Source organism: Musca autumnalis, unplaced genomic scaffold (genome assembly GCF_047663935.1).
Source record: "Musca autumnalis isolate F117 unplaced genomic scaffold, ASM4766393v1 scaffold_4, whole genome shotgun sequence".
NCBI classification, from domain to species: domain Eukaryota; kingdom Metazoa; phylum Arthropoda; class Insecta; order Diptera; family Muscidae; genus Musca; species Musca autumnalis.
The window spans coordinates 4741407-4956638 of record NW_027411977.1 but is presented as its reverse complement, the minus strand read 5'-3'; the positions used below and the strand labels follow the sequence as shown (position 1 = coordinate 4956638).

The 215232-nt window shown below is 35.0% G+C and overlaps 11 protein-coding genes and 1 long non-coding RNA gene across 30 annotated transcripts; 8 read left to right on the top strand and 4 right to left on the bottom strand.

Annotated features, from left to right (window-relative positions):
* Window positions 1-4407: 4407 nt before the first annotated feature.
* On the bottom strand, window positions 4408-21519 carry LOC141402288 (uncharacterized). The gene is made up of 4 exons (XM_073983212.1): window positions 21346-21519; window positions 19793-20703; window positions 19479-19672; window positions 4408-10406 (listed from the first exon to the last, which is right to left on the bottom strand). Exons 2-4 carry the CDS (start codon window positions 20696-20698, stop codon window positions 9053-9055), a joined length of 2454 nt encoding a protein of 817 aa, XP_073839313.1. The 5' UTR covers window positions 20699-20703; window positions 21346-21519; the 3' UTR covers window positions 4408-9052.
* Window positions 21520-36731: 15212 nt separating this feature from the next.
* On the top strand, window positions 36732-59844 carry LOC141402286 (uncharacterized protein KIAA1143 homolog). The gene is made up of 4 exons (XM_073983210.1): window positions 36732-37022; window positions 37143-37284; window positions 45298-45659; window positions 59227-59844. The coding sequence occupies exons 1-3, from the start codon at window positions 36918-36920 to the stop codon at window positions 45507-45509; spliced, it is 459 nt and encodes a 152-aa protein (XP_073839311.1). The 5' UTR covers window positions 36732-36917; the 3' UTR covers window positions 45510-45659; window positions 59227-59844.
* MEP-1 (zinc finger protein MEP-1) lies at window positions 59329-65831 on the top strand. Its single transcript, XM_073983180.1, has 4 exons — window positions 59329-62166; window positions 62231-62410; window positions 64849-65191; window positions 65259-65831. The coding sequence occupies exons 1-4, from the start codon at window positions 59329-59331 to the stop codon at window positions 65261-65263; spliced, it is 3366 nt and encodes a 1121-aa protein (XP_073839281.1). The 3' UTR covers window positions 65264-65831.
* Window positions 65832-75706: 9875 nt separating this feature from the next.
* On the bottom strand, window positions 75707-89143 carry LOC141402285 (uncharacterized). Its single transcript, XM_073983209.1, has 3 exons — window positions 87986-89143; window positions 76463-77027; window positions 75707-76380 (listed from the first exon to the last, which is right to left on the bottom strand). Exons 2-3 carry the CDS (start codon window positions 76612-76614, stop codon window positions 75939-75941), a joined length of 594 nt encoding a protein of 197 aa, XP_073839310.1. The 5' UTR covers window positions 76615-77027; window positions 87986-89143; the 3' UTR covers window positions 75707-75938.
* Window positions 89144-101982: 12839 nt separating this feature from the next.
* On the top strand, window positions 101983-103370 carry LOC141402284 (uncharacterized). Its single transcript, XM_073983208.1, has one exon. The coding sequence runs from the start codon at window positions 102146-102148 to the stop codon at window positions 102995-102997; it is 852 nt and encodes a 283-aa protein (XP_073839309.1). The 5' UTR covers window positions 101983-102145; the 3' UTR covers window positions 102998-103370.
* Window positions 103371-105949: 2579 nt separating this feature from the next.
* On the top strand, window positions 105950-142207 carry LOC141402279 (uncharacterized). Of its 18 annotated transcripts, none has more exons than XM_073983198.1 (6): window positions 105950-106347; window positions 132481-132854; window positions 140561-140684; window positions 140775-141076; window positions 141143-141340; window positions 141405-142207. In XM_073983198.1, the coding sequence occupies exons 2-6, from the start codon at window positions 132786-132788 to the stop codon at window positions 142062-142064; spliced, it is 1353 nt and encodes a 450-aa protein (XP_073839299.1). In that variant the 5' UTR covers window positions 105950-106347; window positions 132481-132785; the 3' UTR covers window positions 142065-142207. The 18 variants fall into 18 exon arrangements, with proteins under 18 accessions (XP_073839299.1, XP_073839298.1, XP_073839285.1 ...); XM_073983197.1 differs by lacking the exon at window positions 105950-106347 and adding an exon at window positions 126861-126934; XM_073983184.1 differs by lacking the exon at window positions 105950-106347 and adding an exon at window positions 126861-127142 and having other exon boundaries at window positions 132484-132854.
* On the bottom strand, window positions 116310-123957 carry LOC141402287 (uncharacterized). 2 transcript variants are annotated; one of them, XR_012412582.1, is made up of 4 exons: window positions 123109-123957; window positions 122681-123046; window positions 122038-122608; window positions 116310-116454 (listed from the first exon to the last, which is right to left on the bottom strand). It is a non-coding gene; the product is annotated as an uncharacterized lncRNA (long non-coding RNA). The 2 variants fall into 2 exon arrangements; XR_012412581.1 differs by lacking the exon at window positions 116310-116454 and adding an exon at window positions 116751-116801 and having other exon boundaries at window positions 123109-123956.
* Window positions 142080-144354, bottom strand: ProRS-m (prolyl-tRNA synthetase 2-like protein, mitochondrial). Its single transcript, XM_073983202.1, has 5 exons — window positions 144219-144354; window positions 143902-144153; window positions 143581-143842; window positions 142425-142977; window positions 142080-142360 (listed from the first exon to the last, which is right to left on the bottom strand). Exons 1-5 carry the CDS (start codon window positions 144309-144311, stop codon window positions 142198-142200), a joined length of 1323 nt encoding a protein of 440 aa, XP_073839303.1. The 5' UTR covers window positions 144312-144354; the 3' UTR covers window positions 142080-142197.
* Window positions 144355-145960: 1606 nt separating this feature from the next.
* LOC141402278 (uncharacterized) lies at window positions 145961-149333 on the top strand. Its single transcript, XM_073983181.1, has 4 exons — window positions 145961-147608; window positions 147676-147861; window positions 147932-148000; window positions 148059-149333. The coding sequence occupies exons 1-4, from the start codon at window positions 147363-147365 to the stop codon at window positions 149301-149303; spliced, it is 1746 nt and encodes a 581-aa protein (XP_073839282.1). The 5' UTR covers window positions 145961-147362; the 3' UTR covers window positions 149304-149333.
* On the top strand, window positions 146061-147315 carry Snup (snurportin-1). The gene has a single exon (XM_073983205.1). It carries the CDS (start codon window positions 146061-146063, stop codon window positions 147141-147143), a length of 1083 nt encoding a protein of 360 aa, XP_073839306.1. The 3' UTR covers window positions 147144-147315.
* A 9417-nt stretch (window positions 149334-158750) lies between the features above and the next one.
* Window positions 158751-178657, top strand: LOC141401748 (uncharacterized). The gene is made up of 4 exons (XM_073982149.1): window positions 158751-159039; window positions 165142-165580; window positions 165653-165959; window positions 177422-178657. Exons 1-4 carry the CDS (start codon window positions 159027-159029, stop codon window positions 178655-178657), a joined length of 1995 nt encoding a protein of 664 aa, XP_073838250.1. The 5' UTR covers window positions 158751-159026.
* Window positions 178658-198326: 19669 nt separating this feature from the next.
* On the top strand, window positions 198327-202111 carry TpnC73F (Troponin C at 73F). The gene is made up of 6 exons (XM_073980882.1): window positions 198327-198522; window positions 198591-198621; window positions 198698-198841; window positions 198909-199028; window positions 199127-199258; window positions 201604-202111. Exons 1-6 carry the CDS (start codon window positions 198508-198510, stop codon window positions 201630-201632), a joined length of 471 nt encoding a protein of 156 aa, XP_073836983.1. The 5' UTR covers window positions 198327-198507; the 3' UTR covers window positions 201633-202111.
* Window positions 202112-215232: the final 13121 nt, after the last annotated feature.

The window sequence follows — 215232 nt, the reverse complement described above, 5'->3', positions numbered from 1 at the left end:
CCATTTTCAAGATTTTTTTCCTAGAAAACTACGTAACTTTTTAGCAGATTATAACAATCTGGTGTGGATGGTTCAGGAAAACACAAATGAGGACTGATGTATACTGCCGGATGGACAAGATGTCTCATTGTGATCTTATCTGATAGTTACCATAACGTGTTAGAATGGAGATCACCCCTTGTGATCTTATCTGATGGTTATGTAACGCGTTAGATTGTAGATCACAAACTGAGCGATTTTATTGAATTTTGTACTAGCTTAAGTACTCATCGTGAGAAGAAATAGTAGGGCGTAAATAGTTTACAGTTGCATAAAATGGTATATCGAAAGTAGTAATTAATGGGTTGTTTTACAAGAGTAGTAGAATAAATAATTTACATAGTTGCATTCTGTCAGTTGACTTTAAAATACAATTAATCAATCACAATGGGGAATTGGAATATTTACAAACTCACAATGACAAAGGTACAAAACTATGAATATTGTTACTATTGAAATGTAGGGGGCATTAAAGTGTAATTATTGAAATATGGATTGCTTCAGTCTCCCCCTCTGATGTTGAAAGCGTCCCGATGAAGCATCAGAAATTACGGATTGTTGAACTTCTATTGTAACCTGCATCAGGATTGTTGCTTCTGCTTAGGATGGACTGCCTCAGGAACAATCGGATGTTGAAACTGCTATTGTGCCAATAAGATGTAGTACAAATCCATTTTTTTAGCCGTCGGAAAATCAAGTTCGAAGATGGGCTATATCGGTCCAAGTTTTGGTATAGCCCCCATATATATTTTCGGCCGATTTCACGTATTTTCTGTAACACACACGCTATATATGTCCGATTTCGATGAAATTTGGAATGTGTAACTGAATTTGGTCTAAAAATAAATGTGCCAAATTATATCGAAATCGGTTCAGATTTGGATATAGCTCCCATATATATGTTCGCCCGATTTCACGTATGCGACGTACCAATCACGCTATATACGTCCGATTTTAATGAAATTTGGAATGTTTGACTGAATTTGGTATAGAAATAAGTGTGCCAAATTATATAGAAATCGGTTCAGATTTGGATATAGCTCCCATATATATTTTCGGCCGATTTCACGTTTTTTCTGTACCAAACACGCTATATATTTCCGATTTCGATGAAATTTTGAATGTGTGACTGAATTCAGTCTAGAAATAAATGTGCCAAATTATATCGAAATCGGTTCAGATTTGGATATAGCACCCATATATATTTTCGGCCGATTTCGCGTATTTGCTGCTCCAAACACGCTATATAAGTCGGATTTCAATGATATTTGGAATGTGTGACTGAATTCGGTCTGAAAATAAATGTGCCAAATTATATCAAAATCGGTTTAGATCTGGATATAGCTCCGATTTATATTTTACATATTCACAGTGGTGTAGGGCATCATATAGTCGGCCCCGCCCGACTTTGATCCTTTCCTTACTGGTTTATTTTCATATTTATGTCTAAAAAGATAATAGTTTTCTCGATTCAACGCGGATGTTGCATAATTAAGTGATTTTAGTAGTTTCCAAGGTTTTAAAATATTGATTTAAAATATTCATGATTGCCCACGATGTGCCTTAACCAAATTTAAATGGAAAGTGCTTACACCTGGGAAGTTTTTGCAGATTCTGAAACTACAATGCTCATGGATGAGAAATATCAAGAAACAAAAAAAATCGCCAGAGGGATTTTTAAATAAATCGCGATTTTAGTTCACATTTTTAGGGGTTCTTTAGGTTTTCACGATTTTGCTTGGAAACCGCGAGTCCTATGTAAATGGGCCTAAAGAAAATGTTGTAGCTGTGAAAATTCTCCATAAGATTGACCTTTACTATATTTTCGTAGGTTTTACCAGTTTTTGAGATAAAGAAGTTCAAATTGAGACAATGCACTGACTGTATCGCCTCCTTATAAAACAATGCCATTACTACTATTTCCAAAATAAACTTATATGTATATCTTGAAAATGGTACAACCTAGGAAAAAATAAATCATCCAATGTTGTAGAGAATTTTCACAGCTTCAACGTTTTCTTTAGTCCCATTTTGATATGACTTGTCGTTTCCAAGCAAAATCTTGAAGACTTAAGATAAAAACCTAAAAAATTTAACTGAACCTCTATATCTCAAAAATGGTGAAACCTACAAAAAAACCTAAAGATCAGTCTTGTAGAGAATTTTCACACCTACAATATTTTCTTTAGACTCATTTCGCTACGACTTGCGGTTTCCAAGCAAAATCGTAAAAACATAAAAAAAACCCTAAAATTGTGAATTTTGATCACGATTTATTTAAAAATCCCTTCGGCGATTTTTTTCTGCTTTTTTATTTTTCTTATCTACGAACATTGCTGTTTCGGAATCCGCGAAATCTTCCCATGTGTAAGCGGTTTTCATCAAAAGTTAGTTAAGGCGCACTGAGCATGATATTGTTTTATAAGGAGGCGATACAGTCAGTGCATTGTCTCAATTTGAACTTCTATATCTCAAAAACGGTAAAGCCTACGAAAATATTCTAAGGGTCAATCTTTAAGTCCATTTACATAGGACTCGCCGTTTCCAAGCAAAATCGTTAAAACCTAAAGAACCCCTAAAAATGTGAACATAAATCGCCATTTATTTGAAAATGCCTAGGACGATTTTTTTGTTTCTTGATATTTCTCATCTATGAACATTGTAGTTTCAGAATCTGCAAAAACTTCCCAGGTGTAAGCACCTTCCATTTAAAATTAGTTAAGGCGCACCGTGTGCCCTGTATATTACTTCCAGGAATAGATCGGGTTCGAAAATGGATTATATCGATCCACTCCTTCTGAAAAAAGTGAAGTTAGGAGCTCCTCTTGGATGGTTTTGAAAAATTTTTCAGCAGAAATTTGTGAAAATTTTTAATATACAGCTTATATCTTTATTCCTGGAAGATAAATTCCGGGCAAGTAAGCTATACTTGGAAGATGTTCTCTTGCACTTTCCATTGATGTCAATTATGTTAATGTACGTGATCAGATAACAGAGTTACAGCCTAATATATCCACTTTGTGGCGGTTCCATTTTTTCGGGGGCAAGTTCATATTTCCTTAGATAATGGCATAAAGCTCGAAGAAACCCTAACCAACTAAAATGACAAATCCGCAACATAACTCTCGTAGGGAGTTTTTGATTGGTCCAAACTTTGCACACTGTATTATTTCTTCTGTGGTATGTGGACTATATCGGTCCTGTCCTTCGGGTACATCCCAAATAAAATTTGGAAAGGGTGCTCTTTAACAACTCGTCTCGGATCGAGACGAAAAAGGTTCTTGTTGCGGGCCATTTTACTACGGTGCAATTTTTTTGGGGGGCAAGTCCATACTTCCTGAGATAATGACCCAAAAAGCCTGCCTGGCCCAACTAAACTAGGTAAGGTAACCCACGAAGGGAGAAACCGATTTGGTCCAAACGTCGTACATCGTATCTTATATACCATACTTCCTGAGAATTTGGCCTAAAATCTCAAAAAATCCATATAAACGTCAGAATTATTGTGTTTGCTTCTTTTCTTTAGGTCCAAGGTTGAGGGTATATCTCTGTCGGCACAGCTGACTGATACTTTTTTACTTGTTAATAACAGAGATCGATTCCAATTACGTATATCTAAAGTCTGAATCGAATAAATTCAGAGCAAACCCCAAATGCACACACTCCCGAAATCTTCTGAATCACCTCAAAGTTTGAATGTGGTGTATTCGAGGTAATTGATTGGTTTATTCATAATCTCACATTTCTATTATTTTACACTATTTGTTATCTTATTACGATGCCTAGATTTGCAAGAAATTAAAATTAAAGAAATGTCAGAACGCCCTTCGTTCTGTAGTTCAATCGGATACAAAACATTCCCGAATTTAGAAAGCGACCGAAGAGATTATTCTTATTTACCACCAACAACAGCTTAAAGACATATTTAATTTTTCCAAAGATTGCTTACCAACATGACGACTAAGTTTCTATCATTTAAAATAAGACTATTAGATTGTTAATTGATATCGAACTCATGTATTTATTTGAATTTTCTTCATAAATATTTTGTAAATTTTTAGTTGCGATATTGTTATTTATACATAGTAAGGAGGGGGCTTTTCATTATTATTTATTTTAATTTATTAAATATTGACAAAATAATTTTATATAATTCATTAATTTCAAACATAAATAAATATATGTATGTGTGTGTGTCCTTCCACTTTAGTGTTTAATTGTTGTGTGTATATGTGTTTATATAGTGAGACATTTTTTAATACATTCTGAGCATTTCAGGTTTCATCTTCGCAATATTCAATTTTGTTTCATGTCTTTTGAATAATTCTCTGTATTAGTGTGTTCATATATCGTGTTTTGTTGTTTCAATTTCTTTTTTAAATATAATCTATATGCATTGTGGAAAACTATGAAAAACATTTATTAATTTTCTTCTTTTATTTATTTTTTTTTTTGATTTTATATTGTTTTTAATTAATTAATTTCTTAAAAACTAAAAACATCGCTAATAATAATTTAGAATTTGTTTCAGTGTTGTCAGAGTAAATAATTGTTTGCCTTCATTGTTATTTTCTACATACACATAACTTTTTATTTATGTATGTATTGCATTCTGACTATTTGTTATTAAAATATTTCTCTTTTTATTTTTATAGACCCACTGGATTTTAACTCATATTCTTTGCTAGCCGAACATGATCTAAGAATATTGTTCGGGATCATTGTGTACTTCCTGGTAAATTGCTAAATCGGCTCAAAAATGCGAAAACTTTAAAAATTATATATGAAAACTAATGGATCAGGATGACTCCTTGGCTCTATGTTTTTGAAGTTTAATAATTTGTTAAGAAATTTTACTTTTCCGATAAAAAAATTTCAGCTTCAAACACATTCGTTACGAATAGCATACAAAGTTTAAGAAAGGGGAATCTATACAGCACGCATAATCAGTGTGGTTTTTGTGTTGGGCGAGGTAGCTTTGACTAAACTCCTTACAGTGTCCAAAGCAGGGATGCCAACTCTCCGAGGCAAAAATCGCTACAGAAAAGTTGTGTTAAAAACCACCACAAATCTCCAATGACTAAGACCAAAAAGCACTACGAAAATGTGTAAAAACGGTAGACATTATCAACTGTTACGCAGAAAGAGAGAAATTTAAAAAATCGCACATCCATTTCTTCAATAAAATATCTCAATTCCCATGCTTTTCTGTACTTTTGAACACTATCTTGCCTCTAAATGTATGAATATTTCACTCGCTGCACAATATACAATTTTTTGTTTGCTTTAAAAGGGATTACAGTAAACAATGTTGCGTAAAAATCGCTACAATCGCTTCCTTAAACAGCCAAAATCGCGATTTAAAATAAAAAATCGCTACAACTCCTAAAAAGTGGTTTTTGTACGTCAAAAATCACCACAAGTAGAGGGAAAACCACCAACTTGGCATCCCTGGTCCAAAGTTGCATCCAAGACCTATACAAGGTCGACCGGTTAGGCTACTATTGACAATAAACATAATAGATGTTTCATTATTGTGATTTGAGTTAAAAACTGAAGTTGTCAGTTTTTTTTATCCGGTAATAGTTTTCAATTTCCAAAGTTGGACACACTGTGCGTTGATATGATGATCTTTGTTTTATTGCCGTCATAGGCAGAACCTCCTCATTTTCAAAGGCGGCTGTTACGGCTCGCTTTGGTATATACAAAAACTCCTTAGTCGACGGTGATTGTTGAACTCTTAATTCTCGGGTTTGTATTCGAGCATACACGCTTTGTTCCACTGTACTAATTATTTTTATAGAAAGAAACCATTGTTTTTCGGCGTATTGTTGATTCAAAAAAGATCTTGTTTACAGAATTTTGTAATGGACTATGAGACTGAGGATGGAATTGTTGGTTATGTGTCCCAACAGCTAAGCATCTCTCCATCTTCTTAAGCATCTCGTCACTAGTTTTGAACTGTTTGGCTGACAGCCCCCATCATCTTTAGTTGCCTAATTCTTAACCGATTATTTTCTGATCTGACCTCATTTTAGGAAGATGTTACCCATTCAGGACCGTCGCACAGTGGTTCAGGAATCAATTTTCCTGGCCAAAACCCCCCATTTTTTGTTGTCACCGATTGTTAATTTATAAATGGAATTCGACCGTAAACACATTAAAACTAAAAAATTAGTTCAAAATATTGGAATGTGTGGGCGTGGCGTGCTCCTAAAGACGACAATTTTCCCCACTTTATAAAAATACGTAATTTTTACAAAAGAAGAAGAAGAAGGAGAAAGAAGTAGCTATTTCTCGAAAACTATAACATATTTTGTATCTATTGTTTTTTTGTTAGGTACATAGGTAGGATTGTTGCCTTTAAGGCTGCCTTGCCTGATTGCCTTGCTTTCCTGCTTCATTTCTGACATAATAAAAATAAAAGAATAAAAAAGGCCGAGCAAATTTTGAATTGGGTTGCCCTTTTCTTTTTTATTCTTTTATCAGAAGCAAGCAAGGTAAGCAGGCAAGGCAGCTTATGTACTCACCCCTTTAAGAATCGTTTAAACAAATTACCGCAGCGTTTACACGAAGTGAACTATTTTATTTTTTCTCAGGTAGTAAATTTTAGTAAAATTCTAACTTTAGTGGACTAGAACTTTTATGGAACAGAGTTTCGTTTTCGCGGAATGATGCCCGAGAGAGTGCCCATATATACTTTTGTACCTGTCCCGTTCGGTGAACATTTTTTTAAATTTATTTAAATTACATGGGTAAAAATCTGTGTTTTCTCTCCATTTTTCAATATGAATTATAGTTTTTTCACGCAAATGAACATTTTTTGACATAAATGAATTTTTATATCAATTATATGTATGTGTTTTATGGAAACCCAAGGAGAATTTTTTAGGCTTTTAACAAATTTTAAATTTTTTAAATTTTCTATTTTTTAAAGCATTTTTAAACAATTTTTTTTACAAAAAAGTATTATTTGTTTGTGTTTTATCATTGGTGTTTGACAGTTTTTAATAGATTGGAACATATGAAAAACTCAAAAACACTCATATTTTGATGCAAAATATGAAAAAAAAAACTCAAAATTATAATTTTGACATTTAATTCCTCTGTAGCTACTAAACCGAATTTGATTGCTAATAATGCATCGGAAAGCAGATTGTAATATCTGTGAAACAACAAAAGAATTATCTCTAAAAATATCTCTAACCGTTCAAAAGTTACATAGTTTTCACCAAGAAAAACCGATTCTGAACCACTGTGCGTCGTTTCGAATTGATTCTTCGGCATCTTTATCGTATCTTGATAGCAAAATTTTGCTATTTGCCCCACAAATCTTCGGAATACATTTTTACTTCTGTTTGTCTCTGATTTCTCACGCTACAGACTGCGGAGCTATCCGCATGGTTTACGACAGTGGTCTACGACAGTCCTGGTCGTTCCATGGATTTGTAGGTAGATGTTGTTTTTGTAGCAACTCAAATATGTTTCAGAATTCGAGCCCAATACAAATTAAGTCGTGAAGGCGGCGGAATATTCCATACCATTGCCCTTTCACATTTTTGTGAACAGTGAGCGTAAATTTCTCAGTGAGCGTAAGTTTGAATGCATTTTATGCTCACGGAGAGTAAATGACTACCAGCGGCGTATTCTTCTTCTATAAAGTATTCATGATTGCAAATACTTTTAATTAGATAATTACTAGCTGACCCGGTCCGCTTTGCTGGCCCGTTTTTGAGGTCCCGGTATAAACATTTACAACAACAACTTTTTTCTACAACGGATTTCTACTACCAACACACCAACTAATGATGTAGACCACAATTACCAATGTCATGTTTGGCAATAATAATATCTGAAATTTCACGTTTTGGTCAAAACAGCTGTGGGGGAGGTCACCCGAGACCACTGCTTCCCGTTATACTATGAGAATTTGCATTGAAAGCTGTTATTTCGATATTTTGAAGAACTTTGGCTGATTTCCCAATCGATTGTTTTGGAATTTTGGTCAAGTGCCATTTCAAATTATCGGAATATTAATGTGAAAATTGGGAAGTTAACCGCAATGTCTAGCTTATTGAAGCCAGTGTTTATAGCGCTTTTAAAGACACGCGTACTAACTTTAAGGATATTATCGGTAATTATACATTTTTGAAAAAAAAAATTGTGGACCGCGATTTTTCACTTCCACGATGACCATTCAGTGTCAGGGCAATAATTACCATAGCATTGCAAAAAATTTGTAAACAATAGGTTGAAAAATATCTTCGATATTACGTTTTGTTAAAAAAAAATTGTGTGGGAGGTACCCTGGTCACTCCACTGACCACTATAAAAAGTAGTTAAAAACCTATTCTCAGACCTACAAACTCCACATACAAAATTTCATCAAATTCGGTCCAGCCGTTTCGGAGGAGTTCAAAGCCGAACACCGTGACAGGAGAATTTTATATATATATATAGAAGATGTCTAACGAACCACAGAGAGTTTTGAATGAGGGTATTTCTGGCTAAAACGTTAAACCCGTTCCGTGTTATTCATTGGCTTTTCTTCCTATTATTTCTTACTCCACCCCCGGACTATAATCATTCTATAACCTCCATCACAAGTTCCTCAATTGAAATATATTTGTTTAATTACTTTCAGTTTCATATTTCGAAAGTTCTTTTAAAATATTTTTGGGAAATCTTTAAATTATTTGAATATTTATGTACATGGTCGAACACGATAGCATGAAAATCAAGTGGTTTTAAGTATTTCTAGATGCAAAATAATAACTTTGGCACCATTGCAAATGGATCACATAGCCTTTACATTCGTTCTTCGTAAGCTTATACAAAAAGAACTACAAAACATTCTTAGATTCATTTCAAACATTTCTACACTTCGTTTACTTAATACTTCTATTGTCTTAATTTTGTTCTGCTTATTTCATTCTCTACGATGTACTCTACCAATTACTTTATATTAAGTTTTCCACCTTGCATTGGGGGATTGACTAACTTAACTACATTCCTAGTTTAGATCATTTTGAACTTTGCGTACATTACACAGCCACTTTATGATGCGTGCGTTTCTCTCCACCACAGATGGTGGCTCAGTGGGCCTATAGGTTTGAGTGGTTTGTGGCTGGGTTTCGGTGCTATCGGGCAAACGCATCGAATCCACCGTGCTGACATCCGAAAAGAAGACGGTACTATGCTCCGAATCACTGCCATTGCTGTGCTTTCTCTTCGACATGGTGTAAATTTCATGGAATTTATCATCGTTCAGACCCAAACGATCAAAGAATTTCTCCAAATCCATCATAGTTTCATTGCTAGGAGGTGGTTGATGGGGATTTGGGTGTAACAATTCCTGAGAACGTCTTAGTGAATTATTGGCATACTGATCCCTGAACTCCTTGATCTGTTGTTGATGTGACGTAGCCTGTGGCGGCTGTGGCAGATGGGAATGCGACTGGGATTGGGTTTGCGGCTGTGGATTGTGAGTCTGCTGTTGATATTCATCTGCCGAGAAACATTTAGGGAAAAAGTAACGTGGTGGATCTGAGCGTCTATAAGAATCCATAGAAGACGGTGTAGGATGTGACAGATCATTTGAAGATCCCTGGTGCTGTTGCTGCTGCTGCTGAGGCTGTGGCAATGAAATACGACTGCGATTCTTGAAGCGAATACATTTTTGCCGTTTGAATTGTATGGGCGGCGGACTTATGTCCTCTATGGAAGGTTGTGAGCCGGGTGATTGTACTATGGGCTCATCGGAAGAAGCCTTGTGTTTCATGTAACCTCCTTGACCACCGAGTATCTGATGAGCCGAGGAACTATAGTAGCGAGTATCATCATTCTGATAGTTGTGCATACGTGGGGATGGTGGTATATAATCATCTTGAAAAGCTTCTGGTACCTCAGGTGTGGTAAAATTCAATAAATAATCTGATGAATCGTAATTGTCAAGCATGGCTTTACACGAGTAATCGCAATAGGAATTGTTACTGTGCTGTGTAGAGGAACCGCTGTCGCGACGATATTCTACCCTAGTTGTAGCGCTGCAACACTTCTTGGCCGGTCCATCCCTTTCTCTATCAATGTCTACACGATGCTGGCGGTAGCATGGTTCACTACGATGTGTATAATGTCCTGATGAGCCACCGGAGTCACGATTCAAAGATGATTCTCCGGCCGATTTGATTGAACGATTACCACGACTGCAGCAGCTGAGAATTTCACTGTGCGGCGAGTGTCGATTGATTTGGGTGTGTAAATCGGGCAGGGATTTATGGCTGTTAATGTTGTAGGAAGCGGCAGTGTATTTAGATTTATCATTGGCCATTTCATGGGAATGGGAGTAGGAGCGTTGATAGTTGTATCTGGAAGAAAATGGAAATTATTAGAATTAATTTTTAACGTTGACTATATTTTTTTGTCCGCGTTTTCTTAAAACAACTATTACTACACAAGTCATCCAGTAACACTACTTTTGAAAATAAACATAAGAGATTTTATATTAGTGTGTTTTGTGTTTCTTTGTATTTTAAATCACAATAACGCATTTTGACAGCAAACTAAATAGGTAGCTGGGCTTTCTATCCCACCTTATATAGGACTAGTTTTCAAAACTTTTAATACAATATAAAATTTATGTTATTTTTTGCCGGGTTAACTTTAAACAATAGAATCGACTATAAGATATTATTGAATTCTTTTAATTTCTATCCCTTTGAATACCCCAGCAAAATGTTTGATGCCAAAGATGTCATTCAAGCATGGGTGCGAGTGATCTGGCATGTCATCTTTTAGCATCTTCATCGATAAATTTTATATGAGCGTGGACCCCAAAAGATGCTATTCAGTTTTGGATCCAAAGCATGTCATTTACACCAATGCTTTGACATGTCATTTTCACCAACCCTTTGCAATGACGTTATCATTACGGCGAGAGTTTTACCAACGTTGGTTGTGATTTCGAGTCTCCGACAACATCAAGACTATTGTAAATAATTAATCTTATATATTTAGGAAAAAGTTTATAAATAAAAACACAAAATTCATCTCTATTGGATCGATGGAATGGGTTGAAATGCTGATGAAAAGATTGGATCTTTCACGACTTCCTTTGCAAGGGTTCAAATGCTGATGAAAAGATCGGATCTTTAACAACTTCCATTGCATTGGTTCAAATGCTAATGAAAAGATCGGATCTTTCACGACTTCGTTTGAACCAATGCAAAATATGTCATGAAATCACGTCATCGCATGATACCCCTTCCTTCAAATTTTTCTGGGACACAATAAAACGGCATATGCCAGCAAATAAAAAATAATGAGTCAAGTTTGTTTCAAATTGTCTTAAAGAATCAGCAATAGTCACACAACAATATTTATACCCTCAGCCTTTAGGCTAAAGAGGGTATTTACACTTTGATACGACCAAAAATGTGCCTCATCGAAATAATGGTTTTAGACCCCAAGTATGTTTGTACGATATCCGTTTCAGACAATTTTGAGTAGATCTAGCAATGTCCGTCCGTCTGTCTGTCTGTCCGTCTGTCTGTCTGGCTGGTGCGCACGATAACTCTCGAACGGATCAATCGATTCGGTTCAAATTTTGGGTATCGAAATATTTTGTCCAGATTCGATTTAAGTTCGAAGATGGGCCAATTAGGTCACTCCTTCAGGTACCTCCCCCACAAATGTTCAAACATTTTTGCAAAACTTGTGCGCACGATAACTCTTGTAGGGAATAATCGATTTGGTCCATACTTTGCACATCGTGTAATTTCTACCACACTTAGATGAGGTTCCAATATGGACTCAATCGGTCCACTACTTCCGGTACCTCCCACACAAAATTTCGGAAAAGTTCAGTTTAGGACCTGGTCTCGAATCGCTTTGTTTTTTTTTTGTTTACGCAAGTTGTATTCGCTGTCCTCTATACGACGCTGTAAGTTTCATTAGGGGTAAGTCCATACTTCCTGAGAAAATAGCCTGAAAGTTACAAAAAAAACCCTATAACACCGTGTGTAGAGGTTGGAGCGCAAGATAACTCTCGAACGGATCTGCCGATTCGGTCCAAAATTTGGCTTTCGTAATATTTTGCCCAAACTTAGTTCAAGTTCAAAGATGGATTATATCGGTCCACTCCTTCCGGTACCTCCCCCACAAAAGTTCGAAAATGTTCGGAAAATTTGTGAGTACGATAACTCTTGAAGGAAGTAACCGTTTTGTTCCATACTTTGCACATTATGAAATTTCTACCAGACTTAGATGAGGTTACAATATGGAGTCAATCGGTAAACTCCTTCGAGTATCTCCCACACAAAATTTCAGAAAAGTTCAGTTTAGGACCTTCTCGAATCGCCTTGGTTTTTGTTGTAACATCTTGTATTCACTGTCCCCTATACGAAGGTACAAGTTTGCTCAGGGGCAAGTCCATACTTCCTGAAAAAATAGCCCGAAGGGTGTAAAAACCCCCAATTGCACCCCCATTGTCTATGTCGGTCCATTCCTTTAACTACCTTTTCCGCAAAATTTTTGAACTTTAATCCTAATCAACATTTTTGTGGGTTCATACGACCAAAATTTTGAAACCCCCTAAATACATAAGTTTTTTTGTGAAAAAAGTGTTTCAATTTGCACAGGCTGAGGGTATATCTAGGTCGGCAAAGCCGACTGATACTTTTTTACTTGTTTTATTGGGTTTCAAAGCCTGGACTTCTCTAAAGACTATTGACAACTCAAAGAGTTCAATTTAATCCTTATCCAAGTTCAAATAATAGTCTAATGTGAAATGCCATTAACAAATAGCACGGTAATAATGTTATAATATCCTAACGTTGGGCGCCACCACTACAATGGTTAGCATTCCAAGTTGAACACAGAAAGTCTATGGTAATTACAAACATATTTGGATCACGGCGGCTGATGCTGTCACCTCAACAAATGTGTTTGTGTTCGCGTTTTTTTCACCATGGGAGCGGCAATTTAAACCGGAATATATGTTCCGAGCTCTTTTGAACCACGGACCATGGATATGTTCCGTTTGCCAATTCCTCATCCACCAACTGCAAGTATCGGTGAGTTGTAGTGAGTTGTCCGGCCTTAGTCGTCTCCAATTACTGCGATGGGAGTTATGTTACTGCTTGCTGTGAAAGCATGTCGCAGCGTTTATCCATCTTCGTCCCAGACCAGATTTTTGTCGTCGAAATATGATATACCACCGCAGTCTCCCCAACAACACCGCAGGTTGTTGTTCAGCGCCCCGGAAACCCATCGTTCCCGCAATTCAATTGCAACGCCCTCCAGAACAAGGTCAGCGAAATTGTGGATTCTATGAGTCGAAAAAACTTCATGGTCGCCGCGATCGAAGACACGAAGCTCACCGTCACCTTTAGCTTGCAACGTTGCGATCGTTACAACAAGGAAGGGTCGTACTAGAAGTGGAGAATAATGACTTGCCTTTCTAATACAACAGTCTGTCCTGAACAGACCTATATCGCCTTAACTTGTCTCTAGTGACCCATATATAGAATGTATGGGGGTAGCAGTAAAGTGTGGTGTGGTATTTTTACATACCACCGATGAATATCTGTGAACCGCGTTATATGCCTGATATTAGTTTGCTTTTAAAGTGGAATAACCGTCTGGTGCTAGGGGACTTCAATGCCCCCCATAAGCTTTGGCATTCCGTCCTAGGTAACGATCAGATAGGAGGATTTCCATAGCTCGCCAGATATCCCCATTGTGGCACCAGGTCTGATAAATGAGGTATCCTTGCCTCGGCTAATGCCAGTAATTTCTTCGCGTAGTTATCTATGAGTTAATAAGTATCCCCCGTGTAAGCAAAATTTCATAATTTCAGTCCATAGGTAACGTTAACGGGTCGAAAACGGCCGTGTTACTTACACCAAGGATTTTGCCTGGTTGATCGTTGCCAATGTGTTAAAAATTGTAAAACACTTATATGTGGCAATATTTTTACGAAATCATGAATGAAAATCACCAATGTTACCACATGTTTTCGAAATGTACACGCCTCAGTAAATGGCACGTAGAAATTACCAAACGCGTAGGTAAAGATAACTAATAGGTAGCTACCTAACCGGTTACCTAGGGCTAGAAATTACGGGCATAAGACCACCTTCCTATGATCGACTCCGTAAATAGATCACCCGACTTCATAAACTCTGAAATCAGGGACATCATAACTGCAGCAACCGCTCACTACATACCTGCTGGTCGAATGCACAGCTGGACTAGCAAATGAGCTACGTAGGCTAGTAGCCGAACATAAGCGGAAAAGTGGCTTGGCCATCTGAAGCAATGCCACAGTGGCACTGCATTAAGTAAATTGTGGGCAGCAGTTAAATCAGCGGATGACTGAACCTGTTCTGGTTCGTGCGACCGAACGGTCATGATAGCTCTTAACCTATAGAGGACCTTCGATACCGTTAACCATACCAAGCTGTTCGAGGATATAGCCTCCAGCCGTGTGAGAAACGTTGGATAATCAACCATATGTGCAGAATTTACAGTCGTTTGTGGAATTTACAAGAAGTCCAAAATTCGTAGAAAGAAACAGGCAATTCCCCAAGCCGGGGTGATATCTCCGGAACTGTTTAACCTCTACCTTTCTGAAATTCCACATCCTCCATACGACACAGTCCACTGCCACATTGTTCAACACTTGGACGGCTAAAATGAGTCTCCGACCCAGAATATTGGTCGATAATATCCTGATTCCGACCACTTACCACCACAAAATGTTGGGTGTAACATTCGATAGCATGTTTAATGCCCGTAATTTCTAGCCCTAGGTAACCGGGTAGGTAGCTACCTATTAGTTATCTTTACCTACGCGTTTGGTAATTTCTACGTGCAATTTACCGAGGCGTGTAAATTTTGAAAACTTGTGGTAACATTGGTGACTTTCATTCATGATTTCTTAAAAACATTGCCACATATATGTGTTTTACAATTTTTAACACATTGGCAACGATGAACCAGGCAAAATCCTTGGTGTAAGTAACACGGCCGTTTTCGACCCGGTAACGTTACCTATGGATTGAAATTAAGAAATTTTGCTTACACGGGGGTTATCTATGAACTCATAGATAACTACGCGTAGAAATTACGGGCATAGGTCGTCAGGGCAAGCCACCAGTGCAGGATGCAGAATTTTTTAGTCTTGATACAGAGGTATCAGAACCAGATAACTGAAATAATACGCGAACGAACATATTTGCGTTGCTACAACAACAACAGGGGTTAAACCTCTCACCATAACGCTAGCAATATGTCCTTGTATTTTATCCGCATAATATTGGTCTGCGAGAACTTTCTCTTAAAATGAGAACTATATAAGAATGTAAGAACATGCCAAGCTGCTAATCCGAGCATACCAAACTAGAATGGTTATGGCTTGAGCCTAATGCTTGGTTTACATTTACGAAATCCACTCGATTTCAACTGTCAATTCCATTGATTAAACGTCAAACGAAATCCAATGGATTTCAGATGAGTTTTCATTTGACGTATACGCAAAGGAATTGACAGTTGAAATCGAGTGGATTTCGTAAACCAAGCATAAGAAAATATTTATGAAACAATTAGCTCATATGTGAGTATATTTTTAGCACATCCATACTTATGTATGTAAATACCTACATTTATGTGCATATATAAAGCCATACGGTAATACATACTCTTTAAATAGGTGTCAATGTTTTAGTAGCAATTAGGAAGACATACAAAAAGAAATAAATCAATAAGCTCGATTGACAAACATCTTAAGACGTTCATATAAGCTTAAACACACGTGCAACATGTAAAAGTTGTTTTATCGATTGGACCATAATTGCGGCATTTACCCTGCGTTTACACATGACAGTTGAGTACATGTATTGATTCTCAAAAACCCAAAACTTGGCTGTGTGACGTAGCAAAATCGTCAATTTCTTTTTGTTTTTCGTTCACATATTTTGTTTTTGTTCGTGTTATTTTGTTTAAAAACACACTTCAATTATTATCTCACTTATTTTTACAAAAATGTCAAAAATTCTGTGAAAAATGATGGACAGCTGGGAGACGGCTACCCGACAAATGTATGTACGTATGTGTTAGTAAATCAGAGCTGTATTTGAACACAAATTGTCTGGTGTAAACGTCTAGTTAGAGAATTTTTGCAACGGGTTAACGTTAACCGATCGTCATAAAATTTCATATGTAAGGTTTTTGGACAAAATGGAAAATAATTAGGGGGGTAGGAGTTTAAAAAAATTAAAACTTTTTTGGGTTGGCCTAATGCCCGTAATTTCTAGCCCTAGGTAACCGGCATGGTAGAACAAAGAAGGTAGAGTAAATACTACAACAAATACAACTCAACAACAACCACCTAGTTCCTAGTTTTTGTTTGTAATGTTAGTGTCAACTGTACATGTAAACAAAACAAGGAAATGTCTAAATTATTGGAATTTTTAAAACTAATATTTTTCCCATTTGATTGAATATTTTGAAAAACATTAATGAAAATTCGTTACATTTTCAATTTGAAAGAATCCACATCATTCCACTAAATGGATAATTTGTCACAGAAAGTAGAATTCTTGCAAAAAATGTTTGGGGTCGCTAAAAATTCATTGAAAAACGAGAAGCTGTTTCAAACTTTTGTTTTTGAAATCAAAAAGCACATGTTTATTAGGGCTTTATTTTAATTTTTTTGATTGATATGAAGAAATCTTTACGGGAAATAGTTTTTTCCTCAAAGAATATATATCCCTATTATACATCGATCATAGAAATAATAGCTCTGTTCCAGAACCTGCAAGAAGCTACTATTTTTTACTACGATAACTATTTTTCCTTTATGTTATCGGAAAAAATAGTAAAAATTAGTAGATTCTTGGAACAGACCAAAATATATAAAATATCGTATGGAACTTGACACTAACCTTACAGCCCAGTTTAGTCAGCTGGGTATTGCTTTTACCTTATATTGTTCTACCATGGGTAACCGGGTAGGTATTATTTATTTATTTTATTATTTTATTTATCTTTACCTACGCGTTTGGTAATTTCTACGTGCCATTTACCGAGGCAAATTTTGAAAACATATGGTAACATTGCTGATTTTCATTCATGATTTCGTTACCTATGGATTGAAATTATGAAACTTTGCTTACACGGGGGATATCTATGAACTCATAGATAACTTCGCGTAGAAATTACGGTCATAATTTATGTATATGCAATGGAGTTGACAATTAAATACCCGGGATTTACTTAAATCATTTTTGAAATTTTTACAATTTAAATACTTCTACATGTGTTTGCGTAGAGCAGGCATTTTATATGGTCTGTTTCAGAACATGCATGAATCTACAAATTTTTACTACGATAACAGTTTTTCATTTATTATATCGAATCAAGGAACAGACGAATGAATAACTATATCTAAATGCTCTGTTCCAGAACCTGCAAGAAGCTACTATTTGTTACTACGATAACATGTTATCCTTTATGTTATCGAACAAATAGTAAAAATTAGTAGATTCTTGCAATACTGGAACAGACCAAAATATATAAAATGTCGTATGGAACTTGAACTTCAGTCAGTTGGGTATTGCTTTTACCTTATATTGTTCTACCATGGGTAACCTGCCTATTATAGCCCGGTACGTCGTTCGTTCTCTATTCGTTGTTCGACCCATAACTACGAATAAATTACTTATTTTCCCACACAAATTTCTAAGAATGAACGACGATTTTTCTACGTTGTTCGATTAGAAATACTCTCTGAACGACGAATAAGTATGTCCCATCCCTAACAAATGAGAGAATTTATCGAACAAATTAATTATGACATGTCTAAATTCAAAATTGAAAAATTTGTTGGAAACACAAAAATTTGTAGAAAAAAGGAAAAAGATGAATGAAAATTAATGAACTAAACATTTTATATAGATGCAGAAGGAAGATGGTTATGTTTCCTTCTTAATTCCTCACACATTTCTTGTCCATTAGTTCAAAATCGCGTAAAAAATCAGAAACAAAAAGGAAACAAATAACTGAAAGTCTGTATACACAAATATTGTTTTGACATGTCTCTCTCTCTCTTTAATTTTGATAATAGAAACATATAAAAATATATTGAAAATTCAAAATTATTCAGAATTTATGGATAAAATAAATGAAATGTGTGTAGTTAAATATAGAAGATACATTTGAAGGAAAGTCTATTGCTTTTCCTATTCATTTAATGTATATTTTATGTGTTTTCGGTTCAAATTTTCGTGAAAGCAAGGAAACAAAAATGAAGAAAATTTTGTTTATGTTTCTGTTAATTACGAATGGTGTCGTGGAAACGGGTTAATTCGTGTACGTCGTTCGACAGGCGAACAACGTAATTGAAACGCTCGTGTGAACATGACATTAGTTATCTTTACCTACCGAGGCGTGTAAATTTTGAAAACATATGGTAACATTGGTGATTGTCATTCATGATTTCGTAAAAACATTGCCACATTTCGACCCGGTAGCGTTACCTATGGATTGAAATTATGAAATTTTGCTTACACGGGGGATATCTATGAACTCATAGATAACTTTGCGTAGAAATTATGGGCATAATTTATGTATATGCAATGGAATTGACAATTAAATCCCCGGGATTTACTTACATCATTTTTGAAATTTAAATACTTCTACATGTGTTTGCGTAGAACAGGCATTTTATATGAATGAATGCATGAATCTAAAAATTTTTACTACGACAACAGTTTTTCATTTATTATATCGAATCAAGGAACAGACGAATGAATAACTATACCTAAATGCTCTGTTCCAGAACCCACAAGAAGCTACTATTTGTTACTAACCCTGCGTTTACAAATGGCAGGACAGTTGACTTCATGTATTGATTGTCAAAATCCCACAACTTGCCTGTGTGACGTAGGCGTCCCGACAACTGCAAAAACAGTTGTAAAATTTTGAATGAAAATCATCGACATCTTTTTGTTTTCCGTTCACATATTTTTTTTGTTCATGTTCTTTTGTTTTCAACACATTTCAATTATTATCTCACTTATTTTTACAAAAATGCCAAAAATTTGTCTTCCTTACTGTCTGTGAAAAAATGATGGACAGCTGGGAGGCAAACGACGAATGTATGTATGTGTTAGTAAATCAGAGTTGTATTTGAAGACAAACTGTCTGGTGTAAACGCCTAGTAAGATAACAAGTTATCCTTCATGTTATCCAAAAATAATAAAAATTAGAAGATTCTTGCAGTACTGGAACAGACCAAAATATGTCACAAAAAAGGATATCCCAGTAAAAATTGTCTACAGAGGCATTTATAGCGCGGGACTGGATTATTTAAATTTTAGGTATTTTTAAGATTTTGTAATTGCCGTCTTTAATTGTTTTCTACTTGTCGCACTTACCTCGGTCTTGATTCGTTGTGTGTCTCTGATGAATCCTCAGCATACTCAGCTGGTGGACTGATGGGTCTATAATTCTCAGTTAATACCAACGGTTCTTCGCCACTGTCATACATATTGCCATAGGATTGTTGCGAAAAATATACTGGTGGAGGAATGCGAAAAGCTACATCTTCCTCAAATGAAACCGATTTTGTCTGAAAGAAAATCATACCGCTCGTAATCAAAATAAATAAAGAAATATGTATGTATGTATATATGAAATCGAATACGGTTACAATGGGCACACCATTTTTTAGCAGTTGTTACTTAATTACCTCATTCAATACAATTGGTTCACCAAATTGTTCCTTACGATAACGAGATAGCTTATCTCTTTCATGTCCAGAGTCGGTTGACATTGATAGGCGAAATTTGCCCTGATACAGGCCAGAGTTGCCCGATGATACGTGACAGCCAGAGTTATGATTATGATGGTGGTGGTGATGCAACTGTGAAGATCTACGATGAGCTGGAGTTGATCCATAACGCCGTTCTGCTTCGACTGCCGAGTAGGTGGTCTCTCCATATGAAGGATTATATTTCCCCTCGTCTAGGATGACACTGGAGCTGTTTCGATTTCTTTTACCGCTGCAAACCAAAGTACTGGCGCCAAAATTAGTGCGTTCCAATATGGGGTTATCGCTCTTTACGAAGTATGGTTTCGATTCGGCCAATAGTTCTACAGCTGACTTTCGTTTAGATTGTTGCCGATCTCCAGAACGATATAAAGCCGAAGATGTCGGTTGGCTATGACCCCAAAAATTTCGACACATATCGGAGGAATTATTGGCGCGTTGAACACCGGCGCTTGCTGAATTATAGGATTTTTGCAAGGTGGAATGCTGTGAAGAATAGCCGGAACTAACAGGCATACCGTATGCCAGGGATGATGTAAATTGATGCTGATTGGGCGTGGCCATGGTCTGCTGTGCACTGGAAGATCGATGATATTTTGGCAATGAGGGATACATAGCCGAGTCGTTGTGAAGATGGGGAGTTTTACTAAAACTTTGGCGACTTCCTACTCCTATACCACCACCAGTTCTTAGGGAAAGGCAGCTACCAGCTAAGGCTCCCACCCCTCCTCCTCCAACACCACCCTCACCCAGCTGGGTGTAATTGGTATCCAATTGTCTTGCAGTGGTTGCTAATGAGGCGCAACTGTTTAGCACTGCAGCCATTGAATCTGTTGAATGGTAAGCATGAGAAAAAATGGGTTTTTGATTAGAATCAGAGGTGACCAACACATGCAGACGTTGTACGTACACCCACACAAAAACACAGTCAGGTGTAACTATTACAAGTTTGCACTTAACAATGGTGCTCGACACAAATTCGGGTCAATGTAAACAAGTCTAAAAATCATAAAAAAAAAAACCGACCAACACTATCAATGTCTGTCTGTCCGTCTGCTTGAATATGTTAAATTGTTATTTTTTCTGTTCTGTATAATTTTCAAGGCGTTCAAAGCTTTCGCTGTTCGGACTTTATTGCTGTGGTTGTTGTTGGTTGTAGATGCATTGATTGGGATAGAATTATGCTGTAGAAAATTTAAGACCTGCGCACACCGAAGAAAAATTTCTATACTAACACAAATTTTCTTCATAAACCAGCTTTATCAAAAAATCGCAAATGTAAAGGAATTTTAATAATTTTTTGTACATTTTCACACTTAATGACCATTTATTTGTAAATAACTTCTTTCTAGTTCACAAAATTAACCCGCATAATTCAATCGCCCAATATTATTTTGAATTTTTCTCAGGAGACCATTTCTATTTTTTTCACTGGAACTGTCGTTCTGTCTGATTTAATAATTTTTCACTACCTTTTCCTTAAGTTTTTTAATATTATTGTACTTTCTTATATTTGCAAACAATTCCTTTGTTTAGTAGTATTATATTTTGTATTTTTCAAGTTAATTCATTGAAAAAATTGTGCGTTTCAAAATATCTTTATTCGTACGTTTAGTGCTATTCTTAACTTATTTACTTCTTATGCCAGGTTATGGATGCTTTTCATCTTTGAGACCAACCTAACATGAGTCCAATTTCGAAATTCGAACATCCCTTGTCAAAAATACCACTGTTAACTGTAGTTGAAAAAGCTCTGCGAGAGTGAGGGTGGAAATGTTGTTTTGCAAAAAAAAAAAACCGTTGAATTTGAAAAGTAATCGCATTTCTGGCATAAGCTCAACAGCTAAAGTTTCGAAAAATTTAATTAAAATATATGCTACATTCTTTTTGGAGGTCCTTATGGGGCATTATCTTTGCTTCCGGTGTCTGAACGATAACCCAAAAATTTGTACAAATTCGTTACTGAATGCTGTTTGATAACAAAATTGTTCAGTAAAAGTGAGAGTGTTGAGAGATATTTTAACAGTTGTGTGACTGAGAAGTTAAAAAAATTTGTTTTTGCAAGTTTGTCCCGGTCCACACTTGAGTGATTTCAATGATAGGAATGTTTGCATGCTGGTGTCAAAAGTTTATTTTTCGTTGAGTTGTCTATATAATACTAATCTTTACCTGCCTGTAGAGTAGGGTGGGGCGATTTGAACACCACCACGGGCGTCTGGTTTTTCTGATTATTGGGATTGTACTGAGCAAAAAAGTCCACTAGACCATATGTCTACGGTGAAAATCGAGCCCCCGGATTTTGACTTGAAGTTTATTTTCAAGGTTTTTTGGATATTTTGGCATGTATGTAACAGCCAAACCACTGAGATTTTCGATCCAACACAAAGACAAAAATTGTAGCCAAGACAATAATTAAGAACTCTCTAGTACATCGCACAAGCATTGGAACGCTCCTTCATGCAGTTATGGCCCCGAAAAAGTGCACATTTTTCGGAAAATATCGATAAATTAGACTGTGCTGCAAAATTTGACTCAAAGTCAGTGGGTGGAAATTTCCTTTTGGAGATGAAAGCCTTTGGTGAGTGTACTAAGAACGCAAAATAAATTTTTCAGGATAGGTCAAGTTTCTGAGATATGGTTTGGCCAAAATATCCTTGAAAAAATTCAAGTCAAAATCCGGGGGCTCGATTTTCGCCGTAGACATATGGTCTAGTGGACTTTTTTGCTCAGTACAATCCCAAGAATCAGAACCAGGCGCCAACTATCACTTTTTTCCTTCCATACAAATCGCCGCGGCCTACTGTAGAGGTTAGATTGTGCTTAGCTAGAGCCATAATTCTCCCCACTATTTTTACGCAATTGAAGTTTATTCGGGTACTTCACAAAGGGTGTTACACTTTATTTAAATGACAGTCAATCAGTCTGTTAGATATGTTTATTAGAGTGGGGCGATTTGAACACCATCACGGGCGCCTGGAGTTTCTGATTCTTGGGATTGTACTGAGCAAAAAAGTCAACTAGACCATATGTCTACGGTGAAAATCGAGCCCCCGGATAATGTCAAAATGAAGCTACAATAACGTTTTAGATAGATATAAAGCTACATTCTCACAAATTAAGGGTCCAAAATTAAACCATTAATCACGCAAAATCTCGGAAACTTGACCTATGGTGAAAATTTCCTTTTGGGTTCTTAGTACACTCACCAAGGGCTTTCATCTCCAAAAGGGATTTTCCACCCACTGAATTTGAGTCCCATTTTGTAGCACAGTGTCATTTATCGATATTTTCCGAAAAATTTGAACCTTCTCGAGGCCATAACTGCCTGAAGGAGCGTTCCAATGCTTTTGTGATGTACTAGAGAGTTCTTTATTATTGTCTTGGCTACAATTGTTGCCTTTATGTTGGATCGAAAATCTCAGTGGTTTGGTTGTTCTTTGCCAAAATATCCAAAAATCCTTGAATAAAAACTTCAAGTCAAAATCCGGGGGCTCGATTTTCACCGTAAACATATGGTCTAGTTGACTGTTTGCTCAGTACAATCCCAAGAATCAGAAACTCCAGGCGCCCGATAACACTTTTTCCTTCCATACAAATCGCCCCGGCCTAATGTTTATAGATTACATTGTCGTGCTCACACAACACCCTATGTTGTGAAATTCCTTGGTTGCGTTTTTGCAAGTTTCAATAAAGTGCGATTGATGTTGTTCTTCTTTAGATCTATTACCCAGCAAAATTTGACGGAAGGGGTTCTTTGCGATGACGTGATTTCATGTCATCTTTTGCATTGGTTCAAAGGAAGTCGTGAAAGATCCGATCTTTTCATTAGGATCTGAACCAATGCAAAGGAAGTCGTGAAAGATCCGATCTTTTCATCAGCATTTGTACCCATTCCATCGATCCAATAGAGATGATGTTTGTGCTTTTATTTACACACCTGTTTATTTTCATTTTGGTATGTTCCAGTACTGCAAAAATCTACTAATTTTTACTATTTTTTCCGATAACATAAAGGAAAAATTGTTATCGTAGTAAAAATAAGTAGATTCTTGCAGTTTCCGGAACAGACCAAAGTTGTTAGAACTGTCGTCGTGATGTTGTCTTACATTTCCTGCATATCAAACAACTAAAACTTCTAAACAATTGGCATTATATGAAGTCCCAACCATCGAGCTAAAAATAGAATCGGACTGCACACATTGCTATTTTAAAAGTTCCCTTGTCTGTTCTAAATCTGTCATAGAATGAAATCAATCAAATCTCGCTTCTTGGAATTTGAAAAAAAAAAGTCCGAAACGAAAAGGAACAAGAATCTGAAAATAAAGAAGAAACTACTTTTGGAAAGAAACAATTAAAAATAAATTAATTAAGCAAAAATGGTATTTTCCATAAAAAGTCTCTCCTCCCCGTTCATTACATTTTGTTCTTAGAGATCCCTAAAGCAAGCCGGGTTGTAGATCCCTACATATTTCCGCCACTAAACAAAAGAGTATAAATTACCAAAATGTTGTTATAAAATAACAAAATTATAAAATAAAAGTAATTTACGAAATAAAAATACTTAAAGGAGTGCATTTGGAGTCCATGTTGAAATCTGAACTGGTGATAGGAAGATAATTGAAAAAACCTTTTGTAAGATGAAAGAATATCAGTTGCGGAGAACGGAGGAAGTAATCTTTTGCGTTGCAGCGGTGGTGATTACATTGCAATTTTGGATGTAAACTTTTGAAAAACTAAACTGATAAATTAATTGTAGCTATTTCATGAATTCGTTTGAATTAATAAAGAGTTTTGTTTTTCATGAAAACCATATTTCAATACAGCATTTCCATTTTCCAAACAAGACATGAAAATTTCATGCCAAGGGGTTGGTGAAAATGACATGCCAAAGCATTGGTTAAAATGACATGTCAAAGCATGGGTGAATATGACGTGTCAAAGAATTGGTGAAAATGACATGTCAAATCATTGGTGGAAATGACATGCCAAAGCATTGGTGGAAATGACATGTCAACGCATTGGTTAAAATGACATGCTTAGGATCCAGAAAAGAACGTCATCTTTTGGGGTCCACGCTCATATAAAATTCATCGATGAAGATGCTAAAAAGATGACATGCCAGATCACTTGCACTAATGATTGAATGTCATCTTTGGCATCGAACATTTTGCTGGGTTAATATCTATCCGTAGATGCCTAAATATTTACTAAATGTATTTCTATTTTCGCGGAAAATCAAGAAATACTGAAAAAATCTTGGAGTAAATTTAATTTATTCTAATTTAGAGTCCAAATAAAACTCGAAAAATTAAAAATACGTACAGATTCTAGACAACGCGTAGAAAAATATGAGACCAAAATTTTAAAGATAGGATTTATTACTGCCATATTACAGCAACAACAAAAGACGAAAACTTATTGTTGGAATATTATTTCAAAAATATATTTTTTTGTTCAATACGAAAAATAGAAAAAAACATTTTTGGGAGTTATTCTACTATTTGCTAAATTTCGATGCAAGGACTGGCGGACTTTGCTGAAACTTCTTCAGGGAAAATGCGATGACAAACCCGAAAGTGTATTTGCTTACTTTGATAAACAATAGATTATGAAATACAAAGTAATATTGAAAATACAACCAAAGAAAAAACATAAAAGTTAAAAAAACGTATAATTCGCGAATTCGTTAAAATCAGTTAAGGCGCATGCGCTTTTCAGATACAGCGAGTGCATCTCTATCAATATGTAGCGATTTTTCCACTTTTCACTCAGCGACCAAAGTGTGCCGTCAGCTGCATTTTACTGTTCAAAAAACCTTTATGTGGGTAAAAATTGCGCGATGTACATAAGATTATAAGGCGCATCCGATATCAGTGACCGCCTATAAAAAATACGTCATTATAACAAATTTTAAACAAATTCAAAGTGCTACCAAATTCTATTTTATGTGAAATACGAATATTACTCCAGAAACTCGGTAATTTATGCCACATGGTTTTGGAAAATAATATCATCGCGTATAAAGGATTCCATTTATGTAAAAATAACCAAAGAAAATCGCGGTTCAATGCGCGGAATCATCAAAATATAATTTTGCAGAATTTCCTACTTTCAAGGTATCTATAACCGCCGTTTTAGTGGATGTATTTGAAAGCGGAAGGGTTCATTTGATCCGGCGCGTAAAAAACTAAAATCACGCGGGGTTCAAGGGTACCTAAGTCACAGTTGTAAATTTTGAAGCCAAAAAATAGGTTTTTAAAGAAAAATTACGCACCAAAAATTCGACTTTGGACTCCTATTACTAGGGAGCTGTGGGGAGCACACTCATGAGATATACATCAAACGACTTGGAATCACAAGTTCTACAATCCAATAAATAGTTTGGGTAATTATCTGGTTGCGCCCTCCAATTATAAGAAAAATTCAAAAAATCCAGATTTCAAAACTTCAAAATGTCAGCATCGATTTTAGGGGGATGCAGTGTATATATCGAAAAGTCATACATTAGAACCATGTTGCACAAGGGGTATTCTTCAATTCTTTCTGTGAGCTCAGTAGTGGGATTCTGTAACTCATTTTTGCTGTTACCGACAAAAATCGGTAAAATTAAATCGCAAAATTATGACTAAAATCATAAAGAAAAGTTGGCATCACTGTTTGTGTCGGTAGAGGCTAGCGACTACTTTTTATTCGTCGTTAACATACCGAAAAATTTCGTTAATTATAGAAATTATAAGCATTTTAATTCTACCGACAATTATCGATAACAGCAAAAATGTGTTACAGAATCCCACTACAGGTCTAAATTTTCCGTGGTTTGACCAGAAATCAAGAAAGAACAAAAAAAAAATTGTAAACTTCAACACCTTTTTACACAGTTTTTAATATTACCACCAACACAGCTTCCACATAAATTATTTGTTATGTTTTATTTTATGCGACCCCGGCTAAAACACTTCAATTAATATAAATATATTCATATTGTATAAAATATATTGACAGTTCGCGACTTATTAAATGGTGAACCTCAACTTCAACGATTGTAAAACATTTTTGAATATTACCATATACACTTTCATACGGGCAAAATGTGCCTCATCGAAATAATGGTTTTAGACCCCAAGTATGTTTGGACGAAATGTGTTTCAGTCCGTCCGTCTGTCTGGCTGGCTGGTGCGCACGATAGCTCTTGAACGGATGAACCGATTCGGTTCAAATGTTGGCTTTGGTAATATTTTGTCCAAACTTAGTTTAAGTTCGAATATGAGCTATATCGGTCCATTCCTTCCGGTACCTCCCCCACAAAAGTTCCAAAATGTTCGGAAAATTTGTGGGCATGATAACTCTTGAAGGGAGTAACCGATTTGGTCCATACTTTGCACATCGTGAAATTTCTACCATACTTAGACGAGGTTCCAATATGGACTCAATCGGCCCACTCCTTCGGGTACCTCCCACACACAATTTCGGATATGTTCAGTTTAGGACCTGTATTCACTTCCCCCCATATGACGGTAGAAGTTTCATCAGGGGCAAGTCTATACTTCCTGAGAACATTTGGTCTTCGTCATATTATATCCAAACTTAGTTTCATGGGCAATACCGGTACACAACTTTCTGTACTTCTCCCAATATTTAAAAATTTCACTAAAATGCTAGGACGATATCACTTGAATGGGGCAACCAATTTGGTCCAAACTTTGGATCTCCTAATATTTTATCAAAATTTAGTTTAACTTCTAAAATGGCCCATATCGGTCCTCCCTAACGGCACCTGTCCTACAAAAGTTCAACATTTGTGTCTTAGTGCAGTTAATTCCTAATCCACTTTTTGTCGGCAAGTTCAAATGTCCAAAAAGGGCCACAAAATTCTGAAGAGAGAGTTTCAATTCACATTGGCTGAGGGTATACTTCTGTCGGCAAAGCCGACTGACACTTTTTTACTTGTTTTCTCTCATTCTACGAGACTTAATCAACTCATTGTGCCGAATGCCTCATTGCTTTTGGTCAACTCCTTTTGCCAGGATTTTTAACAATTTTCCTAGTAATTTGAAGAACTTTAGTGTTTCAATAAACTCATTCTCGAAATTAGTAAATTCTCATTTCAATAACCATATTTAGTGGTTCACATAGGTTTGGATAATGCAGTTCGCCTGTTTATTCTGGAGTAGATATTCCAACGTTTTCATTTCACATTTTCATAGAAAAAGATTTGAGCCCCAGTTCATCCGTCGACAAAGACTACAACTCCGCTCCATTAAAAATTTCCGTCTTGTTAACTCCCGCAAAAATGTTCGCAACTTTTGTTTTTATTTTTTTATTTTCCCAGCAAACCAGTTGTCGGATACCCGACACATCTGAACAATTTCGGAAGCATTATCGTTCAGATTTTGTTCCGATTTCTATATTTGTTTTTGTAGGGGAATTTCTTCACGTTTCGTTCCGATTTCGAAGAGAATGTCGGAAGTAAATTTCCCTTCGAATATACCAATGTTTTTCTTCCGATTTCGGTACGAATTCGGAGCGAAATGTCGCAAACATATTTCCCTTCGCACAACAACCACCTTTTGTTGTATCTAACAACATTTTAATTTGTTGTCAAAAAACAAAGTGGTCGTTTAAAAAATCGCATATATACAAATAAATGACGTTAACTCCCAAAACACCTGTTTTAAGTGCAAGTGTAAAATGCACTTTAGCATACCTTTCTTGTTCTCCCATGTAGAAAGGTAGGTATCATGGTACAATCATTACAAGGTAGGGCATAGCAAACAGCTGATATAAAGAACCCTTCCCCAATTTTATGACGACTCAAGCTCAAGAATAAGTGTGACTGATGAATTCGTTGAAATGCGAATTCAACCGAAACACCTAAAAACTCTTGTAGCCGCATATGTAAACCAAATTAACTACTCCCACTGTCGTGTGTCTCCACCATGGCACAATTACCAAGGTAGTGGCATCGTAAAATTTTGAATATGTTATGTCAAATTCTTCTTTACGTTGTTGGGTAAATTACAACAAAAATATTTTTTTTTATAAAAGGATTTGACTTTTCATATTCGAACAGCTGGTGTGATACCACTACCTGGGTAATTGTGCCATGGTCTCCACATTGCAGAGAATGCACATAACTATTTTGATAGTTGTTGAAAAATAACATCAACCAATCGTCCACGGTGCTTTGTGTCTATTTTTAGATTCACTTTGGCAGTTTTGTTGAGATGTGTGTATATTACATTAATAAAGGTAGATGTATCTGCATAGTTAGCCGTTTTACAAAAAATATGGAATTTAAAACTTCACTGTTTATATGTTGAAAGTACCAAATAGAGTTAAAAATAAAATTATTTTAGCTATGCTACAGAATATTGTTGTAGAAAAGTGTTCCAAAAATAGCAAAAGTTGTACCCAAACTTTCGACAGTTAGAACAAAAATGTCATTCTCTTATCTTCTACTTGACAAGTTTGGCTGATAAAAAATCGTGATTGCAAATAATATGACATTTTAGCTAGAACTTTTACAATAGGTGTGTTCGTTTACTCAATAATTTGTACAAGTCCAGTAACTTCTTGTAAACGGCCAAAGTCTTTTGCATTGCACTGCAGAGCAAACGAACAACATCCAGTAACAATTTGTACAAATTTTGGGTAAACAAACACACATAATATTTGTAATTATCCGTTCCCGTACTTTGAGAACAAATGCCAATTAATATCACTATTTGACAGATCGTTCTTTCGCAAGTATTACTATTAAACATCAAAAATTTAGGGAACGATTATGGATAGCAACTCAACTGAAGTTGCGTTGCCAGAAAAGAAAATCATACAATTAAAATAAGTGAAACGTCAGAAATTTTTGTTAAATTCATTCAATATAAGTGTTTTCAATCTTTAAGGTCTGGGTACAAAATCTGCTTCGCCTGCTTGCTTCTGATAAAAGAATAAAAAAGAAAAGGGCAAAACCACTTCGAAATTTGCTCGGCCTTCTTTATTTTTTTATTTTTATTATATCAGAAATGAAGCAGGAAAGCAAGTCAAGCAGGCGAGGCAGCTTATATACCCATGCCTTTAGCTCATGGTAGAACAAGAAAAGGTAGCAGTACCCAGCTGACTGAACTGGGCTGTAATGTTAGTGTCAAATTCCAAGGGTCATTTTATATATTTATTTCTATGTTCGATGTATATTATGCTATGTTTACATTTACGAAATCCACTCGATTTCATCTGTCAAATCCAAAGGTTGAACGTCAAATGAAGTCCAATGGAGTTGGGTTGCTATCCATAATCGACCTTTTAATTTTGTCACGCGAATTAACATTTTTGGTCCTTTCTCCATTTTAAGATATTTGGTTTGTTCCAGAACTGCAAGAATCTACTAATTTACTATTTATATATTTTACTATTTTTTCCAATAACATAAAGGAAAAATTGTTATCGTAGTAAAAATTAGTAGATTCTTGCAGGTTCTGGAGCAGAGCAATAGTGTTACAACAGTGCCGGGGCCATAACTATTTTATTCTTTTATTAGTCTTTCGTGGATAGAGTTCCGCACTGCAGCAATTTCATGATATTACTCTACTATGTCCCGGTCCACACTAGTATGAATTTCATTAAAAAATTTCATGAAATTAGGCGTTCTTAGCTCGAATTCCCCACTACAGCATTTTTATGATTTTGCTCTACTAAGGAACTCGATCTAGAGACGCATAATTTCGTGTCAAAATTTCAGCGAAATTACTGTAGTGTAGCCCGGGACAATGGAACTCGATCTAGGGACGCACAATTTCATTAATTTTTTTCAATGAAATCGCTCTAGTTTGGACCGGGACTAAGGAAAATCTCCAATATTGCATACATCAGCGACTGCTTAAGGATGGACAATTTCAGCACATATGACATTGATGGCTTGTATAAACTGCCTTTTAGGTATCAAAAATTGAATCCAAACCGTTCAAAAAATACCAAGTAATGGGTACTTTACACGATATGTTATTTTACATATGTGTTGTCACTTTGCTTATACATTTTGTGTATAAAAAGTGACAACCCATATGTAAAAAAACATATCGTGTAACGTTGCGTTTACAAATGACAGGACAGTATTGGTTGTCAAAATCCCAAAACTTGCCTGTGTGACGTAGGCGTCCAGACAACTGCGAAAACAGTTGTAAAATTATGAATGAAAATCACCGATTTCTGTTTGTTTTCCGTTCACATATTTTGTTTTATATATGGTATGTTCCTTTACTTTTGAAAATGGTAAAACCGGCAAAAGTAGTAAAAGTTGTCAACGGCTCCCATTTGAAATGTATGGTGTCTGAAGTAAAGGAACGCTTTTCAAGTAAAAAGTGGCAAAACTTGAAGATTCTTGCACGTAAAGGAACAGAGCAACATATTCTTTTGTTTTCAGCACATTTGAATTATCATCTCACTTCTTTTTCACAAAAATGTCAAAAATTTTTCAACCCGGCTGTCTGTGAAAAACTGATGGACAGCTGAGAGACAAACGACAAATGTATGCATGTGTTAGTAAATCAGAGTTGTATTTGAAGACAAACTGTCTGGTGTAAACGCCTAGTTAAGTACCCATATGATGGAGGGAAATGGGTGAAACACAATTTGGCTTCAAAGAAGCAAAAGGAACGCGTGAAGCACTATTCTGCGTTCAAGTGTTGGTTCAAAAATGTAGAGATGTCAATAAGGATATATTTATGTGCTTTATAGACTACGAGAAAGCATTTGACACCGTACAGCATGACAAGCTCATGGATATTCTGGCGTCAATTGGAATAAGCGAGAAAGAAATTAGATGCATTAAAAGTCTGTATTGGCATCAAAGTGCACATGTTAATATCGATGGAGAAATTACGGAAGAAATATCTATATCCAAAGGAGTAAGACAGGGCTGTACACTGTCCCCACTATTGTTTAATATTTATTCCGAAAAAATATTCAAGGAATCAGTTAACAACGTCCAAGAAGGAGTCCTAATAAATAATGAATACGTAAACAATATCAGATACGCTGACGATACTACCCTAATAGCAGACAGCTTATCGGGTCTACAAAACCTTGTCACAAGACTAACTGCGTGTAGTGAAACATATGGGTTAAGATTAAACACCAATAAAACAAAATATATGATAATAAGCAAGAAAAATAATTTTGAAAACATGAATATAACAATTCATAACACTCCACTCGAGAGAGTGTCGAGCTTCAAATATCTCGGGTTTTCAATAAATGATCAGTGGGATAACTCCAAAGAAATTAAATGCCGGATAGAAATGGCAAGAGACGCCTTTCACAAATACAAAAGAGTATTAACAAGCCATGATATTAACATTGCAACAAAGACAAGGTTCATAAAGGCCTACATATGGCCAGTTTTGTTATATTCTGTGGAAGTATGGACTTTGAAAGCAATAGATGTCAAGCGCTTAGAAGCCTTCGAAATGTGGATATATCGAATAATTCTTAAAATACCGTGGATAGCTCACGTATCAAATGACGAAGTTCTACGAAGATTGAATAAAACAAGAGAACTCTTCGATCACATAAAAAGGAGAAAAATGTCATATCTCGGACACATAATGCGAAACCCAAAATACCGCATCCTGCAAAGAATTCTACAAGCCAAAATAGAAGGTAAACGCAGCAGAGGAAGACAAGAGATGTCCTGGCTTCAAAATATTCAACAATGGACGGAATTTCGAAATGCAGAAAATTTAATAAGTGTCGCAAGAAACAGAGATTTATATTCATATTTTATCAATAATTTATAAAGAAAATTATACATGAAATGTAATATGGTCGCTAACATTCGAATATCGAATATGCAATAAAGAAGAAGATGATGGATTTTGATGAAAAATCATGGTAGAACAAACCAGGTAAAGTACTACAACAAATACAACTCAACAACAACCACATAGGAAATTGTTTTTGTTTGTAACGTTAGTGTCAAATAAAAATGTAAACAAAATAAGGAAATGTCTATAAATTATTGGAATTTAAAAAACTAATATTTTTCCACATTTGATTGAATATTTTGGAAAACATAAATGAAAACTCGTTAGATTTTTAATTTGAATGTTTCCATATCATTCCACCAAATGCATTATTTCTCGCAGAAAGTATAATGGGCCAAATACATACGGTCCGTTGTGTGGCGCGGTGCGCGTTGAAAACAACAACCACATGAAAAATGCGTAAGTGATGCCAAGTTTGTTCTTGAAGTTTACATGTGGTTGTTGTAACGGAACGCTCAACGCGCCGTATGTGCCGGGGCCATAATTCTTGCAAATATGTTTGAGGTCGCTGGAAATTCATTGAAAAAGAAAAAGCTGTTTCAATCTCTTGTTTTTGAAATCAAAAAACACATGTTTATTAGGGCTTTATTTTTCAAACATATCATGGTATAAGTAACTAGTCGTTTACACCAGACAGTTTGTCTTCAAATACAACTCTGATTTACTAACACATACATACATTTGTCGTTTGTCTCCCAGCTGTCTATCATTTTTTCACAGACAGTAAGGAAGACAAATTTTTGGCATTTTTATAAAAATAAATGAGATGATAATAATTGAAATGTGTTGAAAACAAAAGAACATGAACAAAAACAAAATATGTGAATGGAAAACAAAAAGATATCGATGATTTTCATTCAAAATTTTACAACTGTTTTTGCAGTTGTCGGGACGACTACGTCACACAGGCAAGTTGGGGGATTTTGACAATCAATACATGAAGTCAACTGTCCTGTCATTTGTAAACGCAGGGTAAAGAGGTAGATTTAAATGAAATCAATCTATAGAACGCTTGTTTTCCCTGAATTCCTAAAACTTCAAAATTAGTAAACACAAAAGCAACAAGTGGGTTTGTTTACAATGCATTTTTTGATCATGTTATAAAAACGCAAAAAAAAAATTAATGAAGTGTCAAAGTTCTCCACATAATCGAATTGTGGATATGATGAAATGATTGTTTCAATGCAAAGCTGAAGGATTTTTCCATACAAATGTTATAAAAACCATGGTATAAATAGAAAGGTATAACAGAGCTCACATCTGATTTCAATTTTTTTTCTGAGTGTGACCGACTTTTGTCAATTTGAAGTTTATATTTTGTGTGTATGTGTTTGTTTTGAAAAATATTTAAAATGTTTTCAAAATAGATTCAAAATCAATTGCAATGAAATCGTTAATTACAGAGCCGTTGTAGAATATATTTATCAAACTTAAGTTGAAAATAAGTTTTTGACCGTGTTTTGATGTATATGTGAAAACAAATATTTGTGCTTCATTCATTTTCGCGCTGTTTTAACGAATTGGATAAAATGACAAAAAACTATCAAACAAACAAAGGCAACCTGTTGCATATGCCAGTGTAACAATTCTGACAGGAAGCGGGCATACGTGTAGGGTTGAATTTCTATCGTTTTTTCGAACCTGTTCTACCTTTCTTATTGTACCATGATAAAAACAATTTTAAAAATCATTGAATTCGATTGTTTTTAAAATTGTTTGGCATATTTTTCAAACAGCACGCACACATACACAGATTGTGTATATAACTTTGAAGTTTTAGGAACACTCGAAAGAAAAAATTAAAACTGACAGATAGCTTTAGCTAAGTCCCGGTCCACACTAGCGTGAATTTCATTAAAAAATGTCATGAAATTAGGTGTTCTTAAATCGAGCTCCCCACTACATCAATTTTATGATTTTACTCTACTATGGACGTCGATCTAGAGACGCATAATTTCATATCAAATTTCAGTGAAATTACTGTAGTGTGGCCCGGGACTAACCTTTCTAATTAAACCATGAGACCATGGTACAAATACACAGGTAGCCGCATCAGCAATTGTTGGTAACATAAGGTGTCAAAATTTGACATCAATTCAATGCAGTTGACACATTATGTTACCATCAGCTGGCATGATAATGCTACCTGTATTATTGTACCATGCATGAGACTAAGTCCCAATTTACATTGTGCGAGTTTACTTGCGGCAATTGTCATTTTGTAGGAGAGAGAGGTGAGGCATATGGCAACCCTTTACCTCTCAGCACCCTCTCTCACCTACAAATTGACAATTGCCGCAAGTAAACTCGCCTAATGTAAATTGGGACTTATCAAAATACCACACCATAGCTCTGTTCCAGAACTAAAAAGTTTTTAAAACTTCTACCACTTTTACACATTTTGCGTTTCCGTACACAAAATTTATATGAAAATCGTTTACGACTTTTACAAGTTTTACGATTTTTACCACTTTATAAAATACGGGAACAGGCCACATATGAAGTCGATGGTCAGACTAGCAAGGTTTCTTGAAACCAATTTCGTTAAAGTTTCTTTTCAAGTTTCGTTAGTGTCCACATACGTTAATGTGAAATTTAAGATGTTGGCGTGTGATCTTTATTTTACAATTCGTTTGTTGTGTTTCTCACACCAATAAGAAGAAAACAAACAAAAGGTGTGTACGATAACTTTCCCAGCAAAAATTACTCAGTCAATTCCAGCAACCTCTCTCAGTGAATTTTACTCTCTCAAGCAAGAAAAATTGCAGAAAGTTATCGAACAACAATTTGTAAAAACTTGCAAGGAATCAACTGTTTTGAAAAAGAAGAAGAAGAAGAAAAGTTTTTGCATCAATTTGATGTTCTTGTTTTCCATGATTTTTTTTTTTATATTTTTCAGCTTTTGATGTTTAATTTTTTGATATTTCAATATTTATTTTTGTTTTCGCCAAACAAGAATAAAAAATAAAACAAAACAAATGTTTTCAAATCAGCTGATCAGACTTGCAAATTTTTTCGGCAAAAATTTTCCCAGCAAAAATTTGCAAGTTCTCAGTCACAAAACTCTCCAAAAATCTCTCCAAACTCGCTCTCTTTTGCTGGATAATTTTGTTATCGAACAGCATTCAGCAATAATTTGTACGAATTTGAACAAATTATTGGGTTATCGTACACACCTAAAATAAACAAAAAACAACACAAAATAATTAACATTTATAATTAAATTAATATTAATAGTTAAATTTTCACTGTTTCATTAATTAAATGTTTTTATTAAACCTTTTTATGCTTGAGAAAATAAAAATGAAAGAAAATGGAAGAAAAATATTTGCGACGATTAACAAGAAGAGGCAACACAACAAACACAGAAAACCATATACATGGGTTTCACTACTTCATACCCCTCGCCTATAAACTTGACGTCGCCATGTTGAAACAGCGATAGTGTGACTTTCGACATATTGTATTCCTTAAGGGCTGAGTACATAAGCTACCTCGCCTGCTTGCCTTGCTTGCTTCTGATAAGAGAATAAAAGCCGCGGCACATACGGTCCGTTGAGCGTCACGTTACAACAACCACATGAAAACTTCAAGAACAAAATTGGCATCACTTACACTTTTTTCATGTGGCTGTTGTTTCTAAAGAGTGAAGCGACGCGCAACGGACCGTATGTCCCGGGCCATAAAAGATAAAAGTGTCGCGTTACAACAACCACATGAAAACTTCAAGAACAAACTTGGCATCACTTACACATTTTTTATGTGGTTGTTGTTTTCAACGCGCAACGCGTCACACAACGGGCCGTATGTATTTGGCCCAATACCGTCCGTTGTGTGACGCGTTGAAAACAACAACCACATGAAAAATGTGTAAGTGACGCCAAGTTTGTTCTTGATGTTTTCATGTGGTTGTTGTAACGCAACGCTTTAGTTTGTCGTAGGTCGTATTAAATGGTTTACCTTTCGCAACGGTTACTTTGACAAACAATATACGTTCTTGTGGTAGTCATACCCATTCAACAACTGTTTTTGACACTCTTGACATTAGCAACGATATTCAACGAATGAAGACAACAAAACAAATGCCAAACATATTTTGCAAAGTTTATTTGTAAAAGGAGAAGCGTGTTTTCAATTTATTTTCCGGTAGTTTGTTTTTTATGGCGTGAAATGTGTGCAGTGATAATAATTTATTAACGTTGTTTGTGTTGTTGTCGAGTTAAACTATGTCTAAGCGAAATATAGCCTATATTAAGCCACAAGATCCATCATTTTTAGCAAAATTAAAGCAAGAAATTGGTTACAAAGAAGGACCAAACGTAGATACAAAGGTGATTTATGTTACAATTCTTTCTAGTGATTTGTTTATCAAGAGTCTGCCTTGATGGCCAGAATGCAATTCGATTTGTAAATACATAATACAAATACCTATCTAATTTCTCAATGAATAGAGACAAAAACTTGAAAATAACGAAGATCAACTATCGGACGAGGAACCAGAACGTGAAGACGAGAAACCTCTTGTTGTGGTGTTAAAATCTGGTGATCTTACTGCCCAAGAAGCTGAAGAGGAACAGAAACGATTGGCCAAAGGTAAATATCAACAAAAACATATGCCTAATTAAAGGTGAAATCCTATCGAATGTCTGATCTCTTGCTGAACGAACCTTTCCGGCGTAGTGCGCTTATGATTGCACCACGAGATGATTGTGTTACGATGATATGATGGCGATGTTCGCATGTCTGTCCGTTCGTCCGTCCGTCTGCATATGTCCGTCCGTAGCTTTACTTTGTGCTTGTTTTGTGTTGTTATTCGTTGGCGTTGTGTGTGTGTTCTGTCAGTTTAGCTGTCATTTTGGTTTTAGTTGAGTCAGAAGTCGAGCGTTGGTCTGTCGTTAGTTATTTTTCTTTTCGTCGTTTCCACGCTCCTCTTTTTTCTACAAAATATTCCAACAAAATATATTTTTTCGCAATCTAGCAGAAAAAACCATTGTGAACTGCAAGTGCAAGAAGTGTTCATAGTTTGAAGAGTGAAATCATTTCAAAAAATTTAATAGTGAACAATAAATAAAATATTAACAATACTTGTAAAAATATTTACAAAAAAGGTACGCAAAAATAGATTTTCGATTTTAATCAATTTAAAAAAGAAGACCGAAAATATATTATGTTGTGTAAAGTTCTTTCTGTGTTCTACGGCGAGAATATTGCCATTATCAGAATTTTCTGGTATTAATGCAGTTTTTTAAGTCCTTAGGAAAAAAGTTTTTTCCTAACCTCAAAATTTTTCACTTAGGAATTTTATTGAAAATCGCATTTAGTTTATGCAGAAGCCCTAATTCACATAAACAACTAAATTGGTATATTTTTATTGTTTCACGGATGAGAGTGAATAAATCTATTTTGGAAATGCTTTAAATTCCTGGAACTTTTGCCAGCGGAGCACCCTCAATTCATCTGCTTGGGAAAAAAGTGAAGTCGATTCTATGTGACACTCATGCACACACACACATTCGGCCAACAAACCAACTGGGGCTCCGCTAAAGCAAACGCGACGATAAAAGTGAACATTAAAACGGAATAAAGCAACAACAACAAGAAAAGCGGCGACGATGAAAACGGCGGAGACAGCAGCAACAGAAGCAGCTGTCGTCAGTCTATGCCAAGACAGCCCGCGCAATAAACCAACCATCCAAGTAACATATACAATATGTTAGGGAGACAATCGCAACAATGGAAGGATGTAACATACGGACATGTATCACAGTGGGAAGTCCTGAAATACAGGGCATATACGTTCAGCATCCTCGTTATGGGAATAGTACTGAACCAAAAATTTCCACTAGAATGGAACACCTACAATGCTTTACAATTAGATTCTCTGGCCACAAGCAGTAGCCACCTTTCAGTGTTTTTGTCCAAAGAATAAACGCCGAAACAGATGCCAAGAACGGGCAAACATAGTAAGAAAGTAAATTTGAAAAGGAATAGCAACGTTATAAACGAACGGTGTGAAGAGAAAATGAAAACCAAAGAATAGGATAGAGAGCAAAGCGCGATAAATTATCGCATGAAAAACACTTGGTATAAGAACAAAAATGGATGGATAGTTTCATCCAATAACTGCGTGGTCTGTCTTTCGTTGGTGTACAACAGCAACAACATGAGCTGGGCCAGTCAATACAGTGGCACTTTCTTTGTGACCCCATAAATTGGTGAGAGGGACTCAAGTGTAAGGGGGCATAGTTCTTAAGGATTGTCAATTCCATCATTAGAGTTGTATAACCGTTGCCAAAGGATGAGTACAGGGAACTAGGTTATTGTAGTTGTTTTTGGTTTTTGCCCCTAATGTCTTCTCATTCTAAAGGAGGTGTACCTTATATTAGCTGGAATTTTAATTATTTTTAAATTTAAAAGTAACATTAAAAACCGTTAAAAGAAAAATAACTTCTGTAGGACTTATTAAATAAAAAATATGTATCTTCCTTTATCTACAGAGATTACTCAAGTTTTGCTATTATTACTCGAACCCTTCATAATATGGAACCCTTCATAACACAATTTATATAGGATCAGTTAAATACTTTTGCTACTTTTGACATTTAAAAAAGTTAAGGAACATAACAATGTAAATTGTAAAATTGTCGAATTTAAATCCCTCTAAATTTACATGTAAGACGACACTATTTTTATCCCACATATAGCCAGAATTTGTTTTTGAAAAAGTGAAATTTTTTGTGAAAATTAAGTTTTTATGGCTTTTAAGCATTTACAAATCCCGTTTTTCTGGAAATCGAGCGTTCTCAAAAGTGTACGAAAATAGGCCTACTTACCTCCAATCACTCGATATTTTATTTGGAAAATACTTTTGCAACATTCTCGATTTTGGGTGTTACAATTATGGTAATACTGTCGTTTACACATATTTTATTTATTTATTTCATTACTTTGCAAGCGAAGCCATATGGTTAATTCAATGACCAATTCAGATATAATTACAAAGATTCCACCTTACTTCATAGCTACTCTATAAATAAAATATTAAACATTATTGTTCTTACAAACTATACATAAAAAATTAAAAAAAAAAATGATTGCATTGATTATAATTTGCCTCCTTTACATCATAACTACTCATATGTATATTATCAACATATTATAAAATAGGTAAGAATTAATATAGAATTTTCAAAAATATCATCGGTACAACCAATATTTTCTTCTTTATGCCATAGCTACTCGAAAAACACATATTGTTGTGTTATTAGGACGAAGTTCATTCATTATATGCTACGATCGTTTCGCTGGTGTTTATTCAGTTTATCAGGTGAAAAGACACTTAGAATATCATTTCTCAATACAACTCCTTAGGTCAAGGTAGCTCAATCAATTTAATTAACTAAAATTGACCTTCGTCCTATTTATTTATTTAAATTTAAGAATAATACAGATAAGGTCTTCGTCCTAATAGGATAACAATAAATAACAATTCAGGCTGATGTTTGAACCTAGGTTTTCGCAAACCAACAAACAATGCGGTTGTCATCTTACAGTTCTAAGCCACTGCAAATATTCCTAACTCGAGAACATAAAATAATTCATAAAGGAAAAAAGACGTCGGTTGTATATGAGTATGTATTGAAAACTATTATAGTAGAAGGATACTTGATAGACAAATTGCTTCAAAAATACTTCACATTTATAAATATGCAATATTAAATGTAATTGCTATTTTTTATGACATATTAACAAGGAAGATAGTATCAGTCAACTGTGCTGACGGAGATGTACCCTTAACCCCTGAGAAAAAGAAATCCGTATATCGGCCTTTTTGTATAAAATTTACTTATGTTGAAACTGAGGTATGGGGTATTGTAACTCGCAAATTGTTGTAATATACCATAACTTTTGAACGCATTTAGGTAAAATAAACTGTTTTAGCACGATACACCGATGGGTTTCTTAAAATTATAATTTGAGCGGAAGCTGTGGTCATATTAATGTAAAAAAAAGAGGAAAAAATCGTTGAAGGAAACGAGTTTTTTTAAGTCAATTTTCAATTAGCGGCTTTACAATACAATGTAGAGTATAATGTTCAAAGAAGAAGTTAAAGAATACACTTCAGAGATGAAGTTTCTAATGTATGATTTTTTAATATAACCAATGCATCAATCTCAAACGGATGCTGACATTTTGAAGACTGAAAAATTGGGTTTTTTGAATTTTTGCTCTAATCGGGACGCGCTACTATACTCGTTTAAAAACTGATTAAGAGATTGTAGTACTCGCGATTACACATTTTTTAATCTATAACTCGGGCGTGTAGCCTTCAAAGGTTCACAACAATCTCAGCTTAAAGTCGAAATTTTTGTGCGTAACTTTTTCTAAAATACCAGTTTTTTGGATTCAACATTTATAAATGCCATTCGATTTCAGTGGAAACCCGCGTGAATTTAGTTTTTTTTTACGTTCTGAATCTAACAAGCCTTTGCGCGTCTAAATCCATCCACTAGATCGGCGGATATGATACCCCTCAAATTTCGAAAATCTGCAAAAAATGTTTTTGAAAATATTGCGTATTTAGATGTGTTATTACTACTTAGATAAATAGAGCGAAACGCATATTTAAAATATGCGAAAACAGATCTTGAAAAACGTTCGCGAATCCGGAGATATAATAGATTTTTTCTAAAAACTGAGTGCGATGCTACATCCACGGTTCTTGATGGATCGCACTGAAATGACATAGGATGATGTATTTTTTAATGGTGATCATTGAAATCGGATGCGCATAAAGTGCAAATGTACTTCGTGGAAATTATGGGCATTTTACTGTTTTTTGCACCCTAACATGCAACTGATGCTACATCGTGGTCTCCAAATGGAATATCACAAAGTGTATATCAAATAAGAGGGATTGATTCGCTGTTTTGGAAAATCGGATGCGCACCTTGTGATTTCCACTATTACGCGGTTTATATGCTTTTCAAATGTTGTAATATTCAATATAACATTATTTTAATGTTATGCCACAATTGGAATTCCTTGTGAATTAATATAATGTTCTAAAAATATTCGCCAATAGGAAAACTATAAGCGAAAAATTTGTTGCAACGGAATATTTTCATTATTGCGTGGAATTTGAACGAAAATGACGAAGAACTCAAATATTTTTTCTTCAACATTTCCTATAAAACCATAAAAAAATAAAATTAGAATAACATGATTTTTATTTTTTTCGTCATATTTTCTTTGTATTTTTGCAAATAACATGAATACTATAGCTCCAAACTTCATGACTTAGGTTTAATTTTATTCCTCACAATGTCTGGATGCTGCTATAATTTTTTATATATATTTTTTTGTAAGTATAAGCGCTATTATTTCAAAAATATGTTTGTAAATATGTGAAATTATTTAACAAATTTAATTTTTCGCGAATCCATTAAAACTTTTCGATTTTTTTTTTGCATCATCGCAAAGGGTGCGAATTCAGTTAACGATTTCTAAAAAGATATAACTAAAACGTTCATATCTTTTGCGCGCAACGATCAAAGTTGGTAACGAAAACAGATTTGGAATGACAATTTTTTTCTTAATCTATGTACCAAAAATTATAGATGTTTTTGATTTTTTTTTAAATGGAAAAGACGATTTTAGAAATTTTTGCTGATATATCGATTTTGTATCACAAGTTTGCTTTAAAACTGTATGTACCGTAATGTGGGGCTATAGCAATCACTTACATATGTATACCAAACATTTTTAGTAGCCAAACTTCTTCATAAACGACTCGAAATATTAAATTACTTTAAACTAAGTTTGAAATAAATTTTTGAACAACTTTTAGGGTTATCTTGCACAATAGCGATTAGTATGTGCCGGCAGGGTTTTGGAGCTTTTGGGTCATTATCTCAGGAAGTATTGGAAAAAATGTACCGTTGTAAATGAAGCCGCTAGAACAACATACAAGAATCAAAACGATGCGAGAGGAGATCTTAAGCTTCACTTTATCCGAATTTTGTGTAGGAGGTACCAGAAAGAGTGCACCGATATAGTCAAAATTCCAACCTGATATATGACTGGATTAAATATTACGATGTGCAAAGTCTGCACCAATCTGAAACTCCCCGTGAGAATTATCTTGCGGATTTGCCATTTTGGTTGGTGCCGTCAGGGTTTCTTTGAGCTTTTTGCCAATACCTCAGGAAGTATGGACTTGCGCAAGAAACAAATTTTGCTGTCGTAAAGGGAGCCTGAAGGACAACTTACTAAAAAAATTTCAAAACGATCCGAGAGGAGCTCTTAAACTTCACTTTATACGAATTTTGTGTGCGAGGTACCAAAAGGAGTGGACCGATGTATTCCATATTCGAACCTGATCTATAACTGGAAAAAAATAATACGATTTGCAAAGTTTAGACTAAATCGATTGCTCCCTTCAAGAGTTATCGTTCACACCATTTCATCCATAAGTATATTTTTGAAAAAAAGTTATTTTACTGTTCGAAAAATCGAACACCAAGTACGAAATTGGTTAACAAACATAATACTTCATATATTCGCAGTCATTTGCCAAGCAACTGACGATGTGGTAGTCAGCCTGTATATACTCTTTATAGACTAAAGGCTGAGGATATACAAAAAGTAAAAATTAGAAGATTCTTGCAGTTCTGGATCAGACCAAATGCTAGTATAGAGAGAAGTTCTCAAAATCGGCCTCTGTCTAGACACTCACATCTGATATGCCTGATGATGTGTGGGACTTAGCTAGATATAATTTTTCAATACAACTCCTTAGGTCAGGATAGCTTAATTAATTAAATTATTTTACATATTTTGATGATATATTGAAATTGAAATATTTCGCCTCAAATAGAAAATAAGTTAAAACTATACTCTACACACGAAGTGTTAAAAGCTTGTTTTGCTCTCAAATGTTTGCAACACATGGTCGAAGACCAAAATGGGATTTAATAAAATTGTGTAACATTTTTGTGCTACTCCTGTGCAAACAACTTCTTTGGAGCAGTTTATGAAAGTTGAGACTCGATAGACTAAAACCCTATTTGGGGTTTGTTTTCTTAGATCGGGTTCGGATTTTATGGCCTCATCTATACGTGATTAAAGATTGACTTTTTAAAGCAAATTAAGAATATATCTCTGAAACCAACAAGACAACGAATTTATTAGTTGAGAAAATTTGGTATTGTTCGCCAAAGGGAAAGGATTATTAAAAAAAAAACTAAAAGTTCTATAATTTGTATATAACGTATACCTAAACATGTTAAATTTAATCGTAATATAATGTTATCCTTTGCAAAAATATTCACTGGAATATAATACGCAACTCTTCAGAACTTTTCATTGTTGTAAAATGCCTCTGTCGGGTTGTTTCTAGCTTTTTTAACAACAATTTAAACAATGCATTGAAATCCCAAATATGAGAATAACCTGCCTGTATGAACAGTGTTTGAAATATGTTTAATAAAAGTTTGAGAATGTTCTGAAGAATTTCTCGACACATTATTTGGAAATTTTTGCGGAGGATTTCTTGGTTCCACTGGTATAGATGATGCTATCAAATCCAAACCCGATCTAACAACACACAAAACAACTATGGTTTTTGTAGTCTCAATATTTATTATCAGAAATGCACGCTAGAAGTTGTTACACAGTGCAATTCAATAGGTAATGATGGTGGTTTTAAAAGGCAAGAACTTGGGGAAATACGGAAAAGGTGCACTGCATTCTGTAGTCCCAGCCTGCATTCTGGGCATATGTCCAATATTCCTGGAATGATTCTGGATTGGTAGGTATTTAGAATGGTGGACCAGCCAATATGACTCAGCTGCGTCTCTTGGAAGGGTGGATGTTCCTTTTCGGTTATAAACATTTGACGCTTGTTGTAACAGTGTTTTTATTATATGTTTGTAAGTTCCTAGTAATGCGACTATTTCGATAGGATGTAACAACACATCTACTGGAGTTTGTTGAGTAGGTTTGGCATGACAGTTTAAAAGGTGCAGTGTGTCGTACGGGCCTGTGCGGCATGCAAGGTATAGGCTTTGAACGGTGTCGTCGATTTTTGCCCTATAGGCATTCAGGCGGCTGCACCATCCCGAACGTAGTTAAGCCAAAAGTAATCTGGTTTGTCGTGGTAGCTGATGCTCATCAGCTGCGATAGATGAGGGATGTCCTCCGAGGACCGCATTCATCCGATAGTTGTTTATGGCATGCATCTGCGAATGCTTTCATGTGATGCTTGTTGATCTAAGGGCCCTCTCTTACAAAGAGAGATCTCTTGCTATATCATGAAAATACCAGTGGTCAAAGAACTTTTCCGCCTAAAATTGTGGACATTGGTAATGTCGGAACAGAAAGAAAACAAATTATTCCATATTAGTTCAGAATATTTTTTCGTGGAGGGTATAAAAAGTTCGGACCGTCCGAACATGCCTTTTTTAATTGTTTTTCTTTTTTAATTTAGGGTTTGAACATCATGTACTTAAGATTTGATCAGAAAAATGTTATCTCTTCGATTTCAATAGTAAATTCTTGTCATTAACATTTATAACTTATATGTTATACATCTTTCTTTTTCAGAAGCTGCAGAAGCCCGAGCTGATTTAACTAAACCCATTGTATTTCGTAAACGCCACAATCCCAAGGAGGGTTCAGAAATTGCACTGGCAACAACATCTTCAAATAAAGTTACAAAGACATCAAGCAAAGAGGAGAAACGCAAAAAATCTGATAATAAAAAAAGTGTAAAATTATCCTTTAACCCCGACGAAGAGGAAGAGGAGGACGAGTGAGGAGAAGAGTGGTAGGAGAACGAGTTCAACAAACAGTCGTCACAAAACAATTCGATCAATAAATTCGGAAATTTTCACATCACACTGTAATTATTTTAGCTGGAGTGGCGATTTCTTTTACATATATACATACACATAGATGTTGAACAGGTATGTCTGTATGTAGATATAACGAATGCATATAGTAACATATTTATATCTCCATTGGTATATAATCAATGATTTGCAAAGTACAAACACTCACACCATATACATATGTACACCAACACTGACTCATACATACACATTCATGTACTAATGTATATGCTCTGTATGTACAATACATACGTTTGGTACATATGTGTATATAACATTTTATATAATTTAATAGTTATACATACATACTACAATATGTACATACATACATACGTATATATTTAAAAATAGTTGCATATTTAGTATGTATGCATGTTTTGTTTTTTATTTAAAATTTTAGCTCATTATAGGTACAGTTTACCATTATATTAAAATTTTATTATTATTTAAATCAGTTTATTTAAATTATTTCATTTAGTTTATTTATTTTGTATGTATAACTGTACGAAGTGTTTTTCCTATGCAAATGTATAATTTTCAATGAATTTGGGACCGCCTTATTAAACTCTCAAACTTAAAAACCATGAAATACATACATAACAAAGTCCGCGAAAGGCTATAAAAAATATCATTAATATTTTAACATGTTATTGTTGTTGTAGCAGCATGTAACCTACGTTGAAGCATAGGTTTGATGCGGGGTTGGCAGCCGCAGGGTCTATCCGGTACGAAAGAACCCGCTGCTTTGCCATTTATACCCTTGATCACACTGTTGCAAAGGTATTATCTCTTTGTGCATTTAGGGATATACCCAGAATCACATTCTCAGTCGACTTATGCATGTCCGTCCGTCTGTCCATGTATTTTTATTCGAATTTTCTATCCGATTCGGCTAATAACACAGTGCAACATTTTTAAGGTGATATTGTGCAAACAATTCGAACCGAGGATTTTTTGAAAGTACAGACCCAAACGACAAGAAACCCTAGTTGGGTTTTTAAGTGTCAGATCCAGCTCGGATTTTATGGCCCCATCTAAACATGGTTAAATATAGAGTTTTTAAAGAAATTCGGGTCTATATCTCTGAAACCAATGCGAATCTTCTTCTGACCTCTGAAGCAAATTTGTAGACAAGGACAAGAATAAAATTTTTGGAGAAATAACGAACCCGAAAAACTACATTTATTGCCTCAAATTTTAAAGTATATGCAAAAATGCCGCAATTTTTATGGATTTCGCACCGTATCTCCAAAACCGTTAATTTTTTCTGAATATTTTCTTTTTGAAAAATATTCCCTGGAATGTAATACACAACTCTTCAGAATATGTCATAGTTGTAAAATGCCTCTATTCCGTTGTTTTCAGAACATTTTTCAACGACGATTTAATAAAAATGTCAATAATGTAGAGAAATCCGAAATGCGAGAATAAACTGTTGGTGTGAACTGTGTTTGAAATACGTGTTGTAAAAGACATGATGCGAAATACTGCTGAAACAACATGAAGTAAGCATTTTAGAGTTTCAGAATGTTCTAAAGAATTGTTGAGAACTTTATTTGGAAGATTTTTTCAAAAGGGTACTTGGTTCAACTCCCAAAAGTTTAGCCCATACTGACCAGAATTTCAGCAATTATGTAAAATTTTCTATATTTTATAGATTTTGATGCCCTAGAAGGAGTTTTTCTTATGTGGTTTTTTCAAAAGATAAGTTCTACCAGTTTAGGGCTACAATATCGCTAAAGACAGGAAGGCCAAATTCCTATTCGTTTCTGAGATAAAAGCCCGATAAATGCAAAAAAGTGTAGATTTAGCCCGGTTTAGATGAGGCCATAAAATCCGCACTTGATCTGACAGGACAAAACCCTACTAGGGTTTTTGTAGTCTAAGTATGTACTTTCAAAAAATGCATACTAGAAGTAATTGGGGAAGATAATTTTTTAAGAAGAACGCTCTTGCTTTTGGCTGAAATCGGTTCAGATTTCGATTTAGCTCCCAAATATATTTTCTTCCGATTTTATGTATTTGATACATTGCGAAACACGCAATATACAGTATCGGTCCCTCAGTAATTTTTTTCTAAACTGAACATTTTTGTAAGAAAATCATGTTTTAATTATACTCTCAGTATTTATGCTGACGAGGGTATATATACACTTTCATACGGACAAAATGTGCCTCATCGAAATAATGGTTTTAGACCCCAAGTATGTTCGGACGAAATGTGTTTCAAACAATTTGGAGTCGATTTAGCAATGTCCGTCCGTCTGTCTGGTTGGCTGGTGCGCACGATAACTCTCGAACGGATGAACCGATTTGGTGCAAAAATTGGCTTTCGTAATATTTTGTCCAAACTTAGTTCGAAGATGGGTTATATCGGTCCACTCCTTCCGGTACCTCCCCCACAAAAGTTCGGAAATGTTCGGAAAATGTGTGCACACTGTAACTCTTGAAGGGTGTAACCGATTAGGTCGATACTTTGCACATCGTGAAATTTCTACCAGACTTAGAAGCGGTTCTAGTGTGGATTCAATCGGTCCACTCCTTCGGGTACCTATCATACAAAATTTCGGAAAAGTTCAGTTTAGGACCTGTTTTCGAATTTCTTTGATTTTTGTTGTAAAAGCTTGTATTCACGGCCCCGCTTACGACGGAACACGTCTCATTAGGGGCAAGTCCATACTTCAAAATGCAAAAAAAAAACCAATATTTTGCCTTCGTAATATTTTGTTCAAACATAGTTTAAGTTCGAACATAAGCCATATCGGTTCACTTCTTCAGATACCTCCCACACACAAGTTCAAAAATGTCCGGAAAATTGTTCGCACGATAACTCTTGAAGGGAGTTACCGATTTGGTCCATACTTTACACATCCTAATATATCTACCAGATATAAATCAGGTTCGAATATGGACTATTTTTGTCCACTCCTTTGGATACCTATCACACAAAATTACGGATAAGTTCACTTTAAGACTTGCTTTCGAATCACTTTGATTTTTTGAAGCAACTTGCATTCATTCGCTGTCTCAATTACGACCGTAAAAGTTTTTTTAGGGGCAAGTCCATACTTCTTGAGAAAATAGCCCGAAAGGTGTAAAAAACCCCTATGACACCATATGTAGTGGCTGGAGAGCACGATAACTCTCGAACTAACCGATTTGGTTCAAAATTTGGCCTTCCTGATATTTTGTCATACTTCAGTTCGAAGATAGGCAATACCGGTCCATAACTTCCGGTAGTTCCCCCGAATATTTAAAAAATGTCACTTAAATGGCATTTGGTCCAAATTTGGATCTCCTAATATTTTGTCCAAATTTAGTTTATTTATTTATTTTATTTTATTTTATTTATTAATCAATTTGAAAATAAATAACTTCTAAAATGGAGGTACCTTAGGGTACCTCCTCCACAAAAGTTCAACAATTGTGTCTAAGTGCAGTTTAAGGTCTGTTCGAAGATCCGTCGTAAATTTATGCCCGTGGTTGTCCTGCTTACAACGATATTATGTTTTCCGTGGACAAGTCCATGCTTCTTGGCATACTGGCTCATAAGTTATACGATGACCCACTGAAGTGACTAGTGGGCGCGCTATCTATCGAAAAGATATGACCCCTAAAATAATTACCTCCTCTTCAACACTTTTGAACTTTAATCCTAATCCATGTTTTTGTCTGCAAGTTCAAATGTCTAAAAAAGGCCACAAAATAATGAAAAGACTTATGGTCTTACATTCGATCTGACCGTAGATGAAAGTTACAATTCAAATAAGCTGAGGGTATATATCTGTCGGCAAAGCCGACTGATACTTTTTTACTTGTTTTTGTTTGTATTTTTCTTTTTATTTATTTTATTTACATATATCTTTATAAATAAAAATCAAATGTCGTTCGTTGGTAATGGCATCAGTTGAGAACGGCTGGACCGATTTGGATAATTCTTTTTGTGAAAATGTTCCCGACTTAGGTTTTTATGCAAAGAAAATTTGACCACGCCCACTTACACGCCCACTTTTTCAATTTTTATATTTTCTACAAAAACTACTGAATCGATTTTCCTGAAATTGTCAGGGAATGTACAGGGATGGCCCCCGGTTAAAATGGGCTACAAATTTAGTTGAATTCCGGAGGATGCGGGGTACTTCCCCTATACCCTATTTCTTTAAAAATGCTATATTTATAATAATTACGAGGCAATTGTGGTTGTATCTCCGATCTTACGTTCTTATTTTGGACCCAAAGACTTGACAACGCCCACTTTGTAAAATATGTTGCATCTACAAAATGTATAGAGATGGCAACCGGTGAAAATAGGCTGCATATTTTGTTTGATATTAAAAAAACGCTAATTTGCAACCATAACGAATGTATCGGTTTGAAAATTTACGAATTAATCTAGAATCTGGGTACTTCTTCTGGGCATAAAGACCCGACCACGCTTACTTTTTTAAATATGTTATATCTCCAAAACTACTGAACCGATTTCCATGAAATTTGCAGCAAATGCTCAAGGTTTGTTGTGACAATGTATACTCTATGAATATCAAAGGGGTGGGGTACTTTCCCACGCCTTTCTTTTAAAGGTTATATTTATATGCAGCATTCATTTGGGAGGGGGTTGTGTCCTTGACCTTAGGTAGACATTTGGAGCCAAAATACCGGACCAAGCCCACTTTTTAAATGTGTTATTTCTTGAAAACTGATGACCACAACCATTTTTTTTCAATACATTATTTTTTCAAAACTACTGAACCTAATTTCATGAAATTCTGAGAAAATGTTCAGGAATGTTCCGTGGTCCGAAATCTTCTATATATAAAGTAGAAAAATGATTGTACGTTTGTTTGTTTTAAGTTTATGGACTCAAAAACCGCTAAACCGATCTTCCAGAAATTTTCAGAGTATATCACTATATGGCCTGAAAGGTAAAGCGTTGATCCGGAGATATAGCATCAGAATCGGTGGTACCTCAAAAAATTTAGATTTTTATGCAAATATCTATAGAATGGTAACAGATAATGTCTCCAAATTTTGGATGTTTGAAGTAATCTGGTCTAGAAATACATTTTCCAAATTATAATGAAGTCGGTTCAGATTTGGATATAGCTCCCATGTATATTTTCGGCCGATTTCATGTATTTTATGCATTAAACACGCTATGTATGTCCAATTTCAATGAATTTTGGAATGTGTGACGGAATTGGGTCTAGAAATAAATTTGCCAAATTATATTGAAATCGGTTCAGATTTTGATATAACTCCCATATATATTTTCGGCCGATTTCATGTATTTTATGCATTAAACACGCTATGTATGTCCAATTTCAATAAAAATTTAGAATGTGTGACGGAATTGGGTCTAGAAATAAATTTTCCAAATTATATTGAAATCGGTCAAGATTTGGATGTAGCTCCCATATATACGCTATATATATATACCCGATTTGATGAAAAATGGCCTACAAATAAATTTGTCAAAATATATTTTACCTTATTCGGGGTAGCGACGCGCACCGGGTTCAGCTAATGCTATATATTAGTTGATAAATTTTGGAGGCCTATTGCTTTATAATCGCTATATTTGCTAAACTTATGAATGCATCGACTTGCAAATTAATTTTCGGTACAATGGTGGTTGCGCCCCCGATCAAATGTTCTTTCTTGGTGCCCGAAGTCCCGACCACGCACAGTTTTTAAGTATGTTATATCTCGAAAACTAACAAACCGATTTTCGTGAAATGTTGTGGAATGTAGCGTGGTACATGTCGGCATGAATTTCGAAGGTGGCACGGTAAAGCATAAAGTCCAATAATATCAACACACTTAGCTCCAATATGACATTTAGGTGTTATTATGTAAGGCTGGCGAGGCCATATCGGAAAGACCGCCCGAACTATATCTGGTATCTGAAATAATATTAATATTTTATTAAAAGTAATGTCTCAGAGTTTATTACATAACATTATTCAATGCTTTATATTTTAAGATAAAAGTGGATTTTTTGAGTTTGATGATATAAATGGTTTATATTGTTGTATAAATTTAACAAATTTATAACTTTATGTTATAAAATTTTTTTTATATTTTCGGCCGATTTCATGTATTTTATGCAATTAACACGCTATGTATGTCCAATTTCAATGAAATTTGGAATGTGTGACGGAATTGGTTCTAGAAATAAATTTGTTGAGTTTGATGATATAAATGGTTTATATTGTTTTTTTTTTATATTTAACAAATTTATAACTTTATGTTATAAAATTTTAATTATAATACCATTGTCGATATCAGTTTAGGTTTTGAGTTCCCTTAACGAAGTTAGAGATAAAAATAAATTAAAGCGCTTTCTATTATGTAATCTACAAGTAGGAAATCGGAAGTTTACAATAAAAAACAATTACGTATTAGTTAAAATATTTTGCCGTTTGCTTCTGAGTCATGTTTATGTTATTCCTTTATAAAGAAATGTACCTTTTTATTCTAGAAAATTTCGTAATTTTCTATATACATACATTGCTGACCACTACGGATTTTTTACCCCCCGAATATCTCCCTACCGTATTGGTAAGCATTTTTTCACAGTTTAGTGAAAAGTGTTTAGCCAGCCAGCCAGTCACTCTGTCGTTCCCCCCTGTACGTAACTCTTTCCTCTATCGGTCTCCTTGGTATGTTACTATAGTATATTTCATATATTTTATAACGAAATCTGTTTTATAACTTGTTTATCGGTTTCTGCTTTTCTCGTGTCACTTCCTTTTGAACTGCTTTAGCCAGTTCCTTTTCCCCTTGATATTCGTCGTACTGTGCGGATTGGATTGGTGTTTTTTTGTTAAACAACGATACCGATACCTAATTTAAAAAAGTAAATTTCGAATGCTACGGCAACACTTTAACCACCTCATCATTGGCGGCTGGGAAGTCTAGCTCACCTTATGTTAATATTTCTTACTATTTGATTAGATTTTCTTTAATATGTTTCAATTTACTTTTCCCGCGCCACAATACCCAATGCAAATGTAATCTGATGGATTGTTTGCATCAATTCAGATCTCTTCACTAGTATGTAATTACGTATAGTATGTATGTATATTCAGTTTACTGTCCCTTAAAAGCGGCATTATGCTATGACGATGACAGTGAATGTGCGGCGGCGAGGTGTCTTTGTTTATGTGTTTCGATTTAGGTTTTTCGTTTACGTTTAGCATGTTTATCGGTTTTGTTTTGTTTACCATATTCTTGATATTCTTGGCAATTTTGTATTGCGGCGTTCAGTATGCATTGGATGTGTGGTGTACTTGTTTGAGCACCCAGCAGCAACATTTGTTTGGGAGCGTTTTACTATTTTGTTGTGGGTAAGAACATGGTCTGCTCGCAAACAAAAAGCCCAAAAATTGTTGAATTTGTTTTGTTATTTTTCAATTCTATTCGTGGATGACATTTGGTCGGTCTTCCATTATTCCATGACATTTGGTTTTCAGATGTTTGTTTGTGGGATTTCTCAAACAAATCATTTCAACAAATATAAGAGATATTCTATATTACAAAGAGCCAAAGCCGAACGTTCTCTTTACTTGCTGTATGTAACTGCTCTCGGTTTCTCTTCTGATTGTCGCGATTAAAAGTAAAATCAACCCTCAGTGGTGAAGTTCAAATGTGTTTCGGGCAAACACCATGAACTATTACTGCAGTGTTGTTTTCAAAAGGTACAGTTTTGTATCCATGGGATAATACAAGTTGTATGTTTAAATTTTTGTATCAGATTTGAATCACATTTTTATGTTACATAATTTTCACGAAGATACATTAAGATACAAATTGCAATTACTAAAGTTTGCTATAATTACATATTAAGTTTGATGTGATGGCCTTGTTATAATTGTATATTTTTCAAATAATTATCATAGATACTTTATAGGGTTACCAATGATGTTTTACTGAACTCTGATTTGTTATTTAAGCGTCCGTTTAGTTAATTTATTGCAGACCTGTTTCACTATATCGAAAGAAAATTATTGCGAATGAAAAACCTGGCAATATTGACTTTGCCTTTGCTTTAAAACAACCAAAAAATTTAAAAATCGTACACAAGTTTAGTTGTTTTTCTTTCGTTTTCATTTTCGTTCGACATAGTGAAACAGGCTGTGCGTTTTTAACATTATGCCTGTTCCAGAACCTGTAAGAATCTACAAATATTTGCCACGATAACAATTTTTGTGATATCGTTCTGAAACGAACATTTACGATTCTGAAACGAACAGTTATGGCCTGTTCCAAACCTGCAAAAATCTATTACTTTTTTTAATTTTTTTCGATAACATGAATTGTTATCGTAGTAACAATTTGTAGATTATTGCAGGTTCTGGAACAGGCATATTATTTTACATCTCTATACTTTTTTCACAAAGTCGTAAAGACAATGAATTAAAAGATAACTATAAAATGTCGGTGTTGCTCAAATTTGTTATTGGTTTTGCATCAAAAACAAGTTAACAGGTATTAGACAACTTTGACAACCGAGGTATACCCTAAATGTTCTAAGAACAGATCCCTTGGATTAAAAATAAATAACATTTTTGTTAGTGATAGAGGATTTTTTGGGAGTCACTCGATAGTTATTATTGTGCCCATCGGCCACCACCAAAAAATTATACCTATCGTTGTTATCATAAAAACAAGGACTACCTTCGATGAAAATTCCAAAACAATCCTTGAACAGTCCTTAGGCAAAGTTTTTATCTTTGGTGAAGGAGGCAGTCCCAGGTATTGTCCGATATGGACCTTCTTGGGACGTTTGGAAGAAATTTTACGATGTGCAAGTTTCGGCCAAACCGACTACCCAATTCACAGTCTTTCTTTGAGCTTTTGGGCCATTTCCTCAGGAAGTATTTCCTTACCTCCAAAAAAATTACCATTGTAATGAGGGGCGTGAAGACAACCTGATTAAAAAAAAGCAAAACGATTTCAAGCATGTCATGTGTGGGATGTACCCACCGCAAGGAGTGGACCGATATAGTCGGCATTCGAACATTATATCTGTCTGGAAAAAAAATATTGATCCAAATTGGTTAATTCCTTCGAGAGTTGCCGTGCTCCCCAATTTAACAAACAAATTGTGAACTTTTGTGGTGGAGGTACCAGAAGTTTGGGCATAATATTACGACTACCAACTATAGGACAAAATCGTTTGATCCGTTCTGAAACTGATTTCATACAAAAACATAAGTGGGGTTAAAATCATTTTTTCGATGAGACACGTATTTGACATATCAAAATGCATATACCGCCTTTAACAACCATACAGAGGGTATTATAAATATTATCAATGAATATGGGAACAGCTTCTCATGATACCTATAGCCGTTTAATGTTAACTCAGATTTTATAAGCATGACATGCTACTTTGTGCGACAACCCTGTTTTATTTGTACTAAACTAAGTAACCTTTCAAATACAGCACTTGTAGCCGCAGAAGATACTGAAAGTCAAATTCACTCAGCAGATATTCTCGCACACTTCTCTCTCATTGTGCATGACGAAAGGTTGCCTGCTCTCCATGGTTGGTGTACTCAATGCTGCTCTTGATAATTTTGGCAACCTTTAGTTGTTTGTTGGTTTTCAAGAGTGTTGTGTGTCGTGTTTTGATATCACGGAATCTGTCTATGCGTTACCGTTAGCCGGTCAAAAAACTTTGTTGTAATTATTTTTGTTACGCCTCTTCCCCACATCACTACCAAACCTTCTTTGGAGGTCGAAGCCAAAAAGTTCTCCAACGCACATTGCCATTACCAGCACTCTCTCCATCCATACCGTATTGATGACAGTACCCAAACCAGGACCAATATTGTAGATGGGGCCATTGTTGTTGGTAGTTCTTATTGTGCCTCAAACTCCCTTCGTTGACATGCAGTAAAAACTTGGACAATCTTTTGGCTGATGATGGTGCACTTAACAGCATTCATGGTATGAAGCAGTGTTATACCGCAAATACTCCTCCTTGCCTAAGACAAAATAAACGTTAACTATTAGAACCACGTTGCTTTTGGATGCGATTTGTTGTAGTCAGCTGAAGCTGCAAAAACTCATACTCGACAATATATGTTTCTTCTTCTTGCCCACCGCTAGTCATGCCAGTGTTGCTCCGTCCCGTTCTACTTCTTCTAGTTTCTTTATTTTACACCACACTCTTCTTCGGACTGACTGAATGGCTGGTTGGCTGACTGATTCACTTATAGCGAAACAAGCAAAATATATTCTTGCTTGTGTGTTTTAGCTTCATTTTCGTCGTTTGTTGTATTTCGTTTTAGTCGCTTGCTTAACATCTCGTCCGTCTGTTTGTCTGTCTCGTTACACATACCGTCCGTCCGTCCATTTGTCGAATTGTTGGATCAACTATCCGAAGCATTATTTCGAACACCAGCTGAGCAGTCAGAATGCCAGTTCAAAAACGTTGTTCAAAACGTCGTATAGTCGGTCGAGTCGATGTGTGTGTATGTGTGTTTATACCAAAAAGTTATATGTTTTGTTCAGCCGCTAACTTTACAAATTGACGGGGACAGACCATTCAATGTGTTCTGTTCTTATATATTTTAAAATATACATATCTATTTGTACTTACATATATGTATAAAGATAACTATGTACTTTCTTATTTGCACACATACTATTACATATATATGGCTCGGATATATAATCAGCGACAATTTTATGTCTTGACAATGATTTCTATTCTCCGGGAAACCTATTGAATCCCGGAGAATAGAAATCATTGTCAAGACATACATTTATTTCAGGCAATTTTTATTTTATACGAGTTAGACATAAATATTTTATTTTAGGCTTTAAAGGAGGAATAAATTTGGCGCCAAAATTAAAATTGAAAATTAAAAACAAACAATACTTTTCTAATAAGAATATTGAATATTATAATGTGCTTCTATTTTCAGAAAGGTATGCCTAAAATAACAATAATGGTATTCGCTTGGTATATCTTTCTCAGTAAGGCAAAATTTAAATGTAGTTCTTATCTACAGCTATAGTTTATAGTAACTTAAAGATATGAATATAAGATATAACAAACATCCCAGATAGGAAAAGGGAGACTGAATTTTGATTTAGAATCTAAACAATGTTTTATTTGACACTTTAGGTGGCTATAACAAACAATTTGCCCTCATATTTGATCTAAGCATAAAGTTCAAGTGTTTTAAAATTGAGAAATTTTAAGGTGTTTTCTTCCACTGCACTATAGGTAATTTGGACAGGTTTTTAGGCAAAAAAGGCACTTTTAATAACGCGAGTTTTCTAATTTGATTCGAAGAAAGAACATATGGATGTGCAATTTGTTTTCAAAAATATTCAAAACTCGCGATATTAAATTAAAATAAAAATTTCGAAAACAAAATAAAAAAAATATTAAAACTCAGAGCAGAATTTTAAAGCAATTTGTAAGAGTTTGGTAATAATCAAATACATAGATATTCAGTGGAATGGTGGCGTTATGTACTTTCTGGTTTAAGAAATAATTTTCTTCAAAATGTTTGTTACAATGAAAAAAATCGTCATATGGGATACAACCTAAGAAAGCAATATTATAGTTTTTTATTATAGACTTCTACAAAATTATCCAACTTTGTCTGAAATTCTGGTACCGGTAATATATTCAGAAAAGGGTACTACATAATATACCAAGGTGAGATTTTTTGCGTTTTTCAGAGTTATATCACTTTTTTGAAGGTGCCCTCCTTGCAGAAAAAAATATTTTTTTTAATTTTTGATTTGGTGAAGAAAATATTAAACACGGAAAAAGCATCCGATTTGAACTAAAAATATATTTTCTTTAAAGAAATATTCACCATGTGTTGCAAAAATGTGCAGAGGTGTCGTCTTCAACATTTTTGTTAATTATATGTGTAATACGTTCTAACTAGGGATCATGATTGCGCGGTTTATTTGGTCCTTTTAAATAAATAATATAAAGATCTCTTCGCGAATCAATATTTTAAACATATCAATGTTTATAAAATTTTTTTGGCGGATCAATATTTTAGTCGATTTTGACCGCGTTCATTGGTTTTGAATGAATAAAATAGTTAATATAAGAATTAGGGGTAGGAACAACAAAATTTATTTGTTACATCCGCAGTTCTTTAAAACCGTGTTCGTCTGTAATATTATTATTAAAGCTTACTTTTAAATATTATATATTAAAATATTTTTGTATTGATTTTAGTTGACCTTTGGACTCAATATTCCTTTTTAGTTTAGTTTGGCTCGAGGTCAGTAGAATAAAAAACAATTTTTGGTTTTTTATATCATTTTATTTTCCAATATTTTGATCAACATCGTCGATCATCAGCAAGGATTTTGTTTTCGTTTTAATCTCGGACAACAAAGTTTACTTCCACACCATTCGCAAGTATTTTCCGACTTCGGAATAAAATAAAATGATAATATAAAAAAAACCAAAAATTGGTTTTTATTCCGCTGACCTCGAGCCAAACTAAACTAAAAAGGAATATATGTATATTAAAATATTTAAAACGGCGCTTAAATTCGTCGCTATCAGCTTGTTCTTAAAACCGGTCCTGTAAATCCTAACAAATTGTAGGAAATTCTACTCGCGGGGTGACAATTTTTGTTCGTTATAATCGTAGTCATTTTAAGAAGTTGAACGTGTGCACAAATATTAAGAAAAATTCTTTCGGAACCCAAAACTATGTTCGTTATAAACGTAGTTTCTTATAACCGAGTTTGCTATATCCGAATTCTACTGTGTAAATCTTTGTTTTATCTTACTTTTGCTTATAAAGCATTAAAAATGTATAAAAAGTCCATAAGTCCACCGCTATTAATTTTTGTCTCAAAAAACAGGCCAAATTACATATAGTGCACTGGATGATCTTTGATTTGGAGGCGTACCCTGTCAGAAACATCCTCATAGGATGCTGTAAACTCCGTCTGCATAGATGGGTCCATGGATTTTTAAAATATTTCTTTTAAACAAGCCAAGGACAAGCTTCGCATGTACCAAGGTTTCTGAGCCTTGTCTGACGAAAAGTTCATTTGGTTTCGAACTGCCAGCTCAGCTGATAGTAGCGTCTATTGGTCAGTATCGTCTTATTAGTAAATGGCGGATTCGATGTGTAGACACAATTCCACTCTCCCATGGTTACAGTCCATAAGTCCACCGCTATTAATTTTTGTCTCAAAAACAGGCCAAATTACATATAGTGCACTGGATGATCTTTGATTTAGAGGCGTACCCTGCCAGAAACATCCTCATAGGATGCTGTAAACTCCGTCTGCATAGATGTGTCCATGGATTTTTAAAATATTTCTTTTAAACAAGCCAAGGACAACTTCGCATGTACCAAGGTTTCTGAGCCTTGTCTGACGAAAAGTTCATTTGGTTTCGAACTGCCAGCTCAGCTGATAGTAGCGTCTATTGGTCAGTATCGTCTTATTAGTAAATGGCGGATTCGATGTGTAGACACAATTCCACTCTCCCAGGGTTACAGTTTCTACCTTAATATTTTGTCAGTTGTTACATAAATTGTTGACATATGTATTAATACTTAATATACATACATTTCAGATTTGCTGATTTTGCTATAAAATTTATTATTTTTATTTCTTCTAATTACAGTTTCCCTAATTTCATCGGCATTTGAATACTCCAGATACCGAAAGTTACTAAAAAATCCATACATCCATACCGAAGACAATCTGGCAACATCAATTCTATAATATGACTGAAGTTGGTGTTTCTATGCCGGAAGGTTCAGGTTTATCATCAACGGCTAACCTACAGAAATCTGAGACAACTGCAACAGCCAGTGGCAGTCAAGAAAATGGTAGTCCTACCAATATCAACGATAGCGGCAGCAGTAAGACAACACAATCCACAATTAAACTAAATCAAAACTGCAACAAAGATGAAACAATGGAAGTGGATGGTGTTGACACCGAGGAGGATGATTCACAGATAACCTCGTCAACCGAGACAGGCGGAGGGACAGGAGGCGATGTTAGAGACCGTGACGAAAATAGCAACAATAGCAAAACAGAAATACCTTCGAAGACATCGGGTAACGTGAACGAGGACTCCTCAAATGCTTGCGAAAGTATATCACAAAATTGTGATAGTGTAAATAGCTCAGATGCAGGAAAAACACATTCTTCAAATCGTGCTCGAGATTCAGACAACGACACAAACACAAATGACAGTCATGCAGCATCGAAGACACAACACAGTGAAGAGGGCGAGGGCCCAATAAGTGCAGATGGGTCGGCTAATCATGTCGACGACACTTCAAATGATAATTCCAACCACACAAATCCTGATCCTTTGGCTGTACCAAATTCGAAACAAAGTCAAAATGGTTCTGCGTCTGCTGAGGAGAAGCAATCCGATGGTGGTGTTGTGGATTTGGGAGATGATTCAGACATTGAAATGTCGGAGACGTCGAATAGAAAGGACTCCCAAAATAAAGATAAACCGCAGACACACGATTCAGATGGTGCAGTGGTTATAGGCTCTGATTCCGAAAACGAAAGTGAAAAGCCGTCTAATGTATCTGTAGCTCCCACGCCGCCTCCCTCAAAATCGTCCGAAACCGCATCGAAACCGCCAGCAGTAGTTGAAGATGACGATGACGACGATGATTGTGTGGTTATAGAAGACGATAGTCCGCCGCCTACAGCGAATGATCTCTCGAAGCGTAAGTTGGATGCCACGGGTGGCCAAGAAGATTTATCGCAGCCCCCAAACAAACGACAACGCAACAGCCTAACCCCAACCCAAGGACAGTTAAGCATTAAAGATGCTCGGTCTTTGATGGGACCGTCGTCAGATGTATCAAATAAAAATGCAATCGTATATCCTGTAAATATTACACCCGCCTCGCCAGTAACAGGGCCACCGAAACTAGTACCGGTAGGAGCGCCTATTGCAGCAACTTCGTCTATACCCGGTTTAGCTATGTTGCCCGGCTTAAATAACACAACCAACGCCAATTGTTTGCCTGGCCTGACAGACGATATGTTCGTTTTAGAGGCCCCTTCCTTTATTGTTCCATATATCTATGAAAAACCTCCATCTGACCAAATAAAAGACGTCGTCAAAGAGCTGGAAGAAAAATTTGCCTTTACAAAAGAAGATTTGGCGACAGTAGATAAGACAGACGAATTCGACATGATGACAGAGCAGAACAAAGAAGATCGAGAAGAAAAAAGTGCCAAAAAGAAGAAACGAGGGCAAGGCGACGATGATTCATGGTCTGAAGAGGACGAAGATTCGGAGGAGGACGATGATGACGACTCCGAGTCGGGAGTCCGAACAAAGGTTCTAATAAAGGAAGCATCTGATGACATATCCGCCCTGAAAGGAGCAATAAAACCTGCAGCTGCGGTGGCCGCGACAGCCACCAATTCAACCGTACCTGCTAAACCTGGGCAAGAGAATTACTTCGAAAGCCCCCTGGGTAAATTCTTTATGGACATTGGTGTTGGATTAGTTCAGGAATATGTACAGAACGATCTAATACGACTTCAGAAACGAAAAATGCGCAAGAGTTTGGGTCGTAATACCGCTGAATTCGAAAAGGCAATTGCTGCCCTTACGGCTAATATGGAGGCGTCAAAGAAGAAGAATGCTCCCTTCAAATTTAACATGAAGCGCTGCGAGTTCTGCAACTTCAAATCCGAATCGGCACTTGCCATGGCAAATCATTACGAAACACCTCACATGAATGGAGTCATGTACAAATGTAACTTCTGTATTTTTGAAATACGAAATGCCACTGAAATTGTCTATCACATGGAAGCAGTTCATAACATCAAAGCTCGTCTCATCAAGCCCCTACCATATCATCAATGCCCTAATTGTGGATTTGAAGATAACGGCAAGGCAAAATTGGCACGTCATCAGCCCGTGTGCGCCAAGAAATTCCGGCCTGAAATTAATTTGGCACCACCAAACGATTGGGAAGCGCCCGCTAAAATTCCTCGCATTAAGCCCAGACATGGCCTGGTGGGAACAGCTACCGCTTACCAGGCAATGGCTGCACAGGCTGCTGCCCAAAAGGCAGCATTGGCTACAATACAACAACAGCAACAGGCTAGAAATTTGCAAGCAGCAGCATTGGCGGCGCAGACTGCTGCAGCGAACAAGATCAGAGGGCGGTCTCCACAAATGCCTGTGGGAAATAAGAATATACCACCATCTACTGGCGCTATGATTCGTGCCGCTAATCAAGTTCGCAATCCTGCAGCTACAAATGTTGTACTGCCGAACAATTACCAGCTAGGAAATATCGCTGGACAAATTCTATCAGGCAATGCAGCCTCGTCTAAAAAACAACTGAGCACGGGTCAACCTAGCATTTCGATAACACCACTACCTCGACAAACAGCTGGAGCGGCAGCGCAATCGCCAACAACCAGTAAGGTACCACCAGCCGGTATGAAACCGGGTCAAAATCCAGCTGGTGGCAAGGCTCAATTTGTTATATGCGAGATATGTGATGGTTACATAAAGGATTTAGAACAATTGCGTAATCATATGCAATGGATGCACAAAGTTAAGGTAAGTAGTAGCACTGTATATAGTAAGACATTTTACTAATTATCTTCAATGTCTCTTATTTCAGATTCACCCCAAGATGATTTATAATAGACCACCATTAAATTGCCAGAAGTGTCAGTTCCGATTCTTCACAGATCAGGGCTTAGAACGTCACTTGTTGGGCTCTCATGGTTTGGTAACAAGCTCTATGCAAGAAGCCGCTAATAAAGGCAAGGACGCAGGAAGATGTCCAGTATGCGGTAGAGTAAGTATCATTGGGACAAATTTTATTTGTTGCGAAGAGACAATTATATGATTGCCCAACAATACAATATGCCTCGCTTTTTTCGCTGCTGTCAAAAAGATAGATTTCCTGCCATCCGTTTTTTTGATGGCTCGTATTGTGTCAAAGTATGCCTGTGATTAATAACCTTAAAACAATTGCCAATCGACATTGGATGAACAAGTATCAACTGTTGAAATTTTGCCTTTTTATGGCGAAGATCATTTTTTTAATGATTTTTGTTAATTTTCTCGTTTAGAGTTAAGCTTGATGATCTGAAATTATTTGCAAGTGAAAAAGGAAAGCCAAGGACTCGAACCCACATAGTCACCAAATTACGTTACCTGGTTTCATTGGTGGTAAAGCAAATCTTCGGACGTATCGACTATGCAATGGCTTCTCTATCCTAGAACTTATCGTTTTTCAAATGCAAATGTGTTTTTGTACATTAACGCGGATACTTGGCCACAGAAATGTATTCTTCATGACAAACGCTTTTTGCGCTGACTTTGAAGTTATGAGTTGGCTTTGAACGCTAACACGCCATGACAACATTTTTTGATATGTTTTTCAAGGACGTGAGTTCAAATCCCAGCCGGGCTCAGCCTGTTTTTTATTTTTTGAAATTTTTTTGTTTTGTTATTCACTGCATTGGAATCATAATTGTTGAAAAGGACTACGCTTTCAAAACAAGTCTTCTCTTAGGAAGAAATGGTGAATGTGTAGGAAACTCGACCGGTAAAGGATTTTCGCCCGTCCACAGTCTATCTTCTATCTATTCCATTCTACTTTATATTCCTTTACTTGCTTGTTCTTACTGGAAACAATTTGCTCAATAGAAACTAGCAAGTTTTCAATGAAGAACGTTGGATACGTGTTTTTAACATACATACAAAAACGGACTAGCAAACATGTTAAAAAACTCAAACTGACTACACCGATTTTACACTAGGTTATACTACCTGCTAAAACAATGCAATATGGAGTTTTTATACCCTCAGCATTTATGCTAGCGAGGGTATATACACTTTCATACGGACAAAATTTGCCCCATCGAAATAATGGTTTTAGATCCCAAGTATGTTGGGACGATCTCCCTTTCAGACAAGTTGTAGTCGATTTAGTAATGTTCGTCTGTATGTCTGGTTGGCTGGAGCGCACGATAACTCTCGAACGGATTAACCGATTTGGTTCAAAATTTGGCATTCATAATATTTTGCCCAAACTTAAATCAAGTCCAAGATGGGCCATATGGGTCCACTCCTTCTGTTACTTCCCTCACAATAGTTCAAAACTTTTCGCTAAAATGGTGTTCGCGATAACTCTCGAAGGCAGTAACCGATTGATCCATACTTTGCACATTGTAATATTTCAACGAGACCTAGATCAGGTTGGAGTATGGACTTTACATGTCAACTCCTTCGGGTAACTCCCACTCAAAATTTCGGAAAAGTGCTGTTTAGTTTTGATTGTTCTTGCGACAGTTTGCACTCAAGGTCCCTATTACGATGGTACAAGTTTTTTGAGTGGCAAGTACATACTTCTTGAGAAAATGACCCCAAAAGCTGTTGAAAATTCCGAACCGAATACTGCGTTGGTCCACACTTTGCATATCTTAATATTACTTCGAATATTGGATGAAATTCCAAGATGGTGCTCATAGGTCTACTCCTTCCGATACCTCCCACACAAAAGTTCGAAAATATTAAAATTGTACGCGCGTTATCTATAAACGGATCGATTTGGGCCAAACTTTGTATCTCGAAATATTTTATACAAACTTGGTTTGCTTGGTTTATATTCAAAAGTGGGCCCCCTATCGGCCCACTCCTTAGGGTACCGCCCACACAAGTGTTCAACATTTTTGTTTAAGTGCTGTTAAGGGTCTGTCCAAGGATCCTTTGGAAATTTTTACAGAAGATACTCCTAGTGGCCCTGTTTACAGCGATATTATGTTTTTCGTGGACAAATCCAAGATTCCTGATATAATAGTCCAAAATCTCTAAATTATATGGTGACATTTAAGTAAATGTCTGCTGTGCGCGATACCTATAGAGAGAAATGACTCGCAAAATAAGACCCACTTCCAAAATGGACTATGTTGGTTCATTACTTTAGGTACCTCTCCCGCAAAACTTTTGAGCTTTAATTGAAATCCATATTTTTGTCGGCAAGTTCATACGTCCAAAATTCTGAAAATCCCCTTTTTGAACATGTGGGTTAAAAAGAATATGGCTGCACTCTTCCATATGAAAAAAGTTGCACCTTCTAAGTTATTCATGGAGTTATATATATACATTGATGATACATGGGTTTGAATTAAGAAACATAGTTGAGGCACCTATTTTCAAACTTGAATGACAGTTTTGTAGCCGTTGGCCAAGTATGTTGATGACGTTTATTTCCGTTTACCTTTACAGATGTATCAGTGGAAGCTCTTGAACCATGTGTCACGAGATCATCATATGACTCTGAAACCGGCACATTTATCCTATAAGTGTACTGTCTGTACAGCCACATTTGGAATGTATAAACAATTTGAGACGCACGTCTACACAGCTCACAGTACTGTGGCCAAAAAGGCTATGGATGGCAAGAAGAACTCAACGGCTACAAATTCATCGGCTGGTAGTAGTGGGCGTAATAGTCTATCAGCAGCAAACGATTCACTGTTAAAACCATTAAAGATAAACGATGAAATCACAATTATACCACAACCTGCATCAAAATCGCGCATTTCAAACATGGATACTCATGTTATTGGTAAGAAGTCATATTTTGAAAATTTGTATGAATCACTTTATGATAATCAACAAATTTACTATTGCAGATTAAGTTACTTTGTTTAAGATAAGGCCAAGAAGGACACACTGTAATGTGTTGACAACGTACCAACCAGCCTATATGACTGCTAGTATTGGAACGACAGTAAAATGTACTTTGCAAAGAGCAAGTGGAAATCTTAAATACCATGTGGAATCGTTTTTACCACATCCGAAAAAGCTGGAAAATGCAAAAATAGTGGCTGCTGTGTAAAATATTTCTCAAGAATAACTGAATTTTTCCTCGTCCTCTCACCCACTCAAATTCATATGAGAACAAAAATGTAGATTTTCTTCGTATTCCTACTTCCGTTTTATATTATCTAAATGCCCATACCAAACATCTCCGCAAAAGTTCCCCACAAGAAATTGTCATTGCTAACCTAAATAGTAATTTCAATTTGGATCAATTGTTTAGCATAACTTTCCATTTTTATTTAGAATCCTTTTAAGCATATACTGAAAATAATAATGAAATTCGTATTCGAAACAATTTTTTTTTTTTGTTTTTATTAATTTTTTCATTTCATTTTTCTACGTGGAAAGAGAGGAAAGAACCCTGAACCACAATAAATTACAAACTTCAAGAATATAATGAAAGAAAAGTTACAAAACCACATGTGGTACGTGTACATTAATACATACATACTAGGCATAGAACAGTAGAGTATAAATATAAACAACAACAAACTAAAAAGGCAAATAAAACAATAAATACAACAAATTGCATAAAATGGTGTATACAACAACACCAAGGCAAGCGTTTTATAAATAAGTGTGCATTGTTTCGTAAAAAACAACACATACACACACACATTTCAGCATCTCCAAAATGTAATATGTTAGGACAAATGCACGTATCCTCCCTCTTTTAATTTGTAATCAATTATGAATATTATATATACATATAAATAATAACTAAGAAAAAGTATAAATATTCTATATGTATATCTATCTATACATGATTGATGAGAAAAGCGAAGATGATTAAAAATATATTCGAAACAAAATACATCTTTAGAATATTCATAAAGAGACAAAAAACAAAACACAAGAAAAAGTTTAAGTAAAAGTATAAGGTATACACACTAAAGGTAAACAATTTATAATTATATTACACATAATTTATATTATTTTTAATTTTGAGTAAATAAATCTTCTTATTAATACTACAAATAATAATTAAAATAAAAGCAAACATTTTAAACCTTAACCTGGAAAGTTTTTTTTTTTTTAATTTACAAGTTTGTAATTGTATGGTAATGCAGGTGAGCCTTATGTTGTATCAATTAGCTGATTTTCGTGTGAGAACTAAGTATAAAGCCGTTATAAACCAATAACAGAAGTATTGCTGACTTCCGGAACGTTATATGCATTGTGATACGTTTGTGCACACAGACACTATAGCCCGAAAACGGCTGTACAGATCATCATATATTTTTGTGGGCTTATTAGGTACTTCATCGAGAGTTTTTTTTAATTTTTGAAGGTTTTATAGTCAAATAACTGACGATTTTTTTGCTAAAAATTTTAATTTTGACAGTCAACCATTAATTATGTTAATATTTTTAGAATTCATTCGTTTAAAGACAAGCTTTTTAAGTACTTAAAGACCACAAAAATATATGATGACTGGTCCAGACGTTTTTGATGTAAAGTGGACACCGCCAAACGTTTTTTTAATAACAGTGACAAATCAACTTATTTATTAAATCGGTTAGCAAATAGCAAAGTTATAGTGGTTGAAGTCTGAAAAATTGTTCGTCTTAGTGTTGGATCGAAAATCTCAATAATTTAGCTGTTATATGTCAAAATATCCAAAAAAACGTGGATAAAAACATAAAGTCAAAGTCGTGAGGCTCGATTTTTTTGCTTAAGGTTTAATTTCCTTCCATACAAATCGCCCCGACCTAATGTATATGCCTGAATTCCGTATCGTCATTTGCTTTGTGTTGTTTAAACTTTGTCAAAATATTTCAGGTGCACACTCATAGATACATACAGTACATAGATATCGTAATTTTAACGTCATAAAACTGCGTTATTTCAATTATTGCTCATTCATTGTAAAAATATTTTAAAATGCATACCGTTGCAAAATCTACCTAATGCATACGTTTTTCTACCTGATGCTTATTTTGGCTGCTTATCTATGGCTGACTTCCATATCGTTAGGTGCTTGGCAAATTACTGAAAATGTGTGAAGTATTATGTTTCTTAAAGCCGTAGTACTTAACAACTGTGAAGCTACGTGTTTAAAAACGTCAAAATTGCGCATTTTTAAAGCAGGTAAAAAGCAAACATCATTTTCATTTCTGATGTATTTAATTGAATTGAGTGTGCAACTGAAATATATTGACGAAGTTTAAACAAAACAAAGCGACTGACGAACGGAAGTCAGTCTATATCTACACAGTTTGACTTCCGAAACAGTTCACACATCTGTAGTGCGATTCTGTAACTCCTTAACGACAGAATTAACGACGAACGTCGGTAGTTAACGATAAATTTCGGTAAGTGCTACTCTGTAACCAATTTTAACGATTTTTGTCCATGGTAGAACAAATATACCCAGTCAGCATTTTTTGAAAATTTTAATCAAATTCGAGTCTTTTTTGATCCGACTGCACGATTAAAAAGCTAGAATATGAGCTCATTTTCTGATCATAAATGACTCCTTTGTCGGTAGGAAAACATAACCTCAGGCGACTCTTCTAAACAAATCACAAATGAGTCTTTTTCGAGTCGTATTTCAATCATTTATTGGTGTTTTGTTGATTAATTTCGGACCCTTTTTCGAGTCTTTTTAGAGTCATGTTTATAATCATTTATGAGTCTTTAGGGAGTCATTTATGAGTCTTTTTGTTAGACGAAATAAATTAAAAAAATTTTCTTTTTATTCTTCTTTGTTTCTTTCCTTTGTTTTATAGTCTTTTCTGCTTTGTTATGTCTTTTAATTATCCTTTATGTTGCTTGGTGGTTAGTATACTGCTTCTTCATTTCACTTGGCAAAACCTGTTGTGTTGTGTTTGTCTGTACATTTAATATTATACGTTACATTTATATCAAAATTTTGTAGAAAGTGTATATGAGAATTTTATTTTTTTATTTACAACCAAATAAAAATAAAACAAAGCAATCAGTTTTTAATCACCTAACTGTTCAAAATATGATCAGAGTATACATAATTATAATCACTTTTCAAACACCTGTATGACCCTTTTTTGATTAAGCATTTTTCAATCTTGCAGATGATCAAAATGTGGCAATGAATAACAAAAAATTGTCACATTTTAAACACCTCAATGATTTATTTGTGATTGCTACACATTTGTTGTTGTATTTTAAATTGAACTCTTTTTAATCATTACAGGGATTCACTTTCGAGTCCCTTTCTGATCACACAAGCGACTTAATCAATTTTTGATCACCAAAAGGACTCTAAAAAGACTCCTCAATGTGATTTTTGAAAAAACAGTCTTCTAAATGCTATCTGGGTAATAGGTAAAGTAAATACTACAACTAATACAACTCAACAACAACCACATTGAAATCATGTAAACAAAACTAGGAAATGTCTATAAATTATTGGAATTTAAAAAACTAATAATTTTTCACATTTGATTGAATATTTTGAAAAACATGAATGAAAAATCGTTAGATTTTCAATTTGAATGTTTCCATATCATTCCACTAAATGCATAATTTCTCGCAGAAAGTAGAATACTTGCAAAAATGTTTCGGATCGCTGGTAATTCATTGAAAAAAGAGAAGCTGTTTCAATCGTTTACTTTTGAAAACAAAAAAGCACATGTTTATTAGGGCTTTATTCTTTTCAAGTTTAACAAAATACCACACATATTAACAAATATTTTACCGCCTCTATAAGCGGTGTTTTAGTGTGCGGCATGTCGTTCGGACCTGGAGGAAGTTACATGTCAATGATATGAAGCCGTCTTTATGGGAAATAGTTTTTTTTTCTGATGAATAAATTTGTTCTTCAAAAATATATATCCCTAATATACATCGAACATAGAAATAAATACATAAAATGTCGTATGGAATTTGACACTAACACTACAACCCAGTTCTGTCAGCTGGGTATTGCTGCTACCTTTTCTTGTTCTACCATGATTTTTGTCGGTAAATTTTGTTAATTACCGAAAATTATTGTTAAGTTAACAACCAAAAAAAGTAGTCGTTAAGTTTTAACGACAGTACATGATTGCAATATTTAGCCGATTTCTCTTAACAAAGTCGTTTTTATTTGAACATATGTTATGTTAATAAGAAGGGTATACAAGATAAATTCCGCCTTATTCAGAAAAAAATTAAGTCATTAACATAAGGGTTAACTATGTAGGATACATGGGCAGCTCCGCCACTGTTGCTCTTTCGCCAGCGCCGATTTTTTTGAAGCTACATAAAGATCGTCAAAGAAAAATTTTTAGATATTCGACAGTCTTGGACGGTCTTTATGTAGCATCAATCAAATCGGTACTGCCGAAGCCCATTTTACAATACATATCAAGGCTACGCTAATATTTGTCCTTATTTTTAAAGAGGGAAAACGTTAGCTAAGCAATGCGCCTAACACAATCTTTTTAGGAGCTTTCGTTGGCTTTAATGTCGTATTGCGGCCAAAACGTGTATAGTGTTCTTATAACCTACTTTGTTCTGTGGTAATCTTATAGATTTAAACTCAGCGTCACTAACAACAAGAATGCTAACAAGTGGGAAAAGCGGTAAGTTCGGTCGGGCCGAACTTTTTATACCCTCCACCACAAATTTCAGCCATTTCGGTGGATTAATGTGGCCACAACCTTCAAAATACCGAAAATCGGAAGTTACCGTTCTATGGGGGCTATATGATGGCGCGGACCTGTACCTATAAATTTCTGGGGGGAAGTTTTATACCCCCAACGAAGACTAAATACCAAATTTCAGCCATCTCGGTGTGATAATGAGGCCAAAACCTTCAAAATACCGAAAATCGGGAGATATCATCCTATGGGGGCTATATCAAAACGTGGACCTATATAAACATTTTATGGTAGAAATGTTTCTTAGCCTCTGGAAACACAGAATACAAAGTTGCAACCGATTCTGTTGTCAAATGAGACTAATACATTCAAAATATATTAAAATGACGCTATACCAAAACGTGGACCTATATAAACCAACTTTGGTAGGAATGTTTTTTGGCCTCTGGAGACACAAAATACCAAATTACAACCAATTCGGTGGTAAAATGGGACAAATATCTTAAAAATTCCTTAAAACGACGACGCGTCATTTTGTATGGGGGCTATACGAAAGCGTGGACCTACATAGCCCGCTTTCAATACCAAAAGTCCTACGTACTAATAATAGGTTTTCCCAAAATTTCATCCACCTACGCCAATCCGTTCGGACGCTAGAGTGATTTCCACAGACGGACGGACATGGCTATATCGATGTAGAATTGCACGCTGATCAAGAATATATATAGTTTGTGGGGTCTACAATGATTATTTCGAGTAGTTACAAACTTAATATACCCCCATCCTATGGTGGAGGGTATAAAAATAGCGTATAAGTTCGGATTTCCGAACTTTTCATACTCTCCACTATGAGAAATTCTGTTTAAAGTGGGCGTGGGATGAAGATCTGAATATATAAACTCAAATGACGGTAACGTGGATCCACGAAAATCACAGAAGGACAGGCTTAAGTCATGTTTTATTTTAAACCTCAATCTTCATCTAGTTCTTCTTTTTATTGCGTTGTTCAGAATTTGCTTTCAAAGCGCCACAATCCAAAATATGACCCTACCTTTGTAGTTAGAAAAAAATAAATAAATAAAACAGCGCTTTAAATACATACATATAGGATTCTACATTTATATTTTTATATCACACACACATGACCTTTTGAGCAACGATTCTGATTACCCAGCAAACCAAAATCGGAAGAAACATCAGAGGTCGGACCGAATTCGGTCCGAAAGTCGGATGAAACGTCCGAGTTCGGATCCGAATTCGGTCCGAACTCTGACCGAAAGTCATATGGCGTGGTTGACGTGTTCTCTGACCGAAATTCGGATGAAAATCTGATGTTTTAGCCGAATTTCGGACCGAATTCGGTCCGAACTCTGATGAACTGTCGTATAAATTTCTGATGTATTTACCGACTTTCGGACAGATATCGGTCCGAATTCGGAAGTAAAATCGTATGAAATTCGAAAGTATTTGCCGACTTTCGGACCGAAGTCAGATGAACTATCGTATGTACATCTGATTTATTTACCAGCATTCGAACAGAATTTATTTTTACTATAAAAATACACAGTTCATGAAATATCCAAATCCTATAAAAGTTAATCTACTATTAACATACTAAAGGTTTTAATATAATTTTAAATGCGCGACTTGGTGGAAAAACAAACTGTGGAGAACAACAAACACGATCTGTGAAATATGTATGCAAAACAATTGTTATTAATATATGAAAAAATACATGTCTTCACATGCAAAAATTTTTGATACACATAAAAGTGTTAAGAAACTTAACTTTGGCCATATACAAATATAAAACATATGACTTTCCACGGAATAGTGTTGAAGTTTGACGAAGAAAATCTTCACTTTCATTAACTTCATAAAAATAAACAAATATGTATGCAACCGATCACTATGAATAACATTTAAACATTATCATCACGCATAACAAAAATAAACCAAATTTGTTCTCCGATATAGAAATTAAAACCCGAGCACTCAATTTTTCGTTCGTACTGCATCAACGTCGGCACATCCACAGTTACACATTTACAATGTGCGAGCGAAACATGTACAATTCTTTTCCCTCTGCTTATTTACACTTAATTTTGCCAAAGCAGCACAAGGGAAAATAGAAAAATTCCCTTCAGAGAGGGAGAGAGAGGATGGAAAAAGTTCGTCAGACTAGTCGGACAGAGTTCGGACCGAAGTCGGTCAGACGCGTCGGAAAAAACTTCCGACTTTGAGCAGACGCGTCGGACGTCCGACGTTGTGTTTGCTGGGTACATACATCAATTAAACATATACATATAATGAATCTTCTTTCACTGCAACACAGACGGTGTATACTCCTGAGACTGCAGGCAAGTTTGTTGGTCCGCAAGACAAGTTCCTGTCCACTTAAAACACATAAATATTTTGCGTTGTGGTCCCTTTACGTGGAGATTAATGCAAAATATTCTGAAAAAACACCATAATCTATGATATGTATGTACTGTTCATTTATCTCCTAGAAGTACTTACATACAAACTTGACGTTGAAGTTACCCTTGCAAACGCCCTTTGTCTTCAGTAACATCGATTGACAAATATTTTTGTCTAACTTAATTCCTTTCATGTCCTTTTGGTCCTTAATTTTTTGAACCGTAGTAAAAGTACCACAAGATGTGACTTTTCAACATTTCGACAAACATAAGTATAAAACTATTTAGAAATATAAAGCTCCCAAGTATTATAGGGAAAAAAGAGAAAAAAAATCATCACACGATACCTCAAAAACTTGGCTTATGGCGAAAATTTCCTTTTGGATTCTTAAGGGCTTTCATCCACATTTTCCACCCCCAGACTTTGAGTTCCATTTTGTTTCACAGTGTTATTGGTTATTTGAGTTTGGATACTAAAATGGCAGACGATTGTTGCTGGCCAGATAATAGTGAATTATTCCCTATATTTTTTCTAAGGGGAAAAAATAACACACACGGTGCTCGGATTCTGAAACTACAATGTTTATAGATGAGAAAAATCAAAAAACAAAAAAATCGCCGGAGTGCTTTTTAAATAAATCGCGATTTAAGTTGACATTTCACGAGTTTTTTTAGGTTTTTTACGACTTTGCTTAGAAACCGCAAGTCCTATCAAAATGGGGCTAAAGAAAATTTTGTAGCTATGAAAATTCTCTACAAGATTTACCTGTACGGTATTCTCGTCAGTTTTACCGTTTTTGAGATATAGAAGTTCAAATTGGGACAATTCAAATTCAATTCTGTATCGCACCCTTATATAACAATGTCATGATTGCAAATTCCCAACTTAAACTTATATATCTAAAAAAATGTTACAACTTAGGATAAGTTACTTAAGCCAGTCTTGTAGAGAATTTTCACAGCTTTAATATTTTCTCAGATCCCATATCGATAAGACTTACCGTATTCAAGTTTATCATTTGTTCCCAGCCTGTACCATTTTTGAGATAAAGAAGCTCAGCTTCTTTATCTCAAAAATGGTACAGGCTGGGAACAAATGATAAACGTCAATCCTCTAGAGAATTTTCACAGCTACAAAATTTTCTTTAGCTCCATTTCGATTGGACTTGCGGTTTCCAAGCAAAATCGTGAAAACATAAAAAACACCTAAAAATGTGAATTTTGGCCGCGATTTATTTAAAAATCCCTACAGCGATTTGTTCTTGTTTTTGGATTTTTCTCATCTATGAACACTGCTGTTTCAGAATTCACAAAAACTTTCCCTGTATAAGCGGTTTTCATCAAAAGTTAGTTAAGACGCACCCTTCATGACATTGTTTATAAGGGGGCGATACAGTCAGTGCAGTGCATTGTCCCAATTTGAACTTATATATCTCAAAATTGGTAAAAACTACGAAAATACCATAAAAGTCGATCTTGTAGAGTATTTTCATAGCTACAACATTTTTTTAGTCCCATTTTGATAGGACTTGCGGTTTCTAAGCAAACTCGTGAAAACCTAAACAACCCCTAAACATGTCAATCCGCAAAAACTTCCTTCCATTTAAAATGGTTTCAAGAGCACCGTGCCCAATATTAAAGGCAACTCCTTCATACATCTCTCGCGTTAAAGTATTTGATCTTTGTTACAATGCTATTATTCTATTCTGTGTAGACTGTGTTGATTAGGTCTGTCAGTGGAATAATAAGGCCCACTGTTTTCTGATACCTACCACACTTGCAAAACATCTTTTGTCACCTCCGAAAATTATATTTACATACATATTTTTAAAACTTAGCGCATTTAGTTTCACCACTCCTGCTTTTGTGTTGTACAGTCACCGACTGAGAGTATATTTCTATCTAAAAAATTTACTAATGCTTTTTATACCCTACACCACTATGTGGTAAGGGGTATTATGTGTTAGTGCATTTGTATGTAACATACAAAAGGAAGCAAGATAGACCCATAGTTCCTTCTAGGGATATACATAGAATCACTTTCTGAGTCGATTTATGCATGTCCGTCCGTCCGTTCGCAACGTACAGGTCGCATTTGTTGACCGATTTCGCTGAAAATTGGGGAATACCATTTTTTTAGCCGTCGGAAGATCAAGTTCGAAGATGGGCTATATCGGTCCACGTTTTGGTACAGCCCCCATATAACGGTACCCCCCGATTTACGGTATTTTGACGTTTTCAGCTACATTTTCAGACCGATTTGGCTATAATTTGACATTTAGGGTTCTTATGTATCAATAAACATATATAACAAAAGTTGTGGACATAGGTCCACGGTTTGGTATAGCCCCCATATAACGGTACCCCCCGATTTGCGGTATTTTGACGTTTTTAGCTACATTTTCAGCCCGATTTAGCTATAACTTGACATTTAGGGTTCTTAAGTATCAATAAACTTATATAACAAAAGTTGTGGACATAGGTCCACGTTTTGGTATAGCCCCCATATAACGGTACCCCCCAATTTACGGTATTTTGACGTTTTTAGCTACATTTTCAGACCGATGTAGCTATAATTTAACATTTAGGGTTCTAAAGTGTCAATAAACTTATATAACAAAAGTTGTGGACATAGGTCCCCGTTTTGGTATAGCCCCCATATAACGGTACCCTCCGATTTGCGGTATTTTGACGTTTTTAGCTACATTTTCAGACCGATGAAGTTATAAATTGACATTTAGGGTTCTTAAATGTCAATAAACTTATATAACAAAAGTTGTGGACATAGGTCCACGTTTCGGTATAGCCCCCATATAACGGTATTTTGACGGTATTTTGACAGTTTTAGCTACATTTTCAGACCGATTTAGCTATAATTTGACATTAAGGGTTCTTAAGTGTCAATTAACTTATATAACAAAAGTTGTAGACATAGGTCCATGCTTTGGAATAGCACCCATATAACGTTACCGCCCGATTTCAGGTATTTTGACGTTTTAAGTCAAATTTCTAGACCGAATTAGCTATAATTTGATATTTAGGGTTCTTAGTGACCAAAAAACTTATATTCGAAAAAAATTATGAACATAGGTCCATGTTTTGGTATAGCCCTATATCACTGTAGCTTAAAGTCCGTTATCCGAAAAAACATTCTATTTAAAACTCATTTTCTAAATGTTTGGCAGATTTTTGGACAAATTGAAACAACTAATTGGTTGCTGGAAAAAAATCTCATTGTTTTCGCATCATCTGTAAACAGATAAAGATACTTGATTTTAGTGTAAAAATATATTTATTTCCATATGTAAACATGTACACTGATCTACAATATACATTTTAAAAAACACACAAAAAATTTATATGTACGTATAGCTCAGCTATAGCAAGTACCATTCAAATTCTACTGTTCTACTTTCTTTATTTTAGTTTGTATCCAATTACTTGTTTTGCAGTCTTTTCTAACCTTTACATTCTATATAACCAGTAAAATTGTACAAATTTTAATTTAGTTTACTTCTAAAGAATTTGATTTATCGTCACTTTCCCCTTTCGGAAACAATGATGCTATTTGAGGCAAATGGGACAGTTCATCTTCACTGATAATTTTGGGTTTTTCATCGTCATTGGGACTTGACCTTGTTAGCTGATAGAAAGCGGTGTCACTGTGTGTGATATTCACAATACTGCCGGTCAGTGGAAGGGATTGCAACAATTCGGCGGGACTGCTAAATGCTCCAATGTTAACTGGTGCAATTCCGGTTAAAACTTGACCAGTAACATTTGTTTGAATGGGCAATGGAATGTTGCCCAAATCAATGTGACTCTTATTGGTGTGCGTATCGTAGAATGTCAAATCAACACGCTCCTGTGACTCAAAACTGTCTGTATCGTTTTCATCGACTTCGGTCAGAATGCCAATTTCGTAGACAACAGCCTTGACCACATACCTAGAAAAGGATGAGCAAGATAATTGTGGAATTAGAGAGCATTGTTTAAACTGATTACGCTGACGATGACAATGTCACTTACAGATTCTTTGGAGTGTCATTTAGACTGGCGTGCAGTGCTTCGATAGTCTCATTATCTATACCGGAACTGGCATCTAGGACGGGTAATGACCAACTAATTGCCACCATGGTGGCCAGACAGCACCACACAGCTATAACCTGGTAGATTTTCATTTTGTTTTGCCGTTACTTTTTTCGTTCTTTAATCCACTTGCTATTTGAAATTCAGCTGTTGTGTCTTTATAGGTTGTTTTTTCTATAGAACTGTGATATTTAAATCACAAAACAACACTACAACCAACTGAATTGAAGATATTTGAATGCGATTAGTTTTGCTTCTTCTCTCTAACTACCAGTCCAGACCAAAATACACAATGTTTTGAGATCGCCGTTATAGTGGAACACACTTTTATATAGGATCTATAATTTTTAACACCGACAACAATGTGTCATAAATACACACAAACAAACAGCAACGATACGATACACTTGTGATTGTATCAATACAGCCAATAGTAGTCCGTCATGCGGACAATTAACATCCCTGCTGTTAATTGACAATCTGGCTGTTAAACGTAGTAAAGTACCTGAAACAAAAGCAATGTGCTAACTTTTAACGTTGGCAAGGGAGGGTGGGGAATCGATAAATCTAAAATCCATAACGTGAATTCAGAGAAAACCCAGAGATACAGACGCTAGATGACGATGTTGTTTACTTTGACTAAATCTGCTAATTAATTGTGGCCAATATGGAGCGTGTTTCCTGCCAAAGCAAAATATTAGACTATCTGAGCAGTAATTTGCAATTGGTTTCCTTGCCCTTGTTGGTTTCTTTGAAAATTGCATGTGTATGCAAATAATTTATGTATGCAAGTATTGGTGAATGAAATAAATAGCAAACAAAAAAGTAATAATTAAGATATGTATATAGTTGATAGCTGAAGCAAGATCTATAGGGGGTTATTCTGAACGTAACTTCCCCGTGAGTTTTCTCACTCTCCCTTTAAGTTGAAACGGCGGAAAGACAAAACTCACGTTGATTTTTTGTTCAGAATAACCCCAATTGTGTGTCGGTCGTGCATCCTACAACTATACATCCAGGTATAAACATTCCGTGTTTTTTGAGGTATGATTAGTCGTATCCAGGGTCTCCACATGGACCGACTAAACTTTACGGAATAAGTTATCTCCCTTTGCTATTAGTCCGTGTTTAGACACACAAATTTCTCGGGAAATTAAATTCAGTTTTTAGGCAGTAGGGGGTAGGAAAGAGTATTGAGGAGCTCTTTCCTCTCCGCTCCAAAAAACACCAAAAAACTCAATTTACTTTCCCGAGAAATTTGTGTGTCTAAACAAAGACTTAGTTTACAGTCTACTTGTGTTCAAATGCGTTGGAGGCATTGCAGTTATTATGCAGATAGAAAACGTCAAAAGTCGTGGGCTTAGACGTTGAGCTAATAACCCAGCCTAGTAAACACTCAATCATAAAATTCGATATATATAATTGTTCCAGAACATCCCAGACGGGACGAGGGAGACTTCTCTCATATCAATTCATATTAGGGACCTACTGTTTATCGCCGAGTACGAACGGCGTGTCATAAGACACCACTTGTAAAGAAGTTGTACATGGCTGAAATACTCAGGAAATGTCTCCAACATTACTGAAGGGTATTTTGCTACCGTTGAAAATTTGATTTTGCCTGGCCGGGGAATCGAAACCACGACTTTCAGCGTGCAAGGTGGGTGTGCATGCTATGGAAGGCATACTTCAAGGGTGGTGCACATTCGATTGATGCGAAGATCAAACATTGAATAAAGAACGAATGGACACAATATCGGAAAATTGCAATCATAACAGACAGTGTCGACAAGTTTCATTCAACTTACCCAATTGCTTGGGGGTTACACACACTTTCAAATTTCCAGAAGTCAAACGATTTTGTTATTGTTTTATTTTGAAATAAAGTCGATCGAGAAAAGCTGACTGAGATATGAGCATTGAAAGAGATGAATCCGTTGTGTATGTAAAATAAAAACATAAATCGCGATTCTCTGGAAATGGAAATGGACATTTTGGAAAACGGTGACCATTCTAGGTCGTAAACTGATGAACCGATCGTCTTAAATTTTTGTGGATTTATTCAGGAAATCTAGTTCTTCATCGAATGATTTACTAAAAAAATAAATAACTAGCCGTTTGCTTTAAAAATTTCGAAACGATCATAGATATACACTTCGGTTCAACTGGGTGGAACCAACCAATTTTGCCTATAAATCAATCATATCAATTGTTTTAGAGCTTTTGGACCATTATGTCAGGTAGCATAGACACAAAAACATTATATCGTTATAAACAGGACCACAAGAAGTGCTTTCGGTAAAAAATTGCAAACCATACTCGAACACCTAAACTGCACCTAAGCAATCATGTTGAACTTTGAAGATAGACCTTCTTGGAACTTGATATACGTTTGGAAGAAATTTTACCGTAAAAGAGGACGCGAGCACAATCTGCTGCAAGCAATTTCATGACGATCCGAGAAGTGTTCCTAAACTGCACTAGTGCCAAAAATTTCGAAATTTTGTGTGGGAGGTACCCGAAGCTTATCTAGAAAATCTATCTATCTATCTTCTATCTAGAAAATCTAGAAAATCTTCTATCTAGAAAATAATTATTCTTCACGATGGAATCTCTCAAATAAAACGCTTGCCTTTTAATATGGTCACCATTTGTAATGTAAATGCAAGCGTTTTATTTGAAAAATTCCATCATGAAGAATAATTATTTTCTAGATTTTAGTGCAATTATAAATAAAACACTGTAACTTAATTTTTTTAATTATTTTTTATTAAATTATTTAACATTATATTTTTATAATGTTTATAAAAACTAAAATAGTTATTTCGCCGAAAACTGGTGATTGTTTCACAATGATATTAATTAAGCTGGGTACACACGATCAGTTTTGACTGTCGATTTTTCGGAAATATAGATAAATGTCAAACTGTCCAGCAACCACAAAATATTTTGTGGTTGTCTGATGACTGACAAAAATTAGCGGCCACACTGGCAAGCAACCGATTTTGACTGGTCGTGGGGTCACTTTGCATAGTCAGGCAGACGGTATAAATATTCCAACGAGACTGTGTATAATACTGATATTGACGTAAATTAATTTAATTCGGATTTAATTCAGAAATTCAAAGAAATGTTTGTATGAAAACACAAGATACAGTGTCGGACAAAACTAAAGCCCCTCCACACCACATTTTTTTGTAAATGATAATTTTTAAAGAAAACAATGTTGTAATTTTTTTGTATTTTTGTTTTTATTTGTTTATATCTTTATTATTGAAATAACACAAACTTAAGGAATTTTGAATTTATTAAAATAAGTTAAAATTCAAAAAAAAAAAAAACATTTTAAGTCGCAAATAGAAGTGGACAAAACTAAAGCGCCCCCAATTTAGGGGAACAAAAAAATCTAGTAAAATCAATATTTCGTTGCGCATCCTTTATTCTGGATGACACACGCACATATTGTAGGCATAGAGGATATTAAATTATTTATTATTTCAGGCGAAATAATTAATTTTCAGAAAATGTAGCTTAAATCCTCAAAATATTGAAAATCGGAAGGTAACGTTATATGGGGGCTATACCCAAACGTCCCAGGTCCACAATTTTTGGTGGAAAAGTTTTGTGACCACTAAGAACCCTAAGTACCAAACGACAGCTAATTTAGTAGGAAAATGTGGCTTAAATCCTCAAAATACCGAAAATCGCGAGGTACCGCTATTGTTCATATTCATCCAAAAATGATGCTACAGCATCTTCTGGTCAAATGCAAAGTCGCTTAGACTTAAAAATTAGCAAAAGAACCATTTACAGAAGAGAGGAAGAGGCCGGCTTATTTTGTCGACGACTAGAAAAAAACCATTCATATCGACAAAAAATGAAAACGCCAGACTTGAACTCGCCAAGACCCATCTGAAATGTAGTGTCCAAAAATGGAGGACTGCGTTTTCTGATGAATTTTAATTTAAAGGATTCAGATGGCATAATGCGTGGTTCAAATGGGCAATGGTTAAATCCTAAATATTTCAAAGGCACTGTAAAACATGGAGGCTGAACATAACGGCGTGGGACTTTTTCTCGGGTCAAGAGATTGGACCAATTCATAATATTAATGCAATTATGGATCGTTTCAAGTATCGTAACGTATCAAAAGGCGTGATGTTGCCTTCTATTGAAGAAGAGATGACGCTAAAATTGGCATTCCAGAAGGAAGAAAGTGGTTAAGGAGTGATTCCAAAACAATTCGACAGAAGTTCTCTATTGGCCTGCCCAATCACCTGATCTGAAATCAACGGAAAAAAAATGCAAAACCAAAGAAAATTTATTTGAGGCCGCAAAAGTAGCCTTGGAAGCAATATCGCCTGTAATAATTTATAATTTAATATCGTATATGCTTATAGATATGCGTGTGTCATCCATAATAAAGGATACGCAACGAAATATTGATTTCACTAGTTTTTCTTTGTTCCTTAGTTTTGTCCACTTATATTCGCGACTTAAAATGTTGTTTGAATTTTAACATTTTTATTAAATCCAGAATTCCTTAAGTTTGGTGTTTTTTCAATAATAAATATATAAATAAACAAAAAGAAATAAACAACAAATTTATAACCTTGTTATCTTAAAACAATTACTAAGAGGGTGCTTTAGTTTTGGCCGACACTGTATATTAAATTCCCTATATAAACTATTGCTCTGCTCCAAAACCTGCAAAGGTCTAATATTTATACCCTACACCACCTTGTGGTAAGGGGTATTATGTCTTTGTGCATTAGTTTGTAACCTGCAAAAGGAAACGAGATAGACCCATAGTTCCATTTAGGGATATACATAGAATCACTTTCTGAGTCGATTTACGCATGTCCGTCTGTCTGTCCATGTATTTTTGTAAACAAAGTACAGGTCGCATTTATTGTCCGATTCGCATGAAAATTGGGGAAGATAGTTTTTTTTGGTCAAAGGACGAACGCAATTTATTTTGGTAAAAATCGGTTCAGATTTGGATATAGCCCCCATATATATCTTCGCCCGATTTAAGGCATTTTGTGCACGAAACACGCTATATATGTCCGATTTCAATGAAATTGAATGTGCGACGGAATTTAGCCTAGAAATAAGTGTGTCAAATTATATTGAAATCGGTTCAGATTTGGATATAGCTCCCATATATATTTTAGGCAGATTTGAGGTGTTTGATTCATGAAACACGCTTTATTTGTCCGATTTCCGAGTCTAGAAATAATTGTGCCAAATCATATTGAAATCGGTTCAAATTTGGATATAGCTCCCATTTATATTCTCGGCCGATTTTAGGTATTTGATGAACAAAACGCGCTATATATGTTCGATTTTAATAAAATTTGGAATGTTTGCCGGGATTTGGCCTAGCAATAAGTGTGCCAAATTATATTGAAATCGGTTCAGATTTGGATATAGCTCTCATATATATTTTAGGCAGATTTGAGGTATTTGATGCATGAAACACGCTATATTTGTTCGATTTCAATGAAATTTGGACTATCTGACGGAATTTGGTCTACAAATAAATGTAAATAATTATATCGAAATCTGTTCTGATTTGGATTTAGCTCCCATATATATTTTACATATTCACAGTGGTGTAGCGTATTATATAGTCGGCCCCGCCCGACTTTGATCCTTTCCTTACTGTTTTTTTTTTAATTTGGACAATTGTTTCCTTTATACATTTGTCAGAAATTAAAAAATAGTAGATTCTTGCTGGTTCTGAAACAGAGCCTATGATGACGTATGTATTTCAGAGACTCTCATATGAACTGTATCATGGCAATGAGCGTTAATGTAGACATGGCTCTACATTTATCAATATATAAACAAGTAAGAAAGTATCAGTCAGATATACCCTCAGCCACGTATCCGAAGAAAAAAAGTTAACACAATACTTCCGTAGGTTTTTTAGCTGTTGGGAAATTTTTCCAGGATGGAAAGGGCCGCAAAAAACTACACGTTGCAACAAAATTCAGAATGATCCAAGACGAGATCACTCCGTAGGAGTGATCCGATGTATTACATATTCCGACCTAATACAAATCTGTAGGAAATATTTTTTTTCTTTATTAGTCTATGAGAAATTATTACATGTGTTCTTTTATTTTCTGATGGATTTGAAAATGCAAAATAAACTAATTTGGAGACATTAAAAATATAATTTTCACATTGAAAGTTAATGACAAGAAGCTCCTCCTTGAAATTCAATCTTTACTTTTAACTTTAAGTTAAGCGGAACGCTATAAATCTGTTCGGTAAATCCAAACTATAACAAAAGAAGATTTATAATAATGGGGGTATGGATATTTTCCTTACAGACAATATAATTAAAAATGTTGTACTTAATTTTCTGAATTTAAATAGGTATATTACAATTTTACTTTTCAAATTACAAAGTTTGAGCTAAATCGATTTCTCTCTTAAAGGGTTATTTTACACATTAGCCAGTTTAGGTGGTGCCGGTAGGATTTTGGACATTTTTAGTTCATTATCTCAGGAAGTATGGACTTGCCCACGAAAAAAAAATTACAACGTCGTAACAGAGGCCGCAAGTGCAACCTGCTGCATCACAAATTAATAAGATCCGAGAGGAGTTGTTAAACTATACTTTTTCCAAATTTTGTGTGGGAGGTACCCAAATGAGTGGACCGATATAGTCCATATTAGAACCCGATCTAAGCCTGAAAGTAATATTACCAATAGCAAAGTTTGGCTCAATTCGGTTACTCCCTCCTAGAGTTATCATGCCCACAATCTTGGCGAAAAAATTTAACCTTTGTGGGGGAGGTACCGATATGGTCTATCTTCGAACTTAAACTAAGTTTTGACAAAATATTGAAAGACCCAAAATCTGTACCAAATATGTTGATCCGTTCGAGAGTTATCGTGCGCTCCAACCACAACACATGGTATTATATGGGTTGTTTGCAGTTTTTGTGCTGATTTCTGAGGAAGTATGGACTTGCTCTTGAAAAAAAATATATCGTCGTAATGGGGGTACTGAATACAAGTGGCTGCAACAAAAATCAAAGCGATCCGAGAGCAGGCCTTAAACTGCACTTAAGCAAAATTTTGTGTGGGAGGTACCCGAAACAGTGGATTAATAGGGCCCATATTGGAACCTCATCTATGTCTGGTAGAAATGTCAAGATGTGCAAAGTATGGACTAATTCGGTTACTCCCTTCAAGAGTTATCGTGCGGACAATTTTTCCGAACATTTTTGAACTTTTGTGGGGGATGCACCTGATGGAGTGGACCGATATGGCCCATCTTCGAACTTAAATCAAATCTGTACAAAATATTTCGATACCCAACATTTGAACCGCATCGATTGATCCGTTGGAGAGTTATCGTGCGCACCAGCCAGCCAGACAGACAGACGGACGGACATAGATAGATCGACTAAAAATTGTCTGGAACGGATATCGTACAAACATACTTGGGGTCTAAAACCATTATTTCGATGAGGCACATTTTTGGTCGTATCAAAGTGTAAATACCCTCTTTAGCCTAAAGGCTGAGGGTATAACAAGTGAGCAAAGTCTATAGTCGGGACGGGGCCGATTATGTGATACCCTACACCACTACCCCTGTTCAAAAGCTTTTCACTGGTAAACATTTCTTTTAGGGATATAATTCGACTACCACCAAACATAATATGCCTCTTTCTCTCTGGGAGCCCCATAAGCAACCAACATTTCCCATAAGCAACCAAAAATTACGACCTGTAGCGTGATTGCAAAAAATGGAAGAATTGGATGCATTACCGACTATTGTGGTATCTCCCTTGTTTGACCACCTTCGCCAACATACTTTACACCAATGTAAAGGTAATATTTTCTTCTTCCATTGACAGGCTTTGCCATTGGAATACCCCTACTAGAAGCCGATATATTGTTTGTTTGTTTGTTTGTTTATTCATTCCATTCTTTAATACTAAAGCCTCCAAGGCCAAAAAATAGTATTAACAATATATCCTTATACTCAATATCACTAAATAATCCACAATGTTACTTTATATAATTGGCTCCCCAGCCATAACTACCAAAAAGAGAAAAAAAAAATATTCGATGCAATAAATGGCCATAAGCAACAAGCAGTATAGAATGACAAATATACAGAGTAATATAAGTGACTCCCAGTACGCATTAGCATTGACTGGTACATAGGGCATGTAAACGCATACTAACAAAGGGAAAAAAAAACAGTCACATTTAATTTGCATAGCAAACAAGCCCACAAGTATAAAAAAGGTAGCATGTGCACTAGGAAAATGAAATTAAAATCATCATATGCAGTAATAGCAGTCTCAAATCCAATATTTAGGGTCGAGATCCAAAATAGGTCAACAGTTTCAAGCGGAACGCATTATTAGACTGTGAGAATACTCTAAGTTCTATTGGTAAATAATTCCACAATCTGGCCACACGTACTAAAAATGAATTCTCAAATGTAGAATTATTTATTAAAGGAATAGATATCTGTATATTCCTCCACAATAAACCAAAACGAAACATGTTTTTCAGTGAAACAGGTACACCATTCCTTATTATTCTATAATAGGCGCACAACAACTTAGTGGACACAAACTGATCTAAAGTAACTCCAAGAAAGCTCTTAACATGGTCAGAAATATTGTCACGAGTCCTTAAGCCGTAGACAAAGCGTACAATACGTTTAACTGCACGCTCTAATACCAATGCATTACGTTCTGACATACCAGAAAAAACTTCCAGACCATAGTTAACATGAGGCATTAATAGTACGTAAGCTAACCTATATTTAACCCATGAAGGAAGGTATATATTAGTGGCATACAATTTCCGAATTATGCCAACAACTTTTCTGTGCACATAGTCAACATGATATTCAAAGGCAAGCTTTTCGTCTACAAAAATGCCCAATATTTTATGGCAAGATACAAAGCTGATCAAATTTCCGCCCAGAGCAATGTTTAAGTCGTACGACTGACTACCAAATCGTATTGCTTTCGTCTTAACTGGGTTGATCACCAACGAGTTCTCTAAAGACCATAGTCTAAAACGATCAAGACTATGATTTATTGCAGTTTCAAAAGCTATTGAAGACATTCCATTTCTAGCAAAAACTAAGAAAACATCATCTGCAAATAAAAGCGGCTTGCAATTTACATCAGAGCACCATACAGCAAGGCTATTAACATAGAGGATAAACAGCAGAGGACCCAAGACAGACCCCTGCGGAACACCATTCGTAAGTAAAAGTGTCCCAGAATACTGACCGTTATAAGAGACAAATTGTGTTCTGCCACATAAGTAAGAAACGATAAGATTGCAAGCAGAAATAGAATAATTGAACTCATTCCTGAGCTTCCCAACCAATACAGAATGTGAAATCGAATCAAATGCCTTAGTAAGATCCAAAGACACAACTACAGTATCACTGTTAACGTTCAAATTTCCCCTAACGAGATCAGTCATATATAGTAACAAGCCGGTCGTACTATGGTTCTTACGGAAGGCAAATTGGCCATCATATATATATCTACTAACATAAGATAACATCTGGTCTCTCATAATATGCTCACACACTTTTGATAATACAGGGAGAATGGAAATTGGTCTAAGATCATCAGCACAATTCACAACATTACCTTTAGGTATTGGGACAACACGAGCGCTCTTCCAAAGTTGCGGAAACACCGAAGATGTGAGAATAGAATTAACCAAATCCAAGATACAATCAGAAATATAAGGAAAAATTATTTTTAAAAAATCCACTGATATTCCATCGATACCAATGGATTTGGACTTGATTTTACTTAATGCAACAGCAACATCCTCAATACCCACACATCGAAAAGAAAATTCGCCATCACGTTCAGCTAAATCCATGAAATTAAAAGCACTAACACGCGAGTCATTATAGACAAATGATGCATTGAGAACATCAACATTAATGTTAGCAACAACATCATCTCCACCAACAAAGCCTGACCCTCTCAAAAAACGCCATAAAGCAGTTGGACCCATTACATTAAATTTCCTACTATAGTATCTCCTACGTTCGCGCCGGATGACAGATTTCGCCTTATTACGGTATCTACAAAATGTTTTCCAATTCTCACTACTCTTATTGAACAGATAAGATCTAAAAGCTAAGTCACGAAGTGAACAAGCTAAAGTAATAGAATTAGCATTAATCCAATTATCATTAGGATAAATTCTTCTACGCACTACAGGAACAGATTCAAACAAACGCATAATAAGAGAGGAGAGAATGGAACACTTAGCATCAACATCAACAGCATACAGAAGGCTAAAATCAAAAGCTGATATATAAGTATAAAAACGATGCCAATTAATATTTCTGTAGTCTCGATATTCGACAAACTCAACTGATGTATCAACACTGATGTTTAGTGACGCAAAGATAAGCGAATGATCAGAAATTGAAGGGCATATCACCTGATCAGAGAAATAAACCATAGATAAGTTACTAAGTAATATAAAATCAATTAATGAAGTAGAACCATGTTGTACATCAAAGTGTGTGGGTTTGGAGTTGTGAGAAATACAAAGATTAAGTCGAAAGCATACAGTACGAACAGACAAGGCTTTATGTATGTCAAACATATTGCAATTGAAATCTCCCATTACCACTACGTTGCTATATCTCAAAAAGAGTTCAGTATGAAGATCTTCAAACATAACAAGATCGCCAGGAGGAGGCAAATATACCACTCCAAATAGAACCTTAGAATCGCCAGAGAAGAACTCAACAAACAGTGACTCACACTTACCCAAAACAGAAGTTTTAAATACTACCTTATACCTGATGCTACTCGAAATGTAAATGCCTACGCCACCACCCCTACAGTACCTGCGATCATTTCGTACAAATTTATACCCAGGTATATCAATAGCACGATTTGATGTATCAGTTTTAAGCCACGTCTCAGAAAGTGCTAGTACATTTATAGAAGAACCAGAAAGAATAGATTTGAGTTCATTAAACTTTGTAGAATGTGTTGATGGCCTGATGCTACGGCAATTTAAATGAGCAATATTTAATTTACTATTACATGAGCTTAAAACAGACTTAATGTACAAATTGTTGCTAATAACTGGCCCCATATTCGCATCAGAAAACATCAAAAGCATTAAACATAGTTATAGAGGGGAACCAAAAATAAGAAAGTAACAAAAAATTAACATCTAACATTTTACAATGTATTAAAATTTATATCAATAACCAACTTTAAAGCAGCTGATCAAAAAAAGAATGAGATCAAATTTACAAAAATAAAAAATTCAGTCTATATCCAACAATCTCTGGCAGGATTAATATGCAAAGTTAATCTAAGAAAAAAAAAAAAAAAATAGCAAACTAACTACGCATACTATACATGACAGACTAATTATTATTTGCTTCAGCATCACGAAGAAGTGACTCACATTGGGCAGCATCAATAGTTTCATATCTGCCATCCGGAAACAGCAACCAGGCCTTTAGATGATCCAAATTCAAAATTTTAAATTTCTTCACTACATTTAAGCGAAGGAGTTTCTTGCAAACAAAATTGAGATGCGATGCAGCCGGCGAATAATGATCATTCAGGTAGACACGGTTATTTAAGCCCTCACCTTGATCACCCAACAAATCCGATACCTTGAGATTTCGGGTTTTGAAGTATTCCTTCATCAAGTTGTCACGTTTGGAAACTTTATTAAATTTAACCAGAATTTGTTTTTTCCGATTGATATAACAAACTTGGTTAATATCAAGACTGGTAATTGGTATATTATAAAAAGAACCCAATGCAATAACTGGCGCCTCTAGATCACTTAAACCAGCAGGCAAACCTCCAACCAGAATATCAGAACGATTTAATCTCTTATGCAAAATATTGTCTTCACTCTCCAAAGAAGCAAATTTAGCTGCACTGGATACTTCAATACGGTTAACTTTATCATTGCACTCCTTAATCTCGGATCTCATCTCAGCCACACATGAGCTCAATTCACCTTTAATTTCATCTAACACTTTCCTCATGGAATCTTGTTGTGTCTGGTAGTTATTAACGAAACTATCTAGTTTCTCATTCAAGCTGTTTATCTTCGCTAAAACACCATCATTATTGCTACCACCCTCGTTGATTATTGGCTCACAACTGGAACAGATGTATGCAAAAGATTTCACTGCTTTCAAAACACTAAGGTGTTTGTCATCAATACCAACACAGGAACCATGTAACCAGAGACAACAAACTTTGCATCGAACACCGCCTTTGGTTTTAGTAAAACCCTCATTGCAGACTTTACATTTCACATTTTTTTCTGCCGGCATATTAAAATGTCAAGAAAACAGCAACAACAGCAAATAAAGATGGAGAAAGGCAACAGCAAATTCAGCAAAAAACAACAACAGCAGCAGCAACAGCACACAAGTACCACTCCGTAATTTATTCCGTCTCGATTTAGTGCAAAAAAAAGTAATTTTAAATGAAATTCATATAATCCAAATGAATTTTATTATCAGCAACTTATAGGCACCAGAGATATTTGTTGAAACAAGCGTAAAAAAGCAAAATAAACAAAGCGATCAGCTGCGATAAAAAATACACGTCTACTCAGACATAGGGTTCTATAGTCACAAATAATAAAACTTTGAATTTGTCTCCACATGAGTTTTTCCCCATTCCGACCCCTAAATATTATCCGACTATCACCAAAATCAATAGCCTTCTTCCTCTGTGAGGCCCCCATCTATCCCCAAAATTTCGTGACTATCCGATCAAAATTCCAACCTGTAGCGTGATTACAAAAATGGAAAATTGGATATATTACTGACTTTTGCGATATCTCGGCAACATACTTTGCATCAATATAAAGGAGATCTTTTCTTCTTCCATTGACGGGCTTTCCTTGAAGCGGAGATATTCGCATAAGAGAGATAGATATTCGCACCAGAAGCGGAGATATTCGCATAAGAAAAAAACGTTGACTTTTTTCCACATAAGCTTTTTGCTTATTCCGACTCCTGAATATTATCTGCCTATCACCGAACTTAGAGATACAGAGATATTAGCTTTGAAATAAAACGTTGACCTTTTCTCCAAATAGGTTTTTGTCCATTCCGAAATCAATTGGCTTCTTCCTCTGTGGGACCCCCATTAACCACCAAAATTTCGTGATGATCCGATCAAAATTGCGACCAGTAGTGCGATTTCGACAAAAATTGAAAAATGGAATTACACTATTGCTATATCTCCGTGATTTGGCCACCTACGCCAACCGACTTTACATCATTGTAAAGGTAGGATATTCTAATTTCATAGTCAGGCTTGGTTGAATTATTATCCCTTCTAGACACTCATCAACACCCAAAATTTGGTGACGATCCGATCAAAATTGCGATTACAAGGTTTAGATGGACAGGCGACGGACACACATAGCCAGATCGACTATTGTGATATCTTCGTTGTTTGATCACCTACGAGAACCTACTTTACATCATTAGAAAGGCGATATTTTCTACTTTTATCGTATAGAAGCTGAGATATTCGCTTTGGAAAAAACGTTGTCTTTTTATCCACATAAGTTTTTTGCCCATTCCGACCCCTAAATATTATCCGACCATCACCAAAATCAATAGGCTTCTTCCCCTCCGGGACCCCCATCAACATCCAAAATTTCGTGACGATCCGATCAAAATTGCGACCTGTAGCGTGATTACAAGGTTTAGATGGACAGACGGACAGACGGACGGACGGACGGACACACATAGCCAGATCGACTCAGCTCGTCGAGACATTAATTTTGGTATATATAAGTATGGGTCTACGACCATTATTTCGATGCGTTACAAACTTTTTGGCCAAAACCAACTTATAATACCCTCCCCACATAGTGGTGTAGGGTATAAAAAGAATTAGCAAAACAAATTGTTAATACAAGTCAAACTTATATACATAATAAATATACCCAAAAACATTGATTTTATAATATAGATATGCATGTATGTCAAACAAAAGTACATTCATACTTCGATCTGCGTTAATAATTGATTCCGACGAAATGCAATGCAACTCGTACCACATTTTCTAAAATATTGTATGAAGAATTCTTTAACAGATGCCACCAATAAATAGTTTGTAAATTCACATTAAAGATTTGAGTACTTGCGATTATTGAACGTTTATATTAGATATTATAGTGTTATTAGCACAAGTACAATCACTAATTCCTAATTTTTCGAAACCCGCACTTAGTTTCATTGAAAGCCCAATAATTTTTTTCCTTACAAAATCTTATGCATGTAAGTCAATCCAAGCAATGCAGATACGACAGAACAAATCGTAATTCCTATAAACCGTTATACGCAAAGTCTTTGTGATCAATGTGAACTGCTCAGCGTACCTTTATTGTATTTTGCAAATTAATGTCATGTGGTAATCAAACGTTAAGTAAAGATGTTTTAATAATTGGGCTATGGGTATAATTAACGCTCAATATCAAAAACAAATTTCATTATTTCCAGCGAGATTTAATATTTTTACACTGTGACGTATTAGCAACAATTATCATGTAAATACAAATAAGAAGTTATATCTACATACATATGTTCGCAATAAAAATACAAAAAACACCAATCAATAACAGCACGCATTGTATACCAAAAACGTAACGTTTCTTCTTTCCATGCAAATTTCATGGATATTTATGAACAAACTAGAAAAAAATAACATTTAAACAAACCTGTTCCATTTTCCTTCCATAGAAATTAATGAATGATTTGATTATTTTGTTTTGTTTTGTTTTATTTTTACAGTGTTTTTTTTTATAACTATATTGATATTTTTGTTTTCTTTTCTTAAAACAATGGAAAATTCCCAAAACTTGAATATTTAATTCGCACATAGCCAACACACTCACACATATTCATACACATGGATGTACAAATTCGTGTAAACGTGGCTGTAGATGAGAGGATTAAATATTGATTTTCGCAATTTGTTTGTTGTTGCAAACAAATCTATGAAAACAACTTCCTAATTAGTTGTTTAGAAACAAACACGATCCAGTCAAAACGTGCAGTTCTTATTAAACAAAAGTCAATTATTAATTATTGGTGTAATAAAACACAAGTATGACAATAATTAATTTAAAATGTTAGAGCGGTACATAAATATGTATGTTTGAGCCTTAATTAATTGTTCAATTTATGTTTAATTCCTTTGACCAAGGAATATTTTTTCGAAACGGTACACAGCTATAAAAAATTATAGCTTCATGATGTACACTGCTGCCCGTGTAATTAAGACCAAGCATTTCTTATTAAATATTGGTTCTGTATCATTTCAAATATTGGTATAACTGTGAAGTAGTCGGTAAGCACCATCAATTTAAGCCAAACTGGTTTTATTCATATTTTGTATTTTTATCGTTGGAAACCATGAGGCGTATGCTTTTTATTTCTGGAAAAAATATACGCCACCCATGATCCCACGTCATTAAAACGTCATAAAAAAGAATAATGATAGAAATCCTTTGTGAAAAACAGCTATGCCCGTTTAAAGTTTAAAATCTAAGAACAAATTTGACTGCAAATTCGAAGATCTATTAAAAAAAACGAACTAACATTTCACCAACCACTCTCAGAATGGACCTAACTTTCGTTTATATACGACCGGATTTGATAAACCCACTGGGTTTCAAATGCCAATTCCTTTGCGTATACGTCAGATAAATCTCCTGCAAAAGGCTATAATATAAACATGGCCTTATGGTATCAAGGCGCATGACCCTGATTAGCCATTTTTCGTTTACCTGAGGAAAACTTTGTTTCTTAAAATGAAAATTACAGTCAGTTGAAGTACCGTTAAAAATTAACGGAGATTCATTGTTGTGCTAACATACTTTAACAACACTGTGTGCGTATGTATGTGCAAATTCCAAGCTTCAGTGCCAACTAAAATTACATTGTTTGTCTTTTGTTTAATTCAATCCGAATTTGTTCAATATTCTCTGGTTTATACTACTAATAACAAATTTATGACTCAATTTATTTTTTCTAATTAGATTGACTATCTAAAAATAATATTTAAAAGACTTTGAGTTTAAAACTTCATTGAATTTGTTATACATATGTTATACGTATGTAATATTAGCTGATATGTTGTTTTCATCATCTCATCACTATAATACAACTTATGTTGATAAGCGGTACAGTGAAACCTTCCTGAAAAGTACTGTGAATCTTTTAGCAAAGCGTTTGTCATGAAAGCCATACAATTTGAATGGCAAATATCCAATGTTGTTGTAAAAACAAAAATTGCATTTGAAAGAAGAAATATTCGATGACAGAGAAGGCACTCCACATCCGATATGACTGATGAGCGGCGAAACATGCATGTCCAGGGTTTAAAAGCCAGCATCTAAAAAGTAAAAAGTCGTTAAGTTGGGCCGGGCCGAACTTTTTATACCCTCCACCATAAAATAGTCTTAAATAAAATGGAATAATTAGGGCCCTTTCACAATTTAAGGTGGAACAACTTTTCGACAATGGATAGAATCCTACTGCCTCCCACTATTGCTTAAATTGCACTGTGAACACAAATGTTGGGGCAGAGATAATTCCTTTGGAGATGAAAGCCCTTGGTGACAGAAAAACCCCTAAGGACAGATGCGCCGTGAGTCGAACTTCCGCGTTATGGCGTGATGAAGTTTTTGCAAGAGACCATGTAAGCCATCATGAATTAGCATTATATCTTTGTTTGTTGTTTTTGTAGAGCACTTAAGAAAAGGTGAACAAAGATATAACGCTAATTCTTGATGGAATTAACAAAAATTCCATCACGCCATAACGCGGAAGTTCGACTCACCGCGGATCTGTCCTTCGGGGTTCATAATATACTCACCAAGGTCTTTTTTCCCCAAGAGGAATTTTCCGTGCACCAGACTTTCACCTCCATATTGTTGCACAGTGTTATCTAATCTAATCTAAAAAAATGTGTTCAGCTAGGTGAAAGGTACCACCAACGGGGCTAAATCAAAGAGTCAACCTATCTTTAAATTTTTTGGCGGAAAAGTTTTATAGCTGCAGGGAACTTCAATAGTCAAATTGAGGTTAGTTTCATCAAAACAATGTAGACCCTCAAAAATGGACCAATGTTGACGAATTTTAGTGAAGAAATTTCGTGACCACTGAAAATTCCCGAAAATCGGGAGGTACTGTTATATGGGGGATATACCAAAACATGGCTCTATATTGACGATTATTTTTGAATAGACAAAATTGTAGCTAAAATTCTCAAAATACCGATCATTACAGCTAGTGCGGTTAAAAATTGCAGCTAAAATTCACAAAATACCGAAAATCGGGAGATACCGTTATATGGGGGCTATACCAAACATGGACCTATGTGGACGATGTTCCTTTTGAGATGTTTTATGACCACTGAGAACTTTAAATTGCAAATTACAGCTAGTTCGGTTAAAAATTGTGGCTAAAGTTCTCAAAATACCGAAAATCGGGAGGTACCGATATATGGGGGCTATACCAAAACATGGACCTATGTTGACGATGTTTCGTGGAAATGTTTCATGACCACTGAGAACCTCAAATGTCAAATTACAGCTAATTAGGTTAAAAATTGTAACTAAAATGCTCAAAATACCGAAAATCGGGAGGTACGGTTATAAGGGAGCCATACCAAAACATGGACCTATGTTGACGATGTTTGGTGGAGATGTTTCATGACCACTGAGAACCTCAAATGTCAAATTGCAGATAGTTCGGTCACAAATTGTGGTTAAAATTTTCAAAATACCGAAAATCGGGAGGTACCGTTATATGGGGACTATACCAAAACATAGATCTATGTTGACGATGTTTGGTGGAGATATTATGCGATCACTGAGAACCTCAAATGGCAAATTACAGCTAGTTCGGTTAAAAATTGTAGCTAAAATTCTCAAAATACCGAAAATCGGAAGGTACCGATATATGGGGGCTATACCAAAACATGGGCCTATGCCCATATCCTTTGGGATATAAGTTTGTTGATCACTAGGAACCCTAAGTGCCAAATTATAGCTAATTCGGTCTGCAAATGTGGCGAAGAACGTCAAAATACCTCAAATCCGGAGGTACCGTTATATGGGGGCTATAGCAAAGAGCGGACCGATATAGCCCATCTTCGAACTTGACCTGCCTATGGAAAAAAGACCCACGGTTGCAAAATTTCAGCACTCTATCTCAATTATTGCGGACGCTAGAGTGATTACAACAGACGGACAGACAGACGGACATGGCTAGATCGTCTTAGAATTTTATCCTGATCAAGAATATATATACTTTATAGGGTCGCAAATGATTAGTTCGATGTGTTACAAACGGAATGACAAACTTAATATACCCTCCATACTATGGTGGAGGGTATAAAAACATTAGCATTAGCTGAAGACTTCAACTGTTACACAATATTCACACACACAGCTAAATATGCAACCGAACGCATATTTACTATTGTACATTTTTGCTTATTTCAGTTTTTACGCCTAATCTTTTTTTCGTTAGGCATAATCGACAACCACGCTACATATTTAGCAGTCGGCTGACCATTTGTCGCTGCGAATTAGCCACCGAGGGTGTTTTTAGTGCTTAGGGTTGCCAACGCAGTAATAAAAAAGGTGTCATTTAATGTCAAAATGCCCCCATCATATGGTAGAACCTAAAGAATACTAATTATTATTGTTTAAAAATAAAAAAATATATTTTGAACGTCTTCACAAAAATTTACATGTCCTTTGAAAGAAAAAGTGGAATTAATTATATCGTGATTTTTAATGCATTACACTGGTAACCCTGATCTCAAAAACAATTGTTGGCTGAAAACATGGCTAAGCCGTTGAAACTTTGTTGCTTCCCAACTAACAATTTTTTCCGAGGGCTCTGATTTCCGATTTTTTCCGAAATTTTCTGAATATTTTTTAGATATTTGTCGATTTCTCTAATATTTTTCTAGAAATTGTACCGATTTTCTAAAACTTTTTTTAAGAATTTCTGCACATTTTCTGAAGAACCATAAGAATCTCGTTCCGAATTCCTTCCGATTTCTAATCGATTTTCTAAGGGATTTTTTGTTCGATTGTTGTCGAAAAACAAAGTGATTTTTTATAAAATTCGAATATACTGTTTTTTAATTGTTTTAATATAAATGCAACATATAATAATTCAGGCTAGTGTTGATTACAAAATGATAACAACAGGGAAAATCATTAGGACGTTTGAAATTAGAATCATCCATAAATAGCGCATTAAAAGAAAAATGTCCCTGAGTGTGGATATTTGTTCTGTGTTGTGTGTCAGTATCAAAGGCGTCAGCGCCCAAGAATTTCTTTCGATTTTTTCAGAAAATCTAAACTTTTCTTCGATTTTTTCCAGAATTTCTTTCCGAATTCGGACCAATTTTCTTTAAAAAATCTAAATTTTCCACCGAATTAGCTGTTAGCTGGGTTATTCTCTTTTCTGATATGTGTTGATCATGTGTGCTGAAAAATATGAGTATGCGTGTTCGATGTTTTTTTATTCTAGCAACAATATCAAATAGCATCAGCATCGCTAGCAATATTTTTTGTGAAATTTGTTGCTACATGTTGCCAGTTGTTCATTGTTGCTAAACATATTTCGAAGAAATTTTAGCAGGCAAAGCTGCAAATATTAGGTGCTTTTGCTAATATGGCGTTAGCATTTTAAACCCTGTGCATGTCACATAATGGTGGTTGTGTGGGTTCGAATCTTCGGCTTTCCTTTTCACTAGCAAAAACATAGGGTCATTATGCTTTGCCGACAGAGATATACCCTCAACCTATTTGAATTGGAATTTCATCTACGGACAGATCGAATGTATATAGGGTCTTCTCAAAATTTTGTGGCACTTTTTGGACATTTGAACTTGCCGAAAAAATGTGAATTAGGATTAAATTTCAAATGTTTTGCGGAGGAGGGAATGGATCGACATAGTGCATTACGGAAGTGGATCTTATTTTGAGAGTCATATCTTTTCGATAGATATCGCGCCCACTAGTCATTTCAGTGGGTTATCGTACACCTGTTGGACCAGTATGCCAAGAAGCATGGACTTGTCCACGGAAAACATAATATGGCTGTACATCAGCGGTATAAATTTCCAAAGGATCTATTTTTTGGGGAGGTACCTAAGGAGAGGACCGATATGGGCCATTTTAGAATTTAAACTAAGTTTGGACAAAATATGACGAAGGCCAAATTTTGGACCAAATCGGTCTATCTGTTCGAGAGTTATTGTGTTCTCCAACTACATATGGTGCCACAGGGGTCTTTTACAACTTTCGGGCTGTTTTTCCAAGAAGTATGGACTTGCCACTGAAAAACTTTTACCGTTGTAATTGAGACAGCGATTGCAAGTTGCTTCAAGAGAAATCAGAGTTAGTCAAGAGCAGGTCTTAAAGTGAACATATCCGAAATTTTGTGTGGTTTGTACCCGAAGGAATGGGCAAATATAGTCCATATTCAAACCTGATCTATATCTCGTAGATATATTAGAATGCGTAAAGTATGTACCAAATAGGTCCGTCCCTTCAAGAGTTATCGTGCGCACAATTTTTCCGAATATTTTTGAACTTTTGTGGGGGAGTTACCTGAAGGAGTGATCCGATATGGCTTATCTTCGAACTTAAACTAAGTTTGGACAACATATTATGAAGGTCAAATTTGGAATCGAATCGGCAGATCCGTTCGAGAGTTATCTTGCGCTCCAACCACTACACACGGTGTCATAGGGTTTTTTTAACCTTTCAGGCTATTTTCTAAGTAAGTAGGGTTTTGCCCCTGATGAAACTTGTACCGCCGTATGCGGGTCCGTGAATACAAGATACTACAACAAAAATCAAAACGATTCGAGAGCAGGTCCTAAACTGAACTTTTCCGAAATTTTGTGTAAGAGGTACCCGAAGGCGTGGACCGATTGAGTCCATATTAGAACCTCATCTAAGTTTGTAGAAATTTCACGATGTGCAAACTTTGGACCAAATCGGTTATTTCCCTAGAGTTATGGTGCGCACAAATTTTGTGGGGGAGGTACCGGAATTAGTGGACCGATTTAACCCATCTTCGAACTTAAACTAAATTTGGACAACATATTGCGAAAGCCAAATTTTGGACCAAATCGGTTTATCCGTTCAAGAGATATCGTGCGCACCAGCCAGCCAGACAGACAGACGTACAGACATTGCTCAATCGACTCCAAACTGTCTGAAACACATTTCGTCCAAACATACTTGGGGTCTAATACCATTATTTCGATGAGGCACATTTTGCCCGTATGAAAGTGTACATACATACCTTCGTTAGCATAAATGCTGAGGGTATAAACATATAAAATGCATAGTTTGTTTAAAGAAGAGTTCTGAAAACAGTTTATTAGATAAAAGTAATTCAATTTAAAAATTATTATTAAATACTAGCAGACCCGGGTCCATGTTGCTGGCCCTTCGTATTGAGTTTTAATAACAAGTTTTTAAGGACTTTATGCTTTACAATTTAAAAGTAGGTATTTCTACCTCATTTCTTCGATTTTTGTCGATAACGGAAGGGAATCTCTTTGATTTAATTTGTACAGTCGAAGTTTTCTATAGCGAACTTCCCTATAACGAATTTTTCTCTATAACAAAGAAAAGTTTAAAACACAGCCTTTTTCCAGCCCTTTTTCACCTATTTTACCTCAATATACGAACTTCTCTGTAACGAATACTTCTCTATAACGAAGTGTTTTTATTGCACAAGTTGGAATTCTCACACAAAATAACCTCTCTATAACGAATTTTTGTCAAACTTTTTCTCACTGATGTCTACACAATAAATGAGAAACAAAACACATTCATAACGCTATTTTTTTTTTTTTTTTTTTTTTTGAAGTGGACAGTCAAGAATAGAAGCAAAACTCATTTATCAGCGATTTCAGAACGAAAATTGTTTCAAAACATATATAAAAGTATCAGTCGGCTTTGCCGACAGAGATATACCCTCAGCCTATGTGAATAAGAACTTTCATTTCACTTTTTGGACACTAGTCATTTCAGTGGGTTATCGTACACATGTTGGACCAGTATGCCAGGAAGCATGGACTTGTCCACGGAAAACATAATATGGCTGTACATCATCGGTATAACTTTCCAAAGGATCTCCGAACAGACCGTAAACTGCACTTGGATACAAATGTTGAACTTTTGTGGGGAGGTACCATAAGGAGAGGACCGAATATGGACAAAATATGACGAAGGCCAAATTTTGGACCAAATCGGTCTATCACTGTGCTCTCTAACTACTATATATGGCGCCATAGGGGTTTTTTACAACTTACGGGCTGTTTTCCCAAGAACTTGGCACAGAAAAAACTTTTACCGTTGTAATTGAGACAGCGATTTCAAGTTGCTTCAACAGAAATCAAAGTTAGTCAATAGCAGGTTTTTAAGTGAAATTATCCGAAATTTTGTGTGGGAGGTCCCGAAGGAATAGGCAAATATAGTCCATATTCAAACCTAATCTATATCTGGTAGATACATATATTAGGATGCGTAAAGTATGGACCAAATCGGTCGGTCCTTCAAGAGTTATCGTGCGCACAATATTTCCGAACATTTTTTAACTCTTTTTGGGGAGGTACCTGAAGGAGTGAACCGATATGGCTTATCTTCGAACTTAAACTAAGGTTGGACAAAATATTGTGAAGGCCAAATTTTAGATCGAATCGGCAGATCCGTTCGAGATTTATCTTGCGCTTCAACTACTACACACGGTGTCATAGGGGTTTTTTGAACCTTTCAGGCTATTTTCTCAGGAAGTAGTGTTTCGCCCCTGATGAAACTTGTACCGCCGTATGGGGGGCCGTGAATACAAGATGCTACAACAAAAATCAAAACTATTCGAGAGCAGGTCCTAAACTGAACTTTTCCGAAATTTTGTGTGGGAGGTACCCGAAGGCGTAGACCGATTGTGTCAATATTGGAACCTCATCTAAGTTTGGTAGAAATTTTACGATGTGCAAACTTTGGACCTAATCGGTTACTCCCTTCATGAGTTATCGTGCGCATAAATTTTCCGAATATTTTCGAACTTTTGAGGGGGAGGTACTGGAAGGAGTGGACCGATATAACCCATCTTCGAACTTAAACTAAGTTTGGACAAAATATTGCGAAAGCCAAATTTTGGACCAAATCGGTTCATCCGTTCTAGAGTTATCGTGCGCACCAGCCATCCAGACAGACAGACAGACAGACATTGCTCAATCGACTCCAAATTGTCTGAAACGCATTTCGTCTCAACATACTTGGGGTCTAAAACCATTATTTCGTTGAGGCACTTTTTGCCGTATGAAAGTGTATATACCCTCGTTAGCATAAATGCTGAGGGTATAATAAGTGTCTAGTTGCTCTGAAATTAGACATTTAAAGGGAAACCACTAACCATTGTTTTAAATACTGGTTTTCTTAGTACAGCTATAGAAGATACTGATATTGAAATACAAAAATAGGGTATCAAAACGTATTGAAGAGGTTACGATTGAAGACCAAATCAAAGACATAAATACAACTAAGACTAGACAAAATGCATGCAACAAAAAAATGTTTACGAAACTTTGTATAGAAACATTACCCTTAACAGGTTGCAGTTAATTCAAAATCGCAACCAAGGAGGAACATTTCATGTAATGGTATCAGAAACGAAATTTATGAATTCAAGGATCTATTCAAGAATAATTCTATGTCAATTGGATCGGTAAATTCGGTTAAATACGTAAAAATGTATAAAAGAAAAAAATGTTATATCACCATATCGTGATATAACATTATGTTAAATTCAAAAACCATTCACTGAAGAATGATAGCAAACAAAATGTCTTATCTTGTTGTATTTATGTCTTTGACCAAATTAAACATTTTGCCTTGGTTTCTCTATAAAGTTCGACTATATTTGTTTAGCACGTCGCTCAAACATTTGTAATTACGTCGAACTTCTCTATAACGTAGCAATTGGGGACCGACAAATTACTGCGTTATATAGAATATTCGTTATAGAGAAACCGGGGTAAAATGGCAAACCAGACATTTTTAAGCAATGAAATGAAAATATGCATAGTAGTCATTGGAAATTTAACGTTTTTTGAATCAATAAATGATAAAACAATAATAAATAAAATGAATAGCGTTTATCAAAAATTCGTTATAGAGCGATTATTTTGTGTGATAATTTCCACTTGTGCATTAAAAAACTTCGTTATAGAGAAGTATTCGCCAAAGGGAAGTTCGCTATAGAGAGGTTAAAATAGGTGAAAATGTGTGTGAAAAAGTTGTGTTTTCAATTTTGATTCGTTGTAGGGAAGTTCGTTACAAAAAGGTTCGACTGTATTTATTTTTAATCGAATCAATCTCAAACTCCTTTTTTTCTATCAAACAGAAATGTTCTACAACAATAGTAGTGTGGTAGTATATACTTTGAACGAATTTGAAGAACTTTTAATTCGCTATATCGAGTCCCCATCGTTAAAGTAGGTACTAAAGATATATACATACATGTACATATATATATGTACAGTGCTGCTCAAAACATTTGCAACTGGAATGGCTATTTCATATTCTATATACTTCTGATGTAATTTATGTATTTGAAATGCAAATATTTTTGTAGGTTGATTGTTTATTGAACACTTTTTAAATTTTAAAAATAATTTGTAATTATTAGTTATTTTACAAAAAATATACGAAACAAAGCTCGAATTCACAAATTCAATTATCTTTCGAATTGGTGGTCAAGTATGTACATTGGGGCGACCAAACAAAATTCTTTTTTTTTTTTTGGAACCCGTACAACCTAATTGTTTTCCATTTGATCCAAAAACCTAGTTATGGCGATCGGTTAAGGTTAACCCGTGCCGCCAAAGCGATTTTTGTTTATCTAAAGGCGGCTATTATGGTCCAATCGGTGAAAAACTTTACCAGTTCATTGTTGTGGCTAAAAACCGAAACCTACAACAATTTGTGAAAATCTGATTGGATTTTTGATATAGCTCCAATATGCATATTTGGTCGATTTTGGGCCCTATATAACTAAATCAAAATCAGATAGCAATAATTAAATCTTGAAAAGAGGATCAGTAAAGTATCAAATTATAAAACTAAATATATTTCAAAACACAGAATATGTATGTTAAATGTGAGTTGCAAATGTTTTGAGCAGCACTGTATATACAAAGTTGGGCACAAGAGGTAACTGTCGCTATTGAAATGTTCAATTTTTGTCTCTTTCCTTAAAACACAAATTAATTTTCTATTAACACAAACATTTCGCACCTTTTGGGACAATAACGACCATCCCACAAACCTTAACAACAGCTGACGAAAACATTTAGTACAAAGGCTAACATGCCCACCACCCAAACATTAGTCTCAAATAACGCAACGACTTTAAAAGCTCCGCAATAGCAGCATCATTTGTCATTATAAAAGTCACCGCTGAAGCGAAACATTCGAAAAAACTTCTCTGTGAACAAATTCGACAACAAATCGGTAATCTAAATGAAGAGCTTCAGATTATTGGCAGTGGTGTGTTTGATGGTGGCCAGGGTATGTGCGGCGCCCATAGAAGAACAATCTCTACAATTTAATGGTTTATTTTCCGGCATCTCGGATAACACCAATCCGGGAAATCCACCGAAAGAAGGTGACATTGTAAAGAGACGAATTTATGAAGAAAATTCTGATAGGCACTTGAAACAAATCTCATTGCAATCACTAATTAGTAATTTCGAAGACAGTCTATTCGCCTCAGCTCTAAGTGTCAGTGATGTGGCCGTCGATCAGTCTGCTGAAATCACAGAGATTAAACCAAATGCAGAGGAAGTTAAAGGCGATCATGGCTTGAAAAAACGTGATTTAGATGTGACAACCACAGCCACACCCATTGTCGACTCAATCACAGCAACTCCAATTCCAGTGGAAGGTGAAGAACGTAAAGTAATTTTGCAAACCACTGAAAGGATACCAGCGTCAGCTGGAGTGCCCACTCATATCATAATCGATCGTATTGAAATACAACCTCAACACGGAACTAACATCCCTTTATTACCCACATTCGAAATTAGACACAACCACAAAGCAAGCGGTGAAAACAAACCGGAAATCACCAAAATTAGTATTTCTAAAACGGAAATCAAGTCAGTGCCCAATTCAACTGCTACACCCGATGCCACAACCACATCCACTGCTGAGACAGATACCGCAACAGTGCCAACAACAAGTTCAACACCCAAAGAAACAGAATCGACCACCGCTAAAAACATAGAACAGCTCAAAGAAGAGGAACAGGAACTAAAGGACAAAGTTGCAGAAATAGAAGCCGAACCCGTTATCCTTTCAGCACGAGTTTAAACCGTCCATAATATTAAATGTTAACATAAATAAAATAAAATCATATTTATTATTTCCCAAATTCGTCTCACTTCCTCCATTCGGTCAGGTCCCATCTTGAGTAAAACTGGTGTATTTTGATGTTTGCCAATTGTGATTTTCTTAAAATCATGTGATTCGAAATTCTCAGTATTACTACGTATTAACGAATATTTAGACTTGATTTGTATTTTCACTTCATTATTGTTTCCGTCAATACAAACGAACAAACATCACTATGAGCGTCGTCTGCATACAAATGTATGTATTTTTGTTATTAGCATATAAGTGAATAATTTGATTTTGCAAAGATTTTTTAAGCAAATAAATGTAAATTGTCTCATTGAAATTGAAATTTAAGAGTTTGACTGATTTCGAATTCAAATTGTCTACAGATCAGGGAGATGTAAAAAGATAGAAAACAATTGTTTTTAGTTTTACGATATTTTGAGATTTTCCACATGAGTTGAGAGGTTGTGTGTTGAGAATATTGTTGCTAACTAAATTAATGTAAGTTGAAGTTGAGGAATAATATTTCTAAATTCCGTTGGAAACATTTTAATTTTAATTTTTGAACAAACTTTATATATAAATATATAATATAATGCTATTATGCAATATGTATACCCTTTTTCCAAAAGGCAAATGGTAAAAAAGAGGAGTTCCCAAACCCAAATCTTTCCCACTGCTCGTTGAGACTCAACGAACTCATAGCATTGGGAAAAATTTGTTTTGTTTGCAACTGAAGTTGCTCGAGTTAAGGTAGTGCCAAAGAAATTCTCGTTCAGAGTGTTTCTTTGGACAGTTATCTATTTGAGCGAGCTATTGACACTTGGGTATAAAAAGTTTCTTTTTGAAAAACAAGGGAACTGATGAAGATCTGTGGCGAGATCTGAAACTATAGTCTTCCCTGCCTTACCCCTTGGTAAACATCACCAATTTTTCCCACTAATAAATTAAACTTGTTTTAATAAAATATTAAAACAACGACTTTGGGATTAAGTCTGACTATTTTGAAAAGCAAAATATATCAAATGTGTAAGGGTTAAAGGTTAACTAAAAGTGGGAGAGGAGGAAATATTCTGCAGAAGTACAAAGCAAAAAGTGTAAGTAAATGTTATGCAAAAATTACTAATCTTTATACCCTCAGCATTTATGCTAACTAGGGTAGTATATACACTTTCATACGGGCAAAATGTGCCTCATCGAAATAATGGTTTTAGACCCCAAGTATGTTTGGACGAAATGTGTTTCAGACAATTTGGAGTTGATTTAGTCACGTCCGTCCGTCTGTCTACTTTAAGTTCGAAGATGGGTTATATCGGTCCACTCCTTCCGGTATCTCCCCCACAAAAGTTCGGAAATGTTCGGAAAATTTGTGCGCACGATAACTCTTGAAGGATGTAATCGATTTGGTCCATACTTTGCACATCGTGAAATTTTTACCAGACTTAGATGAAGTTCCGATATGGACTCAATCGGTCCACTCCTTCAAGTACCTCCCACACAAAATTTCGGAAAAGTTCAGTTTAGGACCTGCTCTCGAATCGATTTGATTTTTGTTGTAGGAACTTATATTCACTGCCCCTCATACGACGGTATAAGTTTCATCAGGGGCAAGTCCACACTTCCTTAGAAAATAGCCTAAAAGGTACTAAAAACCCCTATTACACCGTGTGTAGTGGTTGGAGCGCAAGATAACTCTCGAACGGATCTGCCGATTCGGTCCAAAATGTGGCCTTCGTAATATTTTATGCAAACATAGTTTATGTTCGAATATAAGCCATAACGGTCCACTCCTTCAGGTACCTCCCCCACAAATGTTCAAATATGTTCGGAAAAATTGTGCGCACGATAATTCTTGATGGGAGTGATCGATTTGGTCCATACTTTACACATCCTAATATATCTACCAGATATAGATCATGTTCGAATATGGACTATATTTGTCCACTCCTTCGGGTACCTCCCACACAAAATTTTGGATAAATTCACTTTAAGACCAGTAGTGCGATTCTCTAACTCATTTTTTGAGTTACCGACAATTGTCGGTAAAATTAAAATGCTTATAATTTCGGTAATTACCGATGTTTATCGGTAAGTTAGCGACGAATAAAAAGTAGTCGTAAAGTTCTACCGATAGCAAGAGTATTGTCAACTTTTATTTGAACTTTTCATTCATAATTTTGCGTTTTAATTTTACCGATTTTTGTCGGTAACTCAAAAAAAAAAAAGAGTTAGAGAATCCCACTACTGCTCTGGAACCACTTTGATTATTGTTGAAGCAGGGGCAAGTCCATACTTCTTGAGAAAACAGCCCGAAAGTTGAAAAAAAAACCACCATGGCACGATATGTAGTGGCTGGTGAGCTCGAACCGAATACTGCGTTCGTCCACACTTTGCATATTGTAATATTTCTTCGAATATTAGATGAAATTCGAAGGTGGTGCTTATAGGTCCACTCCTACCGGTACCTCCCCCACAAAAGTTCGAAAATATTCGCTAAAATGGTACGCGAGATTTCTCATAGACGTAGCAACCGATTTGGTCCCACCTTTGAGTCTCTAAATATTGTCGAAACTTAGTTTATGTTCAAATTTGGGCCCTATTTGTCCAATCCTTGCGTTCAACATTTTTGTGTGGTTCGAGGATCCTTTGGACATTTTTACCGAAGGTTTTCCTAGTGGGCTTGTTTACAGCTATATTATTTTTTCGTAGGCTAGTGTGATAAGAAGCCCTATCTATCGATATCTCCGCAATTATTTGAGCTTTAATCCTATCCATACTTTTATCGGTTTATACGCCCAAAATTTTGAAAACCCCCGAAATACATGTTTTTTTGGGAAAAAAAGTATTTCAATCCAAACTGGCTGAGGGTATATATCTGTCGACAAAGCCGACTGATACTTTTTTACTTGTTTTCTTCTATTTCAGGTTGGAATCCATTTAGAGGCCACCGAAGATAAGGTGGTCTACAATTTGAATAATACCGTCATCAATGATTAAGTTCAAGACAAAGTTGTCCATGTATTCATCAACGACAAAGAATAATCCAATGTCCATTGTATCGTCGTTGAAGACAACTTCGCTTACCTTGTCACTCAACTTGTCGTGCACGAGTTTTGCGACATTTGTGTGAAAGTGACGTCAATGATTTCAAAGGACTGTCGTCCAGACGTCTTCAATCGATTTGGGACACCTTTGAAGACAATTTCCAACTAGGGCTGAAAGAGGGAGGTAATAAATTCAAATGCGCACAGCCAGTCACCTCAACACTAGTTGCTGTCAGTTGGAGGTGCGAAGAAAACGGAAGAACAGGGAAGTCAAATTCTGTAAGTAAATTAACTAAGGAAAACTTGCAAGCTTTTTTAATATCTGTCTACATATATTTCTCATACAATTTTTATTTTAACCAAAAGAAATGGTGAGGCCAACCCATATTTTACGCATATTAATGGGTATGTTTTGGATAAAATACATTTGAAATGCATTTGCTAAATGCCAATCTTATCGATTTTATGCTGATAAAAAGTTAACCTACAAATATATGTATGTCAGTGTGTGCTGCGTAAACTGTGATAACGCAACCAACAAATCGTTATATTAAAGATATCAATTTCGAAATATTTATTAAAAATAAAATTGTGTATTACTTTAAATATCATACACAAAACTGTCAGTCCATTTTTAAGATCACAAAATATTTGTGATAAGCTTATATTATATGCTCATCTAACCATATATTTTTGTCATTGAAAATAAAGGTGGCCGGATATAATAATCGAAATGATTTTGGGACTTTGAACAAATTTTAAGCTAAAAGGATGAAAATCTTAAATCCCGGCTGTAGTTCTATATCATATCGTTCAAAGAGTGACATAACTCAAAAAAATGTGTTTTTGAGTTAGCAATTTCTATTTTTTCTACACGCAGAAAAATATATGTTAGAAATATGTTTAGATCCAAACAAATTTATGTTTGGGACTCGTTTGCAAATAAATATATGTTTGGATCCAAACGAATATATGTTTGCAACATTTTGTAACATATTTCAATTTTATTTGTTTGGGTACTAACATATTTTTTATGTTAGAACATATTTTTTATGGGTGGAGAGAGGAATTTGGTCAAAGAGGGCTCTCGCTACTACGGAATGCTGTTTTATAATAACGACTGTAGCGAAGACGGGAGGGTATAAAAGTTTGTTTTTGCTTTGGTGGTGTGTATGCGGCCAAACGCATGTGTTTTGTGCTTAGTTATTGTTGCGATTGTATTCTCCACAAGCAGTAATTTTCTCTGTATCTCACAGTTAACCAACGTAGCAAACGAAGAGGAAAAGAAAAAATGGAATCAATTATTTTTGTTCTTTTTTATTCAGTTTTCTAAATACAATCGTTGAGTAAAGACGGTAAAGTGTGTGAATAAATCAGTGTATTGTGTTTTCTTAAAGAAATGGTGTTTTTTAGTAAATTAAATGCATAATACATTTTATAATTGGAAGTTTTATAATTGAATCTAAAATATTTTATTGCACAATGAAGAAATCGCATTTAATATTGGTAATAACATTAAGGGATTACTTCTACTTGTCACTCTCAAAAAATCGAAAAAATGTTATTCGATTATTTTGAATTACAGGTAGTGTAGAGTATGCCGCAATAAAATTCAACTCGATCGGAGCAAAATTGCCTGAGATATGAGCATTGAAAGGGAACAATTTATTGTGATTTGTATGTAGCATGAAAACTTTAAACGCGAGTTTCTCGAAATGGCATTTTTGAAGTCGGTGCCAACGATAGTTCGAAAACGAATTGACCGATCTTCATATGGTTTAGTGAGCTTATTATAGACACTAAAAGCTTGTCAAAAAACGGTCAATTCTTTTTTTCGTTAAAATCGAGGTTTTGACTTTAACAGCTCAGAATTTTTTTAAATCGTTTTTTATAATTCTGTTTAGCTTAAAGACAAGATTATTAGGATCTTAAAAAGCCCACAAAAATATACCAAGATCGGCCCATCCGTTTTCGAGCTATCGTTGGCACCGCAAAACGCCTTTACAGAAAAAGGGTTTCGCAGGTAGGCATTTACCACAAGACTATGCAATATTTTTTAACAACCAAACTTCCAAATGTAGTAGAAGATGTGCTCTTTCAAAGGGAAAGAAAGAACGAATTAAAAATATTGGTAGTTTCTTTGAAAAAAATATGCAGAACTTTGGATAACCCCTTAATACAATTTTCACATACATGCATATATTTGAAATATGGACGTACATATTTATATATAATCATTTGATTCCAGATGCCGATTTCCCGTTGATGATTCACTTCAATTTTGATCAGTGTAAAATTCTAAGTCGATATAACCATGTCTGTCCGTCCGTCTGTTGAAATCAAGATACAGCTCTCAACTTTTAAGATAGAGCTTTGAAATTTGGTATAGATGTTTCTATTACTCCTAGGATGATTGGTATTGCAAATTGGCTATATCGGTCCACGTTTTGATATAGCCCCCATAGAACGGTACCTCCCGATTTTCGGTATTTTGAAGGTTGTGGCGTCAATATTCCTCCGAAATGGCTAAAATTTGGTATTTAGTCTTCGCTGGAAGTATAAAACTTCCCCCCAGAATTTTGTCGGTATAGGCCCAAGCCCCCATAGAACGGCACTTCCCGATTTTCGGTATTTTTAAGGTTGTGGCCTCAATATTCCTCCGAAATGGCTAAAGTTTGGCACTCAGGCATAGGTTCACGCCTTCATATAGCCCCCATAGAACGCCATAAATAAACTTTCCCCCAGAATTTTGTCGGTATAGGCCCAAGCCCCCTTAGAACGGCACCTCCCGATTTTCGGTATTTTAAAGGGTGTGACCTCAATATTATGCCGAAATGGCTGTAATTTGGTGATTAATCATCATTTGAGGTATAAAACTTCCCATATGAAATTTGTGGGTAAAGGTCCACGCCTTTATATAGCCCCCATAGAACGGTACCTCCCGAATTTCGGTGTTTTTTATGTTATGGTCACAATAATTCATCGAAGTTGCTGAAATTTGGTATTTAGTGTTCGTTGGGGGTATTCAACGTTCCCCTCTAATTTTGTCGGTATAGGTCCACGCCTTCATATAGCCCCCATTGAACCGTACCTCCCGATTTTCGTAATTCTAAAGGTTGTAACGTCAATATCCCACCGAAATGACTGGATTTTGTTATTTAGTCTTCCAGAGGGTTATAAAGTATTTCTGAAAAGAATTATTAGTATATGTCCACGTCTTTCTTTACCCCCCATAGAAGCCTTCCTCTTAATTTTTGGTATTTTTTAGGTTTTTGCCACATTATCTTACCGAACTATCGGAAATTTGTAATTAGTCTTCATTGAGTCTAAAAACTTTCCTCATGAATTTGTCGGTATCGATCGACTAAATTTGCTGAAATTTGGTAATCAGTCTTCTGCATAAACGAAAGGAAACTAATTGTTCCATTTTACGTCAATATAACTCGTGGTGGAGCGTATAACAAGTTCGGCCCAGCCGAACTTAAAGCCATTCTTACTTGTTATTTCTTCACAAACACAATACTCTGTTTTTCAAAATTGCGATTTGGCAATTTGGAAAATAAACCATATTCATCGGATTGACTGGGTTACATTGTAAAAATCAAAACTATTTTGATTTTCCTCAATCCATAAAATGCACACACACATTCTCATATTTTGAAAAATTTACACATACAAATGGCATCAACATTTAAGCAGATATTTAACTTAAAACATGGTATGACATAACCATTTGTTTCTCACTAATATATAACTTCATTTCATATATCATAAAAATTAAAAGTGGTTTGTCAGAGACTTTTTTACAATTTATGGAATAAAAGTTATTTTAGTAATTAATAGGCAAAAGGCCATTCATTCGTGCAAAAGGAAATAATTTTTTGAGAAAACAACAATTTAAAATAAAATATAATTAAAAAATAAGTTTCAGTGTTTTATTTAGAAATGCACTTAAAACTAGGAAATAATTTGTCGCTTAGCCTTAATAAATATATTCTTTCTCATGATGGAATCTCTCAAATAAAACGCTTGCCGTTTAATTTTGCCACCATTTATAATTTAAATGCAAGCGTTTTATTTAAGAGATTCCATCATGAGAAAGAATATATTTATTGAGGCTAAGCGACAAATTATTTCCTAGTTTTAAGTGCATTTCTAAATAAAACACTGAAACTTAATTTTTTTAATTATATTTTATTTTTAACTTTTTAGTAAATACATTTTTGACCACTGAGAACAAAATTATAAATTAAATTATGCAATTTAAAGAAAACACCGTAAAAACACTGTAAAATGGACCAATCTTTGTTTTAATTTCATATTCATGTAATGTCATCCAAATCTGAAATGTGTGCAAAGTTTTAGTCCGATTGGTCAACTGCAACTGTGTCAAAATTGAGTTACCAGATTTGAAATGCATGTTAAAAAAAACTCCGTTAAAACACTGTAATGTGGGCCAATCTTTGTTTTATATTCATATTCATGTATTGTCATCCAAATCTGAAAAGTCTGCCAAGTTTTAGTCCGATTGGTCAACTGCAACTGTGTCAAAATTGAGTTAACAGATTTGAAATGCAATTTAAATAAAACACCGTTAAAACACTATAAAAATGGACCAATATTGGTTTTTATTTCATATTCATGTATTGTCATCCATATCTGAAAAGTTTGCAAAGTTTTAGTTCGATTGGTCAACTGCAACTGTGTTAAAAATGAGTTACCAGATTTGAAAAGCAAAATACCGGAAACCGGGTGGTACCGCTATATGGGGGCTATAGGAAAAAATTGACCCATATTGATTTTGGTTTCATATTCACGTATTGTCATCTAAATCTGAAAAGTGCGCAAAGTTTTACTTCGATTGGTCAACTGCAACCGTTTTAAAAATCAGTTACCAGATTTGAAAAGGGGGTTAATTTAGACACCGTAAAAACACTGTAAGAATTGACCACTATTGGTTTTGATTTCATATTCATGTATTGTCATCCAAATCTGAAATGTGTGCAAATTTTAAGTTCGATTGGTCAACTGCAACTGTGTGAAAAATTAGTTACCAGATTTGAAAAGCAAATTAGATAAAACACTGTAAAACAGTGTAAAAATGGACCAATATTGGTTTTGATTTCATATTCGTGTATTGTCATCCAAATCTGAAAAGTGTGCAAAGTTTTAGTTCGATTGGTCCACTCAACCGTGTTAAAAATGAGTTACCAGATTTGAACTAAACACGCACCAAAGCAAGTTAAATAAAACACTGTAAAAACACTGTAAAAAAACAATTTTTTTCAAAGTGATTTGTGCGGAACCTTTTTTATAATAAAATGTAGACATAGCAATTTTTTATCACTTATGCAGTAATCTGGGATACTTCTGAAATATTTACCACTCTCTTGAAAAAAAATTAGGTCTTTTTTAAGCGAGTGTATATATGAGTTATCGATCCTTAAAATTTACAAAAGCGTATGAACTTATTTTTACCCATATCTGATCCTTCACATATTAAAATAAAAAATATATCTAATATTGCTATATTATGTATAAGGGAAACAATCGAAAAATTGTTCCTGCATGTTTACATATCCCCGAGATGTCAATTCTTTGAAAGATTTCTCACCCCATAACAGATAATAATCAGAAGTATACGTTGTCAAGTTTTAGAGATAGTTTACACTATCTATCAATGTCATATGACACGAAAAAAAAACCATTCCATATCTACTCACGGAGGCAATGTGGAGACGTAGTTTTTTTACATTTTTGCTGGTGTGGGCCCACAGAGTAAATGGCGTAAGGAAAATCTCCAATATTGCAAATATTAGCGAATATATAACGATGGAAAATTTCATGTCATATGACATTTACATATAGTGTAAACTACCCCTTAGTAGTTGTGTTTGGAGAGTTGCTAAAATCAAATCTCCAAGATACTATTGCCGTTACCGTTTGCCTTAAATTATTTTTTTAACTTCTTAGTACATTTCTGAAATTAATTACCATATAAGTAAGGCCCAATCAACATACTTTATTTACATTTTACATAGCCAATCTGCTAAATAACATGGAATATTGTTTTCGGCCTTGCCAAATAAATATGCCAATGTACACAGGTGACACAGTGTTTTCTGCAGTTGAAAATAAAATAAGGATTAAAGTTTGGGTAAGAAGCAGAGGATCATTCATATCCGTTTAATATATCGTCGGTGTCATGCTTAAGTGTTCCATATGTCATTTTTGACTTTTTGAGATACAGGTGGTTTCTATGGTTTTCCGGTATGATCTTTCAGAATTATTGGTCAGCTTTCAACTATCTTCTCTAGTTTCCGAGATATCAACCCTTCGACGCGAAAGCTTAAACTTTTTTCAGTGTGACAGCCACTGTAGTCTGTGGCATGTTCCTTTCGATTGAACACATCACATACATCCATAGCGAAACCTTCATTTCATCCACCTTTGTCTGTGGTATGGAATTGACACCGCACAACACACAGCCATGTAAACATGTAATGGCAATTGCTTCTAGCAACCAAATGCAATTCTTATTCCTTATTTCACAAAGGAAATCCACAGGAGAAGTTGTTGATTCAAAACTATTAATATTTAATTATGTTTTGTCTACAAAACACGACAATATTCATTTTTCTATTTACTATTATTTTCATTTGTTTTCAATGTTGACAAAACATTGAACAAAACAAAAAATGAATAAAGATATGAACATCTGTTATCTAGTGTTGTAAGGTTCCTCAATTTTATGTGGCGTGTTTACACGACCATGTAATATCAGGTTCCCCTCAAACTGTAAATAAATTTAAACTGTACAGTAAATTTATTTATTGTTAGCAAAGTTATTATTCTTTTTAACGCAATAGCAACGAGGATAAATATATTTGATTGCTCTTTAATAGAATTGAATAATAATTCAGAATAAACAAAACAATTTTGTTTACAGCATTTTTACACGAGTGTTCGAATAAAGTCGTTCGCCTGTCGAAAGGCGTGCATTGAATTAATATTTTCCATTAATTTTGAAAATTATTGTTATTTTCAATACAATTTTTATTTCTGTTTTCATAATGTCAAAACAACAAGGTCAACATGTCAAAACAATGCTTGTGTATACAGACTTTCAGTTATTTGCTTTCGTTTTTGTTTCTATTTTTTAACTCGATTTTGAATAAATGGATAAGACATGTGTACGGGATTGTGAATGAAACACCATCTTCTTCCTTCGGCATCTGTATAAAAGTCTTGGTACATTACTTTTCATTCATCTTTTTTCTTTCGAAAGTTTTTGGTTTTCAATACATTTTTTTAATTTAAATATGTCATAATTTAACTTTTCGATAAATTCTCTCATTTGTTAGAGATAGGACATATTTATCCGTCCTTCGGAGAATATTTCTACTCGAACAACGAATGGAAAACGAACAATGTAGCGTGGAAACGGCACATTACAAATTAAAATGTTTGTTGAGATTTACAATCTTATTAGCGCCATCTGGAGTTAGCGCTAGACCTCAACTGATTAATCTCAAGATCCACCAGAGTTGTAATGTAGTTGACACGTCATCACAAAAACTCCAACATGTGGATTTTGACCTTCAAGGAAAGTCACATCGAAGTTTCTATCACAAAGTCATAGATAATCGAGTGAACAAGTGTCATAATTAAGATAACCTCCTAAAATTGTGAATTTCCACAGCCGTTGAAGTCCAAAAAGAAGTATTTAAAAAAAACTTTGTGACATAAATTTAAATATTCAAATTTATTAAGACCAAATACTACTTGCTCATTGTTAAAACACAATATTTTTTTTAAATTAGAAAATAAATTGCTCTCGGGTAAGCCTAATTTTGATTGAAATACATTATAGTTTGTGTTAAAACATATTAAAACAAATTGCTTCATCCTATATTAAAGGATATTGTGGAAAAATCCTCACATTCATCTAAGGATTTAGACGCAATATACCTTAGGTGGAGAACAAAGCGCCAAGCCAAATTTCGGCATATCACCTGTTGATGGTAACACCACCATGTCCCGAGCCATTGTAACGAGGCAAAACGGCAATATATTTAATTTCATAACCACCAGCTGAAACAGAACTTCATGACATTTAACATACTGCCATCTCATTGTCATAATATGAAACAACAGGTCTGATCACATTATATTGAGTGAGTACAAAAGCCAAAAAATTGCAGTACAGTGACTATCAAACTGTAATAAAAAGATTTCTTTATGGAAAAGTGCGAAAATTGTAAGAAAAACTAGTTAAAAATTTTAATATTTTCATATTCACGTGTCATAAATTCGTGATTGTAATACTTAACCCTATTTTTACCGACCAACGTGGTCACATAAACCAAAAAGTCATTAATTTTACTAAGTCTTTAAAAATTAAAAATCAATTAAATAAGTCTCAATAATATACAGCATACTTTTAGGCGCATTGATTTTCTAAACAATAATATCTCTGTATAAACGTTTTTGTGGGAAAAATATCGCAGAAAAACACAAAAGAATTGCATGCAAAACATTTTTATCTTTTTATTAAAAATCATCAAAAATATGACTAAAAACATGAAATTTGCTGAAAAGAAAGAAAAGAAGGAAAAATTATGATTATTAAAATTGAAATCAAAATGTAAAAACCTATATAAAAAATTATAAAATTACCCAAATTAAAAATTATTAAATACAAATTAAATGAAAATATAAGTTAAAAAATGTACAAAAATAAGTGAAACTAAGACAAAAACTAAATAAAACTACAAAAATTAGCCATAAAATTGTCCTATAAAAATATTAAGATTAATATATAATAAATATTCGTTAAAATAAGTTAAGCATGTATATTTACAAAACATTGTTAAACGATAAAATAATTAAAATCTGAATTTTACAATTAAAAATATGGTTTAAAAGTGTATTTAAAATGGGCTGAATAGAGTATTAGGGTAGCAATATTCGTTTTTGGGGTATTTCAATAAAAAACTTGGCTACTGAAATACCAAGGTTGACTGAAAGATGTCAAATGGGGTGGGAAAAGCCAAGGAGGTATTACAACAAAACCTCGTGTCGTAATGGAAATCTGACCATTGTCCATTCTAAGTTAAAAGGCTACAAAGAGGTATGGTTTTACATCCGTTTCATTTTTGTATTTATTTTTTTTTAGCATCTTTAAAGTAAATTGACAGTTACGAAACGAACCGAGTATGATGATGGTACAACAATATTAAATGTACAGTCAGTGGACAAAAAGAACTCCCCCATCCGGCGAGCTAAGCCGCAGCTCTACCAACCTGTACCAACTCCACTTAACCGTACTGTTACATTTATGGCGCCCAACTATCGAGCAACTTAAATTTTTCATTATTTCACATAGCCAAAACTCTGTACAAGATTTCATTCGCGCATCGGTATCCCGGAAGGCACGTTTAGAGCCATGTCGCGTTGTACAGGTACGCAGATGTAATCAAATGCAGAAGTCCCAAATCGATTCATATGACAATGCGATCAAAAGGGAAACATATTCATGTAAGGCTATATAGCAACGTAAATATTCGTTCCCTTTTGAAAGCAAAACTCATTGATTCCGAAAGGCACAAAGTTTTTTCTTACCAAATTGTAATTCATACTTACTTTCGAAACCTAAAGCCATTTTCTAACAAACAACAATTTTTGATTTAAAATGGACGATTTATTTGATATGTTTATTAACAAATAAACATGATTTAAATTTTATTTCAGTACAATTCATTTTTCTTAATATTTACATTTCTAATAAAAAATTAGAAAGCATTAAATTTTTGAAAAATTATAATAATTGTATTTCAGATTTCTATTTACAAAATATTGCTTATAAATTGCTATCTGAAAACATTTATTCAGCCCTAACATTTAAATAAAAATCATACACAAAAAAAGCATTATAAATTACTTCAAAACGTAGAAAATCAAAAAGATCTCTAATTATTTAAAAATTATACAAAATAAAAAAATATACACACACAAATTCAATTTATTATTATTAAAACGTCAATAAAAAGAATATAAAAAATATTTACAAGCTGTTAGATTTATGAACAGATAAAAATATTATTAATTAAAAAAAAAAAACTTTCAAAAAAAAAAAATAATAATAATAAATTAAAAACAAAGAAATATTTAAAAAAATACCAATAACTGAATTATATAAAAAAAGAACCAAACAAACAAAAAGAAACTACCTTTGACAATTTAATTATATAAAAAAACAACACATTTATTTGTTGAAAGTAAAAAAAAATAATAATTGTCATTTACATTAAAATAAGTATATATACCAAAACAACAATTATTTATATATCTGATTTTACATAATTAAATTGTCATCAGAAAGCACTATAAGAAAAGTAAACAAAGTCATTCTTTAATTTCTTATGAAAATATATATTAAATTTCATAATAATAATTAAGACATCATTATCAAAAAAAAAAAAAATATAAAAGAAATTATTACAATTGAATATTATAGAAATAAACATTTATTGTATGAAATAATTGATTTACTCAATATATATTTATTATATAAATTAATTCAAGTTTTAAATTACTTTAAAAAAATCCTTAATAAATATATAAATGTATATTTCTATAATGATTAATTAAATTAAGAATATAAAAAAACGACAAATTAAGATTTATATATAAGTATAAAAGTAGTTATTTATTTTTCAAAAAAAAATTACCTAAAAAGAAAAAAAGAAATAGGAAAAAAGTATTAAAATATTTTCACAAAGAAAATCTTTATTATAATACATATTCACAAAAACATTTATACATATAATTTTGTACAAATATTTTTATATAAATTTCAAAATTAACATTTACACATACTTATATACTTTTTCAATACTAACTGAAAACAATCTTATTACAAATTTATCCTTTCTTACGAACAATTTCGTCCTTTTTGATTTTCAAATCTGATTCTTGACTTATATCGTTTCAATTATTATAATGGCTAGTAAAAACCAAGCAAATAGAACCTCAAGCAGACTTGCAAGTAAAAATGCTTCAGCTGCAAATAACGACAACCTCCCCAGCACATCCCAAGCTGCAATGCTAAACAACAATCCTTTAGGTACTAATTTTTTGTCATTTGGTATGACACCTAATCCTCCTACAAATGCTCTAAATTTGATGAATAATTCGCAATCGCCTGCACAAGATGCAAACAGGACTGTGGTTGAAACAGGTATTCCACCACTGATGTCCATTGCAACTTCTTTACCTACGGGTCCACTAACTTCTACAGGTCCTGAAACATCATCACCTGAACCAAATAGTTCAATAACAAGGCCGCCTTATAGCGAATTAACAGGTTATCAGACAACCGGAGAACAAAACATCCCTCCGAGAATGTCTGCTGTTAACGACAACATCAATTTAGAAGCACCAATAACGAGCAATAATGGTCCAAGTCTTAGGGAATACATAAGTGCTTCTGTAAGAGTTGCCCAATCAGAGGCATTACAAGCGATGGAAAACAGAATCGTACGAATGATTCCACATATAGTGAGAAGTTCTATGAATTCCTTTAACATTACCACAGACCAAATTGAAATCGAACCAGAACCACCAAGGCCAAATAGACAAAATGACAACCCACATTTTCCACCACCAACACAGCCAACAGTTCCACACAATCAACCTCAAAATCATAGGGAACGATATTCTCAAAATTTTAACCAAAATTTCCAATTGGGTTATAAGCCTATCACCCCTTTACAACTCCAAAAATGGGGATTGAAATTTGACGGCTCTGCAAAGTCAGTCAGTGTAGAAGAATTTGTTTTTCGAGCTGAGTCTTTAAGATTGGACTACAACTGTCCTTTACATGTATTTGTAAAAGGTTTTCACCACCTACTCGCAGGAAGAGCCTACGATTGGATTTGGTTGTTTAGGCAGCAGAACCCTGTATGTGAATGGGATCATTTAAAATACCATTTCATTAAGAAATTTCGAAACTTTGAAAGTGATTTCGAAATACAAAGGAAGATAATAGATCGTCGACAGCTTCCATCGGAAACCGCCGATATCTATATATCAGAAATTGTTAGACTTAAAAACCAGATGAGGATACCAATACCTGAATTTGAAATCGTCAAGATAATAAAAGACAATCTTAAAGAAGGACTTGTCCAACTTATCTATGCCAAATACATAGATACAATTGACGACCTTCTTGAAGAGTGTAAGAGAGCTGAAGCAACAATTTCAAAACGACAAGCTTTTAGACAGCAACAACAACATCAGAATTTCAGACGAGTTCATGAACTTGATCTCGATTCTAACGAGTCCTTTGAAACTCCACTTGAAGTTGAAGCTTTACACAACAGCAAAACAGTACCAACTAAGCAAATCACTTGTTGGAACTGTAAGGAAATAGGGCATACTTTTATTGACTGTGAGTTGGACCAACGTAACAAATTTTGTTACAGATGTGGGTTCGACGGAGTTACGTCACCAAATTGTCCAAAATGTCTGGGAAACAAGTTGAAGAACATGGGAAAGACTGGGAACACATGTTCTCAACAAGATTCAACCCAGTAAGAGCCACAGAACCTGATCTGGCAACACTTAAACAAAATACACAGCAAAAAAATGAAAATACCAAAATATACCATTCTGATTCTACAAAACTAACAAAGAAATTAAAAACTATTATCCCATATGAGGAAAGACTAGAAAATTACAATAAAGTAAGGGCAGAAATCTTCAAAGATTTTATACCTCAGGTCAGCAAAAAGGTAGCTAAGGCAAGACAGTCTCATAAACACAGAAAGCAAGAAAGAAACGAAATAGCTTCCGCTTGTTTGGAGGTAGAAAATGACATAAGACCCTATTTGAATGTCAAAATAAACGGTTCTGAATTCATAGGTCTTATGGACAGCGGCGCTCCTGTGAGTTGCCTAGGCAAAAATTGCCTAGAGAATGCCAAAAAGATAAATGCAAATATATTGAATTTTAAATCTTGCATAAAAACTGCTGATGGCAAGCAACAGGAGATAATAGGCAAAATTAAAGTCAATGTTAATTGCGGTAATAAGACTAAAGAAATGACTTTATACTTAGTGCCCAATCTGAAGCAAACCCTCATACTTGGATATGACTTTTGGCAACACCTAAATGTCAAAATATCATTTGAACCAGACGTAAACGAATTATGTGACGACATTACAGATTTAGCAGAGGATATCAAAATGCATAAGCTCACATATGAAGATAATATAAGATTAGAGAATGCAAAGCTCTCATTTCGGTGCTATACTAAGTTCGGACTAGGGAAAACTCATTTGGAACAGCATGAAATTGATGTTGGCAATGCCATTCCGAGAAAAATGAGATATTATCCCGTCAGTCCAGCGGTTCAAAAACTCATGAACGCTGAACTCGACCGTATGCTAGAGTTAGACGTTATAGAGGTAGCCCGAAATGCTGAGTGGAACAATAGAGTCACACTAGTCATAAAGCCGAATAAGAACCGATTGTGTCTTGACGCGAGGGAATTAAATAAGGTAACAAGGAAAGATGCCTACCCTTTGCCGAACATAGACGGTTTACTGGCAAGACTAGGTGACACTCACTTCATATCTGCCATCGATCTAAAGGACGCATTTTGGCAAATTCCTCTGGAGGAATCAAGTCGCCCCTTGACAGCGTTCACAGTCCAAGGTAGACCTCACTACCAATTTAAGGTCATGCCTTTCGGACTGTGCAATGCTGCTCAAAGGATGTGCAGACTCATGGACAAGGTGATTCCTCCAGAGTTGAAAGACCGAGTGTTTGTGTACCTGGACGATCTTTTGGTTGTTTCCCAGAGTTTTGATGTGCATATTGATATGCTAAAGGTGGTAGGAGACAGGTTAACAAATGCAGGATTAACCATCAACATGGAAAAATCCAAGTTTTGTTACAAAGAGCTAAAGTACCTTGGCTACATAGTTGGTGCAGGTAAGCTCAAACCTGATCCTGGTAAAATCGAGGCAATAGTCAACATAAGACCTCCTAAATCACAGAAAGACGTGAGGAAATTTTTAGGTACCGTAGGATGGTATAGAAGATTCATCCACGATTTCTCTACACTCACATCTCCTTTAACAGACACGTTAAAGAAAAGTCCAAAATTCGTTATGACATCAGAAGCCCTTGATTCGTTTGAAAAGTTGAAGAATTGTTTAGTGTCTAGTCCTATATTGTCGAGTCCTGACTTCACTAGACCACTCTACGTTCAGTGTGACGCATCAAACGTCGGTGTTGGCGCTGTTCTTTTTCAGAAAGATGAAGATGAAGGAGAACATCCTATCGAATATTTTTCCAAGAAACTGAACAGTGCTCAACGAAACTATTCAACGACGGAAAAAGAATGTCTAGCAGTCATACTCGCAATAGAAAGATTCAGACAATATATAGAACTTATGGAATTTACGGTAATAACCGACCATTCCAGCCTACAATGGCTGATGAGGCAGAAAGACTTAAATGGCCGTCTTGCAAGATGGAGTTTAAAACTCCAAGGGTACACCTTCACGATAGAACATCGCAAAGGTACTAAAAATGTTGTACCCGACATGCTTTCACGCATGGATATGGAGGAAATCGCCATAGAAACTGCCTCACTCATAGACTTCAATTCAGATGAATTCAAAAATGAAAAGTACTTGACTTTAATTGACACAATAGAACAAAACAAACAGCGATTACCTGACCTCAAAGTGTCTGAAGGTATCGTCTACAAAAGGATAAAATTCAACAGTACAGATGTTGAAAATGAGAGTGAATGTTGGAAGATATGGTTACCAGGTAGCTTAACAAAAGAAATAATTAAAAAGTCGCACGAAAATAACACATGTCATGGCGGCATATCAAAAACTTTGTTTAACATACGACAGTATTTCTATTGGCCATCGATGGTCAATGAAATAAAAGAATACATTAATAACTGTCAGATGTGTAAGGAGATTAAGCACCCTAAACAAGTGCTCAGGCCACCAATGGGTAACGAAGTTGTTACGCAGAGGCCTTTTCAAAAAATTTACATAGATTTTTTTGGGTCCATACCCAAGAACAAAATCTGGTAAAGCATACATATTTATTGTGTTAGATCACAAAACAAAATTTGTATTGCTAAAACCCATGACAAAGGCAACTGTAACACAAGTGACAAAATTTTTAGTTGAGGAAGTATTTTATAAGTTCGGAGTACCGGAATTTATTCATTCCGATAACGGAAAACAATTTACTTCCGAAATGTTCAAAGACACCTTGAAACTATTTGGTATAAAACACATACGAACTGCCATACACGCGCCACAAGCTAATGCTAGTGAACGTGTAAACCAATCCATACTCACTAGCATACGGACGTACATAAATACTGATCAGTCTAGGTGGGACGAAAAACTGCCCAAAATCGAGTGTGCCTTGCGATCGACGTTACACGCCTCAACAGGTACATCTCCATATTTTGCCTTAACAGGCTACCAAATGATAACGCATGCGGATGCTTATACAATTCTGCGTAAACTGAGTGCATTAGAAGATGGTACCATTGATATTTTACCTGAGTCTGACAAGATGCAAATATTGCACAAGAATATTAACAAAAATTTACACCAGGCATATGAACGCAATACACGTTCATATAACAAAAGAAGCCGAATAGTAAATTTTAAGCCAGGACAAGAAGTCTACAGAAAAAACTTTGTCCAAAGTAATTTCACCAAAGGGATAAATTCTAAACTATGCAAGCCCTGGTTAAAATGTAGAATTAGAAAGGCTCTCGGCAACTGTTATTATGAGGTCGAAAACTTAAAGGGTCAGTTGATTGGCACAATACATGGCCAACATCTTAAACAATAAAATTGGAATAAAAACTTATAACAACTTTTAGTACGTTCTACAAATGACAATATTTCTCACCATTTGTCCAAACATATTGATCTGCAACGTTGATGATGATTCGACAACTAAATACAATATTTCCAGCTTTTATGAAATGTCCCACGATGTTATTTTAAATCTAAAAAAAGAAAAGAAAAAAATTAGTAAAACCGTCAAATAATTTGAACCTGAAAGAAGAGAAACAAATTGCATTAGTATTTAAAAAAAAAGATATTAATGACATAAATAACTTATCTGCTTTTCAAATAGTTTGTTTGTATTCGATGAAAACAATAACTTCCACACATAATTATAGCCATGAGCAATCGTACAAATATTCAGGTAACAAGAAGCATTTCCACAAGCAAACACACCGACATTACTACACAGCATTGTGATAGACAATATTCCTGAAAAAGAATACAAAAAAGTTGTTATTAGAATACATTTTAGAAACTTAATAAAATTGGAATTATACTTTCCTATTTTAAACATATGCCTTATTCAAACATTGTCATTTAATAATAGCTTATCAATGATGTTGTGATCTCTTTATAGGCCTCTATGATTTTACACAAATAATTAACAGAGAATTTTCATTGTTATCATTCTGAAAACAAAACAAAAAAAATCATGTTAAAAACATAAAGGCATATACACTCACAAACAGATATGTATCTACCTGAATTCATCTTAAAGTGTAGTATCCTTTTTCAGGACCTTTTTTTTCAAATGTATAAATGTGCACTATTGGAATTATACGCTCCTTTCTATGAGTTACAAACATTCCTTTTTGTTGCCAATTTAACCTGTTTGACATTACACATTCAGCCACAGTCATTCATCATCCCACACATCATCAGTTTTGTACCTGTAAAGAAAAACAAAAGTTTGTTAGAACTCGAAACATAACAAAGACTCATTGGAAATATACTTCCCTCCTTAACAATTTGCCAACTCCTCATACACACAAACATAGTGTTTACATATTGACAAGTCTGTCTTCGGCATGAATTTTGTTCAATGACACAAAGCACTTCCATTCTACCTGAAAATACATGAAGAGTTACCAATTTTATTCTAATATAATATTCACAGATAATTATGTACCTGACCAAAACTTTCGCAAATTCCCAAATCATTTAACTCCACGGGTTTTCGTAAAATGATCTGGCTTTGTGACAGCCACTGTAGTCTGTGGCATGTTCCTTTCGATTGAACACATCACATACATCCATAGCGAAACCTTCATTTCATCCACCTTTGTCTGTGGTATGGAATTGACACCGCACAACACACAGCCATGTAAACATGTAATGGCAATTGCTTCTAGCAACCAAATGCAATTCTTATTCCTTATTTCACAAAGGAAATCCACAGGAGAAGTTGTTGATTCAAAACTATTAATATTTAATTATGTTTTGTCTACAAAACACGACAATATTCATTTTTCTATTTACTATTATTTTCATTTGTTTTCAATGTTGACAAAACATTGAACAAAACAAAAAATGAATAAAGATATGAACATCTGTTATCTAGTGTTGTAAGGTTCCTCAATTTTATGTGGCGTGTTTACACGACCATGTAATATCAGGTTCCCCTCAAACTGTAAATAAATTTAAACTGTACAGTAAATTTATTTATTGTTAGCAAAGTTATTATTCTTTTTAACGCAATAGCAACGAGGATAAATATATTTGATTGCTCTTTAATAGAATTGAATAATAATTCAGAATAAACAAAACAATTTTGTTTACAGCATTTTTACACGAGTGTTCGAATAAAGTCGTTCGCCTGTCGAAAGGCGTGCATTGAATTAATATTTTCCATTAATTTTGAAAATTATTGTTATTTTCAATACAATTTTTATTTCTGTTTTCATAATGTCAAAACAACAAGGTCAACATGTCAAAACAATGCTTGTGTATACAGACTTTCAGTTATTTGCTTTCGTTTTTGTTTCTATTTTTTAACTCGATTTTGAATAAATGGATAAGACATGTGTACGGGATTGTGAATGAAACACCATCTTCTTCCTTCGGCATCTGTATAAAAGTCTTGGTACATTACTTTTCATTCATCTTTTTTCTTTCGAAAGTTTTTGGTTTTCAATACATTTTTTTAATTTAAATATGTCATAATTTAACTTTTCGATAAATTCTCTCATTTGTTAGAGATAGGACATATTTATCCGTCCTTCGGAGAATATTTCTACTCGAACAACGAATGGAAAACGAACAATGTAGCGTGGAAACGGCACATTACAAATTAAAATGTTTGTTGAGATTTACAATCTTATTAGCGCCATCTGGAGTTAGCGCTAGACCTCAACTGATTAATCTCAAGATCCACCAGAGTTGTAATGTAGTTGACACGTCATCACAAAAACTCCAACATGTGGATTTTGACCTTCAAGGAAAGTCACATCGAAGTTTCTATCACAAAGTCATAGATAATCGAGTGAACAAGTGTCATAATTAAGATAACCTCCTAAAATTGTGAATTTCCACAGCCGTTGAAGTCCAAAAAGAAGTATTTAAAAAAAACTTTGTGACATAAATTTAAATATTCAAATTTATTAAGACCAAATACTACTTGCTCATTGTTAAAACACAATATTTTTTTTAAATTAGAAAATAAATTGCTCTCGGGTAAGCCTAATTTTGATTGAAATACATTATAGTTTGTGTTAAAACATATTAAAACAAATTGCTTCATCCTATATTAAAGGATATTGTGGAAAAATCCTCACATTCATCTAAGGATTTAGACGCAATATACCTTAGGTGGAGAACAAAGCGCCAAGCCAAATTTCGGCATATCACCTGTTGATGGTAACACCACCATGTCCCGAGCCATTGTAACGAGGCAAAACGGCAATATATTTAATTTCATAACCACCAGCTGAAACAGAACTTCATGACATTTAACATACTGCCATCTCATTGTCATAATATGAAACAACAGGTCTGATCACATTATATTGAGTGAGTACAAAAGCCAAAAAATTGCAGTACAGTGACTATCAAACTGTAATAAAAAGATTTCTTTATGGAAAAGTGCGAAAATTGTAAGAAAAACTAGTTAAAAATTTTAATATTTTCATATTCACGTGTCATAAATTCGTGATTGTAATACTTAACCCTATTTTTACCGACCAACGTGGTCACATAAACCAAAAAGTCATTAATTTTACTAAGTCTTTAAAAATTAAAAATCAATTAAATAAGTCTCAATAATATACAGCATACTTTTAGGCGCATTGATTTTCTAAACAATAATATCTCTGTATAAACGTTTTTGTGGGAAAAATATCGCAGAAAAACACAAAAGAATTGCATGCAAAACATTTTTATCTTTTTATTAAAAATCATCAAAAATATGACTAAAAACATGAAATTTGCTGAAAAGAAAGAAAAGAAGGAAAAATTATGATTATTAAAATTGAAATCAAAATGTAAAAACCTATATAAAAAATTATAAAATTACCCAAATTAAAAATTATTAAATACAAATTAAATGAAAATATAAGTTAAAAAATGTACAAAAATAAGTGAAACTAAGACAAAAACTAAATAAAACTACAAAAATTAGCCATAAAATTGTCCTATAAAAATATTAAGATTAATATATAATAAATATTCGTTAAAATAAGTTAAGCATGTATATTTACAAAACATTGTTAAACGATAAAATAATTAAAATCTGAATTTTACAATTAAAAATATGGTTTAAAAGTGTATTTAAAATGGGCTGAATAGAGTATTAGGGTAGCAATATTCGTTTTTGGGGTATTTCAATAAAAAACTTGGCTACTGAAATACCAAGGTTGACTGAAAGATGTCAAATGGGGTGGGAAAAGCCAAGGAGGTATTACAACAAAACCTCGTGTCGTAATGGAAATCTGACCATTGTCCATTCTAAGTTAAAAGGCTACAAAGAGGTATGGTTTTACATCCGTTTCATTTTTGTATTTATTTTTTTTTAGCATCTTTAAAGTAAATTGACAGTTACGAAACGAACCGAGTATGATGATGGTACAACAATATTAAATGTACAGTCAGTGGACAAAAAGAACTCCCCCATCCGGCGAGCTAAGCCGCAGCTCTACCAACCTGTACCAACTCCACTTAACCGTACTGTTACATCAGTTAAACCACATTTCAAAAACCAGAACTTTAATTTTCCATTTAGAAATTTTTAATTTATTGGGGCAAAGATGGAAAAAACATTTTTTCACTTTGTTCCATATGGTGTACAATATTTCACATTTGTGTCATAAGCGTGGATATGGAACAATTCGACAAACATTCTTTTTTTTTAAAAAAATGCTCTATAAATGTTATATTCCAATATATATTCCTCTGTATTTTTGCAAATATGTCCTATATACTATTATTAGTAATTCAAGTCAGCTTTAGTCAGCTCCACGCCGTTGTGAGGCAAAACATTAAAATGCGATTATCTCAAAACGGGCAAATGGCGTATGGAACACTTAAGCATAACACCGACGATATGTATATGTTCCCATATGGGTTACACAGGAAAACCGAATTTGCCTTTATGTTTAATACGTATTTTTTTTTAATTTTCATAAATTATCCCCCTTTAATGTAAATTTCTCGTTACTGTGAATTTATCAAATACTCTTCACCACTGTACGAATATTACGAATATTTTCTATTATCTTATCAAAAAATCATTTATAATGCGATTTCTTTTCATCATCGTTTTTCCATTGTTGCTGGATATGGAGGAGTGTACAGGGCAGGTGTGTAAAACAACAACCATATGCACTTCGCCTACCGCACCAGCAACAAAAGTTATGTTTTGAGGGGGCTTCTGAATTCCCCACCATCATATTAATTCAGTACGTTGTGCTGTGCAAACATTGATCGCTTGAAGGGAAGGTGGGTTAGGCAGATGATTCAGGGTAGGGCAGGGTAATACAGACTGTTTTAATTCGAGAGTGTACTTGCAGTCAGTACCTAACAAAGTGTTTAACCGTTTACTTGCTACGAGAGACCTTTTAAAAGTGACAAAACCAATCATCATCATTTTTACAAACGATCGAATTCAAATAATAACGAAGAAAAAATTCAGTTAAAAATTAAAAAAAAACAATTGTGACAACAACAACGGTAAATAAACATTTCGAAAATGAACAAAAACACAGAAAATAAACAAAACTACAAAAAATAATTGCGAATTAAATATACTCACGAAAATTGTTTTCGAGCAGTGGCAGTCGGCGGAAACGCTAGCAGAGTGTAGTAGATTGCTCCCGCAGATGTCAAATACAACAGCAACGAGAAATGAGATTCAGTAGTGCCGTCTTGTGTATAATTTCGCTTACAAAAACATATTAAATTCTCCCGATTTTTCACATTAGAAATGAGTCATGGCGCACGCTGTGTGCCTCAGTGTTTTGTTTGCCTAGTGGTTGTTTGTTACTGGTGCTGCTTTTTCTGCTGCTGCAGTATTGTTCAGAAGTGAAAATGAAAACTTGGAGATGATCTAACTATTGTTTTGTATAGTATCGCGTAAATGTGGGTGCAATCTTCAGTCTGTGTATTTACTAGATTTGTTCAAGTGCCGGTATCTCTGAGGTTATCAATGTAAATGAGTGTAAGCGGGTGTGTAAACACAATGACGCCAGTGGTTATTGTTTATCCATAATATTCCCATTCAGTCCCTGGCCCTATTTTTAAATGCACATAAGTACATACATTTGTAATACGAGTACACTAAGGACTTGTTGGCGCTTTTTTAAATAATTAAAAAAAAAACTGTCATTTGACAAGCTAAAATAATACCAACGAAAACATTACAGCGTAATATCAACATATACAGTGAAAGAAAAGAATACCAAATACACCCGGGTTTTATAAAATAGTAAAAAGTTTATGACAATTTATCAATATGCATCAACAGTTAATTAAATGTATAGGTCCAAATGTACATAAAGTAATTTTACTTACGACCATTTTTCAGTTTTTTTTTCAGATTATTTTAGAAAAACTGACAATCAAAACTGATCGTGTGTACCGCGCTTTAGACCCTGGAGGGATACAAACAGAAGCACACGTACACTATATACAACATTGTGTAGTTTCGTTAGGTTGAGTCATTTGAAACTTTGAAACAATATTTGTCTCCCTAACTCAAATTAAGTTCGAAGATAGGTTATATAGGACAACCTGCGGTACCTGCCGTGTTGAGCAAGACCAGCTTCCTGACATAATAACCAAAAACCCTGAAAAACATACGATGATCATCAGTTTTGTGCTTTAATCCTGTTTAAGTCTCGTATCGTTTTTTTTTTCTTTGGTACAACGCTATAATTATATTCTCCTTAGTTCTCTCAATAAGGTTCGGAATGTTCTGAAAAGAAGGTTTATGGTATTTTGGTGTACCAGTTTCATTTAAATTGACTGTAAAGTTTCTACATACATACATATGTATGTTAGTTTTGCAATTGTAAACTTCGTAACTGTGTATTTTTATATCTGTTTCAATCGACAAATGACACAATTTGAATTGCATTAAATAATGAATTTTTCTGGCACCACACGTAAATGTTCAAAGAAGAGAGTTCGCTAATTGCCAAAAACTGATACAAACAACAAATGATGGAATTGAATGAAATTATTATATGGCAATAATGTTGATAAGATACCACCATTGAATATTCTATGAACTGGGAATCTCATTACAGTCGTGTTTAAAATGATAGCAGAATATAAAGTATTAGTAATACTAGTAAACAACTATTATTCGTTTTTGTCGATAGAACCTACGACAATAAATAGAATTTCAATTCAAAACTAAATCCAGAAATGTTTGGGCAGGAAAGGACGCCATGTCTATACTCTATCTACAATATTTATTGTAAATGTAATATGACCATTACGAAAGCATTCAAATTAATCATGAATGTCAACTCCTCATGAATTTTCTCACATTCTCTTTTAAGTTGTTACGGCAGGGAGACAAAATTCACGGGAAGTTTACATTCATGATCGGGCTGATTAATTTTTAATTTATTTCATAATCATAATGAAATTTTAAATATTTGCGTATGAGTCTCCTGAATTTACGTCAAGAACAAATTTAATACAGCCTATGCGAAAATTTACAGTTACAGTCTTTGCGAACCTTCAGGAACTATCTTCCAAATGTGGTAATAATTTCAAAATTTGTTTGTGGGACCCTCGATAACAACAAAATCGGAAAAATTCTAATAAATAATTTAAAATAACGAAATATAATTTTGGTTTGTAGCAAGGTAATTTAAGGGAGAATTATTGATACTTTTTAAACTACTGGCAGTATGTTATCGAGGTTAGCGAATTATCGGATTCTACTGTATTATCTATCCACATAATGGTCAAGAGACAACAATGCGAAGCATATACCATTCCATATTAATAATGATTGGGACATCGCAACCTCTGCCTTTATACGAGGTTTGTTCAGAAAGTGTCTCATTATTCCTTTTACATAGCCAATCATCACAGACTACACAAAAAATGACTATGACCTTTATGGAGATAAGTATGGAAAATAATATTATAGTGTTGCAACAAAGACTACTAAATACGACAGGTGTATTAAGGAGTAGCCCTAAATATTGCGACTTTTCGGGGCTCTAAATATCAGAACTACTTTCTGTCGCTTCCCCCAACAACCAAAATTATTACGTTGAAGTCATGATCACATTACTATCAGCTACTAAAATTTGTGGATTTAAGCGCAAAAGCATTGAACTTTTGTGGAGGAGCAACTTATCACAATTTCAAAGCAATCATCGAACAACCCTTAAACTGCACTCAATCGAAAATGTTTAATTTTTGTAAGGTACCGGAAGAAATATTACGCAACCAACCCAGCATCAAACCAATGCTGCTACAACAACAAAGTTTTTTTAACGTTTGTATCATCGGTTACTCCTTTTGAGAATTAGGGGAGATACTCGAAGAAGTGAACCGAAATGGCAAATCTTCGAACATGATATAAGTTTGGACAAAACATTACGAGGGGCAAAATTTCGACCAAATCGACTGATCCGTTCGAAAATTGTGCGCACCAGACAGAAAGACATACGGATTATTCTAAATAGACTCCAAATTGTCTGAAACGGATTTCCTCCAAACATACTTGAGGTCTAAAACTATATTTCGGAGGAGGAAGTTAAAAATATTTAGTTTGGGGAAATTCAGAGACGACTATAGTTTCGGATATTGTCGTATATCCTATAATTTCTCTTATAAGTTGGTTTTGGTCCATACATATATACACCAAAATGAATGTATCGACGAGCTGAGTCGATCTGGCTATATGTGTCCGTCCGTCCGTCTGTCCATCTAAACTTTGTAGTCCCCAAATTTTGGGTGTTGATGAAGGCCACGGAAGGGTAGAAGCCTATTAATTTTGGTGATGGTCGGATAATATTCAGGGGTCGGAATGGACAAAAAACTTATTTGGAGAAAAAGGCAACATTTTATTTCAAAGCAAATATCTCTTCTTCTATATGGGGTATATCAAAAGCAAAGCCTGCTAATGAAAGTAGAAAATATCACCTTTGCAACAATGTAATGTAGGTGGTCGTAGGTGGTTAAACAACGAAGATATCGCAATAACCGCTAATAGAACCCAACTTTTCATTTTTGCGATTTTAATAATAATGACGAATATCACAACTTTGGTTGGGGAACTTCCAAAAGCAAATTCTGACTATGAAAGTAGAAAATCCCATCTTTACAATGATGCAAAGTAGGTTGGCGTAGGTGGCCAAATAACGGAGATATCGCAAGATCATCATCACTCTACACTTCGCAATTTTGATTGGATATTCACCAAATTTTAGGTCTCCCACAGAGGAAAAAACCTATTGATTTTGGTAATGGTCGGATATTATTCAGGAATCGGAATATGAAAAAAACTTATTTGGAGAAAAGGCTAACGTTTTATTTCAAAGCGAATATCTCTCTTCTGTAAGAGGTATATCGAAAGCAAAACCTGGCAAGGAATGTAGAAAATAGCACCTTTACAACGATGTTAAATAGGTTGTCTAGGTGGTCACACAACAGAGATATCGCAATAGTTGGTAATGTATCCCTTTTTCCATTTTTTGTGCAATCACACTACAGGTCGGAATTTTGATCGAATCCTTACGAAATTTTGGGGGATGATGGGGGCCTCCCAGAAAAAGAAGCCTATTGATGGTTGGCGTACATCCCACTTTTCCATTTTTGTATTTGAGTTGTACTGACCATGCACTTAAACGCGTTTCAACAAAATTGACCTGTATTCATAGCAAAGGTGCTAAGCTATCCCAATTTTAATATTTTGAATTTTACCAATCAAAAGCTTATGCACAGGGGTAGTGGTGTAGGGTATCACATAGTCGGTCCCGACACGACTATAGCCTTGGCTCACTTGTTTTTATATTAAAACCAAAAACTCGTGTCTTATTTTACTTTTTTACAGCCTGTTTAAGTCCACATTAGGCTATTTTCCTTCACATTAGGCAATTATCGGTTTGAAGGAGAGAAAGGAGAGGCATATGTTAACCCTTTGCCTCGCAACACTATCTTTCACCAACAAACTGACAAATGCCGCAAGGAAAATCGCCCAATATGGACTTAAAGTGTCTGTAAAAAGGTACCGTATAAAATAATTGGGTAATGAATTGTTTTGCTACCCTAGGTATACTCCATTAACTTGCTATAAATCTCCGTTAATTTTGGATGAATCAACGGCCAATGCACATTAGTACCAACATACATTCATATATACATGCATGTGAAATAGTATCGCATACCTTTCTTTGTTAATTAATTTTATTTATTGTCGATCTGACGTGTTTAAAAAAATTGGTTCAGGGATTTGAAACCGATATATGGACGTTATTGACAATGTCTCATAATGCTCTATACCAATATGTAGAGATGGTATTATATGTTAGTTTTTTGGGCCCAAAAGTTTGAAAGACGCAGAAATAATGGTTCTAATGGTATTGGATACATTGCTTTAATACCGAAAATTCAAAATTGCCTTCATTTATAATCAAGACATTGACAAGGCTGATTGACCAGTCCACTCACATTTTGTTTTAAAAATGTCATATTTACAACAATGGGACACGCACATCTCCGATATTTATGTCCAAATAAACCGATAAAATATCCGTTGGCAAAGAATAAAAAACATTAACAAATGTATTTCGGAGAAAGCAATAAATAATTCTCTCAATACTTTCTAAATATTTTCTTCGTAACATTGAACTTGTTTTTCTTTCGAAATAATCCCATAACGTTTTAATAATTCACCTGTTGCCAAAGAGAATAACAAAGAACCCTGTATTGAATGGAATAAAATCCATTCAAACTCATTATGGCCACGGCACATCGATAAGATATCACAAAGTTAGTACTAAAATATCTATGGTCTAAATATTTTTTTTCTAATCAAAAGCAGCAACAAGAAGAAGAAGGAAATAACCAACGTTTTTATTTGCCTGATCACTTGAAATCGAAACGACGATTTGCGTTCGAATTATTTGATTTTGCGTTGCCTTTATCATTCAAAGGCTCGAGGGCTAATTGTTCAGTTATTCAGTCAGTCAGCCAACCAGTCATATGAATGATTATGACTGTGCGCTGTAGTAGTAAGCGGCACCTTTTCAATAAATAATATCAACAATATTTGCAATTATTGCGGAAAATTAGAGTAAAGTCGGAATAGAGCGCCGAAGCAGATAATCAACGAAGTGACACAAAATGTCAAATTCTGGAGTAAATGGCGGTTTCGCCAAATGTTTTATATTGTTTATGGCCTTAATTGTATTGGTAAGTACAAATTTAACAAAAAAAATGAAAAAATATAATCAAAGTAAAGAAACATATTGGTCTACCCATTGAGTTAAAAATTCGATGAAAATATTTTGTGCAATACTCATATTAAACAACGTAAATACATATATCGAGATAAGAATAAAGTGTGATTTTCTTGAGGTAAATATTCTTGTGGATTTTATTTACCAAGCTATGCGATCCGAAACATTGCATCAAAATCTTTAATTACTAATTGGGGAAAAGTATATACATACATATATAACTAAATATTTGGATATATTTTTAATTCCTTACAAAACACACGATGAACGTAGTTAACAAGCTAACAAACAAATAAACTCTATGCTAGACCATAACCTACAAAGATCCAATTCCGTAAATATATAACTAAAGTGAGTGTTACAAAATTTAATTTTCTGTTCGGATATATGAAATGTGAGTTATATTTAAGCAATCTACTTTGTGTTGCTGTTATACGTTTAGTGTGGAGGACCCTAATTTGGGTTTGTTGGAAAAAAAACACTTTTCTTTAATGTGAAACAAATTGGGTTTATTATCCAGTAAAGCGAAAAAATAAAGAGAAAAGTGTGAAGGACTAAAAGTGAAAAAAAAAACTGATGTGAGGTAGCAAAATGTTCGATGCCAAGGATGTTATTCAAGAATGGGTGCAAGTGAAATGGAATGCCATTTTTCAGCATCTCCACTCATTCTTTTTACAAGAGCGTGACCCCCAAAAGATGCAATTCATTTTCAGATCCTAAGCATGTCATCTTTACTAACTCGATGGAATGGCATCTTCAACAATTCTTTGGAATGACATCTATACCAATCCTTTGGCATGTCATCTTAACCAATTCCCAAGAATAGCATTTTCACTAATCTTTGGCATGTCATTTTCACCAACCCTTTGGCATGTAATTTTCACGTCTTGTTCGGAAAATGGAAAATGCTGTATTGAAAAATGATTTTAATTTTTTTATTTTATTAATTCAAAGGAATTAATGAAATAACTATAATTTATTTATCATCATAAAGTTTACATCTATATTTGCAGTTTGTTCTCGTTGTTGTAACAGTAGTTAATATGTTTGTATTCTCATTTTTCTGCTTAATCTGACTCTTGGTCTATCAGTCGTAAGAATGTGGCTATTTCGCTATTTATATGGTTTGTAACCACAAAGCTGCATACTTAAGTTTCTTAGCAGGATTGGTAGGGCAATTGAAAAGGAGCAGTGTGTCGTGGGGGCCTGTGCTGTATACTGGGCAGATGTTTTCCACGGTGTCATCAGTACTTGCCCTATTGGAATTTTGACGGCTGCACCATCCCGAGCGTATTGACCCAAAACTACTCTGGTTTGTCCTGACAGCTGGCGCTTCTCAGCTGCGATAGGTGGTGGATGTTCTCCAAGGACCGCATTCACACGATAACTGTTTACTGCATCTGAGTCTGCATTCGTGTGAATGCTACTTAAACCTGGTTGAAGGGCTTGTTGATCGAGGTTCTCTCTTGTAACGTTAGACTTCTCTTATAGTTATTTATGAAGACCCCCTGGCTGCCTGGGCCTGTGGTCTGAATTCTGCTATCATCGTCCATGACATTCAACTCTATTGTTCCCAACTCGGCCGCCCAGGTAGTGAACAGAGAGGCCGTAGATTTATTGGCTGGTATTTGCATATTCCTCGCGTGGAAAAAAATGGTAAGATCAGACAAAAAGGACCTCAGTTTTTCACAAATGTCGTCAGGGAAGGCACCAAGATAGTACAATCATTCGCATACGTTACGTTCTCAATGCGTTTGGAATTCAGAAGAGGTTTTCTTCACTCTACGGGTCTTGGACTTCTTGATCCTAAATTCTACGTACTACTGTCATCCACACTTAAAATTTATTATCCAACGTTTCAAACTTGGACAGTGCGTAGTCTGCTCGATGACATCAAACAACGAGGGTGCTTGACAATATCAAAGGGCTTTGCTAAATCAAGTGTCACTATCACTGTTCTATCGCACAGCTTGCTCTGAGTGAGTCTTCGGCTAATATGGGGATGGCCTTTAGCGCAGTTGTTGTGCTGCTTATGGATCCTATGCTATTGATCGGCAACTGGAAAGTTATTTCTGATGGTGGAAGAACTAAAGCCACAAGGGTCCTTGCTACGGGCGACAAAATCGGCCTGTAAGATTCACCTTTGCTGGCATCCTTTTCGGGCTTCAGTAGCTGACCTATTTTCCAGACTTCGGGAACGATGTGTTTGACAAGCGACAGGTTGTAAATTTAAGGGAGAAACTTGACTTCCGGCTGTCCCAGCTGTGGCAGTCCAAACACCGCCGCTGCACCGCAACAGAGTTTACTTCGTCCACTCTCAGCCACTGATTTTGTTTCATCTTACAAAAGCTTTTCTATTATCTTCTCATCACCAGTTCAGATTTCGACATGGACTCCAACAGCACTACTTTAAGAATTTCTAGTTCGTGAACCTACATTTAACTTGTAATTTTATAACAAAATTTTTGGAAAATTTGGGATGTACAAATCGACTTGTTTTTTTTTTAGTGATCTGTAAAAATGATTCAAATGCTGATGAAAAGATCGGATCTTTCACGACTTCCTTTGCATGGGTTTAAAAGCTAATGAAAAGATCGGATCTTTCACGACTTCATTTGAACCAATGCAAAAGATCCAGTGAAATCATGCCATCTCATGGGACATAAAATTTTGCTGGGTTATTATATACACACCTGCTCCAAATAATAGATACACCTTGTATATTTTTGTTCAAAGTTCAATAGAACGATAATAAAAGTATAACAATCAACAACTATGGCATTTACATGGGGAGGTGTGATAAAAATACTTCTAGATAATATATCGAACTGAAATTTGTATCAATGACCAGTGACCCAAAAACACTCTAAAAAAATATTCCAGTGCTAGGTGCAAGTTTTCGCGTGATTCCCATGTCAGAAACCATCCTGTATTGAAGTATTTTACTGTTACAAGCACACTGTTCAACCGAATTTGCTGTAATCCAGTATCAGGAGTTCTTATTACATAGTAAACCCTATACTTACAATTCTCTGCAGATTTTTTTTACGCAAAGGAAGACTATATACAAAATTTTGTCTATTTCAGTTGGATAATACGGTAATGGGATGTTTGTGGAACAATTATTATATACGTTCTAGGAGGTCTATATCAAATCTGGATCTGCACCGAGTATTGTCTACAGGAATATTTTAATCCTCTCACGTAGACTAAATACAACATTTCAGGCATTTCGATGGGAAAATGAAGCTAAAACATTTAAAATACCAAAAATCCTGAGGTACTGTTCCATGGGGGCTACATCAAAACATGGACTTGCACCAAAAATTTTCAGGGGGGTTTTCACTAGAAAAATCATCATTTCAAAAACTGAAAAACCAAATGATAATTCCCTTCGTAGGGATTAAATCATGATATTGGTAGCGATCAGTAAATTTTGCAGGCTGTCAGTGCGTTTTGTAAACATTACTCTCTGCATAGAAAGTAATGATGAAGTTAAGCCAATGGGGGAATACTCCAGACTTAAGCAGTTTAAGGAAATGTTGTAAATACCAGAAACCAAATTGTCTGAAATGAGACATTCTATTGAAATGAGTCATTCTATTGTTGTGCATTGGATCGTAATGAGCAAAAAAACCAATAAACCATATATGGTAACATGGGGCGCCTTCGCCACGTTTTTTTCAAAATGTTCTCATATCGACATCATTAAAGTTTTTCCAAATATTATTTTTGGTAATAATATTAGCATGTCTTGACTATAAGTTTTGATATATAAATGATTATAATTTTGTTTTTAAAATATTATTTTTGAGAATTTACAAAATGTCTAAAAAGTGGCGAAGCCTCCCCACCCATGGGGTAGCTTCGCCATCGACATAGGACATATATCAACGGACTCTAAAACTGGCATTTACCATACTTCCTCCCCAAATATCAACATTATGCATAAAAATAACATGTTTTCTATTTAATAATCAAAAATGATTCTAAAATTTACAAAAAGAAACATATTCTAGCCGTTAATTGAAGTAGGTACCTTGAATTTAGGCATAAAAATGAAATTTTTCCAAATTATATAGGTTTAGCACAATATTTGATTTCAACTTCACATTATAGCGTGGTATATCAATAGCATAAATAATTTAAGTTAAATCTGATACATTTCTCACATTAACCCACAACACACCTATCATGGCGTAGCCGCCCCACCCCCTACATAGTTCATAATATGAATATATTGACATTTATAATTACTTTTATCACGCAAATTATTTGGATTTATATTCTTCAGTAGTTGTCTATTAACAGTATAAAATATAATTTTGATATCACAAAAGGTATACAAGATATCATAAAATATACCTACCATGAATATTTTTCGCAATACCTCAAAAACATGAAACTGTGTGCATCAGCCAATTATATATTTGATAGAAATGCCAATTTTTGGGAGATGAAAGATCTTCGTTAAACTCACAATTTTCCCTTTAACGGCATTTCTGTAGCAGTTATAATTATCAAGAAAATCGGTGCTGGCGAAGGCGCCCCAGTGGCGAAGCCGCCCCATGTTACCATATATACGGTGAAAATAAAGCCTCCCGTTTTTGACCTGAAGTTTTTTATCCACGTTTTTCGATATTTTGGCATATTACTGCTAAATCATTGAGATTTTTGATAGAATACTAAGATGAAAATTGTATCCAAGACAATAATTAACCCTCCCAGTCCATTTGTCGAATATATTCGACATTTAGCAATGTTTTTACATGGGCAGAAATTATTTTTGACACTGAAAGGGTTAAGAACTCTCTAGAACTACGCAAAAGCATTGGAACACTCCTTCAGGCAGTTTTGCGTTGAGACAGTGCAAATTTTTCGAAAAATGTCGATAAATGACACTGTGCAACAAAAGTTGACCAGAAGAATATTCAATAGTTTTGATGCAAAAATTCTTTCGTGTTGGGGTTCATGGACAACGAAAATAACGTTGATTCATTTGGGTCACTTCGTTTTTTCTTTTATACCGGTAAATGTAGTTTCTAAGATTTTCAAGTTTAAACGGGGACAACTTCTTTTTTTCACAACGGATTTCTATTGATCGTTTTTGTTTTTAAAGGGGTTGAATATCTTACGAACAAGTTATTATTTTTTAGATCAGTTGTAGTGACCCACCGACACCGAGATTTTACATTTTCACTATCTCCCCTTATTATAATGGTAACAAGTGAGCAAAGGCTATAGTCGGGACGAGGCCGACCATGTGATACCCTACACCACTACCCCTGTACATAAGCACTGGTAAACATTTCTTCTAGGGAATATAATCCGACTACCATCAAACATAATATGCCTCTTTCTCTCTGGGACCCCCATAAGCCACCAAAATTTCGTGACCTCCCATAAAAATTACGATCTGTAGCGTGATTGCAAAAAATGGAAGAATTAGATGCATTACCTACTATTGTGGTGTCTCCCTTGTTTGACCACCTACGACAACCTAGGTTACATCCTTGCCAAGGTGATATTTCTAATTTCTCTAGTTTTGCTTTTGATATACCCCATATAGAATCGGAGATATTCGCTTTGAAATAAAACGTTGACTTTTTCTTCACATAAGTTTTTTGCTTATTCCTACTCCTGACTATTGTCCGGCTATCACCAAACTTAAACTGACGATCCGATCCAAATTGCGACCTGTAGCGTGATTAAAAAAAATAGGAAAATGGGATGCATTACCGACTATTGCGATATCTCTGTTGTATGACCACCTACGACAACCTACTTTACATCGTTGTAAAGGTGATATTTTGCTTTTGATATACCTCTTAAAGAAACAGAGATTTTGGCTTTGAAATAAAACGTTGACCTTTTCTCCAAATAAGTTTTTGTCCATTCCAACCCCTGAATATTATCCGACTATAATCAAAATCAATAGGCTTCTCCTCTGTGGGATCCCCATTAACCCCCAAAATTTCGTGACGACCCGATCAAAACTGCGACTTGTAGCGCAATTTCGAAAAAAAGCTCCCCAACCAAAGCTGTGATACTCGTCATTATCAGCCCAATCATAAACATCATCTCACCGTGACTCTCTCCTCCTCCCTTATTATAAACATCATAAGGGAGAACAAAACGCATGTTCGTGAGAAAAGTAGCTATCATAAATGTCAAAAAAGTGAGAATGTGAGGCAATTTTCTCTCATTACAGAATTCAAGGTGAGTTGAACAAAAAAATGTAAATATGGAAATTTTTTATAGAAAAAAAATAGACGAAAACGAATATTTTGCATTTGTTATGATAATTAATTGCATTTATTTGTGTTTTACGTTGAAAGTAACAAATAAAAAACAATTAGAAATTCTTTTGGCAACTGTACATATTCATCCCTGTTTTAATGAAGCAAGGAGGACCTCAATCGGGTTTGGCGTAATTTGGAGGCGGAGTTGAAGTTGGCCAATATTTTTCAGATATGGGAAGCGGTTCAGAATCATAGGATGGCAACAAGAATGGGAGAGGACCCAATCAGATCGCAAAAATGAAAAGTTGGGTTGTATTAGCGACTATTGCGATATCTTCGTTCTTTGACCACCTACGACAACCTACTGTACATCGTTGTAAAGGTGATATTTTATACTTTCATTAGCAGGTTTGCTTTTAATATACACCCTATAGATGCGGAGATATTCGCTTTGAAATAAAACTTTGACTTTTTCTCCAAATAAGTTTTTTGCCATTCCGACCCCTGGATATTATCCGACCATCACCAAAATCAATAGGCTTCTTCCCCTCTGGGACCCTCATCAACACCCAAAATTTGGTGACGATCCGATCAAAATTGCGACCTGTAGCGTGATTACAAGGTTTAGATGGACAGACGGACACACTTAGCCATACCGACTCAGCTCGTCGAGACATTAATTTTGGTATATATAAGTATGGGTCTACGACCATTATTTCGTTGCGTTACAATCTTTTTGGCCAAAACCAACTTATAATACCCTCCCCACATAGTGGTGTAGGGTATAATAACGAAAACTTTGTTTGGTTTCTTGATTATAATTTATAATGGGGCGAGTTTCACTAAGAAATCTAAACTTTCACCAATAATCCAAACATCCCTTTGAGGAAGAATTACATCTAGTGTGCCATATTGTCGATGTGTGTAATGAATTTTTTGACTTTCCAATATATGCCGAGTTTTTTATGTCCAGCAGGTGAGCATTTTACATACTTGCTTGTGACCCTTGGAAACGTTGCTTAAATAATTATATCCACAAAAATTAAATTAAATTATCAAACTCTACGTCAATTCGTCCAATTTGTTATTTACTTATGAAATCATTGGCTATATTGAAAGAGAAATGAAGTCGACAAATTACGTTCATTTGGAATTTCAACTTTGTGATTAATAATTTTAAATTTTCCCCAAAGAACAAAATGAATTACAACAACAAAACCCCAAACACAATACATACTTATCTTATCTCTGTTGATAGTTTTTTGCTAATTAATCTTCACATTTCTATAGAAGGTTGGTAGACCAAAATGATTACTTCATGTAACCAGAAAAGTACCCAAGAAAGCAAAAAATAAGAAATGAAGTAACAACAATAACAAAACATGAATTGCATTTATGACATTTTTAATAATTACAGTTTCAAGGTTGTGTATATTTGGGCCTTTCCATATGGGGTATTACACTGAGAGAATGTTCAAAAGAGACAACAGATGTAACGGAACAGCCACTCAAATTTGCCATGGATTTAATTTACTTTTTGGGTGAGTATTAATTACATTTTCCTAATTAATTTTTAATAAACCCTAAAAAACTACTCCTATTAATAATTCCAATAACCATTGGGTGTATAGATGAAAATTGTGGAGATCCTTCTATTACCGTACCAACCACGGATGAGTCCTTAACCATTCATGTTAACTGGGGCGATTCGGATGATGTCACAAATCGTACATACATTTTTATGATTGCCTATGCAGCAGTCAGTGCCTTGTGGATTGTTACCTCATTGTTGGTGATAACAACAATATGTGGTCCGGTTACAACCGTTGTAAAGGCACTCTGTTTTTGGCCATGGTTTTTAGTCATTATTGCTGGAAGTATATTAGATGCAGTGGCGACCGGATATAACATACATGATATTGTACACACAACTGTGAGTAGATGCAGAATATAATATATGGAACAATTACTAAATGTGGTTTTTATTTACATTATACAGACCGTCGAAAACACCTTTGACTACCTACACCTTTCAACTTCAGAAGCAGCCATGGCAATTTTGAAACCATTTACCGCCTACTTTGTAACACCTTCGGTGATAATGACTTGCATTACATCAAGAATTGTGTTGATATGGCTATTGAATATTTTCGGTTCCAGTTTCTGTTTATCTCTTTCAAGTGTTCTTTCAAAGAGGGTAGGTTAAATGAATTCCTTTGTAAAACTAAGATTCTTTAAACATCTCATTGTTTCGATTTTAGAACTCTTCGACCAAGAGCAGCGTAACAAGTGCCAACACAGTCAGCACACTTCCAGTGGCAACACCCCAAGAAAGACAACCTTATCGTGAAGTACAAATTATGGCTGAGGAAATGCAACAACAACAAAGAGCTGTCACACCACAACCACAACGCGAATCTGAATTAATCCGACCAAAGCCATTGATCATACAAAACCCTGCTAGCGTACAAAGACAATCATCTATACCACCTCAAAACAGACCTTATGAACATCAACAATCGCCATCTGCTCCTGTGCCATCACCCATTTACCCATCCGTTAACGAACAAGTGACATATCGCAACACAGAAACACATCCCGATAGATTAAATTATCCACCACAACCACCTCAGTCTCAGCCTCAAGCACAAGCACAAACTCAACCACCACAATTACAGCTGCAGCTGCAACCACCAAAGACTCCCGTACACCATGAACAACTTTCACCAATATCTCCCTTGAATTTGCGTTATTCCATGGCGGGAGATTACTATTCACCTCAGCCCCAACAAAATCAAAGGGTTAGTGAGGAATTAAGAGGTCAATTGCCATGGTCCTACACTAGTATTCCACCGCCAACACCAAAGAAACCACAAATGCAAGTTTATCCCGAAATACCAGAACCTGATTACGGCCATTAATTGAGCTGGAGTATAGATTGTGTGATACAAATTAAATTTGTTTGTTTTCTTTAATTGTTTCATGTTATTTCTTATCCTAGTGAATGCAACACAATACTTTTTTTTAAATAAAATAAATTCCTTTAAAAGTATTTTACAGCTGAGCTAGATGTTGTTTCTGTTTTAAATATTCGGTGACTTCTGCTAAAGCTGTATTCACCTCCAGTTCCTTTGAAATACCATTAACATGAACTTCCACTTTGGGGATTTCTTCACACGATTTCGAACCGACCACAATTATAATAGGATAGCCCATTCTGAAACAAAAGCGGGATCGTTTCATTATGTAAGAGTTAAAGTTTTTATACAATTTTAATATACCTTTTCGATTCCATTAGACGCTTTCCAATTGTCATATATTTCCGATCATCGTGTAGTAGTTCTCTGATACAAATTGTCTGCAGCTGGCACAATAGTTGATCTTCAATTGCATCACCTTGGTTAGCTTCTTTACTACCTTGCTTTGGTCCAATTACACACACATCATAGGGGGCCAATAGAGAAGGCCACTTTAGTTCATTTTCGCTTGACAATACCTCCAAAGATGCTGCTAATACACGACTAATGCCAATACCATAACAACCCATGATCAACGTTTTCGGTTTGCCATCCGTGTGTAGATAAGTCGCATTGAATACTTTTGAATATCGATCACCAAGAAGAAAGGCGTGAGCCACTTCCATTCCCTTAACATGTTTAATATCGGAACTTTTACACTTTAGGCAAGATATATTGTCGTTATTTTCTCCGGTAACTTCAACGTTAAATGCATAATGACAATTTTGACAATGCAATAAATTATCTTCGCCCGCAGAGGAAATATAGTGGTATTCGTGTGATAATTTACCTCCCATCATGCCGGTACATGCTTCAACTAGATATCAAAATAAATATCAAAAAAGATAGATTATGTACAGACACACAGATTTAGTTAAACAATAAATTATAAATAGATTTTACGAGTTCATAAGAATCTTCAGGATAAGCCTAATTTATTTAGAAACCTAGGATAGGTCTGAAATTGTTAAGATTCATCTGTATACCCCAATTGCTCAAAAACGTGCTTCCTCGAAAAAAAAAATTGTTTTAGAACCCAATTATGGCCAAGTATTTATTTAACATGTTCGCGGACGCATTCATTTTCATGGAGACGTAAGAGCTGAAATTCGCAAGCTTTTATGTAGTAACCATGCAAATTGACTGTATTAGTATACATCTCAATGTCACGATGAAAGCTATACAGAAAAATTTGAAAACTGATTTCAATGATATATTATTTTCTTCTGGGAAATGTATAGGCCACAGATATGGTCATCTGAAGTTCCGAAAATTTTTTTGTTAAAGGCCGGCTTCTTAGAAATTTTTTTTAATTTAAAACATATTTTGTCCCCTTGCCCTAGATTTGCTCCTGTCCATAGGAGAAAGTCTTAAATTCGATAGGGGTAGCTAAAGGAAATAAGTTCCCAAGGGTTCATACCTTTTTCAAACGGCACCTCTAATTGCTTAAAAAGTTTTGCATAAGCATCATTAACCGCCTCATATGTTTCACGAGCTTCATCTTCAGTACGATCGAAAGTGTACATGTCCTTCATGAGGAATTCTTTTGCTCTCATTAAACCAAAACGAGCTTTTAATTCATCACGAAACTTTGGTCCAATTTGATATAAGCGCAAAGGCAATTGTCTATATGAGATGGGAGCGGTAGATGCCAACATTGAGGTAATTGCTTCTTCGTGGGTCTAAAAATGAAAACAACTAATTAAATTAGTTATCTAATATTCAATTACAACTCCATTACCGGGCTCAATAGGAACGATTTATCATGGCGATCTCGTAACATAAAGAATTCTGTAATATCACCTTTCAGACGTCCGGATTTTTTCCACAACGCTGAAGAAGTTAACACTGGCAAAGAACATTTTTGTCCACCCACCGAGAACATGGCTTCATTCACTAATTGGCACAATTTATCCAATGAACGTTGGGCGATTGGCATAATTTGGAATGTGCCATTTGTTGCCGGTTTCAGTAGACCCAGGTCGGTCATTAACTACAAAACCAATATAAATGTGAATGAAACTTATGATAATAATATTCATATGTGATCTTAAATACCTTTTGACTTTTGGACACGGCATCCACAGGCTTTGTAACCGCATTTTTTGGTGTCACTAGCACTGGCCAATATAAACGAGAAACTTTTTGCATCCTAGAAATCAAAGATTATGTCAACAGCCCATAACAGAATCAGCTGAAATTTTTAACATACATATTTGGTACAGTGAGGGACTAAAGTTTACATACACCCTATAAATATCGAGTTTTAAGATAAGAATTCATCTTTATGAAATTCCAAAAACACAGATTTATTTCTTCTTCTCAGTATTTAACAAAATGATATGGACAATAGTTAACATCCCAAGGAAACATGTGTATTACGGTACAATTTATACAAATAGAAAAGTTATATATTTTATGGTTTTGGGCAATGTGTACGTTATACCCAAATACATTATGACCGAAATCCATTTGGTTTATTAAATCCTGTTATATATAAACGTACTATTACAAACATTATTTGGAGATTCTTAAAACTATATGTATTATTTTAATAATAATAAAAGGATTCAACTCGTGTTTTTTCAATAATATGGAGTACAATATTTAATGATTAAAATGAGAGATACCACGCTTGCCATTGCGTTAAAATTACAGGGAGAGAAAACTCTAATAATTATACTTATAACTAGAACTAATCCTTATAACTAGAACTAAATAAAAAGTTAAGTAAAGAAAAAACAAACGTTTAATAGCGAATCAACCCATATGAGAACTACCTAGGTTTTTGTATAAAAAGAATGCATGTGTCCTACTTTTTTCACCACATACGTTTTGGGAATACGGAAGTATTTAGGCATGACTCTAATGCCTTGTTCAGACTGATGGTGTTTCGCTCTCTATTCGTTGTTCGACCCCAAATTACGATGTAATTATTTCATTTCCCATACAAAATATTTAGAACGAATAACGTTTTGTGTACATTGTTCAATTTAAATTACTCTCAGAACGACGATAAAATATGTCCCATCTCTAACAAATGAGAGAATTTATAGAAAAAAATTAATTATGACAGGAAAAATACAAAATTTAAAAATTTATTAAAAACCCAAACATTTTTAGAAAAACTGCAAAATATGGTTTAATACGGTTTAACGACTAGTATATATTCAAATCATAGCAAATTCTGTCTTCTCTTTCATTGCACTTGCATTTCCTGTCCATCGTTTCAAATTCGCGTACAAATTTAGAAACAAAAATCAAATGCCTGCCGGAAAGTCTGTATACCAAAAAGTTATTTTGGCAGGTCTCTCTCTCGTTAATTTTTAAAATAGAAAAATTTGACAATATACTGAAAACACCAAAATTGTGAAAAAATAGAAAACATGAATGAAACTAATATAATTTAATATTAAATAGATATCTGAAAGGACAAATATTTTTATTCAGTTCATATCAATTAACTTTATTCGTCTTTTGGCTGAAACTTTCTTTAAAATCAGTAAACAAAAACTATGAAAATATGAATCGTGTTGTTATGAATTGTGTACCATGTCGTATGAACTGGTTAATTCGTGTACGTAATTATGAGAACGAACGACGTTATTCAAATGTTCGTATGAACATGGCATAAAAAGAAGTAAAATGATTAGTTACCCTAAAACCAGATTTATAAGGTGTATGTAAACGTTAGTCCCTCACTGTGTGTAAATTCATCATAACAAAAACAGCTGATACATGACAGTCACAAAAATGCACTAAGCGTCATTTCACTACGTTCAATCAGAAGAAGAAGAAGCACCGGCAAAATAAACTTCGCCGGCTACTAGAAAGATAAATTAGTAATTAGTATTGACAATCGTATTTTAGGATAAAAAAACCTAAAAATCGAGCATTAAAATGTATCAGGATTTATATAAACGCAATATAGACAAGGGTGAAAGACAAGAAATTCGTCGCCAAAAGTTGTTACAGGAACAAAAACTCAAACGTTTGGAACACCAAGATGAGCAACGAGAACTGCGCGAAGTACACAAACCGAATAGACGAAAATATAAACAGCTAACTTTTCAAGACATTTATGGTTCAGATTTGGCTCCCATGTTGTCTGAATGGATGCGAGAAAAGCCAGAATGTTTAGATGATTGGTTTTTAGTGCCTTGTCCCAAAGGTCAGCGTTGTTTGGTGGTATCTTCGAGAGGAAAAACCACAATGTTTAGCAAAGCGGGTCGTTTTCGCATGTCGTTCAAGTCGTATTTGCCTGGCGGTGGAGCATCGATGAAAAGCACAAGTGGTTTTTCTATTTTGGACTGCATTTATAATGCCGACAATGACACTTTTTATGTGTTGGACATTCTATGGTATGGCAAGCAATGCTTCCTAGACTGTGAAGCACAATTTCGTTTCTTTTGGCTCAAATCCAAATTTGAGGAATTCGAAGATGAAGCTGACGAAAGGGGTAGCAATGTGGAGAATTTTAAAAAGTTTAGTCTGTTGAATAGTTGCGATATTGCCAATGATGTCCTGACGGCCCAAACTTTACAGACATTTCCCTTGTGGCCGGACAATATACCAGAACTGGATGGCTTCCTATTTTATCACAAGGATGCGAGTTATACTTGCGGGCCAACACCTTTAGTGTGCTGGCTTTTTCCCTTTATGATACAAGACGTTTTGCAAATGTCAGTTAATAGTTCGTATGTACCACCACCCAATTACTCCTCTCCCTGGCTTTATATGGAAGAGTTTGATAAAGATTTGGCGCGCAAACGGCAAAAGAGGAAAACAAAACAAATGGATTGTTATATTGACACAGATACTGCTTCCACCGACATGGATAGTTTACAAGAAAAGGAGGTGGAAGGATCAAACGAAAACGAGGCAACAGAAGAAATTGTGATGGACGAAAAAGAATGTGACTCTTTGGAGCGCATAATGAATGCTGAGCGTTTATTAGAATTGGAGGGAATTTCAGAGATGTGAATGAATTTTGACTGAGGGGGAGTTTTGTGTATCGGGCATGCGCAGTAAATTTCATGTCCTTGCAAGCCTGGTTATGCCATGTTGATGTTACAGACACAGTGAAAATTAGAATTAAAACCTATCTACAGACATGCAAAATTTTTGCAAACTAAATTAATTCAATAAAATAAAATACATCAGAGAAAAAGGAAAAGATTGTATATTTTAAGTTCTTAAATCATGGTTATTCAACGTGGTTGGAAAATATTAAGTGATGCTGGTTCTACTTCGGCTTCCTCTACTGAGGCAAACCGTTCCCCTACTGGTTTAAACTCATCTTCTGATGACTCCAATTGCTCCAATCAGACAACTCACTCTATGGTGACCAGTGCCAGCCCTGTTTCAAATCATCACAAACTGGAAACAACAACAAGTTTAAATACCAATTCCAACACCACTAACAATACAAATAATAGCGATACAATGGTAAGTGAATCTCGATATATGTTGACCTTGTTTCCATAGCTAATTCAGTGATGATGTTTTTGTCTAGAAATATGTTACCACTCCCCAAATGGCTGAAATGACTTTGCAAAAGATACGCCAACGATTTTCCAGCACAACACTTATGACCAGTTCCTCAGCTGAATCGGGTATGAGGTCATTGGAATTGGTACGTATTGCTGTACAAAGTGCTTTTGATAAGGAAATTGATGAATTGGTAAAGCGTTACATTGAGGTAAGGGATTGCTCATATTGAAACGTCTCTTTAGAATAGCGGTTGGTATTCGCATACTTTTTTCTTTCAGACCTACTTCAAGCCAGCCTTTAATAATATCAAGGAAAATCTAGGTCAAGGTGCCATTAACGAAGATGCTGTAAGATATAAATGCCCAATCATTGATCCAAACACTAATCCTATGTTTTATTTCTTAGTTGCAAAAAATGTGTTGTGCTTTGTTGGAGAATTCAAAGACCCAATATAAAACAACATTTCGATACAAGTCTCAATCATCCACCACCATTCCAATTAGCAGCACACTTTCTACAGTTTCCAATGGCCAGGAAAATAATACAATACGTATGGCTTTGAAACGGCCAGCCCCTACCAAGCCCACAACAGCTACAGTTATAGAAATACAGAAGCGTTTCTTTCCCGATAATATGCTTATTAGGACAGCAAACCCATCCCAGCCACAAAATTCAACACAAATTTTACCTGTAGTTGGTACTTTAATCCAGAGTCAATCTACCGCTTTTGTTCAACAATCGCCCCAAATGCAGCAACCGCAGCCACTCCAGCAATTACAAAAAATACCTCCCAATATTGTAGGCCCACAGCCTAGGAGACAAATATTTTGGAATACGGCACATATATCAACAACCACTAAATTTGTTCTGGATGTTCAGGCTAATCAGGCATTTGGTTTTGGAACCGAAGGCAAAGAACGACGCTTAGCTAGTAAACATCCAGAGTTAATACGTTATTTGCCAGACAATGAAGATCGTGATTGGTTAGTTACGCAACAAATTATACCACAACCGAATCGAAATTCTCGTTTCCTTTTTCTGATATATGACGAAGTGTGTCGCCTATATCAAACACATGAGGTGTACAAAAATAAAACATCTATAGATCTATCGGTGATGATGACATTCACGGTTCCGGATTTTATGATACAGAAAATGAAAATATTCTTTGTTGATTTGAATATAAAAAGTCGTGGTCTTATCACCAATTCATATTCCATAGGAAATGGACTTAATCCATCTTCAGCACAAAGCAATAGTCACTTACGCAATGCCTTGCTTTTGGGGACTTCGCAAGGTTCAACCACTGTACCAGCTGTTTCGTCGCCATCGTCGACAGCTGTCGCAACGTCAAGCAACTCAGATGTAACATCAAATCTTCATATGGGTCAGACACCTTCTACTTCTTCACCATCTTCGAATATTAGCTCTACGGAAGGGTTGCTTCATCAGCCGCAATTACAGCAACCAAAGAGCAAGTCCAGTAATTTGAGTTCTTCTCATGCTACCTTGACTGCTCTACTAAATAATTCATCATCATCGACAACAACACCGTCTACAAGCGACAAATCATCAAATAATTCTGCAAATCTTTCCCCTTCAACTTTGGCGTCATCAGCACCGACTTTGTTAAATAAATTGAGAAAATAAAAGCTATGTACATACACATGTCTATTCAAAGATATGTCTTTTTATTATCTGCACTATTGGTTGTTGATTAGTTTCCTAGTTGTTAGAGGGAATAAGTGATAAAACTACCATGGAATGTACTGATTATAAATAACCGAAATTTATCATCGAATGAAAGTTGAAAAAATATGATTCAATTTTTTGTAGTCTATTTAGGCGACCATTGGATTATGCGATGCCATTTCATAAACTGGTCAAATCTTATAAATACCTAATTTAAATCTGACAGATCTAAAATAAATCTGAATCTCCTTAAGATTTGTTCTGCAGTGGGAAACAAAAAATGCCAATTGATAAAATACTTTTAAAAGAGATCAAATCGGGTAGCCAGATATGGGCAAAACACAAAAAACTACCATTGTTGTCAATATTTTGCACGTAGTTTTACTACTAGCAAAAATCCAAAATGTTGTATTACGCCTAGGACATTAGATAACGTTTCAAACATGTTCCATTATATAAATAAAAATACAGCATTGTATACCTTGTTAGTATTGAGTGTTCAAACATGATAGTGAAATAACCTTGTTAAAAGATATCTCGCAAAACTGTTCCTCGTATCATGAAATTTCCTTTAAAGCGACTATTCTGATAGAATATCGAACAGTTGAAAATGTTACGGAAACAAGCACGCACGAAAGAGTCGATTAAAGTATGTTTTGGCATTGTTTGTGCTATGATTTTGGTTGCTTACTACTGTTCGTATTCCGGTGTTCTACGAAAAGGAAAACGGGAAAAATCTTTACCAGTTTTTGACAAGAACCTACAACTGCCCGAGGATTATTTAGTTTGGAATGAAAACTGTCATATCCCTTCCATGGATCCCTTTGCAATGCATTATATGAAGAATTATGAAAAAGAAACTGGTCCAGTTTGTTCAACCAAGGAGCCATTGGTCACAAAATCATTCAATAAATCAACTGAATTATATTCACTTCAATTGCATATGGAACGTAAGAATATCTATTTGAATGGCACAGATCATGACGACGATATAACATGTTGCTACCGACAGGTATTGAGAAGGGGTGATAAACGATTTAAGTAGGTAATCACCAATTTCGCAACTCGAGCAAATGGATTTATTTATCAATGTTTCCGATTTCCTAAAAATTCAGCTTATTGGAATGCAAAGAGTTTGGTCATTATTTCACAGTTCCTGATCATATCGATTACATGCTAATAAATTGTGTGACAACAATAAACAAAACCCTTGTGTATGAGGATGGCTTCACATTTATTCAGAATCGTAAATCTGTTAATGAAAAACTGCACGAAAACATTCCTGAATATAGACCATTTGGCATATTGATGATCGGCATAGACTCCTTGTCGCAATTTAATGTTCGTCGTGTAATGCCAAAAACATATAATTTCATGAATAAGGATAGGTGGTTCGAATTATCCGGATACAATAAGGTAAGTGAAGTCGTTAAGAGAAAATTTAATCTTTTTTAAATGAGTATATTTCCGGGGTAATTCACTAACCACCATTTGCAGGTCCAGATAAAGTAATCTGTTTAAAAATTCATCAAAATATGATACAGGGATACGAGGTTGTAAAACAAATCATAACCCTAATGTGCATATAATGGGGGTTATTATGAACGGCAATTCCCCGTGATTTTTTTCACTTTCTCCCTTCAGTTGCAACGGCGGAAAAACAAAACTCACGGGGAAATTTCATTCATGCCCAGCAAAATTTATTTGAAGTTGTTCTATGTGAAGTAGTGATTGAATAGCATTTTTAGAAGCAGTCCACGCAGAGTCATGAAAAATGCAATCCGTTCTTCATATTTTGAGAATGTCCGATTTGAATCCATTTCATAAAATTTTCACATTTTAGCAATGCTTACATTTCTAATAACTTTTTGCAAATAAAATTCTTAACAACGCAATAAACAATTTATTTTATGGCACTTTAATTACTCAGCAAAATATTTGTATCCAAAAAGATAATCATAGGTGCAAGGAATATCAGACTGCATATTTGTTTGTAGCCAAAAAAAGTAGTTGAATCATGAGTGCAAGTGACTACGTCTAGGATGCTATCAATTTTAGATGTTTATCACCTATTTTGCATGACTCTATGCAAGAAGGGTTTGAGGATGTTTTTGGGTATTTTTGAGCAATAAAAGCTAACCTTCTAGAATAAAGGTACTTGATTTTTATTTGCACTCAGTCGCTTTTTAAAATGATTTATTTGAAATATTTCATTATTTTATATTCATTATATTTTAATTCCATTAAGATTATCGAACTATTATCATACTACTATTTTTTCAAACAAAACATGAGTTTGGTAGTAATTTGAACGAAAGAGGCCATAAATGTTAATTAGAAGGTACCACAACTCTTTTAAATACTTTTTCCAAATGGCGCTTCGGTCTCAAATCAGTGAAAATCCTCGCTTAATAGATGTTAACTTCTCCCATATCCTCAAAATGCTTGCTTGCGAATCAAATTTTAAATGAATCGAAAAATCAATTCAAAATACATTCCATGGAATGTATATTTATTCACTACAAAGAACTAACACAAAATGTGTACTTAAGAAGCAAATTAGACAGTATCCTCACTGCACCATGCCCTTGTAAAAATCACGACTTCTTTCACGTGAAAAGATGTAGTCTGAAATCACTTGCACTCATGATTCAACTACTTCTTTGGCTACAAACATTTTGCTGGGTGATAACCCCCTATGTGTAATATAACCTTTAGAATGTTTGGCTATACTCAGTGGAGATATTGGCTGCCTTCCGTATTGTCAGTTGCTTTGTATTCGTGCATGAAACCAGGAGCTCTCTTAAATCGAGTTCCATACCAGAGTAATTTTATGAAATTGCAGAAATGGGGAAATCGATTTAAGAACCCCTAGTTTCATGCACGAATACAAAGCTACTGACAATACGGAAGTCGGTCATTAGAATCATTCTAGTAGAGAATGTCCAAGTTTACATTAGGCGATTTTCCTTGCGGCAATTGTCAGTTTGTAGGTGAGAGAGGGTGTTGAGAGGCAAAGGGTTACCATTTGCCTCACCCCTCTGTCCTTCAAACTGACAATTGCCTCAAGGAAAATTGCCTAATGTAAATATGGACAATGTTAACAACTACATATATCTTTTGATTTAGCATTTTTTTGATGTGAAAAAATTAGAGCTATTATTACATGTGTTCTTTTACTATCTGATGGATTTGAAAATGCAAAATAAACCAATTTGGAGGCATTAAAAATATATTCTTTACATTGATAGTTAATTCCAAGAAGCTCCTCCTTGTAATTCAATCATCACTTTTAACTTTAAGTTAACCGCAACGCTATAAATCTGTTCGGTAAATTCAAACTATAACAAAAGAATACTTATACAGGTATGTGATGGAAATCGATTTCGATCGCAAAACGAGTCAAAAACGACTGTAGGTGTGATGCATGCACATTTTCCGATTTCGAATTGTTTTCGATATCGGTTTCATATTCCATTGTGTTCTATGGAAAACTTGATCAAAACAACGTGTGCTGCAATCCGATAATCGTTTATTTTTCTCGTTTTGGAAACGGTCATATTTTTGTGGTCGATTTATAAACGATGTAATGAATTTTGAGATTTTTTAGAAAAAAAAAAGATTGAAATGTAGGCACGCATTTATTTATTTTTTGGTATTTGTTTGTAACGAAGATATATGATATTTCGATAAAAAACCAAAATCAAAAATATACTTTTAACATGTTTGTTTTCTCCAAATTGGTGAAGACACCCGCTTAATGTTGTTTGCACTGTTTGCAGTTCTCATGTAATATTACGAGCATTTCCACACTAAACTTCCAAGTCCAATAAAAACACAAATTTATTTTATTTCTTTCGGCTTTGCCATCGCCAAGACTAAAAAAGTGTTTTTTATTTCTATTTTTCTTCTTTCAACTGCAGATTAGGGATCACTAGTCCGTTTTTTGTTTGTGTGAATTTAATGAAATTGAAACATAATGGAAATGAAATTCGATACGATTCCCATCACATCTAAAAATAAATTCACTCGATTTGGGCAAATCGTTTTCATTCCAAATCGATTCGAAATTCATCACATACCGGGTAATAATGGGGGTAAAAGTCTTAAAAAATTTACCTATAACTCCGAATAACTATTTTTACACACATGGGATCGATCTGGACTTTTAGGATATTAATTGCAATGGAAAATACTACCTCTCCACCAAAAATGAACTCTGTGGGAATTTTAGCTATTTCAGTCTCTATTTTGTCTGGGCTACTAATAATGTTAAAACATCACATGACTTCATGGGATCGGACAACTTGCCTCAAAAAATGTAAAACATGCTAAATATGTCACTAGCTCCCCGGTGTTTAACTCAATCACATCAAGAAATTCCGCATTAGTTTCATAATATTTGCTTTAGTTTAAATGCTATTTAGTTAAAACTGAACTTATTTCGGTCAAACTTTTTATTTTTAAATTTTATTCGTATTTTTTGTTCTAAGTGGAGTGAAGGACTTTGCGTATTATTAAATAGGACCTTCAACATACCCTATTTTGGTACAAAGGTAGGAGTGATGAGTATTTTAAGCAGCACCCTATAGAAGATGTTCTTAATATCATCTCTTGCGTGGCGTATGTATACCATTTATTCCAACCAATACTCGTAGATAGATGGTCGAATGTTATCTATTTATGTAACGAGTTTTTGTTGTTTTTTATTGTTGACCTGTTGTTGTTATTATATGTTGAGGGTTAGTTTGGCTTAAGGTCTTCGAATAAAACAATGTTTATTTTATTGTTTGTTCTCTAATTTTTATTGTTTCCAATATTTCGACTGCCATCGACAGTCATCTTCAGGGATATTCTACGAAAAACACAATATATTATAAATAGATAACAACAAATTACAAGACACAAATTTACATTTTGTGAGAAAAGCCACAGTTTTGCTGCACTGTCTACGCTAAACTAGTTTTTTTTTTTTTTAGTTTAGCGTAGACAGTGCAGCAAAACTGTGGCTTTTCTCACAAAATGTAAATTTGTGTCTTGTAATTTGTTGTTATCTATTTATAATATATTGTGTTTTTCGTAGAATATCCCTGAAGATGACTGTCGATGGCAGTCGAAATATTGGAAACAATAAAAATTAGAGAACAAACAATAAAATAAACATTGTTTTATTCGAAGACCTTAAGCCAAACTAACCCTCAACATATAACGAGTTTTTCTATTTACGAACTGAAGTTGTTGACGATTATCATTATCTTTCCATTATTTAAATGTTTTGGCTTCATAAGATAACAAATGTTTTGATTTTAATACTTATACCGTTAAAACACATTTAATTCAATTCAGTGAGTAGTAATAAATAAACAATCATATGTAGACATTAGGGTATAACTTGCAATTGGCCATACATTTTAACCCGCAGAGTCTCTGTTTTTGAAATTTTGTCATTTTTTTCCTAAAAATAGTGGATTCCTGCAGGTACTCCAACAGAGCTTTAGTTAAAAATGTTTACGGTAAACTTGTTAATGGTGAAATATATTTAATGGTGAAATTAAAAAAAAAAAAAATAAAATTTCATGCTTAAGTGTTCCATACGCCATTTTAAGGTTTTGAGATAATCGCATTTTAAAATTTGGGCTCACAACTGCGTGGAGCTGACTAAAGAAAATATTTGTATTTTTTAACTTGAATTATTGGTAATAGTAAATAGAATGTAGGTATTTGCAAAAAATTAGAGGAATATCTGTTGGATTATAAAAGTTATAGAGAAATTTTTAAAAATAGAATTTTTGTCGATTTGTTCCATATCCACACAGATGACAGATTAAAATCTCGTAAATATGTATTTATTATCTAAGTAAAAAATTGAAGATGATTATAAAAATTTAAAATTTACACACTTATGACACAAATGTAAAATATTGTATATCACCTGGAACAAAGTGACAAAACAAATTTCCTATCTTTACTTACTTAGATGGCTTTTGTATTAAACAGAACGTCTTGTTCCATAAGCCGAACTAAGAATAGATTTCCAAACGCACCGATCTTTTACTTTACTTCTCCAATTTTGGATGCCATGTTCTGTGATATCTTCTTCAACTTGGTTCTTCAATCGGAGTTTTGGCCTTCCCTTGGGGCGTATACCGTCGAGTGGCTCGTATTCAAATGCCTTTTTGGCGGGGGCATCTTTATCCATCCTGCTGACATGGCCAAGCCAACGCAATCGTTGTAGTTTGATACGTTTTACTATATCGATGTCGGTCGGCTGGTATAGCTCGTGGTTCATACGACGTCGGTATTCACCGTCAACGCATATTGGTCCATAAATCTTTCGAAGAATTTTTCTCTCAAACACACCAAGTTCTGCCTCATCTGCTTTCGCAAGTACCCATGCTTCAGATCCATACATAAGTACGGGTAGTATCAGTGTCTGGTAGAGCGTAAGTTTTGTTTGACGAGAGGTGGTTTTACTTTTAAACTGTTTACTTAGACCGAAGTAGCATCTGTTGGCCAATATTATTCTTCTTTTGATTTCAAAACTGATGTTGTTCGTTTTATTTATGGCGGTGCCGAGGTAAATAAAGCCATTTACTACCTCAAAATTTTAGTTCTGAACATCAACAGTTGGTCCGAGTCTACTGGACGTCTTGCGTGTTGATACCATAAACTTTGTCTTATCGCCGTTGACTGCCAGACCCACTTTGGCAGACTCTTTTTCAATTTTCGCAAAGGTGGCTGTTACGGATCAAGTTGATCTACCTATTATATCAATATCGTCTTCGTAGGCCAGTAACATTATATCCTTATTGTATATAGTGCTATTTTTATCTCTATCGGTATATACATTCGATTCTCGTATGACCTTTTCCAATAGAATGTGAAATAGGTCACACGATAGGCTGTCACCTTGCCTGAAACCTCGTTTCGTTTCAAAAGGTTCCGAGAGGTTCTTTCCTACTTTAACAGCTGATCTTGTATTAGCCAATGTCATCCTGCATAATCGTATAAGTTTTGCAGGGATACCAAACTCAGACATGGCTTGAAACACCTTTGATCTAATTGGTGGTGGTATGTGTCGATCTGTCTTTCGTGGGTCTTCTCCAGTATTTGGCGCAGTGTGAAGATTTGGTCAATTGTCGATTTACCAGGTCTAAAACCACATTGGTATGACCCGATTATGTTATCGATCATGGGTTTTAAACGTTCACACAGCACACTCGACAGCACTTTGTATGCGATTGGGAGCAGACTTATGCCTCTGTAGTTTGTACACACCGTCTTGTCTCCTTTCTTGTGTACGGGACATAGGAGGCTGAGGTTCCAATCGTTGGGTATGCTCTCTTCCTGCCAAATTTCGGTAATTAACTGATGCATACTCCTTATCAACATTTCGCTACCGGTCTTGAACAGTGCGGCGGGCAGCCCATCAGCTCCTGCTGCTTTATTGTTTTTCAGCCGATTAATTGCTGTCATGACCTCGCTTTGGCTAGGTGGAAGACATTCAACGTCGTCGTTTGCGATTGGTTCTGGTGTATCTTCATCGCCGCCCATATTCGATACTAAGAGCTTCATGAAATGCTCCTTCCAGATCCTCAGTACGCTATCTGTATCAGTTACCAGATTCCCTTCATGATCTTTGCAGGAGAATGTGCCTGCACCATACCCTTCAGTCTGGTGTTTTACACTCTGGTAAAATTTGCGGACTTCGTTATGACTCCTGAACATCTTGAGTTTCTCACGCTCACGTTTTTCTTGCTCTTTCTTTCTTCTTCTGAAAATACGCTTCTCCTCTCTCCTCTTCTCCCGATATTTTTCTTTCGCGCTTCGTGTTGCTACTGAATGCAGGGTTGCTCTGTATGCCGTTCTTTTCTTCAGTAGCCTTACGGCACTCCTGATCGTACCATAGATTTTTTAGTTGGTGGTTTTTGGTACCCAAGCACAGATTGTGCGACAGTTTGAAGTGAGTGGGCTATTCTTTGCCACCGCGCTTCCACATTATCGGGACAAGCAGTTCCGTCTTCCAGCATGTGAGTCAGTTGAGCGGAATAGGCTTGTGCTATCTGTTGTGTTTGCAGCTTCTCGACATCCAGCTTCCGTCCTGTGTTAGATCGCACTTTTGCCGCAACATTAAGGCGAGTGTGTACCTTTGCTGCTACAAGGAAATGTTCCGAATCGATGTTCGCTCCTCGAATCGATCGGACATCTAACACACTGGACGAGTGTCTTCCGTCTATCACAACATGATAAATCTGGTTTCTTGTTTCCCATCTGGGGATATCCACGTGGCCTTGTGTATGTCGAGGTGTTGGAAACTGGTACTGCTCACTACCATGTTTTTTGCCGCTGCAAAATCGATCAGCCTCATTCCGTTGTCGGATGTTACCTCATGGAGGCTGAAATTTCTGATCGTGGGACCAAAGATATTTTCTCCCCCAACTTTAGCATTAAAATCTCCTACAACAATCTTCATGACATGGCCAGGGCAGCGGTCATATGCTCTCTATAGGCGCTCGTAGAATATATCCTTGGTCTGTTCACCTTTCTCTTCGGTCGGGGCATGGGCGCAGATGAGACTGATGTTAAAAAACTTAGCTTTTATTCGGATTGTGGCAAGTCTCTCATCAACAGGAGTGAAGCTGGAGACGAGATTTTTAAGCCTCCTATTTACCATAAATCCAACACCTAGCTCATGTTTCGTTTCCTATCTTTACCTTAATTAATATAAAACTTTAAATGTGTTTCTAAATTCGTTAGTTATTAAAATATTATTTATATTAATTAATATAAACTTTCGAACCGTAGATATCTCGAAAACTAGAACAGATAGGATGAAACCGACAAAAATTCAGAAGAACATACGCGAAAAACATAGAAATCACCTATATCTCAAATAGTAAAAAATGGCGTATATGGCTAATAAAATACGCTTATTTCACTAGCTACAAGTTTTATTCGGCTAAATTGGTATTTGTCTCTTCCATTTGGTCTGGAAACCTTGATGGTGTTTGAACTGATTTTTTATGTTATACAACAATAAGACTATACTACTAATTTTTTTAAACATTTTTTTTTTAATTTTTAGTATTACACCCTATTACACATATTTCTTTAATTAGATATAAAAACTCGATCTAGTTTTAAGTTCATCTTTTGGGGTAATCCCTTCTTGGTGTTGTTTAGGCATATTGTTTATATTTTTCAATTTAAAATTTTGTATTAAATGCATAAAAATAAATTTAATGCCAATCAATATCAGCTAAACTGGTTTGATTATTAACCACTAAATTCTTGTTTGAATGCAAATTAACTTATAATATATAATTATGGATTCATACCTGCTCAAATCTGTCGTTTTGAGAAGAAGAATGCCACTGGACTCTTACTGTAGTAGCTATTGTCTTTGCGAAAGCAACGCATCTTGATAAAACAAATCGGTTTGAATATACAACTTTGATCTAGAACAAATCGTTAACCTAGTATAAATGTGTTGAGAATTTATATTAATAATCAGTGAAAGTGATTTTTGTGTCTTAGAAGAATAATTAATATGTTACGCAACTTTTGTTAATAAAGAAGTAACTGTTGGCCTGTTCCCGTACTTTATAAAGTGGTAAAAGTCGTAAAAGTTGTAAAAGTCGTAAACGATTTTCATACAAATTTTGTGTACGGGAACGCAAAATGTGTAAAAGTGGTAAAAATTGTAAAAACTTTTTAGTTCTGGAACAGAGCTTGTATGTATAATGTCTATTATAATGATTGTGTCGAAAATTCAAATCTCATGTATGCGTATGTGTTGAACAGTGATCGGTGTGTGATTTTTCTAAAAGAGCTGGCGGAAATGTTTTTGTTTAGCTACACAAAAACGTGAATCTATATCGGAAACATCTAGTGAGAACCTGAAATGTCAAATTAAGACAATTATTATGGGAAAAATTATATCTTACGATAAAACTCCTAAATCATAATAGCTCAATCAATTTAATATATTAAAAATGTCACAAATAATGACATTCATCCTAATGAAACAACTACAAATAAGCCATTTCAGTTTAGGAATGCAGACATCGTCCTAAAAATATCTACCATCTTGCAGTACAATTGTATTAAGGCGTGGAAAAGTTTTTGGATAAGGCTTTCTTCGTTTTCTAAAAATCGATCGTAAGAATATGTAGAGGCTATGAAAATAATCGATATAATTCTTTAGATCCCCCACACCCTTATTACGGTTGACATTATCGTATCCAAATTGGAAGTTGACGTGTCGTAACGACTAATTCGTATTATGAATGTATTTGCACAAAAAAAAACTAAAATATACATTTTTTAAAGAATTATTTGGGAAACAAAAATGAATAGTATTGTTAGATCATTTTTAAACTTTTAATCCAGAAGAAAAACCAACCCTACATTTTTTACAATCAATATAATCGGTTGGCGTAGACGTTTGTGCAGTCATTGGCGTAGTGCTTGTCGTAGTGTTATTTTTTGGTACCACGAAAAATTTACAACAACAAAAAATTAAAAAATATATATATATTGTAAAAAAATCTTTTGTATAAGAATTAAGAAAATTGCTTTGTATGAATTGTAAAATGAGGACTCTATAGAAAATTTGTCTGATAAAACACGAGTTTTTTTTTACGAAAATAAATATTGGTAGTAAATTTTTGTATTTATTTTAGTTGTTTTCCAATATATTTTCATAATTTTGCATACAAATTATTTTGAAATTGATTTGATTTTATTTTTATACCCTCAGCATTTATGCATTTTATGCCTCATCGAAACCATTAGGTTTCAGACCCCAAGTATGTTTGTACGAAATCTGTTTCAGATAATTTGGAGTTGATTTAGCCATGTCCGTCCGTCTGTCTATCTGGCTGGCTGGAGCACACGATAACTCTCGATGGATCAACCGATTCGATTCAAAATTTGGCTTTCGTAATATTTTGTCCAAACTAAGTTTATGTTCGAAGATGGGCTATATCGGTCCACTCCTTCCGGTACCTCCCCCACAAAAGTTCGAAAATGTTCGGAAAAATTGTGCGCACCATAACTCTCGAATGGATCAACCGATTTGATCCAAACTTTGCACATCGTGAAATTTCTATCAGACTTAGATGAGGTTCCAATATGGTCGGTCCACTCCTTCGGATAGCTCCCACACAAAATTTCGGATAAGTTCAGATTAGGACCTGCTCTCAAAACGCTTTGATTTTTGTTGCTACAACTTGTATTCACTGCCCCCATACGACGGTACAAGTTTTAACAAGTCAAGCAAGTCCATACTTTCTAAGAAAATAGCCTGAAAGGTGCAAAAACCCCCTATGATACAGTGTGTAGTATTTGGAGCGCAAGATAAATCTCGAACGGATCTGCCGATTCGGTCCAAAATTTGGCCTTCGTAATATTTTGTCCAAACATAGTTTAAGTTCGAAGATAAGCCATATCGGTCCACTCCTTCAGGTACCTCCCCCACAAATGTTCAAAAATGATTTGGTCCATACTATACACATCCAAATATATCTACCAGATATAGATCAGGTTCGAATATGGACATTATTTGTCTAATCCTTCGTGTACCTATCACACAAAATTTCGGATAAGTTCACTTTAGGACCTGCTTCCGAATCGCTTTGATTTTTGTTGAAGCAACTTGCATTCGCTACACCAATTACGATGGTAAAAGTTTTCTACTATGGTACCATATGTAATGGCTGGAGAGCACGATAACTCTCGAACTGATTAACCGATTTGGTTCAAAATTTTTATTTTTTTTATTTTATTTATTTCGTCTATGGAGTACAAATTCCTTACAGACTAATGCATTAAATAAAAATAAATTAATTCTAACATATTTTTGAATTTTATAATAGAATCAGAGAAATCTAAGTTTGACTGTACATTAATTCTATTAAATTCGCGAAGGATTTTTAAGAAATGGAACGCTAAAATTTTATTGAGAAAAGTGCAAACTTTATAAACTTTTTTGGAGCCTTTCAATGCGATTAACTTGTGTGTAAGTTGTTGGATTCCAAACAACCAGAGCATATTCTAATCTAGATCTTATAAGGGAAGAGTAAATGGCCTTATGGACATAAGGGTCCGTGAAATCAGAGCATTGACGTTTTATGAAGGCTAAAAGAGCGTAAGCCTTGGGCATAATGTAGTCAATATGCAAATTAAATACCAATTTTGAATTGACGTTTTATGAAGGCTAAAAGAGCGTAAGCCTTGGGCATAATGTAGTCAATATGCAAATTAAATACCAATTTTGAATCGAAGTAAACACCCAAATCTAGTATTTCTGAAACTTGTGAAATGCGCTTATAATTAACATAATACTCCATAATAATTGGAGATCGCAAACGACCGTAACATACGTAAAAACATTTATTAAGATTAAGTAATATACAGTTACTTGCACACCAATTCACAATATTAGTTAAATCAAGCTGTAATAAAGTTGCATCTAAGAGAATTTTAACGCTTTTAAATAGTTTTATATCATCAGCATACAATAAACATTGTGCATTAGACAAACAACTGGATAGATCATTAATGAAGAAATTAAACAGAAGTGGACCCAGGATACTACCTTGGGGAACACCAGAATTAGCAATATAAGCTTCAGAGTTTATACCATCAATTGATACAGTATAACTCCTACTAGATAAATATGACTTAATCCAATTTAAACAATTAGAATGAATGCCCATTTTAGATAGCTTTTGTAGTAGAATGTAATGCGAGACCTTGTCAAATGCCTTGGAAAGATCTAAATAAATGGCATCAACTTGGCAATGATTCTCTATGCTCTGAATACAAAAATTAGTAAATTTTAATAGATTTGTTGTCGTTGAGCGACCTTCAACAAATCCATGCTGATTAGGAGATAAGACATGTTGCTCAAATATTTTCGAGATGTTAGATAATTTGGAGATAGGTCTATAATTTTTTATGTCTGATCTATCTCCAGACTTAAAAATTGGCGTAACAAACGACACTTTCCAGCAATCAGAAAAAACACCTTCCCTTAAGGAAGTATCAAAGATATTAGTTAACGGAAAGCTGACAGAAACCGCAAGCTGTTTTAAAAGAAAAGCAGAGAATCCATCTACATCGATCTTATTTGACATCTTTAAACAATCAATAGCTCTGAAAACATCTTCATTATCTAATTGGATATATCCAAAATTCATACAAGGTTGCACCAATTCAAGAAATCCAGAAATCTTGCAAATCATAATTAAAATTTGATTTAAGAAATGAAGCGAACAAATTGCATACATCAACAGTGTCTTCTGCAGCAACATCATCTAAATGCATTATTGACGGATAATCTCTAGAAGTTCTTTTAGACTTAATATACTGCCAGAACAACTTGGGATTATCTTTTATTTTATCCTGAAAACTGAGAATATATTATTTGTATAAAAACTTATTAAGGAAAGAGAACTCACGAGTGTAATGCTTGTATAAGTCAAAACTGTGAGTATCATTATACTTTTTATATGATTTGTGGAATTTATTTCTTAAGTTTTTCAACTTTTTTAAACCTGAGGTATATATATGTGACATTCGGTGACAGTCAAGTTTTTAAAACAATTTGCCCAATATGAATCAATAGAATACTTTAAATTCTCATAATTACAGTTGACCAGATCTAAATATACATTATTCGATTCATTGCACTTTGGAAAGAAAACAAACTCTAAATCAAGCTCCAGAGCTAAATGGTGCATATCTGGGACACAAAATGGATAACTGCAAACTCTAATTTCAGACTTCAAGTTATCGCTCAAAAAAATTAAATCCAATATTCGATTTAATGAATTCGTAAAATGATTAATCTGCTTTAAATTCATACTTAAAAAGCTATCAATAACATTTATTTCGATATCAGAATTAACATTCATCGGATACAAATATTCAGCAACAGCAACTTCGCTCTATATCAGGTTACTTAGATTGAAATCACCAAATACAGCTATTTCATTTTGGTTAAATTCTTCGGAAATGTGGACAATGTTCTGCACATGTTCATCGTAGACTATAAATGAACTATTGGGAGGTATATATGACGCGAATATTATTAGCGATTTGTGACTCATAATTTTTACGCACAATTGATCCAAAATAGAGTTGGTATCAGGTAAATTGATTTTTAAAGCTTTTATAGCATGGCGGACAGCAATTAGTACTCCCCCATCTCTTGAACAATTCAATCCAGCATAATCCCTGTCCTTTCTAAACACTTGAAATAAGCGAGTATCGAAGAATTCCTCACTTGCGAAATCATCATTTAACCATGTTTCAACGAAAATAATGACATCATAATTACATTGGCATGTTTGCAGAAACATATCTTTGCTTTTGGTACGTAGACCAGATACATTTTGGAAATAAATCCTTATGTTATGACAGATATTATGCTTGTGCTATCGGCATTTGGCTCCGCTGAAAAAACTGAAATGGCCGAATCTTCACATTAGCAGGCCAGACCTCAGGTTTCAATAAGGCATTATAACAAGCGTCTGGAATACCAAGTTTAAAACTAACTTTTCTTAGAGTATCCATATTTGCATCCCTTTTAACAAGCTTCCTGCATAGCAGATTTTCACGATCTATGCCAATTTTACTTTGGACATACGCTATTATTTGTTCCTCTGATACAGATGGCTTGAACGAGGATAAATGTACCCATTTACTGCTGGTTACCACGTCCAATTCATTGCTCGTATTTTGCCCGATGACAACAACTTTCTTACGTTTATTCCTCTTATGTATCTTCTGATCATATTTTGAAAAGATAGCTGATTGTTTTGTTTTTTTTTTCTAAGCATAACGGTTTGGTTCTATATAATTCTCATATACAATTTCTACAAAACTTTGTGACGTATGTTCACGTATGCAACATAAGGGATAATTAATAGTCATAACAAAGCAGAGAAGAAAGCAAAACAAGCGAAAGAAACAAAACAAAACAAAAACCAAAGGAGAATCAAAAAAAATATTTTGATTATTAGTTCATCTGATAAAAAGACTGATAAATGACTCGCTAAGGACTTATATGGGATTTGTTTCTAACCCAAAAAATTCATCCCAAGATAAATATATGTGTTTCTTTCGATATTTTATGAATCTATGATGCTGTAAAATACAAAAAAAAATCGTAGTGTATCATTTTCCGCCATATAAGAAATTAAAATTAAGCCAACGAAAACGTGTACGACACTTGCATGCCTACGACTACGCCAACAGTAATAAAGGTGTCATGTAAAAGATTAAAGGCCAAGTACTACCTAATTCAAATGCTGCCTAATTCATTAGAATTAGGTAGTACTTTGCCTTTAGTCTTTTACATGAAACTGGGCGTGATAAAGCGGCGTATTTCATTGTGTTTCTACCTTAAGGGTGATTAAGACCCAGTCAGACGTTAATGAATCCATCTTGTTCTTGTTCAAACATAATTTCCTTCCATTTATCTTTCCAAAAATATGACTCTAACTAAACACACAACATTTCAATTTGGTCAGTTTATTTTTTTTTCTCTCCGTGACTTTCAAAGTGTTCTTTTTTAAACAGACTATATCGAATGCAATTTCAATACCGATAGAACGATATTATTTAGACATATTAATTCATACACATACAAGAGATTTATTATTGAACACAATTTCTTTGATAATGTCCGAAATAAAATATGTATTTTAAATTGTTGTTGAAACGGTCTGCTCTTCCAGTATGCAAATTATAAACAATAAATCGAATTCTTCGCTTCAAACAATAGTAAAAGTGTTCTTTGCGATTTCACTGATAACTCTTATATCTATATACAACAATGAAACGTACACTGTACTCAATAAAATCCATTGGAAACATTTCAAAATTGTCACACAAGATGTTACAACGAATTACAATAGAATGCCAATAACACCGGCAATAGAGGTACCAGAAGGATATTTGGTGTGGAGCGAAAACTGTCATATGCCATCGATGGATCCATTTTTACCTGATTATGTAGAGGAAATGGAGACATGGCTTGATGGCAAGATAGTCCCCAACTGCAGCGATAAGCAGTTATTGGTTACGAAAACATACGACGAATCTTTGCAATTATACATCCTGCACATTAACGAGGCTCTCAAGGATGAATATTTAAATGGAACCGATGAAGATATTAATTGCTGCTACACACGACTAATGCGGGATGGTGAACGCGGTTATGGGTAGGTCCAAAAAATTGGCATTGATTACAAAAAAATAGAAATTAATTTGTTGTTGTCTTAATTTCGACACAGCTGGTGGGAATGTGAGCCATTTGATGACAATTACATTGTGCCAGATTTTGTTGAATATGCATTGATCGAGTGTAATGGGACAGTGGATTCGCCAACATTCTATCGGGATGGCATGAGTTTTATTCAACAACCTGACGATATAAATGAAAAATTCAACAGCAGCAGCAATAACGATTATAGGCAGTTTGGCATATTAATGTTTGGCATCGATACAATGTCACGATTCAATATTCGCCGCGTAATGCCGTCAACATTTCAATACATAAACAACAATGATCAGTGGTTTGAGCTGTCAGGCTATAATAAGGTAAATTAACTTTTTCAATGTTTATTACGTCGTGTTTATATTAGATCTGTTTGTCGGGTTAACCTTCTTTATGAGGATTTATTTAACGTTTAAATGTAAACGTACTATTAGGGTACTACAAAGCAAATGACGTTTCGGAAGTCAGCCATATATTTTTGGGGGACAGATCCGGTTACTCCGGTTATTTTAGCCGTTTCATCTGAATATGTGCGTATTTCCCTTATAAGTGCATATAAATAAGGTGTTTTTTAGAACCGCTATAACTCAAGAATGGTTACTTCTATGAAAAAATATAAAGACTAAAATTGTAGTGAATATTTCTGTCTACAATATTTGCTCTAATCACTTTTTGATTAGACCCGCCGTTTTCAAGAAAAAATCGGAAAATCTAAAAAAATCCTAAATTTTGACCTTTAACTGTTTTTGCATACATGGGATTGTTGGGGACTTTTAGGACATTGCTTTTAATGGCAAACCCTAGCTCTCCACCAAAATTCAGATTTGTGGGAATTTTTGCGATTTCAATGTATATTTTGACTGGACTATATTGGTTGACCAATCTGTATTAGTTATTCTTTTCGACATTTTGTTTTTATAATGCCGCTAACCGGTGTTCTGCAACTTGTTTTGCTAGTATTTAGTTTTTTAAAAATGTTTTAATTAAGCAAACAAGTAAAGTTGGAAAGTAAATAAAAACCGTTCAGAATTGAGAACCCTGTTTTTTATACTACTATTCACTTCAAAATCAAATAAAACAGAAAAACACGCACATTGTTAAGACTCGTTTATTAGGTTTTCTTTGCATTAAAAACGACCCGGTGGTTGCTGAGGAATTGAAATTTTACGTTTTTTTCATTTTGTGTTTTTAATTTATTTATTTCTTAATTTCTTTTTTATTAATATATCGTTACAGGGACGTACGCAGTGCTAATATCTGCTATAAGTAACATACCTACCAGAATTTATTTCCTATCAATAACAAAGTTGTAGCTGAAAACAATCGTAAACGACATTAATGCTCAAACATTGATTAAATGATATTAAAATCTGCTGTAAATTCGGCTTTTAGGCTAGCGATAAAAATGTACCTCATCGAAATAATGGCCTTTGATTTCTCATACGTTTCGACAAAAGCCGCTTCAAATAATTTGGCGTCGATTTAGCCCAGTTCATTCGTCTGTCTGGCTCGAGCGCATGAGAACTCTCAAACGGATCAACCGAACTTTAAGTCATATCGGTCCACTCCTTTTTTACCACTAGACTACAAAATGTTTCGCTAAAATGGTGCGCACAATAACTCTCGAAGGTCCAAATCGATTTCTTTGAGACACAGATTAGGTTCGGATATGGATATCTAGCGTTTTGGGTAGGGAAATCCCGCACCGGGAATTCCCGGGAATTCTCGGTTTTATGGTAACGGGATTTTCCCGGGAAACAAATTAAATTTAAATGTATCGCAACTAATAGTGAATGAATGACTAAACTATGCCCGTCACTTTTATATCACAGAATTTTACAGAATCAATAAATTACAAAAGATTTGGAAATAACTTTAATCTACAAAAGGGTTTTCAGGGAACAAGTTATAAAAGCCATACCAAAAATATGGACTATAACGACGGATTTTTATTCTGTTCCATTTAAGTGTGAAAGAATAATTTCTATTTTAAAGTGCTATTTTTATACTATCAGTCATTGGGCTAACTAAAGTGGGTCCGGCTGGATGGCTGGCTGGTGCGCACGATAACTCTCAAACAAAGGCACCGATTAGGTCAAAAATTTGGCATTCGAGATTTTTTTAAACTTAGTTTAAGTTCGAAGATGGATGGACCATATCAGTGGTCCACTACTTCCGGTACCTTCCCCACAAAAGTTAAACAATTATGACTAAAATGGTGCGTTTCCTACGGAACTCTCGAAGGGAGTAATCGAATCGGTCATAGTTTTGTATATGGTAATATTAGTTCCAGGCATAGAACGCGTTCCATACCAAATTCGGAAGAGGTGAAGTTTAAGAGCTCCTCTCGGATCTATTTGAAAAATTTTTTTAGCAGTTTTTCTTTACGGCCCCCTTTAAAACGGTACAAATTTTGTAGGGGGCAAGTCCGCACTTCCTAAGATAATGTCTGAAAAGCTCAATGAAATCTTGACGGCAACACCTAAAATGGATTCTTGGAAAGATAACTCAGACAGGAATTTTCTAATTGGTCCAAATTTTGCACATTGAATTATTTCATCTAGTCATGTATCAGGTTGGAATATGGACTATATCGGCCCAGCCCTTCGGGTACCTCCAACACAAAATTTTGGAAAATTGCACTTTATCAGCTCATCTCAAATCGTTTTGAAATTCTTTACAAAAAGATCTACTTGAAGGCCGAGCTACGACGGCGCAACTTTTTTTGGTAGGGCAAGTCCACTCTTCCTAAGGCAAAGGCCCAAAATCTCAGAAAAAGCCTGCCGGTACCAACTACATAGCTACCTACCCTATGTAGTTGGTACGTAAGATAACCGTAGAAGGGAAAATATCCCACACTCTTTTAAATGTTTGGAAACATGCTTTGTGTGCGACCTCAGTTAAAACGGTACAAATTTTTCGAGGCAAATCCATACTTCTTAAGAAACTAGCTCAAAAACTCAAAAAGAAACTAGAAACGTCAGAAGTATAGTAATATTGATCCAATCTCTTATTTTTAAATTTCCCGGGAAATCCCGGATTCCCGGGAATGGAGATTTTATGATTCCCGTTTCCCGGGAATGATAAAAACCGGGAAAACCCAAAACACTAATTATATCGGTTCACTCCTTCAGGTACCTCCCACACAAAATTTCAATATCCGATTTCACCGAAACTTTGAACATCTTAAAATTACTTCCGGACGTACATATGTATCTCAAGTACCAAGAGGGTCTATACGCGACAACATCTTCGGTTACCTCCCTAACAAAATTTCAATATAAGGGCTGTTTGAGAATCCATTGGACATTTTGACCAATACTACTGCTTGCGGTCTTGTTTACAGCGATATTCTATTTTTCGTGGGTAAGTCCATGCTTCCTGACATAATGGTTCAAAAGCTCTAAATCTTACCATGACCAACTAAAATGACGGCTTGACACCATAACCATCAAAATGAATGACTTCCAAAATTAGGTTCACTTCCAAAATGGACCATTCTTTTAGGTATCTGCTCCACAAAAGTGCAAAATTTTGCGCTCTTATTGAAGTCAAATTTATGAGCTCAACATAAGCATTTATTTGCAACGCCCACAATCGTAAAGTTTTATACCCAAATGTTTAGATATTTTTGTGGGAAAGTTTATGCGTCCCAAAAAGGCAATGAAATTCTGAAACTCTATGACTACACAATTTTTAGAACAAAGATTTTGGTTATGAAGTCCGTATTCGACCTGTCTATAGATTAAAGTCTCTACTCACACTGGCTGAGGGTATATCTATGTCGGCAAACCTGACTGATACTTTTTAACTTGTTTTCGAGAAAACAAAAGTTGTGAATTTTCATAAGTTTGCCTCCGCTGTGCCGACAGAAGCAATAGTCCTTGGAAAGTTTTAAATGTCATCGAGTTCATAAACATCTAATCGTACAATTAAGAAAGAAATAAGGCGGAACAACAACCATTGGGATATCAGTTGATGGAGTTTTTCGACTTAACCTATTTTGTCAGGACTTAGCTAAAATTTTACCCAAAACCTAATGTGGATTTCGTAGTCTCAAACAGTACTGCGAGTAGAATTCGGAGTCTGTGAGTCGCAGTTCGTATCGTCCGACTCCTGTTAAAAATGTTTTCTGTTTTTTTTTTTCAAAATGCCTGCTCCGGAACCCGCAAGAATCTACACATTTTTACTACTAAAATGTGTAGATTCTTGCAGTACTGGAACAAACCATAAATTTAATTTTCTGAATTTTTAGTTGTCGTGATAGAGTCCATACCTCTGGTAAAATAGTAAAGTTTTGGTGTTTTTATGACATAAAATAATATTATTTTCTTACAATAGTTCGGTACAAGTCCAATCTGCACTCGCGGATTCGAGTTATTCTTTTTTTGAAGTTATTTATTTCAATTAATTATTGGTATACAAATAACATTACATAATAGGGTTTTAGATAGATCTTCTTATCAGAGTCAGTCCTCGCGGTAAAAATGTGTTCAATTGATAACTTAATAATTAATAAGATAACGAAACTTTTTTAATGGGACTGAAGTTAATGTGTGATATATCGATATGTACTTTAAAGAAGATCTACTGAAAATCTTTGAAATGGAATCGAAAATGCCAAATAAGAGCTACTGTGGTTAAAAATTCTGGGATACATTAAAACGTAAACCTACATGGGTAATATTCATTTGAAAGATTTTTTAGTTATTGCGTCAATTCTGTTAGAGAAATTGGGTAAAAACTTCAAAATACCAGGCGAAATTTTTGTATGGGGACTATACTGAACGGCTCTGTAGCGCGATTCTCTAACTCATTTGTCGGTAAAATTAAAACGCAAAATTATGAATGAAAATTTCAAATAAAAGTTGACAACACTGTTGCCATCGGTAGAACTTTACGACTACTTTCGTTTAGTCGCTAACTTACCGAAAAATAACGTTACTTACCGAATTTATAGACATTTTAATTTTACCGATATTTGTCGTTAACTCAAAAAATGTGTTAGAGAATCGCACTACTGATATGGTTCATTCATTTGGATAAACATCCAAAGACTAATTTATTATACTCAGTTCCAAATTTCAAAGTTATATCTAAAATATTGTAAACTCTCTCTATTGAAATTATATACTTTGTGTCAATATTTCATATAAAATCAACTAAAAACCCTTTAAAATAGCTTTATGTAACGCTACACAACATTTTTTAATTGCATAATTTTTGGTCAAGGTGGCCCCCCGAAATGAAATCCTGCGTACGTTTCTGTATCGTTATTTGGTGATAAATGAACTAATTTTATTATTTATAAAGTAATTCAGCTTATACTCATTTTTTGCAAATTTATATATGTTTTCATTAAAGGGGAACTAGTTGAAATTGATTTGCTTTCGGGAATGGCTATAGTTTCGGATATCGTCATATAACTTGTTTAGTCATATTCTCCAATAAAATTATGTGTACAAAAATATCTAAGAAACAATTACAAAAATCTATATTTTCCTAAACGGGTGAATATAGAGCTATAGAATTTGTACGGAATGATAATGACCCCAAAGCGGGCGGTCCGTTGTATGGTGGGACTATATCAAAAAGTGGACCTACATTAGCCCACTTATTGCCACTGACTGTGCACAAAAAGCAGGTAAAAAGCCAATAGACACCTGTTTTATTGCGTTCTTTTTTTGTTATTTTCTTATAGTTTGCCTCTATTTAAGTCCTTTCCCAGTTGCAACAAATTACAAAACGATCCGAGGCGTGTACAGACGGAGTATACAGATCCTACAGCCATATATGTAGGATAGGTGGGCACTATATAAAACGTGAACCTATACTGACAAATTTCTGGGTGAAAGTTTAGTAGTCTTAAAGAAGACTAAATATGTATTAAATTACAGATAACATGGCTAAATTTCTATAAAGAAAAAAATAAGGAAAAAGAAAATTGAGCAGAACCGTTCTATAGGGGCTAATCTAAAACATGGCGGCTAATCGCAAAAGTTTTGTAGGCCCAAAGAAGACTCAATACCACTCTTTTGCCATCTCGATGTGATAATGGGGAAAGAAATAAACAACCGATGATGTCAATGATAAGGTATATCGACAACCATATCTTCAAAAATAATAACATTATGAATTTACCATTTCTTTCAAATATATAACAAAATAAATCAAGAAAACAGCAAATAAATCAAAAGTTTTACTTCCACACAAAGTTGACATATAGAATAAGCGCCAGTGTTCGAAATTTCGAACACCATTTTCCAGGGAAACAAAAAATCTGAAAAATTTTTGAGTAGATTTTTGGCATGAGTGCGTCCTAATTGCCATAAAAAGTATTTAAGTAAAAAATTGGTCACGGGAAGAAATGGGTTAACGGTGTTTCTTAATAGTTGCGTTATTGCAATTTTCCTGCCGGGTTATATTTAAATTTTTAGTTAAACTGGTTTATTATACCCTACACCACTATGTGGGGAGGGTAATATAAGTTGGTTTTGGTCAAAAAGTTTGTAACGCATCGAAATAATGGTCGTAGACCCATACTTATGTATACCAAAATGAATGGCTCGACGAGCTGAGTCGATCTGGCTATGTGTGTCCGTCCGTCAGTCCGTCCGTCTGTCCATCTAAACCTTGTAATCACGCTACAGGTCGCAATTTTGATCGGATCGTCACGAAATTTCGAGAGTTAGTGGGGGTCTCACAGGAGAAGAAGCCTATTGATTTTGGTCAAGGTCGGATAATATTTAGTAATCGTAATGAGCAAAAAAAATATTTGGAGAAAAATCCAACATTTTATTCCAAAGCAAATATCTCAGAGTCTATAAGGGGTATACAAAAATGAAAACCTGGCAATGAAAATTTTTTGGTCAAACAACGAAGATATCGCATTAGTTGTTAATAGAACCCAACTTTTCATTTTTGCGATTTTAATAATAATGACGGATATCACACCTTTGGTTGGGGACCTTCTAAAAGCAAAGACTGACTAAGAAAGTAGAAAATCGAATCTTTAAAATTATGCAAAGTAGGTTGGCGTAGGTGGTCAAATAATAGAGATATCGCTATAGTCGGCAATGCATCCCTTTTTTCCACTTTTTCTGATATCACACTACAGGTCAGAATTTTGATCGGATCATCACGAAATTTTCTCACAGAGATAGAAGAATATTGATGTTGGTGATGTCGATAGTAGTCAAATATAAAACCAGTAAGGAGAGGATCAAAGTCGGGCGGGGCCGACTATATGATACCCTACACCACTGTGAATATGTAAAATATAAATCGGAGCTATATCCAGATCTAAACCGATTTTGATATAATTTGGCACATTTATTTCCAGACCGAATTCAGTCAAATATCATTGAAATCGGACTTATATAGCGTGTTTGGAGCAGCAAATACGCGAAATCGGCCGAAAATATATATGGGTGCTATATCCAAATCTGAACCGATTTCGATATAATTTGGCACATTTATTTCTAGTCTGAATTCAGTGACACATTCCAAATTTCATCGAAATCGGAAACATATAGCGTGTTTGGTACAGAAAATACGTGAAATCGGCCGAAAATATATATGGGAGCTATATCCAAATCTGACCCTATTTCTATACAATTTGGCACACTTATTTCTAGACAAAATTCAGTCAAGCATTCCAAATTTCATTAAAATCGGACGTATATAGCGTCATTGGTGCAGCACATACCTGAAATCGAGCGAACATATATATGGGAGCTATATCCAAATCTGAACCGATTTCGATATAATTTGGCACATTTATTTTTGCACCAAATTCAGTCACACATTCCAAATTTCATCGAAATTGGACGTATATAGCGTGTTTGGTGCAGCAAATACGTGAAATCGGGCGAAAATATATATGGGAGCTATATCCAAATCTGAACCGATTTTCACCAAAAGCAATAGCGTTCTTCCTATGGCTAAAAAAGTTGTAGTCTCCAATTTTCAGCTGAATCGAACAAAAAATGCGACCTGTACGTTGCGAACAAAAATACATGGACAGACGGACAGACAGACAGACAGACAGACGGACGGACATGCATAAATCGACTCAGAAAGTGATTATATGTATATCCACAAAAGGAACTATGGGTCTATTTCGTTTCCTTTTGTATGTTACATACAAATGCACAAAGACATAATACCCCTTACCACTGTGTGGTGTAGGGTATAATTAAATATTAATTATTTTGGTTCAGTTCGCCTTAAGTCATTTGGTATAAAAGCCATATAGGTGAAAACTTTCGTATCTCCCTAAAAGAAATGTTTTCGAGTGAAAAGATAATGCACAGAGGTAGTGGTGTAGGGTATCAAATAGTCGGCCCCGTACCGACTATAGCCTTTTCTCACTTGTTATTAAAGGTAAAGTCGTGAAAATGCATAAAAACCAGTGGTATCCTTGAAGGGGTTTTACATCCCGTAGTTAATGATAAATTAATAGTTCGAGAGCTCTTTGAAATTGTATACCATCGGAATAGGGGGTCACACATAATTGACGAGTACTTTTTTAATATAATATAACAGTACAACCAACGATATTTTCATGTTTTTCTGTTAGCTTGCTTGTTTTCTATTGGTACATGTTTTTTTTTTTTATTTCCTTTATTATTCCACTTGGGAACATAGGGCTTCTACAAGAGTTTTATATAGAGGTTTATTGTGGCACAATGATTTTAAGTCATGGAATGATTTATTTTGTTTTTCAAGTTCCTTCATCGTTGTTCTTCGCCATGTATTGCTTGGACGGCCTGGACGTCGGCTGCCCTGTGGGTTCCATTCTAGGGCTATCCTTGGGATGCTGTGTTGAGGCTTGCGCAGAGTGTGGCCTATCCAACTCCATTTCTTTCTTAATAATTGCCGCAATATAGGCTCTTCATTTGTCAAGGACCATAGCTCTGTATTTCTGATTGTGTTAGGCCAAAATATGCGGCATATTATTCGTAGGCATTTGTTGATGAATGATTGTAATAATTGAGCCGTTTGTTTCGTCGTCATCCAGGTTTCACTGCCATACAATAGGGTAGATTTCACACATGCATTAAATATTCTTAATTTAGTTGTCAGTGATAGTTGGGTTGACCGCCAGGTACTATATAGCCTTCCAAATGCTGAACGGGCTTTATTCAGTCTGTTTAATACATCCTTCCCAATATCGCCATCATTTGATATGATGGATCCAAGGTAACAGAAAGATTGCACATATGTTATTTCCTGGCCTTTTATTTTTATTTTGTTCGATGAAGTGTTGTTTATGCACATCGCATTTGTTTTTTGTATATTTATTTCTAGGCCCATTGACTCTGCTATATCCACCAAGTCATTTATTTTTGTTTGCATGTCGCTGAATTTGTGTGATATTAGGCAGATATCGTCCGCGAAGTCAAGGTCCTCTAGATGATCATGTAGCTTCCATACTATTCCTCTTTTCTTCTGGCATACTTTTGTCATGATTTCATCCAAAACAACAGCAAAAAGGAGGGGTGATAGAGGACATCCTTGTTTCACTCCAGCGTTTGTTGTAAACGTTTCGCTTTGCATCCCATTGTGTATAACATGTAGCGTGGATCCGTCGTACATTCGTTTGATTATATTTATTATTTTTAGTGGTACACCTCTAATGCGCAGGCACTCCCATATGGCGTTTCGTTTAATAGAATCAAATGCCTTTTGGAAGTCGATAAACACCAGGTATAATGGAGCTCGCCATTCAATTGACTGGTCAATTATGATTCGTAGTGTGTTGATCTGGTCGACGCAGCTGCGATGTGGTCGAAACCCTGCCTGTTCTTCTCTTAAAGTTTCCTCCACACATTCCAACCTTTTATTTATTAAAATTGCAATAGTTTTGTAGATAGTATTAAGGAGAGTTATCCCTCTCCAATTGTCACAAATGGTTGGATCGTTTTTTTTTTTTCGGTAATTTAATTACCGCGCCTTTTGTCCACGAATTTGGTATCTCTTCATTACACCAGGCGTGATGAATATATGGGTAGAGAATTTCTGCAGAGACTGCAGGATTTGCTTGAAGAATCTCAGGAGGTATACCGTCTTCTCCTGGTGCCTTGTTACGTTTTAGCTTCAGTATTGCCGAGGCGATTTCGTCAACAGTGGGAGGGTTTTCTGATGTTGGGCAACTGCATCTGGGAATAATATTTGAAAGCACAGTCGGATTTGGAATATTAGTGTGTTCATTGATATTACTTATTGTTTCGAAATGCTCCTTCCATCTGCGGGTTTGGTCTTCAGTGTTTGTAAGTAGCTGGCCATTTAAGTCTTTAATAACGGTGTTCCGTTTCGGATTTTTGTTGGAAATGCGGTTTATAAGATTATGCAGTTCTCTTACGTTGTGTGTTGCTGCGGCTACTTCTGCGTCTTTTGCCATATTCTCGAAGTATTTTCGTTTGTCTGCTCTAGCTGATTTCTTCACTGCTTTCGCCGTGTCCTCGTATCTCTCCTTGAGATTTGTATTTTCAAGTTTTTGCAGCTTTAAGGTATTTCTTTCCTGTATGAGGTTCCAGGTGTTGTCTGAAATCCATCGCTTCCTATCTGTTTTCTGTTTGTATCCGATTGCTTGGACAGCTATATTCTTAATTTGGGAACTTGTTCTTTCCCAAGGTGTTTCTGTCGTTGGAATGCATTCCCGTAGTAGTTCGCCAACTTCTTCTTTTTTTGACTGCTCTCGCAGTTTAATGACATCCAGATGTTTTGCCTGGCGGCTGTTACTTTTCCTTTTAATACTTTTTAGTTTTATTTGTATCTCGGCGATTACTAGCTCGTGATCGCTGTGTATATCTGCACCTCTCTTCGTGCGCACGTCTAGCAGTGAGCTCCTCCACTTTCGGCGAATGCAGATGTGGTCTATTTGATTTCGGGAATGGCCATTGGGATGTGACCATGTGTATTTGTGTATTGCCTTATGTGGAAATATTGATCCTCCAATAACTAAGTCAAACGTTTGGCAGATTTCTATCAGTCTCTCTCCATTTTTATTCTTTCTTCCAAGTGCATTCCTACCCATTATATGTGACAATCCATTGTTTTCGCTTCCAATCGTCGCATTAAAGTCTCCAGTAAGCAGAAGGATATCACGAGATGGTATATTTTTAAGAGTAGCAGTAAGTTGGCTGTAGAATTCGTCTTTTATTTCATCCTCCGAATCCTCAGTTGGAGCGTAACATTGCACAATCGTGATATGTTTCCTAATATTTGTCTGAAAACGTGCTGTTATTATTCGGTCGGAAATCGGCAACCATGATTTCAAAGTTTTTCTCAAAGATTTGGCTATTATAAATCCGACACCACTTTCCCTGTGCTTTTCCTTTCCGCTGAATAGTACATGTAAAGAGTTCGAAATTTCTTTAATTTTTTAGATATGTTGCCACTAAAGGACTGTTTCTTTAAGACGATTCGAGTTCAAATTCGTTCGAATTACTACCAAACTCCTGTCGATGTAGAAAATGTTTGTTTGAATACAAAAAATTAATTAGATATTTTTCAAAAAAACAGAAGTTTGTTAGTAGTTCGAACGAATTTTAACTCGAATCGTCTTAAACATAACTAAAAAATTTAAGAAATTTCCAAAACTTAACTTAACTTTTCAAACTCTTAGTGAAACAGGGCATAAATATTAAATTGTAACAAAATGGTGCAACAAATAAAATGAATTTGTTATTTTTCCCCCAATGAATTAGTCATAGAAATTACTTCAAGTGCCCTTCTTTAAATGTTTTATACAAATCTTTTATTATTGATTTACTTTCAGATCGACGACAACACATTTCCCAATATAATGGCAATTTTTACAGGTATGGATTTGCAGGCAGCAGACGAACATTGTCATTATCACATTGAAGGCGGATTGGACAATTGTTCAACCCTTTTCAATTGGTTCAAGGAACAGAACATGGTAACGGCCTATTCCGAAGATGCTTGCGAAATGAGTACTTTTGACTATTTAAAGCCGGGATTTGTAAAACCTCCGACAGACTATTATCAGCGTCCATTACTTTTGGCTATAGAAGAGAAACTGGAAGCTAAAGAGCTGTCAGGTTTAAAATATTGCATTGGTCCACGACGATATGGAGAATATGTCTATGATTTTGGTATCGAATTTGCTGAACGTTTTTTGGGTAAACCAATTTTTGGCCTCTTTTGGACAAACACATTCAGTCACAACGATTGGACGGATCCATCGACCATGGACGAGCGTATGGTGGAATATTTTAATTATATGGACACTGCTGGAATTTTCGACAACAATATTGTAGTTTTCTTCAGCGATCATGGTGCCCGTTGGGGTTTTCTTAGAGGGCAAAAAGAGGGTTATGTTGAAGAACGATTACCTATGTTTTTCATAAGACTTCCTCAATGGTTCCAAGATCAACATCCGGAAATTGTGGAATCCCTAAGATTAAATAAAAATCGGCTAACCAGTCCCTATGACATTCATATTACCCTAAAACACCTGGCCCTAATCTCTTTGGGTAAAGGTGGAACAATACAATTACCCATTAGTTGTACAACATGCCAAACCCTCTTACAACCTGTGCCCCAAAATCGTACTTGCGCAATGGCTGGTATTGAGGATCATTGGTGTACATGTACCCCTTTCGAAAATATGGATCGAGATTCGGATGAAATGATATATCTAACAAATCTCGTTATAGATAAAATGAACAAATATCTCCAAGATGACATTTACGCAGATAAATGTGTAAACATGTCCTTACATCGCATAATCGAAGCAAATTTAAAATTGGATCTACACACGGATGTCCATAAACAGCGAATACAAGAATATCGTATAAATTTCTCAGTCGATCCTAATGAAGCGGAATTTGAAGCAACATTTTTATATGACACCAAAACAAAAACGGTCCTTCTTGATGTAACGGAAGTAAGTCGCTTGAATCGTTATGCCGATGATTCGGTATGCGTAGATGATAATATTGTTAAAAAGTATTGTATATGTAAAGAGAGTGTTAAGAAAAATACATGATGTTCCTATGGTAAAAGTAAAACCCGAGTGATACGAGTATATTTATTTTTTTTTTAAGGAATAGAATATGCTTCGAATGTTGGAATAAACGTATTGGACGAAATGGAATAAAGGTATTGGAAACATACATCAAAGTCATTCAGTATAATAACAAATACTCTTAGGATCATTATTATATGTTATCTAGTGTTGGGCATTCTCGTTCTTTGAGCGGATCGATATTTATACCCTCAGCATTTATGCTAACGAGGGTATATACACTTTTATACGGGCAAAATGTGCATCATCGAAATAATGGTTTTAGACGCCAAGTATGTTTGGACGAAATGTGTTTCAGACAATTTAGAGTCGATTTAGCAATGTCCGTCCGTCTGGCTGGCTGGTGCGCACGATAACTCTCGAACGGATGAGCCGATTGGGTACAAAATTTGGCTTTCGTAATATTTTGTGCAAACTTAGTTTAAGTTGGAAGATGGGTTATATCGGTCCACTCCTTCCGGTACCTCCCCCACAAAATTTCGAAAATGTTCGGAAAATTTGTGCGCACCAAAAGTCTTCAAGGGAGTGGCCGATGTGGTCCATACATTACACACCCTAATATATCTACCAGATATATATCAGTTTTGAGTATTGATTATATTTGTCCACTCCTTTGCGTACCTACCACACAAAATTTCGGATAAGTTCACTTTAAGACCTGCTCTCGAATCACTTTTATTTCTGTTGAAGCCATATGTATTCGCTGTCTCAATTACGACGGTAAAAGTTTTTTGAGGGGCAAGTCCATTATTTTTGATAAAACTGCCCGAAAGGTGTAAAAACCCCATAGCACCATATATAGCCGCTGAAGAGCGCTACGAGTATAACAATCGAACTGATCAACCGATTTGGTCCAAAATTTGGCTTTCGTCATATTTTGTCAAAACTTAGTCTCAGTTCGAAGATGGGCAACAATTTACAGTACTTCCCCCTCAATATTTAAAAAATTTCACTACAAATGCAAAATGGAATGCACGATGTCTCGTGAAACGGGTAACCAATTTGTTCAAAACATTGGATCTCATAATATGTTCTCCAAATGTTGTTTAGCTTCCAAAATTCCCGATATCGATTTTCTAGTCCAAAATTTATGCGATGACCCACTGAAATGACCAGTGGGCGCGATATCTATCAAAAATAAGATCAACTTTCGTAATGGACTATGCCGGTCCATTCTTTTAAGTACCTCCTCCCTAACACTTTTGAATTTTAATCATAATCCACATTTTTGTCGGCAAGTTCAAATGTCCAAAAAGGGCCACAAAATTCTGAAAAGTCCTTAAATACATTCGATCTGTCCTTAGATGATAGTTTAAATACAGATAGGCTGAGGGTATATCTTTGTCGGCAAAGCAGACGGATACTTTTTACTTGTTTTTATTAAGTTCAGTAAAAAGATCCGGATTCACTTCGTTCGTTGGCTCTTTTTCGCTCAATAAAACATTTTCTTGTGAATATCGTTCGTTCTCTGCATCGATAGTCAATAGTCGTTTTATCAGTCTTGAAGATAAATATATACTCTTTTCTTTCAATATAGAAAAACTATGAAACTAATATGCATACATTTTTTAATTAACCTTTAAAGTAAAAAAAAAAAACTGAAAAGCCAATTGACAATTCCCTTCGCCGGGATGAAATCATGATATTGGTAGCGATCAGTAAATTTAGCAAACTTTCAGTGCGTTTTGTAAACATTACTATCTGTAAAGAAAGTACATAATGATGAAGTTAAGCCAATGGGGGAATACTCCAGACTTAAGCAATCGTAAAAAAACTACATTCGACGCACAAGATATTAGTTTCTTTTTTAATTCACCAACACGGAATGAAGTTAATTAGAGAAAATCAAATGTTTTCATCGTAAGAGTGAGAAAGAGCGAAAGTTAACACTCGTTCAACTTAATAAACTAGAAAAACAAGAACGAGAAAGGCAAAAAGAACGAGAGGAGCCAACTGAACGAGATGATCCAAGTGAATAACACAATCTAAACGAAAAACAAACGAATGTGCCGTTCGTGCTGTTCGATGTTTTTTGGGTAATTTTCTTTTTTATTTTTAAATAAAAATAGCATTTTTTGCTTGCTTTGGTTCCTTCAATGGTGGACAAATTGTTCTCTTTTGGCAAATTAGCTGATTGCTTGCAAGTTTTTGCAGGGAAGGTGTCTGTTTACTTTTTACATTTTTATTGCACAAGAGAATAAAAACTCCTTGCTCTTGAGAAAGTTCTTAATGAACAATTCTTGCTGGGAAAGCAACCAGACAGACATATTGTTTTGGCTACCATTGCTCTAAATGAACGATATAAACGAGGTTAAACAGTTCCGAAGATATCACCTCTCCTTGGGGAACTCCCTGCTTCACCCTACGGGGCTTGGATTTCTTGTTCCTGAACTCCACATACGACTGGCGACCACACATATAGTTGATTATCCAACGTTTCAGACTTGGCCGGAGGGTTGTCTGCTCGATGTCCTCGAACAGCGTGGAGTGCTTGACAGTATCAAAGGCTTTTGATAAGTCAAGCGCCACCATCACTATTCTATCACACGGCCGCTCCTGGTTGAGTCCTCGACAAATATGTGTGGATATGGCGTGCAGCGCTGTTGTCGTGCTGTGCTGCTTACGGAATCCATGCTGATGATCGGCAACTTGATAGCTATTTCTAATGCTGGGGAGGACTAAGGCCTCAAGGGTCTTCGCTACAGGTGACAAAAGCGAAATCGGCCTGTACGATTCACCTTTGCTGGCATCCTTGCCTGGCTTCAGTAGCGGGACCACCCTGCCCATTTTAAGACTTCGGGAACAATAAGTGTGGCTAGCGACAGGTTGAGAACTTTAGTGAGATACTCCACTCCCGGCTCATCCAGCTGTTTCAACATTACCGTGGAAATTCCGTCAGGGCCCAACGCTTTGGATGATTTAGCGTTCCTGATGGCATTCGCAATATCATCCATTGTAAACTGTGGTGGTTCATCCTCGGCAGGAAGAGATCTAATGCGACGTAACAGTCTTCTCTTATGGGGAGATGGTATGATCCAAGGGAAATGACGGGTTGCCAGGTGACGTCATTTGCCTGACCAGGTGACACGATGGTTATGTCTGGCGAACTGTGACACGCTCCTCTAATTCTGGTAGAGGCGTCCTCATTGACCGAGCAAAACGTAGAGCTATCAATCTGCTCAGCCTGCGCTATACCTCTCTGGTCGTTTCCGAGGGCCGAATGCCACATCTCATGATGCGCATTAAAGTCCCCCAGGACCAGACGATTATGACCTTCCAAAAGCGGACTAATGTCAGGCATATAATCTGAGATACAGCTATTTCTCGGCGGGATGTATACGTTCAGCAACTCTATCTCGGTAGTTCCACACCTGACTGATACCCCATACATTTCCATGTACGGGTCAATAGAGACAGGCTCAAGCGAGATAGGTCTGTATTGAACAGACTGGTGCAATAGGAAAGCCAATCCCCCACCTCCACTTCTGGTGCGATCTTTCCTCAGAACATTGTAACCATCACAATGCTCTAAGCTGTGGTTGTTGTTCAGCTTGGTTTCCTGCACCGCCGCGACCTTGATGTTCTTCCGACTCATAAAATCTACTATCTCCTCGATCTTACCTCGGAGACCATTGCAATTCAATTGCAGAAAGGCTGCATTTTCGGGATTGGGACAACAACGGCTGGTGTTAAAGGCTGCGTGTGCGGTTGTTGTCGAGGGGGCTGCGGGGGAGTTTCGTAATCCGACGACGAAGGAGTTTCGTAATCTGACGACGACTCACTGGGGGCTGTGTTCGCGCAGCATGCAGCAACATAGTCCCTATCGTAGTCCCTCGCCTGGGCAAGCCCAGAGCAACCCCTTAAATGCACCCACTCCTGACATTTATTGCATCTCACCGAAGATTGGATATGGGTGAAGATGCGGATGTGACAAACCGAGCACAAATATATTTATTGGTCCTGGGTATTCTTCCGTCCCGCCACGGACCAAAAGAATCCGGAGCATACATTCCGGGATATGCCGCTCCCAGCACAGAAAAACGGAACAAATACAAACACGTGTACACTGAGGTGGCAACCGCTGGCCGGAACGCTGGGTTTGTGTGGTCCCGGGTCAATCCGGTACAAATAACCCGCAGCCATGGGATTAATCGTTTCGCTGGTGGTTTAATTTAGCTCATCAGGCATATTGAATGTGACTGTATTGAATGTGAATGGCTAGAAGACAAAGGCTGATTTTGATAACTTTTTTTATACAACCAATATAACAAATTTGCAGATATGAAGTATTTTTGAAGCCTTTGACTTATCAAGTCAACCTAGTGTCTTGTCTAGAATCATTTCTCAATACATACACATTTACAATCGAAGATGGGTTATCTTCATTAATTGTAATGTCTTCCCTTTCGAAAGTTTGATATGATAGATTGGCTAAGACCTCGACAACATTGTCCTATCTATTAATAGGTTTTGCATAAGTTTTCGTGGCCATACGCGGATACATTTTTTTGCACATGTAGTACTCAATATTACCTTCTACCACATATAGTTTCGCGGATACGTCGCCATACCGAGAGTTATATTCCAAAAAACATATAAACTACAATACAAACAACACAAAAAATACATCACAAGTCTTATAACATCGAACTTTTAAATCTTTATTACAACTTTAATTAGCTTATCCTTTCACGTGTTTTCCATTTAAAAAACCTTAGTAACGGCGTTAAATTGAAATTGAAATTTCTTATTTTTGAGGGTAGTATGGGGTTTAATACGGGCCACACAGTCCCACGGTTTCCTGTAAGGATCATGTAACGGTGGCGGCTGTTTTTACGTTTTAGATTAATTTTTCGATAAAATTTGGTGTCAATTGGTATATTGAGGTTAGAGCGGATAGAAAACTTGTGTACAAAATATTGTCAATATATAGGTTGGCGTTTCGGTATACTCCCATCAAACGGTATTGCCCGATATGACATATTTCATTGCATTTTGGTATTTTATGTTCTTCGTAGATAGAAACCCTCTTTGCGAGATATTCATAAGATGTCTCCCCTTTTGAGGGTTTTTGAAGATGTTAGGTAATTATTGCCAACCGATTTTTAGTGTAGTGTCTTCTTTACCAACCCTTTGGTATGACGTCTAAACCAAGTCACCAAGTCGTCACTAATGTTCTCATATTTCGCACTGTCGGCATGGCTGCCAGATTTGACGATTTATCGTCATTTTGACGATTTTTTGGTCAAAAATTCATAAATGACGATTTGACGATTTTTGTCCAAAAAATGACGATTTTTTGTTATTTTGCTAATTAAGTCATAATTAATTTTTTAAAACACGATTTTCTAAAAACTGCTCAAATATTCTTAGTTGATTTTAATAAATAATTCGTAGACAATAATTTAATATAGTTATGTGTATACACAAAGGAATTGTTAGCAAAAACAAAACAGGATTCAAGTGAACCAAGCAAAATATACAATTGCTAGGCTTCAGAGCCTGCAAAAATCTATTATTTTTGAATTTTTTTGGAAAATTTATGAAGGAAAATTTGTCAAAGTTTCAATAATAGTAGACTCTTGCAAGTTCTGGAACAGAGCAATTAACTGAAAGTTTTAAAATTGTGAAAGCAATTTTATTAGTCTTTCGAAATCTTTAAAGAATTTACACATTTCGTAAACATGGAGGAAATACAAAAAATGGATTCAAACTTTCGTGAACTAAGATTTTTGGATATTACCAAAAATATCTTTAACCCTTTATTTTAAGAAGGGCATGTCGCGCGAAATTATTGGTTATTTTTGACCACTAAAATAAGTAGTTAAATAAGTAGTCACGACTTTAAGCGACTACTTTTTTAACTACTTATTTCAATGGTCAAACAATAACTACTTATTTGGCGCGACATGCCCTTGTTAAAATAAAGGGTTAGTAAGGGGTTTTGTAAGGGGTAGTTTTGGTGGGAGTTAATGATAGGTATTACGTCATTCGTCAGAAAATGTTGAATGCGTTCTCAGCCAAGTAAATCTTAAAAAAAATAAAATATCAAAATTCTCTTCATAATGATTCAATGGAGGGTATACTTTATACCAACGATGATTTAAAACTTAACAAAACATAATTGGTTTGTTCCAGTACTACACATTTCTACACATTTTTACTCCGATAACCGATTTTTCCTTTATGTTATCGAAAAAAATAGTAAAAATGTGTAGAAATGTGCAGTACTGGAACAAACCAATTGTTATGACATATTTATTAAGCCCGATCTCTTAAAGATGATAAACTAAAATATTTACAAAATAAATAACTTAATGGCGAAATGTTTGTTCACATTCTTGAATACCCATTTTATGTTTCTTTTAATAAGAAATATATTAATATATATCTAAAAGTGCGTATTTTAATTTTTGACGATTTTTTTGACGATTTTATAAAATAGTTTTGACGATTTATAAAATAAAAATCGTCATTTTGACGATTTTCCAAAAAAATAATCTGGCAGCCCTGACTGTCGGTACAGTTATTAAAACAAAAAATAAAACGATGAGTCCATATCGACCCCTTATTTTATAATCTTCGACCCAATTTGTGTTGTCGGTGGATGTATCCGTATAACCCACAAACTATATCAGCCAACCAACATTGATATAGTGAATGAATTAAGATGCCCCTACTAGAAGGGCATAGACTCCAATTGAATGTGCATGTGACCAATGATATCAAATAACGTGGAATTCAAAGCCGGACAGAAGAGATCGACGAGGTTAGAAATCTAGACTTAGGGGTCGATTGTGGATAACAATTAAATCTGTCATTCCGTTTGTAACACATCGAAATATTCGTCGGAGACCCTATAAAGTATATATATATTATTGATCAGCTTAAAATTCTATGTCGATTTGACCATGTCCGTCTGTCCGTCCGTCCGTCTGTCTGACTGTTGAAATCAAGATACAGCTCGCAATTTTAAAGATAGTCAAAATTTGGTACAGAAGTTTTTATTACTTGCAGGATGGTTGGTATTGAAATTGGGATATGTCGGTCCACGTATTGATATAGCCCCCATAGAACGGTACCTCCCGATTTTCGGTATTTTGAAGGTTTTAGCTTCATTATCCTACCAAATGGCTGAAATTTGGTATGTAGTCTTCTTTAGGGGTATAAAACTTTCCCCCAGAATTTTGTCGGTATCGGACCACACCTTCATATAGCCCCCATAGAACGGTTGGTTGAATGTTTTAGCTTCATTATCCTACCCAAATGGCTGAAATTTGGTATTTAGACTTCGTCCGTATAGGTCCACGCCTTCATATAGCCCTCATGAAAAAGTACCTCCCGATTTTTCGTATTTTGAAGATTGTGTCTTCAATATTCCACCAAAATGGCTGAAATTTGGTATTTAGTCTTCAATGTTATATAAAACTGTTCGCCAGAAATATGTCTGTACAGGTCCACGCTTTTATTTCTGACTAAAATTCGTCGGTATAGGTCCACGTTTCGATATAGCCCCCATAGAACGGTACCTCCCGATTTTCGTAATACTGAAGATTGTGACGTCAATATCCAACCGAAATGGCTGAAATTCGTTATTTCGTCTTCCAAGAGTTATAAAATATTCCAGAAGTGTATTATCAGTATAGGTCCACGTCTTCCTATGTATATTCCCATAGAAGCGTACTTCTTGATTTTCGGTATTTTTTAAGTTTTAGCTACATTCTCTTACCGAAATATAGGAAATTTGGTATTTAGTCTTCTTTGAGCCTAAATACTTTAAGTCAGAAATTTGTCGGTATAGATCGACGTTTTAAAAAAGCCTCAATAGAATGGTGCCTCACATTGTATTACCGAAATTGCTGAAATTTAGTATTAAGTCTTCTTCATACGCAAAAGGTAGCTAATTATTCCATTTTACTTCAATACAACTTGTGGTGGAGGGTATAACAAGTTCGGCCCGGCCGAACTTAGCGCCGTTCTTACTTGTTAACAATTAAATTAACAATTAGGTAAAGGTTCAAATCACAGATATTGAATGAAATTGACAAAAATTTCTGTCGTTTCTGTAGTTTATTTTTAATTGTATGTTTTTCTCTTCTGGCAACGCAACGACAGTTAAGTTGCTATACATAATCAAAATTATAATGATTATATGAGAATTATAAACCGCTTCTCGATACGCCCTTGTTTACCACTACTCAAAGTTCATTTTTCATTTCGATTTGAAGAAAAACGATTAGCGAGGAAATAATCATATTGAAATAAATATTCATAATTGTTATTTTGGTCGTGTGCGTTCGCCTTTTTTCTGATTTTGATTTTATTTATATTTTCTATTTCATCACACAATATGTATTTTTTTTTTATAAAAAAGAAGCCTACAAAAGCCTATAATTGCAATTGTATGTCTTTTGCTGTGCCAATTTCAAGTGGAACAAACAGACGAACAGGCATGGGCAATGTTCGTTCATAAAAACACTAACAACAGCTAGAAAAGAACAACGACCACAAAAAAACAATGTGTGAAATTGTTTGCAAACGGCTTTGAAATATTGTGATTTCTTCCTTCAATATACATATGTCTTCTGTATGTGAGTGAAAGATGCTGCTACCGCTCCTGTCTTGCAGCGGACACCATCATCATCACAAACACAATGAGGCTAGATTGCCACCAACAGTTTATGGCGATAATGAAACACATAGGCAAAGCGGAGTGCAAGCAGTGTGAGACTGTGGAAAATAAAATGAACATTTTTATAAACATTTGCAAACCACTATAGTGAAATTCGCCTAACGGATTGTCTGGCTGGCTGCCTGGTGTGGACTGCATGCAGCATTTTTCCGAGTTTTTACAGTATTTTTCGAAAGAAAAAACACAATAAAATCAAAATCAGAAATGGAACACTCATCTCCGTCTATATGGATGGCTGCTGGCAAACAACAACATTAGCAATAGATGGATGCAACAACAACAATAGCATGTTTATGGAAGCATTCAAAAGAGACTGTAAATGCGTTAAAGTACACTGTGAAATTGACATTTTATTTAAGGATAGGTTTTATATTTACTTAAATACGATTTAAGTCCATTTTTATTAATATTAATGATTTCGAATAAATTACAAATCATAATAAATTTGTTTTTTAGTATCATAGTTTATGATGTACGATTAAAACTGCAATACCGAATGTCGGTCATAAATAACAGTTAGCTATTTTTAATGACATAATTAAAATTCAACTATTTGTTATTATCTTTTGAAATATTCAAACACCAATAAACATCAAATAAAATCGACACATTTAAAATCATAACAAAAATTTAAAATGGAAATTATACAAAGCATCTGCGGTGAGAGGTTTTATGAACAATGATAATACACTGATGATAGCAATCAAGGTATTGACTTCAATATACAAATTTGGGTTAATTTTTCCATTTGCATTGAAAAAAATGGATTAAGAACCTGAAATTAGGCATTCTAATTAGCTGGTGAATTGCATGTTGTTGTACTGTATAATTGAATTGTTTTCTTTAATTTATTTCTATAATCGAATTATAAATCATAAAAATTGATCATTATTTCACGTGTTATTAATAAAGCGTCCAGCAAGGTTAGTCACGTTCTAACAATCTGGAAAGAAGAAAATGGGTAAATAAAAATTGTTTTTCAACAGACAAATACTAAACTATGGAGATTCGCACGACAACTCGAAGAAGTCACGATATAATAGATCCACAGTCCTTACAATGTATTTAAACGTTTCTAAAAAAACTTCCGCGCAGTGTGTTTTGTCGGATTTTCCATTTTTATTATAAAACTAGCATGTGCCCGCTACTTTGTTAGCAAAAAGTTCACATTAATAGAAAAAAAGGATGCAAACAGATTTTTTATTTACCCCGTTCATATTTTGAGCATTGAAAATGTATAAAGTAAAATATGAAAAATTTGTTCAAATTACAAAATTCGATTTCTAACCTGCCTAACACTAATGGTATGAAATTAATATTTTTCGTACACTTATTGCGGGTTTCTGTAAGACTCTTATTCAAATTCGTTCCTATTAATACCAAACACATCAAAGATGACAATTACTCCAAATTTCAGAATACCAACATTTTCAAATTTATAGTAACTATTTAAAAATCAACCTCCTTATCTTAACCCTACGCACCAGCAGTGACCCTAATATCAGAATTCCAGCTTTATTCATTCATCCAAATTGTACCAAATTTAGTACCAATTATTAGTTTCCGTACGCTCATAGTACTTATAGTTTCAAAACAACCACATTATCTCAACATCACTCACAAAAGCACATGGTGGTTCTGATGACGACATCTTGGCCCGTATAAACAAGGCTCGGGCTGCATTTCAAGCCCTACACAAAACATGGCGTACTAACAACATTAGTCGCAAAACGAAATTACGTATCTTCGACAGCAGCGTGAAATCAGTGCTGCTTTATGGCTCATCAACATGGGGCACAACACAAGCGAATCTGAAAAAGCTTCAAACTTTTATAAATCGCTGCCTCAGACGTATTCTTCATATACATTGGCCCAATGTAATAACAACAAATGAGCTGCTCACCATGACGAATAATATCCCAGTCGATATAGAAATAAAGAAAAGAAAATGGACTTGGATTGGGCACATTCTAAGACGTCCCAATGATGATATTACGAAGACGGCACTGCAGTGGAATCCACAGGGTTACCGAAGACCAGGGCGGCCCCGAACGACATGGATTAGATGTGTTAAAAGAGAACACGAAGCCCTCAACAAAACATGGAACCAGGTCAAATGTTTAGCTAACGACAGAAGAAGATGGAAAGAATTTGTTACCGCCCTATGTTCAACATGAACTTTGTTTGTTTTGAGATGTTTTCATATCATTTTGTATCACATTTCTTTATCAAATAAAAAAGGACATATATATATAGGATTCCAATTCTACCCCTTCATCTAATACCAAAATTACTCCAAATGTAGTACCATTTAGTATGCATTTACACAATTCGGAAATCCGGAAAGACCCAATACCAAAATTTTGTACAATTTATAACTGTTTTACCTTTATGGTACACATTTTCATAACCAACCCCACAGTGCGAATTTTCAAAACAACTTCCACTCTACACTCCAAGAGTTATCTTAATTTCAAATTTCAAGATACCAGTTTAATTCTTTTACCCAATACCAAATTAAGTACCTTTTAGTACAAATGAGTGCGATTTTCAAAACCTACCTCCATATCTCAATCCTACACCCAACAGTTATCTTAATTTCAAGCTTCAGGATTTCAGCTCTATACGTTCCTCCAAATCAAAATTGTAGCAAATTTAGTACCATTTCGTACTTTTCGTACTCATAAGTGCGAATTTTAAAAACTGAAACTACCTCCATATCTCAAACCTACATTCCAACAGTAATCCTAATTCCAAACTTCAGGATTACAGCTCTATACGCTAACCCAAATCCAATTTGTACCCAATTTAGAATCATTTAGTAATTATCGTACACACCAGTACGAAATTCCAAAACTAACTCCATACATCTACCTACACCCCAACAGCTATCATAATTCCAAATTTCAGGGTTCCAACCCAATTGTAACAAATTTAGTACCATTTAGTACACATAAGTACGAATTTCTAAACCTACCCCCATATGTCAATCCTGTAGAGTAATTGTAATTTCAAATTTTAAGATTCCAGCTTTATCCGTCGATCCAAATCAAATTTGTATGTATGAATAAGTACGAATTTCCAAAACTACCTCCAAAAACTACAACTACATCTATCCTACACTCCAACAGGTTTTCAGCTTTATTTGTTTACCCAAACCCAAATTGTACCAAATGTAGTGCCATTTTGGTACACTCCGTAGTCATAAGTATGAATTTCTAAAACTACTTCAATCCCACACTCCAACAGTATTCTTAATTCCAAATCCCATGGTATCCTGCTCTATTCGTTTACGCAAATCCACATTGTACCAAATATGGTACCTTAGTACTTTAGTTACTTAGTACTTTTTGTACCCATAAGTACGAATTCCCATAACTACCTCAGTTCTACACTCCAACAGTAATAGTAATTCCAAATCTCAGGATTCCTGCTCTGTTCGTTCACTCAAATCGTAATTGTACCAAATTTAGTACCATTTAATACTGTTCGTACACATAAGTCCTCCTCCTTGTATTACCTCCTCAACCTTGATTTTCATTCCAAATGTCAAGCTTTTAGCTCTATCAGTTGAAATAATACCAAATGTTACCAAATTTAGTACAATTCAGTACTTTTGTACATATAAGTACGAATTTTCAAAACTGCATCCATATTTCAATCCTACACTCCAACAGTAATCTTAAATCCAAATTTCAGATTTTTAGCTCTATCCGTTCACCCAAATCCACATTGTACCAAATTTAGAACTACTTATTACTTTTCGTAGACATATGTACCAATTTTCAAGAATGACTTTATATCTCAATCTTACACTCCAACAGTAATCTTAAAATCTTGTTATTATTTAAATGTTTTGCAACTGTAGAATTTATGTAGAATGCATGACAGTAACGGGTCTTCGATAAATGGCTTTTATGGGTCCAGAGATATGAGAACAATATCATTCACTCATATTGACACTATATTAAAGACCCTAGTGGAGAGTAATGAGGCTAATACGTAAGGTGTATATAACATAGGCAAAATACTTCCCTTCAAGTGGTGTCGTAGGACACGCCATTCGGACTCGGCGATAAACTGTAGGTGCCATATCATTGATCTAATATGAATCGGGATGCACTCATTGATATGAGAGAAGTCTCCCTTGTCCCTCCTGGGATGTTTGTGGAACAATTATATTATTACTAGCGGACCCGGTGAACTTCGTCTCGCTATTAAGGAATAAAATTTCATACAAAAACTCAATTTTCGATTTTTCCAATTTTCCGACTTTTCCAGAGGGATTTTCCAAAATTTTCTTCCGTAAAGACCTTCTCCTCGAAAATGCGAATAACTGACAAAAAATTTTACAGAAATCGGCCTAGCCGTTCTCATTTTATGAATTACTATACATTTTTTACACCATTTTTATATATATAGATTATATTATATATAAACGATCACTAATTATAGTGTCTATATCTAAAATCCATTAGGTACTTACAGAATAAAAATTACAGAAAGTTAAATAGAGGTCAATTTTACACCAAAATTATCCGAATGCGGTACTACGGGTCCAATGGGGAATTATCACCGGATTTCAACAAAGCACTTGTGTATTTATTGTTTGGACACTCGGATGTAATGAAAATAAGTTCCAATACCCAATGAAAGGCATACCAATGGAACTTTTGAAAGTTCTAATATTTATTGGATTTTAATTCAGCATTAAATACCTTAAAAATCCATTTATATTTTATATGTATCATATCCTTATATCCGTGAAAGAATGACATTTAAAGTAAAATGTTAGGCGTTCACTTTCTTTTGACTCAGACTATATGTCTGTACGTCTTGTAATCTATTAAAATTTTAATAACGATCATGATGACAATATTACATTATAATTGTTTGTTTTGATCGGAATATCCCAAAATTCAGCGTCACTCGTTTATACACTTCTCTAAATAATGGTTTTAATATTCTTTAAGGTCTTCGTTAATTGTATTACACATATAAGCGTACTCTATGGTGTAAATTTTTTCAACAGCAAAGAAAAAAATTAGTTATAAGTCAAAAAATAGTAATACGCACAATTTATCGCATAAAATGACGATATAACACATTTGTTAAGGGATAATTTGTTTGACCAAGAAAGAGGACCTGAAGGAAGTCCTTAGAATTTTGAAATATATCTCTAAACATGTGTGAGTCTCTCACGAGTTCTGTTAGTCAGATTTCTAAAAACCTTTTCAGAAGCCAGTAGGTGCTCTAGAAATATTTCCCAAGAACTGACTTGGTGGTCTTTGCTAATTTTATTCTCAATACTCGTTCATAGTCAGAAGGTTTCAAAAACATCATGCAGGTGGTATTCTTATAATTATGATGTTATATTTTCAGACTGTGGTGATTGGGTATGTAAGTGAAATAATTAGGACCACGTTTTATTATACCTACCCCAAAAACGTCTAAAATTGTACTTCGAGAACTTCCAAAACTTCTTTTGTCAACTAGGAAAATTCCAATTTTCTTTTAAAATTACTAAAGTACATTTAGGACAACCACTCCTGTTTATATTTTCGGTATAACGATATTTTTCGGTAAGTTAGCGATCAAAACTGTCAATTTTTATGGGTCGATTATGGGTAGCGACTCAACTGCAGTTGCGTTGCAGACAGCAAATTTAATAATAGAAATTTCAAATTTCGTATTGAAATTCATGCTTTTTTACAATTAAATTAATAGCTCAGTCGTTGTTTAACTTTGCTACTAGACAGACGTGTTACTGCTTAAAACGGCAATATTTCGTTAACAACAATTTCATAAAAAATTGCAACGGTTTATTTATTTTTTTGTTCTTTAATTTAAAAAAAAAGAGACAGTGCACTGTCTTGCAGTGTTCCAATTTTTTGCATGCGTGCATTAATTGCATTGCTTGCAAAACCTGAATTAACCACAACACAAAAAATAACAATAATTAAAAAAATAGCCGCAATGAGTGTTACAACAAAAAGTAATGCAACTGATTGCATTGATCATCAAGAAGAAAAGTGGCAGGAAGTGTCGACTAAAAGAAAAATAACTATGTCCCCACCTTTAGGTAATTCGCCAAAAAGGAAGCAAGTGGTTGATGACAACCAGCCGTCCACATCCAACAGATTTAGTGTGTTATCAACTATGGAAAATGAAGCAGATCAAGCTGAACCGAATCAACCAGAACCAAATCAAGCTGTACCAAAACCGCCACCAATTTTTATTCCGGACGTCAAGAATGTTACTAAAATGTTGGATAGTATAAATAAAATGATTCCAGTTGAAGATTTTAATTTTAAATCTCTTCTGAAAGGTGAAGTTCGTCTAATGATAAAAAATGTTGATTCGTACAGAAAAGTAATTAAGCACTTTGATAGTAACAATATATGCTATCATACTTATCAACTGAAAACGGAAAGAGCTTACAGGGTAGTAATTAAAAACTTACATTACACCACCGATGTATCGGATATAAAAGCCTTTTTAATGAGTAAAGGTCACGATGTAAGGAGCGTACGTAACATAATTAGCAGAAAAACCAAGGAGCCTTTACCCATGTTCTTCGTTGATTTGGACCCCAAAAGTAACAATAAAGAGATTTATAATATTACTGGCATATTCAATAACATTGTTACTATTGAACCCCCAAGAAAATTTGACGACTTAGTGCAATGCTTTAGATGTCAAGAATTTGGACACACAAAATCATACTGCCGTAAACCTTTTAGGTGCGTTAAATGTGGTTTAGGTCATCCCACATTAGAATGTAATAAACCAGAAAATACCGCACCTAAATGTTTGCACTGCTTGAACACCCATACAGCTAGTTACAAAGGATGCCCGATTTACCAAAAACTGGTTCAAAAGAAGTCTGCTCCCGTGTATTCTAAACGTAACGAAACTGCTTATGAAGATAACACCATGCCCAACCAGACTTCAGATAACTTTGTGTCATACGCCCAAGCCGTAAAAGGTCAAAGCACGGGAGAAATAAATTTGTTAAGCAAGATAGAATCTTTGCTAACGAAACAAATAGAAATGACAAATTCTTTAATGAATATGATGACTTTGCTAATGTCAAAATTATGCAAGTAGATTTGATCATTGCTGAGTGGAATGCCAATGGCATTTCAAATCATAGAAATGAAATAGAATTATTCCTTCATAAAAATTTTATAGATATTCTACTTATTTCTGAAACTCATTTTACAAGCAAATCATACTTCAGAATTAAAGATTATGACATTATAACAGCGAATCATCCAGATAACCGAGCCCATGGAGGTGCAGCTATAATTATTAAATCTAAAATTATATACGAAGAAGCGGAGCCAATCTTAGAATCTTTTATGCAGGCAGCTGGTGTTAATATAATATGCGAAAATTCAAAAGTATCTATTTACTCCGTTTATCTTCCTCCTCGATTTAATTTAAAATGTATACAATATGAAAATTTCTTCAAAAATCTTGGAAACAAATTCATCGTCGGTGGCGATTTCAATGCCAAACATACTTGGTGGGGATCTCGGCTATCAAACCCCAAAGGAAGAGAACTGTATAAATGCATCGCTTTAAACCATTACGAAGTTTTGTCAACTGGTAGTCCTACATATTGGCCTGCAGACCCAAATAAAATTCCCGATCTAATAGATTTTTTCATCTACTCAGGAATATGCCAGTCAATGCTAAGTATAAATGCATGTTATGATTTAGACTCAGATCACAGTCCAATTATTCTTAACTTTAGTACAAGAAATGTTCATAAACATAAACATAAAACATTAATTACATCAAAAACCAACATACCTATGGTACAACATCACATTGAACAACACCTAAATTTAAATATCCCGATTAAATCCGGAAAGGAATTGGAAAATGCTATAGAACATTTAACACAAGTCATACACAATGCTACAAATCTATACACTCCCGATAAAATTGATCTAAATTCCACAAACTTTTATGTTACGGCTGAAATACGATCAATGATAAGAGAAAAGAGACGATTGCGCAGAATTTGGCAAAATTCGAGACACCCAATGGACAAAACAAATTTAAACAGAGCTTCAAATCGGCTTAAAACCCTTCTAAGTGACTACAAAAACCAATCAATTGGAAGCTTCTTAAGTAATTTAAGCCCAGATGAAAGTAACGAGCACAGTTTATGGAGAGCAACAAAATATCTTAAGAGACCTCAAAAGAGAAATGTGCCTATAAAACATTCAAATGGAAATTGGTGTAGATCAAACAAGGACAAAGCTGAGGCGTTTAAAGACCACTTGGAGAATTCCTTTACACCTTTTGATTTATGTAGTCCCCAACAAAATAAATTAATTTCCGATTTTTTGGATGTTCCATGCCAAATGAGTCGCCCTATTAAACATTTTACGTTTAGTGAAGTTTGTAAGGAAATTAAAAATCTAAAGAAAAAAACACCAGGGTCAGACTTAGTTGATCACAAAGTCATAAGATTGCTTCCAAAGAAGGGTTTGGTGTTCCTAACGACAATTTATAATTCTATTATGAGGCTGTCCCATTTTCCAGTGCAATGGAAATGTGCTAAAATAATTATGATACCAAAACCTGGCAAACCTGAAAACCTGTTATCATCGTATAGGCCTATAAGTTTATTGTCCATATTTTCTAAACTGTTCGAAAAATTGTTTCGAAAGCGACTTCTTCCGATTTTAAATAATATAAATATTATGCCAGATCATCAGTTTGGATTCAGAGAAAATCACGGAACACCTGAGCAGTGTCATAGACTGGTGAAGGTTATAAGAGATTGTTTGGAATGTAAGCAGTTCTGTTCTGCAGCCTTTCTGGATATCAAACAGGCGTTTGATAGGGTTTGGCATCAAGGCTTGTTATATAAACTAAAAATTTTATTACCTGCTCCTTTTTATTTATTTTTAAATTCATATCTGAATGGAAGAACATTTTATGTACACATCAATGATAAAGAATCTAATTTTGGCGTCATTAAAGCTGGTGTACCACAAGGTAGTGTTTTAGGTCCTGTTTTATATACGCTTTATACAGCAGATATGCCCGTAAGAAATGAGACTATGATTGCTACTTATGCAGATGATACTGCCGTTCTTGCTATTAAAGATGATCCTTCTTCAGCTACTGACTTACTCCAAACACATCTGAATGATATCGAGAAATGGCTTAATAACTGGAATATTGGAGTCAATACTGAAAAATCTGTGCATGTTACATTTTCCTTAAGGAAAGGAAACTGTCCTTCTCCAAAATTGAATGGACTTACAATTCCTTCAGCGGATTGTGTTAAATATCTCGGTCTGCACCTTGATAGAAAACTTAACTGGAAAAATCATATAACATATAAGAGACAGCAACTAGATCTGAAGACTAAAAGAATGTTCTGGCTTCTTGGTCCAAAATCAAAACTGAGCCTGAATAACAAATTACTACTGTATAAGACCATTCTAAAGCCTATTTGGACATATGGAGTACAACTATGGGGAACAGCCAGCAATTCTAATATTGAGATACTTCAACGATATCAATCAAAGACGCTTAGATTGATTACGGGTGCTCCTTGGTTTCTTAATAATAACGCGATTCATAGAGATTTAAACATAAATAAAATTACAGATGAAATTAAAAAAATTAGTACTACGTATCTTAACAGATTAAGTAACCATTCGAATGTGTTAGCAATTAATCTATTAGATGACACAGATGAAATTAGAAGACTAAAACGAAGACATGTTTTAGACCTCCCATTTATTTAATGAGTTTCATAAAATATGTAATCTGAAATTAAAATTGTAATATGTATTTATTGTTAAATCCACTGGGGTTTAACAATTCTGTTATATTGTAGTAATTATTAAATTTGCTGAATGTTTCTTGTAAATAGATTGCAAATAAAAAGAATAAATAAAAAAAAAAAAAAAAAAAATTAATAGCTAAAGGTTCAAAACACTGATATTGAATGAATTTGACAAACATTTCTGTCATTTCACTTATGTATTTTAATTGCGTGATTTTCTCTTCCGGCAATGCAACTACAGTTGAGTTGCTATCCATAATCGACCCCTTAAATTTTATACCGATTTTTGTCGGTAACTCCTGAAATGAATTAGAGAATCGCACTGTTATTGTTTTTTTTTTTTTTTTTGGTAGCCATATACAAAGCCGTCACTTTAACTTGTTTTTAGGCTCCTTTAGGATTGTTTGTGCTTTGAATGATCTGTGGTTAATATTCATTTGATAAAACTTTCTCATGGAAAATTTACCATTTAAAAGAAGACACGTATCCTGTTACCCATCACTTGCACTTTCGCGGTTATGGGCCCCACAGATTTGAGGCCTTGATGTCAATGGGGATCGTTTTTCAGGCTCATAACTCTCTGAGGCAATGTTGTAGCTCTTGTCATAAAGAACAAAAAGCTTGACCTTACAATTCGGTGACTTTCCTATATGATCTTCCTCTCCTCAATTGAAAGTTAAGTTATGTCTAATGGATTTTCTAACGTACATGGGGGAATCCCGAAATATCTAGCCGGTAGCACTATTTCTTTCGCATTATTTCTTTCTGTGCATAATTTTCTTTTTATAACATTTATTTGTTTTTTAATTTTGAATATATTTTGGAAAAACGATTTTCTTCTAATTGTAAACTATAGAGGAAGGAGGTGGCAAAGCAGGCTATAGGTGGCAAATTGTGTTTTATGGATGATGTTGATGATGATTGTGTATTTTGAACAACAACTAGAAGCGATACAACAACACTAGGTCATGCCTGATGCGACGAAGCGAAGTTTATTACTGTTCTGTGTGTGGGACGAAGTCGCCACATACGGGACTGCATATGTACATACATACATAAACATATAGAAATCTATGGCACATACGTTTTGTTTAGATGGACGGACACACCTATATAGAGTAGCAAGTGAATGCGTCGACGTTCGTTGGCATTGTTGTCGTCGTCAACATCGCTGCAAAATTTTGGAAGTATTGTTACGAAAAGTCAACATCAGTCAGAGCCGAAACTCAGACCGTTAAGGACGTCTCTTATCAAAAGTTTTTACTTGGATTACTTGTGAATACACAGGCCCACAAAATGAGTTCCACCATTGTAAGTAGTGAAAAATAAAATAGAGGACAACTAAAAAAACATACATTTCTATCTTTCTTCAAAAATAGGATGAAGATCTTACACCCGAGCAAATTGCCGGTAAGTTAAAGAAACCCACTAAGATTGTTGGACAGAGAAAATGTTTTAATTGTTTACTTTCTGTTCGTTTCACTAGTTTTGCAAAAGGCTTTCAACAGTTTCGATAGCCAAAAGAGCGGCAGCATTTCCACCGAATTGGTAGCCGATATTTTGCGTTTGATGGGACAACCTTTTGATAAGAAAATCCTTGAAGAACTCATTGAAGAAGTCGATGAAGACAGTAAGTAGAAAATGTGTAAATTTGGTGACTCTTCAGTGTGTCTAACTTGGTAGCGTATTACTTTCAGAATCCGGTCGCTTGGAATTTGAGGAATTCGTTCAATTAGCTGCCAAATTCATTGTTGAAGAAGATGCCGAAGCTATGCAAAAGGAATTGCGCGAAGCCTTCAGACTGTATGATAAACAAGGTACGACAAACAAGCAATTTTTATTTATTTATTTAATATATTTATTATTTTTCTTATTTTTATTAATTAATTAATTAATAATTTTATTATTAATTAAGGCAATGGCTACATTCCCACCACCTGCCTCAGAGAAATCCTCAAGGAATTGGATGATGCTTTGACTGAACAAGAATTGGATATTATGATTGAAGAAATCGATTCCGATCGCTCTGGCACCGTTGATTTTGATGGTAAGTTCAAATCACAACGTTATAAAGTGATGTTTTTTTTAATGTTGATGTGTAAAAAGGAGTACGGGTCATTGAAAATGATTACTAGTTTCATTAAAAAAAATACAATCGTAAAAAACCTCAATCAAGTCGTGATTACTATTAGAGAAGGAGATTAAAACTCATGGTAACTCACTTTAATCAGGCCTGCAGCGGCAGGCTTTATTTAAATATGGAGTGTGGTGCTGGCAGGCAGGAATGAACTTGCAAACTTCTGATTTGTAGCTATGCGCCCTTCACACTATAAAACCCTTACGAACGTTAGCGCTTGGATTTACATCAACAACTCTTCGTACTTTTCCTAACGAAAAACTTGTTTCCCGGCGGTGAACATTGATCTCACAACTTGAAATAAGACAAACACTCTCAGTGCTTGTACCTGGGAAGTTTTGCGGATTCTGAAACTACAATACTTATAGATGAGAAACATCAAAAAACAAAAAAAAATCACCGGAGCGATTTTTAAGTAAATTCACCTTTTCAGGTTTCTTTTTAGGTTTTCAAGATTTTGCTTGGAAACCGCATGCCCTATTGAAATGTGATTAGAGAAAACCGCTTACGCCTGGGAAGTTTTTTACGGATTCTGAAACAGCAATGTTCACAGAAGAGAAAATTCCAAAAACAAGAAAAAATCGCTTAAGGGATTTTGTAAAAAAATCTCGGTCAAAATTCACATTTTTAGTTTTATTTTTTTAGGTTTTCGCGATTTTGCTTGGAAACCGCAAGTCCTATCGAAACGAGGCTAAAGAAAATGTTGTAGCTCTGAAAATTCTCTAGAGGGTTGACCGTTATGATTTGTTCCTAGGTTTTACAATTTTTGAGATATAGAAGTTAAGGTCACATTTTTGGTTTTTTTGTTGTTTTTACGATTTTGCTTGAAAACGACAAGTCTTATCGAAATGGGACTAGAGAATCTTATATCTGTGAAGATTGGCTTCTTTATTTTTCTCCTAGGTTGTACCATTTTTAAGAAATATAAGTTTAAGTTAGGAAATTGCAGTCATTACATTGTTTTATAAAGAGGCGATATAGTCAGTGCATTGTCCAAATTTGAACCTACGAAAATATCATAAGGGTCACTCTTGTAAAGAATTTGCACAGCTACAACATTTTTTTTATTCCCACTTCGATAGGACTTGCGGTTTCCACGAAAAATCGTGAAAATCTAAAAAACACAAAATCTAAAAGCACCTTCCATTTAAAGTTGGTTCAGGAGCACCGTGTCTCTCTTTTAATATTTAGAAACATTTAGAAATTTTATAGTTTCACCATTTTCCGTCGCAATAATGAAATAAATTATTTAATGCTTATAGATGGGATTTTACCCGGTATTTACCCAAAACATGGGTAAATACCAGTTAAATACCCGATAAATTTCTTTTTTGGGTGTTTATTTTGGGTAAATAAAATTTTATTTTGTAATCAAAATTTTATTTTTCTGTAGAAAATCAAAAAGAATACCAGAAAAGCGGCTTTGCCACGGTTTTGGTTCACATTTTAATTTGCCCCGTATCCAAAAAAAAGGTCATTTTATTCGTGGCCAGTTAAAATTTGCTAAAACGCTGCGTTTTCGCATCTAATTGGATGATTTTAGTTTCTGTAGTTTATACCCACATATTGGGTAACTACCTGCGTATTTACCCATTTGTACCCAATTTACCCATTTTAATGGGTATTTACAATTTGGGTATTTACCCATTTCCCATCTCTATTAATGCTAAAGACGCAAATCTTTATAGCACTTCAATTCCATCAAAAGAAATTGAAATCTAAAATACTCCGCCGCGAACACAGAGTGTGGTATCACTTCGTATTTGTGTTTTGCATTTTCACCGATCTTTATAGTATACAGGTGAATTAATAAAAAACACCAATGCCAATAAACATTAAGATTTTATTTTTAATTATATTGTAGCTGATTCCTATGGAGGCATCGAAATCAAAAACAAAATTCTCCAAATATACACGTCTATCTAATGCAGATGTGGGGCGTATTGTACTCTGCAAAAAACAAAATAAATAAACACAAACTGCTAGAATTCATTGGCGGAATATATCCAAATTTCAAAATCAGCAGCAAAAGAAAAACAACGATTATTAAACAAATTAATGATCCTTATGACAAATATAATCGCTTTTTATTTGAAGAAAGGCCGAACACATAACAATAATATAGTTCCTCCACAGAACACGAATAAAACTGTCTCATTAAAATAAGAAATATTTTATTAGATTTTATATACAATTCACACACACACACTTTCATAACTCACCTCGTTATGAACTGTTTTTCATTCTATTTACAGAATTCATGGAAATGATGACTGGCGAATAAAGCACACACCTATACCCCCATCCGCCCACCCAAACAAACTTATAAATTAACATCTTCTACAAGTATACAGAACACCTGTATTATTTATACATCTTCTATATGGAACTGACTGTTTGTTGTTGATAAATGCTGCAGCTAAAGTCGTCGTCGCTATGTTTTGGATACGTAAATGGGATGGTTGAACCTAAAAACACATGAATGTTGTTGTTGCATGGATTATCATCAGCAACTTCTGTCATCCTTTTTATTTGTATCTTTAAGTATTTTTTTGTAATAATTGTTAAATATTTAGCATTTTTCAAAACAAACAAAATGTATTGTAATAATTTTTGATACTAAAATAAAATAACAAGTCCAAAGGAGTTAATCAAGCCATAATTTAGTCTTCATAAAATGTTATGCCATTAACCATCAAATTCATAAGAAATGTTGTCATTTTTATAAAAACAAAATTAAATAAAAACGGAAACAAAAACAAATATTACATAAGTTGCAATTTTTGTAATGTTGTCTTAAGGATCATAGGGGTTTCATGACAATCAAAGGGATTTTTTCGTACCAAAAATGTTCGACGTAGATATAGTGTCCATATTTTATTTTATTTATTCAATTTAACATGTATAACAAAGCCAACAGGCCAATTAATGAAATACAAAATGATTAAACCAGTGACTCACTACTCCAACAAAAGGACCAACGTCCAAAATAAATACAATAGTAACGTAATGAAGAGAAAAAAACTTAAAATAAAGTACTATTAATTTAAAAAACTAAAATTAAACGCGTATATCATAAATGAAAAACACAATGCATCACACAGTGAGGTACTACTCTAACAAAAGGACATATTCAGCATGTCCGAGGTAAGTAAGTAAATAAGGGAAATACTACAATCATTCTGAGATCAAAAAACTCGCTATAAAAAAAGCATTCCTACGTTCATCAATAAATGCAAACTGAAGTCGTTTATAGAATGTGCTAGGGGAAATGCTAAAAATCTTGAGTTCAGCAGGCAGCATGTTGTACAACCGTGCCACACGAACCAGGAACGAAACACCCATCAGATGGTGTACAACTGGGATTTGAATTTGATTGCGCCTAGATAACGAGCCAAACACAAATCCGTTTACTAAAAATAAGGGACATTGAAACTTCAGAACTTTAAAAAAACTCAGAAGCAAACGGGAATAAATATAGGACTGAAAAGAACAGCCAAAAAACCTAACCACATAAGGTTCCATATGAGCACGGGGATTCAGCCTGAATACAAACCGCAAAACTCTGTTGACTGCTATATAAATCAGATGCAGGTTACCCGAAGAAGTACCAGTATACACCTCAATACAGTATAGGAACACTGGCAAAACCAAGGCATGAGCCAAACGCTTCCTAACAAAAAACGGCAGGGCAAAATCCGTGGCATAAAGCGAACGCAGAGAAATATTAACCCGGGATATAAACATATTAACATGACTGGAGAAGCAAAGTTTGTCATCAAGCAGAACACCCAGGCACAACAACTCCGAAACAAAATCAATTCTCGCATTATAGTAAACGACAGTCACACAGCAATCAGGAAACGACGCGAAAAACAACGCCTTTGTCTTGGACGTATTAACGGAGAGAGAACTATGGACCATCCATCCATACAACGCCCGCATCGCACAATCAATCCTAGACTGAAGCACAGACGCGTAGCGACAATCACTTTTAAAAAGCTGAACATCATCAGCAAATGCATAAGGTTCGCACCAAAAATGCAATACTGGAAAAAGGTCATTCAAAAAAAGGATGAAGAGAAGAGGCCCCAAAACCGAACCCTGCGGCACGCCACTTCTAACCGATAAGACCGAACTATATCTGTTGTCAGCACAGACCATTTGGCTCCTATCTAAAAGGTAGGACAGCATCAGGGCGCACGCACTACGCGAAAACCCATACAAGGAATGTAATTTATTCACCACCTTAATATGGTCAACCCTATCGAACGCCTTCTCTAGTCAAGCGATAACAGTACACAGCACTTGGTACCACCGAAACTGGAACGAATTGAGTCGGTCAGCCCCAACAACAAAGACGCGGTACTCCTATTCCTCCTGAACCCACACTGGACATCATTCAGCAATCTGTTCTCCTGCAAATGCGACGTTATCTGCGCCTTCAAAATATGCTCAACAACCTTGGAGCAGATTGGCAAAATAGAAATGGGGCGAAATTCCTGCAACGAACCAGGAACATTCTTCTTCTTCACAGGAACAATCTTAGCCAATTTCCAGCCAACAGGAAAGACAGATGTGGTTAATATAGTGTTCACCAAATGAAGGAAATGTGAACAAAGACAAGGCATTACAATCTTTAAAAACTTAAGACAATACCCAGCCGCATTGGATTTAATCGCAGCAAACGCGCTCTCCAGCTCCGAATAATCCACGCGCCGAAAAGAGAAACCACTTTCGCTGAAAACAACACCACTCAGGTCACTTAAGACGCTCTGACCAACAAGTTGGTTCAAAGCAAAATTAGCATTCAAGTCATCAACACTTCCGGCAAACTCGTAAGATTTATCCGACGAGAATCCATTGGATTTAAGAACACTCCACAACTCCTTACTACTCCGTTGACCGTCAAACAGCGACGAATGAGCTAAAAATCTTGCCTTCCTGACCACAGATTTTGCCTTATTCCTTGCTTTGCAAAACTCTTCCAGTCCGCTACACTTCTTGTATGCAAATATTGTCTAAATGCCAAATCCCTAATTGAGTTGTAATACGATATCTCAGGAGCTCCATACTAATCATTATCAGAGCTCCGGAATAACTTCCTCCTTTTGACTGGGAACTCTGAAAGCAACAAACTGAGACACTCGTTAAAACAATTCCATTGGTCATCAACATTGTTCGATAAGTACATCGGTGAAAAACCAAAGGAAGAAGCAACAGAATTTAAAACGTCCCTGCTGACCGCATTATAATCAACAAACTCGATAAACTGATCCATACCTGAAACAGAGATGTCAAGAGACAAACAAATGAAAGCATGGTCCGAAATTCCCGGACAGAAAAACTGAAAAACAACAGACCCCGCATTACTAAGATCAAAAAAGTCTAGAAGTGACGTAGAATTACAAGCCACACAATAATGAGTAGGAATCAAGTTATGCCTAATGGAAACGCCAAGCCTACTACAATAATCCCTTACTCTAACTGATGAATCGAGGGAAAACAGGTCATTATTACAGTCGCCCATTATTACAACCTCTGAAAACCGCACAAGCAAGTCACCCACATCCTCCTCAAAATCCCCGAAATCCCCATTCGGGAGATATACAACACCTACAAGAATCCTTCGCCTACCAAGCACCAACTCAACAAACAAGCTCTCAGCAATACCAAACTTACTACTTTTAAAAACAACATTAAATTTAATCGACTGGGAAATGTATAAGGCCACTCCACCACCCCTCTGCACAGGTGGATCATTACGGCAACATTTATAACCCGGGATCGTAATCCTATTAGAGGGAATTGACGGCTTTAGCCACTTTTCACTCACCCCAACCACATGCAAAAAACTGCCCTCCACCACATTTCTTATTTCAGAAAGCTTAGAAGAATTGCCAGAAAGGCAGAAACTACGGCAGTTAAAATGTCCAACATTCAAATTATCCTTCAGTGCACTTAAAGATGAACGCAAAAACACATTATCACTAGCAGTGACGCCTAAATCACTAGTAATCATTTAAAAATATATATATGACATTAAAAACCGCAAAAAAAAAATAAAAAATAAAGAAATACAATATATACATATTCCATAAAGCATCTCACAATCCAAATGGGAACTACTCAAATGGAGACCAAGTAAAAACCAACAAGACCGCAATCATAAAATAGTATCCAGACGCACTGAAACACCACCAACAAAGTTTTCTCGCCTATCCTCCGCCACAGCACCACCTACATATGCATAATCGCCAGTGCTCCGACTCTCCTCAGATCCAAAAAACATTCGAATTGATTGGCATCAAATGTTTTCACCACCCCACTTAACAAAGTCACCTTTACTCTTGGCTCATCGTTATTCACCAAAACATACTTCAATATTTTGTTCATCTCTCGGAGCCTACGGCAACGGAAAACTAGCTTGGCAGCGGGAGGAGTAAGGTGGTCATTATATAGGTATGTCCCCATTTCCAGAATTAACAAGTGAGAAAAGGCTATAGTCGGGACGGGTCCGACTATGTGATACCCCACACCACTACCACTGTGCATAAACTTTTCACTCGTAAACATTTCTTTTAGGAAGATACATACTAAAGTTTTCACCTATCTAGCTTTTACGCCATATTACTTAAGGCGAAATTAACCAAAATAAATAATATTTAATTTTATATTTGACATCTGTCGTCATCTACTTGGTACTAGTTGAAAGGTGAAACGCATCCAACTAACGCTAAGATTCTCGTCAGTACAATTCAAATAAAAAAATGACAAAGTGGTATGTGCGCCAACTTATTTTGCATCATAATAAAGATTATATTTTCCTCATACGACCACTAAAAGCGGAGATATTCGTATAAGATTAAAATTTTGAAGTTGAATCCACACAAGTTTTTGCTCATTCCAACTGTTGGATATTATCCGACCATCACCAAACTCAATACGCTTCTTCTTCTCTGGGAGCCCTATTAACCACCAAATATAATCGTCCTATCAAAATTTGTAACTTGTAGCGTGATTACAAAAAATGGAAAAATGGGATGCATTGCCGGCTTTTGCCTACTACTTTGCAACAATGTAAGAAAATCTAATCTTCCTCCATTGACAGGCTTTCCTTTTAGAATACAAAATTACAGTTGATTCGCTTTGAAAATACTGCTAAGACCTTCAGAATACTGGATATCGGGAGGCATCCTTATATGGGAGCTACCCCAAAGCAGGGAACAATATTGAAAAATTTTAGCAAGGACATTTTGTGTTCCCTATGAACCGTATATACCTAATTACACATAATTCGTGAGAAAAATGAGACTAGAACCCTTAAAAACACATGAAATCGTTAGGAACCGTTTTATGGAGGCTACAAGAAAACGTGGACCTACGTTAACAATTTTTCTAAGGGCATTTTGTATACATTGAGAAGTCACTATGTCAAATTACAGCCAATAAGATTGTAAAATGTGGTTAATAGATAAAAAACGCCTTAAATCGGGAGGTACGGTTATATGGGGGCTACATCATAACATGGACCCAGAGACCCAGAATTTTCAGTACCAGAAGTTCAGTTGACATAAGAAAGATTTGAGCCAAATTTTGTCAGCCTACGTCAAGTGGTTCGGCACTGTCCACTGTCCATCTCTAGATATCTCCCTTATTTGGCCACCTACGCCAACCTACTTTGCACCATTGTAAAGATGGGATTTCCTACTGATTTGCTTTTGGAAGGTTCCGAACCAAAGCTGTGATTTCGTCATTATAAAATGGCAAAAATGAACATTTGGGTTTCATTAGGGACCATTGTGATATCTTCCTTGTTTGGCCATCTACGAAAACCTACTTTACATCGTTAGAAAGGTGTTATTTTCCATTTTCATTGTCAGGTTTTGCTTTTGGTATATACATGACAAGCCCATGGTTTTTGATTGAGAAAATACTCTTACTGCATTCCTAACAAATCCCTGTAACATTTATGAATAAAATAAAATTATATGGCATATTTAAAATTTTCATAAAAAGTCGAAAATTACAAAAAAGACGGTTTTTTGTATTGCTTGCGTTTTAGGCCAAATGCGTGGAAATACATAGGCCAAATGAAACTTTATAAGCATGAAATGACAGATAACAGACAATACTCTAACAAAATGCAAACATCCCCCAAAAGTATGCAAAAATACCCGAGTTTTAGTCAATTTTTGCATCCATTTTTGTGGGGTTTAAACGACCACACGCAGAGAAAAAATATTTTTCGGTTTTGTTGGAACAAAAATATCTATTTTGGTTCCAAAAATGTGTTTGTTTTGTACAAACATTGTAATCCAAATCCAAAAATACCATCTTTTGTTCCGAACATAGAAAACAAAAACAACTTTCGAATTTCCGCAATATTGTAAAAATTTGTTAACGATTGTACGAACAATCATAATCTAAATTTTTTACAAAACATATTGTCAGCCCTGAAAACCAGATACTAAATTTTTTTGATTTGAGTGTATATACTTCTCATATACACTTTTCACATAACTTGGATATAAATGTCGCGCATAATATTGCAATCATTGATGAACACAATACATGGTTTGCTACTTTAGCTGACAACAAAGACAAACAAAAAGCCACTAGCAGCCACCACCACAACATAAGGTATAATTAAACACCATAACAAACATGAAAAGGAAAGAAGAATGAAACAAAACAGAAACAAATAAAAACAAGAGTCTCATTGTTGGTATACATACACACAAAAACAAAGATAAAGGCAGCATGTCATACAAACACTGATGGGCAAATTGCGAGAGACTCATGTATTTTTTACACTTTTGTGTGTGAGGGAGAGCATTTCTGCCCATCAATGCATACAAACACCACAACTCACCAAAATTGTTTTTTCAACACGGCATCGAATAGCGAGAGAAGAGAAAAAAAATTTCGAAGAAAAGAGAGAAATATTGTTCAGTTGACACAAACTATTTTTGGATTCACAATACTACATAAGGAATCCAACAATATGTTAACAATACATATTTTGCTCTTGGAATATTGTTGGATCAAACATATTTTTTTCTCTGCGTGCAGTGGCTTTAAGTGGGTTAACTACGAATCTTTTTAGGAGATCTTTTTTCATCTGCAAGGGCACATCTTGAGCTACTTTGGGCAATTCTTATGTTAAAAACATTGCCTACGCAGCACTGCTTCTAAAAAAGCGTCTAGCTCGGAAACGAATAAACCGATCATTTCACACATTTGTTTGTGTGCTTATTAAGTAGCTAATAAGCATATCTTTAAACTGGGGAAAAATTGGTGGACTGTCAAAGTCACTATTTCCATTGTTCACAAATACATTAAGATAGGTTTTTTTCGTATTAAATGAAAGGTGCTTACACCAGGGAAGTTTTTGCGGATTCTGAAACTACAATGTTGATAGATGAGAAAAATTGAAAAACAAAAAAAAAAATTGCCGGAGGGATTTTCAAATAAATCGCGGTCAAAGTTCACATTTTTAGGTTTATTTTAGGTTTTCAAGATTTTGCTTGGATGCGGCAAGTCGTATCGAAATGGGACTAAAGAAAATGTTGTAGCGGTGAAAATCCTCTGCAACACTTTCTTAATGCTTGGTTTACATTCGGCATCGTTTTGTGATTTCGCGCGAAATCAAGCAAAATTTATGATGATTTTGCATACAAAAATGAAATCATCTCATTTCGTGATTTCAGCGAAATCAACATCGAAAAGTTGCAACACTTTTCACGTAATACAATAAACAAGGCAGATGGAGAATTGCTGCAACAAAAAATGTAATATCAAAATTGGTAAACAAAGTAAAAAAATTAAATTACTTTGTTACAATGTTAAATTTTCATTGCGTTCCCTACTTTTTTCGTCGTAAAATTAGTAAATGAGCGAAATGTGAAAAAATACTTTCCTATACAAATTCGTTCAAACTGTGCGGGACGGAAAATGGTAGAAATTGCAAAAACTATAGCTGAAATATCAAAATCAACGTATCAGACAATCAGATGACAGCTAACAAGCTGCTAGTTTCTACCCGGCCAAATTTGTTTTACAGAAAATTTTATTCTGCTCCATTTTTGTTTAAAGAAAAGTGCGAGTTTAGTACGGGAACGCGTTTCTGGCTCAAAACGGGACAAAAAATAATGCAGGTTCTGGAACACAGCTTTATGCCTGTTCCAGATCCTACAACAATCTACAAAATTTTACTACGATAACAATTTTTTCTTTTATGTTATCAAAAAAAAAAAAAAAAAAACAAAACAAAAATAGTAAAAAATTTGTAGACTCTTGCAGTTCTGGAACAGACCATTTATCAATCAAAATTTCTAATTTTGATGCTTTAACGATAAAATTTTTTTCGATCACAATTTCTTATTTTTATGCTTCAACGATCAAATATTTTTTTGTATATTTGTTAGTACACAGGAATTATGACATATGATGTCTGTTCCAGAACCTACAAGAATCTACAGTTTTTTAATACGATATAAAATTTTCCTTTATGTTATCGAAAAAAAATAGTAAAGTAAATAAAGATTCTTGCAGTACTGGAACAGATCAATGTACATATACACAATTTTACGATGAATCTCGAAATAAAGCAGTAAATATATATATTGTCGTATATTTTTAACGACAAATTAAAGGGTCGATTATGCATTGCCACTAAATTTCAGTTGCGTTGTCAACTGCCAGCGCGACTGATATGAAATGTTGTATTATTGATGTCAACCCAACGATAAACGTGTTATCGATCAGTGCCTTTTCAAACTTGTGAACTCTATATTCAATCGAAAACACACAAATCGCAAACAAAAACTATTTTAAATTGATAAGTTCAGTGGAATTTTTTTATGATGAAGAAAATGTACAAGACATTGCATCTATTAGAAGAAATTTGAGGGACAAGTCGAATCCATTGGAATTGCCATCTGCTCATTTTCGAAAGATCTGTATAGTCAGTAAATTATTTTAGGTTTAAGGCGTATTTTAGATTGCCAAAGGATGCCGTAGTTTACATTGTGGAAAAGTTAAAGGATGACTTCAAAGTAAGTTACAGATCAACAGCAATACTCCCACTTTTTGCAGAGGGAAGTTTCCAAAAGTCCCATGGTAATGATTACAACAATTAGACGGAGGAGGAAAAAAGACAAAATAAATATAATTTTTATTCAAAAACGAAATTCCCTGGTGTAGGCGGCTCTATAGATGGAACACATGTGCATATTGGAATTACACTCAATTTATAAATTAATATTTCAAACTGTTGTTTAGTCCTTATTTTCACCATATTTTTGATATACAAATAATAAACAATTGTTAAGAAAATATTTATTTTTCTTTCAATTTTACTTCTTGTTTATTCGAAAGTGTTCTCTGCAGCTGAAAATATATGGTTGCTGAAAAGTTGCCGCTTCGTCAACTGGGATTCCCAACTTCAGTTGAAGGTTGCCATACATAAAGTAATTTTGGCAACTGACAACGCCACTCAATGACAATTGCTGTCGATAATCGACCCCTAAATTTGCAAATCTTGTTTTTAAAGTTCATGTTCGAACTGTTGCACATATGCATCTACCTTGATTATTGTGATATGTTTGAAATCGACAAAAATAAGTGTAAACAACTGGGTGTATTTCAGGATTACGTGGAAGTAAAATCCTGAAAACACAAAATAAACCTAAAAATGTGACCTTTGACCGCGATTTATTTAAAGGAGGGATCCAGCGATTTTTTCTTGTTTTTGGATTTTTCTCATCTATGAAAATTGCTGTTTCGGAGTCCGCAAAAAATTTCCAGGTGCGGTTTTTCACTTAAAGTTAGTTAAGGTACACCCTGCATGACATTGTTTTATAAGGAGGCGATACAGTATACATTGTCCCAATTTGAACTTCTATTTCTCAAAAATTAAGGTCAATCCTGTAGAGAATTTTCACTGCTACAATATTTTCTCTAATTCCATTTCGATAGGGCTTGCGGATTCCAAGCAAAATCGTGAAAACCTAAAAATGCCCTAAAAATGTGAACTTTGACCGCGATTTATTTGAAAATCCTTCCGACAATTTTTATACCCTACACCACACTGTGGTAAGGGGTATTATGTCTTTGTGCATTTGTATGTGACATACAAAAGGAAACGAAATACACTCGTAGTTCCTAATAATCACTTTCTGAATCGATTTATGCATGTCCGTCCGTCCGTCTGTCCATGTATTTTTGTTTGCAACGTACAGGTCGCATTTTTTCAGCTTCAGCTGAAAATTGGGGACTACAACTTTCTTAGTCATAGGAAGAACGCTATTGCTTTTGGTGAAAATCGGTTCAGATTTGGATATAGCTCCCATATATATTTTCGCCCGATTTCACGTGTTTGCTGCACCAAACACGCTATATACGTCCGATTTTGATGTGTCTGAATTCGGTCTACAAATAAGTGTGCCAAATTATATCGAAATCGGTTCAGACTTGGATATAGCTCCCATATACATATATTTTCGGCCGATTTGACGTATTTTCTGTACCACTCATGCTATATATGTATGTCCGATTTCGATTAAATTTGGAATGTGTGACTGAATTCGGTCTAGAAATAAATGTGCCAAATTATATGGAAATCGGTTCAGACTTGGATATAGCTCCCATATATATTTACGACCTATTTCACGTATTTGCTGCACCAAACACGCTATATACGTCCGATTTTGATGAAATTTGGAACGTTTGACTGAATTCGGTCTAGCAATAAGTGTCCCAAATTATATCGGTCCGGTTCAGATTTGGTTATAGCTCCCATATATATTTTCGGCCGATTTCTCGTATTTGCTACACCAAGCACGCTACATAAGTCCGATTTCAATGATATTTGGAATGTATGACTGAATTCGGTCTGGAAATATATGTGCCAAATTATATCGAAATCGGTTAACATCTGGATATAGCTCCGATTTATATTTTACATATTCACAGTGGTGTAGGGTATCATATAGTCGGGCCCGCCCGACTTTGATCCTTTCCTTACTGTTTTTTTTTTTTCGATTTTTCTCTTTTATGAACATTATAGTTTCAGAATCCACAAAAACTTTCATTTAAAGTTAGTTAAGGGGCACCGTGTATAAATATGGTATCTAATGTATTTCTTTCTCATACAACTGTTTCATTTATCCCCCCGAATTTCCGGTTCACAGTAGCACTTCACGTAAAGGAGGTGGAAATTGACATAAGGTGTTCCATGTGAAGCAAATTGCCAAAAACATGAAAAAGAACCAACCCATGGAACAAATCAGTAATTTTGGGCCTGTGATAAGCAGTAATGTTTATATAAACTCGGTTTTTAGCACATGCCATGGCTAATTGAATATTGCACATTTAAATTGCAGAAGTATAATGCCTTCAAATAACTCTACTAAATATTGTGAGCTAAAGTCGATTCTATGTGACTCTCCTTTAAATATTCTTGCACTTTCTGAGACTTGGCTGAGGCCTGATATCTCTAATCGTATGGTTGATATTCCAGGTTATAAACTTGTGAGGAATGACAGGATTGGAACTCGGGGTGGTGGTGTGGCTATGTATGTTGTTAATTCTATCAGATACAAAATTGTTTTCAAATTATCTAGATTGGGCAAATGTGAATCACTTTTTATTGAGCTTTCAGCCGGTAACTCAAAGGTATTGTTTGGTGTTGTTTATCTGCCTCCTCCTGGTGATTTTTCTTTCTTTGAGAATCAACATTCAGATATTTTCATGAGGTATTCGAATCTAGTGATAGTTGGTGACTTTAACTGTAACCTGTTCGATTTCCATAAATCTGCATATGTTCGTTCTTGTTGCTTCCGGTTGAATCTGTCAATATTACACAATTCCAAGCCTACTCACTTTGATGTGTCGCATGGTACAACTTCTGTGATAGATTTTGTTTTAGTCATTGACTCTTCCATGGTTTATCAATCTGGTCAAGGTATTTGTCCTGCTATTTCTGATCATTCACTTATATTCGCTTCGCTTAATATTGGTGTTACCACATTCCTTGAATTTGTTGAATATCGGGATTATTCCAACATTGATTGGGATGGGTTTTACCTGCGCTTATCTAACTTCGACTTTGATTTGCTAAACGTTGGTGATGTTCATGTTAAATGTTCTATCATAAATTCCCTTAAAATGGACTTATTTGAGTTTGTTCCTTTGGTTCGTAGAAGGATACATTCTAACGATAACTGGATCAAATCTAACTCTATTACTTTTGCTCGCTCTATGCGTGACTTGGCTTTTGGAGCCTATCAGTGTAACAAGAGTCGTGAGTCTTGGAAAGTCTTTTGTAGGTATCGTAATAAGGCGAAGTCTGTTATTCGGAGTGAGCGCAGAAAGTTTTATTCCAAGAAATTCAATGCAATGGGTTCAACTGCTCTGTGGCGTTTCCTGAGAGGATCAGGATGTCTTGGTGGAGATGATATTGCTTTTGATATTGATGTTAATGGTTTGAATGATGCGTTTGTTGGTAACAATTCTCAAACTCTAGGTATTGATTTCCCTGAATTTGATGGGTCTGATGCTGGTTTTTCATTCAGCTGCGTTTACGTCGACGATATTGTCATAGCACTTAGTAAAATAAAATCCAAATCTATTGGAGTTGATGAAATACCACTGGATTTCTTAAAACTAGTTTTTCCCTATATATCTGATTATATTTTAGACTTAATAAATTCCATTATCACCTCTTCCGTCTTTCCTTTACAGTGGAAAAAAGCTCGCATTGTTCCAATACCGAAAGGTAATGTTGTTAACAGCTACGACGATCTCAGACCTATTTCAATTCTCCCTGTGTTGTCTAAAGTGTGTGAGCACATTATGAAGGATCAAATAATGTTACATGTAAGCAGGTATATGTATAATGGTCAGTTTGCCTTTCGTAGGAATCACAGTACAACGGGTTTATTACTCTATATGATTAGAAATAATGCTAATGCTAACATGAACACTATAGTTGTATCCTTAGACCTTACAAAAGCATTTGATTCTGTTTCATACCACGTATTGATTCGTAAACTTAGAAATGAGTTTAATTTTTCCGTTAATGCTTGCAAGCTAATGATGTCTTACTTGAGTGATAGATCGCAATTTGTGTGCTATAATGGAGAGTATTCTACGTTGCTTTCCCGAACGTATTGGGACCCTTGTTGTTCGTCCTTTACGTTAACAGCATTGCTGATTGCTTTAATGATGCACATTGCACACCGTTGTTGTTTGCGGATGATGTTTTCCTGGTTTTCCGCGATGCTAGAGCGTCTGTTGGTACCTTCGAGAATGAAATTAATTGTTGTCTTGGTCGATTTAGTCAATGGTGCTCTGAAAATGCTTTTTTGATCAACCCAGGGAAGACAAAAGCAATTAAGTTTAGCTTTGAAAGTCAAGTTAATGACATCAATATTTTTCTAGATCACAATCGGATCAGCTTCGTAGGTTCCCACAAAATCCTTGGAATTATTATAGATGATAAGCTTTCATTCGAATTTCACATCGACTCTATTCAGCGGAAAGTCTTTAGTACCATTCGCAGATTGTATTCTATTAATGTATACCTTCCTCCATGGGTCAAACGAAGACTAGCTTCAGCTCTACTCATGCCTTGTATCAATTATGGCTTAGAAGTGGTTTCTGGTACGATAGAACGAAATTTATTGAGGCTGAGATGTATTGTCAACTCTGTTGCCCGGTTTGTCTTTGGTGTGAGACGTCGTGAACATATATCTAGTTATGTTGAGAGTTTTTTGGGTGTTGATTTCGAGGAATTTGTCAATTGTACGCTGTTGTGCACCTTTCACAAAATAATTAAGACTGGTACACCTGCTTCATTGGCTAACATGTTTAGCTTT

Excerpts from the sequence above, each read along its gene's own strand:
- LOC141402279 (XM_073983198.1), top strand. The coding sequence starts at position 132,786 with ATGTCAAATTCTGGAGTAAATGGCGGTTTCGCCAAATGTTTTATATTG. Across the intron at positions 140,685-140,774 it reads GGATTTAATTTACTTTTTGG|ATGAAAATTGTGGAGATCCT; the intron begins GTGAGTATTAAT and ends TTGGGTGTATAG. Across the intron at positions 141,077-141,142 it reads ATGATATTGTACACACAACT|ACCGTCGAAAACACCTTTGA; the intron begins GTGAGTAGATGC and ends TACATTATACAG.
- LOC141402288 (XM_073983212.1), bottom strand. The coding sequence starts at position 20,698 with ATGGCTGCAGTGCTAAACAGTTGCGCCTCATTAGCAACCACTGCAAGA. Across the intron at positions 19,673-19,792 it reads AACCAATTGTATTGAATGAG|ACAAAATCGGTTTCATTTGA; the intron begins GTAATTAAGTAA and ends ATTTTCTTTCAG. Across the intron at positions 10,407-19,478 it reads CACAACGAATCAAGACCGAG|ATACAACTATCAACGCTCCT; the intron begins GTAAGTGCGACA and ends ATTTTCTTCCAG.
- ProRS-m (XM_073983202.1), bottom strand. The coding sequence starts at position 144,311 with ATGCAAAAAGTTTCTCGTTTATATTGGCCAGTGCTAGTGACACCAAAA. Across the intron at positions 144,154-144,218 it reads CCGTGTCCAAAAGTCAAAAG|TTAATGACCGACCTGGGTCT; the intron begins GTATTTAAGATC and ends TTGGTTTTGTAG. Across the intron at positions 142,978-143,580 it reads AGAGGTGCCGTTTGAAAAAG|TTGAAGCATGTACCGGCATG; the intron begins GTATGAACCCTT and ends TTTGATATCTAG.
- LOC141402286 (XM_073983210.1), top strand. The coding sequence starts at position 36,918 with ATGTCTAAGCGAAATATAGCCTATATTAAGCCACAAGATCCATCATTT. Across the intron at positions 37,023-37,142 it reads GACCAAACGTAGATACAAAG|AGACAAAAACTTGAAAATAA; the intron begins GTGATTTATGTT and ends CTCAATGAATAG. Across the intron at positions 37,285-45,297 it reads ACAGAAACGATTGGCCAAAG|AAGCTGCAGAAGCCCGAGCT; the intron begins GTAAATATCAAC and ends TTTCTTTTTCAG.
- TpnC73F (XM_073980882.1), top strand. Across the intron at positions 199,029-199,126 it reads CAGACTGTATGATAAACAAG|GCAATGGCTACATTCCCACC; the intron begins GTACGACAAACA and ends TTATTAATTAAG. Across the intron at positions 199,259-201,603 it reads TGGCACCGTTGATTTTGATG|AATTCATGGAAATGATGACT; the intron begins GTAAGTTCAAAT and ends TTCTATTTACAG.
- Snup (XM_073983205.1), top strand. The coding sequence starts at position 146,061 with ATGTATCAGGATTTATATAAACGCAATATAGACAAGGGTGAAAGACAA.
- LOC141402285 (XM_073983209.1), bottom strand. The coding sequence starts at position 76,614 with ATGAAAATCTACCAGGTTATAGCTGTGTGGTGCTGTCTGGCCACCATG. Across the intron at positions 76,381-76,462 it reads AATGACACTCCAAAGAATCT|GTATGTGGTCAAGGCTGTTG; the intron begins GTAAGTGACATT and ends ATCCTTTTCTAG.
- LOC141402278 (XM_073983181.1), top strand. The coding sequence starts at position 147,363 with ATGGTTATTCAACGTGGTTGGAAAATATTAAGTGATGCTGGTTCTACT. Across the intron at positions 147,862-147,931 it reads TGGTAAAGCGTTACATTGAG|ACCTACTTCAAGCCAGCCTT; the intron begins GTAAGGGATTGC and ends TTTTTCTTTCAG. Across the intron at positions 148,001-148,058 it reads GTGCCATTAACGAAGATGCT|TTGCAAAAAATGTGTTGTGC; the intron begins GTAAGATATAAA and ends TTTATTTCTTAG.
- LOC141402284 (XM_073983208.1), top strand. The coding sequence starts at position 102,146 with ATGAAGAGCTTCAGATTATTGGCAGTGGTGTGTTTGATGGTGGCCAGG.
- LOC141401748 (XM_073982149.1), top strand. Across the intron at positions 165,581-165,652 it reads GATGGTGAACGCGGTTATGG|CTGGTGGGAATGTGAGCCAT; the intron begins GTAGGTCCAAAA and ends ATTTCGACACAG. Across the intron at positions 165,960-177,421 it reads AGCTGTCAGGCTATAATAAG|ATCGACGACAACACATTTCC; the intron begins GTAAATTAACTT and ends ATTTACTTTCAG.
- MEP-1 (XM_073983180.1), top strand. The coding sequence starts at position 59,329 with ATGACTGAAGTTGGTGTTTCTATGCCGGAAGGTTCAGGTTTATCATCA. Across the intron at positions 62,167-62,230 it reads AATGGATGCACAAAGTTAAG|ATTCACCCCAAGATGATTTA; the intron begins GTAAGTAGTAGC and ends CTCTTATTTCAG. Across the intron at positions 62,411-64,848 it reads GATGTCCAGTATGCGGTAGA|ATGTATCAGTGGAAGCTCTT; the intron begins GTAAGTATCATT and ends TTACCTTTACAG.